This window comes from Colletotrichum spaethianum (genome assembly GCF_022836535.1).
Source record: "Colletotrichum spaethianum MAFF 239500 DNA, contig07, whole genome shotgun sequence".
Taxonomy (NCBI): domain Eukaryota; kingdom Fungi; phylum Ascomycota; class Sordariomycetes; order Glomerellales; family Glomerellaceae; genus Colletotrichum; species Colletotrichum spaethianum.
The window spans coordinates 529,351-799,133 of record NW_026054777.1 but is presented as its reverse complement, the minus strand read 5'-3'; the positions used below and the strand labels follow the sequence as shown (position 1 = coordinate 799,133).

The 269,783-nt window shown below is 54.0% G+C and overlaps 80 protein-coding genes and 2 non-coding genes across 82 annotated transcripts; 46 read left to right on the top strand and 36 right to left on the bottom strand.

Moving 5' to 3' along the window:
- Positions 1–5,610: 5,610 nt before the first annotated feature.
- On the bottom strand, positions 5,611–7,356 carry ColSpa_03645 (putative serine carboxypeptidase; the record flags this gene model as incomplete). The annotated part of the gene is made up of 3 exons (XM_049269857.1): positions 5,611–6,913; positions 6,962–7,124; positions 7,179–7,356. The coding sequence occupies 3 exons, from the start codon at positions 7,354–7,356 to the stop codon at positions 5,611–5,613; spliced, it is 1,644 nt and encodes a 547-aa protein (XP_049125814.1).
- Positions 7,357–10,963: 3,607 nt separating this feature from the next.
- ColSpa_03644 (uncharacterized protein) lies at positions 10,964–12,490 on the top strand (the record flags this gene model as incomplete). The annotated part of the gene is made up of 2 exons (XM_049269856.1): positions 10,964–11,777; positions 11,928–12,490. The coding sequence occupies 2 exons, from the start codon at positions 10,964–10,966 to the stop codon at positions 12,488–12,490; spliced, it is 1,377 nt and encodes a 458-aa protein (XP_049125813.1).
- A 770-nt stretch (positions 12,491–13,260) lies between these two features.
- Positions 13,261–15,265, top strand: ColSpa_03643 (uncharacterized protein; the record flags this gene model as incomplete). Its single annotated transcript, XM_049269855.1, has 4 exons — positions 13,261–13,322; positions 13,426–13,816; positions 13,887–14,330; positions 14,381–15,265. 4 exons carry the CDS (start codon positions 13,261–13,263, stop codon positions 15,263–15,265), a joined length of 1,782 nt encoding a protein of 593 aa, XP_049125812.1.
- A 4,253-nt stretch (positions 15,266–19,518) lies between these two features.
- ColSpa_03642 (uncharacterized protein) lies at positions 19,519–19,701 on the top strand (the record flags this gene model as incomplete). Its single annotated transcript, XM_049269854.1, has 1 exon — positions 19,519–19,701. The coding sequence occupies one exon, from the start codon at positions 19,519–19,521 to the stop codon at positions 19,699–19,701; it is 183 nt and encodes a 60-aa protein (XP_049125811.1).
- Positions 19,702–20,110: 409 nt separating this feature from the next.
- ColSpa_03641 (alpha-ketoglutarate-dependent sulfonate dioxygenase) lies at positions 20,111–21,447 on the top strand (the record flags this gene model as incomplete). The annotated part of the gene is made up of 5 exons (XM_049269853.1): positions 20,111–20,197; positions 20,259–20,597; positions 20,651–21,022; positions 21,080–21,181; positions 21,244–21,447. The coding sequence occupies 5 exons, from the start codon at positions 20,111–20,113 to the stop codon at positions 21,445–21,447; spliced, it is 1,104 nt and encodes a 367-aa protein (XP_049125810.1).
- A 3,148-nt stretch (positions 21,448–24,595) lies between these two features.
- On the top strand, positions 24,596–26,461 carry ColSpa_03640 (hexose transporter 2; the record flags this gene model as incomplete). Its single annotated transcript, XM_049269852.1, has 4 exons — positions 24,596–24,753; positions 24,808–25,594; positions 25,651–25,974; positions 26,030–26,461. The coding sequence occupies 4 exons, from the start codon at positions 24,596–24,598 to the stop codon at positions 26,459–26,461; spliced, it is 1,701 nt and encodes a 566-aa protein (XP_049125809.1).
- Positions 26,462–27,647: 1,186 nt separating this feature from the next.
- On the top strand, positions 27,648–28,310 carry ColSpa_03639 (uncharacterized protein; the record flags this gene model as incomplete). The annotated part of the gene is made up of 1 exon (XM_049269851.1): positions 27,648–28,310. The coding sequence occupies one exon, from the start codon at positions 27,648–27,650 to the stop codon at positions 28,308–28,310; it is 663 nt and encodes a 220-aa protein (XP_049125808.1).
- Positions 28,311–28,398: 88 nt separating this feature from the next.
- ColSpa_03638 (glycine-rich domain-containing protein 1) lies at positions 28,399–30,793 on the top strand (the record flags this gene model as incomplete). Its single annotated transcript, XM_049269850.1, has 6 exons — positions 28,399–28,754; positions 28,856–29,420; positions 29,503–29,830; positions 29,977–30,036; positions 30,153–30,610; positions 30,734–30,793. The coding sequence occupies 6 exons, from the start codon at positions 28,399–28,401 to the stop codon at positions 30,791–30,793; spliced, it is 1,827 nt and encodes a 608-aa protein (XP_049125807.1).
- Positions 30,794–32,173: 1,380 nt separating this feature from the next.
- On the top strand, positions 32,174–32,999 carry ColSpa_03637 (uncharacterized protein; the record flags this gene model as incomplete). The annotated part of the gene is made up of 3 exons (XM_049269849.1): positions 32,174–32,269; positions 32,348–32,638; positions 32,748–32,999. 3 exons carry the CDS (start codon positions 32,174–32,176, stop codon positions 32,997–32,999), a joined length of 639 nt encoding a protein of 212 aa, XP_049125806.1.
- A 2,264-nt stretch (positions 33,000–35,263) lies between these two features.
- ColSpa_03636 (putative extracellular serine carboxypeptidase) lies at positions 35,264–36,580 on the top strand (the record flags this gene model as incomplete). Its single annotated transcript, XM_049269848.1, has 2 exons — positions 35,264–35,351; positions 35,439–36,580. The coding sequence occupies 2 exons, from the start codon at positions 35,264–35,266 to the stop codon at positions 36,578–36,580; spliced, it is 1,230 nt and encodes a 409-aa protein (XP_049125805.1).
- A 1,128-nt stretch (positions 36,581–37,708) lies between these two features.
- Positions 37,709–42,619, bottom strand: ColSpa_03635 (PH and SEC7 domain-containing protein; the record flags this gene model as incomplete). Its single annotated transcript, XM_049269847.1, has 2 exons — positions 37,709–39,732; positions 39,787–42,619. 2 exons carry the CDS (start codon positions 42,617–42,619, stop codon positions 37,709–37,711), a joined length of 4,857 nt encoding a protein of 1,618 aa, XP_049125804.1.
- Positions 42,620–57,051: 14,432 nt separating this feature from the next.
- ColSpa_03634 (uncharacterized protein) lies at positions 57,052–57,794 on the bottom strand (the record flags this gene model as incomplete). Its single annotated transcript, XM_049269846.1, has 3 exons — positions 57,052–57,120; positions 57,186–57,252; positions 57,310–57,794. The coding sequence occupies 3 exons, from the start codon at positions 57,792–57,794 to the stop codon at positions 57,052–57,054; spliced, it is 621 nt and encodes a 206-aa protein (XP_049125803.1).
- Positions 57,795–62,316: 4,522 nt separating this feature from the next.
- On the bottom strand, positions 62,317–63,474 carry ColSpa_03633 (putative alpha/beta-glucosidase agdC; the record flags this gene model as incomplete). The annotated part of the gene is made up of 2 exons (XM_049269845.1): positions 62,317–63,089; positions 63,273–63,474. 2 exons carry the CDS (start codon positions 63,472–63,474, stop codon positions 62,317–62,319), a joined length of 975 nt encoding a protein of 324 aa, XP_049125802.1.
- A 2,511-nt stretch (positions 63,475–65,985) lies between these two features.
- Positions 65,986–68,709, top strand: ColSpa_03632 (aspartate--tRNA ligase, cytoplasmic; the record flags this gene model as incomplete). Its single annotated transcript, XM_049269844.1, has 2 exons — positions 65,986–66,975; positions 67,033–68,709. 2 exons carry the CDS (start codon positions 65,986–65,988, stop codon positions 68,707–68,709), a joined length of 2,667 nt encoding a protein of 888 aa, XP_049125801.1.
- Positions 68,710–69,765: 1,056 nt separating this feature from the next.
- On the bottom strand, positions 69,766–71,489 carry ColSpa_03631 (transcriptional regulator sdnM; the record flags this gene model as incomplete). The annotated part of the gene is made up of 2 exons (XM_049269843.1): positions 69,766–71,160; positions 71,250–71,489. 2 exons carry the CDS (start codon positions 71,487–71,489, stop codon positions 69,766–69,768), a joined length of 1,635 nt encoding a protein of 544 aa, XP_049125800.1.
- Positions 71,490–72,335: 846 nt separating this feature from the next.
- Positions 72,336–74,069, top strand: ColSpa_03630 (aldehyde dehydrogenase 5, mitochondrial; the record flags this gene model as incomplete). The annotated part of the gene is made up of 2 exons (XM_049269842.1): positions 72,336–72,397; positions 72,617–74,069. The coding sequence occupies 2 exons, from the start codon at positions 72,336–72,338 to the stop codon at positions 74,067–74,069; spliced, it is 1,515 nt and encodes a 504-aa protein (XP_049125799.1).
- A 358-nt stretch (positions 74,070–74,427) lies between these two features.
- ColSpa_tRNA_099 lies at positions 74,428–74,514 on the bottom strand. The gene is given in 2 exon segments: positions 74,428–74,462; positions 74,477–74,514. It is a non-coding gene; the product is annotated as a tRNA-Gln (tRNA).
- Positions 74,515–75,478: 964 nt separating this feature from the next.
- Positions 75,479–76,112, top strand: ColSpa_03629 (putative glucose transporter rco-3; the record flags this gene model as incomplete). Its single annotated transcript, XM_049269841.1, has 2 exons — positions 75,479–75,595; positions 75,681–76,112. The coding sequence occupies 2 exons, from the start codon at positions 75,479–75,481 to the stop codon at positions 76,110–76,112; spliced, it is 549 nt and encodes a 182-aa protein (XP_049125798.1).
- Positions 76,113–83,093: 6,981 nt separating this feature from the next.
- On the bottom strand, positions 83,094–83,696 carry ColSpa_03628 (putative ankyrin repeat protein PA3287; the record flags this gene model as incomplete). The annotated part of the gene is made up of 3 exons (XM_049269840.1): positions 83,094–83,228; positions 83,341–83,481; positions 83,538–83,696. The coding sequence occupies 3 exons, from the start codon at positions 83,694–83,696 to the stop codon at positions 83,094–83,096; spliced, it is 435 nt and encodes a 144-aa protein (XP_049125797.1).
- A 1,739-nt stretch (positions 83,697–85,435) lies between these two features.
- On the top strand, positions 85,436–86,059 carry ColSpa_03627 (Kelch-like protein terF; the record flags this gene model as incomplete). Its single annotated transcript, XM_049269839.1, has 1 exon — positions 85,436–86,059. One exon carries the CDS (start codon positions 85,436–85,438, stop codon positions 86,057–86,059), a length of 624 nt encoding a protein of 207 aa, XP_049125796.1.
- Positions 86,060–86,861: 802 nt separating this feature from the next.
- On the top strand, positions 86,862–87,917 carry ColSpa_03626 (putative uncharacterized oxidoreductase; the record flags this gene model as incomplete). Its single annotated transcript, XM_049269838.1, has 1 exon — positions 86,862–87,917. The coding sequence occupies one exon, from the start codon at positions 86,862–86,864 to the stop codon at positions 87,915–87,917; it is 1,056 nt and encodes a 351-aa protein (XP_049125795.1).
- Positions 87,918–88,570: 653 nt separating this feature from the next.
- ColSpa_03625 (putative transporter) lies at positions 88,571–89,993 on the bottom strand (the record flags this gene model as incomplete). Its single annotated transcript, XM_049269837.1, has 3 exons — positions 88,571–88,651; positions 88,707–89,717; positions 89,778–89,993. The coding sequence occupies 3 exons, from the start codon at positions 89,991–89,993 to the stop codon at positions 88,571–88,573; spliced, it is 1,308 nt and encodes a 435-aa protein (XP_049125794.1).
- Positions 89,994–90,786: 793 nt separating this feature from the next.
- On the top strand, positions 90,787–91,894 carry ColSpa_03624 (methylglutaconyl-CoA hydratase, mitochondrial; the record flags this gene model as incomplete). Its single annotated transcript, XM_049269836.1, has 2 exons — positions 90,787–91,217; positions 91,300–91,894. The coding sequence occupies 2 exons, from the start codon at positions 90,787–90,789 to the stop codon at positions 91,892–91,894; spliced, it is 1,026 nt and encodes a 341-aa protein (XP_049125793.1).
- A 563-nt stretch (positions 91,895–92,457) lies between these two features.
- Positions 92,458–92,775, bottom strand: ColSpa_03623 (uncharacterized protein; the record flags this gene model as incomplete). The annotated part of the gene is made up of 2 exons (XM_049269835.1): positions 92,458–92,688; positions 92,767–92,775. The coding sequence occupies 2 exons, from the start codon at positions 92,773–92,775 to the stop codon at positions 92,458–92,460; spliced, it is 240 nt and encodes a 79-aa protein (XP_049125792.1).
- Positions 92,776–94,054: 1,279 nt separating this feature from the next.
- On the top strand, positions 94,055–94,506 carry ColSpa_03622 (uncharacterized protein; the record flags this gene model as incomplete). Its single annotated transcript, XM_049269834.1, has 2 exons — positions 94,055–94,253; positions 94,319–94,506. The coding sequence occupies 2 exons, from the start codon at positions 94,055–94,057 to the stop codon at positions 94,504–94,506; spliced, it is 387 nt and encodes a 128-aa protein (XP_049125791.1).
- A 2,254-nt stretch (positions 94,507–96,760) lies between these two features.
- ColSpa_03621 (non-canonical non-ribosomal peptide synthetase FUB8) lies at positions 96,761–98,386 on the top strand (the record flags this gene model as incomplete). The annotated part of the gene is made up of 1 exon (XM_049269833.1): positions 96,761–98,386. One exon carries the CDS (start codon positions 96,761–96,763, stop codon positions 98,384–98,386), a length of 1,626 nt encoding a protein of 541 aa, XP_049125790.1.
- Positions 98,387–99,083: 697 nt separating this feature from the next.
- Positions 99,084–101,331, bottom strand: ColSpa_03620 (nucleoporin NUP37; the record flags this gene model as incomplete). Its single annotated transcript, XM_049269832.1, has 2 exons — positions 99,084–101,241; positions 101,276–101,331. 2 exons carry the CDS (start codon positions 101,329–101,331, stop codon positions 99,084–99,086), a joined length of 2,214 nt encoding a protein of 737 aa, XP_049125789.1.
- An 864-nt stretch (positions 101,332–102,195) lies between these two features.
- Positions 102,196–105,935, top strand: ColSpa_03619 (uncharacterized protein; the record flags this gene model as incomplete). Its single annotated transcript, XM_049269831.1, has 3 exons — positions 102,196–102,367; positions 102,518–104,919; positions 104,964–105,935. The coding sequence occupies 3 exons, from the start codon at positions 102,196–102,198 to the stop codon at positions 105,933–105,935; spliced, it is 3,546 nt and encodes a 1,181-aa protein (XP_049125788.1).
- A 692-nt stretch (positions 105,936–106,627) lies between these two features.
- Positions 106,628–107,507, top strand: ColSpa_03618 (vegetative incompatibility protein HET-E-1; the record flags this gene model as incomplete). The annotated part of the gene is made up of 2 exons (XM_049269830.1): positions 106,628–107,429; positions 107,488–107,507. The coding sequence occupies 2 exons, from the start codon at positions 106,628–106,630 to the stop codon at positions 107,505–107,507; spliced, it is 822 nt and encodes a 273-aa protein (XP_049125787.1).
- A 5,249-nt stretch (positions 107,508–112,756) lies between these two features.
- ColSpa_03617 (uncharacterized protein) lies at positions 112,757–113,116 on the bottom strand (the record flags this gene model as incomplete). Its single annotated transcript, XM_049269829.1, has 2 exons — positions 112,757–112,826; positions 112,992–113,116. The coding sequence occupies 2 exons, from the start codon at positions 113,114–113,116 to the stop codon at positions 112,757–112,759; spliced, it is 195 nt and encodes a 64-aa protein (XP_049125786.1).
- A 4,525-nt stretch (positions 113,117–117,641) lies between these two features.
- On the top strand, positions 117,642–118,611 carry ColSpa_03616 (cell wall integrity and stress response component 1; the record flags this gene model as incomplete). The annotated part of the gene is made up of 3 exons (XM_049269828.1): positions 117,642–117,990; positions 118,049–118,545; positions 118,597–118,611. The coding sequence occupies 3 exons, from the start codon at positions 117,642–117,644 to the stop codon at positions 118,609–118,611; spliced, it is 861 nt and encodes a 286-aa protein (XP_049125785.1).
- A 6,745-nt stretch (positions 118,612–125,356) lies between these two features.
- On the bottom strand, positions 125,357–125,752 carry ColSpa_03615 (uncharacterized protein; the record flags this gene model as incomplete). The annotated part of the gene is made up of 2 exons (XM_049269827.1): positions 125,357–125,586; positions 125,653–125,752. The coding sequence occupies 2 exons, from the start codon at positions 125,750–125,752 to the stop codon at positions 125,357–125,359; spliced, it is 330 nt and encodes a 109-aa protein (XP_049125784.1).
- A 2,390-nt stretch (positions 125,753–128,142) lies between these two features.
- On the bottom strand, positions 128,143–129,804 carry ColSpa_03614 (protein SPT10; the record flags this gene model as incomplete). Its single annotated transcript, XM_049269826.1, has 1 exon — positions 128,143–129,804. The coding sequence occupies one exon, from the start codon at positions 129,802–129,804 to the stop codon at positions 128,143–128,145; it is 1,662 nt and encodes a 553-aa protein (XP_049125783.1).
- Positions 129,805–132,065: 2,261 nt separating this feature from the next.
- ColSpa_03613 (37S ribosomal protein MRP4, mitochondrial) lies at positions 132,066–133,287 on the bottom strand (the record flags this gene model as incomplete). The annotated part of the gene is made up of 2 exons (XM_049269825.1): positions 132,066–132,345; positions 132,416–133,287. 2 exons carry the CDS (start codon positions 133,285–133,287, stop codon positions 132,066–132,068), a joined length of 1,152 nt encoding a protein of 383 aa, XP_049125782.1.
- An 8,163-nt stretch (positions 133,288–141,450) lies between these two features.
- On the top strand, positions 141,451–141,811 carry ColSpa_03612 (uncharacterized protein; the record flags this gene model as incomplete). Its single annotated transcript, XM_049269824.1, has 3 exons — positions 141,451–141,528; positions 141,559–141,649; positions 141,675–141,811. 3 exons carry the CDS (start codon positions 141,451–141,453, stop codon positions 141,809–141,811), a joined length of 306 nt encoding a protein of 101 aa, XP_049125781.1.
- A 737-nt stretch (positions 141,812–142,548) lies between these two features.
- ColSpa_03611 (metallothionein expression activator) lies at positions 142,549–145,023 on the top strand (the record flags this gene model as incomplete). The annotated part of the gene is made up of 3 exons (XM_049269823.1): positions 142,549–142,737; positions 142,777–143,296; positions 143,345–145,023. 3 exons carry the CDS (start codon positions 142,549–142,551, stop codon positions 145,021–145,023), a joined length of 2,388 nt encoding a protein of 795 aa, XP_049125780.1.
- A 2,028-nt stretch (positions 145,024–147,051) lies between these two features.
- On the bottom strand, positions 147,052–148,898 carry ColSpa_03610 (putative T-complex protein 1 subunit theta; the record flags this gene model as incomplete). Its single annotated transcript, XM_049269822.1, has 4 exons — positions 147,052–148,190; positions 148,239–148,560; positions 148,615–148,781; positions 148,853–148,898. 4 exons carry the CDS (start codon positions 148,896–148,898, stop codon positions 147,052–147,054), a joined length of 1,674 nt encoding a protein of 557 aa, XP_049125779.1.
- Positions 148,899–149,550: 652 nt separating this feature from the next.
- On the top strand, positions 149,551–150,937 carry ColSpa_03609 (heterokaryon incompatibility protein 6, OR allele; the record flags this gene model as incomplete). The annotated part of the gene is given in 2 exon segments (XM_049269821.1): positions 149,551–150,902; positions 150,919–150,937. The coding sequence occupies 2 exon segments, from the start codon at positions 149,551–149,553 to the stop codon at positions 150,935–150,937; spliced, it is 1,371 nt and encodes a 456-aa protein (XP_049125778.1).
- Positions 150,938–151,984: 1,047 nt separating this feature from the next.
- On the top strand, positions 151,985–152,376 carry ColSpa_03608 (uncharacterized protein; the record flags this gene model as incomplete). Its single annotated transcript, XM_049269820.1, is given in 2 exon segments — positions 151,985–152,106; positions 152,118–152,376. 2 exon segments carry the CDS (start codon positions 151,985–151,987, stop codon positions 152,374–152,376), a joined length of 381 nt encoding a protein of 126 aa, XP_049125777.1.
- A 765-nt stretch (positions 152,377–153,141) lies between these two features.
- ColSpa_03607 (uncharacterized protein) lies at positions 153,142–153,891 on the top strand (the record flags this gene model as incomplete). The annotated part of the gene is made up of 1 exon (XM_049269819.1): positions 153,142–153,891. The coding sequence occupies one exon, from the start codon at positions 153,142–153,144 to the stop codon at positions 153,889–153,891; it is 750 nt and encodes a 249-aa protein (XP_049125776.1).
- A 1,218-nt stretch (positions 153,892–155,109) lies between these two features.
- On the bottom strand, positions 155,110–156,857 carry ColSpa_03606 (25-hydroxycholesterol 7-alpha-hydroxylase; the record flags this gene model as incomplete). The annotated part of the gene is made up of 3 exons (XM_049269818.1): positions 155,110–156,013; positions 156,093–156,518; positions 156,610–156,857. The coding sequence occupies 3 exons, from the start codon at positions 156,855–156,857 to the stop codon at positions 155,110–155,112; spliced, it is 1,578 nt and encodes a 525-aa protein (XP_049125775.1).
- Positions 156,858–157,507: 650 nt separating this feature from the next.
- ColSpa_03605 (putative oxidoreductase) lies at positions 157,508–158,141 on the top strand (the record flags this gene model as incomplete). Its single annotated transcript, XM_049269817.1, has 2 exons — positions 157,508–157,951; positions 158,091–158,141. 2 exons carry the CDS (start codon positions 157,508–157,510, stop codon positions 158,139–158,141), a joined length of 495 nt encoding a protein of 164 aa, XP_049125774.1.
- Positions 158,142–160,816: 2,675 nt separating this feature from the next.
- ColSpa_03604 (uncharacterized protein) lies at positions 160,817–161,869 on the top strand (the record flags this gene model as incomplete). Its single annotated transcript, XM_049269816.1, has 1 exon — positions 160,817–161,869. One exon carries the CDS (start codon positions 160,817–160,819, stop codon positions 161,867–161,869), a length of 1,053 nt encoding a protein of 350 aa, XP_049125773.1.
- A 2,789-nt stretch (positions 161,870–164,658) lies between these two features.
- Positions 164,659–171,468, bottom strand: ColSpa_03603 (DNA polymerase epsilon catalytic subunit A; the record flags this gene model as incomplete). The annotated part of the gene is made up of 3 exons (XM_049269815.1): positions 164,659–170,616; positions 170,678–170,798; positions 170,855–171,468. The coding sequence occupies 3 exons, from the start codon at positions 171,466–171,468 to the stop codon at positions 164,659–164,661; spliced, it is 6,693 nt and encodes a 2,230-aa protein (XP_049125772.1).
- A 713-nt stretch (positions 171,469–172,181) lies between these two features.
- ColSpa_03602 (cytochrome c oxidase assembly protein COX20, mitochondrial) lies at positions 172,182–172,931 on the top strand (the record flags this gene model as incomplete). Its single annotated transcript, XM_049269814.1, has 2 exons — positions 172,182–172,569; positions 172,681–172,931. The coding sequence occupies 2 exons, from the start codon at positions 172,182–172,184 to the stop codon at positions 172,929–172,931; spliced, it is 639 nt and encodes a 212-aa protein (XP_049125771.1).
- Positions 172,932–173,393: 462 nt separating this feature from the next.
- ColSpa_03601 (uncharacterized protein) lies at positions 173,394–174,035 on the bottom strand (the record flags this gene model as incomplete). Its single annotated transcript, XM_049269813.1, has 1 exon — positions 173,394–174,035. The coding sequence occupies one exon, from the start codon at positions 174,033–174,035 to the stop codon at positions 173,394–173,396; it is 642 nt and encodes a 213-aa protein (XP_049125770.1).
- Positions 174,036–174,148: 113 nt separating this feature from the next.
- ColSpa_03600 (uncharacterized protein) lies at positions 174,149–174,361 on the bottom strand (the record flags this gene model as incomplete). Its single annotated transcript, XM_049269812.1, has 1 exon — positions 174,149–174,361. The coding sequence occupies one exon, from the start codon at positions 174,359–174,361 to the stop codon at positions 174,149–174,151; it is 213 nt and encodes a 70-aa protein (XP_049125769.1).
- Positions 174,362–175,166: 805 nt separating this feature from the next.
- ColSpa_03599 (bifunctional protein gal10) lies at positions 175,167–176,189 on the bottom strand (the record flags this gene model as incomplete). The annotated part of the gene is made up of 1 exon (XM_049269811.1): positions 175,167–176,189. The coding sequence occupies one exon, from the start codon at positions 176,187–176,189 to the stop codon at positions 175,167–175,169; it is 1,023 nt and encodes a 340-aa protein (XP_049125768.1).
- Positions 176,190–177,186: 997 nt separating this feature from the next.
- On the bottom strand, positions 177,187–178,460 carry ColSpa_03598 (uncharacterized protein; the record flags this gene model as incomplete). The annotated part of the gene is made up of 2 exons (XM_049269810.1): positions 177,187–178,197; positions 178,269–178,460. 2 exons carry the CDS (start codon positions 178,458–178,460, stop codon positions 177,187–177,189), a joined length of 1,203 nt encoding a protein of 400 aa, XP_049125767.1.
- Positions 178,461–181,548: 3,088 nt separating this feature from the next.
- ColSpa_03597 (alpha,alpha-trehalose-phosphate synthase [UDP-forming] 1) lies at positions 181,549–183,258 on the top strand (the record flags this gene model as incomplete). Its single annotated transcript, XM_049269809.1, has 4 exons — positions 181,549–181,852; positions 181,919–182,291; positions 182,346–182,547; positions 183,073–183,258. 4 exons carry the CDS (start codon positions 181,549–181,551, stop codon positions 183,256–183,258), a joined length of 1,065 nt encoding a protein of 354 aa, XP_049125766.1.
- A 948-nt stretch (positions 183,259–184,206) lies between these two features.
- Positions 184,207–186,884, bottom strand: ColSpa_03596 (vacuolar iron transporter cccA; the record flags this gene model as incomplete). The annotated part of the gene is made up of 2 exons (XM_049269808.1): positions 184,207–186,656; positions 186,866–186,884. The coding sequence occupies 2 exons, from the start codon at positions 186,882–186,884 to the stop codon at positions 184,207–184,209; spliced, it is 2,469 nt and encodes an 822-aa protein (XP_049125765.1).
- Positions 186,885–188,110: 1,226 nt separating this feature from the next.
- On the bottom strand, positions 188,111–189,934 carry ColSpa_03595 (farnesylcysteine lyase; the record flags this gene model as incomplete). The annotated part of the gene is made up of 4 exons (XM_049269807.1): positions 188,111–188,326; positions 188,401–189,135; positions 189,184–189,704; positions 189,814–189,934. 4 exons carry the CDS (start codon positions 189,932–189,934, stop codon positions 188,111–188,113), a joined length of 1,593 nt encoding a protein of 530 aa, XP_049125764.1.
- Positions 189,935–190,852: 918 nt separating this feature from the next.
- Positions 190,853–192,746, top strand: ColSpa_03594 (T-complex protein 11-like protein 1; the record flags this gene model as incomplete). Its single annotated transcript, XM_049269806.1, has 5 exons — positions 190,853–190,894; positions 190,949–191,047; positions 191,172–191,408; positions 191,461–192,460; positions 192,508–192,746. 5 exons carry the CDS (start codon positions 190,853–190,855, stop codon positions 192,744–192,746), a joined length of 1,617 nt encoding a protein of 538 aa, XP_049125763.1.
- Positions 192,747–193,065: 319 nt separating this feature from the next.
- ColSpa_03593 (putative 20S rRNA accumulation protein 4) lies at positions 193,066–194,397 on the top strand (the record flags this gene model as incomplete). The annotated part of the gene is made up of 3 exons (XM_049269805.1): positions 193,066–193,182; positions 193,271–193,695; positions 193,761–194,397. The coding sequence occupies 3 exons, from the start codon at positions 193,066–193,068 to the stop codon at positions 194,395–194,397; spliced, it is 1,179 nt and encodes a 392-aa protein (XP_049125762.1).
- Positions 194,398–194,676: 279 nt separating this feature from the next.
- On the bottom strand, positions 194,677–195,728 carry ColSpa_03592 (eukaryotic translation initiation factor 3 subunit K; the record flags this gene model as incomplete). Its single annotated transcript, XM_049269804.1, has 2 exons — positions 194,677–195,265; positions 195,562–195,728. 2 exons carry the CDS (start codon positions 195,726–195,728, stop codon positions 194,677–194,679), a joined length of 756 nt encoding a protein of 251 aa, XP_049125761.1.
- Positions 195,729–196,234: 506 nt separating this feature from the next.
- On the top strand, positions 196,235–198,908 carry ColSpa_03591 (DNA ligase 3; the record flags this gene model as incomplete). The annotated part of the gene is made up of 2 exons (XM_049269803.1): positions 196,235–197,260; positions 197,313–198,908. 2 exons carry the CDS (start codon positions 196,235–196,237, stop codon positions 198,906–198,908), a joined length of 2,622 nt encoding a protein of 873 aa, XP_049125760.1.
- Positions 198,909–199,772: 864 nt separating this feature from the next.
- On the top strand, positions 199,773–200,054 carry ColSpa_03590 (uncharacterized protein; the record flags this gene model as incomplete). The annotated part of the gene is made up of 1 exon (XM_049269802.1): positions 199,773–200,054. The coding sequence occupies one exon, from the start codon at positions 199,773–199,775 to the stop codon at positions 200,052–200,054; it is 282 nt and encodes a 93-aa protein (XP_049125759.1).
- A 1,820-nt stretch (positions 200,055–201,874) lies between these two features.
- On the top strand, positions 201,875–204,250 carry ColSpa_03589 (AP-1 complex subunit beta; the record flags this gene model as incomplete). Its single annotated transcript, XM_049269801.1, has 2 exons — positions 201,875–202,087; positions 202,595–204,250. The coding sequence occupies 2 exons, from the start codon at positions 201,875–201,877 to the stop codon at positions 204,248–204,250; spliced, it is 1,869 nt and encodes a 622-aa protein (XP_049125758.1).
- A 240-nt stretch (positions 204,251–204,490) lies between these two features.
- ColSpa_03588 (putative branched-chain-amino-acid aminotransferase) lies at positions 204,491–205,139 on the bottom strand (the record flags this gene model as incomplete). Its single annotated transcript, XM_049269800.1, has 2 exons — positions 204,491–204,825; positions 205,052–205,139. 2 exons carry the CDS (start codon positions 205,137–205,139, stop codon positions 204,491–204,493), a joined length of 423 nt encoding a protein of 140 aa, XP_049125757.1.
- A 670-nt stretch (positions 205,140–205,809) lies between these two features.
- Positions 205,810–205,897, bottom strand: ColSpa_tRNA_098. The gene is given in 2 exon segments: positions 205,810–205,844; positions 205,861–205,897. It is a non-coding gene; the product is annotated as a tRNA-Glu (tRNA).
- A 682-nt stretch (positions 205,898–206,579) lies between these two features.
- Positions 206,580–207,612, top strand: ColSpa_03587 (protein NIF3; the record flags this gene model as incomplete). Its single annotated transcript, XM_049269799.1, has 3 exons — positions 206,580–206,647; positions 206,707–206,882; positions 206,936–207,612. 3 exons carry the CDS (start codon positions 206,580–206,582, stop codon positions 207,610–207,612), a joined length of 921 nt encoding a protein of 306 aa, XP_049125756.1.
- A 442-nt stretch (positions 207,613–208,054) lies between these two features.
- On the bottom strand, positions 208,055–208,453 carry ColSpa_03586 (uncharacterized protein; the record flags this gene model as incomplete). The annotated part of the gene is made up of 1 exon (XM_049269798.1): positions 208,055–208,453. The coding sequence occupies one exon, from the start codon at positions 208,451–208,453 to the stop codon at positions 208,055–208,057; it is 399 nt and encodes a 132-aa protein (XP_049125755.1).
- Positions 208,454–208,480: 27 nt separating this feature from the next.
- Positions 208,481–209,041, bottom strand: ColSpa_03585 (vacuolar protein sorting-associated protein 52 B; the record flags this gene model as incomplete). Its single annotated transcript, XM_049269797.1, has 1 exon — positions 208,481–209,041. The coding sequence occupies one exon, from the start codon at positions 209,039–209,041 to the stop codon at positions 208,481–208,483; it is 561 nt and encodes a 186-aa protein (XP_049125754.1).
- A 421-nt stretch (positions 209,042–209,462) lies between these two features.
- Positions 209,463–210,215, top strand: ColSpa_03584 (reducing polyketide synthase DEP5; the record flags this gene model as incomplete). Its single annotated transcript, XM_049269796.1, has 1 exon — positions 209,463–210,215. One exon carries the CDS (start codon positions 209,463–209,465, stop codon positions 210,213–210,215), a length of 753 nt encoding a protein of 250 aa, XP_049125753.1.
- Positions 210,216–210,456: 241 nt separating this feature from the next.
- On the bottom strand, positions 210,457–214,757 carry ColSpa_03583 (superoxide dismutase [Cu-Zn]; the record flags this gene model as incomplete). The annotated part of the gene is made up of 2 exons (XM_049269795.1): positions 210,457–214,579; positions 214,639–214,757. The coding sequence occupies 2 exons, from the start codon at positions 214,755–214,757 to the stop codon at positions 210,457–210,459; spliced, it is 4,242 nt and encodes a 1,413-aa protein (XP_049125752.1).
- A 567-nt stretch (positions 214,758–215,324) lies between these two features.
- ColSpa_03582 (ankyrin-2) lies at positions 215,325–217,028 on the bottom strand (the record flags this gene model as incomplete). Its single annotated transcript, XM_049269794.1, has 1 exon — positions 215,325–217,028. The coding sequence occupies one exon, from the start codon at positions 217,026–217,028 to the stop codon at positions 215,325–215,327; it is 1,704 nt and encodes a 567-aa protein (XP_049125751.1).
- Positions 217,029–219,281: 2,253 nt separating this feature from the next.
- ColSpa_03581 (putative polyol transporter 6) lies at positions 219,282–221,542 on the top strand (the record flags this gene model as incomplete). The annotated part of the gene is made up of 4 exons (XM_049269793.1): positions 219,282–219,411; positions 219,525–219,806; positions 219,859–220,182; positions 220,233–221,542. The coding sequence occupies 4 exons, from the start codon at positions 219,282–219,284 to the stop codon at positions 221,540–221,542; spliced, it is 2,046 nt and encodes a 681-aa protein (XP_049125750.1).
- A 1,022-nt stretch (positions 221,543–222,564) lies between these two features.
- Positions 222,565–224,959, top strand: ColSpa_03580 (putative glycosyl hydrolase; the record flags this gene model as incomplete). The annotated part of the gene is made up of 3 exons (XM_049269792.1): positions 222,565–222,948; positions 223,005–224,255; positions 224,321–224,959. 3 exons carry the CDS (start codon positions 222,565–222,567, stop codon positions 224,957–224,959), a joined length of 2,274 nt encoding a protein of 757 aa, XP_049125749.1.
- Positions 224,960–225,187: 228 nt separating this feature from the next.
- ColSpa_03579 (uncharacterized protein) lies at positions 225,188–225,532 on the bottom strand (the record flags this gene model as incomplete). The annotated part of the gene is made up of 1 exon (XM_049269791.1): positions 225,188–225,532. One exon carries the CDS (start codon positions 225,530–225,532, stop codon positions 225,188–225,190), a length of 345 nt encoding a protein of 114 aa, XP_049125748.1.
- Positions 225,533–227,924: 2,392 nt separating this feature from the next.
- Positions 227,925–231,256, top strand: ColSpa_03578 (uncharacterized protein; the record flags this gene model as incomplete). The annotated part of the gene is made up of 2 exons (XM_049269790.1): positions 227,925–231,150; positions 231,186–231,256. 2 exons carry the CDS (start codon positions 227,925–227,927, stop codon positions 231,254–231,256), a joined length of 3,297 nt encoding a protein of 1,098 aa, XP_049125747.1.
- A 136-nt stretch (positions 231,257–231,392) lies between these two features.
- ColSpa_03577 (MAP kinase kinase kinase mkh1) lies at positions 231,393–233,365 on the top strand (the record flags this gene model as incomplete). The annotated part of the gene is made up of 2 exons (XM_049269789.1): positions 231,393–233,191; positions 233,242–233,365. 2 exons carry the CDS (start codon positions 231,393–231,395, stop codon positions 233,363–233,365), a joined length of 1,923 nt encoding a protein of 640 aa, XP_049125746.1.
- A 4,392-nt stretch (positions 233,366–237,757) lies between these two features.
- Positions 237,758–240,895, top strand: ColSpa_03576 (endoplasmic reticulum mannosyl-oligosaccharide 1,2-alpha-mannosidase; the record flags this gene model as incomplete). Its single annotated transcript, XM_049269788.1, has 3 exons — positions 237,758–239,485; positions 239,537–240,540; positions 240,601–240,895. 3 exons carry the CDS (start codon positions 237,758–237,760, stop codon positions 240,893–240,895), a joined length of 3,027 nt encoding a protein of 1,008 aa, XP_049125745.1.
- A 1,037-nt stretch (positions 240,896–241,932) lies between these two features.
- Positions 241,933–242,901, bottom strand: ColSpa_03575 (uncharacterized protein; the record flags this gene model as incomplete). The annotated part of the gene is made up of 4 exons (XM_049269787.1): positions 241,933–242,305; positions 242,361–242,673; positions 242,742–242,810; positions 242,874–242,901. The coding sequence occupies 4 exons, from the start codon at positions 242,899–242,901 to the stop codon at positions 241,933–241,935; spliced, it is 783 nt and encodes a 260-aa protein (XP_049125744.1).
- Positions 242,902–245,737: 2,836 nt separating this feature from the next.
- ColSpa_03574 (Ran GTPase-activating protein 1) lies at positions 245,738–248,211 on the top strand (the record flags this gene model as incomplete). Its single annotated transcript, XM_049269786.1, has 2 exons — positions 245,738–247,637; positions 247,691–248,211. The coding sequence occupies 2 exons, from the start codon at positions 245,738–245,740 to the stop codon at positions 248,209–248,211; spliced, it is 2,421 nt and encodes an 806-aa protein (XP_049125743.1).
- A 214-nt stretch (positions 248,212–248,425) lies between these two features.
- On the bottom strand, positions 248,426–249,558 carry ColSpa_03573 (mitochondrial glycine transporter YMC1; the record flags this gene model as incomplete). The annotated part of the gene is made up of 2 exons (XM_049269785.1): positions 248,426–249,240; positions 249,453–249,558. The coding sequence occupies 2 exons, from the start codon at positions 249,556–249,558 to the stop codon at positions 248,426–248,428; spliced, it is 921 nt and encodes a 306-aa protein (XP_049125742.1).
- A 1,283-nt stretch (positions 249,559–250,841) lies between these two features.
- On the top strand, positions 250,842–251,798 carry ColSpa_03572 (putative prephenate dehydrogenase [NADP(+)]; the record flags this gene model as incomplete). The annotated part of the gene is made up of 6 exons (XM_049269784.1): positions 250,842–250,876; positions 250,937–251,062; positions 251,181–251,292; positions 251,348–251,446; positions 251,506–251,631; positions 251,682–251,798. The coding sequence occupies 6 exons, from the start codon at positions 250,842–250,844 to the stop codon at positions 251,796–251,798; spliced, it is 615 nt and encodes a 204-aa protein (XP_049125741.1).
- Positions 251,799–252,855: 1,057 nt separating this feature from the next.
- ColSpa_03571 (SEC14 cytosolic factor) lies at positions 252,856–254,101 on the top strand (the record flags this gene model as incomplete). The annotated part of the gene is made up of 4 exons (XM_049269783.1): positions 252,856–253,032; positions 253,125–253,174; positions 253,236–253,359; positions 253,424–254,101. 4 exons carry the CDS (start codon positions 252,856–252,858, stop codon positions 254,099–254,101), a joined length of 1,029 nt encoding a protein of 342 aa, XP_049125740.1.
- A 448-nt stretch (positions 254,102–254,549) lies between these two features.
- On the bottom strand, positions 254,550–255,398 carry ColSpa_03570 (kinetochore protein mis14; the record flags this gene model as incomplete). The annotated part of the gene is made up of 2 exons (XM_049269782.1): positions 254,550–255,041; positions 255,225–255,398. 2 exons carry the CDS (start codon positions 255,396–255,398, stop codon positions 254,550–254,552), a joined length of 666 nt encoding a protein of 221 aa, XP_049125739.1.
- Positions 255,399–257,617: 2,219 nt separating this feature from the next.
- Positions 257,618–258,253, bottom strand: ColSpa_03569 (uncharacterized protein; the record flags this gene model as incomplete). Its single annotated transcript, XM_049269781.1, has 4 exons — positions 257,618–257,733; positions 257,791–257,833; positions 257,887–257,954; positions 258,067–258,253. 4 exons carry the CDS (start codon positions 258,251–258,253, stop codon positions 257,618–257,620), a joined length of 414 nt encoding a protein of 137 aa, XP_049125738.1.
- Positions 258,254–259,116: 863 nt separating this feature from the next.
- Positions 259,117–260,347, top strand: ColSpa_03568 (26S proteasome regulatory subunit 6B; the record flags this gene model as incomplete). Its single annotated transcript, XM_049269780.1, has 3 exons — positions 259,117–259,313; positions 259,370–259,468; positions 259,531–260,347. The coding sequence occupies 3 exons, from the start codon at positions 259,117–259,119 to the stop codon at positions 260,345–260,347; spliced, it is 1,113 nt and encodes a 370-aa protein (XP_049125737.1).
- Positions 260,348–260,932: 585 nt separating this feature from the next.
- ColSpa_03567 (uncharacterized protein) lies at positions 260,933–261,139 on the top strand (the record flags this gene model as incomplete). The annotated part of the gene is made up of 1 exon (XM_049269779.1): positions 260,933–261,139. One exon carries the CDS (start codon positions 260,933–260,935, stop codon positions 261,137–261,139), a length of 207 nt encoding a protein of 68 aa, XP_049125736.1.
- Positions 261,140–262,025: 886 nt separating this feature from the next.
- ColSpa_03566 (folliculin) lies at positions 262,026–263,446 on the bottom strand (the record flags this gene model as incomplete). The annotated part of the gene is made up of 2 exons (XM_049269778.1): positions 262,026–262,196; positions 262,241–263,446. The coding sequence occupies 2 exons, from the start codon at positions 263,444–263,446 to the stop codon at positions 262,026–262,028; spliced, it is 1,377 nt and encodes a 458-aa protein (XP_049125735.1).
- Positions 263,447–269,783: the final 6,337 nt, after the last annotated feature.

The window sequence follows — 269,783 nt, the reverse complement described above, 5'->3', positions numbered from 1 at the left end:
AAAGCATGATTTGACCTCCGTTACTAGTCACCGCCAAAAATGAGGTCATTCTGTGTGCTGGCGCCCTTGACAGTCCTCGACTCATGCTCCTTTCAGGCGTTGGTCCGCGATCGGATCTCGAAGCGCTGGGCATCAGCGTAGTCAAGGACCTTGATAGCGTGGGCAAGTCTTTCACCGACCATCCCATGATCGTGGCTTGTTTCCAGATGATGTCTTGGTTTACCGACCGAATGGGACTTATTGACCCGGCGAAATATCATGACGCCATCAAACAACTAACTGAGACGGGAAATGGCCCGCTTTCAAGTCATTTTTCCTCGGTTCCTCACGCTTTTCTCAAGAACGAGCGGGCCTACAGATCATCTGAATTTCAACAACTTTCCAAAGAAGTACAGCGTTTTCTGCTGAGACCTGGCGTGCCGAGTTTTGAGCTTGTTATAAGTGGACTCCGGTTGTCATTGCAAGTAAATAACACGCTCATGTGTGAGATTGGCAGATCGGGCCATTGACCCCTCCCAACCATGTCTTCGAGAATCCAGATGATGGCTTTTTCTCAGTCTTTGTAGCCAACATGAACTCTCTATCTAGAGGGCAGATCAAGTTGTCTTCATCAGATCCGCAGGATCCACCGCTCATCGATCCAAAGTATCTCAGTGATTCTTACGATATTGTGAACTTGCGGGAAGCTTTGCGAGAAGGTTTAAATCGTATGCAAACTCCCAGATGAAGAGCCACTTTGTCAAACCTATATTTGCGCCCAAATCCAACAGCGACGAAGATATCATTGTGAGTCAAACTTTTGCTCATTGTTCCATGTTGTGCGGGTACTAAAATGAGCTAGGAGTTCATCGAAGAGAATGTGGCGGGATTGTGGCACGCTTCTTGCAGTGTAAAGATGGGCAAAAGCGAAAGAGATGGGAGTTGCGTCAACAGCGACTTGAAAGTCCACGGAATTTTAAGGCCTATACTAATTTCAACCCGCAGATCCTCAGATTGTTGCTTATGTTATTGCTCAAATTACTGCGGAGAAGATTGGGAAGGAATATGAGCTTTGAAATGGAATAGAAATGAAAGACGCTAGGTGGCCGCCTTCTTCTTCATTCAAGTTATGTATCTGAAGCCTTTTCCCATGATCCTTACCCGATCATCATTCTCTGCTTCTTGTTCCTTCGCAATGAGTTTTTGATTCTCTCTTTCCAGCAGAAAATGCAAGATTGTGGATGCCCCAATTGCCATGACCGCCATACCGGCATTCACACTGAAAGCCAAGACGAATCTGGGAGCCGCGTTATTGGGATAGAAGTAAGAGCCGTAGATGCTAGACACTGTAGATACGGCATTATTGAAGGCCACTGCAGCAGCACGCTTGGCGCTTGGGCGGTAGACAGTGTTGGCCGTCCAAACCATTGACATGTTGAAGCCAGTGTAAATGCCGGGAAGCATAATCATGGCGCCCAAGTACCGCGGCCCCATGCTTGTTGAAGTACTGGAGATGATGAACCCAACAAGTGCGAAAGCAATTGGCCCGACGGTATGCCAGTACCTTTCGTTTGTGCGATCTGCATTCCATGATACCACTGCACATATGATGCATGCCAGTAGGTATGGAGGTGAAGTCAGCAGTAGTGTGGTGATACGGTCTTTTCCGAGACTCTCAACAATCGTGGGTAAAAAGCTGTTGATAGAGATAGAAGACCCTGCGCCGTAGACAACAAGGACAAGAACCCAGTTGATGGGGTCTGTCATGATCATCTTGAAGCTGTCAAAGAGAGGTTGTGATGACGAGCTCTTCCAGTCTTCCTCCCCGGCAGCGTCAACTTCCATGCGCCACATAGCCAGTTGTCGCTCTTGACTCGTGAGCCATTTAGTGTTGGCAGGGAAGTCAGGAAGGATAGCAAAAGCACCGATGGCAACCGCTACGGTGAGTAGACCCTCTATGATGAATATCCAACGCCAAGCACGAAAGCCCCGCGCACCGTCCAAGCCGTTGGTAATTCCGGCAGCAGCTAAACCTGAGAAAGCACCTGAGAGCATGGAGCCGCTGTAGAACAAGCCGGTACGGATACCGAGCTCCTTGCGAACATACCAGGAGCTGAGTGTGGCCACGCAACCTGTTTACCGCAGCGTTAGGAACTACGTCATTACAAACATGATTCTAATTGAAGTCTATCTTGACTTACCAGGGTAAAATGCCGCTTGGAAAAAACCAAGGAGAAAACGAGTCACTAAAAGACCGCCGAAGTTATGTATTGCGCCACTGCAAGCACATAGAGCACCCTAAACATATACACAACTATCAGAAAACAAATCCGGCATATTTATTATACATGGAGTTGGAAAGGAGCATCTGTAGGGGTGGAATAGAAATTTCATGCTACAGCTATGTCAAGTAATCATGAATGGTGCATTTCAATGAAAGCTTGGAATTTGAAAGCGAAACTATGCACTAACCCAGACACCCATGCACCCAGGTAGGTATATTGCAGGACGACCGTTCTTATTCAAAAGTATGTTTGACGGGACTTGCATGAGTATATATCCCACAAAGAGAATAGAGACACAGGTCTATCGTTGTTTTGTTAGTTACGCGAGTATGGAGTCAAACGATGCGCTCACCTGAAATTGGCTTCCTGTCAAACCTAGGTCGTTTTCCAAGCCACATAGTCTCGCTACGCCAATCGCGTTCCTATAAGTCTTAAAACCAATGAATTACACAGTGAAAGTAAGGGGTTAGCTCACCTGTTGAGATAATTCATAATGTACATCAATATCATTGTTGGCAACATTCTTATATCAACTTTTCTGATCAGGTTCTTTTCGAGAATTCTGAGTTCTTCCTCGGATAAATCTTTCAACAGCTGCGGAAGTTCATGAGAAGATGTAGTCGTTATCTTCCCCTCAGAACTCGACCTGATGTCTGTTGATGGAGTCATCGGCGTTGACACTTGCTTTTTTTTTGGGGGGGGGGGGGGGGGGGGGGGGGGGGGGGGGGGGGGGGGGGGGGGGGGGGGGGAGGGGGTGGATGTGGCTTGGTTGAACCCTTTTGGGTGCAGAAGGAAAAAATGTGTTCATAAACACCAAGTCGAGTATGTGAAATAGCGATGGATACGCTCTACAGTGCTGCCTCTAATTCTTATGTCGATATGATTTCGTATGGACATACAAGTTGTTAGATCCACGAGAAGGATACTACTTCAGCAACAAAGAGTTGAACTTGATGGTCCATTTATTGTTGGTTCTGAGATTGGAACACCACTATTATTAGTTGTTAACAAACAGAAGCGAAGTTTTGGGAATGAACGCTCACACACTGTAAAGTAGATGGCGTGGGGCAATAGTGTCGTTAGGTGTCAATAATGACCTGGAGCAAGTGGATCGAGCAGGCCATAAAGTATATGTACCGGGCTCGTCCACCCTTTTAAACATCTTCTTGTCCTTGTTATTGTTTAGTCGATGGAGTTGTTTGCTTTGTGCGAGCCAAGCATGTTCTGGGAACGCGGATATACCAGAAGCGGACTTTCACTCCGAAATCTATCAGATACAGGCACCGGGTCTTTTATCGAATCAAGTTGTAGCGCGCTTGGCATACATCGGCGACCAAGGATTTCCGTGCCGCTGCTGTCACTCGAGCTGCATGATTGGGATCGTAAACCAGCCCCATCCCACTAGACTGGTTCCTGGAGAAGCGCGGTTATCGTATTATTGAGTATGTTTGCCTGCTTACGGCCGCAAGAGGGGTAGAACTGACTTCTAAGCCGGTGGTGCTTGCGTTGTGGGCCGAGAGTGGCGTTTTGATTGGCCCTGTGAACGCCAGCTAGACATGCTGAGATGAGTCTGAGAATCATTTGCTAGAGAATTGCCTAAGAAACCAGAAATGTGATGGAGATATTGCGGACCTCTTGTCATCTATGACGTTCATCATTCATATCACAGTATTCAATGTTTTCGTAGGCGACTTCGGTATATCGGTTGCATATCGCCCCTTGGGAGGCAGCTATAGCAGCGTCACCATCTTAGATCGTTTCAATGCACCCTCCAAAGCCCCACCAGTTGGACATCTCACGAAGGTTATCCGCGCCGATTGTTCCAGTCCACTACGTGCAAAGCTGAGCTGGGGAATGATGCAAGGTGAAAGGGCCCGCCTCCATCTTCACAGGGATAACGATGTCTTGAGACCGGGTGGATCATGGTGGGTCAAGGTTTGATAAGGAGACCATTGAGGGAGTATCGGGAGCACATGTCCCTAAGCTATTCGAAATCAATGATCAGATAAACGAAATGGATGCTAATGTCTGAACAGGCCGCCTAATCGAACTCTGGCCGTTTTCACACAGTTCGTGGAAGATCTGCGGAGAATCCGTGGTGAATCCATAGACAGAGTCCATGTCGAGAATCAACACTTCTTTATATCGAAGAGCAAGGGACCAGAACTGAGGTTGCCGTCAACGCAGTCACAATCAACCCGGTTCAAGATGTTAGCATCGACCAACAAGTCATTCTCGTCACCGCAGGCAATGGCAACATCGACACAAGGCCCATTCCTCTTCTTGCTAAAGACTCTTCTAAGCCGAAGATCGTCATCCCTACATCTGACTCAGCCAAGCTCTTGAGCCGCGTACCTTCTGCCTCCGAGAAGCAAATCGTGCTGGAAGAAGGCAACATCCAGAACCCGAGATGATTTCAGTCAATCTTGTCGAAGCACTCAATTACCTCCGTCTTTCTTTGCTTGACGGGTTCGGATCAACTTTTCACAACCATGAACTGCTTCGACGCCTTGACAAAATCACCATCCGTCAAGCACTTGGTTTACCTATTATCATGTGGAAACCACTCGCCATCCTCCATCATTGACTCCGGAATGATGCAGGTTATGTGTGCCCCTCATGTTGCTGTCAAGTTCCTTCTTGAAGCAAAACTTTGGCATGGACTACCTAGTAACAGTCTTACCATTACGATCCTTGGACCATCTCCCTTCTTCGATAACGACGTTCAATCGAAGAATTCGCTAATTGATGAAGGGTTTTCCGCTAAACCGCTTGGTTTAAAAGGCGTGTCAAGGGTCGATCCATTCGACATCGCTCTTGGGGCGTACCACGCCCTCAAGGATCAAGGTCGCAAATACGGTGGTCAGAAATTCATCATCGGAAGCTTAAAAACCAACAACAATGCTTAGATTGCCGATATATTGTCGAAGGATCTCAAAAGAGACGTCAAAGTTGCCGGAAAGGACTTAGAGAGCTTTGAGACCCTTGAGACTCACACGAGCAATGCCATTGGACCCGCATGAGGCAGGGATATGCGGCTGATGTACGAGCTTTTCGAGACGGTCGGCTTTGGCAAGAGCGAAGATGAATACTAGCGCCAGGTTAAGCTAATGGATAAGGAATCTGAGGACTATGTTCGATTTGTCGAGGAAACAGCCAAGAGCTGGCTTGAAGCCTGATGTGCTCTCCACGGACAATTTGTATGCCACTCTCAATAATTGTAGCTAGACACAAAATCATACAAGGTTATGTTTGAAGGTAATCATTAATTACATGAATCTAATTACATCGGCTATGGCTTCTCAAATTTCAATGAGAAAATGCTGCTGCCGGCTGCGATAGAAGACTAATAATGTCTCCTGTAAATAGGGCTAGTACCAGTAAAGTTACCAGTCTGAGTCGTGAAGCTCTCAGTACTACTGAAGTCCTTCACCTTCCCAAGAAGAATCTCAAGCATACGGTATGCGACGCCTGGAGTGTAGCCGGGCAATTCATGGCCAGCGAGGCGAGCAGTATAGAACGTCAATCCACGGTCAGCAGTCCACGCACCCTGAACACCCGCGCCCGCAAGGGCGCCACCGTTGTACTCTGGGTGGTATGGCGCGTAAAGAGGCGTAGTTGGGTATTTTGACAGCCCTTGCGCGCCGTTCCAGGTCATGTTTTGAATAGCGAAGAGGGTGCCGTTGGTGCTGAGGAGCATGTCCAGATCACCGGAGCCAATGATGGTGTTGTTGGTGAACTCGATGACGCGCTGGAGAGCACCGCTGTTGGCAGGGCCAACGGACTGATCAGAAGCGTATCTACTGTTCGTGCCATTGCCGAATACGTTAACGTCGGTGCACTGCTGCCAGTTTGAGTTGAGAGGGGCGTGCAGCGCCTTCTTGACGTCGGTACGGTTAAAGTAGATGGAGGCACCTGGGGGAGAATAGTCGCCACTGTTTACTATGCCAAGCTGAGAGTACGGGTGCGGACAGGTCTCGGTGATGTGGTAGATGTTGAAGCAGGGGTTGACTTCGAGGATGGCTTCGTAGAAGGTGTCAAACATATCGCACGCGTAAGTGTCGGAGTTGTAGGGATCGGGCAGGACGGGGAAGGGTTCTTGTGGCGGCGGGAACTTGAAGTAGGTGTCGATGTAGGAGGAGTAGTTGCACGAGTCCTGACGATCGCGAACCTGATCAAGGAATGTCTGGTTCAGGTACAAGAGGTTCTGCCAGAACTCGACGTATGGCAGGATAACAACTTGCTGCTGGATGGTCTCGTCGCCAATGATGGGGTCATTGATGGAGATACCGGCCAGATTGAAGTAGTCGGTATCGTTGGCCGAGATAAACCCATCAGCAATGTATGGGACGTAGTATCCAGCATACGACTCTCCTGTGATATAGGTCTTCCAGTTCTTCGTTTGAAACGTGTCGACAAAGCTCTTGTAGAAACCGCGGAACTCGGCAGCAAGTTGGACTTCATCGGTAATATTAGGGATTCCTTGGGAATAGCCAACGCCAACCGGCTGCTCGACCCACAGCATGTTGGTCAGATTGGTCCATGAGTAGGGGTTCTGGACAGGCGCGAGCGTGCCAGCTTCCCAGGTGAAAGGTCCATTCTCAGTCAACAAACCGGAGAGCGAGGAGCAACCGGGACCGCCATTAAGCCTATATCAGGTTAGAGAAATAGTTCAGACATAGAGGTTGCTATCTTACCAAATGGTGATCTCGTCAGGTGTCTGTGTAGCCGTTGAAGGGAAGAACCAAAAGAAAAGCTTGCGGGTCTCGTCGGGGCTGTCAGAGATGGGAAGCAGTCCGGCATAAGATTCGCCAATATCGAACGGAACATCTGGAATGCCAGAACCATTGACAGCGAAAGCTTAAACAAGATCAGCGCACTGCTCTCCGAATTGAGTTTCCAAGCTTTACTAACCCTCGGTCTTGTCCGTCAGGAAACGAGACGCTCGCTTCTGGATCTCTGGGTGTGAGAACGGCTGGTTGGCTACGCGCCTCTCAATTACAGACCTGGGAAGCGTAGGCTTGGTTGGCTTTTTGAAAGCCAACGCAGAAGAAGCGCAAAGCAACCCACTGAGGAGGGTAAGGAGTCTCATGTTGGCGTGAACTGGAATGAAGCTGCATCCAGAATATCAGCGCTCTAGAGGGCGCTCCAGCAGCAGTATTTAAAGGTCTTCGTGTATGACACCATCACTCTACTCGGCCCATGGCGCCTTACCGCGAGAAGAAGGAGCAAGACTGTTGGTAGAGGCGAACAAAAGTCCCAGGATAGAACGGGTCACCTCGGGCATTATATCGCTGTGGGTCTAGGTTTATGCTAGTCATTCGCTCATGATTCGACAGACGGTATTCGGCACCTGTGGATGCCGGCTCGCGAGATTGCCCGCGTAACATTGCACCAACGGCATCCCATCCGATCGACGGTTGAATGGCGTCAGTATATGGAATTCCACTTAAGATCCAGTTTTCTCCTCACAAATGGAATTGCTTTTTGATTGGCCTGAAGTCAATGTTGATATCCTTGCAGCTACTCCGCACGGCTAACGTAGGTACTGACCCCTTCAGCAGTTGATGGGGGTAATGACAGCAGCTTTCAAAGAGCGCTGAGTTTCCGATTCAATCCAAATAACAAAACAGCAAACTTAGGAATCTCAACGTACTAAAATAGAGTTTTTATCTTCTTCGAATTTCCCAAAGAGCATTCAAGCATAGTTTGTGTTGAAAGAGAGCGCCTTAACCTTTGCTCATCTTTGGTTTGGTGGTATTCCCCCACCGGGTGTTCGGCATCAACTTCTGAAGTTTGTCAAAAGCTGCGTTGAATCAGTTAGGCACGAACTACCACCTTCCTTATAAGGTTAAATTCCTAAAACCGTCCCACGGATCGACAATGGGGCCGGCAGCCCCGCCGCACTGCTCGCTCATGATTCGGTAGCCGTGACCAGTGCAGGTAAACAAACCAGGATTCGGATAAATCAAGCTTCATGGCGGCACCACGATCGAAGCTTGTTGTGCCTGGTGATGCTTGGCGAGCCATACGGAGCACTGATGTGGTGGAGTGAGAAAGGGGAAGAGATCCGACCCCCAACATGACATGTGCGCAGGAGTAAAAGCTTGCCAGTTTAGAGGCTTTCTGGAAGCATGTTCAAAGCTGCAGGACGTTGCTCAATTCTCCAGGCCGTGTGGCCACCATGAGTGGTTTCCTCCAACAATTGACAGCTCCCAAGGTAGCAAACTGTTCAGCGCTTCATGGACAGAGTCGAAACTGGGCTCTTGGAGTGAGCGCGGCGTTGTAATTAACCCGGCTGACGCGACAGCCCCATTTTCGTACAAGACTGACCTCATCAGGGATCCAACTCACCGGTCTGACGTCATAACGACACAGGGAGTTATCACAATCGTAGATGCAACAATACGACTGCTGATTTGCTGCAGCGTTATCATTAGAGGAGCCGCAAACACTCCTGTGGGTTGTCCAGCGACCCCTCTGAGGCTGAACCAGTCTCCGATGAGCAGAGCGCCAACCACAGCCACACTGAACCATGTTCACTTGAGTTCTCGAGCTCTAACACTACCCTCGCAATCCGTTTGCGGAGCGATCCTGATGTGGAGCTGCTGTACAATCAAGCAGCATCAGAAACATCAAACATACACTACCCAATCCGTTCAGCCCACACCATCATTACCAGGCAGGTATATGTTAACAACCGCGCCAGCTCAGGTACAGCAAGCGGCGCTGCTGTCTTTGCCTTGTATTCGTGTTCCGACCCACATTGTCTCACTACTGCCCATGCCAAATACCAACCGCAAGTTTATCGTAATCAACCAAGCACTTGAATCCCCCAAGACGACAACTGAATTTTAAAGTTGTTCTGAAATTCAATCATCCATTTGCTGGCACCAATGTTCCAGAGGACCTTCTTGTTGCAGCAAAGAAAAACGATCATTGAGAGTGCCGAAACTCGAACTTTTACTCTGGTGGTCGTTTTCATCTAACCATGGCTTCATTTTGTAATACAGCTTCCTTCACACACTTCCATTGAACTCTTTCTATATCAAACCGTTGGCGGAAAGGATTGGTTAATTGATCCCAAGCGATTTGCTTCTTGGTATGTTTGCATGCCTCCATCATAGCTAGGTGAATTCCCAGTTACTCTATCTTGTTCAGCTGGAAACTCTTATGGCTTGAGGTCATGAGCTACCATTTGACTTTGAAATTCCGGAAAGCACGTTCCTAGTCGAGATAATTTGCTAGTCACTGCTGGTCGCATTGTTAGGCGGTTTTGGATGCCCTAAGCTGGTTCCGGAAGGCCTGACATGGACATCCACCGAGAGTTCTGGACTTTCATTTTTTCGTATGGTTTGCCAGTTTCTGCTATGTCGATCGCGCAGCCTAACATTACGCAATGCTATCGGACACTTTTGGTTGTGAAAACGTTGTTAGTTGCTTGTAAGGCTGACCTGCGAACCGTGGGAGATTTCGCAGAGTTGGGCCCTGCAGCGTGGTGGCAAAGGTTGTAGCAATGCTGAAGTCCCTCAGCTCGCGGTTGGAACGTGGGCACCCAACGCTGCCATCCTGGGCCATGTTCCCTAACCTGCAGTATAAAGTAGCCCCTCAGCGCTTCCCACAGGCACAACAACGGCCAGAAGGCAACCACTTTTCACACCCCTTTGGTAGTCTGTATTAAGATACGTGCTGTACCTGGTAAGACTGCAACAATTAGAGTAGTGTAACTGTCCGGCAGCAGGGTTTTCCCAAGTGTAATCGCAAGTGCGAAATCTGGCGATATTATCAATGAACGACGCTTCTTGCGTACATGATGCCTTTGTAAGAGTTGAAGTATGCGGTATATGATCCTTCCGCCAGCCGGAATGTGTCTTAGCCCTTTTGTCCTACCAAGCCTGAGATAGAGGCACTGGCTCTCGACCGAAAACTTTTCGGTTGCGGAGTGTCAGTTAATTGCTGTACGAAGTAGTCAATTAATGCGCCGAACGACTTCATCTGCACCCCAATTGAAACCTGGCTGCCGCGACTGGTGAGGCAGCCGGGTCCCCGGGGCTCGCGCCCGACCGGCCAGGGGCCAAGCTCTGCCCAGTAACAAAATGTAGAAAGTTGAAGCTTACGGGGAGCAGTGACGGTATCCTGCCAGCTGATCGACAGCGCCCGTGAACACATACTCAAACAGTAAACAAAGCAGAAATTTGGCGCAGGGAGCCCAAAATCCGTCTTGCCCAGCCATGGTCGGAACACCCCAAGAGTGATGGTCAACGCCTAATGGTCACAGATATGAAAGCCAAGCGGGTGGCTTGCACGGAAATGGCCATGAATTTGACGCCCGCCTAATGGGCGAATCACGTATCGCGACAAGCAATATAAACCCCTCCGCCTGCATGGGTATTGCATCTCATCCTGCTTGAAAAGTCACATGGCGAAGCTCTGGGCCAATTGAGGAATAGACTCTCAGGCCACAACGTTGGTTCAAAGGACAATCCAGTGAACGCCATGCAGGAGCTGAGTCTGCCTCATGAGGGGCTATGCCGTCTCAGTCGCTAAGGACTCACTCGAAGATTCCAGGTTATGACAGTGCAAGCCAAATACAAGATAGTCGACGGCCCAAGTGCTGGTCTTCCCTCGTCCAATCCGTAATAGCTGCATGAGATTGTTTCTCCTTTATAATATCAAGATACACCCTGTAAGCACCAGTCATGGCATCAGATACGCAGACCAGCATCTGCCTCGACGTAGCCGTCGATCACCGCATCAGGAGACTTTTCAAGCCTGTTCCTAAAAATGCGACCGAGCCGTCCACACATGTCTCCCGCATAGAGGAAGTAGGCCGGTCGTTGCAGCGACCTCGCGCCGAGATTCAAGTCACGGCACAATTGGCGGGCCCGCCTGTGAAGGGCGGTATTGCCATCATGTTACAGAAGCCCCGGAGTAACCACCCGTTCGGAAAGGGCCTCGATGCCGTCATCAATGACTGCGAGACTCTCCGCGCCCTCGACGACATATTCGCCGTGGTCTCCCGGGGGACCCTTGATTTTCGGAAGGACATCGCCGTTGTCGACCTGTTACCGTATGTTTCCGAAGACCACAATGATGTTGACGACGCTAGGCTGAAGGACGCTTTTCGTACGTCGGCCGCGACCATTTGTGACAAGGAGCCTAAGGTTCTTCTCTGCGCGGGCAAGATTATGATGCCTTTTGGGAGGGCGAAAGTCAAGGGCATTTCCTATACGTTCGAGAATATTGGGGTTGGGGAGAAGTTTGGACGCACTCGGAAATGGCCAGAAATAGCGAGGGTCCGGCATGAAGGAAATCGCGGGTTCATTGATCTTCTTAAGGTCAATGGCTTCCATCCGAGCTACGCGATGAACTATCACTCTCATGTTAGTCTTCTGAGGCAGCTCCTCATCCTGATTGGTGCTGAAGCTTGTGGCGCGTATCGGAAAGACTGGGAGGATAGGTTGTGGATGGACGAATTGAGGGAGCGTTGCCAGGCATATACCTCACGTACAGGTGAGACCATGTCCCTGCTGTTCTACGCTTTGCTTGCCGTGCACTTGACATGCTAACTTGGTTTCATAGCAACACGATCTACAAGGTCTCCCACACCAATGAGTCCGGGCCAAGGTGAAGCCAGGCGCAGCAACATAAGATATATACCAGAATACCAACAGCTCTATTCTGAAGCACTGATCGATATAAGAAATTGCGTCAGTCACCTCATCTCCACAAATCAGCGCTACGAAACTTTGCTCGACAGTGGTCTAAGCGAAAAGTGCAACAACGCCAGTCTTATTCTGCGCCAGATGCTCCGTCTCAAGGAAAGAGGCTGGCCAGAATCGGTCGCCTGGAAGAACGAAGCCGCCCTTAAAGAAGCAGCCCAAGACACCTACCGCTTTGCCATCGACACATACCGCTTGGTCAAGGCACCAACCAAATCTGCCAAGCCGCTCAGCGATCCGCCGCTGGCAAAAGCACTGCGGCAAAACCTCGACCATATTGTCGATTGTGTCACGGTTGTTCAGCCTCGTAAAGAGTGTGATCTCGACGTGGGCGGCGCGGCCACGGCTCTTCTTGAACTAGCAGTCGATATCGAGACACTGCTGCTGGATCTACTGGACCGGAGGGAGATCGCCCTATTGTCAGGATTATTGAGCAAAGTAAGCCTAGCGCCCGTAGCTTTAGATTCGGTAGCCCCGGTGGCTGTGGGCGCGTCGCGCGTCTAGGGGGCTAGTCTTGGGTCGTTGATTATGATTCTCGGTGAACCTACTTTGATGATGTTATATGGTTTTCGCGAGCTTTGTGGCCATGTTCTTTCCGAATCAAGTATCAGCAGGCTGCATCCTCTTTATAAAACTCATGAATCGCTATGTAGAGGAATATCACGACTAGCACTACAGGAAGGCTTAAAGATGGTCATGATGTAAATCGATCTCGAGTCCTGTATCAAAACTCGCTGGTTATGGGTCACTCGTGTCCCCCGCCGTACATCTAGAAAGCAACGATTCTGTTGTGGAAAGCAACATTCAGAACTTGTCGGTAGATATATGCAGGCCATTTTCTCTAATAATCAAACCATTCTCGACTCATACAGTTGACCCCTAAACTCACCGAGACCGATACCGAGAGCGAAGTAACACCACTTGTGGGGCCGCTAGGTGGTGAAGTCGGAACCTTAAACATTAAAGAAAACCAATGTCCTCCCGTCTCCCTTCGCAAAACGGCAATTCTTGATGGAGATGACTCGTTAGTGCGATTCTCCTACGGAGGCAAAGGACTTGAGAATGGTGCGGATCGTCGGGATAACTGGGTTGAGCTGGTTCCCGGATACGCCCCCTCCGGGAACTCCAGACCATGTTAACCACTCTTTGTTCCCCTCCCTTTCGCACTTGCTCTCCCACTTATCGAACCTCTTCCTCGGACTCGCAAGACAAACGTAGGTGACAACCAACCGTTCTCACTAGGCATCTACCGCCATCCATCATCGCCGCCAGCCATGGCAAAGCTCCCGAGCAGCCAGGTCCGCCGGGTCGATTCTGATAGTTCATCAGTCAGTTGGTGAGTTGTCTCTTTCGCTCTCATCTCTCCCATGACCATGATCAACCAAAACGCATCTCGATGCTCTGTCGCCTCATGCAGCTAAAACTCCGTCTCTTGACAGGGGTCTTGAATACCTCCAGGAAGAAAAGATCACGCCTCTAACCTGGATCGAGTCCCCCGTATCATCCGCCGACAAGGAAACGGGCGAAATCCGCCTGTTTGTGCGGCACAACGCAAACACCATCGAGCTTTTCTCCGACCTCTTCTTCGTCGCGAATCTCGAGACATTCACGCAGATGCACTCCATCACCAATCTAGGCAGTCTCGCGGCTTATCTCGGCTTCTTCAGCATCATCTGGTTCACCTGGTTCCAGATCACGTTGCACGATGTCCGCTTCTCTATCGACTCCGGGTACGAGCGCATGTGCAAGATTTTGCAATTCTTGATGTTTGTCGGGTTCGCGCTAGTAGGGTCTTCGTTTAGTCCCGGGACGAAGGAGCACAACAACGCGGTATGCTTTCCGTCACTGCTGGTGTCTTCACGGCGGAAGGCTCGGATTATGTTGAACTAACAGCCACCAGAACTTCCAACTGCTATGCAATATCCTGTTCGCAACCCGTCTGCTGCTCGTTGCGCAGTATTCCGTTGCCCTACACTTCGTGCGCAAGAAGACTAGAGCTTTGAACTGGCCCCTCTCCCTTACTATCGTCCTCTTCATCTTCTCCGGCGGGTCCTTCTACTCAATGACGCCGGCTTTCTCACCCGAGTCTGGCAATGGCTTGGGGATCTACTACGTCTGGTACATCATCCTAGTTATAGAGATTGCGATTACCCTGGGCATATCATCTGTGTGGAAGAACCTTAGCTTCAAGCACACGCACTTGACGGAGAGAATGGGCCTCTTCACCCTCGTAATCATTGGTGAGGGCGCTATCGGCGCAACCAAAACCATCGGCATCATCATGGGGAACACTGGGCTGCGACTAGACGCCTGTCTTGTTATTGGTTGCATCGTCTTCATCCTTGTACGTCTTGATGTCACCAAGACTTTTCTGTCTCTCTCTAACTTTGACAGATGTTCTGCTGGATGCTCTACTTCGACAACCCCCCGGAATGCAAGTTCGGCACAGTACGCCAGCAAATCTGGGCCGTCCTACACTTCCCCTTCCATCTCGGCATGATCGGCGTCGTCGAAGGATCCCAGCAAATCGCGCTGGCGTGGCAGGTTCTGAGCTACTTTGGCGACTTCTTCAGCGATGTACGCAAAGCCTGCGTCACCAATAACCAAGACGGCCAGGACCTGACCACCTCCATTGTCACCTCATTCAATGGCTTAACAATGCCCGACAGCGCTGAAACGCGCGCCATGGTTCCGCTTATTTACCAAGAGATCTACAAGGTCGGTAACATCACCGGCGTCTGCTCAGTAACAAACACAACAGGAGGCGATTCCCTGTTCCTGCCGGACGAGTTTCGTATCCTCACCAAGCGCGTCCTCGGCGTGCTTTTCGAATCGTACAACGGCGTCAGCTCGTCTGGAGGCGAAGACATCGGAGAGGTGGCACACCCTGCGTACTCGACTGTGTATATTTACTACTGGTCTTCCTTCCTCTTTGTTGTGGCTTTATTCGCTGTGTTCATCATCATTACCAGGCACAAGGACCGACCGCTCAACATATTCGATAAGGCGGCCATTACGACGCGAGGCCTAGCTGCCCTTCTGGCCGCCGGGCTGGCCGCTGGTGCAGCGTCGGAGAAGTTCATTTTCACGTACCTCAAGAGTAGCGCCACCTTGCCCACCGTCGCGTTGATATTCTTGGTTATTTTGGCCGTCGACCGGTACACGAAACATTTGAGCGCCAAGACATTGAGGCGGAACCTGACAGAGACTTCTGAGTTCTGGGAGAGGGGTTTGGCAGAAAGGGGCATATCAGAGCCGTCGTTGGTAGGTAAGGCTTAAATGCCCATCATTATACCCTAGTTACACTGTCTTTGTCTCTTGGCCACAAAGAAGCACATTGGTAAGCCACCATTACTATTCTTTCATGCTCATGGGTAGCATCACAATGTGAAGAGTAGAACTGGAAAGGGCGTTATACCTCCATATATGTTCTTCAGGCAGCAGCATTACACAGTATGACGGGAGATCGGGGTTACTTAGCAATCCGGACCCTGTCAGTAGACTACCCGGGCAGGCACCGGTCAATCTAATGAAGTCAGTGATAAGTATAAGATCAGAATCATGCTGCCTGATAAGAGTGGAACGCATGCGGCAGATGGACCGCTGCCATTCTCAGCCGTGCTAGCGCCTAAACCCGGACCCCGGCGCGGATATGGGGCATTTGTGCCGAGTACCGGACCTTGCGCGAGTTGAACTCTATGTATCGAGTTGTAAGCGTGCAAATTGAGTGATGCCTGGAATACTGGCAATACACAAACAATTGGGTGCCTGGAAATGCCACCTGCATCGTGCATTTGACGTTTCAGCATCTCATCGCATCAGGCTGTTGGTTGAAGGCACCTACAATCAACGCGGGTGTTGTGTGCCAGAATGTTGTTGGAACCATAAACCGCGCAACAGCTAGTCCTGAAACCAACACTACATCGGCGTCAACCATCCAACGGCCTTCTTATTTCGTTTGCTTCTTCCTCGATTACTGAACATTAGTTCGGATAACAGCTGCCTGGATTCCTCAACTGATAATATATGTAGGAGTCTGGCCTCAGTCTCTCCGGCTTCAACCAAGAGCTGATCAAACCAACTCATTTTCTCAAGATCTGTCTCCGAACCTTCGACGCCAATCTCCACAATGGCCGGCTCCTCAGCACAACCCCGCATTCCTCCCCAGAAGCCGCCTGTTTTCACAGCGACGCCAACCTCAATCATCGCCGATATCAATCGCCTCATCTCGGCATCCCGGGCCGCCCAGCAAGCCATTGCGGACTCCGTCCCCCTTCCACAGCAACTTACGACAACGTCCTCCTTGCGCTTTCGCACGCAGAAAATGCACTAGCCTTGGAATCTACCCTCCTCATCTTCTACAATGCCGTATCTCCATCCTCTGAAGTTCGTGCCGCCTCTGCCGAAGCCCGCAACATCCTCCGTGACTTCGAGCTCGAATGCTCGATGAATGAGGGCATGTTTCGTCTCGTCGATGCCGTTTATAACAACAGCGATGCCACCCAGGGATTGGATCCCGAGAAGAGGAACTTTTTGAATAAGAAACACAAAGAATTCGTCAAGAACGGCCTCCGTATCCCGGCTGGTTCCCAAAGGGACCGGTTCAGAGAAATCAAACGCAGGCTCGACAGCTTGACGTCAGAGTTTACCAAGAACTTGGTCGAGACCGATGCTTCCGTCTGGTTCACTTTGGACGAACTTGATGGATACTCACAAGACTCCCTCGCCCGTCTCGATAGAGGGGAGCCCGGTAGTGAAAATGAGGGCAAACTCCGTATCAAGATCCCGAGCCACCTCGCCTCCGTTCTTAGGGCTGTACGCAACCCCGAGACTCGGAAGAAAGTCCGTGTAGCCTTCGAAAACCGCTGTCCGGAGAATGTCGCCATCTTCCACGAAGTCATGGTCCTCCGCCACGAAGCCGCTCAACTCCTGGGCTACAACAATCACGCCTCCCTTAGCGTTGAGGATAAAATGGCCGAATCACCTCAGCGCGTCAATACTTTTCTTTCGTCTTTGAAATCGAAGTTGATTGAAGCCGGGAAGGCAGAGCGTGAGAGTCGCCTCGAAATCAAACGGCGCGACGTCGAAGCCCGGGGCGAGACTTTTGATGGGCAGTACTTCGTCTGGGACGTATTGTACTGCAATAAGCTCTACTTACAAGAGAAGTGGTCTGTTGATCACGAGAAGATTTCAGAGTATTTCCCTTTGCAGCCGACAGTCGAAGGAATGCTGCACATCTTTGCGCACCTCTTTGGTATGGTGTTTGACGAGGTGACGGGTGAAAAGAGAGACCAGCTGTCGTCTACGGGCAAAGGAAACGACGTGGTCTGGCACGAAGACGTTCAAGTCTTTTGCGCATGGGACGCCGAGAGCGAAGGCGGCGGGTTTCTGGGTTATCTCTATCTCGATCTTTACCAACGTCATGGGAAACATGGAAATCCCGCAAACTTTAGTCTAATCCCGGTAGGCCTTTGTCACTGACCTATAGAGGCATAACATATACTAACATCACACATAGGGCTTCACTAATTCAGATGGAACTCGCATCTGCCCCTCCACAGCCCTTATATGCAACCTGGACACTCCTGCGTCGCCCAATCATCCAACACTCCTACGCCACTCCGACGTGGTGTTGCTTTTCCACGAGCTGGGCCACGGTATACACGACCTCGTCTCCCGCACGCAGCTCGCGCGGTTCCACGGACCGATGGGTACCGTTGTTGACTTTGGCGAGGCGCCGAGCCAGATGCTGGAGAACTGGTGCTGGGCGCCGGAGCAATTGAGGGGCTTGAGCCGGCATTACTCGTACCTCTCGGAGGGATGCCTTCAAGACTGGCGGGAGCTGGAAGGGAATGGGGAAGCGCAGCAACCGCCGGAGAAGATCCCACAGGATGTGATTGAAGGTCTACTGAAAGCGAAGAATGCTGGAGAGGCATTGAGCTCGTTGCAGCAGCTCTTCATCGGCCTTTTCGATATGGCTGCCCATCAACCTTCCAGCCAGGACGCGGTCGAATCCTCAAACTTCACAAAGCTGTGGACCGAGCTTCGAAGGAACATCGTCCCAACTGACGACCCATCCGCGCTCGGTGAGGGTGATGAGTGGGGCACGGGTACACCAATGCCGGGTACCTGATGGACGAGTATGATGCCGGATTCTACGGCTACTTCTTGCAAGTTTTCCCTCTGCTCGGTCAAGATCCAGGGAGTGCGTGGCTAATCAACTACGGTGGCAGTTCCAAGGTTTACGCGCAGGACATCTTCAGCACGTTTTTCAAGGGAGATCCTATGAGTCAGGAGGCAGGCCGCAAGTATCGCTACGGCGTGCTTGAGAGAGGAGGCAGCCAGCCCGAAATGAAGACGGTTTCGGATTTTTTGGGGCGAGATGCTCTTATGGAACCGTTTTATGAGGGCTTGGGTTTGGCTGTTGATGCCTAGGTAACAGGTTGCGCATCTCGAGACAATACACTATCAGGTTTGCCGGAATATTGAGCTTGTAATATTCGTGTAAAAGTCATCGGTACTGGTGTGCAGAATGGTGCAGCATTGTACATCGTTGAGCGTTTGGCTGGGTTCAGATTGCGGTGGGGCTTGCCCAAATGGAGTGGTCACACAAAGAACGCCTTTGGGGGGTTTAAAATTGCAGTGTAATTACCCAAGCAACTCGAACCACACTCCCGTTTAACGGGAGCCTTTGGGGTGGGTTAAAACTACAGTGAAATCGAGTCCTACAAGTTTCTGACAACCAAAATCATCTCGAGTCCTGTCCATCTTCCCACAAACCAACGTGTCAAGGCGACAGCTATAGAATTCCCATCTGACTGATAAAAAAATGTCCCCATTGAATCACAGTCCAAATAAAGCCATCTGCCAGGTTGCTTTTTGAAGGATTACCATTAAACACAAGAATAGAGAGGTGTTGACTCGATGCACGAGCTTCTTTGAACTCAAGGGACCCGCGGACCAAACCAGCCCCGGCTCCCCAGAACAGGAAAATGTAGTCCACTTTGAGTTACATGCAGCGCCCCGGAACCAAGTCAAAATCAAGGGCTGCCATTCAGTTAATGCTGAGAAAAACCAGCCGCACGGGGTCTTCCAACCGCGTCGTAGCAGAAAAGAGCGTATCTTCCTAGTCGTGGGTGTCCAAGGCAGGCAGAAGACCGAACATGACCGAGCGGCGTAGCACCTGACCCAGTCACCCAGCATGCCAGCTTACGAACCATTGGTTTGTTGCGAAGGCCAACAAGGCCTTTGGGTGGGTTAAAAATGCAGTGCTTAAAAGCAGACGACATATGACGCGCTCGCATACCGTAGTAGGAGGTGGCTGCATGACACATGGCCGGTTATGCAGGAGCCTTTTCCGCGGGAACAGCTGGAAACCAGCAAGCGATACCCCTTCTCTTTACAACTGAGCTGTTCCATCAAACATCTCAATGTCATGCCCTTTGAGAAAACTGAAAGTTGGAGAATTATATGGGGTGTGGGATCCAACTCGCTTTCCCATTGGCCTCGCGCATAACGGGTTTCCGGAGCCGATGTGGGTCTCCACCGGCGCCAGAACCGCACCACGGAGCAAAGAAACCTGCCGAAACGGTCCCGCCTCGGCTGCCGTTGGTCAGCACCAGCCTGATGCCATTCCTGCCGAGATCACGAAACACCGCACCACGCAAGTCGGCGTCGACTACTCCCAGCGAGACGGCGTTGTCGCCCGTCTGTAGCCAATGTGCTCGTTCTGCTGCCCAGCTTCGACCCAAAAGCTTGTCTGCATCGGAGGTAATTGTCTCGATGCCGAAAGATTAGCATGTCGATCCTGATGATGCAACGCACGCCCTCCGGACGATGCGACCAGTGATGTTGACAATATATGCGAGCGAGGGCCTCTTATCCGTGACTTCCCCGCATGCAAGCGTCGATGGCGTGAACCGTGAGGTGGATGGCTCCAGTGCTCGCCATCTCCCGCCGATTGACGCGATGGCGATTCGCGTGTGTGCTTTCAGCATTCGCGAGGATATTAAAAACGTTCGTCATGAATTAAGGCTCCAGTCTCCGTGAGCGAGACTCGATCGAAACAGTCGGGAATATACACAAAGAAACATCATTAAGCAACGAGAGAAGAGAGCAGGCGCAATGTCTTCCACCACGACCACAGAGACCCAGGCTGAGGCGGCGTCCGTCAAGCTGACCTTGGCTTATGACGACAAAATCCATGACCAGGTACATTTTTTCAGCATCACTGAATGACCCGCGGACAAGCAAGATACTGAGACTCATACAGTACAAGTACTCACAGTACCTGCCCGTCTACGACGAAAAGACATCGTTCCCTCCGCTGCAGCCTTTCGAGTTCACGGATCGCGGGCTGGCGGCAAACAAGGAGAAACCCAACCTGCTCCCCAAGGACAACGCAGGAATCAAGGCAACAAAGCTGACGCCCGTCATCGGAACCGAGATCAGGGGCCTCCAGCTGTCGCAACTCGACGACAGACAAAAGGACGAGCTCGCGCTCCTCATTGCCGAGCGCGGCGTCGTCGTCTTCCGCAACCAGGACTTCAAGGACATCAGCATCGACAAGCAGAAGGACTTTGGGCGATACTTTGGTCCCCTTCACATCCATGTTCGTTCTCTCGGAATCTGCTGATGAAAGTATGACTGACGAGCCCGAAACAGCCCGTGGGTGCCCATGTCAAGGACCATCTGGAGTTCCACAATATCTATCTGGGCCCGGACAACGAGTACCGCAATCGAAACAAGAGCAACAAGCTCTCGACCATCGGGTACCATTCTGATGTCTCATACGAGCACCAGTCGCCTGGCGTCACGATCCTGACGTTGCTCTCGGTGCCCGAGACCGGCGGCGATACGGCGTGGGTTTCTCAGACGGCGGCGTATGCGCGACTCTCGCCGCCGATCCAGACGCTCCTTGAGGGGTTGAGAGCAGAGCACAGCGGATTTCCTCAGGCGGATAATGCGCGGCGAGACGGAAAATTTGTGAGGAGGGAGCCGGTCAAATCAGAGCATCCCATTGTTCGCATCCACCCAGTAGGTTATCTCAAAGACTGGTGCATTGTTTTGGCCTACTCACAGTCATGTCTCTAGGCGACCGGCCAGAAGGCATTGTTCGTCAACCCCGGCTTCACGAAGAGAATCATTGGACTTCGAGACGAGGAGTCGGATGCGTTGCTGAAGCTGCTCTTCAAGGTAAGCGGAAATCAATCAACAACTCCGCATCTTGCACGAATTGGCGCTAACGAGTATTACAGCACATCAACCACGGCCAAGACTTCCAGGTGCGCGTTAAGTGGGAAGAGGGAACTGTGGCGCTGTGGGACAACCGCGTAACGGCGCACACGGCAATCTCGGACTACAACGTCCACAACCCGCAGGAAGGACTGCGGCACGGGTTCCGGATCACAACGCTGGCGGATAAGCCGACGGGGGCGAACGGCCTGGAATCCACGTGGTGAGTCGCATAACAGCATCTAGACTGTTTGCACTCGGATCGCATACTTGTTGGGCTCGCAATGTGGATGAGTCTAAAGGTGCTTGTGGGCTGCGACAGAGACATTGGAATTTTCTCGCGGCTCTCCGGCAGAGCAGGGACTGCCATGGAAGCTTCGGAAGTGAAACGGGAAGAATGATTGATGCGGGCGGAAACACGGCGGGCCATACGCTCCCGCGCCATCTGGCCAGGAAGTCCCGGTATCAACCAGACACTGGGGGGGTCTCTGGATAAAAAAAGCCGACCCGTGCGTGGCTTCGTCTGGTATTATCTCGTGCATAGCAAATGGAGAAATGGGCCGTAAAGCCACCGAGAAAAGTGGGAAACCGTGATTATCAAGAAACGCATGTCCAGCTGTAACGTGGGATATGGATTACAATGGAGATGAACTGTTGGAGTGGGATGGCGAAGTTGGGGGCCCGGGCACGTGCCTGATCCCGACAGTCAGTCACAGTCAGTCACTCGGGGGGCAAGATGCTATCGCCGAATATGGGGAATCGCCCCTGATTATCGAGCATCGATTTCTCATCCAGGCCCGTCGTTAGTTTTCATAGTGATGGCGGTTGGGGGTTCTAGCCGCGGCGCGTGATGAGAGTGGAGAGTGGGCAGCACCATGCCAAACGTTGGATTGCCGATGTTCGTGTCCGGCCAACACGATGAATACGGTTCACGGCCACGGCGAGTGGAATTACTGATAGAATTGTGGAGACTCACTGGCCGAGGCCCGTTAGGCATTGCCGGACCCCAGGGGAGCCTCATGACCGCCCACGAGAATCTCGACCCGAAAAGGGGGAGAAACCCGGCGTGTCATGATGATGTGATTGGCAGCGACGGGAGGGTGGCGGAGGCCGAAACAGCGGAGGCGGCGAGACACCTCTGATTCGCATGTCGTTCCCCGGAGGAGACCCCGAGAGCCCCATCGACCAAAAGGAAAAAAACGGGCGCAGTGAGGAGGAATCTGGGTGCCCCGAGGGGAAGACGGCGAGAGTTTGTCGGGTGGATGCGCGGATTGCGTGGGCGCGTGGATGCCTTTTTGGCGCAGATACTGCAGAGTGCTTCGGACGGCGACCGACAGGCCGGTTAGACCTGTAGAAAGAAGCAAGCGAGTCTGGAGATTGGGGAAGGACACGCAGCAGAGAGTCCAGACAGACAGAAAAAGACTGGAGATTTCTGGAGAAATATCTGGGTCTTGACTGGAGACATTGGGGGGTGAGGAGGGAGAAGCGCCGAAGAGAGGCCATGGACGAAAAAAAGACGAAGAGTCGTGGAGCGTCACGATTGCTGCGCAGTCATGGTCGTACCGGTTGTTGGTGTTTTGACGACGTCATTTGGCCGAAAGCGGGTCTGCGATCGGAGACCGGAAGAGGATTTTGCAGGTGACTCCCTAGGAAAGAAAGCACCCAAGGAGGAAAGAGGCAAGGAGACGCCGAAACAGAGATGGCAGGTGGTTCAATCAAGATTTCCTCGACCCTGGTTTTGGAAAGAGCTTGTTGGCGGTTTCCCAAGACTCTGCCCAGTAGAGAGGTCAGCGGGTCTTGGACTCTTGGGCCTTAGCTTCTGTACTTGCGTACTTGGCGGGCAAAGGGGTTATTGGGGGGAGATAACCGGGAGGAATTCCACGATGGAAATGGCACCCAATGCAGCCAGGTGTCGGTCGCAGCAGCAGGATGGCGTCGATCAGCAAGCTGGGAATAACAGCCCTTGGCACCCAAGATCCGATCCACCTGGCCGGGAAGCCGCTTGGCAGTGATTGGCGATGCGCTACGGAAAGCCTTCGACAGGCCACTGATGGACAGGCTGCAGACGAGCCGCGGTAGGATTCCGTCGTGCGTGTTGTCGGCGGATGCAAGGAACCTGATAACCTGACGCATGTACCCTGCAGTACAATCATGGCTGTCGAGGTACATGCCGCCAGGTCGTGCTGGGGTATGTCACGATGGCTTCGATGGATTCCTTCTAGATCAAAGTTACAACACGAACAGTGTCGTGATTATGGTCAAGCGATGACTGGAGAAGAGTCCAGGCGCAGCCGATGATTCTGACATCTTTCTCTCCAGCTTTTCCTCTCCACAAACTCTCCTCTCTAGCCTGTGAACCCCGTGGGAGAGAGACGCTCCAGGCAAACTGGAACAACGGCTTCCACACCTTCGCTGGCCCGCACCGCACCCTGGACCCGGCCCATCCGTCACACCCTCAGCCCGTGGTCATGTGTATCTTCCCGCAGCACTGCCATACAAAAGATACTCGCCATGCAAGACGGGCATGCATCGAACCCGACAGCGGGTCCCCCTCGTCGCTCCCCTTGCCTTCCTCCAACTTCCGCGCTCTAGCAGTTTACATCATCTCACACCCTCCCGTTCTTGTTTCTACGAGATCCACCTCCATCAACCAACGTCATTCAGCCGCTCCCCGTCCTCATCCTGACAGAGCAGACTGGCAGACCGCCCACTGCTTCTAGGAACCATCGCTGGCCACACTGCCTACTATGGTATACCTGCCTACGTCCCCTCCCCTTCGTCATCCCCACTGTTCCCAGAATACCATGATTTCATTGTCCCCAGAGCCGCATTGGTAATCTGGCACGCCCCTCCACCCCCATGCCACGCCAGCCGTTAACCAATCTCCATGGTTCTTCTCCTCACAGGTTCACTCGAATTTTCACCATCTCCTGTCCCTGATACCAGAATGATGGGGAACGGACCGATTTCTCGACCTGGAGACCCCAGGCCCCGGACGGCAGCACCTCGGTGCCATCCACACTTGTCCAGCCCATGATCCGTCCCAAGTCATCGGACACTCAACCTCTGCCTCGTCTCTCCCCCATTGACACACAGCCCTCGGTCCTCTCCTTGACGTCACACCCCCTGGGCTACCGGGACGCCCTCCCACATGCTCTCTGGTCCCCCAGCAAACTGTCGTGTTTTACGGGACCACGTTGCTGGTGGTGCTCAGTGCCTGTGTCGTGTGTCGATTGACCGAAACATGCATATATACTGCCCGCCGTGCCCCTTCAAAGAACTTCTCATTATTGTCTCGGACGAACCATCATTGGCATCAATCATCGAGCCTCTTCCACCTCTCCTTTCCCCAATACAAGCAAATCGTCGCGCAACATGGGTTTCTCGACGATTGAGTTCGACAAGTACAATCCCGCCTCGGAAAAGGCAAGCGATGCCCGCCAGGACCTCGCCCATCTCGACTACTCCCCGTTGAAACGCATCACGGGGCGGTCATGGGCTATGGGCATCCTCATCTCCATGGGAGGCATGGTGTAAGTAGGCCCAACAATCAGAGATCATACAAACAGCCACTGACAATCTCTCAGCTTTGGATATGACACTGGCCAAGTCTCTGGCTTCCTTGAGATGCCCGACTTTCTCGAACGTTTCGGCGAGGCCGGTCCCGATGGCACCTTTCACTTCAGCAACGTCCGCTCCGGTTTGATTGTCGGTCTCCTCTCCATCGGTACTCTCATCGGCGCCCTGTGTGCCGCCCCCATCGCCGACCGCTTCGGACGCCGCTACTCCATCTCCTTCTGGTGTATCATCACTTCCATCGGCTTCGTCATCCAGATCGCCGCCGAGAGAGCGTGGGAGCAGGTTATGATAGGCCGCTTCGTTGCCGGCTTCGGAGTCGGCGCCCTCAGTCTCATCGTCCCCATGTTCCAGGCCGAGACGGCTCCGCCATGGATTCGTGGTGCTCTCGTGTGCGCATACCAGCTCTTCATTACCCTGGGTATCTTCCTCGCCGCCTGCTTCAACTACGGCACCGTCACACACCTCGAGCACAGCTCTGGGTCGTGGCGCATTGTCATTGGTCTTGGCTGGCTGTGGACCATCATCCTTGGCGTGGGCATTCTGGCCTTCCCGGAAACCCCTCGCTTCGACTACCGCATGGGAAACATTGAGCGGGCCAAGAGCACTCTCTGCCGCGTTTACGGTGCACCCGAGAACCACTACAGCATCCATGTCCAGCTCGAGGAGATTGAGAGCAAGCTCCGTGCCGAGTCCACGATCAAGGGCAATGCCGTCCAAGAGTTCACCGGCATGTTCAAGGCACCCCGCATGGCCTACCGCATTGCCCTGGGATGCTGTTTGCAGATGTTCCAGCAGGTATGGACTGAACCCAAGTGTCATTTCTAGCCCACAACACTAACAAACTTTGACAGCTTACTGGTGCAAACTACTTCTTCTACTACGGAACCACCATTTTCGCCTCCGTCAACATCAACTCCTTCATCACGCAAATCATCCTCAACGTCATCAACTTCGGCACCACCTTCCTCGGTCTCTACATCGTCGAGCACTTTGGACGTCGCAAGTCGCTCATCACGGGTGCCATCTGGATGTTCATGTGCTTCATGGTCTTCGCCTCTGTTGGTCACTTCAGTCTCGACCAGGAAAACCCCCAGAGCACGGTCGGCCCTGGCATTGTTCTCATTGTATTCGCTGCCCTGTTCATCTTGGGATTTGCGACCACTTGGGGTCCTATGGTAAGTTTTGACACTCATCCACAAAATGTAATACCAGACACTAACTCCCCCCTAGATCTGGACCATCCAAGCCGAGCTCTTCCCCTCCCGCTACCGCGCCAAGGCCATGGCTCTTTCAACGGCCAGCAACTGGATGTTCAACTTCTTCATTGGTTTCTTCTCACCCTTTATCACCGGGGCGATCGACTTCCGCTACGGCTACGTCTTTGCCGGCTGCAACTTGGTTGGCGCCGCGATCGTCTACTTCTTCGTCATTGAGGGTCAGGGTCGCACCCTCGAGGAGATTGACACCATGTATCTGGAGCGTGTTGCCGCCTGGAAGAGCACTCAATGGGTGCCGCCTTCCGCCGAGGAGATGCACCGTATCCGCAAGCAGGCAGGTACCGAATTGGATGCTATCGCAAACGAGAATGCCTCGCAGAGCGAGAAGAGCGAGGGCATGCAGTCCAAGGGCGTCAACGGTACCTCTCACCAAGAAAGAGTCTAATCGTGGAATCCCTTTCTCAATTTGTAGGCACAAATGGGGGGTCCCTGGGAGTGGTTTTTTTTACATAATGATTTGCATGGCATGGAGTTGAGGCACATTGAAGCGGACTAAATCAGCCGCATGATTTCTAGCGTTTATACCAATACCAATATAACCTTCTATATTTGTCAACAATTGACCAGACCGCATTGATCTTCCATTACAATATGCTGCCCAACATTTGGCAAGGCTACTCTACTCGTCCTTGGTAATCCGGCAACCTGTGCCGCGTCTACAGTTCAACGTGCTATGATGACGACAATGAGTTCAGCATACGTGTGCCTCGACAGCCAACCATCCCCATGCGCTATGGTAGCCGTCCACACCCCAGCACCGCTCCAGGAATCGATCGCGTCAGGACCCCTAATGGGCTGCAAAGACTTCGCCTCATCCCGCAGGCCAAAGCCCTCATTCGCTTGGCTCGCAAAGGATGCAGAGCTCCGCTCCCCATGCCACGGTGCTGAAGCATTCCCCGCGATTGCCATCTGCGGGGTCCGACGACGCCGTGCCATTGGGGGGTGGGCAATGTCACATCGCCCCCCTCCCCGTTGAGGTCTAGCCAAGCAGCTCTTATCATGGAGCGCGTCCCTCACCGAGTGGACTTTACATTTTGCCAGCTACAATCAGCAATCAGCAGAGACGGATACGGTTCAGACGACAGTCGTCGAAGAGCAGGTCTCGACCGTTCTCAAACCTCCCCGCTGATAGACTTGTCGCTGGCCCTTCGTCTCGAGCCCCCCCCCCCCCCCCCCCCCCCCCCCCCCCCCCCCCCGGGTACGTCTCGGCGCAAATCAGCAAGCGTCACAGCACCGCCATCACCACGGCTCATTCGCCGGGCGGACCACCCCCTCGGCGCCCGGGGCCGTTGTTCCGCGGCTGGGCGGGCGCTTACGGTCCAGCTTTCTCTCGACTTTATGCGCTGCCACATTTTCGGGGTGCTAAAGTGCCGGACATTGAGATTGATCACATCGTGGCGCAGTCTTGCGTGTCTCCTAGTGATCTGATAACGTGCTTTCTTTCTTAGATAGTATCGCAGGTCTCGAATCCGATCTGAGGGTGGCACGCATGCGACAACAAGGTCAACCCAACGTTTAGATTTTACATATAACTAGCCTCGAGACGAAAACAGGGTGAAGTCACAGCTGCCATGTGGAAATGGAAGAGCAAACCCCGAGAAGCCGGCGAGGACCCCGCCCCCGCGTCCGGATCCACGCCCGCGTCCGGCCCCGCAACCTTGTCAACCTCGGCCTTGGCCCCTCCACCGGCATATGGCGCTACCTCAAACGCTAGCCCTCCGGACCCCCAGGCTCTCTCGGCCGCCCTCGGCGCCCTGGACCTTGATCCCACCCCGCCCGGCACCGACCCCCGCGACGATCCAAACGAGGACACCTGCCTCGCCCACCTCTGCCTGCTGGCCGCCTTCAACCGCCTCAAGAACGAAACGGGCTACCGCGACGGGCTCTGGGATATCTGGGATAGGCGCGCCCAGGCATCCAATGCTTCACCGGCGGCCGGCGGCAGCAGCAGCAACGGCAAAGCCGCCGGCGCCGGCAGAGGAGACGCGAGCTTGAACACGGAGGTGCTGGTCAAGCTCCGCGAGAAGCGGTGGGCCGTGTACGTCGGCCGCGCGGCGGACCGCTACGCCGCGTGGTGGCGCAGCTTCGTGCCGGACATGCTGCTGGAGAGGGACATGGTCGAGCCGAGCGAGGAGCGGAGGGACCGGTACGAGGGGTTCCCGAGCGAGGAGCCCATGGCGTGGAACGCGGACATGCTTCCGCCGCTGGGTAGGACGCCCTTTGCTCATCGCTGACGGTTCTATGCTCGGGAGTGGCGCGGCTGAATATGAGGCAACTGGCTGACGTAGTGCCGCAGATGTGTTGCTGGTCTGGCACGCCCACATGCTCAACCCCAGGCTCTATCTCGAGGTATTTGAGACCCCTTTCATCCCTCTTGCAATCGGCATCGTGGCGGTAAGAGCACAACTGATTGCCAGCAAGGACTGTCTCCGCTACGGCCACGGCGCCTTCTGGGCGGCCGGCATGCCCTGGCCCGTGGTCAACAAGGCCATAACCGGCGCCGGCTTCGACTACGTCGTCTCGGACGCCTGCGTCGCGCAGTGGGAGGCCCGTACGAACCTCGCCTGGCGCAACGAGGACGATCCAGACACCAAGCAGATCCGGTGCCCCTCGTGCCCGACAATGGTGTCCGTCCCGTGGACGACGTGCGGCCAGCCGAGGGATTACAAGGGAACGAAGTAAGCACCTGCCATTCATTTGAATGTTGTTGTACCAGCCACACCCGACTGCCTCTTCGAGGTTGTTCGGTCAGAGAACAAAGTTCCTGACAGGAGAACAGACCCACCAGCATCGCAGGCGAGGGCTTCGCAGACGGCCACCTGAGCCAAACCTGCCCGTCCTGCTCCGTCACCATCACCCACGAGTCCGTCCGCGCCGCCAAGTTCCGCAACGACGTCCAGGCCGCCATCGCCTCGGGCCACGCCATGCCAGGCACGATCCTCGATCTGTACACCGGCCTGCCGAAGCGCCTCCAGTACGACTCGGACAACAGCAAGTCGGCGGGCTGTCCCGACCGGCTCTTCCCTGCACGCCTCGCGCGCCGCGGGCTGCTAGTTGAGGTCGTCAAGATGCTGCGGCCCGGCAGCAAGGTGGCGCCGGGCATGATGGCCATCCGGGACCACATGGAGGAGAAGTTCACGGGCAAGTTCGCCGACTCCAAAAACCTGAGGGAGGTGATGAACCGCCACAGCCACAAAAAAGTGATGGACTTTCGCTTGAGCTTGGATGGAAGGCGGCAGACGAGGAAGATGATGTCGCGCTATTGGGAGAACTCGTCGCCCTTTGCCATCGATCTCGTGGGGTGTGTCATGAGGCAGGGGACGTTCACCGAGAAGATGCGCAAGGTGAGAGGTTCTCGTTTCTTTACGTACCTACCTTTGGTACCGTGTGCTCCTCTCGGAGAGCCAGACTGACGGACCTCTCCAGCTCAACTGGCTGCACTTTCCGACGGCCCGTGATCTCATGACCGATCTGCTCAAGAAATACGCCCGCTTCGTCGAAATCGTCGCCATCGCGTCAACGACAAAGAGCAAGGTGGCCGTCCCGACCCTCGACGTCGACCTCGCGTGGCACACGCACCAGCTCTCCCCGCAGTCATACTTCGTCTTCACCCTCGCCAAAACGAGCGCCTTTGTCGACCACAACGACAAGGTTGACGAGGATAAGCTGAGCACGGCCTTTGAGTGGACGAGCAAGACATACCAGGAAAGGTTTGGCGAGATTTACGCCCAGTGCAAGTGCTGGTACTGCGAAAGTAAGTTCTTCCACCCACCCACAGCTATGCTAGCGGGCACTTGCAATCGAAACTGTCATGGTCTCGATATAAGTCGTCTTCGCGTGTCGGCGCATCCCGACCAAAACATCGTTACGATTTACTGACGGTGCATGCCTTATCTCTAGCTGTCAGGGTGATGGCGCTGCCTGCAACCAAGATGTTCAGCATTGGCAAGGAAGAGAAGCGTGAGCACCAACCCGCAACCTTGACACTCCTTCCCCCCTTTCCCGCATCCTACCTATGTACTTGGGTAACTTTGTTTTCCCATCACACCTACTTACCAAACCCTGCCTTGACGCAGTCCTTGAAGCATGGCATGCGACCGCTAAGGCTAACAATGTGCCCATGCCTCCCACGGTCGAGTCGGCGCATATTTCGTCGCACCCAGCGGTACACACCAATGAGACCACAGCCCATCGAGCGACCACCCGCCCACTACGACTCGAGTACCGCAACAGATTGGAGGAGACGCACTCCAAGGCGCGCAAGAGAGCGAGCACGAGGTTCAAGGTCGACTCTGGCAAGCGCATGGGCCCCCGGGGCGAAGACAGAACGCCTTTCTGGGGGAAAGATGTTGTGATAGACGGGCCTTGGGCCTCAGGCTTGGCCGCTGCGACGACGAGCGCCATGTATCCTGCGCCGCCGGGCTTCGTCAACATAGGGCCCGGCTCGGTAGGCAGCTGCGCAACGGGAACGTGTGGTGGAGCCACTGGATGCGGCTCCGAGCTGCTTGGCATGTGCTCAGCTGGCTGCGTTGGGGTGAGTTTGTCCTCGTTCGGACGAGTTTACCACGTTCTGCGGGATATATCCATCCCCCCGGTCTCCGTCTTATCGATGCCGAGGTTTTTCTTTACCCTCGGAGTTCAACTGACACGTCAGCAGAGCGGCTGGTTTGGCGGGAACGCCGGATGTACAGGAATGGGTACAACATCAGGCGTTTGAGCGTTCAGGTTCTGAAGACAAGGTCGATAAGCCGTGGCAGGGAGGGGGAAGCCCTCTGGCCCGGAGCTCTGCCACTCCATTGATATGCGCGTGTGTGAATTCGTAACTTGCAGCAGCTTAAGCTTAATCAGATGCAAGGTCCGATCGGAGGTCGGGATGTGGGCTTGCGTCTCTGTCATACTGGAGAGGTCCGCTTCGCGCGAGTAATGGGAGGGCCGACCTATGGGGACGGCTTCAACCCTTTCGAGATATGGCGGGAAGTATGTTTGATAGGTCGAGCAGCGGATGTGTACACCGCTTGTGGATGACGATCGCTATCAGCCCTCGCTTGGCCGTCGTAAAAGTAATCCAACCAGCTTTCGAGATGGCCTCCCCAGGTTTGCGTCTGGCCCAGTGGTGACACGGATCTACGCTTCCGCCCACCTGCCTCTCTTCGTCTGGCGTGAGACATTAGGTTTCGTTACTCGTGCTGCCAGCTGCTGCCCGAGTTGCTCATCTCTGGGCCCTGAGAGGTTGCTATCTTCGCCGTTGCGTACCACAGACTCACTCTTGACCACACATCGTCGGCAGCTGGCCCCCAAACAGGAAGGTTCGTGGAAGGCCCCGTGCGCAACTGTCGAAGGAGCCGGGACATGGAGGGGGGGTTGACGTGCAGCGGAGAAGGACAAGATTGACTGATGGCCTGAACTATGTCCCTCTTTCGCAGGTGATTGACAGGGACTGATAAGATAACGTGCCGGTGCCGGGAGATGTGAGTGGCTGGTCTTGGACTTGGCTTAAGGTTGGAAGCGCGGGAGAGGACGCCCACCGCCGTGCATCGGCACTGGGGATGGATGATGCTAGATTACCCCGCCAATAAGAGCAGAGATAAAGGCCATACACAGCTGTCAGCTCGCCGGCTGAACCCTGTGGTCCCCCTGCGAAGCCCTACAAGACGTCTGCTTTGAGTCGCACCGCAACCGGCTCAGTGTCCCTTTTGAGAGAAGCGCGCCGTTTCATCGACTCCAATGCCGCATCGTCGGCGGGTTCCTGGAGGGTCGGGCTGGAGATTAAGACAGCAGGTAGACGGATCGTGGGGTCGGGAAGGATGGTGACTGGCTCGACGGCAAAGCAGCCGACGTGATTGCGGAGTTTGAGGTCACTGAGCAGAAGGAAACTTGTGCTCGGGGACTATCGCGACCCGCCGATGGAGGAGACGTCAGGAAAACTGTTGAGGTAAACAGGAAGGAGAGAAACAAAACATATAAACCACGGCAGATCTCCCGCTCAGGGCTGTCCTACTTCATCGTCAGTGCCAAGCTACCCGTTCACTACACCTCTCAGCCTTCATCCTTGTTCTCGCTCGGTCGCTCCGGTCTTCAGTATTCGCCAATCGTCGCCATGAAGGTTACCGCCGCTCTTTTCATGCTCGCCGGCGCGGGCTTTGCCGCCCCCGTCCCGGAGCCGGTTGCCGAGCCGTTGCCCATGCCCACACCCGTATGTGCCGGCAGACCCCGTTGATTGCTGTGGCCAGCCCACAACAGACCCTGCAGACTGACTGACGTTCGTTTCTAGCCCGGCATCCCCACTGCCGCCACGGCCAAGACGCAGCTTGCTGCTCTGACCGTGCGTGCGTGGACCAACACGGACACGTACGACCGTGACCTGTTCCCCCACTGGTCGACAGTCTCCGGCGCCTGCAACACCCGTGAGACCGTGCTCCAGCGCGACGGCACCGGCGTCGTGGTCAACTCTGCCTGCGCTGCCACCAGCGGCACCTGGAAGAGCCCTTACGATGGTGCGAGCTGGACCGCGGCCAGCGACGTTGACATTGACCACATGGTGCCTCTGAAGAACGCTTGGATCGTAAGTCTCCCCCTTTGAGAGTCTGATCGATCGTCGTGCACACGGTTGGGATGGATCTGTGCGCTTCAATGCAATTGCAGAAGGGTGGCATGCTAACATGAGATGACAGTCCGGTGCCGCATCGTGGACTACGGCCAAGCGCGAGCAGTTCGCCAACGACCTCACGCGTCCCCAGCTGTGGGCAGTCACCGACGAGGTCAACCAGGCCAAGAGCGACAAGAGCCCCGACTCGTGGAAGCCTCCTCTGTCCAGCTTCTACTGCGTCTACGCGCGCAGCTGGGTGCAGGTCAAGAGCTACTGGGCCCTCAGTGTCACGTCGGCCGAGAAGACGGCCCTCACCTCCATGCTGAACACCTGCTAAGCAACGCGACTCTTTGCAACTTCGATACGAGCGGGCGATGGGAATTTTCGGGTGTGCCCTGGTGGTTTTGCGTGTCTGGTGATCATCAGCGAGTAAACCAATGGTTTGGGCCTTTTTTGTTCATACTCTTCCATTCACTTCTTGTTCCTAAGAGAACTAATTTGCCTGAGACCATCGGAGATGGATTACGGGAGCGCCGAGGACGCGCTGGTGGATGGTCGCGGGACGGGCTCGCTTGGCGCCGCTACGCGGCTTATGAGGGATCGATGCAAGGGCCGACGGGGGACAAGTCCATTGTTGCAAGTATGCGCTGTTGAGGCCGTGCAAAGGGAGACAGAGATGCAGACTAAGAGTTGCTAGTCGGTCTCAGTCACCACTAGAATGACCTCGAAAAGAAATACAAAAAAAAAAAAAAAAAAACCAAGAGCTAGAATGCTGCTCTGCTTCTTCTCGGACGTGATGACGACGCAGTCAAATGATGGTTCAAATCACTTTGCATCAGAAGCAAATGCACAGAACAATCTCGGCGCACAGCTTGACCGAACACGTCCTATTCGCACGACACGAGACCACCAACGGTCTTGGCATCTGGGCCAGCCCGATCGGTCTTATTCCCCTGAGCTTTAGGGCTGGGCAGCATGGCTTGTGCCGTAAAGATGGAGATCATCGTTGCCCGACGCATACCGCAGTATGTGTGTCTTGCAGTTGATAGTCTACGGAGGGAGGGAGCCATCAGCGCCGCTTGCGACAGCGGTTACCCAGTTGGAAATTGCGGCCGAGCATGCCGAGACTGCGCTGGTGGGGAGATGGCCTTGGTCATAACTTCTTCATGTTGTTTTAAGCGTGAGACATTGTTGGATGGGGACGAAATCCGACCGAGGGCTGGAAAGGAGGCAACGTTGGCGTCGTCGAATGCTGTTAATGGAATGGCGATGCGGTGCCAGCAACCCGTTAGCGGGTGGAACCCCTCAGGAGATGTCGTGGTGATGCATCAGTCGGGAATGCAGAGGCTGGGAGATGCTGTTGGGGTTGAGCTGAGTTGAGCTGACGTGCGCTGGGGACTGGAACTGGAACTGGAACTGGAACAACATGACGAAGATGGTGTAGAGACGGAAACGGCGCCAATCTGGACTCGGCTGGAACAGCAGCTGGCGGATGCAGAAGCGTCGGCGCAGCAAACGGGGTGCGGCCAGACAGAGCACTCGCAGCATAAGTAAGGTGTAGAAAGATACATACGGACAGAAGCGACGCAGAGTTGCGGTACGTACCGATTCAGGAAGTAAGGAAAGCGCGCCTGCAGCTGAGGTAATCTCCCGCTTGCAGCGGCCACAGCCAATCGTGCCTAACCAGCTGGCTGGATGCTGGGGAAGAGCAGGCGCAACACAGATGGGAGAATCCGGAGAGATGTACCTTTCCACGATGTTCGTGCGCGCAGTGTACCTTTTTTGGACCCTGCGTTAGCGTTGCCCCTTCCTTCCCACCTTTGCACCCCGCCTGCTCCTCCCTCTTACTTGCCCAGCCTTCGTCGAACTCCTGCCAATGAATGCAAGTTGCTCTTGGCAAGCACGGATCCGTTGGTAGACAAGAGCAACAGGCAGGCAGTGGGAAGGAGTACCTAAGACGAGACGAGACCACCCACCCGTGTCATCTTACGCTTACGGCCCCTAATGCAGCAGAAGAGAATAAGAAACATGGTGCACAGCCGTCTTTTGGAGTCTTGGACTTTTCTTGGAGGTTCCTTGGGGCGGATGAGATGAATTCAGCTACAATTACCGGCGCAACCGCCGCCCGACTGTCGCCAGACCCCGTTTGCCGCCTGCTTTCATCTATCTCGTGTCTTGCCCTCCCGTTTTCTGCGTCTTGTCACTGCCTTCGGTAGAGGGCATTGTTCACCCTCTTGGTGGTTGAGTCACCTTGTCCCAGAACTCTCCAGCCTCTCGTTTCTTGTTTCCGCAAGCCTAACCTTGGGTCCCCTTTCGCCTTCCTTAGTTGCTTCGCCCCCCGTGTTACGCTAGATCCCTTTCTCGTAACCTCTAGCCTTCCCAAACATCTATATTTGGCTCATCCTCCTCCTTGGGAAAGCCGTCTCTGGTCCTGCATCCCTTCACTGCGGCTCAACATCGATAACTTCTCTGGCTTCCGCTCTTTTCTTCCCTTTCTGTTCTTCAGCAAGCCAACACCACTCGTTCACCTTGATCTCACCAGACACACCCACCCACACATCTCCACCACCACCACCACCGTCATCGCCACCACCAGTCAAGATGATGAGATACGCTGCCCTGGCCCTGGCCACTGCCGGCCTGGCCTCTGCTCAAACCTTCTCGTCGTGTAATCCCGTCAAGGGCGATTGTGAGTGCCCTCACTCTGGCCCCTCCCACTTACACCGATCCGGGGGACCGCTGCCACCCTCAGTTCCACAACGCTAACATGTGCCAGCTTGCCCTGCGAACCCGGCTTTTGGCGGCGACGCCAGCTATGACTTCCGCAACTCCAAGAACATTGATGACCTTGAGTCATTCTTCATCGTTGATGGCGGCGTCAAGTACAACCCCAAGGTCATGTCCTTCTCAGCCGACACCGGCGCCCAGATGACCATCTTCGAGGAGAACAACGCGCCCACCCTCACCTCCAAGAACTACCTCTTCTTCGGCAAGGTCGAAGTCGAGCTCCAGGCTGCCCCCGGCCGCGGTATCGTTACCAGCATTGTCCTGCAGTCCGACGTTCTCGACGAGATCGACTGGGAGTTTGTCGGCGCCGACCAAACTCATGTCCAGACCAACTTCTATGCCCTCGGCATCAACGACTACACGCGTGCCCGCTACTACGAGGTCCCCTTCAACCCCATGACCTCCTTCCACACCTACACCATTGAGTGGACCAAGGAGTCCATTGTCTTCTCCATCGACGGCCAAGTCTACCGCACTGCCACCCCGGCCGAGGGCAACTACCCGCAGACGCCCATGCAGCTGAAGCTCGGCACTTGGGTTGGCGGAAAGGGTACCGCCCAGGGCACCATCGACTGGGCTGGTGGTCTTGCCGAGTGGGACAAGGCCCCCTTTGCCGGTTACTACCGCTCTCTCAAGGTCTGGGACTACGCCGGCGGCGACAAGGCCGGTGCCAAGCAGTATGAGTATTCCAAGGGCACGGACGGCAAGTGGCAGAGCATCCAGGTCATCGGTGCTGGTGAAAAGCCCAGCATTGGCGGCGTTGCCTCCAACAATGTTGGCAAGTACGGCAAGACCGACGACAATGGCAAGGCTGTTCAGTCCGACATCCCTGTGATCCCCAAGAACAGCACCGCCGTCCCGACTTTCACCACCAGCGCTCCTGTCCCGTCCGTCACCCTCGCTGTCAACACCACCATCACCCGTACTAACGGTACCTCATCGACTCTGACGAGACTGCCCCCCAGCTCCAGCTCGCCCACTGGATCTGCCAACGCTCAGACGACGCTTCCCACCGCCTCCAGTGGCCCTGCTGCTCCGTCTAACGTTCCCGCGTCTGGTGCTGCTCCGGCTCTGCAGAGCAGCCTCTTGGTCGGCGGTCTTGCGGTCGTCTTTGCTGCTATGCTGCTGTAATTGGGTCACTCGTCATGGTTGACCGGCGTTGCCTGTTTTTTTTCATCTGTGCATACGGTTTAGACGACAGGCTTGTGTGTTTGTATGTAGATATGTATAACGGACTAGAAAATGGCGCCCCGGCTGCGGATGCTGGGCGAATATTTGTAATGCAATACTAATAATACCACTTTTACCGCATGGTTACCTGCCATCTTCCTTGCCACTCGTGCTGCGATGTCTTGAGCAACCCTGCGGCGTCTTTGGACGTCGGACTGCTGCATGGCAAAGCATCGCACAACATAAGCCCTGCCGCGACGCCACGCATGCCGCCATACGGGCCCTTGTCGTGCAAAACCCTCGCTTCCTTAACCTCCCAAACACCCACCGAACTCTGCTCTTCTGTAGTGTCCAGCATCTTTGAAGGATTCCGGTTCCCCAGGCATGGGGGGGTTGATGCCGCCGGGGCTGGGATGCTCGGGTAGGGTATATCCTGCCCACGCCCGACCTGTATACCCCCCGTCAAAGGACGACGGCATGGCTTGGCAGCTTGGTCACCGCTTCCGCCCAGGCGGCGAGAGACGGGGAGAAACAGACAACGAAGGTCGGGAAGCGTCACTGAGCAATCATTCACCAGAGTTTCATACCATAGACGTTGGAGAACCGAGTTTATTTATCCCTCTTGTGTTGTTGTTTTCCGTGTTTCCTCCTTGTCGACGCATTACTAATTACACCTCGTTAACCCCACGATCCCCTCAACCGCACATGCCTTTCTTACTATCGACTATCGAAAAGGGTCAACCGTCGACAGCCCGCAGAACATAATCATCCAACGCATGCTATGCTTCCTCGACAAACACCGAGACATCAAAAAGCCCCCCCCCAAAAAAGCCGGTGATTCCCAAGTGCAAAGGGGAGTCAGAGGCAGGGCCAAATAAAAATGAAATAAAGGGGGGCGTTGTTGACCATAAGTCTGGGTATCAAACTGGGTTTGTACAAATAAAAAAAGTCAAGAAAAAGCATAGATGATGTACCAAGCCAACACCTCAAAGATGCCCACCCAAACTCAAACTCCCAGAGTCCAAAGTGGTCATGTCGTCGTCGTGGGCTCGGCTACGCACGCACGAACCACTCAATGGTGTTTCCTGATTAACAACTCCCTTCGTAGCGTTTCTGTAAGGCATTAGGCCCTGATCGTCGTGTCTCGTCCGACGTCAAACTCAATCTCCCCTCGTCCAGCTCTCCTCTGGCGGCTCGTCGGGCCAGGTCTCTCTCTGTGTAAATCTCGCTCTTGCGCGTCCCCGCCTGCTGCAAGCAATCGACGTAGGTTCTGAACTTGACAATCTCCCGCAGGAGGTAGGCGCTCTTGCGCTCCCAGTTTGCCATGGCGCGAATGGCGTTGTTGCCGCGGGGCGTAAAGGCGAGCAGCATCGGGCTGCGGAGCTGGTTGTGCACCTGCAGCTCGTCCTCGATACCCTTGACGTAGGCAAGGAGGCTTTCAAGCTGCTCCTCCTCGGGCAGGTTGCTGGGTCGCATGCTCTGCGCCGGAGGCGCCCACTCGGCAATGTGGATCCGGTCGCCGGGCAGCTTGTTGCCACGGCTGGCGGAACCGTAGGGCCCTCCGGAGCCCTGGTCGAGGGACCCGGAGCGGAAGCTCGATATACTCGGTCGGGGGTTGGCGGTGCCGCTTCCGGGCCGCGAATTAGACCGCTGGCGTCCATGCGTCGGGCCCGTGGTCTGTTCGTTGATGGCTGCGACAAGCGCGTTGTTGATGATGGCATCGCTCCAACCGTACTCGACGTTGCTGATACCGCCGACCAGCGGATGCGTACTCAGGCGGGCGCTCCAGTAGTTGGCTGTGGTGACAAACTCCTTGCTAATTTCCGGGGTTCCGACCTGGAACAGATGGACGGCACCCGTAGGCAAGCTCAGGGCCCAGACGTGGGGGCGGGCTCTCGAGTAGCCAGGCGGCGGCAGCGTGGACGCCAGGGTCTGCCGGAGACTGAAGGTGCCTAGGTTAGTAGCGTTTTCTTGCCAGTTGCCGCCTCCGACAATGGTTGGGCCCTTGGCCGCGTTGCGACCGCGGCTCTTGCGGCCCGCCGACTTGTTAGTGCCAAAGGAAAAGATACTCATTTGGCCTCTCTGGATGACGGCGAACACCTCGTTCCAGTGACGGTCCTTGGCCTTCTTCTCGATACCGTCGAGGTGGTGCTTGTGGATCACCATACCTTCCTTGACCCACGGGGGGCCAGCGAGCTCCAGCGATTCGTCTTCGAGTAGGTGGGCGGGCTTCATTTCGTCGCTCATGATGGATGGCTCCTTGCCGAAACTGGATTCATCATCACGGATGACGGCCTGGCTAAGGGCGTTGGCAAATCCGATGGACTGTTGATAGTCGCCTCCGCGGAATGACGAGCTGAGCGAATCCACAGACATCGATGTTTGCGTTCGGCCCAGCGAGAGCTTGCTCCAGGTTGCCGAGGATACGGTAGGGCTCCAAACTGAATTTCCGTCATCGAAGCTCGTTCGCGACGAAGAGAATCCCGGATTGCCCATACGAGGTCGTGACCTGCTCTTCGAATTCCATCTGGAAGAATTGGCACGGCCATTTTCAGCTATGCGCCCACGCATAGATGCCTGACTCTCAGACGGGGCCTTACTCAGAACGCTAGGCGTTCGCTTCAACATGCCGATGACGGACAAGCTGCTGTGCGGGTTCGGCGCAAGGTTCTTGGACGGATCGGCGCCGAACAGGGGCAATCGCTCGTCGCGGATCGAGGCGTAGATGTCCTTGAGGACGACTTCGACCTGGCTCTCCCAGGCTCGCATCGAACCGTCGAACGGCGTCTTCACCAGCGGTCCGCATTCGTCATGGCAGTGGTCTCCGGACCCGTCTCCCTCGTGTCTCGGTGGGGGTCGGAACGACAAGCGACGCGAAGTGAACCGCTCCTCGATCGATGGTCTGGAATCGTCGCCTCCGAGAGCGCTGTTGGACTTGCCTGGCAGGATAGTCGGCCGTTCAAACGCATCGGGAGCTGCCTCCGCCACCGCCTGAGTGATGGTAGTCATGGTGTTCTTGACGAACTGGCTCCGCGTCATCTTTTGCTCGATGTCAGCCAGGTGCAAATCAGTGTTGAGCAGCATAATCGAATAGCAGATTGTGTGAATGACGTCTGTGCCGCGTTAGCTTGGGGCCCGAATCACTCGGGGGGTTGTCAAAAACATACCGGATGCCTTGAACCCGTGGTTGGTGTTGCAGTCACACCAACGCTTGGAAAAGGCAACCAAAATGCGGTCAACCTGCTGCGTCTCCGCTCTGAAGACCAGGCGCTCGCAAATTAACCGAAGACTCTGCAGGATGCTCTTGTTGGTAAAGTCATAGAGATCCATGTATGCCTGCAGGGTTCTCTGCCGGATGGGCCCTTCCTCGCCCATCCACGAAGCAGCCTTCTCCTTCTGAATGAAGTCCTCGTTACCATCAAAGATCTTTTGGGCCTTTTGACGGTCATCCTCTGTCGGGTCTCCGACGACGAAATCGGGCTCATCCAGAGGCTTCGCGCCCAAGGACTCGAACGTGCCGAGGACCCTGGGGCTGCTGGTCTCTGAGGCTTCGACTCTGACGCTGGGGGTCCCGCTCATGGCAGACTTGTACTCAGTCGTGGTCGATCCCGATGCCCTGCTTGCAGACCTAGTACCCTCAATCGGCAGGATTAGTGCTGGCCGGTTGCCTTCGTCATCAGAGTCTGCTTGGCCGACGGCTAACCGGTCGTTCTTTCTGCCTCGTATGGTATCATCTTTTCTGTTTGAGGCACCCCTCCGTGGCGGGGACGGGTTTTTGGCCGCCCCGCGAGACCTGGAACTACTCTCCTTTGTCTTGTTGTCCCGCTTGGACTCGGTATCGGCTTCGTTATCGCTGCCATCGATGTCGAGGAAGGAGTTGTTCCTCTTCTCGACCCATACAGGGGGTTCCGGAGGTGGTCGAGTAGGCGTGTCGGTGCGACGTTCGGGTTCATGCTGCGAGTCATCGTCGCCACGAGACCCAGACCGAACCTCTCGTATACGTGCGTTGGGGCTCGGCTCGTAGTCGGGCGAGAATGAGCGCGGCTGCTCCTCGCGTGCGTCGTCGTGCGAAGCTTGGGCGGAATCGGTGGCCATTTCGGGGTTGACAGGTTGCACAGGGGCAGACTGAGGTGTCAAAGGTGTATTTGGCGTCACCGGGCTGCCTTTAAGGTATGGGTTCATGACCCTCCGAAGGCTACTGATTGGGCTGGGTTCGGGTTTCGCAGAAAGCTTATCCTTGGCGATGGACAACTGAATAGGAGGCACCAAGGGCGGCATTGGCGGCTCGAGGGCGGCGGCAGCTGGCACGGGGGGCACCTCGTCGGCGGACACAGACTTCTTCCTGCGACGGAAGAAGGAGCTCGGTTTCTTTTGCAGCACGTGATGATGGGAATGGGACGAAGACGTGTCCCTCGAAGGAGGGGTGGGACCGGAGGGCTTCATCTGGTTGCTACCGTGCATAGACTTGATGCCGGACCTCTGCTCGGCGGCTTCGACAGACATTGACGACGTGACGGCCGTGGAACTCTGCAAATCGGACGGGTTGCTCGAGGCATTGTTCCTAGACGAGCCAAAGACTCGCCTGAAAAACCCCGGTTTTTCTTTTGTTTGCGACGGTGCTTGTGTCGGAACCTGAGTTCCGTGCACGGCCTCTTTTGTCTTGCCGTAGCCCACGTGTGGCGCGGGTGCGGAATCAATCTCGAACGCGGGGACGGAAGACGGTGCCGGGGACGCGGTTGATGACGGTGCAGACGCTGGGACCGACATTGGCAGTGGCGGCATCTCGTCGCGAGGGTTGGTGGATTTGTTTTCTGACTTGCGGTGGTTTGTCGAGGTGCTTTTTGCGGAGCGGTTCGAGCGGTTGCGTTCGAGCACGATGGGCGGCGGTTCGGCTGGCTCCACAGCCAGAGATGCGGGTACGGCCATTGGCGACTGGGGAAGGTTCGTGGCCGGGGGCGTCATGGGCGGCATCGTGCGTCGGGGTCCGCCGGGCACGGTAGGCGTCGGCGCTGCGTCGTAGTCGTCGGCGAAGAAGTTATTGGAGAATTCGATATGCCACGGGGCACCTCCGGCTTGTTGTTGATGTTGCTGCTGTGGTTGCTGCTGTGGATGTTGTTGCGTGGCCTGGAGTGCGGGCGGGCGGTGGCCGTAATCGAAGCTCGACGACCTACCACCAAAGCCGGACGCCCACCTCGTACTACTAAGCACCTGGACGTATCCGGCGTCAATGCTATTGGAGCTACTGCTCTTTGTGCTCCCCTTGCCCCCTCGGGAGTGCATGTGGCGCGAAGGGCCAGACGTGCTCCGCAGCGGCTCGCGCATGCTGCTGATGCGATGCAGGCCGGGCTGGAAGTTGGAACTACTATTACTCCTCCGTCCTCGCGAAGATATCCTGCTCGCATCGTCGGCGTCGAAATCGGAGCTGTACGAGTACGAGTGCCCCCCGTTGGCACGGCCACCTCGCACTGACCTCGAGAAGCCGTCTCCGTCAGTATCGTACTGGTATTGCTGTGACGGCTCGTCAAGCATGTCCGGCGCCCCAGCCCCGAATGGACCGTAGACGGGGCCACCCATGGTGAACTGGTCGAGAGAAATGAGCATGTTCGCCATGAGGGAGTCGCGCGTAACGTTTCGTGGAGACAGAGACAGATCGTGGGAGTCGCGCAGACGAGAAAGGTCGGGGTTATCGTTCTCCTTGTTCGCGGACATGTCGAAGCTGTCGGGGGAGTCGGGAGTATCTAGGAAGGAGTCGTTGGCATGGCGGGAGAGGGCCGGGCCTTTCAATACCCGAGAATTGGACTTGCCCTTGGCGACAGACGATGAGGAAGAAGGCGGCGGCGGCGGTTTGGTTCTGTTGCTTGGAGGTGTCTGGGGGACGGCGGGAGCGGCAGCGGCAGCGGCAGCGGGTTCTCGTGAGGCGGCGGCGATGGCAGGGGGAGAAGTGTCGATGTTGAGGTCGGGACGGCGACGACTGGACCGTCTCGGCGTGTCGGCGTACATGATGAAGGAGGGGGGGGCGGGAGGGTATCGTGGGGGTCGGGAAGGGTTTTCAAGTCATTTCCGGATTGGAATTCAGCAAGCGTATAGGCCACAAGGTGCAGGCGCGTGTGCGAGCAACGTCGGCAGTAATGTCTCGCCAAAGTAAAGTGCCGCTTGAGTGATCCTACGCGCAGTAGGTTGCTAGTAGGGGTGGTTCCCCAAGATGGTCCAATGCAGTCCAGGGCAAGCAAGCAAGCAAGCAAGCAATCCAACACAACCGTATCGAGGCTAGCGATCCAATCCAAAAACGATGACGACGCCGCAGCTGAGTCTCCACGACTCAAAAGGAGCACCGGGGGAGGGAGTGAGCTGATGGACCTGGGGAGCGGTGCGTCGGTCGAGTGGCTACTATTCAGGCGTCGCAATGTCCACAAAGCCGGGTTAGAGGTTCGGGGTCGGCTGTGTCTCCCGCTAGAACGAGTCCCAAGGGAGTAATTTGTGGCCGAGATTGAAGACTTGGGTGAGTCTCCTTTGGGCTTCTTCGGGTGGGCGACGTTGCAGTGAACGCCAACGATGGGATTTTTCTTCTTCTTCTTCCTGCACGGGTTGCTTTTTTCTGCACTCGCCGTTTTCCCCCCTTTGGCATGGGCGGGTGGGCAGTCAAGGCCAAGAAGGTGCCACGATGGGCGGAAGGTTTATTATGTATTAGTGAGTGGGTAGGCGAATACTCAGATGGTGGGGGGTAATTGGTACAATGCTCCGAATGAGGCGATGGATGCTACCCTCAATCTTCCCCTGACCTAGGAACCTGCTAGGCTCGGCTGAGCTGCGGTGGGATTGGGCGTGGGAGTGTTGGTGGTGGTGGTGGTGATCGGCCGGCGGGCGAGGGTGTGGTTTTCTGGCGATGGGAAACGGGGCCTGCCTGGGTGTGTCAGCGGCGGCAGTGGTGGTGGTGGTGTTGTCGGTGGAGGACGCTCCAGGGTGGAAGAAGCAATAGTGTATTATTAGACCGGAGCGTAGTATTCGGTTGTGTAAGAGGGGATGGATGCGGTGGATGATGGATGATGCATGCGCACGCAGTCGTTCGTTCGGGAGCTGGCGCCGTGTGCCGGGGGCCGTTGGTTGCTGAAGCACGAGCAGTCAGAGAGGACGGATTGTCGATGCTGCTTTCATGGGCGAGCCGCGCAGCGCCTTGAAACACACGTGGAGAGAAGGGCACGAGGCAGAAGGGAAGGGAAAAGAAGCGGGATGGAAGAGTTAGAACTGGGGCCGGGGACGGTCGAGGTAAGGTACGGTCAAGGTCAAGGCACCTTGTGTGTTGTTCCCTAATGATGGGAGCGCCGGGGGGTCGGAAGCACGACGATGGGCAGGACCAGGGCCAGGGCCAGGAACAGGAACAGGAACAGGACCGAGATCAGGAACGGGACAGGGGGGAGTTCGGTGGATGGAGTGGCTGTCGAGATGGAGATGTGGGATTGCTATGACAATGGACGGCAGCTGCTAGTGTACCAGAGATCAGAGTCGGAGTGTACGAAATGCCGAATGTCTGCTTGGTCGTCGTTTACTGCGGCCGCCATGCGAGTTGAATGAGGTGGATGATGACAATGCCAGGCCGTCGTCTGTGTGTCTTCTGCACATGTCACTGCTGTCTGCAGCGAAGGGTGATAAGACGTAGCGTCTTGGACCGTGTCTGACCTGTCATGTCTGGCTGTCTCTATCAGGTAAGGTAGCCTGCAGGCCAGCAACGGTGCCGACTAGAGGCGACGGGATGGAACTCAATGTTGCTGCAGCACGTAAGACACGCAGAGGGCATTCCAGGCAGGGCAGGCAGGCAAGCAAGCAGACAGACAGACAGTCAGTCACAGAGGCAGATAGATACGCATTGCAGGTATTTGAATGGGCTCGCTTTCGATGCCCCCCTCATGATCTCATGCATTGCAGTGCCTGTCCCTGTCGTGTTCGGCCCCGAGAGAAGAGAAACACCAGACGAGACGATAATAACAACAATAACAACATGCAAGGGAAAATGGGCCACACAGGGAAGCACGGACAACAATATCAGCGGGAGGTACCTGTGTATACTACACTAGGTACGAGGTACGAGGCACGGAGGATAGATCCAGTCGCGGGCCTACCAGTTGATTCACTGACGTGGCGACGAGAGACCATAGACCAGAGACCTCCGAGGAATGGAAAGGTTGTCCTCCATCTCCATATCCGGCATCTGCTCCCCTCGCGGACCTACTCTGTATTTGTAGTCCACCATGTGCTACATACCTACCCACAGTGAGGTACCATACATGGCAGGTACCTGTACGATGTAGTCCCCTCTCGACGAGACCACTGTTCCTTCCTCCACTGCCCAAATTTCGACGTGCAACCTGCCTGCCTGGCCCCCGACTCGTCTGTCCTTGGCCCCTTCCCTCTCTCTCTCGCCCACTCTCCCGGGTGGCCGCGGTACGTACCCGTAACGGAGTCACCAGCCGGAGCTGGTGAACAGGGACAGACGACGGAGAGAACGAACGCATTGAAGCTTCTTCACTGGTTCCATGGACTTCAGAGGGTCCATCCGGTCCTACCTAGTCAGCAACGGCCCCCCTTCCCCCCCCCCCCCCCCCCCCCCCCCATAAGCTCCCTCGGGCCTCGAGACGTGTGGCCGCGACCCTGCAACCTTGTCATGTCTTGCTTCTTGCTTCTTGCCTGCTGCCTGTTGCATGTCGAATATCGAGGAAATTGCTGCAGTACGTACTTGAAATTAGGACACGCTGGAGCGGATGGAGCAGCTGGAGCCCCTAAGGCCCCTAGAGCACTTGGTTTAGAGTATGCGTACAGTACATACGTACCTACCATAGTACATAGTACTGCAAAGATAACCCCTTAGGGATGGTGCCAAGGACATGGAAAGGGTCCTCACTTGCCCAAAGAGAACACAGTGACCCACCACGTCTGCAGGGTTCCCCCCCTTTTCCTGCCAGCAGGCTTTTCCTTTCTATTCTGTTCTGTTTTCTTTTTTTTCGTACCTTATTTCATTTTGCGAGTCTACTGTACATTGTACCTTTCTTTTTCACGCTGCTTCTCGGCCAGAAGAATAACCGCTTTCTTCACTCCGCTTTCCACCATCACCGATCTGGTCCGTCCGCAACATGGCCAATCCACGGGCTGACCCACTGACAGACCGATATTGGACGGCCTAAGCCAATTGCTGCTGGCTACCATTGTGACATGCTGGCAATCTGACAACCTGTGGCACCCACTCGCTGAGCACCGGCCACGACAAAGAGCAAAGGGGGGGAAGGGGAGAGAGAGAGGCGGGTGGCCTCGCAAGACACGAGATATCAGATACGCCAGACGCCAGACAGACACCGGCGACGGTAGCCCTTTCCCGCCTTTGACTAGCGCCCCCTTTTTTTTTCCTTTTGTTGACAGGCCACACCCCTTGACGAGTGCTCACGCAAAGAATAGGGAAAAGGGGGACAAGAGGAGACAGGGCTGCAGGGGCAATGCAAGATGCAGCCATTTCACCAGGCACCGTGGTAAAGCTCTTGTCCCAAAGCAGAAGCAGGCTCCAACGCACCCCCAGAAGATTGGCCGGGTTTCCTTCGAGGTTGTCGAGGGTGTCACCGGCTGCGCAGGGGAACAGAGGGCGAAAGGGGACATGGTTGCGCCGCGATTAGTGTATGCTCGCTCGTCTCCGTCAATGTTTGTCTGTCATTAAAGACCATCAACCGCCTTTGGGCCGCTTAGTCGTCGTTGGTTGTTCCGTCCGCCAATCCGTCCTCTCCGGGGCTTGCCCCTTGGCGGTCCCACAAGTCCGACAACAATCCCAACCTCGAGCAACCAAGATGCCGTCACCATTTACTGGTTTCTAGAAGAATGGCACGAACGAAAGAGACAACTTCACCATCTGTCAGGCCATCTTACACGATGCAACGCCGGGCGGGCAATAGCTACCCTTACCTCACCTACGGAGGCGCAACACCCAGCACCACCAGCAAAGGTCGTCGATGGGCACGCACACTACGAATACACGACACCATGTACTTGTGCCATATGTACGACTGCCAGCGGCACGCCAATCCACCGAGTGCACCAATCGCGACACTATTCCGGTCATCTGTCCTACTCTCTTACACGAGACCTCGGCCACGACCTCCCTCCCAGTCAGCGGCCGGAAGGCATATCCCGTCCATTGTCCCGTCTTATCGCGCGCTTTTAATGTCGCGGACTCTTTGCTTCTCTCCCCGTCGATGCATGCTCCATGCACAGGGCTCCATGCTCGCACTTCTCGGCTTTCCTCTGAGCCTCCGGGACTCTGTGCGTCCTTCCTGTCATGACCCGTTCACGCGCGCTTTCTGGATGCGCCCACACTTGGAAGCGCCTGCATGCAGGCACCCATGGTTTCCCCTGAATTGATGCAGACACCAGCTTTTTAGCATCAAGAGGTCCGTGCCATTCGTAGGTGGATTACGCCACCTCTTCCTCGTCGCCCATTCGCCTACCTCGACACCCTCTCGCCGTCCCACGGGCGCTCGCCACTGGCACCAACCGACCTCCGCCCTCCGGCCTTTGTCCGCAGTCCAATGCCTGCAGAACCGTGCCGATGGCCAACCGCCGTCCTGCAAGCCTGGCGGAGGCAGTGTCACCCGGGGTATTACAGGACGACGGCATGGGGCCCCGTCTGTGTGTTGGGGCCCTGCGAGCGCTGCATTTTCACTGCTTACTGTCCGAGGACCTGGCGCCTGGCCATGACACGACGCCAATGACGGCCGGCACGCTTCGGTACCAAGCAGCCAAGGGAACAACGGCGCTCTGCGACCCCCTTCGAGGAATGATTTCCATGTCAGACGACGCATCCACCTTGAGAGAAGGGCAGACCGACTGACAACGGGGCTGCAGGCTCGCCCCCCAAACCAAGAGAGAGGGATAGAGAGATCAGGGCGAGTACCGGTAGAGCTCCATCTGCCGTCTTCCCCAGAAATAGGACCAGATAGCCATCCGCCCTGCCAACGTTCCTGGACCCCCAATTGCCGAACTCTTAACGAGCGGCGGTTGATTGTCCGTGGTCGGATTAGCGACACACTCTAGCGCTTTGAGAGCAGGACTGATCGTTGCTGACCTTCTTGACCAGGAACTCGAATGGCCTCTCATCACAAGCCCTACCAGTCGCCTTGTTCAACAGCCTGTGATGAGTCGTGAAACTTCACGCTACGGGCTACCCTGCAAAACACCATCCTCGTTAGAGTGCTGAGGCTTTGCGAAAACCTCTCGGCCTCGGGCGTTCCAGCTGGGACACCACTACATCCCCCCTCCCCAGCACGAGAGTCTTTCGGCCAGTCCCAGCGGCGTTCCAAATGCCCTGCCTGCAATTTGCTTGCGGGGTGTTGGACTGGACGTCTTCACCATCACTGACCAACAGTTCCCCGTTCCAGTCCAGGAAAGGCGGGCTCGGCCCCTATTCCCATCCTCTAACCAAGTCTGCCGTTGAGCGACTCAATCTCCAACGCCGGCGGCCCCTCATTCCATCTCATTTTTGCGCTAAACCGACAAAACCTAAAACACACCGACAGATCTTCCATGTCGTCAACCCTCCCGCCGTCGTTCCACCGAAAGTTCCTTGGTCTAACCCTTCCGCCTAGACGTCAACTCTTCAAGACAACGTGACAAAGCGTATCCCGGTGACACTCCACAGCTAGCATGACGAACAGTCCTGCGGATCCCTCATTCACCTCTGGCTCTTGGGCGCCGGCCCGGCAATGCGAGTTCGCGAAAGGCCCTCCGAAGCCCTATCTTGGCGTATCAACTTTTTGACTACAGCATCAAGTAATCTGGCTTTGCTCGTCGTCTCTGGCCAGCGCCGGCCGGTTTACTCGCTGTTTGTGCGTCGACCGCTACGCTTCGTCTGAGAATAACGAGCCCATGGTCTTCCGCGCCATGGGTTCGTACCAAGTAACGTCGTTTCGATCTCCCAATTTTGGCAATCCTTCGAGGGTGAACCGGGTCCGTCGATCAGCAGATCACCAGCCCCAGTAACCATCGCTTGAAGATGCCCATCTGCATCGTATGCGAAGCGAGCCGTCGCTTCTCCAAACTGTCTCGGCGACTCGCCTCCTCGTATCATCCCGAAACGACACTGCGCGCTGGTATCGCCGTCTAAGTATCTGATCTTCGCACGTCCAAGGGCCGTCAATGCAAGGACCATCCCGACCCCGGTTCCAAGCCCGACCACGAGACGGTTTCTATTCACCCGCTAGGTAGTTAATGCGCGAATGACTCTCTAGCCTGCATGTCAAACATTGCAATCATAGTGATTACCGACGGCCGGAATTCTAAAACTTTTATCCTGCATCCAATTTCCGCAGTTCCTGTGGGCGGTGAGGGTAGTCTCACTTCTTGCAGCGCCACCAAAGCCCGGTTGGCTTCTCCCAATGCCATGCAGCATCTCATTAAGGGTCTGCTTGCACTACCAACGCACAATGGATGCATCGAGAAAAAAAACTGCATCGTTGGCACTGCGGCCCTCTCGCCCGATTACGGCTCCCGGTGGTACCTTTCAGGTGGGCTTCCGCGTGGAGAGGTGTCACTGCATATGGATCCGACGGGTCCTTGCGTTGCACGTAAGCTGTTAAATTTGGCGAGGTATGAGCAAAACAATATCGCTCGACACGTTATGTCGAAGCTATTTCATCATTGATTTCAAACGTTCCCGTCATCCGCGGGAGAACGGCCGAGCTGTCCGCGGGAGGTGGCGCACACCGGTGATGTTTATCATGATGTATCGATGCTGCAAGATGTCCATGGCAAGGTTTAGTTATCGCAATGGCAGCCTCTTCAAGGTCTTCAATGGGACGGCATGTCTCCCCGTGGCGTCGGTTAGACGGCGCCATGTCTCTGGTAGGCATCTCGTGGGGCCGACCACGAGGGGCGGCGCCTCAGTCGTCAGTTGGGGCAAACAGTTCGCGCGCGTGCATGTGACGAAGAGTGCTGTGTCTGCTGGATGTAGACAACTAGGTACCGCGTGGCTGTCAGCCTACTCTCCGCTAACCGACTGCCTCGGGCCCTTGCAGAGGTTCTGAGAACATTTGAGCCTGCGCATCAAGTGTATCTTGCTCGTTGATATTGGGCCTTCCTGATTTCGCAGATGTGGTTTACTCAGCGATCAAGTATGGCTTGCTGTGGTGACTGAGGCGGACTCTTCTCGTCAGCGCCATGCGTTCTTTGTCCCAGTGACGTGCTCGTGCCTCAAATACCTTTTGAGGATCGGGACATTGCCATCGAGACAAACTGGCTCTTCCATGCAACTCCCGGTACAGGCCAAAGCCACGTCTTGTCTAATTATTTCTCCATGGGTGCCGAGATCATGAGCAACTCAAGGTGCCCCGAGTTACGTATCAAGCGATCTCAAAAGTTGAGCACTAGAACATGTTACCCGGTCAGAGCAGCTTGTGTCACTTTTGAAGCATGATGGCGCATTTGAGGTCCAAGTCCTCGTCCCGACTTGATCAGATTATATCTTGAGTTGTGGCCCAGATAGTCAAATATCGCGGCGAGGCTGAACATTCGGAGGAGCCAGCCACGGCTGGATCACCCCAACGCATATCCGTCTCGTTTGATTCTCACATCTGGATACTCGCTAACATGATGGCTTTAGTTGGGGCCGGTAGAAACCCTTCCAAGGTGAGTTACGTGCTGGTTGTCAAGACATCACGATCTTTCCATTTCGAGGCTTAGATGTCGGTGTTTAGTTACCATGGCCTGTGTAACCCTTCAAGGCTGACGATGGGACAGGATGAGAGAAAGACAATAGTGTCACAAGAAAAGCTCACTCTCGAATCCATTGCCTTGTGCCAGCCTTCGCAGCCTTCGAAAAGCTTAGATTGCCATGCGGTAGCATCTACCAGGATCTGTCTGCTAAAACTCCAGAGCACGTTCATGACTGAAAGGCGGCTTGCTATTGGAGCCACTTGGAAAATGCAAAATGTGACGAAACAAAACTGCAGGCTGCCAACCATACTACTCCGCAGCGGTCAACAGCCTGATGTGAGTCCCTTGGCTACGCATGGCATAAACACAACAACGAATGGTTGTCGACGCCAGATACCAGGCTGCGTGGGTGCGCGTAGACGATTTGACCAAGGTCAGGCCGGACGACCACGTCAGCGCCCCCAAATCATTGCATCTCCTCTCCTCCCTCGACGCGGTCTACTTCTCCGAGAACCTCGCCCGTAAGGATCGCGCGTACAGCATCAAGCCATGGCACGAACTCCGGCTCGGCTGTATTTCGCCTATGGCAGCAACCTCTGGCTTCAGCAGATGGCCAACAAATGCCCCAGCAGTCGCTACGTCGGACGAGCAGTCTTGCCCGATCACTTCTGGCATATCAACGAACGGGGGTTCGCCAACGTCGTCCCTCGTAGCGGCTTCAACGTTCACGGCCTGGTCTACCAAGTGAACGCCGAGGACGAGGCCCGACTGGACCGGTGCGAGGGCGCCCGCAGCGGCGTCTGTTCAAAGACGTACAAGACTGTTATTCTTCATCTGGCCTTCGCGGAGTTTCAAATACCCACCCGAAAGATGGCCGAAGGCGGCGTGGCCCGGTCTCACGGCGCAGCGGAACGGTGGCTCGGGCCGGGTGACCCTCGTGAGCACGAAGCATATCTCCAGGCCGACGTCTTGGTCTACCTCAGTGAAGCCTGTACTCGTTGGGGGGATCCGAATCCCGAATACATCAGTCGCATGAATCGTGGCATCAGAGATGCTGTCGCCCTGCGCGTGCCCGTTGACTTTTACGAGAACGCGGTGAGGCCTTCGATCCCGCCCTCCCGTATCCGCCACGGAACCTCTCGCTCGCCACGCCGCGACAGTGGCTTCTCTCGCTACCATGGGCGTCACTATAGGAGGCCCTGGAGCCCAGAAGTCTACAATCGTAGGACGTTCCGCAGAGACGCGTCGCCATATCGGGACTCGTGGCAGGCTAGAGCACGTTCCTACATGTCATCAAGTGAATTTCCGTACGGGGCATCAAGAAACCATTCACGTTGGTGATTAAATGGTATAACATGGGGTTGGCTGCGCTTGGACTACTATTGGAAGCGACTGCATGTGGCTCGGGGAGGACACATGCTTTAATCCAAGGTCTGTCGCAGCGCATTATTAAAGGTATCCCAAATCGTTTGAAGACCAGTCTTCAAAACATGGCCGAGTCGGAAGCAAGACGCGGCAACTTGTTGTTCGTATTGGTATTCAATGTCAAGGCCAGGGAAAATATACAATTTTAAGACTCTCTGCGCTGTGGTGGCATTAGCATCAAGCATCTCCGTGTATACATTTGATGGTTTTGCATAGATAAAAGGCTCCATCTGATCTCCATCCCGGCCTTAAAGGCCGTCTTTTCCTTAGGCTACCGAATGCTCAAACGCCTCAACTCGGCTAAGAGAACATTAGGCTGCTCGAATCTTGGCTCAAACGCGTCTTTCTCTATCCCTAATCCTCACTCTACATATACACAGTTTCCTTCTGGGGAGCGTGAGTGCGCGTTCTCGCCACTGCTATAGAGAAACCCTTGCGCTTCTTGGTCTATGCAGAGGATGCGCTAAAAAAACCTTATAAGCAAGCCCTGACTTGATCTGGCTGTCATCAATGATCAACTCAAGGCCTTGGTGCTCTGCTGTCGTGTGAGAACCACGCTACTTTCTTTTTAAGGACCCTTCTCCCAGTTCTCAGCCGCTGCCTACGCTATTCTACTAGACAAACCAGCCGCAAGGAATCGGGTATTTAGATCCATATAGGAACCCCTGAATCATAGGCGTCAGGTGCAGAGGGGAAAAGAGGACCGCATAAGTCGCAGGCGTTAACGTCACCCTCTACAAATTAGGAAACCTATCAATATCTAGAGCCCATTCAAAGCCAGCGTCTTCGGCGGCAGAAGCCGTCACATCTTCGTTCTGCATGGAAGCTTGGAAGCTCGTGGTAGTAGGCGTAAGCTCCGTCTAGGGGTAGCTGCGCGACAAACTGTTGCGCAGTTTCGGCGTGTTACGGCAGGTATTACATGTCTCTACCCCCAGCGATTCTACGAATCGGGCATCACCCTAGACGATCTCACGCATATCCTAACGGAACTTCTCATGGTCAGCAATTACCTAGAATACTTGAATGCTGCAGGGGTTGGCTGAGATGAAAACGCGTGTAACGCGGAGATGGGCGCTGACGACATTGGCAACTCGCGTGGAGACAAGATGTAGTTTCTTGATGTTTGAGATTGGCAGGTAAGAGGACATTGCACCAGACAGTTCCGTAGGAAACTTAGCAATAGATTTGACGATGGGCGTTAAGCTCACCGGGGTCCAATCTGGCGGAGAGGATGCCATGAGAGAGAGGCAGCAGTACGATGTAATTAAGAAGACAGAAACTGTTGATGTTGTTGGACTGAGCCGTAACTTCTCCTTCCATGTACCCCTGCTTGGTGTGGTAGTTGCTGTAACCATAGGGGCATCAACGGAAAAATACCTGCAGCCTTGCCCATGTTGACTTGAAGTGTGCGTGGAGAGCAAACAGATTAGACTTGAGCTTTATTACTACTCTATAAAGACTTGAAAATACCGCATGAGCTTAATTGAACTTGGTCTTGGGAATCATTCCTCTGCTGTTGCTTGAGAAAAAATGAGTTCCGAAGGTCTTTAGCTGAGTCCTCATCTCCGACCCCCTGAACACTAGTTGCTTCCTTCAACTCTGTCCAGATCAATTAATTGGAGTTTCATTCATTTTCCTACGATCCTCTAGACTTAGTGCTCAGTAATTCTTTTCGCAAACGTTTCAGAAATGGTGCTGCTTGACTACCGTTATTTCCAGCCTTTAGCACGCATTTCGGCTTCGTTCTCAAATAGGAAGAAAAATGACCATTTTGCTGCTATTGAAGAAAAGCGTCTACCTCAGGGAATTCATGGGGGTGTTGGATCGACAGCCGACAAAGTTCGCTGCACTATCAAAAAAAATTCGATATCACGAGGAGTTCGCCAGGCATCCCGAGGTGACCCGGCTCTGGTACCAGGGGAATGGCAGAAATCTCACTAGAAGGCGCAACGCCATACTGAAATGCTTTCTGAAAATACCAAACCGTATCGTATTTGCTATCCTGACCTCGCAACTGATAACGCCTCTCGCGAGCTTGCCAATCAGTATACCGATATGCACTACCACGTCGGGCGCACCTGTGCTGTCGCTAGCTACACTCAGTTGTACCATGAATTCAGCCTCCTAACAGACGTCTCCATCGCAGAAGAAACCAAAGGAAAAAAATTCCAGTGACATTTTCAAGTAAATCATGGGGCACAATGTCAAATATGCAGTGATGAACGATTACAAACGAACGGTACATCTCAAGAGCCTAATAGCCAGGGCATTCCTCAGCTACAACACATTCATGCGTTCGTCGCTCAAGTTTGACCAAACTATTGGAGACAATATGGCGGATGAGCACTTCGTTCACTACTTTGACATCTAAGAAGATGGGCATATTAACACTAAGCGGTCCTCAAAACTCGGCTTGAGCCAAATCAACAACAAGCTTGCTGGCCTACTTTATACGCCACTGCTAAGAAACCCACCTAGCATAAAAAAGGACATACTTATTCTGACTACCGCTTAGGATAGTAACATTGACCGGTATGCGCGACTACAACGTCCTAAGTATGCTTCAAGCGAAATATCTGCCGTCATACACAGCGCTCAACACCACACCGCTTTTGCAAGGTGGCTAGATAACTACGGAGAGGATCTATATAACAAAGATAAGATTAAGTTATTCAGACAAGGTCATCAATATTCGCTTGATGTTATCAAGTAACCTACCGCGTATCACCCCTAAGACCAACAACAAAATATTACCTAAGATACTCTAGTAGGGAAAACGGGTTGCGCGCGTGGGAGCGCAACTAACCAATCCACACTAACCTAACATACCAGCCTTCGCCAGCGCACGTGAAGCGCGCTGTCGAGGAGGCAGAGGGAGGCAGGCGGCTTGGCCAGTGCTACTCTTACGCACGCTCTCGGGTGTAAAAGAGGGACCTAGCAGTCGAGAATGGGATTCTCAGGTCTAATAATCTTTAAAAGAATAAAATAAAGTCACTCCATAAGGCAAAATAAGACAAAGCAGTATGTGTGGCAGCAACTCATATATTCGTGCTGTAAGTTTACGACGATGAGTGATGATTCTCCTGATGAGCTTGCCCTGCTGGGCAGCTCCTAAGCTATCTAAAATACAAAGGAAAAAGGAAAAAGAATAGCCCGATCCGTGATCTCCTGAGGCTGTTATTCTTTAGTCTATCTATCTGACCCATGTGCATATCACCCCATTCCAGTAGCCACAATAGCCACACAAAGATACTCTAAGGGAGCTAGCATAGCGACGCCCCATCCTAAAGCATCAGTGTGCAGTTAGGTGCATCGCCGCCAATTACTACACTCTTAATTGACAAACTGCAGGTCCAGCCGCCTCGTTCGCAATAGGAGACAGCATGTCAGAGCTCAAACCCATACTACAGAAACAGCACTGAGAAGTGCGCGGTAGCTGCTGGCATCCACATGGCAGCATAGCATGCAGTCGCTATAAACGGCGTACCTATGGATAGTGACTGGAATAAAGGCTTCCTCCGGGCGGGAGAAGGAGCCATCTGGGGATGTAGAGATGCCCGAGGGGCTTGATCACGACGCCGTGAGAAAACCCGACACCTTGTACGGTTTCCAGGAGGATTTTGGGGTCGATGGGTTATTCAACGAACACATGCAGCAGTAGATGGCGGTGTGAGCCACCTACCTGAGCGCCACAGACGAGATCAAGCCTCGCTGTGGCATACTGGCCGGAGGAACGGAAGCGCGAGAGTGAAGAGACCGGACTGAAGAAGCAAGAATGGAGTCGTGCTATGACCCGTTAAGACGTTTAGGTGGGAAGAAGTGGAATCAAGTCCAAGTGAAAATAACAGGGGCACCATGTTATCAGAGACATGGAAGATGTCCGAACCAGTACCGAGCTACTCGTACAAGCCCCCATGACCCCTTCCCCCCGCCCCCTTGTTTCAACTACTTCTTAACCAGGATTACTATTTGATCTGTGCACTAGCTGTTTCGTTAGCTCCTAACTGAGCCTTCAAACTTCCACTCCATAACGCCAAAACCAACTGCTGAAAATGTGTGTCTGCGTATAGTACGGTCGTCAACCTTTTCTGGTCAATCGAGATATTCCGTAAGGAGTTCACTTCAGTCGTCGTTTCAAGCTCCAAATTCTATAGCAATTCATTTGATTTTGTCTTTCGCAAGAAATACGTGCTAAATTGTGGGAGTGTGCTTCCATGGGGGGCAAGTTATGGTTTAGGCTGATTGGGCCGCGTGACACATCACTTGCCATCCTGAGGCTTGGAAACGGGATGCATGATCTGAGAGTAACGTGGACTTGAAAAGAAAATCTCTCAGATCTTCCAAGATCCTAAGAGATTGCTGAAGTCTGCAAACTGTCTGCGTAGGCCTGCATGAGGGTATTTTCGCAGATATGACAGATCATGAGGAAGAGGCTCCTGCTGACTTTCATTGTATTGAGGAGTACGCGTAGGGAGGTGGCCGGCCTAGGGACGGCCAATTCAGCGCCAGCTCAAGCTCCATATTGATTGACCCAACAACGATTGTAGCGAAACATGGGATTAGGTGCATGTGGTGTCATTTCATAAAATGACTCAAACTCCAAAGAGGATTGTGAGAATACATAGGTATTTCTTGGGAAATGAACCATATCCTCTGACAGTCAATTTTTGACCGAAACAAAGTCTTGTTTGGATCACACCTGTTTCTCTTAATTGCTCGGCATAGCTATATGCCGGTTCTATAGGCCAGTTTCTGGCTTTGCCCATTTTAAAAGTCTGTTATTACTGAATAGCCTGCTTGGCCAGTCATACTTGAAACTTTTTAGAGGAGAAGAATGAATCAAAGAAGATGATAGTCCTTGGAAGCCAATACTGTTGCTAATAATAGGATCGGGGTGAAGCTGACTCTGACTAGTTGGTGAGACTACTAGCCTATAGCTTTGAACTGAGACATCAAACAAGTACCCTCCACATTGAACTAATAGCCTAAATCAACGGCGAAGGGAAATAATGTAGGGACAGGGGGCCATAGGCAACAATATAAGTCGTGACTGTCACTGGGCGGGAGTATCACGATGCAGAGATTACGGTTCAAGACCCCAAACGAGCTGGCCCGGCTGGGGCTGAAGGGGAATGTTATCGACGGGTGGCACCTGAATCTGTGGCATATGCGATCCTAGACTCAGTCGTCTCTCAATAGGACAAGGTGTAACAGAGGCTAGATATTTCTCAAAAGTTTGATGTACAAAAAGACGAGACCCATTCAGGAAGAACGACGGCTCCATAGCGAATGAATTCTATAGCCCATCCTCACGAGGCGACCAATGTCTATTTGCAGGTAAGGTCACCGGTAGCCTTGTCGAAAGAGCAACGTTTGCCGTCGTAGGCGTAGTACAGCTATTGCCAAAACGTGTTAGTAGGCCAATGTCTTGTGATTCACCAGACTGGGATCTGCTACTTACGTTGATGGCACCACCATCGCCGTCAGTGTAAAAGGCGTTAGCTGCGGTCATGTACATGCAGTCGTAGCTGTATAGCATGTTAGTTTGTTTCCAGTAGCAGATGGATATAATTGAGGAAACTTACCTGACGTGCAAAACATTAGAGCGTAGAGTAACACTGGCCTTACCATCGATGCCCTTGGGGTCCTTAACGCGGTAACCCTGGTTGTAGCAGATGGCGGCGGGGAACTTCTTAGGGTCGGGGTTGGTCTTGTACATCTGGGTTGCGGTCTTCTGAGTGAAGGCCTCGCGGGCGGCGGTCCAATCGACGACCGCACGAAGGGTATCGGTGATCAGGTTGACAGCAACCTCGGTAGCGACACTCATGGCTCCGGCGCCAAGGCCACTCACGACAGCGGTGACGCCGGCCTGGCGTTCGGCGAGAGGGGCGGCCTCGTCGGAGCGGGCGACGACAACGTTGTCTACCTTTGCACCAGCGAAGGTGACGGTCTCGACATTGACAGGGTTGGCCTCACGGGCGGAGATGTTACCCTGTGCCACGACAGGAACGGCTGCGCCATTGACTGCGAGCGCAGAAGCGAGAGAGACAGAGATAGCGGAGAAACGCATTTTGAAGTTTGAGTTGAGAGTGATTGAATAAAAAGATAGTTGAGTGACTGACTTGAGTCTTGAGGATGATTGAGCGAAGGGCTAAGTAAGTTGATGAAGTATGAGAGTGTGTTGACTGGAATAAAAACGTGAATTAGACGGGGAATCGGCCGACTTATATCTAAATTCTAGGATTCCATAGATTGTCGTTTTTGCAAGTTGTGATCCGTTTCGAAGCCCACATCAAACCTACAGCATCTAGCAACAATGTCATCGTCGACTCCAAAGTTTATTCTTGGGTCTTGGCCACTTCACGAGAAACTTACCGGTGACGGATTGATTGCAAAAGCGGATCGCTCACAAGGTACGAGTATTGGCAAACCGTGCATCGTGAAGCTCTTCAACACCAAGCCTCTCGCAAGCCATGCTCATGTTGATGAGACGGTCAGCTGTGCTCGGAGCATTTGGTCTATTTTGGGGCTAGATTGAGCACGAGGAACTCATTGGGGCAACACATAGTCCACTACGATTCGCCAGACGTCTTTGCTGGAAACGGGTTTGTATTCCAGGGGCGGATCCAGCCGAGTGGCTCAACTTGTTTCAAGGGCTTTAGCATGAGAGATATCGTAGTTGCTTTGACCGAACCCTCAGCTCGGGCGCAGAGCCCGAATAGGGCTGACATTCTAGAACCTGAGGTTTGGGAACGGCTCTGATTGGCTTCACATAGGACCTGATGGCTGTACCCTGAGAGGCTGGGTCTTATGTCAAAGTTGAGGAGCTGCGTCCCCCATTGTTTACTTGACCGGCCGGGTCGGCAAGGACAGACCCTCGCGGTGTTCTCTATTTGCGAGACAAACAGGAGAAGCATCTGACTCGCGCACAACTCCCATGGCTATTTCTCTCCAATGAAAGACGATCATGAGCTTGTTCAGTGGGGCTATATAGTAGATGAACATATCATGAAAAGGAGGCTGAACCGAAGGGATCCATTATACGGAATTGGGTTCCGAGAGAAGAGTAAACATGGTTGACTGCGGGGCTCACATTCTTATCCAAATGTCTCACTTCCATCAACTTGTATGACTCGCTATTCTTATAGCAGACGCAGCGTTTTCTTAGTTATATTTACAAATCACACTCATTCTTAGTAAAGTATGTCAGTTTCGTACAAGAGAGCCGAAACTAGCTACCTAGGAGTCACTGCTGAGAAGCGTGCTTCCAGAACCATCTGTCGTCTGGTCCCTCCAAGGGGGTAGTAGCCGCGATAACGCTGCGCACTCCCGGCGTCGGAGGTCCGCCAGCTCTCAGAATCAATTTCCCCGGCGCGTCAGGAGCGTTTCCTCGGCCCCGTTGAGCCTAAATATACATATACCACCTTATTGGGTCGTACTGTGAGGAGGGGCAGAATTCAGGGAGCTTTTTATTTGACGCCTACTTGCTATATCGCCCATAGTGCGCGCGTCCTTGACTTTGCTCGCCACCCGTATCTGACGTGTGCAGCATGACCCAATGAAGGTATGAAATAGGAATTCCCGCAGTTTGACGTTTAAAGGAGCTCAAGGAACTCGTATATTTCGCTAGTATGGTATCCACAGCTCCCAGGAGCTGTGCTTGACAGTATGCACCCTAGATGCCGGTTGCTAGCCACCGTTTTTGCCCTATACGTCACATGATCAACAAGATGTATTATTACTGAGTAGTAGCAATGAGAACAAAATAGTAAGGTAGATCTGCTTAAACAATTAGCTTGGGCTCGCTTGGAGATCTTAACAAGGGACTGTGGGGGGTTTTACTCATTTTTCCACCCTGATGATACAGATGCTAAAACGTGATTTGATAGGCGGCTTGCTTGCCGTTCCCTGGTAAGTAGTGATGCTGCTGCTGCTACTATCTTTTCGGGCTGCTTTAGATCTTCTGAGACCACAAGAAACAGTGAGTGTTTGCAACAACAAATATCTGTAAGAAGCAAAGCCGGCTGCCACCAATCTTTCACGTGTTTGGACGCAAGAAGCAGGCTCTAAATGCCGCCTCCTTCCTGAACGCTTAGATGCCCTTTGTCAAAACCTCTCTATTGACGATGCGAGCCACTCTGTCCACCGGCCGCTTTGTATCCAAGTTCAACGCCGTATAGGCTGGCTATATGTTTTTTTTACCAAGCCATGTTTGAGTTCCTGATGACCGAAACCGTCCTGTCAGTTGTGATCATTATAATTCAATTGCAGCCCAGCGTCAGAAGTCATGGATCTGGTATTAGAGATAAGCATTTATAGCTAGTAGGTGGAACAGGAAAGCGTGTGAAATCTCGCATCGAATTCTGTGGTTTGATAGAGGCGGTGCGTTTGCATCTAGTATGTAGATCAGATCGATTATTGCAGATTGCGTGTCGCAGGCTCACACGGCCGGGCGGCTGCAACCCCGTCTTAACCAGATCTCAGATGAATTTGAGATGAAGATAGATGCCTGTAATTTGTCTATGAAGGAAATGAGGCCACAACCCAAGTGGTAAGGAGACCCTTCATAGCGTTTGTTCACAAAGAGGTTCGCCATATTGTGGCTGCTGGCCTCAGCCTCGTCATGCACCAGGGCACGTAATGGCCCTTCGGAGGCCTATTGCTATGGGCCACCGCCTTCTGCTACCCCTTTCTCAATTCAAGCACTTGGACACCTCGTTATGCTATGCTTGGCTGCGTGCTACGACTTGTCACAAATGGAAAGGCACGTAAGCCCTCATGGTTCTCTAGACGATGCGAAAGCCAGGATTGAAGCATCCAAGCAAAACTAGCCGCCTATTGTCCCAGCGTCTGAGCACTCCAGCTAAACCATCGATGCTCTCTTTACGAATAAGCCAACACCTCCAGCTCATGGACAGGCGAAAGCCTACCCTCTCTTCATTTCTGTATGGGCAAAAGCCCACCTTCTTTCATTTCTTGATGGGCGTAACCTCTATTTCTTGATGGGCGGGAACCTTGGGTTTCGGCCCTATAGCGTCGTTGGTGTCTCGGCATCTGGCCGCCTCGAGTATCTATACACCTTGCATTTGCGAGCCAGAGATATCAGGGAGCGGGTTCGACCCCCGCGCGATGCGAAGTCTCAAGGCCTAGTCAAGGACGACCCAGTCATTGTCTAGCAAAGAAATCGCTAAGGTGAGCTGAACATGCAGTGTAGTTGTATTGATAAATCTCTAGGTTTCTGAAAGTAGCAGCCCTCTTTAACGTTGGGCAGTCTGGCAATGCTGCACGAAGCTTCAGACGAAAGGAACTAAGCGTACTGTTACTTTGAAGTATCTGTTCCATGGCCATCTTGAGACAAAGAACGAAATCCGGAGAGCCAGACAATTGCTGACTGAAAGACAGAACAAATCCAAGGCGATAGGCAACTGGCCGGCATACCCCAACCAAACCGCTCCTCCAACATCCGGGATCACGTCCCACAAACACAACGCAGGATCACAAACCAAGAACCCCCCAAACCAAGCGTAGCATCTTCAACGTACCCTCGACACTCTCCTCAATAACGACACCGGCCAACGCGCACGCTCTGTGGCTCAAAGTCTTGGCTTCAAGGTCTCCATTCCCCAGCCGCAGCTCGTGTCAAACACCCTTCAAACCCCGTACAAGAATCCACAACCCCCCGCCGCACCAAGCCTCGAACACTCACACTTACACAGAAACAAAGCACGCCCTGAAGAATCACCTTGAAGGTCAACTTTGAACATTGCATTGCAGCGTCGTATGCGGGAGGAGATCACCTGCGGGAAGCCTGCCGCTAGGCAAACCCAAAAGGGGGGGACTTTGTGTCGGCCCTGGCTCGCTAGAGATAGAAATATATGGTACCCTCCAAGGTCTCGTGGCGGCGGTGGCTTTGAGGCTTTCTCACAAAGTCATGCGCTGTCACACCCCAGACAGCTCCCAACTTGGCCAAGACCTCACGCCAGTCAACCCGGCCTTTGACGAGTACATTCCATCTCGTGTTTGTGTTTGATGTCGAACGTCTCGTTATTGAGAACCTATCCGTAAAGTTTTCCCCGACCCCGCAATGTTGAATGGCAGTGTTCCAAAGTTTGGAACCCCAGCCATTCACGTGTCGGAAAACAAGAAACAAATTCAGTGGGACATCAAACATCGCCCCGCGGATACGTCAGTTCTCAGTGTGGGAAACGATGCGCGGATGAAATGTCCGCTGTCCACCTTGAAATGAGAATGTCTATTCCGCTGAAATAATATCAAGGCTCAAAGTATCTAACGTGGCGTCGACGAGCCGCATATCCGGCCGCAGAGTAGCCAAGGACAGCATCTAGCAAGTCTCCCCCAGTCATGTTCGAATGCGCTCAATGTGCAACCCGCAACGCAAATACAGTCCACAACTCCAGGGACCCTTCAATATGGGTCCTAAAGAAACCTTGTTGGTCTAGAACTCTGAACCAAAACGTCTTCCAGGCTGAGAGCGAGTTGCGCTGCTCCGCACTGGACGTGTCTGCTAAAAGGCTTGTGCCCGCCCCAAGTGTCAGACGACGGAACCTTGCGCGACGTTAAGCACACGGCGCTCATCCAAGCTTCGGGTCGGGGTTCTCCATCCATTCCTTGACGGCCGTGATGGCCTCGTTGTACTCGATCATGACTGACTCTTTTGGCGTGAACGGTGGAGGCTTATCCCAGGCATGCTTTTCGGCCTTGACAACACGTGTGCTGATCCTGCGGCCTCGGGATCTTGCCCTTTGGGCGAAGCTCTGGCCTTCCAATAGGAGCATGTCGTACTCGCACATGCACAGGTGGACGGGTGGCAGCCGATCTATCATCTCATCTGTCATGAGACCTGGCGAGAGACGGGGATCACCGCGTTCCGACCTTGGTCGGGGAGGGTATACATAGGATGCATCAAAAAGGTCGGTCATGCTTTTGGGCAAGGTCATGTCTGGCCTCCCACATGTCTGGCGCTTCTGCGGCCTTGTCATAGTCCAATCCAAGAGTGGATAGAAGAGGACAATGCCGGCTATGTCGGGGACTGGGAATTTAAACTTGTAACCCCACCTGTCAGGGTCCTGGAGAATATTCCAGCTGGCGAGGGCTAGCGTGCCTCCAGCCGAAAAGCCCGAGAGAAAGACTTTTTGGGTGTCAACGCGGAACTCTTCAGCACGAGCGACGATCTGCAGGATAGAGTCGGCAGAGTCCTCCACCGGTGTGGGGAAGGGGTAGCCGGGCGCCAGGCGGTAGTTGACGGAGAAGACAACGGCGTTGAGGGCGGTCGCTACGGCGCCAGCCCAGCGTGCATCGTCGGTGCCCTGTCCGAGGACGAAACCTCCGCCGTGAAAGTTGATGACTGCAGGGACCTTGCCCGTGGGTCTGTTGGCCGAAGTGGTGGGTGGAAGCCACACGTCAACCCTGATCTTCTCCTTGCCGCTCCATTCCGAGAGAGTCGAATCGAGCCAGATGACTCTATTCGCAGCGGGTGGGACGGGAGCGGAAAGGTTCTGCAGTCCGAAGGCAAAAGCGGCCCCCGAACGGAGGGCCACGGCGTTGGCGGTCAGGCGCCAGCGAGACACGCTCTCCAGTGGGTTGTCATATTCCTCGTCGGGAGTGCCGGTTATGCTGCCGGCTAGGCTACTGGCCTTGCTAGCGGCCTTGCTACCCTTCTTGCTGCTCTTGCTCGCCCTGGAAGCATTCGAGATGTTGGATACGGTGCGGGTGAGCTTCTGTTGCAGCATTGGGGATGCGGGATGCGGGATACGGAATGCACGGAGCGCGAACAGGAGGTCAGACCCAAGCTAGCGGAGTGGGTAAGGCTGGCAAAGAGCGGCGGACGATTGGACATCAGAGGGGCATATCTCAGTGCTCCAGGTCGAAAGCGGCGGTCAGACAGTGGTGCTGTGGTGTCTACCTGTATGGTATCTCGGGTATGCCGGAACAGCAGGCGATTGATAACAGGTCGGAAGGGACGGAATCAGAGATGGGAGGAGAAAATGGTGACAAATCAACAGAAGTGGGTGATGGAGGAGGAACCCGTGGGATACCGCATCGAGGTACTGAGGGAGGCAAAGTAGGTAAGGTATGATAGAGGTCGTCAGTCGACGGCGAGCTAAGGGCTCCGAGCGGCTGATGGAGGAGGGGACGGCGTCAGGTATCGTTGACGTCCAAGGTGGCCTTTTCCTTGGCAAGGTGTGCCTTGCCACGTTGTGCCCGTGCCACGCGGTGGTACAGTCTGTAGGGGAGGAGGAGATGTGGCGGATGGTGGCAGATGTGTGTGTGTGTGTGGCGGATGAAGATCGGAACCTGTGGCTCAGTCGAGGTTCGAGGTTACAGCGATGAGGTAGGCAAAATGTCAGTTTGACGGATGCTGAATGCAGATATTTCCGTACGCGTATCTGCGGGATCGAGAAGCCTGTCGACGTGAGAGACATGCGACGCAAAAGGGGCAGCGAACAACATCAGCCGAGGCCAAGGGGGATCCGTCCCAGCCGTTTACAAGCAACAAAACAGGGCAGGCGTGATAGGGCGGGGCAGGGGACACGAGACAAGATGTCACCATGTTACCACCAGACGATGCTCACTTAATGCGGGATGTAGGTGTGCAGGAGATGCCAGTTTCCAGTTGCCGCAAGGTGAGGTCAGGCCGGTGTCAAAGGTGAGAGAGAAATGGCAGCAAGGGGACCTGCGCATCCATCCATCCATCCATCCTAGGATCCTGGGGATGCCACGGTGGCTAGTGAGAGGTGGGATACCTAGGTAGGCGGCGGAACCTTGGGATCATCCCAGGTGCCGAGCGTTTGACGTCATTTTGCGCTGTTGCGCTTCGCAGGTGCGCAGGGCCGCCAGGCGGCCAGGGACCCGCGGGTGGGGTGGGGCCGCACCTTCCGGGATGTGATCGGAGCTAAGGTAGCATTGGCACCACCTCTTTTCTCTCGTGCAGCAGGAGCGCAGATGCCCGCGGTTTCCAGACGATGCCAGAATGCCACGCTTACACTACCACAGAATGGGTAGCCTCATCCAATGGGGCCCGTCTTTCCTTAAGCAGTTTTCCCTCCTTTCTCTATCCAAACAACCCAAAGATCCAACCCTTGCACACGGGAAGGAGTGGACCTGGCTCCATCCAGTCTTTTAGAGCGATTGCCGGAGCAAAGCGTCCATGAATGACCACCCTGTTTGGGTTTCAACCACTCACAACCTCGGATCCGACGTCCGTGACCCTTTGCTGGCCTCACCAGTCACCAACAGGCCAGGCCGGGCCAGGCAGGGGCATGTCTGTTGTGCCCCACAGCCAATGACGTCTCATTGACACCACACGGCCGAATTTCCTAGAGGAAACAGAGGAAACAGAGGAAACTTCGACGAGGATTGGAGCTCCAGGGAGAGAGGTGGGAGTGGGCAGGCAGAGGAAGAGGGACCACTCACCCACGGCCGGCCTCTGAGTCTAACGACCGCCCGCGTCTGCCCGAGCCCGATGCGGCGCGATGCGATCGATGCCCCTGCCTTGCGGCATGTGGTGTTTTCAGCAAACTTTTTTGTTTTTCGACTCGTGCTCTTTTTCGGGCCTCAAGGTGGAGGGGTGGTGGAAAGCATCCGGCAATCGGGGAGGTGAGATGAGGTAACTCGAGGTCATTGCAGTACTCCTGCTTCTTGGTACCGGGTACCTTGGCCTTCCTGGCGTTTCCTTGCTGTGTTCCAAGCTCCCGAGTTTCCAACCCGGCTGGCGGCCAGTCTGGAACCTCTGTCGCCCTGCCATCATGTCGTATAAGCGTCTTAGTCACTCCCAGCGTATTCCCAGCCGTCCCATCAACCAAGACTCCGTACCGCAGTCTCCCAAGGCTCGGCGTACCCATTGCCAAGTCACTGGTACACGACGCCCAAAGTCAAACATGCAAAGAAAGACCGACGTCGTCTTGCTCGAGCGGACCGCTGGATGTCGCACGCCGAGGGACGAGGGACCCCAGGGACCTGAAGGACCTGACGGAATCCGAACTTGTGTTCGTTATCAGTTTGGCTTTTTTTCATCCTCTCCCACCCCTCCTTCCGCCCTTCCGCTCCCACCGAGTCTCTTCTTTCTTATACCCTGAACCCGCATTGATCTACCCTGATTCCCCTCCTCGTCCCCTATGTAAACTTGTCTTGGCCGACTCAACCACTCTGCCACATCCAATTCATCTTCACACCTGCCAAGAGAACTAGTAACGCACAACCACAGCTTTACCCAACCCTCGCCAAGGGGAGGTAACGACACCATGACCCAACAGGAAGCTGTGACACGCTCTCCGAGCACGCTTTCGCGCCTCGCTCAGAAGTTTACTTTGCCGTTGAAGACATCAACCAGCCCGATCGCTCCCACGCACACTAAGACGACCGTCTACGAGAAGAAGTCTCCCACCTCGAGCTCCACCAGCCAGTCCAGCAAGTCCAGCACAGGACGTAGCCCAGCAAGAAGCGGCGAGCTCAAGCGCCAGGAACGCGGCGAGAAGCTGTTGCGCAAACAGGAAGAAGAGCGCCAGCTCGAGGAACGCCGCAGGCGAGAGTATGAGGAAGCCCGCCGCGCTGAGGACGAGGAGACGAGGGCACGATATGGAGAGGGCGACGAGAACGACTACCCTACCGAGTTGACGACTATTGGTGAGGCCGTCAAGTTGGACGTCGGTACAAAGATTACGTTCCGCGCGAGAATCCACACCCAGAGGAACATCTCGAAGCATCTCGACTTCATCCTCTTCCGTGACCAGACGGACACAATCCAGGGAGTTCTGGCGCATGCAACGCCCAACATGGTCAAATGGGTCCAGCGACTGCACCCAGAGTCCATTGTTCAGGTGTCTGGCACTCTGAAGAAACCCGTCGAGGAAGTCAAGTCGGCGCACTACCATGATGTCGAGGTGGACATTTACTCTATCCACCTCCTCAACCCCGCCAAAGCGCCGCCGTTCAGCAACTACCAACCCCCAGACAGCATGAACTTTAGGCTGAACAACCGTATACTCGACCTGAGACACCCCAGCAACCAAGCGCTTTTCCGCGTGCGTGCCATGATTACGCGCAAGTTCCGCGAGACCCTTGACAACAGCGGCTTCATCGAGATCCAAACCCCCAAGCTGCAGCCCGCCGCAACCGAGAGTGGCGCCGAAGTCTTCAAGCTCAACTACTTTGGAAGGCGGGCCTTTTTGGCACAGAGCCCTCAGCTGGCCAAGCAAATGGCCATTTCCGCCGACTTTGGCAAGGTGTATGAAGTAAGTCACGCAATGCGCGCACAGTCCGTGCAAGTCAACTGATGCTAACATGCTTAGATCGGTCCTGTGTTCCGCGCCGAAAACTCCAACACCCACCGTCACCTGACTGAGTACACTGGCCTCGACATCGAGATGAAGATTCAAAAGCACTACCACGAGCTTATTAAGGTTCTCGACCAGACTTTGAAGAACATTTTCACGGCTGTCCAGTCGATGCCCGAGCTCCAGATCATCCGCGAGCGCTTCCCGAGCGAGGATCTCGTATGGTTGGACGAGACTCCCATCATCCCATTCCCCGAGGGTCTGCAAATGCTGCGTAATGATGGTCGCGATGTTGCTGACGAAGACCTCTCGACACCTGACGAGATTCGTCTGGGCGAATTGGTCAAGGAGAAGTACGGCACAGACTACTACATCCTCGACAAGTTCCCTGCCAATGCTCGCCCGTTCTACACCCACAAGGCCGAAGACCCCTTCTGGACCAACTCGTTCGACATTTTTGTTCGCGGCCAAGAGATTTGCACCGGCGGCCAGCGCATCAACGACCCCACTGAGCTACGAAAGAACATGGCCGAAAAGGGCATCTCGGAGGAGGAGATGGCCGAATACCTCGAGGCCTTCGATCTCGGTGCTCCCCCGCACGGCGGTGCCGGCCTCGGGCTGGATCGCGTTGTCTTCCTCCTCCTCAACTTGGGAGATGTTCGATACGGCACCTTGTTCTACCGTGACCCGAAATCTCTACCCTCGCGGTCCTTTACCCTGCCGCACCCCGCTGCCGACACTACCAAGGCATGGGCCGGTAAGGAATTGCCACCACTGGAGGATCTCATTGCCAACTACGGCGACGCCACCAACACCTCATGGCTCGACGAGAGGTTTGAGATTTGGCGCCACAGTAGCGGTGCTGCAGTTGGGTACGTCAAGCAGGGCAAGTTCGCGATGATCACCGGAGACCCTCTCTGCGACCGGGGTCAATACGAAGAGGTTATCCCGGCGTTCGTTGAGTTTGTCACTAAGGAACTCAAATTGACACCCGTATGGATGCTGGTTTCCAACAAGGTGCAGGAGATTCTCGGACGCCGCATCGGCTGGCGGACCATGAGCTGTACCGTCGAGCAGCGGGCGGACGCGGACCAACACACCACACCCGACGGCCGTGCCGCTAGACGCGTCAAGAGGGAGGGCATCAAGATCCACGAACTCAAGCCTAACGAAGACTTCATCAAACGTGCCGAGCAGGCTATCGACGCATGGAAAGAGAAGCGCAAGGGCAAGAAGCAGGTCCACCTCACCGAAATCCGACCTTGGATCGACCAGGCTCATCGCCGCTACTTTGCTGCCGAGAAGGATGGCAAGGTTCTGTGCATGGTCGTCCTTGCACAGCTCGCGCCCAGACACGGCTGGCAAGTCAAGTGGGCGCTCGACTTCCCTGACGCACCAAACGGCACCATTGAGGTTCTCGTTGAGTATGCTTTGTCGTGCATATCGGGACCTGTGACTTTTGGAGCAGGCGTCAGCGAAAGGTTCGTGCCCGGCGAGCACCTCCACGGTGTCCGGGCCAAGTTCCTGAGCAAGACGTATTCCGGCATCGTCAAGAGCCTCGGACTCGGCAACAAGGCCGAATTCAGAGGCAAGTTTGGCGTCCTGGGCGAGCAGGTATACATTTGCTACCCGCGTCGCGGCGTCACGCTCTTTGATCTCAAGGAGATTGTCAAGTTCTTCATGGACGAGTAAAAAGCCAAAGGGGGTCATTAATGACTGAACGAAGAAGGAAAGAGAAAGCATAAAGTCCGGTTACGATACGGTGGCATGGTATTTGTTTGGCTACTCCCACATCTATAAGTCTAATTGGTGATACCTTGATGTTGTGTTTTTAGATTTTGATACCAGCGTTGATCGCACTCTGCATTTCTTATGTCATAGCAACATATTCATAGCAAATATCATAGCACGTCTCATAGTAGCACTGTCGGTCTGTTGTCCCTTGTCAAGCCACAGTGGTCTGAAGTGACTTGATCGAGCCGAGAAGCCGCTCCAGCCGATTATTGCCGTGCTGCCTCAACCAATTGGACACGTTCCGTGTCTTCATAGTCATGGTAAACCTTCATGGCATAGGTGATGCGATAACCCACACTCGAACGCATCTGGCTTGGAGGTAAAACGTATCAGACATACGAGAAGTCCACGGTTTGATGCGAAAATCAATGACAGACTCGCTGTGATGGTATTCAAGATGTTTCGTAGTGCGCTCGTGGCAGTGCAATCTGAGCATCGTACATCAACCTCCCCTCCCCTCCCCTCCCCTCCCCTCCCTCTCACGCCCCACCCCGCTCCTCATCGTCCATGTTCCAGAGCAAGCGACTTGCACGGATTACTAATTAACCCCAGACCAGTGAGCCACGAAATCGGGGTGGCTCTTGAAAGACAGTCCCAGAGGAGACGATCGCGCAGAATCGCCGAGCCCCCCAATCGCCAAGACAAATTTACAAAGGAAAAAAGAAAAGAAAAAACCGCACAAGAGACAAGCCAGGCACCACGAAGAAACTCCCAAGGGAATTCGTCAAAGACTCGGCTGGAACCCAACACAAGGACAAGGAATCCGGTAACCGTGACCGTGTTGCTAGCTAACTAAATGCCCGAAAACTCCCGTTTCCTCATCCTCCAGCCTGCCGGAACGCGCGCAGTGGGCCGATGACTGCCGACGCAATGTCGCTGTTGTGGACAGGCCGGGAAGGATGTGCGTCAACGACTTTGAGTAGCGATTGGCTTCCCCCGCGCGCCCCCTTTCTCTTAGTTGAGAGGTTGGGGGTTGAGCCGTCTGAGCTCGTCCATGGAGGAGATGGCGACCTCCTTCTCGAGCTTGTCCCAGCACTCGGGGTGGCCCAGCGCCGAGATCCAGTAGTTGCCGTTGAGGTCCTTGCCGAGGATGGTGAAGACGTTGCGGGAGAGGACGGTGCGCGTGCGGGCGAGGGAGTGGTGGTAGGCGATCTTGCCCGGGGGCGGGCGGTTGAGGACCTCGGCGATGGAAGCGTTGGGCTTCTTCTCCGGGTCGCCGCCGTTGCTGATGACGTCGCTGTTCGCTTGGATCTCGCCGTCAGCCATGACCGGTTCCGAGATGCGCGGGAGGACGGCCGGGGAGAAGTCGATGCACTCGAAGAACTTGCACCGGGCCCAGTTGGTGAAGATGATGAGCATGCTGTTGGTGTCGCCGTAGAGGGGCTGCGACTTGCAGCGGCCGCCGGAGCGCAGACGGCGCATGAAGGCCATGATCTGGGACGGCGTGGTCTGGGTCTGGATGTCGTAGCGGAAGCAGCGGGCGACGTATCCGAGGGGCGCTTTCAGGACCTCGGCGGAGCTGAGGAGGGTCCAGGTTCCGAGGGCAAAGTTTTGGACGTAGAGCTTTCCGGGGGCGAAGACGGTCTTTAGTCGGCCGGTGATGTCGACGGCGTTGAGGACGGTGACGGGACGGTTGGAGCCACGGGCGAGACAGACGAGACGGGTCCACCACGCGGTGAGCACGTCGCCCTCGCTGACGAAGGGCGCCTCCTCGGTGCCCAGCCCCTTCTCGTCCATGGCGTGCAGGTCGGCCATGGCGCGGGCGCGGAGGCTGGCGACGAAGTCGCCGGGAAGACAGAGGATCTTGGACTCGATTTCCGGACGACGCATAATGTCCCAGAGGAAGCGCAGACTAAACCTGAAGTGCCGGAAGCCCTTGAGCTGTCGCGGGTCGAGAAGGAACGGCTCTTTTTCAGGGTCCGTGTCGACGCCGACATCGTCGAGGATGTCCTTGCGGGCGCCGTGGATGGCCGGGACTTCGGCTTCGCGGCCGGCGAGCACCTGTGACCAGGCTTCAACGAGCGCCTGCATGCCGGCGGCGCCGAAGAGGACGTGGGAGAAGAGCAGACCGACAAGTGTCGCATCGTTGAAGGAGACGACGTGCAGGGAGATGCCGGGCTCGTCGGAGCAGAGAAGGTCCTCGAGGGTCCTGGGGGCATCCTGTCGTGCACCAAGGTGGTAAAAGTTGATGACACCGGGCTGGACGGACGGGGTGGAAGTGGTGGTTGGCAAGTGCTTGGCTATGTTGTGTTCCTTGATGCTGAAATCATGGACATCATGGGAGAAGCGGATGGCGGGGCGAGCCGAAGTAAACTGTTGCGGGACGTGAAGCTCAAGTTTGTTGTCATCCTGGGCGGTTGGTTTTTGTCAGCAAGATCGTCTCGCCAAGAGAAATCTGAGCCTGGGTGAGATGAAGCGGCGTTCAAGGGAACACTCACAGTTAACCGCATGCGTCCACCGAGCTTCCTCCAGTCGCCAATCTCCAAAAGTTTGGCGAGAGAAAGATGAAGTTTCTCCGCGTCGAGCACATCGTCGAAGCGAAGCGTCCAGTTCAGGAGCATCTCGCGGAAGGGCTTGGTATCATCGAAGAAGTGAACCGGGTAGACATCGTCCGTCGCCACCTTGGGCACCCGAATTTGCTTTGTCCTGACACCGATAAGAGAGCGTAGGTAGTCCATGATGGCAGTGGAAAGAAAGGGGTATTGGGTGTCGTTGCTGTTGGCTGCGAAGAGCTCTGACAAGACTTCCGGCCGCGAACCAAAACAAAGAACAGAAAGGGGAATCCAGTCCAGCCGTTTAACACGAATTTCAAATAGCGGGCGTCAGTCACAGGTCTATGATCAAAGTCGTCGGATGCCGGCTTATATGGCATAACGAACGACAAGACGTTCTGGCCGACTTTGGGCCCAAGTCCATGGCAGCCGTCCAAGCCTTCACTGCTTGCCGTGACGAGGTTTCCTGTAGGTTTGAGGCAGCGTCTGAGCTGCCCGTTGCTCTAGTGGTTCATTGCGTTGGCCTGCAGGACCGAGAAACATGCTTCGTCGAGCGAGTATGTGCGCTTTGTACAAAGCCGAGCGAGATCGTGCCCCCTTGAAGTATAAAACTTGCAGCCGTTCCACTCTCAAGGCTTAGCGGTAATGGGCTCCCCATCTGTTCTCAGCTTGGCGAAAGGACCAAAGCTGGCAGCGGATGGTGGTGTTAGCTGTGGACCTTAAACAGCCTCGCATTTTGACGTTGATCCCTGTCCGTGGTCTTTGTCGCGTGTTACGAGATGCGTTGACAAAGGTTAGCAACCCAGAATGGGCAAGTTGTTATCTCGGTGGAGGGAGCTTGGAGTGGGGAATAGCACGGAGCCGGCCGGAGGGCAATAGCCTATCGATGCATCCCGCATGGTTCCCCGCAGTGGTAATTAAGGTAGATAACCCAACCCCAAATAAAAGGTGCCACGCCGTTGGCATCTTTGAATTCTCACGAGGTGGCCCTCCACAGACGAAACTCTGAGTGACAGCCGCACAAGAGACAAGATGACAGCCCAGGCGTATAACCTTTGGGTCGGAGGCCAGGAGAAACCGGGCCATGCAGAAGTGTTCGTGACATCCTCTTGCTTCCCCTCACCTCGTCTTGCTCTGCCCCATACCCCGCAGCGAGGAGCTGCAGGCCGCTTCTTTGCGCTCGTGCTCATGCTCAATTCTCACACTGCATCAGGATCCCGGTTGAAGACCCCGCGACGGGTGAGATATTCGCCCAGTGAGTCTCATTCTCGTCCGCCATCCATTCTCATTGAGTGAAATCTAACTGCATGCAGCTGCCACGCAGCGTCCCCCGAAGACGTCGATGAGACCATCCGTCTTGCGCACGAGGTCTTCAAGACTGGGACGTGGTCCAAGTCGCCCCGTCATGTTCGCGCCGACGTCCTCGACAAGACGGCGGAACTCCTCACGGCGGAACTGCCTTCGCTGATTCCTCTAGAGGTGCGCCAGACCGGACGCGCGATACGGGAGATGCGCGCTCAGGTGCCCACACTGGTGAAATGGTTCAAATACTATGCCGCGCTGCTGCGCACCGAAGAACGTGCTGTGCTGCCGACCGTGGGCAAGCTGCACAACTGGATAGACCGTGTCCCACTGGGCGTTGTGGTGCAGATTACGCCTTTTAACCATCCCCTGCTCATCGCTGTCAAGAAGATAGCTCCTGCGCTTGCAGCGGGTAACAGCGTCGTGGTGAAACCTAGCGAGCTGACGCCCCTCACGACGTTGTTGCTGGGCAAGATCCTGAAGCAGGCGGGTGTACCCGACGGAGTGTTCAGCGTTCTCCCGGGCTACGGCGCGACAACGGGCAAATCGCTGGTCGAGCATGCGCTTGTCCGCAAGGTCGACGTTACGGGCGGGACAGTGGCGGGCAGGGCGATTGGGTCGATTGTCGGCGGCAACCTGGCGCGATACACGGCGGAGCTGGGAGGAAAGGCGCCGTTGATCGTGTTTGAGCAGGCCGACGTCGATGTTGCGGTCAATGGCATTGCTTTCGGGTCGTTCATCGCTAGCGGCCAAACATGCGTCGCCAGCACCAGGATCCTCGTCCAAGACAAGATCCTGCAGCCGGTGTTGGAGAAGCTCAGAGCCAAGGCCGAATCCATTGTTCGGCGGATGGGGTCTCCGAGTAACCAGGAATCCATGATGGGCCCGCTGATCTCGGCGAAGCAGTTACAGAACGTAGAGGCGCTTGTCAACGAGGCGCTTGCTGCTGGCGAGGGTGCAGCTTTCGCTGGCGGCCGTCGCATGTCTGGAACGAGCAGCATCGACGGGACAGACTTTGCCAAGGGCTACTTCTTCGAACCGACGGTGCTGGTGTCGGGTGCCGAGGGCGACATCCTCAAGACGCGCATCTGGCGCGAGGAGGCGTTTGGGCCGGTGATTGTGGTGGCGCCGTTCAAGACGGAGGCGGAGGCCATCGCACTCGCCAACGACAGTGAATTCGGATTGGGAGCGGGCATCTGGACTCGCGACGTGGCGCAGGCGTTTCGAGTGTCGGAACAGATTGACGCAGGCATCGTGTGGGTGAACACGCATCATCGAAACGACCCCAGCAGTCCGTGGGGTGGCGCAAAGAGCGCGAGCGGCGTTGGCAGCGAGAATGGCATCGATGCGTACCACGCCTACACAACGACAAAGAGCACTATCATCAGCTACGCGAGCTCCGAGGAAGCGTTGGCGGCGGATGATTGGTTTCGCGAAGGCGCTGGAGACGTGCGATATGGGTAGGCTTTCCGATAGATACGACCATCGGCAGATCGATCCAATGTTCATTGTTGGATGACGAGAGAGTGTGTGAAAAGGGTTGGGAGAATACGAGACGATGATGCTGTTCCTCTCATGTTCGGGGATGAGCTGCTTGTTTCAAAGAAAGGAACCTGTCAGTGCGCGATTCCATGTCATGTTTGGTGCCATGTATGTGAGTGAGCCAGACAGCCCGTCAATGAGGTGCGTCTCGAACTGCAGCTGCAAGCAGTTTTGTTGGAACGAGTCAACAAAACTTGGTTTTGACTCTGATGGGCAGGCCTGGGTGACGGATGATTGAGAGCAAAAAGGCGATGAAGCACTTCCCAAATACAAAAGAGAAAGGTCCATCCAGGATTCGAACCTGGGCCTACGGAAGAGACTGAGTATGATCAGAATCCGACGTCCTAACCAACTAGACTAATAGACCGACGCCTATTGGGTGCTGTGATGAGAGAGCTAGATGCGAGACTCATATTCATTGATCGCTTGACAGTTCGGCGCCGGCTGCTGACAGTTGTCCCCACGTAACAGTCGTTGAGTGGTTGTGCCGTTTCGCTGTCCGAATCCGTACCCTACGCATACAATGTCAAGTCTATGGATCGCCCCAGCAAAATCCGGAACTGCCGGGAAAACAGACTCTTTGAATAGCATTGCTCGAGTCGCTTGGGTTCGAGAAGGTTGAGTGATGCAAGGCTTTGATACTAGACTGGATGATTTTCATGCTGCTCTCAGTGTCACTTGTCCACGGCCAGAACGGGTGACACGAAAACGAAGGCATGAACTGATTGGACCACTGCCGGGTTATTCAACATGGGCAAGCTTTCTGAGCTTTTACAACGGTTTTCCATGTGTCGCTTCGTTTGTTTGTTTTCTCGTCGGAGTTTTCTCATTCTGGAATGTCTGATCCATCGTCCCGGCTATGATTGAACGAAAAGGGGACAAAAGAGGAACATGACACGAACGGTTCGACCCAAACGTCCCGCTGCTAGGTCCGCATGACATCATCCGAACGCCATCCAGCGACTGTACCGGCACACCATGGGAAAGTAAGAGTGCAACAAATGGGAAACTCTGAGAAGAAGAAGAGCACATCAGACATCAGACCGTTCGAAGACAAGAAACCTACCTTGACACTGTTCAATCTAACTCTGACGGGAACCGGTGGCCATTTGAACTTTCGTCTCTCCGTATCGATCGTCTTCCCGACTTACTCAATCGCGGACGCTTCGACAACGAGATCTGAACCCTTCCCACCCCGCGTGCTCTGATCTGCCTGAGACCCGAAGCAGGGAACGCCTCCGAGCTCTTCCAAAGCCAGCCTTATTTTCGAGCATCAACACTTTTGCTCAAAGCTTCTATCGCCGAGAGCATTGAATCAGCTCAACCCAAACATGTCGCGTCCGAAACAGCATATTGTCTTCCTGACGGGACCAACGGGGACGGGCAAGACTACGATAGCAAAGTACCTTACAGAATCACTTCACATGACCTTCATTGAAGGCGACGATGTCTGTGCCCCCTCTCCTGTCAACGCCAACCAAGAAACGCATCAACCGCGAGCGCATGGACACTAACGCTGACACCGCCGCTCAGTACCACCCCAAAGAAAACGTGGAAAAGATGCACAGAGGCGAAGCCCTCACCGACGACGACCGCTGGGGCTGGCTCGATAACCTCCGCGACGAGGCCCTCCGCGAGCTGGAGCGCGACGGCCTGCGGGGCGTAATCGTCACCTGCTCCGCGCTGAAGCGAGCCTACCGCGACGTCCTGCGTGGCGCCTCGCACCCGGAGAAGGACATCTTTGTCAACTTTGTAACCCTGCACGCCCCTGAGGAGGTGCTCTTCGAGCGCGTCAAAAACAGGCACGGCCACTTCGCAGGTTCGAACCTCGTGCACAGCCAGTTCCAGAGCCTGGACCCGCCGCATGAGGACGAGCCCGATGTTGTCGGAGTCGATGTGCAGCCGCCGGTCGAGGAGGTCAAGAGGGATGCGCTGAAGAAGCTAGAGGGATTGCTGAGTAGATGATTAGTCTGTGTGAGGGCTGGACGACCTCTGAGAGCCAAAGCAGCCAGCATTTGTTTGAAGTTAGAGTTAGGTAATGCAATGCTATGCAGCATAAGGATCAACAGAACCCCTTAGGCGTTGAAGCCGAGCACGCTGAAACCCCCCTGCTCACTGGCGGAATGGTAATAATGACCACAATCAGCTTTCAACTCTAAGTTTGGAATTCGAGGGTTTGAGTTGAGAGCTTCGACACCGGCTACTGGCTGTAGATTTTCCTGCGCGATGTCGATGTTCTTTCCTGTTTTATCGTGGATCAACCATCAATGCATAATGGCCATACATGCAATGACCTGATTAGTTGGCCCTCCTTTCCCACATGTTGCACCGATTGGATTCATGCTACACTGTGCACTCTCTAGGCGACATTGATTCTTAGCTATTGACGACAAACGCAGTGTTCACGAAGACGATGAAACGCGTTGTTAAAAGTAATTATTCGGAACTAGCTAAGCAATTACGATGATGTTAGGCACGCGTCTCATGAACTCAGCGTCGAGTACTGGCTTATTATCGTGGCTCGGCAGGATCGATGAAGGCTAGCCTGCTGCTGAAGGATTGTGCTGCTTGAATTTGAATTCTTTGGCAGTAACTGTCCATCCTCCATGTCTGCCAAGACTGCGACCATGAGATACACACGTGGACTTGGTAGTTTGCCAATCCTATCCTGGAGACTTAGCAATTGGCTACGATCCAAGATAAGCCAAAAGGTCCTGATGTGTCGAAAATCCTTACCATGGGAATTCTCTTGTCAATACATAGCAATACTCTGGTCTCAGTGTAAATCTGGTAAATCCAACGCATCGCTATAGCGGTACGCCCGCTCGTACGACTGACAGTCTGCTCCAGCCTCTATGAGAAATCTAGCTTGCTCGTCGTTGACCGGCACCTCTGAATTCCCATTCACCTGTTCGTGGTTACCAACCAGACCGTCTCCAGCTCCAGGTCGAACCTCATCCCACTCGAACGTAGGCGGTCCGGTGTTGTAATAAGTAACCAACTGCCCATTGACCCCTTGCACTACGTAGACTAGACGGCCATCGTTCCTTCTTCGGAACTCGCCTGGATATTCATGCCGCTGTCGAATTAACTCGCCGATGAGAGACGCAGCCCCTTCTTGTCTTCTGAAGTAATCGATGTCTTCTTCACGGCGGTCATCACTGCCGGTTTCTCGACAATCTGGCGCCTGGCCTTGTCTCCATGGAGTTGAAGGCGTTCCATAATGATCATCAACCTCGCGAATTAGTTCTCGAATAGGTCTCATTGGTGCTTCATCGTCCCAAGCGAGCAGGGCAGCTGGTTCGTCTCTTAGCCGGGGAACATGGATACCATCTTCTGAATTTGACAGTCGTGGTTCGGCAGCTGACAAAATACCCAAGATCGACAGTCGATGAGATTGCGATGACGCTGAATGACGATGTGTGCCGCCGTAATGCCCGTGGTTAGGACTCAGAGTTCTGCTCCTGTTGCACAAAGGTTCAGGGAAGGTTGCAGGTGGTTGGGAAAGCTGGCCCAACGCTGGGGTAGCGATCTCATTCTCGGGTAGGTAGCTCGCGGCTTCTCTGTCATCTTCGTCCATACTCAAAAGCGTTCAAACCAGTACTTATAGCTAAATATAGCTCTTGTTCGTTGTTGGGGGTGATCCAGTGAGTAGTCTAGGTGAATCTCGGGCGAGAGCAATTGCCAATGGCTCGGAGGTAAAGATTTACTGGATAGCTCCACTATGCACTGTTGTGGGATGATCAAGGTCAAAGATTTGACAGATTTTAATAGCCCACAGTTTATTAAAGAACATAAAGAGGGTATGTGAGAACCCCGGATCATCAATAAGAATGCCATGGGAACCACACATCTTGTTTGGTGGATAGTTTTCTACGGCCATGGGGTAAACTACAGGCTTCGGGAATTTTAAAGTCTATATATTTGTCACCTACTCTCGGAACAGCTTCGAAATCGCTTGGGACTTGTGCACTTCATTTAGTTCTCGATTCCTACGGTTGCGAATTGAGACTTGCGTAGGGATCCGCACTCATGGACCGTCTCATTGGACAAAGGTGCCGTATCGCATTCCATCGCTGAACATCATAGAACCCCAAGACCGGATATCCTCGCTCAAGGTAGCCAATTTATGTCGCATAAGGGACCCAGATGTCCTCGGTCACTCAGTACTACATAGGCTTTGGCAACAGTCAATGTCAAGTCCGGCTTTTATTTCATTTGCAACATCCTTATCAGTCAAACCGGTTTTCGTGTTACCATAAGACTGACACTATCGGATTTGAAAGCTTTGTAACCCTTCAGTCATGAAGCTCGCAAACACCATAGCACCAACCTTTGCTCTGGCAGCAACCGTCGTCGGCCTCCCAAAAGCCCCTGAAATCATACCTGACCCTCTGCAGCCACGTGAAATCAGGGCGCCAACTTGCCTACTCAAAGGCATATCGGAAGATGCACACCCTGAACTCTTCTTCGGTCTACAGTACGACATCACGGCAACGGTTCCGACAGACAAAATTACGGCAGTCTGCCGATCTTTCATGGAAAACTTGGAGTCGACACGTCACTGTGGCGGCCAGTTCATAGACGCAAAGAAGCCCATATGTAGAAACGACCAGAGAGGGCTCATCATCAAATTGTGGACCTACAAGCCATGCGGGCAGGACATGGTTCACCGTGCCTGGTTCCATGCGACCCAGAACAAATACGGGTCAATCCAGTGCGACACCATGGATGATATCTGGAATTAAATCGAGAAGCTTTCGTCAGTTGGCGTGAGAATAATCGCCATAGTTGATCAGTCGGCATCAGCATCTTTCGGAGGATGAGTTGCTGATGATTGCATTAAGCTATTAGAAAAGCTCCATACGTTCAGGCTTCTGTCAAATTTTGGATTTGGCCACCGCTGGCTTTTTGAAAAATAGAATACATACTTGTTGATTTAAATAGAAAAATTTGGATCTTGAAATTGTGACCAAGTGCTCCGCTTCTGTCGTGAAAATCTCAGTGGGGGAGTATTTTGAGTTCTTGTTCGATGTATCGCGCCAGTGATTCGACTACACATGCAGCAGTAGAATACATTTTTTCATGCCCAAATTGTTGGTCTCACATTTTATACATCTCTATTCAAAAGGGAAGAGAATTTCTCTTTTCCTATTCTATCTGATAAGGGTTGAGATGGTGAGGCATCTACTGCTATGTGGGTCCCCCTACCCGTCGAGGGAGACCACGAGCCAATTACTTGTATCATCGGGGTCCTCAATCGCACTTTATGGCCCCCCACTGGCTTTCTGTGGCTTCATAGTAGGCGGAGTGAATCATGGCCTTGTTGCAGACAGTACTGGTGGTGAAGTGCCAATGAAGGTAGCCTTGGTAGGTGCCTTCCTCGCATCCGTTGGGCTTGTAGACCATGCAGGCGGGGTGCCTTTTGAGATTGTCCCACAGGCCACCGCATACATCCCTAAGTTCATCTCCGACCACGTCTGATATAGAGACCTCGTAGAAGAAGGTTCCATCTTGTTCTCGGCGCACGCAGCGTGCAGCGGCAGAGATCGTGCCTGCGAAGCTGGAAAACACAACGATGGAAGCGGTGGCGATAGCTCAAGGCTTCATGATGCGCAGGAAATTTTTTGAGGTATTTGGTGGCCGATAGTTAAAAATGCAACTCTAGTACCAAGGAATGATGCGGTCCTCGTCAAAATAACGACATGCATTCGTCTCAGACTTAGTAGTCTGAGAAGATACTCACAACGAAGAAGAAACAATTCAGACTTTAAATGTTTCCCACCCCTCCCAAACCCAGATAATTTGATTGATGAACTAGGATGAATAGTCTAGGTGTGACGATGATTCCTTGTATAAGGCAATGCCAGTAAATGAAGCAGAAGGATATTTTTCTAGTACAAACCTCGTCACACCAACAAACCCCTGGCTGTATTCCCTGTCTACCAAATGATCAGAAATATTGGACGAGCAAACAAAGAGGCTGTGCGAATTGCTGGGCATCCAAAAGGTCACGGGTTGGGAACTGGTGAAGGTTTGGCCCAAGCCACTCGTCTGCATTGTCATATAACGATAACGTGGCTCTTCAATCTGCTGGTACTCATGCGGCCTTGGGCTACTATCACCAGACGTCTCTCCCTTTGTAAGTGTTTGATCTGTGGCCAAACAACAACCCTGGTAGTTACGGAGTCAACGCTACAAACACTCCCGGAAAACACGAACCCGAAAACATTCACTGCAATTTTCATTGATACGACTGGCGACATATCGCTTTTGTGTATCGTGCATGTTCACATCTAGGCAATGTGGTTTCGAGGCAGTGACAACAGCTTCAACTCTTCTCTAATAGCCATGGACTCCCATCACCGAGCATCCCAATTGACATACATAAAATGGTTCCAGATTAGCTCCAGAAGTCTATTCTTACAGGAAGACGTATCAGAGTAACTTGTAGAGCATTTTAGATTCAGGGCGTCTATGCCTGTGCTATGATCTTGTGAGCAATAAAGGAATCGCCAATTGTGGACTGTAATTGCAACAGCCCGTTTCTAGTAAAGGCCTCCGATCAAAAAATTGGAGAAGTCAAATAACTTCAACTTCACGGTGATTTTTAAGAAGCCACCTTGCTCTGAATCACCGGTTTCCTTCGCCTGGAAATAGGTAAAATCTCTGTGCCGTTGGAGTAGAACTTCATAGGTTCGACTGCGTCTCCGCTGGGCGGATGCGGAAAGGACCAGATTCTGCTACCGAGATCGCCAAGACCTCTGGGTAAACCTGGTTTGAGGTTCTGATGTAATAAAGTTGCTCTCGCAGGAAGTGCTGGGGATTTCGAATGCGCCTCAAGATATTCAGAGTCCCTGTCGCGGTGAACTGCATCGTTTCCACACCGAGATACGCCGCCGACCAGGATGGCAAAGAGGGGTAGCACATCCGCGGGCATCTGTACCGATATTACAATGGCTATCTTCGAAGACGCGGGAATATAATTGGTCTGAAAAACACTCTAGGCCTCTCAGCCATAAGCGACACGGATCGGTTGGCAGGGAATCTCAATGCGGAATGTGATACGCATCTGGGCCGCTGCACCAACGGTGGGTCATCACAGTTCGCTTGCTTCTGCGTCCGTCAAAAGGGGACATCCTCCCGTCGACCCATATCCATTGGTTAGTTATTCTCTGTGCTCTTCTAACAGTCTGATCTCCACGCCACACCTGTGCGTAAATCTTCAAAGACTTCATCATATTGGTGGGTCGACGAATCTGCTCCAAGCCAAATACTCCAGGATGGCCAACAATTGGGCGAATGCGGACCGTTTGTCAGAGCTCGTGTCTGAAGATGGATACGGTGTTTGTCTTTCCTTCCAACACTGCCTCGAGCTGGTGAAGCTGACGTACTGCATCTAGACTGATGATGTAAACTCGTTTGATGAGCAGATGTACGCGACTTGAAGCCATTGACTAGACCCTCGGCTCATAAGTCTGGTCATCGTACTCTAGATCGCTTTCGTCCAGCGTTGTCAAATACCCAGTGGAATATGGACGCCGATATCATGCTTTCCGATCAGGAGGTACGTCCTACGTCCTTTTAGGTGATACTAACGTTCTGAACCGTTAACCTAGTTTACGCATTTCCAAATGACGAGGTTGTTATTTTCGCAGTTCGAAGTCCCATATGCAAGCCTAACCTTTGCAGGCTGAACTGGATCGTAACGACATGGCCCACGCTCTTATGGTTAAGTCAATTGGCTACAAACTTTTTCTGGCACCACTAGTGAGAGAGCAAGTCCACAGGATTCTCGATATTGGGACAGGTACCGGAATTTGTAAGTAATTTCAGATTAAGATGTGTTAAATTTCTCGCATTCAATGAATATAAACATCATGAAAGATGACTCATCGTTTGCAGGGGTAGTTGAGATGGGAGATATCTTTCCAAACACTGAGGCATGTATTGTTTCCTGGAACTGACGCCCCTTGCTAGCTTTAACTGAGAACATGTTTACTGATCGGAATGTAGATCATCGGAATCGACTTGAGTGCTATTCAGCCACCCTGGTAAGTGCCTTCATGTCGATATGGCAAGTACACAAACGGCAATTGACACATTAGGGTGCCGCACAATGTCAAATTCGAGATTGATGATGTCGAAAGCCCATGGGTTGGAACCAGGACATATGACTACATATTTGTCCGCTATATGCTTGTCGCCATCCAAGATTGGCCGAAACTCGTTCAGAACATATATGAGTGAGTTTCTTCCAGTCGCGCACATTACGTCGACTTTCCTGACAGTCATGGTCCTAGCCACCTGAACCCCGGCGGCTGGGTTGAGTTTCAGGATATGGATGGTCTATACTACTCGGATGACGGAACTTATACCGAGTATCACATCGAACGCCAGTGGAACCTTCAATTCGTGCAGGCTTGCGAGACAATGGGGCGAACAGCCCGTCCTGGACCACAGCTCGAGGGTTGGGTAAGGGATGCTGGGTTCCAAAACATTGTGCACAAAAGATTCAAGGCGCCGATCGGTCCATGGCCCAAAGATGCTCATTTCAAAGATGTCGGAATGCACAACTTGGTACAACTTTTGCATGGTCTGGAAGGATTTTCTCTGAGGCTCTTCTGCGGGGTGCTCCGCCGAACAGAGGAAGAGGTTCTTTTCATGCTTGCAAACGTTCGCGAAGAACTAAAACGGGGAGCTTTCCATGCCATGTTTGATCAGTAAGTTGCCCAACTCTTCTCCAAGGTGCATTTGCTCAGTCATACCCGTACGCAGCCACGTCGTGTGTGGACAAAAGCTTCAGGATCAGCAGCAGCAGCAGCATTTTTCGTGGTAGATATTCTCATTTCGCCTTACATAGGGTTATCTAAGCGACTTCCTCATTAATAGCCCAATTGGGTTTGGTCCAGAGTCACATAATAATGCGAGAAAACGAAACTGTATTTACGCTGTGGCTTTACCCCGTCCAGAAGCAGACTCAAACTTTTTCTGCCATTTGTCTTCCTGCTTGAACATAACGACGCATTGTAGTGCACTCGGGTTACCGTAATCTGGATCTGCACCACCCTCAAGAAGAACCTAGTCCCGAAGAATTAGCTTTATGCAAAGTAATTGTCGTCTAGTTGTGGAAGAAGACAAGAAGATACTCGAGTTCCAACTTTCAGTCAAAAAGATCCAATAATGTTCTTACCTCGATGACGGCGTCTTCTTGCTTGAAGACCGCTCCAGCCAAAGGGCTCTGCCCTCTGTCGTTGAGCCGATTAGGATCGGCTGCATGCTGGATGAGCAGCTTCACCAACTCCGCATGCCCGTGATAAGCAGCCAACATAAGCTAAGAAGAAGAATTGTTAGTATACGTTTAAAGGGTCTGATGAGCAATTTTCTCACCAATGTGTCACCTTTCTCGTTGGTCATATTGGCGGGTAAACCAGCCGGCAGAGCTTGCTGAAACAAGGCAACATCGCCCTTCCGCGCACCATCGTACATGCGCCCAGCAAGAGCAATAGCTTCCGGGGGCAGTTCTTGGCTTCCTTGAGGCGGTTCCATATTGCTTGGTCTATGCAACGTCAGTCGACAGCTGATAATTACGGCACATTGAAGAACGCCTTGAAACCCCCAGTAACGTTCTATTTGATGCACGCTTCAGGACTGAAAGTCACCACACCTTCAAAGAATATAATACCCTGCGATTTTGATTGAGTTATGTAGTTCGCTACCGAAGGTCGAATTACTGATGGTTACTTGCGTGGTTACTAAGGCCTCCGAGTGTGTGAAGAAGCTGAGCTGCTAGCAGTAAGCCAGTTCTCGTAAGCAGTGGGGTAAACTCCGAATGCCGAATAGATGACGTGAACAAAAAAATGTCATTCTCCGGTGGACCCACGCTCCCGGCGGAGAATCGGCCATCAACTGGAGAACCGGGAGCCAATGACATCGAGCAGATTTGACATATCAAATCCAATTACCGATTTTACCAGATTTGTTCAAGTTGTTTGAGCAAGTTTGAATATACACTCATGTAGCTGTCTAGTGTTAAATGAAGTCATTGTGAGCAGGTCTAAACTGTTTCACGTTGTTCTTCACACCAAGCAAGTTTTAGCGTGGTGAGAACCAATCGTCAAAATACATGTAGGACGAATGATCAAACCCAATCCGAACCCATCGCTTGGCCCGCCTAAAATTCAAGACATTTTCGAACAACGTGGAGAAGGGAGAGTGGCTTTCGTAGTGCAGCCAGTGAAGAAGCGGGCGGGCTCCTAGGCACACATTACAAGAACGCGTGAGCTTACGCCAAGTCTCGGGGGCACTCAATATACCAACCAGTCGATCCGTGTACTGGGCACTTGGGTGACAAAAAGCTGCGCCGGGAATTGTTTGGTAAGGGATAGAATAGCGGCGCTATTTTTTGCCACTCGAGTGCTGGGCTATGTCAGCAGTTTCGCATCGGAATCCTGCGAAATCAATCATCAGTGATTGATAAATGGTTTTCTACTCGTAGGTGGATCTAGATACATGATTCTCCCATCTTGTTACTCTACGGTCTGATGAACATAGTCGGAGGTTTCTCTCGACAATGATCAAGTCTACTATGTACTAGGAGGATGCAATCCGCGTAAGCTATTGCTTTGCTTGGACACCGGCATGCCAAGAGGGAACAGCATGCTTAGCCACCACAATTGCGTATAAGGCACCAGAAAAAGCAAACACGAGACAGATCATCCAGCATCACAACTTGGCACCCAAGTTACGAACAGCAGCTTACAGAAGTCAAACGTCAAAAATGGCTCGTTCCAAGTGTGGATATATAAGTATGCTTGATTCAAAAGAAAGACAAGCATATTCGTTGCTACTAACTCTTCAATCAACACCCGAAAATGGTTCGCTTTTCGAGTCTGGGCACAGCCCTCATTGTTTTCTCAATACACGTCATTGCAAGTTCTGGAGGTAGTTGGGAGACCTTGGCTCCAATTTCCGTTGCCCCTCGTCAGGAACATGCTGCCGTGGCATTATCAGACACAAAACTTGCAATCCTTGGCGGCATAGTCCCGAACCTGGACGGACCGGGTTTTAACACAACCTCCCTGTTCCAGATTTACGACATCCCGTCAAACACTTGGTCATTGGCTGCAAACGCGCCGATTGAAGTCAACCACCCCAACGTCGCCGCTGCAAATGGCAAAGTCTATCTTCTAGGTGGACTTTCAGTTGCACCCGATGGTGCATGGAGAGCCTTTCCAGAGTCTTGGATGTATGATCCCACCACTGGCGTATGGAGAGCAATTGATCCTATGCCCCCGGGTGAAGAGAGAGGCAGCGCAACCGTGGGCGTATACGGCAAAAAGATTTACCTCGCAGGGGGCATGCGAACTTTGGAACCGATCGGAGAGGCAGGGGAGCAAGATACCGTTGATACCGTCACCGCTTTCGACACAGAGAGTCTATCCTGGTACACCTTGCCATCAACCGCGCAAAATCTTCCTGAAGGTAGAGATCATGCCGGAGGTTCTGTTGTCGGCAGCAAATTCTACGTCATTGGTGGCCGCGAAAGAGGCCAGCGCAATGTCAAGGACACAGTCTTCATGCTTGATCTGGATAACCTTGAAGGTGGCTGGACTACGAAGGACAGGAGAATGCCCACAGCCCGCGGCGGCGTTGTGACTGGCGCCGTCAACGGCAAGGTATACGTCTTTGGCGGCGAAGGAAATCCTGCTGCGGGAACGAATGGAATATTCAATGAGACTGAGGTTTTTGACGCAAAGACAGAGAGCTGGAAGCGGCTCGCACCGATGCCCCTTCCCCGACATGGGGGCTCAGCTGTCGCGATTGGCGGTGGAATTTATTTACCCGGGGGCGGATTGCGGGAAGGAGGAAGCCCTGATAGTACCTTGGACGCGTACCGGCCAAAGAAGTGATTTTATTCCCTTGACTGTCTTCTTCTATGGGTTTGTATGTAATGTACAGAACAACCAGCTACGCCTTGCGCAGAATCAGCACCTCTTGGCTTACATCAACGAGGTCAGATACAAACAAGACGTACGACGGAATTCCCAAAACTGAGTATGGCTGCGTTAAACATTGACCTGGTGTATCTTCACAATCTATCCCATGTAAAGGCGAGGATAGTGGCATGAGATGGTAGCAAGCCATTGAATTAATTATCTACCCTGCTAGGCCATGCACGTGATCATTCCGCGTCGAGGCTTCTATCAAATACACTCATGCGACACCTCTATTTCTTTCCGTTCACTGCGAGGTTGTATCCGTTTGCCCACAAGCCACAACGCCCGTTCGCATATTCGTCTCGCGACTTCGGCATCGCGCGCAGAGTCCTACGGCATTCGGGAATGCCTGCTTGTCAATGAACCACAGAGCATCTGTCGCACCAAAATCTGACAGATGAGCACGATGCTAGGGTTCCAGAGTGACTTGCGACACGTCCGTCTTTGTATGTCCGTGGAAAAGTGCATGACAAAGATACGAAACGGGGTTAAGGGTGGTGATAAGATAGTGGCGCCGTAGATAAATTTAAACGCCGAGCTAGAACATGGCATCAGTCAGCGTGGCTACTGCAGACAGCGCCCAATATATAGTCAAGCGGATAAGCCAGCGTGCTTCAATCGCCTCTACGAAAAGACCCCGAACGATCTGGTACAATTGAGCTCGAGAACCTGCTGCTACACCAAGTTCAACACACACTCGCCATCCGAAATCAAGATGTCGTCGACCAAGGGTCTCGCTCTTGTTACCGGCGCCAACGGCTTCATCGGAGCCCGAACTGTGGAGGCGTTCCTCCTAGGTGGCTATTCAGTGCGCGCCGCCGTCAGATCCCAAAATTCAGCAGCAGGCCTTCTTGATGCACTCCCGTCATATGCCTCGTCTGGCCAACTTTCCACAGCTACTGTCCCCGACATCACGGCGCCAGGCGCATTTGACAAAGCGGTCGAGGGCGTGACTACGATTGCTCACCTCGCAAGCCCGGTCGACTTCACCAACACGAATGCCGAACAAGTCATCGGCACTGCTCTGAAAGGAACCCTCGGCATTCTGGAATCGGCCATCGAACAGCCGGGCTTGAAGTCGTTCGTGTACATGTCATCCATCGTCGCAATCAGGGGCTCCAGCCCGCAGTATCAGGGCCGCGTTGTCACCGAGGCGGACTGGAACGACGAGGCTGAAGAGGTGCTCCAGAAGGCAGGAAAAGACGCGGCCGGTCACCAGATCTATGTCGCGAGCAAGGTCAAGGCCGAACGCGCCTTTTGGGAGTTTCGGGAGAAGAACAAGAGCCGCATCAACTTCAGCATGACGGCGATCAACCCGGTCTGGGTCGCGGGTCCGCCTTTGATCCTGCCCAAAGACCCCCAGAAGCTGAGCGATACTGCCATCGTTGCGTATCGTGTCATGAACGGCGATGAGTTGCCGCCGGTGGGACCGGGCAACGGGACGCACGTAGACGCTCGCGACGTCGGTCGGCTCGTTGTGTTTGCGGCCGATAGACCGGATGTTGCAGATGGGCAACGTTTCATCGCGGGTGGCAACGGGAACTTCGCCAACATCCAGGCATATTGTGATGTTCTGCGAAAGGCGTATCCTGGGAGGAGAGATGTCATCAGAGAGGGAGAGCCGGGTAAGGGATATCTGGAAGACTACAGCGAGCCTCCCGACGCGAGGCGAGTTGATGCAAGCAAAGCAGTAAAGGCGACGGGTCAGGGATGGATTCCGTTTGACAAGATGGTTTTGGATGCAGCAAAATCTTACGAAATGTACTTCTGAAGATGTTGTCTAGTCAAGAACCCAAATTAGAGCGAAGTTGACAGATATCCTTGTGAAATGATCATACAACTACCTGGCGAAAATCATGGACTGACTTTGCGGTCTTGAACCATCTATAATGAGCTTGTCGATCTTCAGGTTATTGACAATAATCTAGTTAGTCAGGGGCCAGAAGGCTGATGTGAATCGGTAATTTTGCATTGCAAGCAATCATAGAGGGTGCGAAGGGGATAAACAGGTGGTTATAGATGGAAGAGCAGCGTAATGAGGAAAGGAAGCACACCAACTTGCCTTGGCCTGAAGCTCTCTTCCAACAGCCTCATTGCAGCCCGACGGATCTAGCGCTACAAGAAACTGTACACCTAGAGCGAGCTCATCCTTAAGCTTGAGAACTTATGGTTGTTGGTTTTGGGTAGGTTCACCCTGTATTAATTGCTCTGATACTTGCAACACTTTTGTGGTATCTATCAACAGAACCAAACAACAACAGTAGAGTATCCTGAAGATAAGTTGAACTGAAACAGGGTATCGTATATTGGTCTCGAAGACGGAAGGTTGTCTCGAGGATGATGTATGCTGCTCTATATATCCAACCTCTGGTTGCCTTCTTTGTCGGTCAAAGCACATGCAAGGTAAACGCTTCGTGAGAACTCCTATTTTCCGGCTACAGCCTCGCTTGCCTTCAAGGCACCGACAACAGCAAAACAAATTAGGGGCGAGATTATGTACGACATCTACGGCATGGTCAGTAGGAAATTCTTGTCTCACAGAGTGCAAGCCAGCACTCACGGTCAAGAACTTGGCAATCAACATCTTCTCAGACTCTTCAGAGCCCTCACAGTCGGCCAGCGCAGACAGCTTCATAGCCGGGGGTCCGGTAGGCATCAGCATCAGACAAAACCACAATAGCGCGTCCTTGGTCACCAAGTTCGTCCGGCTGGCCAAGGCGTAGATGATTCCAATCGAAATGATCGGCCAGAGGATGAATCTGACAAAGGCGACTACCAGAAACGGCACCGGCGGAACTCTGCTCTCCTTCGAGTCGTTTCCATTCTTGTATTGAAGAATCGCCTTGGAGAGTTTAACACCGACGACAATGACTTGCAACACAGCGAACAGTTCGCCGACGTTCTTGATGGCGGAGGTGAGCCATGCGTTGAGGTAGCCACCTTCCTCAGGTTCGTTGAAGAACAGGCGATGAAGCGCGGGGACGAGACCCACGAGAGCTCCAATAAGAGCTCCAATTACAGGAGCGTTGACAAAACTGTAGCAAAAGTCGAGGATCGAGCGGGTGGTGGGTGAGAGAGAAGACCAATACTTGCTGCCCTTTCCATAGGCAAAGTATCCGGCGCGGGTACCTTTGGCCGCAGCCGGCTTTGGGAGAAGCGACGTTTGCTCGTTCCTTTCGACGGCTTCCTGTTCTTGTGACTCGAGGTCATCCTCAACGTCGGTTTGGCTGTTCTCACCGTCGCCCTTTGATTTGTCAGGGGCTTCCTCCTCTTGGCCGTTGAGAAGTCTTGGCCCCAGAGCAAATGTCAAGGAGTTGCCAATCATGGCATTGACGAGAAAGTAGCTCTTGGCCTTGCTGACAACACCTGAGCTGTCGTCGATGGAGCTGAGAATTCCCGTGGCATCCAGAGACTGAACGAGCAAGAGAGGTAGACTAGTTGTGTTGTTGAAGGCGATGGCGGGGATGACCCAGTCCGGCATGCCGAACACCTTGGTAAGAACGAAGCCGATGCCAATGGAGACGGTCGTGTAGAATATGGCCCAGATGACGATGGGCACGTACCGCATTCCCTGGTATATGGGTCAGACAAGTCGGGTGTAAGTGCCGAAGTGGGCCGGCCATGAACTCACAGTCTCGAGGTCAAGTTGAGAGCCAACGTTTGTGATCAGGAGTGCAGGAAGAGCCATTCGCACGCAAAAGGTCGAAATCTTTTTGCTGCTGGCATCGTCAAGAAGCCCAAATTGGGCGGCAATGACTCCGGCTGATATGGTCAACAGGACGGACAAGGAAGCCTGGAAGGCCCCCAGGAAGGGGACGAGAATGCTCTCTTCTGTGCTGTCTGACATGATGAATGAGTCGGTAGGCAAACGGATGAAGGCCGTGAAAAAAAAGACGGGGGAGCAGCAGAACGGCGCTATTTAAAGGGAATTTGACGGGACACGCGACTCCTCGCAGCTAGAGGTGCGTTTGCGCAGGGACGGGGAGCTTGGCGTCTGCGCTTGGCACCAGGAACGTGGACGTCACTATGCACGGGCCACAGGCGCCCCCTTGATGGCGTTTCCCAGGATAAATGATTCGTCTTGGCTGTTTTCGGGGCGAGGCGATGATGGGTGTTTCTTTTTTGAGAATTCGTCGAGAGGGTGTTTCTCCAAGTGAATATTGCACCTGCCAAGCATCGACGATGGTCGTTTTTGGGGGCGAGGCAGGTGTGTGTGTGATCCAAGCTTCTTGCCGGCTTCGGTGACCTTGGCCAGGAAGCTCCTTTCACCGAGAGCTGTACCTGGCCGGGCTGTGACAGTTGGTTAGGAGCTGACATCCATCCGTCCACGGCAACTGGCGTCAACAAGTGACACCTGCGGGGGAGCTTTAGATAGCATGAGGTACGTAGGTAGGTAGGTAGGCAGCCCCCCACAAATAGCCGAGCAAAACCGAAATGCCATGAACGTCATCGCCTTTTCACCAATGGAGCTTTTGCTCCCTCCAATCCACGTCCTCGGTCCAATTCTCGCGCTTTGCCGAAACACAACGATCGGAATCTGCAGCTAGCTTCCCACATTCCGTCTGAAACCAGTTCTTGATCTCCAATTGTCCTACAGCCTCGACTTCCCATTGTTCTTAATCCAAACCTCAACCGACATAATGCTTCCTCGTCTCGCCCCCCTCCGCGTCGCAATCCGCATCCCGCGCACCATCGTCGCATCGTCGAGGTCGGCGGCGGCGGCCTTCTACTCGACGTCGACGGCGTCGGACTCCAACCAGCCGCTGATAACCGTTACCCAGCTGCCCGCGCCCGGGTCTGGCCACATTCGTATCCTCGAGCTCAACCGTCCAAAGGCCCGCAATGCCCTCTCCAAAGCCCTGCTCTCGCAGCTGCGCGCCGAGGTCGACGCCATCCACGCCCAGTACGACCCGGAGACCGGCGCCGAGGTGCCCCAGAAACAAATCTTTGGCGGTGCCGCCGGCAAGGACGTCAAGGGCCCGACCCGCGCCTTGATCCTTGCAAGCGCTGTCGAGACGAGCTTTTGCGCCGGCGCCGACTTGAAGGAGAGGCGAGGCTTCACGCAGGAGGAGTATGTGCTACCTACCTCCCTCAGTTGGGGCCAATTGGCCTCTGAAGACCGACTTTCACCTGCTAACACGCATCTCTCACAGGACCGACGAGTTCCTCCACAACCTGCGTTCCACCTTCACCTCCCTCCAGAACCTCCCCATCCCGACAATCTCCGCCATCTCCTCCATTGCTCTCGGCGGCGGCCTTGAGCTCGCCCTCTCCACACACTTCCGCGTGCTCTCCTCCAATGCCCAGATCGGTCTCCCCGAGACGCGCCTTGGCATCATCCCCGGCGCCGGTGGCACCCACCGTCTGCCCGCCCTCATTGGCCTTTCCCGCGCCCGCGACCTGATCCTCACTGGCCGTCGCGTCTCGGCTCCGGAAGCCTACTTCCTCGGCATCGCAGACCGCCTGGTCGACATCACACACGAGGAGGCCGAGAAGGCCGGCGAGGGCGACAAGGACAAGGGCGTGCTGCTCGCGGCGCGCAAGGCGGCGCTGAGCGAGAGTGTGCGCCTCGCGGGCGAGATCTGCGAGGGCGGCCCGATTGCCATCCGCGCCGCGCTGCAGGCTGTCGCGTGGGCGAGGGAGGAGGTCGAGAACAAGATGTACGAGCGGGTCGTTGCGACCGAGGACCGCAACGAGGCGCTCAAGGCGTTCCAGGAGAAGAGGAAGCCTGTCTTCAAGGGTCAGTAAGCGACTTATGACTGCGATTCTATCGAGACGCATGACAAAACGACTGTATTGGATACCACATCGTTTATGTTGGGTAAGAAAGGTACGATGGCGGCATTTTGCCGCAGAGAACCGCCGTGAGAGGACCGGCACATGTGTTTGAATAGTAGTGAGAAAGGGGGTGAGGTTCAATTCTACGGATATTGTGCAAGGTGCTTAAACACCAAAAACGGTGGCTATAACGGATCAGCTTGATATTGCGATGCTGCCTTTCGGACACACATTTGTTGAAACCCATCGCCTGGGTCTCTTCCATGCTCCGCGCCGGGTGGGATTGGCATGCCCGGACGGAAGGCTTATAGAGTTTGAATAACGAGAGACCTACGTCTGTAAACCTTGACTGGAACGACTGGGGCATTCCAACTTCACATGGGATCCATGGGCAACATTGATGGCGGATCCAGAACGGCGGCTTATTCAATCATGTCCCATCGATTCGTTACACTTTAATCGTGTCCTACGACGCAACTCTTAGAGGGTAACCGGGCAGCCAGTACAACGGACCCATCATCACCCCAGATACACTATTTGTTCTTGTTCAGCATATCCCCGACCTTCTCCGTCACTTTCCTGCCGGTCTCCTGCACGTCTCCGCTGCCGCCGTCGGAGGTCCCGAGTATCGGCTGCGTGGCCTTGTTCTCTGCCGACGAGGTCCCCTCGCTTCCGTGCTCGATCTTGCTCTCGTTGAAGGCGTTGACCTTATTGACCAGGTCCTTGTCGTTGGCGGAGCCGAAGGAGCCGTATGCGCCGTGTTGCTGCATGAGTTTGGTGTCAGCCTATGAATCCAAAACCATGCACCTTGGAGAAGGGAAGGGGGGGGGGGCAGCACTCACGTTCTCCATGGACGACTTGTGTTACTGGATTGGGGAACGTTTGAGACTCAAATTGTATATTTAGAAAACTTGGATTTTTAAGAGTCACGCTGCTAGTGCGAAAGTTTGTATTGAATACAGGATGAGATGTTGGTTTGGATGGGGAAACTAATAGCCGTTACCTATCTCAACGGGTTCGAGGGGTATTTAACGATCATGATCATGATGACGGCGTTTTCTCTCACATGCCGTGCCTCCTTCGTGTCCTTGGTTGGCAGGATCGCAGGGGCTTCATTGGCTCAGAGCAAGCAAGGGAGCTCAAGGGATGCGGGTCGCATGCAAGTCCGAGACAGACAGATCAGTCCCGAAAGGCGTCCGGCTCCGTACCCAGGTCCGAGTCGGGGTGGGGCTGGGCGGCCGACGGGTGACGGAGATCACTCGGCGGGTGTTCCGAGCAACCAGGAAGCGATCGAGATCAGGGGAGTTTAGAATCTAGGAAATTCCCGCCTCAGGAAATCCACCAATGGACTCGGTATGCTAGAGACCAGGCCCGATCTGAGCTCGCTCAACCTTGGTAGTAAGCCAGCCTTTCAGCCCCTTCTTTCTTCGTTACTAGAAAGCCCAGACCCCTCGAGTACCGAGGTAATGCAAATAGCCCAAAGCAATCGCCCAAGCCTTGGTGCGTGGATTGGTGTGATGTGCTGTCAAAGTAGCCATAACGTCATCCCCCTGAGAAACCGAACCGCAGGAATCAGAGCAGTGGCTCAAAGATACATCGAATGTACAACAATGCGGCTGCATTGGGCGTCGCCTCGATCGATGATGTAGGTGTGATACAATGTCTCGATGGTTGTCCCGGGACGTCATTTAGTGGAGTTTTGGCATGTGTGGTCTGCAGTCAGTGCCCTTGGGTGCAGTTCCAGACGGTGCTAGGGCGAGCTATGCCCCGCGAAATCAGGGTGCGCAGCAGCTGCCCGTGCCCATCTTTGCCTCACCTCCCTTGGGGGGAGCGCCACGATGACATCACCCCAAGCTCATATGCAGCTCCAGCTGAGCTACCTCACTTCACCGCGCGCAAGAGCTTTGACGAGGGGCAGCTGCATTCATTCCAACCGTTCTCGTTCCTCATATTTGAGCTGTCTGCACCTCAAATTCTCCCTTCTTCCTACCCTCTCATCACACAGAAAACAAAACAAACAAAAACTAAGCAAACGAATCAGACGCTTTCAACTGCGATCCAATCCAAGCAACCCTTACAAGAACAACTTCAACCCAATACACAAAACCACCTATATACCCATCACTCACAATGTCGTTCCTCATCGAGACCACCGGCCGTCGTCTGGCTACTCTCCCCCGCGTCGTCCCTAGAACTTTTGCCGCCGCACCTAGGTCCTTCACCACCACCGTTCCCGCTCAGAAGTCCGCCACCGAGACCGTCAAGGATGGCCTGAAGACTGTCGACCGCAAGGTCAGCGACAAGCTCGTCGACGGCATTGATGTCGGAGGTAAGCAGCATCGGCCCTCATCCCGCTAGCACCATCATGGGCCGCGGTTCACTAACACATCCCAGCCAACGTCGCCGAGAAGGTCAAGCAGGCCGTCCCCAACACCCAGGGCGAGGCCAAGGGCAAGGCCAACGAGCTCAAGGGCGAGGCCGCCGGCAAGGCAAACGAGCTGTCCGGCAAGGCCAAGGGCAAGGCGAGCGAGCTCGCCGGCAAGGCCCAGGGCACCGCCGAGCAGGTCAAGAAGAGCATGTAAAGCCGCTCTCCACGAAAGACTGGAAGATGAAGAATTGTACGACGAATAATTCATGACTGGACATCACGATGTCCCACTGTACACTACCATTACTACTACCTCATAGCATGGAAAGGGGTTCTCGGGTCTACAAATGGGGCGTTTTAGCAAGCTCAATCAAAACTGGGATTGATGATGATACTCTACCCGTCCGTTCATTTTTGTATCGTGACAGTGTTGAACAATTGCGCCGGTGTTCTGTGCTCGATGTGAGATGGAGTGCGAATCACATGGAAAGAGTCGAATAGAACGCAATGGTGATGTGAACATAATGAGGCCCTCGGTCTCTCCTGACCTTCTTTATTCGAGTCACATAGATGCGTTCCTTCCATGACAATGGTTTCTCTTCGCAGAAGCGCTGTTTTACACGGTATTTTTCATCATGCATGATCGTGGTTGATTGCATGGGTGAGAATATTACATGATGATCGATGGTGTTATGTAAACATTATTTAGTTCATGGGTCAGGGGTCGAAAGTCATGACAGAAGGGTGCACTTGAGCATCGTTCATCTTTTCACATCTACCCATACCGTCCGCTGTAACTAGAGTAAATACCTTCCTGTATATAGTGCTGTGTAAGCCATTGAACTTTATTGCAAATGCTGCTTGTGGAATCTCTCCGATTGAGATATGTATCTAGTTATCTAGAATAGTCAAACTCAGTAAGACTATTCAAGACGCCAATCTCGGTAGCTCGTCTTCTGTTGTTGTCTACTGTCAATTTAATTGCTATGATTTCTTAGCTTGTGAAAGCTCTTGCACGTCTGCACGAACAGTGTATCCTAAGTAGAAGCAAATAAGTTGATTAATCTATGTCATAAAGGCGATAGTCATGCACGTGTGGCTCTTAGTTGTCTAGAGCAACTGATGATGTCCTGCTAGTATGCTTATCAATACAGTATACCACAAGTCTCTCAACGTATGTGTTATTTTTGCAGTTCTGGTGTTCGAAACAACCCGTACTTTGCCATCCTCAACGAACAATGATTAGCACCGAGTTGAACAGCCTGGCTCTTGTGGATAAACCACCTTCCTTGCAGTAGAACATAGACCAAATCAAAGTCACCGAGATTCCAGTTGCTTTGAGGGCCGATCGTCTTCCTGAGGACACTGTAAAAACAGTTTGATACTGAGAAACTTTGACCAGCTCATTGTTTAGAAGTCCGTCCCCGCAAGAGAACACGAAACATCTCCTTATAAAGATCATAGTGCTGGTCTGACGCAGGGTCTAGGGTATGAACTTGCAACGTTGAAAGATCTTTGGCCGCGATCTCGAAAGGCAGAATCCATTGACTGGCATCATAACGACGTGCTCAGGGTTTATGCATAAGCTATACGGCTCTTATGTAGGGTATGTATCTAGTATCGCGATACCCCTCGCCTTCGTCGCCAGCCTTGCCAACACGACTACCGTATAGATCACTCATTCGCGTCTTTGCATCCATCACTCGATAATCGTGTGGAGATGAGTTGTAAACATTGGAGCAGTGCAGGGGGCCACTTCTTCAGTAACTCGAAATTTCCGAGGCAGTGGGAAGTCGAATTACCGAATGCTGATTACCGAATGCTGCTCTGGCCTGGCTGACGATATTGCGCTCATGGATTTTATATTGTACTGTATCTATACAGCAGCAACAGGGCCACCATACCAACGCATTGCGATTCTAGACTTCTGCCCCGCGATACATGGAAGATCTGCTACCGAATCCCGCTACCTACCGGGATTTGTTCCTCTTCTTAACCAAACTCAGTCCTATTCCCGGCGACTCATCCCGCTCAACCCGGGACAGGCATGGGGCACCCAACAGCCTCGCAAAAGTCCGCTTCGTACAAGTGTCTTATCGTTGGTTGGTGAGCGTCGCGTGTAACAGATATCACGGAATGTGCAAAAGATCTGCACTTACCCTGCTAGTTGATCACCTGGATTCTGTGATGTGGACCTCGGTTGCTGGGACACTAAGGAGGGCCCCGGTTTAGGCGCCAGCTTCGCGGGGCCTCGTTGCAAAGAGGGCGTTGAATTGAGCTGACGTGAGATGTATCATCCTTCAGAACGGGACAGGTGTTATCGTAACATGTTTCAAACTGTACAAACGAGTCCTTGGGTACCGTCCTCCTCAATATCTTCCTCTGAAGCGTTTCATAGAGAACCCCTTTCTACCAACACCACCTTGTTTATCAAGGACACCTTCACTTTGCTCAACAAGGCAGGGAAGATGGATCAACGTCTCATCACACACGTCCTAGACGATGCTAAGGCGCAAGAGCCTGATCGCGTCTGGGCTTCGTACGCCATCAGCAAGGACATTGCCAAAGATGGATTTCGAGACATCACCATCGCTCAGCTCGCAAAAGCGGTTGACCGCCTGGCATGGCACATTGACTCCGCCATCGGCAAGAGCACCATTTTCGAGACGATTGTCTACTTTGGCCTCCCTGACGTTAGGTACGCGATGATTCTCATGGCAGTTGCAAAGACGGGCCACAAGGTTCTCAACTGCTCGCACTTCAACAGCCTGGTCTTCAACCTGAGTCTCTGTGAGAAGATGGACTGCAGTACGCTTCTCCACACCGAGGGGGTCGATGCCATGATCGACCCTCTGTTGCAGGCAAGGCCCATGAGGGAGGTCTTGCTGCCGACTCTGGACAGTCTTTTCGACGATAACGCCGAACCTCCACAGCCGTACCCTTACAACAGGTCCTTTGCGGAAGGAATCGATGACCCAATCTCTGTGGGCCACACTTCTGGAACCACAGGTCTCCCGAAGCCCGTTGTGTGGACGCAGAGGTCGTTCGCCGTCATCAGCGTCTGGAAATCCATCCCCGATCTCGACGGCAGGCCATCCGTCGAAAAACTCTTTCGTGAATCTCATCGGTGCTACCAGACCATGCCAATCTATCACCCATTTGGCTTATTGTGCTCCATTGTCGAGCCGCTCCATCGCGGCAAGATCCTCGTGATGGGCCCCAACTCACTAGGGCCCATAATGCCGCCCACGCTCGAACAGATGTTCGAGCACGCCGACTTTGACAGCTTGGCTGGCGTCCCAATCTACCTGGAGATGATCGCAAAGTCCCCCAAAATGCTGGCAGCCGTCGGAGAAAAGCTCAAGTTCATATACTTCGCCGGCGGCGCCCTCAGCCCGTCCACCGGAAATGCATTATCTGCGCAAGTCAGGCTCCACAGCCTGTACGGGACGACGGAGGCTGGTTCCGCGTTTGGTCACGTTTCAGACCGCGAAGACTGGGAGTGGCTGTGTCTCAATGAAGAAGAGAGCGGGCTTAGATGGGAGCCGTACATGGTTCAGGAGGGCGACGACGTCTTTGAACTGTCGTTCGTCAGGACTCCCAAGTCGGAGACCTTCCAGCACGTGTTTTGGCACACCGACTGCGGCGACGCGTTCCAGACCAACGACCTCTTCATCAAACACCCAACCAAAAAGCATCACTGGAGGTTCTACTCGCGCAAAGACGACATGGTCGTTACCAAGTTTGGATGGAACGTCAACCCCGTAATCGTGGAGAGAACGATTGCGCAGCATCCGGCCGTCAAGCACGTTGTGGTCGGGGGCACGGGTAGACGGAACATCTGTGCCGTCGTTGATCTTGTCGACCGCGACGCCGCTCCGACTGATGAGGTACTTCAGAATATCTGGCCCTTGGTAGAAAAGTCCAACGCCATCATGGATAAGACCGGTCAGCTGGCAAAGGACAGGATGCTATTTAGTAACAAGGACAAGCCATTTCCCCTTGCTGGCAAAGGCAACGTCCAGAGGGTGGCCGTTCTCAAGCTGTACGAGAAGGAGATCGAAGACATGTATGTGCGTGTGGGAGATGACTAAGGTTTGAGAAACTTGACGAATCAAACAACCGTCCATGTCCGTAGGCGGGTGTTCATCAAATAATACATGGATAGACAATCACATCACTGCTCGCAAAGTCACACATAATTGATACGATGTACCGACGGAACCACCTCCCAGCCTTGACATCCCCCACCCCCTCCCATCTTCCTCCAGCGGCCATAGGCGACCAGAGTCAAGGATTCGGGGCAAATGACAGGATGACAAGAGTAGGCCGGGAGAGCAAATGGTCAATTCGCGTATGCCGAACCACCCATATGCCCCCACCCGTAAAAAGTCCCTGTCCTAAAGTAGGAACCGTCGGCTATGCCCTCGTCATGGAGTTGATCCCCCGACAACACTTCATCTTGCGATCTTGTGCCTTGTGGTGAGAAAAGTCCCAGAGGACCAGGGCTGTTTGATGTACCGCTCGTAATACAGAGCTGGATCAAGGATGAATCTCTCCTTGCGCTCCACCTGGACGTGCGGATTGCCTTGGCCTCGAGAGGCTAAGCAAATGATAGATATGTGTGTTCGAAATAGGAAAAAGGAGACCACGGGAAAAGAGGCATATGACGACATGGTTTACTTCGGCGCGTACCATGAGGAACGCAAAAAGTTTGGGTCGATTTTGCCGGGACGGCCCATGGGTATCGTACATTTTGGTCTCATCTAGGTCAAGTCTCGTCAGCAAACATTAGTGGAACGACCGGTCTTGGTCCTCCTCAAAGAAGACTTTCTTCCGTCCACTACCCCGGTCGTCTTCCATATCCTCCAAAGCCCTGTCAATCTCAAGGATATCCAGCATCTCCACCTCGACATCACGAGTTGTGACATCATCCTGCAAGTCTGCTGCTGCACTGAGCGTGTCGGCGAACCCAAAACCTGACTTGGGCCGTCCAATGGGAAGTGTGAAGTCGTGCGTGGGATCCTCAGCATCGAAGCTATCACGACCACTTGATTTTGCACGCAAGCTTCTCGTTTTGTTGACGCTGAGATTGAATGAGACATTTCGGGGTTGATCAGGTCGAGGGTGGACGATGATAGCGCTGGGCGGTTCTGCCTTGCCCTTATCGCCGAACAAGCGTCGTCGTGTCGAAACAACAGATCCGATCTTGGTGCCAGGCGTGTCCTCGGACTCATGAACGATCACCAAGCGGCTCTCTCCCATGATAAGCACCTCAATCTGCAGGCCTCCGTCGTTCTCCTTCAGCTTCGCAAAGTTGACCGCAGCGCCAACACCACAGCAACGCTCTCCGAGAAGACCTGTGGAAAGATCGTGCAGGCGGATCATTCTGGTCGGGGTAGTGCCGCTGAAGAGATTCACGCCACCACCCGAGCCGCGGCGCAGTTGAGCGTCCCAAAACCGAGACACTGCTGGAATGACGGAGACATTATCCAATCCGCCAATCCAAAGCACAACACTCTCGTCAGCAGAGCCAGACCCACTGCCGGGCAAGGGCGTCACTGTGATCCCGCCCCTGACCGACACGAGCCGTTCCAGGGAGCCAGCTGCGCTCAACGATGCCGCAGCATCACGACGGCTATGCGGCGTCAAGGGAACAAACTCGCCATTGCCGTTTGACCTCGGTACGCCAGCTGTTGTGCGCAACGGGCCTGTGCCTTCGACATGACCACTGGCACTAAAGGTCGTGAGCGCCGCACCCTTAATGCCCGAACTATTCTTCCCCAGGATTGAGGCGCCGAGAGGGCTGGCACCGTCCACATCCCAAATACCCCAGGTGCCATCTGCAAGCAAGGCAAGCACGGCTCTACCATGCGCAATCCAGGCCGCATCGAGAATCGGCTTCCGCGTCGAAGTAGGGCGAGTAAACGGCTGGAACATGGAGAGCAGCCACGATCCCTGGCTGGGGAACGGCCCGATGGCCTGGTCGTCGGGAGGCAACGAGGGCAGTGCGTAGTCGTAGATGCGTACAGCGTGCGGTGAGGCTACCGTGAGGAGCTGAGTAAGATGTGTCGGGTTGAAAGAAATGCTGGACAAGGGGCTGGGCAAGTACTCGGACTGGAAGGGGTTGATTCGGCCACTGGCCTCGCCTGGCTGAACATCCAGAGGGACATCCCAAAGACGAAGTGTTCCTGATGCCTCGCGAGTATGTGCGGCCACAACAAGGCGAGGTTTCTGTGTGCTCAAAGCACCGGTTTGTTCCCGTATCCGGTCGGAGCTGGTTGATGTCTTGGGTTTGATTAATGACATGGCAACACCTTCGCTGTGCTTGTATTGGCCGCCAAGGAGAACAACACGCTCCCCCCACTGGCCAGAACCGGCCTTGCCGGCCAGCAAATTCGACCTCAATTCAGGGCGGGCCTTGCTTTCTGGGCTCGGAGGCGTCAATGGGAGCGTCACGACGTATACCTCGTTGGTGGCGCAGGCCACCGTGAAGACGATTTTCTCCTTGAGGACATCGGCTCCTCCCCACGCAGCATCTTCGGCGGGGCAAGGGGTCATGGGCAGCACGGCCAGGTGAAGAACCGTAGTGCCGAGAGAAAGATCAAGGGTCTGGATGATTTCAGGGTATGGGCCATCCTCCTCGGAATCCTCGAACTCGGGTTTATCCGTAAATGGCGCCGAAGCCTTGCCTGCCTTGGCTGGTGGTTCGTCATCATCGGAGTCAATGATCATGACGGAATCGTCAGACGCGCCGTTTTGTTTCTCGTTCGCTGGTGTTGAAAGCTTCTTATTTGTCCGCTTGAAGCGCCTTCCGCCTCTCCAGACTATCGTCACACCATTGTCGTGAGCGTACAGGAGGATCGTAGCTCCCTGGGGAGACTGAACGGGGTACGTCTTGACATCGTGGATCCACCTCGAGAGGTTGTAGCTAGTCCATGTAAGCGAACTGCATCTAGCTTGAAATTGCTACCAATTCATACGTGTATTGTGTGTTTTGCGACGTGCGCCGGACTCGTGGGATAGGCTGAGAAGCCATGGCTGCACTTGTGATGTTGTTTCTCGCTGGACGCTTTCACTCCGGCTGAGTTGGTTTAGTCGGCGTGGGATGAAAAGCGCGTCCGCTAGTGACACAAAAAACCCGTTTCCGAGAGCCGCTGTTCTGCCCTATAGGTCACTTGAATGGGGTTTGCACTTGGCGTGGGCGAAAGAAGTGCGCAAGTCGTCAATTGCTCCGTAAGGTGATGAAGCTGTCAAACAAAAACGCGATGGCGTCGCGAAAAGCATCGAAAAGCTGTGGCTGAGCTCTCCACAAAACGATTCTGCCGTTGTGGCTGGGCAAGGCGGTCAACGGAGCTGCCAGCAACTGATTCTGTGAAAGAGATCAAGGAGCTTGGGTCACCGGGTACCACCTGCGACCAACTGGCTACCTAATCAACGACCTCTGGGAAAGAAGTTCCCAATGACGAGAGGAAGCTATATGCATCACCCGTAACTTCCTTCCATAAGACAGACAAGACACGGAAGGGAGGTCAGGTTAAATTTGTTTCATACTTGGCATTCTCCTGTACTCTGTTCCATAACTCTTCAGGCATCCTTTCCATCACTTGTCTGTTCTTGGCTCATCAATTGATTTGACTGAGATCTGCCAAATCATTTGGGCTGACACTGGCCCCCCACTTCTCGTCCGTTCGGGCTCGATTCGCTTCGTGAGACGCAGGTCATCGCACATCCGACTGTATTGTCCTTCGGTCTTTTACATCATCGTAAGTGTCCCTGGGCACATTGCGTCTTGTCTTCATTACCATATTTACGCACGGCTAGTGTCTTGTCTGTATCCACGAGTCTCAATCTCATTCTCAACCTGGTCTGCTAGGTCCTCCCGGACGCGTCCGTCGGCAGAATGTTCACTCCTACCGTCGCCAACTCTATCTCCTACTTCTATGCAGTGGGAAACACTCCTGCCATCAACTTGGCCAAAAACTTGCCTCACGGTCTTGATGCTAGTATTTTGCTTCTCGGCTGTGGTGATGTGAGGAACATCCTTCACACCACGTATAATGAGGACGGGCTACGTAAGTCATGAGCTGTCTCCCCTACGCTTGCACACTAACACACCAAAAGCCACTCGTAAGCTAGACATCACCATCAACGACCTCGACGAGGCTATTTTGGGTATGGTCGCTGTCCTCGCTTCACAATCGACCTTTACTGATCCACTGAAGCGCGAAATATCTTCTTGTTCTCCCTCCTCCTGGACAACAGTGCCTCCGGCAACACACCCTGGAACCTGTACTACAACCTCCACCTCGAGGAAGCAGACTTGAGCGTCCTAGCGTCCCAGGTTAAGAAGCTCATCTCCGCATCAGAGTCACTGAAGTCATGGAAAGCAAGCTCTTACGGCAAGGTCCTGCCGTTCTGCGACCAGGCAACCCTGGATGATGTTCGCGCAATATGGGTCACCTACGACGCTGCCGCCAAATCCGATGATGCGTCCGCGGACTCGGCCGCTTTGGTATCCAATTTGAAGCACTCACTGGAGATGAAGAAGATTGCTTTTGGCGACGGCGTTGCCTTCACAGGTCTGCGATCAGCCGCCCCTGTTGCGTTGCCATTTTCGGACGAAGTCGTCGAAGCATCGCAGGAGTTCTGGAAATCTGCCGTCGCAGGACCCAGCGGCGTCGCCAGCTATCCGAACCCCCTGTTTTATTCCTCCTTGTCGAAGCATCGTCTCTTGCACTACGCGACTGATCCTATCCTGGGCTTCCATCTCGCCGCTGCATTCATCCCCTTAACAGAGAAGTCTCCTCTCAAGCCTGACCAGAAGGACGAGAAGTTTAAGGCATTCTCCGCCGCGAAGACTCAGTTCCGAGAGTGGGCCACTACTTGCGGGACAATACTTCGGGCAAAGAGGATCGTGATTCGTTCTGTTGCCAGCGAAGCCCTGGCCCTGTGCCATACCCTCCAACACTGTGCTGTGACCAAGGAGACATCGGCCGGATGGTACCGTCGGCAATTTGATGCCCGGGTCCTTGCTCTTGATCCCGATGCTTACGGATCAAAGTCGACAGCCCCGGTGGCCTTCGATACCATTGACACTTCCAACCTCGCAGACCACTTCGGTACTCTAAACATTCTCGTATCGACACTGCCTTTGCTCACTGCGCAACCGTGGTCAGCTCTGTTTACCGAGACCCTCCTCAAGACCCAAGATACTACCAAAGAAGCATTCGACAAGCTCCTCTACGGTCACAGTCATACAATCTCACTACTCCTGGGGGCGAGTCCTGTGGAATACTGGACTAACGCCACTTCTGTATCGAGCGTCGACGAGATTCTGATCGGCTTGACTACCAAGAAGATCCAGTCAAGCAAGGATACCCCGTCTCAAGTGCACAACCGTATCACATGGAAGCAGAGCAAACACTTCTCTGGAGCGACCTCGGGGAGTCCTCTCAAGATCGAACCTGAAGCCCTGGCGAACATCTTCTTCAGCCTGTACCTTGAGATGTTCGCTCATGAGAACCCTATGAAGTTGTTGTCCATTTCTAAAGCCTCCGTCACCCAGTTGATTCGAAACATGGCCTATTCTCACTTCCATCGCGGCACGCTCGTCTCTATTCTGCGATATCTCAAGCTCAGATTGGCCGTCAACGACTTCGACTTCGCCTGCAGGCTGTTGATTGAGAAGATTTGCGCGGAAAGAAGTCTCATGTTCACGGGCAACCTCAGGCAGGATTTGTCCCTGCAAATGCATATCCAAGATGTCTTTTCGGAACCCTGGCTTCGCCAAGAAATCAAGCCCAACCGCAAGCTCGGTGGTTTCGACTCGTGGGAGCACGTCCCAGAAGTTGTGGCTGTTAGTCTTGTGGTGCCGAGGGAGAGGTTCGCTCAGGTTTTTGCAGGGTCGGATCAGGCGAAGATAAGCTCTCCGACCATTAGAGGATCCTTGGTCTCTGGCGAGAATGCGGATCACAAGTGGCATAATTTCTATGACGAGGTTCAACTCGTTTTTGGTAACATCGCCTCCCATGGTAAGAGAGAGAGCAATGATTTCTCCGTCACCGTCGAAGCGGATCCTGCAGGTTGGCTTGGAAACTCTCCACTCATCGCGTCCTTTTACGTCCCTGCTGCCGCGCTCCAGGTGGAACGCAAGACAGCCTATGTTCGCTTGGAGGTCCTCAGTTCCGCTCAAAGCATTGCCGTTTTCAGCAAGGTTCTGGGTGATGAGCTGCAAATCTTCCAAACGAAGCTGGGCGATGAGGATAATGTATTCATCACCAGGTACATGCCCGGACAAACCAGGTATCCCGCTGCTTCAGGTGCGGCGGCTGCTGTCGCCGAGTCTACTGTCGAGGCCAACAGCGAAACTGTGTCTCTCTTCACCGCCGACGCGTCCAAGAATCAGAACATAGTTGAGACTATCACGGGCCATCTTGATTTCTTCTCGGAAAGGGGCAAAAAACTGCTCGCCGACAAGGTCCCAGTCGTCATTGAGCAAGCCTCGCCCTTCACCGTCAACATTGTGTTTGGCGACAACGAGCACATCTATCCTCTTACATTCCCAGTTCCAGTTGACGCCAAAAAAGCCAAAACCCGCATCGCTCGCAAATCAGCCTACTTTGAGGTCATTGCCCCCTTCGCTCTACCCCGACCGAACCAGAGAGCAAGACAGCCCTCGACGATTTCGTCTACCCAACTTACCTCGCTCGAAGCTTGTCCAGTACCCCGGCAGACCTCAATACCCCACACTTTAACCTCGATCGTCTCCCCATTATCGACCTCACAAGTAAAGAAGACAACCGCTGGATCACGACACTCCTCTCCTTTGAATTCTCTCTCCGAGAAAGGGCGCTGCGCGAGGAGGTCAACGCAGGTAGACAAGAACTTTCACCCTCGCCCCGTCTCAACTTCAAGGAGTCTATCTTCACCATGACGATGCTTTCCTCGGGCCAACAAGGCGGCCAGACCGGTCTATTCTGCCTGAACCACCCCGATCGTGGCGGCGTCCACATGCTGATATTCATCTCCGCCATCAGGCTTGATGCCGCTGCAGCTTCCATCGTCCTTGACGCCGCGGTCCTGCCTTTGACAATTCCACTCATCAAGAAGTGCGAGCCGTTCTTGTTGCTTCTCAGGACGCTGGAGATGTGCTCCATTACAATCAATGACGACGAGTTGGTCTTCTGGAAAAAGACTCTCCCTGCCCTCGCAGAGCGCAGCCGGACATGGAACCACAAGTCGTCCTGCGAGTACCGTAAGACCGGCTCCGTCCCCCTATCTCTGGAGCCCAACGAGCCAGTCCTCTGTTCATGTGGCAACGGCCATTTTCCGGACAACTTCATCGGTCTCCCGGAGTGGGAAACGGCCGCCAAGTACGCCACCCGCGTCGCCATCAGTCCGACTTTTGCCGTACCACTCGTCGAGGACATTGTCGATACGAATCTATACAAGGAAGTTGGCACCGGCGCCCCCTCGCAGCAGGAGAGATGCACGAACTGCGGCAAGACGGGTACGGATGGCGTTGGGCTGAAGAAGTGCATGCGCTGCCTGAAAGTGAAGTACTGCAGCGCTGAGTGCCAGAAGAAGGACTGGCGCAAGCACCGCGGGGAATGCGAGGAGAGTGAAGAGTACCACAAGTAAGCTCAGCCTCGGTTCGGGCATAAATGCAAAACTCCATCGCCGTTTGTGCCTTTTCCTTCTGTTCTCACCCCTAATGAGTTGATCCATGCTACTGAGTCATATGCCATGCTCTACTCCGCCGCACTTGCGTGATGTAATACACCATCTGGTTTTCCAGACCGAGAATGCCCCGTTGCGCGATGCATTGTAGGCAGCATGTGCAGGAAGGCTTACCTCCAAATCGCCCCTCCAGCTTGTGCCCACTGATGGAATCCGAGCTGCGTACACCACCCACTGCGTAGATGTGCATTTTATCAGCGAAACTGGACAAGGCGGGACGGTATGACAGGTAGATTTCGCGTGATTCGGGTGGCCTGCAAAGAGAAGGACTGACGACAGTGTGTGTCGGCTGGCTCATTCTGCCCCTCTGACTTACCTCACTTCACGTCAACCAATCAATGACGGGGCAAGGATCTCATCAATGGTTCGCGCGCACGCCGCAGTCCACACTAAACCGTGAGATGCGTGGCTTGAAATCCCAGCACAGCCAGCACGAGGCAACCACCCGGCAGCGCATGATAACGGTCGAAGTGACGCTAATAAGTACCATGCTTCGCTCTTCATCTCAGCGGTTGCTCCCCGCGTCGTAGAGCACCACCAAGCTTGCAAGCGAAGATCGTTGACTACGCACTCGCCTCTGGTAACGAAATAATATGTGGCTGATCAACACCAGAACCTTGACTTTGGAGGAGATCCACAATCCTTCCGCCGTCAAGTACGCCATTCTCTCACATACCTGGGAGCAAGAAGAGGTCTCCTTCCAGGACATGGCCTATCTTCCAAAAGCCAAGGGAAAGATGGGCTTTGCCAAGATCGCCAACGCCTGCAAGATGGCCCTTGAGGAGGAGGGCCTTGAATACGCCTGGGTCGACACCTGCTGCATCGACAAAACCAGCAGCGCAGAACTCAGCGAGGCCATCAATTCCATGTACGAGTGGTACAAGCAAGCCGACATCTGTTTCGTCTTTCTATCAGACCTTTCTCCTCATACAAAACCGCAGCAGTCGGCCACATGGCACTTTCGCAAGGCGCTTGAGGATGCCGCTGTTCTGAGGTCCTGCAAGTGGTTCAGCCGCGGCTGGACCCTGCAGGAGCTTATTGCACCAACATATGTCAAATTCTACGACTCCAGCTGGCAGTACCGTTTCACCAAAGACGGCGAGGCATCAACTTTGTCTACCATTACCAGGATCGACTACGATGTCTTGACGTTCAAAAGGGAACTTGCTTCTGTTCCTGTTGCGGTCAAGATGTCCTGGGCATCTCGTCGCGAGACGACGCGAATCGAAGACCGTGCCTATTCTTTGCTTGGGCTGTTCGACATCAACATGCCAATGCTCTACGGAGAAGGGCAGAAGGCTTTCCAGCGACTTCAGGAAGAGATCGTCAAGGAGACGGACGACCTGTCTCTGTTTGCATGGTTGGCGGCGAGCGGCAGGAAACAGCTTTACCGGGGTGCGTTCGCCGTGTCTCCATCAGATTTCGCGCACTGCGCAAACTTAAAGCCCAAAAGCAAAATGGACATCGACTTGACGCCATTCTCCATCACGAACAGAGGCATCAGTATTCAGGTTACCGTCTTTGTGAGCATATCCGAGGCCGAATTTTACATAGACCTTGGGTGTCGGACAGATGGCATTTGCTGGAGTTGCGGAACCGAGCACATTATATGCATTGGCTTGCAACATACAGCCAATGGCTGGGTGCGCAAGTCACCTACGAAGTGCTGGTTGATTGGTCAACCGTCGAGTTACGCACGGCGACTAGAGATTTGTATTCGAAAGCAGGTTAGTTGGGAACGAAGCAGAGACATCAGCAAGTTCCCTATACATTCATTTCAAGTACGCTTCGACTTGGTGGCCGATGATACACCATTCATGGTATCACCCCAACATTATTGGAACCCGATCAGTCGCTCTTTCGCCGGCGAGGCTCTCCAAGAAGATTTCGTGGCAACGTTCGTTTTCCCGGTCACTCAGCCAGCAAATCATCGTCTTACACTCTGGCTCATGAAATACCTGAACGGTAGAGAGGTTGTGGTTCTCGGCATGCTACCGCACCCAGACTGGGAGATACTCGAGGGCCATGTTCCGGGAGATGAAGATTATTTCCACAGGCGTGAAGATATACTTGAAAGGTACAGACATGGGGCATTCGAGGCGGGGGCAGGTGCCGATTCTCAATGGCGAGTCCGGGTCATGAATAGGTTCGGGAATCAGGAGGTAATATATCAAGCAAGTACGGGACCAAATATGTTGGTCACGATCAGACGGGTTCATTGACGGCGGCAATGGTCTGTTTGGGTTGTGTTGGATATGCTGTCCAGTCGACATGCTTCACACTCATTCGCGAGATTGAATCTCCGAGCCCGGCATTGTAATGGAGCAAAGCGGAAGTGATCGAGGTTAAGCATGTTAATATCACCAACAAGAAAGAGATATCAAGATGAAACCAAAATAAAAAAAGACAAAGACAAAAGCCATGGTAAATCTCAGTTACTCACTAAAAGTACATCAGTTTGAGCCAAGGACACAAAAACAAAGACTTCAAAACTTCATTTAGGAAGACGGCAAAACCTTGGGCTGTTCTTATCGTCCAAGCTACGGATCGGCTTAGTTCTCGGCAATAATGGCAGGCAAATCGTCTGGTACAGAATAAAGAAGCTCTAGCACCCAGCTTGTCTTGCGTTTTCCAGCGAGTCTCTAGTTGGGGATTTCGTGGGTGGCGTAGGAGTTGCTGGTCACTTGCCCGTAACGTGGAGTTCCAACTGCGGCTGAAAATATAAAAGTTGAAGGCATTCTGACCGAATGAAAGCCCCACGTATGGTCAACATCTAAGGCTGCTGAAGGTCTACGAGCTTGTACTTCAAGTGCTAATCACCATAGTGAAAGTGGTGTCCCTCTACCACAAGCTGGCCACCTGAGCTTTATAGGAACGATCAATGCTTCGTATATTTATTGTCGCAAGCCAAGTCAGCAATCAATCGGTGCCAGATTAGTTTACCAAAAACTTCAATTGTCTACTGCTTGGATCTGTATTGTGTGGTTGCATTTTCTTATTCATCTGGAGTTTCTTCATATTGAAGGGTTGCTGTATTCCTTTTCCTCGATTTCCCATTCCCAACTCTCGCAAAAACACAAAGTAGAGATAACCGAGCAATCGATTCTAAGCAGACTACGATTCAAGAAGAGCCATCAAACGCAAACGCAACAGGGCAGAAACAGTCGGTTGCTGGTACTATTGCTAAATGTTGTAGCAATATCTCGTTACAGAATTTATGCAAATTAGTTCACCGTTCCAAACCTTTTCACGCAGCGAGTATGTCATGTCACCAAGGGCTTCGGTTATAATTTCTTAGACGGAATTTTGATTGCATTCCGTACACCTCACATCCCACAAACTAAAACCCGTGCACTTCGTTTGATAATATATATGCTATGTGTCTTTTGAGTCGGTTGTGCTCAAGAACTGTACCTCACGAGCATCGAACACCAATCGCCCAGACCAGGACTATAACCATATCAGGACGTGATTTGCTCATCAACCCGGGAACTTCTGAATCAAGGATGGCCCATCATTGTAACAAAGCTTAACTGCCTTGTCCCCCAGACCAACGAGGCATCTCGAACGCAAAAAGCTCGCTAGGCATTCCCGGGTTGGTCACGATTTAGGCACGCGTGATAATCGTCGATCGATCGTGACCGAGTACCGCCCGACATTTTCTTCTTTGTTCTCATTCCAGAAAAAAATCCCTCAAGCGCGTCCTAGCCTAGCTGAACAACCGATCCCGATAACCAACACCCGATTTCTGTCTCTCCGGACAGCCGTCACGTCAAGCCGCAAGCGGCATCTTCCATGTGCTTCGAACGGCCAGCACCCACATCCAACCGGGCCGTTGGGGAATAAGGCTCAGCCAAGAGGGCAAACTAAAAAAAAAATAGTCATTAAACATCTAGTGCCGTCTGGCAAACCCTCGCAGCTGAAAACCCGCACCAATGGCGCTTGGCGCACACCGGGTCTAACGGAACTTCTGGGCACTATCTCCCACCCCGGCTCAGGCACCTCAGGAGGGGGCCCGGCTGTCCCAGGAACGCGCGGCCACGGACCCTCCACTGCCCTCATTCGGGAGTCGAGATCCCCTTGTGGCCGCTTTCAGAAATACCAAGCACCACATACGGGGTTGCAATTACATTTCACGAGGGCGGGGTGTTCAGGGAGATGTCCAAGTCCAGCGCAAGATTTGTGATGGTGATCCGATGCTGCATATGAACAACTGTGGCACAAAGCCCTTACACATGGCACATTTGGACAGCCGGAGCGTCAGGCGGCCATACCTTGCATGTGGCGAAGAAGGAAGATTAGAGATGATCAGGAGCATTCGAGGCCCCCAAGTGGATGACGCAAAAGGCATGCGTGCCTGAGATGTTGGTGGGAGAGACGGTCTAGACTCTTTCGGCCTTTGGGGGGAGCGGCGTTGAGCCGCCTGCGAGCAGGAAACGCGTCCCCCGATTCATTGTGGGGGATGTAAACAGCCGGTCTGGTGGGTTCGCCCTGCATCTGACTGACGCAGAATAATGTTGTCCGGGCCGGTGGAGTGATCCGAGAGGGGATCATACGCAGAAACAAATGCACATTGGATGACTTCTGTAACGGCCGGAAGGAGACCATTGAGGAAACCAAATGCAGGTGTTCGTCAAGACTTCTCCTCAGCTGGCATTGTTAACGAGAGTTGCGCCGCGCAGTTCGGCACATGCAAAGGGGTGGCTGCCAACGACGCATCTAGAACAGCAGCCCTCTCTCCACAGCCCAGTAGCGAGATGCCTGATCCTGCGGCCCTTTCCTCGGGACAGCAGTCCTTGTGCACGCCAGGCACAGGCGGGCCCTTCCGGCTCGTGGACTTTGCTGCGGCCTGCAGGGGGGAAGCCGTGGGGGCTTGGTCCAGCTTGGTCTGTCAGGGACCTGTTCCTGAACGTCCCCATGTGGTTCAATGTCGTTGAACCGTCGTCCAAGGTCTCAGGGCTGTGGCATTGGATCTTAATCTGTCGCGCTGTCTTCTTCGGTCTGTTGATGGGATTTGGGCACAATCAAACGTCAGCATGGAGAATTCGGCAGCGAAGCCTACCGGTTGTGTCCAAAGCCGGCTTCCGTTTCCCAGCATTTTTCAAGTCCGGCGTGCTTCATCTCTCTATTTTTGTCCAGCAAGCGTCATGAATCTTGTTGGTGTAGCTTCTGCCCGTGATATTGAGGAATTCACCAAGTCAAGAGAGAGGGCCATGTCTTGCATGTCCAGGCCCGTCGTGTGGTGGCGCACATTCCTGGAAGGCGTGTGTGGTTCGAGACGCTTCCCACAACCAGTGTTTACGCTAGAACATGTAAACAGACTGGCAGCCTTGCGTAATCAAACCTCTGAGACTGGTCTCAAGTTTGTTGACGGCATTGCCTCGAAGCGAAAGTGATGTCTGAGAGAGATGGAGTTCAGTCGCCCCTTCATGTTCACAGTGCCGTCAGGAGCATGTGCTGATGTAAGACTGTTGGAAGCAGATGGATGGGTAATCTCGTGCCGCCATTTTCGGGACGGCGGGCTCGGGCCTTGAGCGAGGATGGGCTAATCACAGTTAGGGCGAGGGAACCGGCGGGATCTGCAGGCAGGGCCAGTAGAGATGAGGAGATGCCCGTTTTCATTTCGACGGAGGGAAAGCTATGTCGAAACTATCAAAGCCAGCAATGTCGCGGAGAGCTTGAACGTGGCGGCCTCGGTCTCGTCGAGTAGGCGACATTAACAAAAAAACCAAAATAAAAGGTGCAAAAAACGGGTCGCCGGCCCCTGACCATCTCGGCGGCTCCCAAGAACCGCGGTCGGGGCTCCATTCGACGCTCACCCGAAGGATGAGAGCGGCTTGACATGTCCCCCAAAACGAAACCAGCCGAGTTTATGGCGGTTTGAACTACCAGAAGATGGGACGACTGGTGCCAGCAGGATTGACCGATGAGGCCTTGCCTGGTGAGTCTTGGGCCAATATGTGTGTTGGAGACCTCTGGGCAGCTGGGCAGCTGAAAGGGAAAGTTGGCGTCTGCGTCTACAGACCATGACTCGGCCTTCTCCAGAGCATCCACATATGAGATGACATAAAACTGTGGGCTTGTGCTGCCCGATTAGGGGGATTGACCCTGCAGCGACGCGTCTTGGAAGATGGGGTTGAATTCTTGAAATAAACACAACAGGTGCAGAAGGGGTGAGAGTCCCGCATGGAGTCGCAGTCAAGAATGGAGTCCTCGGGCGGCGGTGTTTGCTTCCTTGCTCGGAGACCGCAAGCAAGGAGTAACCGGGAGCCGGGAACCGACTCGAGATAGGAAGCTTGGGGAGCCGATCAACGGAGTTTTCAGAGTATTTCGGGGCTCTAGTCGCGTCGAGGTCGGACTCTATTCGCCAAGAAGAGTTTTATGCCGGCAGCGCACATAATCAATGATTTGTTCGTATTAATCAACGCTGATGGGACTCGTTGGAACGTTGAAAAGCTTCTTCTTCACGGCAATTCCGGATGCCGGAGGCATCGTTTCTAGGGGGAGGATGCCACTTGGTAATGGATGCGAGAGTCCGTCGTGCCGGAATCCTGTAGAGAATTGCTTTTTCAGACCCTAGAGGTTTGAGATGGAGGAGATTGGTGATGGTGAAGATTGTAGAGAACAGACGCAGAGCGACTTCACAGCCAGGGAGGACGTTGCTTCTTCAAGGGCCTCCGACCTTGCGAAGGAAGCGTATTAGCTGCAAAGTGCCCCCCGAATCAACTCACGGCAGCTAGCCAGACGCCCGAGCCGCGACTGGCCATGCCGTGTTCCCAGCCCCTGTCGGCGCTGTGGCAGATGCTCTCTGTTGACACATACTCCGAGGATTGCGCTTTCACGGCCCCTTTACCTGAAAAGAGGTGAGGCAAGCTGAGCTTACAGATAGATGCTGTTAGTGGCAGACTCTGCCACGATTAGTCGCAACCGAGCGCGACCCCGATGCAATGAACGGACCGATCGACGTTCTCGAAGAATGCAGCTTCCTTGATCTCACGCTTCAACATGGCAATGTTGATCAATTCGACATCGGAAACCCAACATGCTCTTCCATCAAGACTGCAGACGGCTGGGCAAGGCATGCTGGTGGCTTTGGAAAAACATCCAACATCATCTCCCGGGTCCTCGCTAACCTCTCGGCACCTGTCTTGGCTCCAATAGCGTCCGCTGGATGGAAATAGAACCAGCGTAACCGTCCTCGGGCACACCATGCCACGCAGCATTCGGACTCTGGGGCCACGGAGAGAAAATCATCGTCGGCATCAGACACTTCACCTGCAGGATGCCGGCGGCCAACAACAACATGACGCAGGCTTTCTTAATTGATTGTTGAGGCAGTGCTGAGGAGCAATATCGACTCCGAGCGGGAAAAGCAACGCAGCCCGGGGCCATCCCAAGCAAGACATGCATCGGATGCCCAGGTTTTGGGGCCGACTAAGGACAAGCTTCTCAGCTAAGCGTCTCTTGTGCAAAAACCCCACCCCCTCTCTTCCGCTGACTGGGATATGCGCGTTCGATCATCAAAATCCAGTCAGTTGGCAACAAGCATCTCCGTAAGCACCCAAACTATCCTAAGACGCGCGCAGATGAGGCCACTGAGGAGAGCAGAACAGCCACTACAGTCACTCGCTGCTGATGCCCCTTTGCCCTGTGAACCAGCCACCTTGGAAGACCTTGGAAGACTTGGTGTCCACGGAAGGAATGATTTGACTTTTGGACGGCTTCTCGGGAAGCCAAACACGTTTTTCTTGTGTGACGAATGATGAGTCCTTATTTCCTACTTCGTCTGATATATTGGTTTTTAGATTCCGCTATCGTCTCGTTGGTAGGTTTGGGTGTTCTTCTGCTTTTGATCATTCCCTCTCGTACGGTAACGAGGAAAGGCGACGGAGCCTGAGGGAACATGGAGAGACAGACACCATACACAACCATGCTCATGGGATCAGTTAGGCGGGAACCAAGACCAGGAGCCCATCTCTAATACAGCACTCTATCCAATGCAAAGCCCCCAGCATTGTCGAGTGTGCAGTACTCTCTAGGTATAGCGGGCACACGCACACAGACAGACAACCTTGACAACCCAGAAGACGGACTGGCACGCTGCAAGCCTCGCTGCAAGCCGTGCCCAAGCCTCTTGGCCCGGCCGCCCGTCCTCGTATCCTGCCCACATGCTGCACTCTCGGGGGACGACGACGTTAGTGGGGGGGGGGGGGGTAGGAGTGCCGTTATCCTGACCAATTTCGCCTCTTTGCTGCTCTGCCGTGCCGCGTGCACACAGCACCACATGCGGCGCAACACACAAGAGGACAATGGTGACTCTGACGGCGGGTGTCCCACGGGGTCATGGCACAGGGAGCCAATATGACTGCTCACTCAGTCGAGCATTACCAGAGAACCAGCCAGACTGCACACTTACTTGCCCAGGGAACGGCGTCCGGCTCTGCGTAGGAACCCACACGCAAACAGGCAATCTGCCTTACCTGTCGTGGCACTCCGTTGCGGGGATCTATTCCCAGTGGTCCCGTCTCCAAGCGCTGGTGTCGGGCCAAAAAGCAGGTGGTGACGGCACTCCCAGACGGTGCTGCCGGAGTGTGAGAAAAGGCGACGGTCCTCGACTCGAGTCGACTCGACCCTCGACCGTCTGCCACCGTTGGCGTCTTCGTTTCAAGTTTCAATCTGCGACTTTGGGCAGCCCCCTTGGCGCTGGAGGGGTTTCGTTTTCACAAGTCGTCGTTTGGGGCGACGGGCCTGAAGACTTGCTGCCCATCGAGGATGATCAGGATTAGAGCAGCAGGAGTAGCATCATCAAGCAGTAAACCAGCCACAAACCCCCTTTGCCCTGCCCGCTTTGAACCGTTAATCGAGGGTTGTCGAACATCCGTCATCGCACACTGTCGACCGCCACTGCATGGGATGTGCTGCAGACTGCTGCACCGTGGAGATCCAAGCATAAAAAGTCCGTCCAAAGAGTCAGACGGGAAGGCGTCGAGAACAGGCCGTTCGCTCCCCGTCCTGTCCTGCACGTTCAGCCGGCCCATCAGTTGCGACACAAACGAGACGAAGAAAAGAAACGCTACCAGAAAGGGGGAAATGGCACGGCCGAGAGGAGGTTCGTCCTGTCAGGGAACCGTGGCACCAGCGGCAAAGGTGCAACGGACGCCGGTGCGCAGGGCGTGCCGTCGCACAACTGGCGGGTACCTGGTTTTCTGTGCGTGTGTGTAACCTGTGTAATCCGGACGTATCCCAGCTTCATCCAAATGCATTTCTGGTGTGGCCCTGGGATGCGTGCCATATGCATGCCCAGGCGCGTGACACCTTGACACTCAGCGTCAAACACACGGTCCTGGGTTCCCAGCGAACGACGGGCGACGACGGGGGGGAAATAATAGGAGACGTCACAGGAGGGAAAGGCGTTGTCGTTCATCGATGGAAGTTGCCGCCCGCTGGGCCAGGTCGCGTGGCAGATAGATGCCCGCAAGGAGCAGCGAATCTCTCCTCGGACACTCAGCACTCAGGACCCCAATGTGAAAACGGTACGGGTCGCCGCCGTTGACCGTTGCTGGAACGAACGATTCGACGGTTAGCAGCGGCCGATCGGATGTCCGCCTCCAACCAAGATGGCTCTCTCCCCTTCCCTTGAGAAGATCATTTCACAAGCCGGTGTGCTCAGTGTCTGGCTGGGCAGCGTCTCCTCTTTCACAAGTCGAGACGCCCGTTCAAGTCACAACTTTTGGGGTGGCATCAGCGATGATGTAGCGGGTGTGTCAAGTTATTCACCGCCTCCCCCTTTTTTCTTCTGTGCACAACTTCACATTTATGAAGGCCCGCGCGGAATTTCGCAGGCGGCATCATACGCCAGCAAGTTTGGCGGTGGTGTGTTGCATTGGTGAAGGATTTAATTGGAAAGTGGATCCGATCACTCCCCGGGCTTGCGATAGCGTGTACCGGAGACGATCTCTCGTGTTATGGATTACGCGAGGCTTCCCGCCACCATCACTAACAGCCACCACGGCTCTCAGACCGTACATGGTACCGCCGCCGCCCGATGTAGCCTACGATCTGCATAGTCAACTGCGCCCCTGACGGTAAATTCTGGTTCCTGGATTCTTAACCAGGAAGACCCCAAACATGGGCCCCTGTCGCACCACCTGCACAGATATCCAATCGACGCCGATGTTGGACACCAGAACGAGGCTCGCCGTCCAATCGAATCCAATCAGACGGAGTCCTCGCCAGGCGCGGCACGCTGCCATTGGCCAGTGGCCGTGTCAAGTTGTCGCTCACTTTGCCCAAAGTCGCCTGAAGCAGTGGGCAGTGGACTCCCTCTCTCTCCTTCGCGCAAGTCTCTATTTCTCACGCAAGCCTTTCTTGCTCGTTTTCCCCTTCTTCGTCCCAGTCTGTTCCCGGGCTTCTCTGCTCCTCGTCTGAAGGCCTTCGGTGGCGCCAGGGAGTCCCCTTGGCTGATACCGGTGCTTGCTGCACCAAAGTGCGCTCCCCAGGGCTTCTCCCAGCACCAGCCTGTCTACTTCTGCCTCCTCGCAGAAGCTGAGTGGTGGACGACACGGACCTTTTCTCGAGTTGAGTAACTGAAAGGCTGCCCTCGTGAACTGGAGAGTTGTGCACATACACACACTCACACCAGATGGCAGGGCGGGAAGTCTTTGCCTCGATGACTTAGCCTAGCCTCATCTAGCTTGCCCTAATTATCCGTCCATTCGCGCTTCGTATCGACTGGTCATGCCCAGCCAAGTAACGTTTTGAGTGCACAAGACAGAGTGAAGGGGGGGGAGACAGACTCAGTCCCGACCGAGAGAGTGAGTGAGTGAGTGAGAGAGGGAAAGAAAAAAAAAAGGGGTGTGCGTTTTCTTGGCCTACACCCTCCCGAGACCCCCGGGATGCCGCAAAGTGGACTCCTAATTTCGCTTTTCCTCCTCATCTCAACCCACTCCGTGCTCGTTTCCCTCTTTTCAACAAAACAAGCCATTCCCTCCAATTCCACCCGCTGTCACTCGTTCATTTCCTCCCCTCCCCCCAAGTCTCTCCCTCTTCCATCGCCTTGTTACTCATCTTCAATCTCGCCAAGGTCTCCTCCTTTCGCCTTGTTCATTCGCCCTCTCCTTCAATGTCATTTACTCGGTGATATCCTCTTTTTTTCTTTTCCTTTCCAGCAAAAGAGAGGAATTTCGAAGGGAAAAAAGCAGAAGAGGCTTCGTCCAAGCCCAACACTTGAGAGAAAAACCAAGAGGCCGTTTGTGCCCATACATTCATTAGGATTCGCCTTGTTTCCCGCACGACTCGACAACTGTCCGACACGCTCGCTCATCAACATCATCACCCAACCGCCGATCGACCGAGTCATCATTCGATCGAGCGACAACTATTAATCGAACGAATTGGATTTTGAGGACGCTGTTTGGACTTCGAAAGCTTGGGAATTCTGGCGACCGACTGAATCGCACGACTTTGCATCGAGCCCCTTCTGATCCGTCGGAACTCGGAACTTCACGACGTGTCACAATCGGTTACTAACTAGCATCGATTCGAGACCGTCTTCCTCTCGACTTTTTATTCACGCACTCTTTATACCCCTCAACGCCATATTCCAAAATGAAGAACTCGGTAGCTGCCCTGGCCTTGGTGGCCTTCGGCTTCGCCTCTGCGCAAACTTCTACCAGCACCGCTCTGGGAGTCCAGGAGCCAAGTACGGCGCCGGCACCAAGCGCCCTCACCGCGCACGGCTGCTACAACCAAAATGCCACGACATGGGAGAAGTACATCCCCTCACAGGGCATCAGCAGTGGATCTTGCAACGACGAATGCAAGACCGTCCAGAAGAAGAACGTCATGGCCCTGAACGGCGAGGATTGTTACTGCGGTGACTCTTACCCGCCAGCAAGCGCCGTCGTCGACGACGCCAAGTGCAACTTCCCCTGCCCGTATTACCCCCAGGAAGCCTGTATGTTGTCCCTAGACTCGGATCTGCCGATTTGAACGAGTACTGACCCAGATTATAGGCGGTGGTGTCGAAGGAGGAATGTACTTCTCTGTGTTCAACACAGGTCTTAAGCTTGTTGTGCCAGACGACAAGGTTGCCACCACTACCACATCAGCTGCCAGCAAAGCCACAACGACATCGAGCGGCGGTGTCGTCGAAACCATCATCGAGACCCCAGTGCAATCATCAGCTCCCACAGAGACCGGGGACTCCAAGAAGAGTGGTGGTGGTGGCACCAACACGGCTGGCATCGCCGCCGGCGTTGTTGTTGGTGTCGTGGTCATTGCCGCCATTGTTGGTGGTGCCTTTTTCTTCGTCCGCCGGAGACGTAACGCCGAGATCGAGGAGGAGCACCGTCGCAACGCCGCCGTGAACGCCTTCATTGGCGGCTCCAAGCCCCCAAGCAGCAGCGGCATGTCCATGAGCGACTCTCGCATGGATCCCACCCTGGCGCACCGACGCATGAGCGACGGCAGCATTGCTGACAACCAAGATTACTCAAGGAAGATTCTCCGAGTAAGTTGAGATGAAGAGTGATGGCATAACCCGAGGCTAATTCGTCCCAAGGTTACCAACGCATGAGCACTGCACTCTCACGTCATGACGACGAACGACTTGGCCTCTGGCCACTAAATCACTTTTTAAACATTCTGGCATTGATGGCGTTTAGGGTGTTTAATCTCCCGACGCTGGCTCACTCGGGAGCGCCTTCCGAAAGCGACCAGTGTCGTCGGATTTCATATGTATTATGGTGTAGGGAACATATCTCGGAATTACGATATGGGTTTGCGTTGGATTCATCTCTTTGTCTATGGGACCTAAAATCCGCCGTCGGCCACGAAATCCCCTATGCCGTCCACTCCTTTTGCGCTACATTTTAGAACAACTTTTGGATATCAATGGGGGGGACCCGTCTCGAGACGGGAAACCTCCCCTCTACCCCCCCAATCGCATCGCCAGCCACATACCACATCACAACACATCTACAAGCACAAAACATCCCGGCCCGCCAACTACCCCCGCTGGGTATCTTCGCTTCTACGCTTCCCTCTCACCGGGGGGGGTTTGGCCGGCCGAGATCTTTTGTTCATCACAAAAACGGCGGCGATTAGGAATAACCCTTTTTTTTTTATAACGACATTTGATGGAAAGAGTTGCGACGGAGTATGGTGGTTACACGCCCTCCCCCATCTTGTGTGTATAGTACATGGCCCCTCATATTATGTGGCACGCGGGGCCTCCCCGGGGGATTCTACAAATGGGCACTGATTCGAAATATTACTCTTGGATATCACAACCTCGCCCTCGGGGAGCCCGTGACGCCCGCGCGAGGGCAACACCTTATTATGCGAGTGTTGGGGCCGGGTGTGGCGCGTTTCAACACCGGTTTAAGGGAGTTGAAACGCTGGAGGCCGCGGTGTTGGATTTTTCTGATAGCGTGTTCGATGTACTTCAAGGAAATCGGCGTAGTAATCGAGCATTCAATGACCTCATAATCTCACTGTTCACGCACCGCATTGACTAGACTCGTGGTGATTTGACAGACGGCCGTGAACATGCAGTAGACACTCCGACAGCCGTGATTAGTGTCGTCCCCCGAGCGCCGCCTCCGAGTCCCCGAGCCACCTAGTCTTCTGCACAGCCAACATCCTGCTTCTCCGGGGAAGCGTGAAGTTCGGGGACAGCCAACGGCGCAGCGTGTCAGGTTGTGTGTGAGGTCACCTGACGTGACACGGCGGGCTGAGCCTTTTTTTCCCTCTCTGTTTCTCTGGGGCAGCTCTCATCCTTACGTATCCGTCCATGATTGGTAGGCCAACCCCCAGCCTCCTAGGTAACCTTAGCAAAAGAAGCCCCGAAGTAACCTTGGTAAACAAGGAAATCTGCCTTGCTGGTGGGTTTCTTTTTTGCCTCCCGGTTCCCCCCTCCTATCTCTCCTCGCAAAAGGCCTCCCAGCACGTGGAGTTCGGGGAGGGTTCGAGATAGAGAAGGGGATTGGCCGGTCGGCCCTCTGGGCTTTCGGCGGCTTTCGCGAGTCCAAGTGGTTTTTAGTGTGGGTGCGCTGGGGAACGTAAATTGGGGAACAGGCGTGTCGTGTTTAGGCCCCTGACGATCATTCCTTTCGGGATTTTCCTCGTTACCTACTGCTTCTCTCGTGCGTGTCTGTTTTTTTTTGCGTGCGAGACGCGGTCGACTGACCAACCAGCCAACCCGACTAGATAGCCAAACCCGCTAGGCCAAACTAGCAAACGACTACCAGTAGCATCGCTCAGAGCAGACGCCCATCCTCGGCGCGATGAGGGGTTCTTGGCTTGGGGTGGCGTCTTTGAGCATATTGCAATCAAGCGATTGGGTTTCTTTCAAAAAGGAGCCTCCGGGTCAGCGAGCGGTGTGTCGGAGACGAGGGAAACACAATTCGAAAGAAGGTTGGAAGCTGTGGAGGGAGGGATGGACCCTGATGACCCCCGCCCATGCTTACCTTGGTCTGACGCCATTTCGTGCCCAAGCCCAGCCTTCGTTGGGCAATGGGATGGCGAAGGCTCGATGGCAGTCTGGCAGGTGGTCGGCAAATGATTCATGGCGTCGAATGAAATCCCATCTGAGCCCTACGCACCGCACTTCTATTCTTCTTCTGAGGCGTGTGTGGATTCAACTGCAACCTTGGGCTGGCCTCGGGAGTTACGGTAGCAGGTGGCTCTGGGCATGACAGCAGGGCTGCGGCCGGTGGAGTCGAGGTGTGGGAAATGTGTCGGTACTTCATGTCATTTTTTCTGGGCCTTGGTTTCTTGTCCGCTCTCGAGAGAATGACATAATACTCTCACTGCAAACTCCGGTACCGGGTTGGCCGTAAAAGTCGCGGACGCTGTTCCAAGTGCTGGGCTTCAAACCGATGATTTTTGGACCCTTGCTTGAGAGGACGACTTGGGGTCTCGAGGGTGCAGTGAAACCCATCTTCATACCGCTAGTCTCTAGAGGCCAGCATGCGGTCGCGGATACGATGCCATCGCGGGCAATAGTTTAATAAAGTGGAATGTCAAGAGAAGATCCGAGTCTGCGCACTAGCGTCCGAACCACTTGAAGAACAAGGCTTTATTTACTGTTTATCTTTCAGAGTGTAAATTTTTTTTTCAAAGACTGAAAAGCATTGTGCGTCCTGTATCCAACGCGGCACAGCTATAGACCAACATGTGTTCCAGTCCCCAAGTCCTCCTTGAGTCGCAGCTTGCAACTACATGTAAGTTCTGGCTCTATTGTCGCTCTCGATCAATAAGCTTGTTTCTATCGGAGCCTCCAAGTTGTCAAGTGCTTATTACCAAGGTCTTAACGACGTCTGCCGAAGTTGTGAAGCCTCTAAAGACTCGGGCTTTGGGCCAGCTGTAGTCCTATGCCTAATCAACGAAGCGACATTGATCAACTGCATCTGGGCCTACTCTATACGGTTAACTACACAGAAAGCTTCCTACTTTTTTTATGATAATACAAAAAGCGAGGAACAAACATGTTATGTTGGCTCCGAATCGTTTTAGCATGTTATGCCACTGAAGCTCGAGAAATCTTTACATTAATTAGTTAGGCCACACCGCTTCCCAAAGTAGGGGCAGGCCACCGCTCAGTTCGCAAGTTATGGCCATCTCAATCAACCAAATGAACGCTGTCTAATTCCAGGCTGAACGTCTTCTACTGCTTTCTTTTTCCCAAGATATTTGACCTGATGGCAGGAAAAAGTGCATCTGCATCTAAGGCTCGCACTCCTACCAAATTTGCCTGGCTGTGGTGTCGACCGAGCTTTTGCTTTTGCAATTGAAGTCTTGCTTCTTTAATTTACATTATTCTCAGAAGGCTTGAAATAGTGGACACAAATCAGAACCCAATTGGTGAACTGGGGTTATCAACGAGTGATTGGATTGCATCTCGCTTGTCGCAGCTGTCAAACTTGTTTCTTAGGTCCTTTGAGCCTTGCCTCCTTCTCCGCCTTCCACAAGGCATCAGACGCATAGAATTCGGCGTCTTCAGATACATCGTCGTGTCGGTGTGATGGCTGCATAATCTCTGGCCGGGAGTTGTCAGACGATTGTTTCTCTATCTCTGAAAGAACGTCCGATGCGTAAAAGATGTCCCCAGGGACATTGAGTTCTTCTACAGGTGGGAGTTTGCCTTGGCTGTCTGTTTGTCCCGGCTGCTGTTTGGTGAGGCGGTGACTCGGCTCACTCGGATGCAGATCATGCTGTGCCGTGTTCCAGCGTTAGCTCGTCTCTTACTGAGCTCTCGTCGACCAGTTGGTTCACAATCTGGGAGTTTAGAGGTCTTACGAACATTTGGGTGAATCCCTGAGTTTCTGAAGAACGAGAGAGCTAGAACGCAGACGATAACAAGAATCAAGAGCGTGCATCCGCCTGATCGTCGGGCCTTGGGTAGATTTGGATATTGGGTTCGATTCTGAAGGAGGGCGTTTTTTTCCATCGCAAATGGCATTTTCCAGATCCCAATATGAGTATGTATTTCAGGTTATCTTTTCGTTTGGCTGACGAACAGTGGTAAACTTGGGCTGAGCTGCTGTCGATGGGTCGCAATCGTTGTTGGGTTATTATCGTCAACAGTATGTGGGTGAAATATAAGTGAAGAAGGCGGTTAAGCCATACGCAGAAAAGGCTGAGCGGGTCATGCCGAGTTGTGCAAGCGCCGAAAGGAGCGCTCAGGATCAATATGGTCAGTTATCTTTTCGCTTGCCTGGTTGTTGTCACCCTGAGGTGGTGTGCATACCCTGGCAAGACCTAGCCTGAAAAGCTTCGTTTAAGCGCCAATGTCGACTCTCATAGGTTGCTCTACAACCTGGAACCAACATGACCATTTAGCATCCTTATCATAGGTCGGATGGCCCTAGTACTTGCATCACTATGTCGGGCCCTTGCCTAAACGAAGGCTCTTTCCGTACTGCAAGTGGGATCATTTCCCTTTCTAGACACCATCGTGGATCCAACAATCAACTGAACCTGGTTATGAATCAAAGCTGAAGCGCCCAACTGCTGTGCCGTAATGGCGTGTGCCTGCCGCCGACAGATGGCGTAGCATTGCAGAACGCCGCGTCTCTTTTCTTGCTGCTTCGCCTTCTTCTGGACTCCAAGACTTCCTTTCCAGCTTCTTGTTCGATTCTTCAGCCATAATCCTTGGTGCGTGATGGCAGCGTCTCCTACTGTAATAACGGCCAACGGCCGCCCGACAGTCTATTCTCCACTACCGACACCATGGCCGCAGAGTCGATCCTGCGCTTCACAAACATATCGTCAGTTGGATGCAGGCACCATACTAGCTTGGGATCCTTATTATGGAATGAACATCGACGACAGTGCGGCGGCGTGCTTCCCACCACAGGTTACGTCGTGGTGGTTCCAGACAGAGGACCAGACGACGAGCGTTGCGTTGGGCCCAACGTTTGCGTGCCCCGAATTGTACACGGCTGCGCAGACGCTACTCGAGGCCGGCGGCGTACAGCACGTGTATTGCTGCCCTTCGTATGTCGCCATCGTTCAATCCACTGTTCTTTCGATCTTGTTGCTAACGCGTTAGGGTAGAGAGTACACGTTCCATGTCGCACAGCCAACCAAGCCAGTATTCCCCTCTCAGTGTCTATCTACGGCAACAGCGGGCCAGACACTGTCCTACGAATCGTTGACAGTTTTGAGTGACACCTTGACGCACAAACCTGCTTCGACCGTGGTGTCATCAGAGAACGTGACTCTCTGGGCCGTTCCCGTCAATGGATTTAACTTTCCTGCGAGCTCGACCAGTGTCAGCAGCCCCGGCATTACCATCCCCCCAGCCACACAAACTGTTACGCAACCGGCCTCAACGAATACTGAAGTGGCCAGAGAGGCTGATAATGAGTCCTCCGGTACGCCTCTCGGGTTGACGGTGGGCGTGTCTGTTGGTGTTGTGCTAGGTGTTTTGGTATTGTGCGGCGGAGTGTTCCTCATGTGGAAGCGAAAGAGGAAAGCAAAGAAATCTGGCTCAGGAGAGCTAGAGGCAGCCTCTGTCCAGTACTGCCAGCCAGAATCATTCGAAGGTCGGAAATTCGAATTGCCAGGGCAGTCTGTTGAAGGACGAAAATACGAGTTATACGGCGATAACATCCACACACGACCAACAGTATACGAACTTCCAGGCAGTCGAGAAAATGGTTAATATCTTTTCTCGGGTGATCAGAGACGAAAAGAAGAGCCTTTAGCGGCCAGAGGACCACCACAGACTAGACACGGTAACTTATGTGAGCATGAGATGTATGTAGAGAAGCAAGCGAATGATATCCCCCAGTCTATGCACATGAATGATACTGTTATACAGAAGCGTAGCTACATCTGGCCAATTATATTTCGTTGAATGCTGCCGTAAATGATGCCCATTGTGATTTAGTTTGAGTTGCAGATGTTCAACATCCAATGATGGATAGTTGCAGCTTTCCAAGAGCTGGGTACTACGGAAGTAGTACGGGCAAGCATTCCAACGACGACATGGTAATTAAGCGGGCTATTTAATGGTACGCCAGCTAGAAATCAATTCCTTTCTTGCCCCTCTTGGTAGATTTTTGGTGGAGCGGCTTGGATCTCCAGTTCAATCATAAACCCAATTTATATCTATATTGAATGATGGTTGAAGAATACCGACAAATCCATAAGTATTTTTCCATCATCACATACTTTATTGAAGCATTAAAAATGGTGAGAGTTACGTAGAGAGCCTTTCACGCGGTACCAGATGCGCAGTTTTCAGTCAACATATTTCCTTCATAAGTTTGGGTTAGACAAATAACATTCCAATATATCATTCGCGTTAAACAAGCTACCCGGTATGACATCAGCTTCACACTGTCTTGGCGGACTCGCTGGGCAATGGCAAAGGTTGTGTAAGATGTACAGCACACTCTTCAATTGTGAGCGCCCCCGAAAACACCAGACTGTGCGTGGCCTGCATTACATACCACAGCAAACAACTCCATTGTATGCATGGCAATAGATCTTTGGGAGCCATGTTCTTTACTAACGCGATATTCTTTCATCTCGTATGCCACTCTTCTTTCCTTAACCTCTTTCTTTGCCTGACATCAAGCAAACGTAACGATATGCACAAAAATATCGAGATACTGGGTACGTCTGCAAAGTCAGGTACGCCCGCAAAGTCAAAACTTGCATTCTACATGCTAACGAAAGCGAAATCAAGTCTAAATTTTCCGAGTAACCCAGTTACTGCGAATAAGTTTTAGAGTCGTAATCAATGCCAACAATCAAGGTCGCTGTCTCCCCCAATCCTATAGCCTACACCATTCCCATCGACATTTTCATCCCCAAAGTGGTTCGTCGCGGGCCATCCCAGGCATGGCTCGAGGCATGGCCTGGGCCTGCGGCGCGGGGGGGACGTCGGACCTCTCAACTACCTCTCTTTTCGGGACGACGACCTTGGGACTCTCTTCAGGCTCGCAGATGTTGGTGTTGGGTTGGGGCTTATTCTTGCAGATGAGGCCACCGCAGCATGGCTTTGTGGTATCAGCGATACTGGTGAAGCAGAGTCCTGCAAGTTGACATCGTCAGCAAAATTCAATGATTGGAGCTGATACATATTCTGGACACTACTAACCTCCGCTGGCGATGCACTGCCTCTTCACCAGACCGGCATCGACACTAATGGCAGACACAGCGCTGATGATGGTAACAAGGGCGGTCAGTGTGAACTTCATTGTGAAGATAATGTGCGTTAGTATATATGTATGTATATACAATCAGTGAGTGTGCGTATGCGCCGCGGTGTGTTGCGTCTGTAGAATCTGGAATGAATGTGTTGGTGAAGAGAGGCAGTTTGTGATTGTTGAATGATGATGGTCTTGGTCCGAGGGTGTTCGGGATTCTGTTATATAGAGGTTGCTTTGATTTCCAATGACTCGGAATTTTATCCAGAGAAGCAATACTGGTCACAAATTAGTTATCAAGGCTGAGGCATGCCCCACTACATCAAATTACGATTACACCCAATCCATTCCGATCATCCGGTACCCCGGGCAGCGCTTTTGGGATGCTTCATCAGATGAGGAGCCAAAACGTATGCGTAAACCAGTTTGAGCTCGTTGTATCAAGTTGCAACAGAATGTCTGCAGGGTCACGCCCGCCTCATGCGGGCCCGAAGTTCGTCGCAACTGTCCGTCCCGTCTCAATGAGGTCTATAGACTTTGGGGTAAATAGCCACCCAAACACGTTGGTTCTTCAGATGGTTGGCGGAATTAGAGTCTATGTTAGGCGATGAGGATTCTAAACTGGAGGCTGCAAGGAGACAGATGTGGTTTCAGAGATGGGCCTGCTTGTCAGAAGCCATCCAATCGGGCTAAGGACGAGATAGAAAGCCGTTATATTTATCCATATTAAGCTGGGCGTCGTCTGGGATAAAGTTGAGACGAAATCCAGGCCACCGGAACGGCCGGACGGATTGGGAGTGCGACAGCCGAAGCTGACAAGGCTGTCGGTTCTGAAGTATTGATGGGATAATGCTCGTCAAGCCACCGGAAACTCCACGTGCAAAACCAATCAGAAGACAGTCTTACCAGAATTGCTGATAGACATATTTACAGGGGCATCCAGCCGTTCCAAGCATTTAGAGTTTTTCTCGCTGTAACGAAACCCATTCAGTGACATGGCTTGGCTTGCCTGGCTTCCTGTGACATAATGCCATATATCAGACGAATCTCTCACTAGTAACACCGGCCACGATTCGTGATATTTCCTAGAATTGCTGTGCGCTTGACTCAAAATACCATGAAAACACCAATAATAACCTATGGTTCTTGGATACTCAACCGAAGTTTCCCTTTCTACTTACTATGTTCACCTACGACTGTGCCCCTTCCGTGCGTCCATGACGGGTGCTTGCGTGGAATCCGTCTGAAGATCACCTCCATATGTTACCTCTATAAATACTCAAAGGCAAGGAAGACTGGTTAACTATCAAGATCGAATAGACAAGGCGCAACATCAATGGATCACTACTTAGAATAGAACACCAATCCTTTAGACAGAGATAACAGTCCGAAATCGCTCAGTGGGTAGTTTGAACTCGGTAGTTGTCCAAAAGGGGGAAAAAAAGGTTTAGAGAAAGTGTGCGCACCCCCCCTGGCTGGCCGCCGAGACTTCGAAGAAGATGAACGAAAGTGCGTCACCATAGCCACTAGCGTTCCAACAGAACCGGCTCCAGGTTTTGAACAAGGCCTACTTTCTTCGCCGGAAAGTACAGCACCAGAGCATTACCGTGAGGTTATGCTGGGTTGTACACCAGTTTGAGTGTGCTACAGACAACGATGGTTGTGAGACTTGTTTTGTGTCGCAAGACCGGTGGGTTGCATATCACCAAAGGACTGCTAGGTTCAGGAAGTTGAATTTGAAACCAAGCTTCTACACTACGGGGTTCTGTCAAGATAAAGTCTCAATTGTGGGAAATGTCGAAGCTGAGAGGGGCAGCTCTAAGAACCGATGAACTGGATCAGTGAATTACTACATCGGCCTTAGGTGGGTCAGAGCGTGGCTATTCGTCCCGTCGGAAAGACTTCCCTTAAAGGGAAAACCACTTGTAAGCAGCAAAACCTTATAAATCCCACCGGCCTGTCACGCTTGACAGCCGTGACAACCTGTGACAAGCTGATGCCGTAGGAAAAATAAACCCCTGTTAGACCATTCTTCATGTCCATAGAATCTCTCGACTAACATGCTCCTCAAGAAGAGATATCTTTGGCTTTGCAACCAATCTCAGCCCAACCAGAATAATTAAGTTGGTACAACATCAAATCAGGTAAAAATGGAAAGAGATCACCAATTCTTTCTGTGCTTGATCAAGCAATAAGACTTGCAGATTACAGCTGGTTAGGGCACCCAAGGAGGGATTGCTGGCAAGCGATGCTAAGCACACCAACGAGCGCAACGGTTGGAATGATGTTTGATATAATTTCTACAGGTAGTTATGCATTGTTTATAACGCTGATATGCCCCCTTCTTTCGTGTAGAGAAGTCTGGTAATTGCAAATGGCAGAAACACCGCCGCCCCAAACTAGCCCAAAACGCCAAACAGCACACGTACAGACTCTCCCTCTCACCCGTTGATGAACCCTATAGAGTACACGTCCTTATCCCTCCCTTCCTTCCCCTCCATCGGTTCATCTGCATCCTCTTCTTCCTTGTCTTGCTCGATCAACATGTCCAAGTCCCGATCCACGGCCGCCGCCTCCTCTGCCGTCTCTTCTGCCTCTGTTGCGTTGAGCAGCGCCTGGAAGTCCGTATGGTGTGGATGGTAGTGGTTGTACGGATCATCGTGGGACGTCGGCGGCGGGCCGATGATTTGTGGGTCAATAGGCTGGAAAGATTCATCTTGTAACATGGGATTGTGGTGCGGATGTCGAGGCAGAGGGGAAGCAGAGGGATCTCGGAGGGTGTGTGACGGCGGTATTGATGCGACTTCAGCGTATGGTGATGATCGTGGCGGGGACAGAGGAGGCAGGTGGTGATGCTGCAGGGCGAGGACGCGGTTTGCGGTGTTGACGTCTGCGGCAGAGGGGGGCGGCGTTGATGTAGAAGTATTCGTAAATGACGGATTCGAAAGTGAAGTATTTGAGATAGAAGTAGAAGTAGAAGTGTTGGCCGGGGAAGAGGCGACGGCAGCAGCCGCAGCCGCCACTGCAGCCGCCCTCCCCCTTGCACCCCCGTTGCCTCCGGGGGCAGGCATCTTGCCGAGCTCCTTGCATTCGGCGCAGTTCCTGATGACATCGCTCACCGTCTCCTTGATACGACTCCAATGGTACTTTTCAGCAATGGTGGCCGTCGTCTTGTTGATGCCACCGTGTTGGGCGACGTGGACCTCGCGGGCTATCTCGTACTGGCGGCGCGGGTCAGGTACGACCTCCTTGTCCTTGAGCATCAGGCGGTCGCCGTCAAGCAGCTTATAGTGGGTGGCGGCGCTCCGGAGCCTGCTTTTCTCGGCGCGGTCAGCCCCGGCGGGATACTTGCCGTATTTGAGGTAGAACTTGATCTTGTCGAAACGCTCTTCACTCACGAGTTCCTCCGATTCGCCGGGTATGAGGTCGCGGCCGTAAATGATGGCGTCAATGAGCTGGCCCGGGTGCGACTTTAGGTTGCCGCAGCCCTTGACGCGGCCGATACGCTTGAAGCCCAGTGCGTCCCAAATCTTGCACGAAGCAACGTTGGTCTCGTAGACGAGATTGAAAACGGAGTAAGTGTAGCCTAGCTTGGGTGCCCAGTCGATGTAGCATTCACCCATCAGACGGCCCACACCACGGTTACGCGAGGCGTCGGTGACGAGGAAGCCCGCGTTGCACACATGGCTGCTGCGGCCGGGGTAGTTGGGCTTGATGTAGAAGCTGCCCAGGCACTCTCGAGACCAGTCCATGTCGTCGGCGAGATCGGTGCGCTCGATGTTGCCGAGCAGCATGATGGCGCCGAAGTTCTGGAACCAGTAGGCGCCAAACTTGTCGGCCGGCATGGGATCCATCATCGGGTACGTATCGCCGCCCTCGATTTCCTTGTTGAGTTGGTCGCTGAGGTAGCGCACGAGGGATTGAGGCACCTCATGTTGCGATGCAAATGGGATAATGGTTGCGATTGTCTGACGATCCCGGAGTGTCACTTGACGCGGGACGATGTCAACCGGCAGCTCAGGCTTGTTCGGGTCCGGAAACGGCGGCGCCCCGGAGACACGGTAAATAGTGGGGCTCGCCGGGTCATCCAGCATGGCCGGCATCTTGCGCTGATTCGACGGAGGATCGGCACCGCAGGGGCCTCCTCAAGTGTAAGCGCCGGGCGAGATGAAGAGGGGTAGCTGCTGCCGTCTGCGCCGAGTTTGGCTCTACCAACTTGGTGTCCGATTAAGAGTTAGTCAACATTTCACATGGTATAGCAAAAACAGAGCAGCAGTCGGCGGGGAGCGCATAAGATTCGCGCGCGCGCACAGTCCCCTTCCGTCTCCGACCTCTTCTTGGTATCTGATATTTTGGGGACGGAGAAGGGGAGTATGCAGGTCTTGATTTGTAAGGAAAGGCTGCAAGTAAGCCTACCGAGTCTGGTCTGACGGTCAAGGTCACCCCCCAACTGGCTAAAGAGAGAGACAACTCTCCGTCGGCCAAAATGCCGAAATGGGTGTCAAACTGCAAATGAAAGCGCCTGGTGGTGGCTTGCGCTGCACTTGGTTATGATCGGAACTGGCACCGCCCTCCGTTTAGCTTTGCGATGACACCACTACACCATGCACGAATGCCTGACCTTGGCGGGGTGTGGGAAAACGGAAGGGAGCTGCTGGTGCTATGCTGTTGCGTGTGCCGTGCTGAAATGTTCGTTGGTGATGGTTTCTAGACATCAGGGAGGGGAAATGCGCAGGTGCGAAGTTTTCAACATGGGCTGGTGGGGGTGGTGTGGTTTAGTTAAGCGTGCTGAGCCACCTTAGCGGCCCACGTGGGCGCTGGCAAGCCTCGTTGTGGCTCGTGAGGGCATGGAAAGTCAGCTCAGACGACAACCTTGCCTGCCTTCCACCAGTACCATTCTTGCTTCTCAAGATAATTCTAAGGAAGAATTTCTGAAACGACACGGCATCCGTCCATTTAAGGGCTTAGTTCCGAAATAGTTGTTCTGTGGGCTTCCGACGGCTGGAGGATCGCCGCTTCTGGGAACCTTCAGGCGTGTGGGTCATGAGCCGTGAGAGCATAAGTAACATCAACCAGAAGCTTCTCGACCAACTAGCATCCTCCCCATTCCCTCCCCGCATCTTTTCTTCCAACATCTGACAGATCAACGCCAAATTATACTGCTATCGCTATCTCCGCAATGGAAGGCCGCCCAAAAGACGTGCATACAAAGCACCTTACAGAGACTGACCGTATACGCATCCGTACCCTATACTTTGATGCGTTCATGCCCCAAAAGGCCATTGCAAAGAAAACCGGCTATACCATTAACCAAGTACGCTACGCAATCCGAGCTGACTCGACTGCTGTCAAGCCACGCCCTGGGCGTCCACGAAGACTGAGCAAGGACGAAGAAAAGCACACATACAAGTAAGTTACTTCTTCTTACCAAGGCCGCCTGTTCTTCCTCTCACTATGTCGAATCTTACCGAGTGCCAATGGGGCTCACTGAAGAAAGTTCTGTAAGTGACTCGAGTACTATATGCTACGGTTACTTTTGTTTACTGTACTTCGACAGCAGCAAAGATGTCTGAACTCGACTGGTGTTACTCCACACTGCTTGTTGGAACACTCGCCCATTGGCACTCGATGAGATATTTCTCAATGTGGAGTACAGAGCCTCACTATGTCTATGAATATATATATACATATATGTATGTACAAGAAACGGCTGACATTTGTTGTAGAGTACCTCGCTCAGATGTAAACGATCCGAGCAAGATAACCTACACATGAGTGACAGCAAGACACCACTATAAGCAGTAGCATATTTAACGCGCCGCAGTGAAGAGCTAGAGCGAAAGTGTACTCCGTAAACGAGGCTGCATATTCTGATGTTTCTTTTTTACCAGTACAGAAGGCCTAGGGATATGTAAGGACTGTGTCTTTATTCCCATATCATCCGTCTTGAGTCTGAAACTACCCCAAGGGCAAAGTCCCTCCCATTTGTCATTGTCGAGACGACACCGATGCTGCTATATATCTCTCGGACGCCCGAGCCCGATGTTGCTCGATAGCTCTAGTACGTTGAGCCCTCTGCTCGATCCCAGGACATACGCAACCAAGGGCCATCATGACACAAGAGCTCCCCTGATGTAGTGACAAAACACCCGCAGACAGCAAGGTGCCGATTCTATAAATACTGGTACATGTTCATACAACGGTGTATCTAGTACAAAGAGGGTTGCCTCTCGTCACGTCTCCCAATTTTTCTTTTTTTCCAGATATTCCTTTTCCCGGAGACGAAGACGATGCCTTCCCCTCCATCCAATCCCCCCAGACCACGCACATATCGTCCGCCACGCCAGCCTTCCCCCTTCTACCCTTAGTCGACCTCGCCGTCAACAGCCTTGGTCCGCTCCACCTGCAGCATCTCCAACAGCTGCTGCTCGCCGCTGCCGCCGTTTTCCGCCTCGCCTGCGTTGTCGCGCTCCCACCGCTTGATCTCCTGCTCGTACCGCTTGATCTCGTTCTTCATGTACCGCCCCGTCTCGGCGGGCGTCTGCCACGCGACCACGCCGTTCTCCGCGTCCGCGAGGCGCCGCTTCTGGCCCTGCTCGCCCGCGCGTCCGAGGACGCCTCCGATGACGGCAACGGATCGGTAGCTGTTGGGGTACATTCAGTCAGCCATTGCGTCCTACGACAAGTATCAAATCAGGGGATATCAAGACGTACCTGTCGTCGTTGGCCGGGATGGTGTACGTCACCCAGTCCGGGTTCGCGTCCGTGTCAATGATGCCAATCGTCGGCACGTTGGTCAGGCCGCACTCGTACAGCATGGTGTAGTTCTCGCGCGGGTTCAGGCACACCACCAGGTCCGGCACCAGCGGCCGGCCCGTCCTCTCGAGCCTCTCGAACCCGTCCAGCGTCGCGTCCTTCTCGTCGACGACCTTGACCTCCTTGCCGGGGTTGATCATGTCGCGGTTCGTAATGTTGCCCGGCGTCCACTTGGTGAAGAGGTGGCACCCGCCCGCCAGCTTGGCCGCCTTGGTGACGATCTCCATCTGCCCCTTGCGCGTGCCGACGAACAGGATCAGGCCGCCGCGGTACGCAACCTCCTCGACGACCCGCGCGGCGCGGCGCAGGTGCGCGGCCGTCGTCTCGAGGGAAATGATGTGGATGCCCTGCCTGACGCCGTAAATGTACCGCGCGTTCGCCGGGTTCCACAGGGACGTGTGGTGGCCCATGTGCGTCTGCGAGGCCATCAGGAGCTCGAGCGTAATGTCCTTGGGCGCGGGCGGGTCGTTGATGAGCGCCGAGGGCACGTAGGGGCGCTCGACGACGGAGCCAATGTGCGCCGTCGCCTTCTGCACGCGGCGGAACCCGTCGTACGCCTTGCGGACGGCCTTGCCCTCCTGGATCTGGCGTTGCCGCACCTCACGCGGGTCCTCGGGGATCTGGCTGAGGGCTGCGGCCTCGTTGAAGCTCTCGAGCTGTTCGGGGGTCACGCCGACGAGGGAGGAGGTGGTGATGGCGCGGTGGCATGATCGGACGGCGGCCGGCGCCGCGAGGGCTCTGCGGCCTGCACGGGGGAGGGCGGTCAGCATGGTGTCAATTGATCGAGGACCATGAAGAAACATACCATGCCGGCTGACTATACTTCTGACAATCATTTCTTGTCGGCTGCGGGCGTGATGCGGGTGCGTGGTTGCGCGCTGCAGGTCGTCGGGAACAATTTTTGGAGCTTTCGGGGGAGCTGGACGGAATTCTCCGCCACGCCCCCTGCTCCAGCGATTAGGTAAGCTAGTATTTGACAGCATCACTTACAATGAATGCAATGGACGAGAGACAATTCTGCGTGCATGCATGGGATTTCATAAATTTAGAAAATTACGCCTTCATTTTGGTCGCTGAACTCTTGAAGAAATTGAGAAACGTCTTGCAAAACGACGATTTGCGGTGGATTAATTAACGTCGGGGTACTCAGTCTAGTAAAGACAACAATACTCGATACATATCTACAATGCTTTGCCAAGGACTCTCGTAAAGTCGTAATTGAGATCCTCCCCTTCCAGTGTCCCTCGGTCTCTACAGATGCCTTACCTACTGGTCATGCGCGAGATGGTAAAGACACCGACAATAACAACCGCTAACGTCACAATGGCACCGGGAAGCAACAGCTCGTTGGGGACGCCGGCGATAACCTGGTCCGGCTCGGGTGCGTGCTTCGCGCGGCGCGACCGACGGACGTGGGACACGTCGTCGTCCTCATCCTCCGCCTCGTCATCCTCGTCGTCGTAGGCTCGTCTCCGGCGCAGGTCGGGGGTGGCAGAAATAGGGGGAGTGGGAAGGGCGACCGGCTCAATGGTCGGGGGAGCAGCCGAGACGGGGGGCTTCTCGGGGTCGTGAACGAAGAGGTCGACCTTTTCTCTGTGGCCTTGGCGGGCAAGCAGGATGGACTCGAGGAGATCGTTGTCCGTCGTGATCGAGACGGAGTCGCCCTCGTCGTCAAGGTAGCTGAGCGCGAAACCACCCGAGATCTTTCCTTCCTCGACCGTGGGAGCGCCACCGATAGCATCCACCTCGCTCCCGAGCTTGGCAAGCACGTTGGTGACCATGGCGGCGATGCCTTGGGAGGCGATAACCTGCAAACGGTGCACACGTCCGGACGGGGCCTTGAACTTGAAGGGGAACGGCAGCTCGGCGGGGGACTGTTGGACCGGGCTGTGGCCGGTGACGGCTGAACGCGGGGGCGACTCGAGGCCGACGTGGGAGGCAGAGTCGCCGGGGGCAACGCTGTCGCCGATGCGCTCGCGGGTGAGGTCGGGGGACATGATGCGAGAGCCGAGATTTGTGTGATGGGTGTGGCTGCCCTCGCCAGACATCATCGATTCCGTGCCGTCATCCAGGGAGAGCCAGAACTTGTTCCACGCGGGGCCTTCGCTGTCGCCGGTGGACATGGTGTTGATCTGCTCGAGGGTGGCGTAGGTAAGCTTGAGGACGTCGACCATGCCGACGATCTCGCCGCCATCGTTCATGACGGGGAGGTTGAGGTAGTGGCCGTCTGTGGCGGGGTTAGCTGGTGTTTCTCCGTGCTCGTCTCGAGCAACACTTACCGTGCATCTTGCGCAGGGCAGCCTGGATGCTCATGTCCATGGGAGCAAAGTCGGGGTGAGGCGTCATGACGCGGACAACGCTGCAGGTGGCGGGGTCCAGACCAGGGGCAATGACACGCAGGACGACGTCCTTGCTGGTAAAGATACCAGTGATGGCACCCTGGTCCTGCACCAGGACGGCGGTCGTACGGTTCTCCTTCATCATCTGCGCGGCCTCCTTGACCGAGGTCCTCACGCTAACCGTCGTCGGGGGCGTCCGTCGAGGACGGACTCCAAAGTCGGGCCCGACATCTTGGAGCGCAGAGCCTCGACGTACTGGATGATCTGCTGGGGCTGGCTCGTGCCGAGCTCGGACTGGACACCCTCGAGGGCGTCGTAGAGGCGTCTCGAGGACGAGTAGGCGCGTTCCAGCTTCTCCATGGCGTCGTAGAAGCACTTTGTGATGTCGAGAATACCCGAAATGTCCTGGTTCTCGTCCATAACGGGCAAGTGACGGAAACCCTTGCGGACCATGAGATCGAGGGCGTCGGTGGCGCTCGTGTCGGTGCGCGCGCAGAGGGGGTTCTTGGTCATGATCTCGGCGATGGTGATGTGGCTCGGCTTTTGACCGGCTCCGACGACGCGGAAGGCCAGATCCTTGGCGGTGAAGATACCGGCGATGCGGTCGTCGTCGTCGGTGACGAGGACGCAGTCCTCGCGCTTCGCGGCCATGAGCTGGGCGGCCTCGGCGACGGTGGTGCCGGGCTTGATCTGCAGGGCCTGGCTCGGCTTCAGGGCGAGGACGGTGCCCGGAGGGGCCTTGCGCGAGTGACGGGCTCGGCTCGTGAGGTGCTTCTTCTTGGAGAGATCGCTCTCCATCTTCTTGCGGATCGCCTTGACGTAGTAGTCAGTATCCATCGTGTCGAGCAGTCTGGCTCTTTCGAGCTCGCCGTAGGTGAGTCTGCCCATTGGGTGGAGGAAGATCGGGTGGGTTCTGGGAGTCGACGGGAGAGGCGATTGTCACGATGCAGACTCGACGGCAGCAAAGATGGGCAGACAGTGTTTCCGAATCCCAAGAAGTCGGGACGGAGGGAGCAAGAGGCAATCATCGTGGGGTCAATAGCAGAAAAAGGGATCATACCTCATCTCTCTTGGTCTGCTTCTGACGGCTGGCGCTGACTCCCGATCCACCAACTTCGCTCTGAGTAGCCTGGGTCTCTAGAACTGGGCGAGGAATGCCGGAGGAGGGGCCAGGGCAGCAGAGCCTGTGACCGAGGGGCTCTGAGTGAAGGGGATGCCTCCACGGGCCTGGCCGCGATTGGGCGTGCCTCTAAGGGTGTTGCCTGACATTGCATGAACTTGCCAGATTGCGATATGAGAGGTGTTGATGCGAGGATGCTATTTTTTTGCCCTCTGGTTGGGGGAGAGTGGGTGCCGAGGGCGACGCGTGCGAGAGTCGGAGAATCGGAGTCGGGGGTGTCAATAAAGGTAAATTGTCGCTGGCTGCTCCAAGTTTTGCAGGGCGATGGGGGAGAGGGAGGGAGAGAGAGATGTAGGTTTGGAAGAGTAACAAAGAAGGTGCAACAAAGAATCGGACGGGAGACAAAAAGGTGTATCCAATGTTATCTGCAGTCTGCTATCGTATCTTCCGAAAAAGCTGCACCGCAAGAAAGCCGTTGCAGAAAAAGCTGGAATGCTTGCCTCGGGTGCTGAGGCCAAGATAATATTAACTGACGGACAGGAGATGGTCGAGGAAAAGCCTCTGGGTCGGGGCCGGGTCAGTTATTTCCAGGTCCAAGGCCAGCCCAGTCCAGTCCGGTCCAGCAGCTGGTACGGTCCCCGGTCTGTCTGCTGTCTGCTGTCCGCGGTCATGGGGGCCGAGATTAGGGGGGGTGGATTATGTTTCTTAGTGCTGCACGCTGCACATTGTACGCTGCACCCGCTGGATGCACTGCACAAGGCCACCAGTCAGTCCAGTGAGTGAGTGCAATTGTCACTACTGAAGCATAGACATGCCCAGTGGACAGCTGGAACAAGACCAAAGAGAAAGAAAAAAAAGATACCCCGGTTGTCAAGGTGACAGGGGATTGCGATGCACGGGCCACTATCGGCACCTGCAGACTGCAGTTGCGTTTATTTTCATCCACACTCCAATTCACCGACCGTCCATCTACCAATAGTTCTTCGTGTCTGGCTGGAAGCCTCCACTCTGTCGCTCCCTGAAGCTCCCGAGGCCGTGTGATCTGTAACCCGAGACTTCGTCCGCCTTTTTTCCATCCTCGGTGTGACTTCATTTCTATACCTGTATGTGCTACAGAGTGGTTGGGCTGTCAATGCCAAAGATGAGAGACTCGCTCGATTCCACAGTCACTGCACCCGTCCTTCATCTGGTCTCGGCTCTGGCAGAAAAACTCAATTGCCACAAAAACTCGAAACAAACAAACAAAAGTCCAGGCAAGATCCTCTATGTGTGTACCTACCTACACGCGTGGGAGAAAAGACCCTTGCATGAACCCAACCCGGCGGCGGTGAATAACAGCCTCGAATAAGACAGCTGAACCCTGTCGAGTCAAGATGCATGTCGTCCGATGTCGAGAGCCACTGTTTCCTCCCAACTCTCTCTTTCTCTCTCTCTCTCTCTCTCTCTCTCTCTCGCCAGCGTCGTCTCCCACAGAACTGCTTTCCGCCAGTTGTCGCCGCCGGATTACATACTCGCACCAGACCACATCGTCGTCGACTGATTCTTGCACCACCGCCTCTCGTTTGTTTCTCCGGGTCGGCCCCAGCCAACGTCGCTTCCCCAAAATCGTACATAAAATTGCAAAACATCCTATGCATCCTATGCCTGGGCCCTTACATAGTACTCCCACCACCAATTCCGACCCGAAAGGGCGGGTCTGGTCGTCCCCTTTTTTTTAGCCTCACCTGAGAAGCCAATATCGCCTGACTCTTTTTTTCTAATTGACCTGCCTGGCAGATCACACCGTGCGTGAAAATTTGCTTCGAGATCCAACTCGCGTCCCGAGGCATCGCGTCCCAAAGTATCACGTCTCAAAGTATCGCGTCCCAGGGTATCGCGTCCCATCTCGTGTACCCGTCTCTTCGTCGCTACGTACCCGCGCTCTGCAGCCCAAGACGCCGGCTTTCGCGAACCCGGACTTCCCGTGGTTGCTGATCCGGCCCGAAATCCCATCGGGTCCGAGATGCTGCTATCGGGATCCGCCACTCCATTTCCGCATTCTTTGGGACAATTTAATAACATGTCTGCGGATACGTGCAACAGACGCCGCTACTCTTGTTTGTACGACGTTGAAGCTTTGATTTCTTTTTACTTAATATTTGATCCCTCAACCATCTGCTGTCACTATTCTATGATCATCGAACCCGTGCTGCAGATCGGCACTTCTTCTCGTTATAATCAAACCTTGATATCATGTCATTTCCAGCTAAACATTTTCTAGTCGCTATCCTTCCCAACGTGAACTGCCTCCTTGGAGACGGCACATGGGCGCAGTTCTGATTATCAAATGTAACGATGATCCTTGGCTGCCCCAACCCATTAGGTGCTAGAACTTGTGCCCCGTCACCACGTGCACTAGCTGGAAATCCATCAGCATCTCCTTCGATTCCTTCAATCCCACGATGCCGATGACTAAACCTCCATTAGACGATATGTACTTCCCTCCCTGCATAGGGTCTTGTGGGCTTGTGAGATCGCCAACATCTCTGCTTCACGGTGCAATTCTCCCTCACAAGCTCGACGTGTTCCATAAATCGGGCTATAAAGTTGACGCGGCAGGCGGGTTAATGTGCGAGGATGGCGCTATGATGGTGCATTCCATGGTCTTCTTGCACAGGAAGGATTGGAGAGAACGCAAAGGGGAAAGCATCAGCTTACATGGCGCGACAGCAGCGACAAACATGGTATCCCTCCTGTCTCTGGAGGTCCCTGAAGCAAGCACATCATGACATGCACCTGCAGCTGCGCCCAACACTTCACAGCCAGAAGCCACATCGTTGCTGTCGTTGCCCTCACATAGAAATCTCTTGGTGTTTTCTTCATCCCGGGATATCCAAATCCCGCTCCTACAGACGGGCAGGTCTTTCACCCTCCCTCAAGTACTAGGCAAAACTCTCGCTGCCCCGCCGAACTTGCGTCAACGATGCCCTTCCTAAATAATGCGAGGATGCGTAAGCTCGGCCTCCCGAACATCTGTGAGGAGGAACAAGTGAAGGCTCGGGATCGTTGTGTCGGGAGAGGTGGAATAGGGCCTAGGAAGAGGCCTAGCGAATGATGTCTTGAGGAGAACGGGCTGGTCTCGCAGAGGCCTGGGTCCAGAGTATTTCCCTAGGAATGAGCGTGTAAAGAGGCGGGAAGTTGCGACTGCTTGGTGTTGCAACAAATATCCATCCTGGTCCATGAGTCGCAATACATGACGTACCCGAAGAATCAACATGGACAAGAAATCATGATACCCGTCACGCCTCGGCCACGGTGTTCGTGGTCGGCTCTCATTTTACATATACAAGGATCCAAGAAAAGATGGGATCTTTTAATAGTGAACGGGCCAAACATGCAGCTGCACGTCCAGATCTCGTTTCCTCGTCGCACTGCAGATCTTCACTCGCACTCCCCTCGGCGCTAATGCCGAGAGGTGATAGCAAGCGAGGCCTAACCAAGAGGGCCTCGACCTGCATGATCGCCGGGACCTCCCGCAGCGCGCCCAAAGCGGTGAGTTGAGCTCTGATTAGTCTTGATTGTGGGCTTGTCGGCCGAGCCGTCAGATTCCAAGTCGCCTTTCGGAACGAAAACCTAACAAATAATGATAATAGACATACCATGATGCTCGTCCAGGTCTCGTGTCATCCAACGACCTTCATCGCTCCATCTCTGGAAGCTCCTCGTTTAAGAACAGTCGACCCGTCCATCCAAGCTTCCACATTGAGTATCATGTTTGTCGATTATTCTCCTCGAAGTCCGGTACTCGACACGTCACCGCACAGCTTCAGGCTTACTGCATCACACTCGATACTTGTCGAAGCGGTCTTGCCGTATGGTCAGCTAGCGCTGCCAATGTCCGAGATGCTGGATCTGGACCTAGCTCTGCCTTGCAGACTTGGCGTCCCTGCGATTGCAAAGTTCTTTAAGCGCCTTTCGTGAAAACCGCTCCCTTGGGAAAAAATCGGACGACGCATTCACGGTCAGATCGTATCCCGGTTCATGGTCAAGGCCTTCAGTCTTTGGCACGTATCGCCCACGGACGCCGCCTAATCCTCTGGTGTATAAGAAATAAGATATTTGATCGTAGAGATCGGCCAAACTCTTGCGCAGGTTAAGATGCTGGCTGACAGATCCTCCATAGCTAATACGTCGTCCGAGGTAGACTTTTCTTGTAAGGAGTGCAGGGCAGCTGCCTCCAAGACGTTGGATGTTCGCCTCTTGACGATCTCATCAATCATGCTGGTACGACCTTTTACTCTTGCTGCCGGTCAACGCTGATACCTGAGAGGATCTGACTCTCTGGTTGGGCAGCGAAGGAGGAAGTGAGATGTTCAGTGGCTCGTATATAAGGTGGGAGGGGAAGCCAATTGAACCGTGCTTACGATCTTTCTAGCTTGGAAGACAAGTGGCACTGGAATCTAGAAGCCGGCCTTAGACAGCACGGCTTGGGGTGTGCAGTCTCGGAAAGGTACCAAGGCAGGTTGTGTGTACAGACAAGACGTTGTCGCAGTATTGGCGAAGTCCATCTCTGGCCAGGTGGACGAAGATTTGGCAATGAACGAGATTGGAGTGTAAAAGGAAAATAGCGAAAGTGTAAACGACCGAACGAACGACTAAAGGAGATGATGATTGTCGTGTAGTCTCTTCCTTTGGAACCATTTTTGTCTTACATAAAGATACCTAGTATTGGGCGTTGGGAGGCGGGCGAGGGCGGGTGAAACATTGACTTGACCGTGTGGCTGTACCAATGCACGCCGGCAAGCTGTGGTGCGCCGTCGGTACCGTGTGGTTGGCGGCGATGGTGAGGTGAGACGGCGCCAGCAGACGACGGTGTGCGTTGAAGGGAGGGAGATGGGCAGCACCGCTGGTCGTCCTCCACAAGTCCGGTTGCCAGGGTTGTGCGATCGGTGATCGAATCGAACTGGTGTATGGATGGCACTGCGGGACGTGTTGGATGGGACCGACCGGGAGCACGTCCTTGATTCGGGTCTTGACTGCGGAGACGGGATTTATTTTTCTGATCCCTGAGGTGGGCGAGTGGATGTTTTTGTTTCTGTGCCCACTTTGCCCAGGTCAGATAGCGACAACAACGACGACGACACGACGACATTGTTGCGGTGTAAGCGCATTCGAGACTGCCGGTATTGGGTATCGAGGGCCGACGTGGACGAATGCCACACCAAACTCTGACCACGGAGACCGGGTCCGTTAATGGATGCATCGACTGACTGTTCGTCCGGCATCCGAGCACCCCCAGCAGACGAAAAGGGAAAATCGAGTTTTCGGCAGCAGCAACAAGAAGGTCGAAGTCACAGAAACCTGGCCCATGATGCGACCACGCCAGGAACGGCAGGGAGCAGGGCCAGCGGTCCTTGTCCTAAGACGACATGTTTTAAAGTGTGGTGATGATGAGGTGGAGGGCCAGGGAGGAGAGCCAGGCGTAGGAACCCACAATGACGGGATCTATCCTGGGCGTATCTCAGACTGTGAGGAGGAGGAGGAGGAGTCGGCGGCTTATACGATGTACCATAGTACGCACTTTACATGGTAGAGGTTTGCAGAGCAGAGCAGAGCAGAAGCGAAGAGTGAGACAAGGCAAGGCGTGGGAGGACAAGAGATGTGGAGTGGGAGAGGTACCCACCCACCTGCAGGGTACGTACCTCCCTCTTTAGCGTAGCGCCGTCGTTGGCTGTTGCGCTGCCCGCTGCGGCCGCGAACAAGCTGGAGCTGCAGCTGCAGCTACAGGCGCAAAGTGCAGGCGCGAAGGCCGTTGCTGTGGTGACCATGTCAACAAAGCCCATGACGCCTTGGTAACCAGCGCCAGCCCATCGCATCGTCTGGAGTGAGATGGTTTCCTCAGTTACAGCACTTGGAACTCCCCCTCCACCTTTTTCAGCCCAGGCTTCACCTCCCCTCCCCTTGCGTCGTCGCTTGGTCTGTGTCTGTTTGACTACCGTCGTCGTCCTCCTCTCCCTCGTCCTACTACTACTACCTACCCACCCCGTTCGTCTCCAGAGTGGAATCTTGAATTTCCTCCCCTCCCCTCCCGTCAAATCCACTACTGCAGGAAGACAACCTCTACCAGTCCATCGCGACTACACCACACTCACCTACATCTCCTCCTCCGTCTACCACGAACCACCACAACCTCCACTGCTGCTCAAGAAGATCTAAAAGAACTTCTTGCATACCTGACAAACGTTGCCCGTTGCCATTGACAAATTTACCTTTGCCTAGGTAGAGAGCACGCTCTCGAAGCTCTCCTAACTTTCTCACCTCGCCTGAACAGGCGTACAGACCAGATATCATCTGTTTAACCCGCGAAGTCGACCTCGACTGAGCACAACTCCCCCTTCCCCCCTTAGCCCGGCAGCTCTGCTTGCACTGCGTGAGGTGAGTCGCCGCCGCCTACTACTTGCCATCCCATGCGACGCGCTCCGTCGCAATGCCCGGCTCCAGTGCTAACTTACACGACGCAGTTTCGGACCCATAGGTTCCCTTGACAATAACCGACCGACGACAATTCCTTCCGGACTCGACCTTGCGACACAATGCTGTCCAATAACCCCCCAACCAACCAACTTCATGCCCGTCACAGAGCGCACCGACGCCAGAATTCGACACCGACGGCATTCGAAGCAGTGAAGATCCAGCCCTTGCCCCAAAATGTCCAGCGTCAACGAGCTCTCGGCCACCGCCGAGGCCTCAGCCTGGACACAAGACGGCAGGACTTTGCTACGGTAAGTATGACTACTAACACAGGACTAGCACAACCGCAGCATGTACTGCGAGAAGCGCAGCAGCAACGCATCCAAGCACGCCCGGGCCCCCGCCAGCAAGCACACCTTCGACAACACTCACAACAACAGATTCACCAACAGCAGCAAATGTTCATGGCCGCCGGCGACCATGAAAACTACCTCATGTCCCCCCATGGGACGCCCCACGCCCAGCGCTTCGACTCCTCGTGCTTTGATTCGTCCCCCATACAGTACAACCAGTATGGCAACCAGATGAACGGCATGATGGCCAAGAACCAGCACGCCTACGCCGGCAACATGGCCGGTAACAAGGACTTTGAACTCTTTGCGTCTGACAGCGCCCTCTCGACCCCTTCGTTCATGAACTTTGGCGACGCTCCCGGAACCCCACAGGGCTGGATCTCTGAGGGCGAAACCTCTAGCACGAGGCGCTCCTCGAGGAGGATCAGCAACGGCATCATGGACAGAGTCAGCAAGTTCGAGACGATGGGCATGGAGATGCAAAGACCAACCACGCCACCTCATCAGGATGCAACAAGTATGTCGACCCGAAATCCACCACTTTTCAGTCACTTACACGAACCAGACTACTTCCCCCCTACCCCCATGGAGACCCCCCACGACAGGGCTGTCAAGCACGAGCCCATGTCTGCGAGGCCGACTCGGTTCGCTGAGGGTTATGATGAGTCGATGGAGGAGACGCTGAAGCCCGTGAGGCGGACGAACCAGCGCGCCCAGAACATCTTTGAGGAGTTGCGGAGACAGTCCGAGGAGAACGTCATGCCCGGATCTCAGCAGCCTTCCCAGATGGCCGACGGTCTCTACGACCACGTGGTGCCCACGCCGGATTTTATGAACATGAACAACTTCAACAACGAGTTCATGAAGATCCAGGGTGGCTACGACGGCCTCTCGGACGATGTGCAGGTCCACTCCGACATGTCCCAGCAATCGACTCCCCATACGCCTCTCATGAACTATCACAGCGCATTCGACAACAGGCCCGATCTCCACCACCCCAATATGACCGTCGGCTCTGTCTCTCCTAGCAGATCCTTCGACGACAGATCTTTCGATGAATCCCGCCGCTCTTCGCCCCATCGTCGCACCGAGTCTCTTGCCAGCATTGCCAGCGCCGCCAGCATCGCGAGCATCAACATTGAAGAGACCAAGACTGAGACCGGTGTCACGCTCGATGAGATTGCCATGTACATTACAGGACCCGACCCCAACGACGGCAAGTGGACTTGCGTATACGAGGACTGCGGCAAGAAGTTTGGCCGCAAGGAGAACATCAAGTCCCACGTCCAGACGCACCTCAACGACCGACAGTACCAGTGCCCTACTTGCAAGAAGTGCTTCGTTCGCCAGCACGATCTGAAGCGCCACGCCAAGATTCACACCGGCATCAAGCCCTACCCTTGCGAATGCGGTAACAGCTTTGCCCGCCATGACGCCCTTACCCGTCATCGCCAGCGCGGCATGTGCATTGGAGCCTTTGATGGCATCGTCAAGAAGGTTGTCAAGCGCGGTCGCCCCCGCAAGCACCGTCCCGAGATGGACGAGCGCGTCAACAAGTCGACTCGCACCAGGACCAAGAACAAGTCTACCACTTCCACTTCGTCGCAATCCGGCTACTCGGACAGCTCCGCGGCCAACTCGCCCGAGAACGACTTCAACATGATGTCGGACGACCAATTCGAAATGGGCGGCATCAGCATCGAGCGACGAGGAATTGACATGCCCCTTCAAATTACTACGGTCTCATCCGCACCCATGCCTTCGTCGCCTCCCCGTATTCACAGGGAATTGCGCGAATTGCATGTGGAACCATCACCGGCCGCGAGCCACAATTCCGGATACGTGTCGCCCGAGGCCCTCATGGAGGCACCCATCTCGTTGCCCCAGCAACCCGAATCGCCAGCCAAGAGCGAGTACAACACCCCGCCGGAACTTTCCCAGTCATCGTCCCCGCCGCCCAATCAGTTCTTCGATGCCGAGCCCAACAACTCTGGCTTCAGCGACGACTCGCTGCTCGCTGGAATGAGAGGCAATGCTGGCCCCGTTGGCAACACGAGCATCTCGAGCCTGGGCCTGGGCGATGCCGATGACGAACTCCTCATGAAGGCCTTCACGACCGAGGAGGGAATGGTTCAGTTCGACCGCGACCCAAGCATGCTCATGATGAGCAAGTTTGACGAGGAATTTGACGACGCAGTCAACATGTTCACCAACAACGACGACGTCTTCTTTGGTAGCTCATAGCAGGACAGGGTGTTTTCCTTTGGCGTAATGGTTCCGTTCGGATAGGTATTGGACGATGTCACGACTTCTTCATTTCGGCAACGTGTACCTTATGACGCTTTACGCTTGGGTTTGATCTTGGTCGTTTCTCAGTACCGCCACGGACCATGTAATGACGACGATATTTCGCGACGCTCTCGCTCGCCGGGCGGATGTACAACTACAAGGGGAATTAAAACGTTTCGGTTTACGGTTATTTCGGTATGGGTTTTCGGTTTTTGGCGATCAGCGGCGGTTTGGAACTCGGCAATGGGTCAGGAATGAGCCCGATTTTGGCGCAAGGCAACCGAGTATGCCTCTGCCACGCACGGTTGGGTTCTGGGTCACGCGATAGAAAGATACGATGAATTGAATTTGGGATGGACTTTAACTTGCCTGACAGATTATGCCTATCACTGTGAATCTCGATTTGTGTGACTACTACCTTCGACATATGTGACTTCTTCCCCATGACTTTCCTATCACATTCCTGAGCCAAACAGGATCGTCATGCGACCACCCTGCGTGTGACCTGGAGGATCCACCCAGAGGAACGCAAAACATCTTCAGCAAAAGTGGCGAGGCAGAAGAACCGGAGCAAGCCTGGCCCCGTGATTAAACGTCTCGTTGGGGGCCCCCATTCCAGCCGTGGCCCCTCGCAACGGCGGGTGAGGATGTGATTCTGGGGAACGCAGGACGGACCTCTTGTTGGTGTGATTGGCGCTGTCGACGGGGGATGAGACACACGGTAGGGCAGGCCGTATATTTGTAATGTACAAGGCGGAACTGAGTAAACAGGCTGAAAAGAGACGGATCGATGAAGGGAGAGAGAGAAACCAGAACCGAACAGGTTCAAAGAAACAGCGATCGGCGTTCACGATAAGAAAGGGCCCTTCGTAGTCTACCCTACACTATCCCGTTCTCCGCCCCTTCGTCTACAAGTTTCCTAGGTAACAACCCCGTCTCCTTCCTTTTCACGTAGGACCGTTTCTCAAAAGGGCAGAAAACAGCCGTGGGCCGCAAGCTGGTTTTTCGGAGCCGGGGCGCCACCGGCAACAAGCGGGATCCAAGGCGGGGCCGGCGGCGGCGCCGGGGCTCCAGCAAACCCAAGCGCTATTACAGAGGACCGGTTCAAAAGTTCTGGCCAGGGTGAAGTACAGAATCACCTCGCCAACACTATCAGTACCTAGGGTACACGATATTCGGATTAATTCTCTGTGATACTTTCGATCCAGCGGCTACATGGCCCTGAAAAAGAAATGAATAGGGACTTATCCTTGTCCCCTCTGATAAGACTTCGCACTGGCTTGTATAGTAGTAATTCCGGGTCCACAACTACTTGGGAGCCTGGCCAAAACTTTTGAACCGGTCCTCTGTACTTCTCGGGTGGCTCTATGAGGCAACTTTGAAGGCCAAACGAAGAACGCCATCTATATCAGAACATGTGACGCGTCGGAACCATTCAGCGTATGCTTGTTCCTGACATTCACAAGGCCATTTGTTTGTGCTGCTGGCAGGGGCTAGGGGCGACATGGCAACCTGGTCTGGACATGTTGGATGCATGGACAAAGCAGGCGATTGAAGCGATTCTGTCCAGCCTACCCTCTTCTGTGTCCCCCGACGACGATGTGCGTTTGTTGCGTCCGTCTCCCGTCTTTATAGCCTACGCTGGGGTAGGCCGGCGCTGCTGATTGGAGGACGGGAAGGCATGCACATATGTAAAATAAAGTGTCTGCATTGCATTTTCAATGCCCCCCAATGCGGGGTCCTCAATGGAAGAATTCAGTTCTGTACGTTGTGACTCTCTTTGCAACCCACTACAAACGTTTGACAATCAGACGAGGTGTATGCGAGAATAAACATTTCGTGACAAGCGACAAATGACCCAGTCTATTCGGACTTCTGAAAGCCAAAGCCCCTGGGGGCCAGTTCTAGGTATCATACAGACGCCATTCGTCGATTCCTTTTTTGATTCCTTTTTCCATTCATTTCCCGGTCATGACCACCTCCTTACCGACGAGGCATACCCCGTCCTCTGCCTCTCAGCGCGCGCTGAGCGGCGCCGGGGGGTAGCTGCTGACCGGGGGCCTGGGGCTGCTGGCTCTCCTCATTGCGGATCGTCTCGTCGACACCGAGGATGAGGCAGCTGGCCTCGGTCGCGGCCTGGATGGCGTTGATCTTGACCAGCGCCGGCTCCCAGACGAAGCGCTCCATCATGTCGGCGACGCCCTCGTTGGTGAAGTCGACACCGGCCCAGGTGCTGCCCTTGCGGTGCTCCACGCGCAGCTTGTTGAGGATGTCGGTCGCGTCGAAGCCGGCGTTGTCGCAGAGCTGGCGGGGGATGATCTCGAGAGCCTTGGCGAAGCTCTTGATGATGGCTTGTTGCTTGTGGGGGATGTTCTTGTCGGCGAACTGGTGGAGGTAAGCGGAGATCTCCATCTCGACGGCACCACCGCCACCGACGATAGTGTGGTTCTTGATGGCACGCTTGACGATCATGATCGCGTCGTGCAGCGAGCGCTCGACCTCAGCAATGAACTGCTCGGCACCACCGCGCAGGACAAGTGTGCAGGTCTTGGCCTCGGGGCAGCCCTCAAAGAAGTTGAAGCGCTCGCCACCGATCTGGCGCTCGTCGAAGCTGCCGCAGGTACCCAGGTGTTCCGCCAGGATATCTGAGCATGTTGACTGGACAGTCGCGCCGGTGGCCTGAACCACGCGCTCCATGTCCTCGGACGCAACGCGACCAGCGCAGAAGATGTCGCGGTCCGCAAAGTACTGGGTGGCCAAGTCACCAATGGGCAGCTTGCTGAGCACCACCTTGGCGCCGGTGTTGTGGATTGCCTCCAACTTCTTGTAGATAATCTGCCATTCCGCATCGACAACGGCCTGGTAGTCCGACACCTGCTCGACGCGGACCTCGGCGTTGTCCTTCTCGGCCTTGAGCTCCAACTCGACGTTCAAGCAGACAATCTTGGGCTTCTCAAAAGACTTGGGTTGTTGCTCGAATCCGGCGTAGGAGAAAGTCTTCTTGAATGCGACACCGTTGACAAATAGTGACTCAGTGAGGGAACCGCCGGGGATCTTCTTGACGCCAATCAACTTCTCGTTCAGGTCGTCCTGGTCAAGGGACAGGACGGCGTCCACGACCACTACGCATGGTTAACAACGTCCAACAAGGAAAGTGCATATCCACGTACTCTTTGTGAAGAACTCGGTGTTGCGCTTGATCAGCTTGCTCGTCATGGCTGTGCCGGCGAGCTTGCCGAGGGTCTCTCTTCTGTTGCTCTCGTTGGTGTCGATAGCAATCTCCTTGATCTTGTTAACGGCCATCATCGAAGCTCTCCGCAGGCCCTTGATGATGACCTGAGAGCTGACGCCCTGCTCCACATGCTCCTTGATCTCCTTCAGCATCTCTCCGGCCAAAACAACGACGGACGTTGTTCCGTCGCCGACCTCGGCGTCTTGTGATCTCGCGATATCGACGAGGATTCGGGCTGCGGGGTGAACGATGTCGAGGAGCTAGAACCGCATCAGTGTATCGCCCTCCAAAGCTTCCTGTATGGGGCTTCGAACCTTCATAACCGTGGCACCGTCGTTAGTGATGGTTTGTCTGCCGTTGGCATCGACCATCAAGAGGTCACCGCCATAGGGACCAAGAGTAGACTTGATCGTGGCCTGGACGGCCAAGCATGCGTTGATGTTGGAGATGATCTGACCCTTGCCCTGAGAGGTATCGGTTCCTACGCAAGAGGCAATCGTCAGTCATGGTTTCTAGGTCGACAAGGGGAGAGAGGGCGGTGGGGTAACGGACCTTCTTTCAGGACAATAATGGTCGGGGTCTGGCCTCCGAACGACATTTTGAATGTTGGTGCTTAGACAACGATTACAGCAGTGAGGGGTTCGCTCGGCGTATTGTTCGGGGTTCGTATGTCGTCGCGGGGGGGAGGCTGTACTTGTGCTGTTCGTGGCCCAAGAAGCTTCTGGAGCTCCAAAAAATTATTGCAGCCTTTCGTGATGTTCCCCAAGCACGGACCACTCTGTTATTGCCTTACCTGAGGTGGCTTATGTAATTGAGGAGGGGTACTCTCCAACCCCTGTCAGGTCCCCGCCTAAAGCCCGACACAAATTCAACACCAACACCTATGGTTGCGGCGTCATTTCACCGCCTCTAAATGGATATGAGGTAATGCAGAACGGCCACGGCACTACTACGAAATTCCTGTGGAAGAGGAAACGCGCGTTTTTGAGCGAGGTCAAGGGTCTCCCCAACTTCTGCTAATCAATTTCGAGGATGACTTGCTTAATTCCACTTGTGGCATCTCGTGATCATGCTTTCGGCCTGCCAATCAGCGACGCTCGGGGCTGCAGGCTGACATGATGTTTTCTCGAACATCTGCCTATTGTCCATACATCATCCTCTTTAGCTCTGCCGCTTTCACACAGGTGGATTAGGACTGGCTGGCAATGCTTCAATTTCCATCAAACTCTCGTACCCTAATTTGACAGATGATGTCTACTTTTCACTACGCCGAGGAACTCAAAGACATGGAGATTCGTCTCCTTCGACTTCACCCTGGCGAGTGGGTGGGAGACCTAGAGGCAACGCTGTACGTGGCTGACCGATCTCGGCAATATACTGCCCTATCCTATGCCTGGGGCAGCACCAAGACTTCAAATCAGATCATCGTCAACGGCAAGATTCACAACATCACTTTCAATCTCGACAGAGCCTTGCGCGCGATACGTCGGCGGACAGAACCCATCGTTCTCTGGGTGGATTCGATCTGCATCAATCAGTATGCTGCTGTTGAAAAGAGCCATCAGGTTGGGTTGATGCACGATATTTTCGGCTGGGCTACAGAGGTGGTCGCCTACCTTGGCGACGGATTGGATCGCAGCCGGAAGGACTATCCACATCGGTTTGAAAAGCTTGGTCAACATCCCCCGGTTCATTTTGCCGGATCCCGCAGAGACGAATCTGTAGCCTATCAGTACCTCGCTGATCTTTGGAAGAAGTCTCCTGGATCAATATCCGAGAATGACGAGATCGTTTCTCTCTTCAGCTTCTTCATAGCGTTTAGCTTTGAAAGCATGAACGATAGCTTGGTTGACGAGCATTTCGCTTCGCTAACGACGGACAATTCGACCAAGGACCAGAGAACTCAGCTGATGGCCGAGAGGATTCGACTCTTCGCTATCAGTGATTGGTGGAACCGCATGTGGATTGTACAGGAAGCATGCGTCGCCAAGAACCTTACTATTGCGTACGGACGTGTCACAATGCCATTCACGTTCATTGTCGATGCAACTGAGAACTTTTTGCAGTTATCTTCGTTACGATCTAAGGAGTTAAACCAAGTCATGGCCTACCTAGCAGAAAAAGTATACGCCATCGACACAATGCGTTTCCGCGGAACCTTCGGGGACATGGCACATCTCACGACAACAAGCCCACTACTGTGGTTACTGAGAAGATTCCACACCAGAAAATCGTCTGAGCCTCGAGACAAAGTCTTTGCTCTTCTTCGACTTGCACAAGACTTGAAGAAAGAGCGAGTTTTCCAAAACAGCGACGTTCACATCAAGGCCGACTACGATATCCATATCAGCGATCTATTCAGTTCAGTAGCGTATGAGATTATCTTACAAACCGGTCTCATTTGGATGACGACGTTCGACTTGCTTGCGAAATCTCGTACGGACATTCCTTCATGGGTTCCTGACTGGTCTTCCGAGAATATAGCGCCAGGTTTTGATCAACGTCGCTTCCGTCTTCAGGGAGAAATCCCACTGCACTTTAACGCCAGCCGTGCCATGTTCAAACAACGCCCCGTTGATCTACCCACGTGCAATGGTGCAACGTTAGTTCCCCGACAGCATATCGAGCGTCTGGTAGCCATGGACGATGATTCAACTTGGGGGGCTGTTCATCTACTCCCAACAATTTATAGGTATACAAAACACCCCTACGCTTCTGAAGACCAGCAACGTCAGGCATTGGTCTTGAACAGCGTGCATTGTGGCTTCGCCGAGACAGTCAGTGAAGTTATCATGAGCGACCTTTCGAATATTAGCTCAGCCATTGCTCAAATTCGACCAAGCGATGGCATGAACAAAGTTTGGCGAATATATAAGGAATCGTTTCTTAATATTGTCGCGACCTGTCTTTGCTATTCTTTGCGAGTCTCTAGTGAAAGCGGGGGTAGTCTGCATTCACTTGAACCGGAACAGCGACAGCGAGTCATACTTTGGGTCAGGCAGAGGTATGAAAGTTGCTCCTTTACTACACTGAACAAAGACGTCTGATGGCAGCCCCAGAACTCACTACCCGGATGCCTCGACACAGATTGCGACTTTCGAGGATACCCCCGCCTGGATCAGCGAATATCGCTCTCAGCTGGATGATAAAGACACAATTCCAAATGACGAATTAGACACGCTTCCAAATGACCTCAATCTACAGAAGCCACTTGAAGCAGAGGAAATTCAGTGGATCGAAGATACTGTTCAAACTATGGCGGCAGGATGCCGTTTGTTTATGACAGGAGGTGGTCAAATCGGTGTAGGGCCGGAAAACATGCGAATAGGAGACGAAGTTTGCATCCTCGAAGGAGGTCTCATGCCATACATTCTCCGGGGGCATACCGAGAGGATAAACATTCTTCCTCAAAAAAGCGGAAGAATCGAACATTTGCACGGCATAAGAAGAATGACGATGGTAGGGAGCTGTTTTGTTGAGGGCATAATGCATTGGGGACGTGGAGCAGGTGAGACCGAAGACGACCCACGTGACATTGAACACTTGGAATCAAAGTTGAGGAGGAGATTATACTATGACAAGATATTCGATGAGGGCATTGCGATTCTGTAGCGCATAAAACGCTCTACCAGAACAAACTATATATACAAAAAACAAAACAAGAAGCACAATAGATACTTTGCGATGCCTACTCATTATTTGTCTAGGTTAACAGATTACAACTTCTTTCAGGCCGCGGACTGCTCACTCCAGAAGGAGAAGAGCATAAGTAGCTCCGCAAACGACCTAATCAAGCCTTCAAATAGGTTAATCTTAGGGCATGGTTCCCTTCTTTGTGGAATATTGCCATCGATGCTCTCAACACCATCCCTAAGTACACTGACGTCGATGGCCTTACTGCTCTGGACGACACCCAACAAGCTGACTTCGCTGGTGTCACATCCGTTCAGTTAATACCAATAGCTGTGGCCAGCATCGACATGATCGGTCACTTTGGATACAATGCAGAGTTTAACACCATCAACACAATGGCGTCAAACAAGCTCGGTTCTGCTGCTCGACACGCCAAGCACTAAAAGAAGAGGTTCGTCGCGCATTCATCCATATGTTCAAGATAACGCGCCATGGTTAAGTGGTTCTTGAATTGGCATCCATAATTGGACCGCCAATCGCCTTGAAAACACCTCTTCGTGCGATTAGGACCATCAAGCTGTTGCCAATAAACCCGACTGAAGGCTCAGACGAAGTCACGGAGATTGGTGGTAACTTTGCCTTTGACACTTTTGGAGATTCTAGAGGGCTGGAAGTTGCATGTTAGAAAGATCACCGGGTGGTAGCTGTTCAGTATGCGCAGTAGGCTGTATTAAGGGGTAGCTTGTACATGTAGAGGACAAGGACGAAGGATATGGGGTTCGGGGTAGTTACCCTGGAGGGTATAGCCGCAGACGCCGATGCCGACCGAATAATTGTCCGTTGCCCCGCTACCTACGCAAGGATCTAAATACACTATTTGCAGGCTTTCAACCCACTGAAACCAAGTTTTGCTGATCTTAAGAAGGCTGTGGCTGTGCGCATGCGTTGAGATGCAGAAAAATAGACTCAGAAGGGTGTTCGAGTTCATCCCATTTCAGCGAAAGCTTGACTTTATTATAGCATGATTGTAGAGCTTGTTCTTGTCAAGGGGGTAGAATAGCGTTGGTGCTCTGGGAATGGAGTTCGACCTTGACGAGGTTTGGTCTGCTCGAGCTCTGGGAGAGCTGTGAAATAGCGGGGAAAGTTGGCTGCTGTGGCTGCTGTGACTTTCAATCAAAACAGACCACACGCACACGCAACCTTCAAAAATGGACACAACCGGCCTGTCTGTCGCCAGCACCATGGCCGGAACCTCGGCAATCTCGAATGAGACATTATTAAGACCATCACCGGCCAGCAGGCGACTTTTGTGGACGCTTAACGGCCCTCTCGAGAGCGCAATTCAGGTCGCGCCTGACCAGTATTACAAGCCGGGCGACGTCATGGAACCCTACTTTCGCCTTAGCGAAGTCAATATCGCGCCGAGCTGGCACCCCGTGTCGCGAGAGTCTCTCATGGTACCCCAGGTTCCAGCCGTCACCGTGAGGATTGAATGCCTTGACGACTGGGAACAGCTTTGGGTGGAGCTTAACCGCTACTGTCTCGACACAAAGAACGACCCCCAGCGGCCGCGGGCTAAAGACGTCCAGCTCGAGGTGACCAAAACGGCTGGGAGCGAGTTTCTTACGATCCACGAGTACGTCTCTGCCGTGCACCCGTGGCTCATGGGCATGCGTGAGAGGCTCCTGTACGCCCTGGGCAAGACCGATGGCAAGGGGGTGCCGTGGTCACCCAAGACGAAGCTGGCCGTTATGCATTTCGGCCATGGGCCGTTGTTTATTGATACTGAGGACAGGTGGGCTTACAGACGCAGGGAGCCTAACCTTGAGCCAAGGCGTCAGAAGACTATGGCTGAGAGTATGGAGGCCTCGCGGAAGGTAGCGGAGAGGATGCTGGCGAGATCTGTGGCACGCGTGCGCGAGTTAGAAAGGCTCCGCCAAGAGAACAACAACAATTAAAATAAGCTAATCTATCTTCTGTAAGTATTAGTACTGCTTCCCCCCCCCCAATAGTGATTAGGACCCTTGAAGCTAATACTACCCTATCAGACAAGCACATTTTCCTGCTTATCTACTGCGACTGCTCTCTCTCCCTGTACGACTGTACCATCATAAGCACAGAGGTTGAGGCTCTTATGGCCCAGGCTGAGCTACTTCACCCGCTATGGTTTACCTCCAAAGAGGTAATCAATTGGGAAGAGACATGGACGGTAACATACGTCCACTTAACTCATTCTACAGGTTTGCCGTTCCGTAGTATGCCCGTCCCTTTCAAGAGATAGGCGGACGAGGTTCTCAAGGGCACCTTCAAGACACCATCGAGGTCTGGGACCAGAGAGTCCCGAAATACTCACCAGCCTGAACAACTTACTCACGCTTCGAAGGCAGGGAAGTACGAAGAGGCAGAGCAGATGCATCGGCAGCCAAATCTTACTGATGCTCTTGTAAAATGCCCATGTCCCACAGGCTAATGATGGACCTTGGCTGAGAGTGGTCTGGAATGCACAAGGACGCCCATCATATGCAATTCAATGCACGTACTGTAAGCAAGTGTCATAAATCGAGACTGCACTTCCGCCAATTGTAGATGTTTGCTCTCTGGCAATAAATCCTCTTTCCCATGCAATACCTTCTTAGTTGAAATTTTAAGGACTCTAAATACTCCTCGATAGGGTTGAAGTCATGTTAGTATAGTGAGAGGAATTACAGTATAACCCCCTATAAGCGACAATTCTAGCTCTGTCACCTTGCTTTCCTGCCTTACCCTGTGTGAGCCACTTTCACCCTTGCTTACCCTCAACTTCACCCTTAAAGCAGCGTGTCTGGGTGAGCCTCTAGTGAGCTTTGAGTGTAGATTCCATGTAATCTAAGGCCAATGGCCCTTTGGGGACGTGGAGCAGGAGAGACAGAAAACGACCCACAAGCCATCAAGCATTTGTATTCAAAGTTGAGGAGAATGCTGTACTATGACAAGATATCCGATGAGAGCATTTCCATTCTTTAGGGCGTGAAGAGCTTTACCCCAATGAACTGTACCCGAATGGAACAAAATAAGCGGAGTGCATACACTTTGCGATGCCTATTGTACATCATCATGATTGACAGATTATAGTCCTCTCGTATGCTCATTCTGCCTGGAGAAAACCTCCACTTATCCCTGTTAACATCTCAATCTCCTCATTTATATCTCCACTCAACGCCTTCCCATCCCACTCTCCTCTTCAAAGTTGCTCTGCTAGACTTGTTTCCATAGATAGGGGAACGTAGACCAGAAGTTGAAAACAACATAGCATGATCTGGGACCTCAACTCCTTCAAGCTCAAAACCCACTGCCAAAACAGCCAAGCAGCCCAAGAGCTCAGCAAACGCAAAATTTCGACCAGGGCAAAGATGCTTGCCGCCGCCAAAAGGCACAAATGACTCCTTGGAGCCCTTGTTAATCTCGGGGGTCCTCTTCAGCCATCTTCCGGGGTTGAAGTGCTCGCTGTCCTCGCCCCAGATCGGCTTCTTGTGCATCACGGACGCACTCCATTGAACCTCGACGCCCTCCTTTAGAAGGTACTCGCGTCCGGTCTCATGGTCGGTGATGGTTGTATCCTTGCTTGTGACGGTTCGGCTTCCGGTGACGGTGTTCTCCATACGAAGAGTCTCGCGGTAACATGCCACGAGGTAATGGCACGACTTTCCGAGCTCGGAAACATCGACAGTGGCGACGCGCTTGTCACCCTCCTGGGTGATGGAGATGACGTTACCGTTCTCGAGCTCCTGGCGGACGTGGAACAGGTACTTTGGCTCAGCGAAGACATTAACAATGAGCCAGAACATCGACGGTGCCGTGTTGACAGTTGATGATGCCGGGAGGGAATCCATAGCACCGAGCATGATATCAGAGAGGCCGAATGAGCGCCAAAACTCTGCCCGGCCCTTTATAACGGCGGAGACAGTTTCGCCCTGATCAAGTTTGCGCATGTAGTAGCCGACCAGACCTGTGACTATCTTCTTTCTGGCTTCCAGCGCCTTGCCAGCAATGAACTTTGAGATCCAACCGTACTGAAGCTTTCCAAGACCTGATTCATATGTCCTACGGTAGACTGGTTAGCAAAGGAAAATCGGAAGATGAATAGTAAGCTGTCAGTAAGCGGTAAAACTAACAAACGTACCAGATGGCTTCAACTAACTCCGGATTGTTGAAAGGGCTATGCTCGCCATACAAAGCTCGAGTAGTGGCTTGTCCGATGAGATCGCGGGCCCAGTGGTGAACGTCGTCGATCTGCAGGGGGTTCTCAGGCTTGACCTCATTGAAGCGACTGCCGATGTACTTCAACGCATTCAAATTTAGACTTAGCAAGTTGTCTCCGGACAGGGCTGAGACGGTGACGCGAGAAATCTCCTCAACAGCATTTTCCTTCACAAGCCTTTTAACGATGACGGGGTCCACGCCCATGATACGGCCGATCTCTTCGATACGAGCGCCAAACTCCAGTGTTTTGTTGCGCATCGCACTCTGCACAAGATTTGCACTGTTGATGACATACATCTTCTTGTTAAGGACGGGAATGGTGCAGACAGGCAACTTGCTTTGTTTGCTGCGAGATGGGTGAGGGAGTCAGCACTTCATTCTTCCTCCTCCACGCTTGAGGTTTCGTCTAAACAACGATCTTTAATGGAGATACTTACGCAAGCTTCTCGTAAACGCCTGGGTACGATGTATTTACAGAGATCCAGTGACCAACAACGGGGAGGATTCCTTTGACAACAGGGGGCTCGCGAGGATCCACGGGCGCAGCAATGAGCTTGTCAATGACGAGCAAGATTGCGGCAAATATGGCTAGCGCAGTTGCTAGCAGCTTGACTGAAGAGCCGGAACTGAAGCGTTCAAGCAGGGTTGCTGCTGCAGCAGCTGCGGCACTCGATGAATCCGCCATAGTTTTAGTACAATGGGAGGGGTGTTTGGCGAGAGACTTGGATCTGAAAGAATGCAAATGAGGGGGGATGGTTGATGCGCTGAACCGTAGGAGAAAATAAGGCGAGAGCCGGTCTTCTGGTTTTATATGAGTCGCTTCAACCTATCTCGGACTGTATGAAATGCCGCCTTGTCAAAGATGAGGTGATAGGCCATCAGCTGCTCCGTTCAGATGGCTGAACCTTCTTTTGTATTCATGTGCACTGCCATGCTTCCTACGGCCTGGGCCTTGACGCATCGAAAATTGTATTTTATGTGATTCTATTGGTCTGAACATGGTATCTCATACTCTCCGCGCATGGCAGGTATCTTACATCCTTAGCTGCTTAAATTCTACGGGCTGTTTCTTTTCGCCAAGATTGAGGGAGACGGGGATTGTAACTTCGCGAATGAAACCCCGGTCTCGGTTTCGGTCCCGCATTACAGGGGGTTCTTCCCGATCCCGAGGCAGAATCAGGATGGTAGGCAGCTTTACGATATAAAATAATAAGGTATAAGAAAGAGATATATAACGAACGGGACTCTATGAATTCAGACAGGCCTCATACGAACGATCGCTATCAAACATCCAATTGAACCTAACCTCTATTTACCCCACAAAGTTCGAAGAAAATGGCGAGTGTAACTGGACTGCGCGTTATTGTGGCTGGTGCGGCCACGGGTGTCGGAGCCGGCACGGCCAAACTCCTCGCCGCCCGCGGAGCTAAAGTCGTCGTGGCCGACATCAATATCACCGCTGCGAAAGAAGTTGGTGAAGAGATCACCAAGTCTGGGGGCAGCGCTATTGTCATTGAGTTCGATCTCTCAGACGAGGACTCTATCAAGGCTCTGGTCGAGAGAGGCACCGAGTGGCTCGGCGGGCTTGACAGCTTGCTAAATATTGGTGCCGACCTCAGCCCTCAGAACTTGGGAAACGACACATCTGTTTTGGATATGGACACCAAGGTCTGGCAACGAACGTTCCTAGTCAATACTACTGGCTATGCTTTGACAACAAAATACTCTCTACCACATCTCAAAAAGGCAGGGGGTGGCACGATCATTAATATATCCAGTGTAAGTCTTTGGCATTACCCTTTCTGTTCCCAGGCAGTGGGTACCTTGTCAGTCATCGTGACTGTGTATATAGTGGGGCCAGACACTTGCCATGTACTGATCCTATCACAGATGGGTGGTCACTTTATGGGAACTCCAGAGCCAATACGAGTGGCATATGCAGCTTCGAAAGCAGCTGTGCATGCCTTGACACGCCACACGGCTGCGACGTACGGTTCCGACAATGTTCGGTGCAACACGGTTGCTCTCGGCCCTATCTTGACTGCCGCTTTGGAGAGAGGCATAGCGGCAAGTCCAGCGATGCAAGAGGGTCTGAAGAGAGTTCCTCTTCGGAGGCTTGGGAAGCTTGAGGAGGTTGGTGCACTTTTAGCATTCATGATTTCATCTGATGCAGCATACATTACGGGTGATATTTGGTCAATCAATGGAGGGACGCATGTAATGACCTATCAGAGCTGAAGAATATTCAAAATGTCCACTTGAAATGTAGGCAGGCGAGTCTCCCAGAACTGTGTTATGTGTCATTTGGGTATATCTTCGAGTAGCAATGGGTATATACTGGAACGGGGCAGGGTTTCCTGCTCCCATTGATGTGGTCTTTGCGTTTAGTTTCTTTGATTTCTTAGCTAAGCATGGTCTGATCAGGGGTATAGAAACCTCGAAGACACAGAAGGACTCAGGTCAGACATGCTCAATCAACGGACACTCATCAGACTTTTCTACGCTCAAGGGAGCATCCTTTCTGTCTTTCGTGATGACCAACACCCTGATCACCTCGACACAAGAACTATGGGAGTCTCTACTTTATCTATCGCGTTCCAGCCAAGCCTGATCAGGGCACATTTGAACTGATCAGAACTGCAGATTCGCGGCTGGCTAAAGGCATCTTGCGTGGCTATAAGGGGAGGTTGTGGTTGTCCACTGCACCGCACCGCTCTCTATAGACCTGATCACCTTGCACTCATCTAATACGCTTGACGAATACCATGTAGTAGTATCCATGCCCCTATTGACGCGAATTACCTTGACCCATCCCAACAGGCACTCTTCAGTCGCCACATATGGCTATAGTAGCACATCTAGCTTGATGGAGTTGGCAGATCATGAGGCCTTACAAAGTAACTTGTGTAGGCATGCCCAACCAAATACACCCCACATGAGCTGCGCTCAATTCTTATATTCTGTAATTTATTTAAGGAAGCGAAAACTCTACATGTTCTCTTCTGTTACCTTTCCGCAATTATTAACCTACAAAGCAGTAATCGAATGAAAATTTTGACTCAAGATAACTTCCAACAATTAAAGCTTGCATTTCGCCTTGATAAGGCTTGGCACGAGAAGTCGTAGACAATGGCTCTTCCTCGTCACTCCCCAACACAAAAGAGGAATCGAGATGCTGCGAAAACAATATTCGAGAATGTTGGAATAACAGCACCAGCTGGTTGTACGACACGCACGACTCAGGGACACACATCATGGCAGAGGGCACAGACTGGATATTCGGCTCTCGGTTATCCAGTGAGGGGATCAAAAGTATATTCATGCCGAACTGACTCAGGGACGTACGAGATCATATATCTCGTGTACGAAAGCCAAGTCTTGTAGTTAGGAAGATAATCACAGAAAATACATCTTTGGTTCACCCTAACTTTAACCCGAGTACGATCGTACAAACGGGTTCTCTCAGGAAGAGAGAATCCATTCAACAGAGAACAAAGATATTGACTTGAACTTTCGGTATACATACGGCCAGACACCGCTTTCGTGGGCCGCTGGGAAGGGATATCTTTATGCTCTTTAAGAGCCGGACAAAGCTTCTTATGTGTCTTTCCCGTTATCTCGACCTCACATGTAATGGATTAAATCAGACTGCTCTGCTTGATCAGTTTTCAAATTATTTCATAATTTTTAGTGTATTCGAGTGGGGAGACTGTTATTCGACTAGGCCTGCTGACATAGTTGTTACAACGGGCTGTTAGGGACTTGTCTCTAAACTCGGTGTCCAGCTTCAGCGTCTAACACCTCCCAGTCCCGGCCAGTTTCACTAGGCCCAAAATCCACGGCTGTCTTATTCATTTACAATTAAAATTAGCGTATGACTTGTTACGAAGGTCTCAAGGTTTCCGTGCACCTTAGTAGCATAATGCGGAAGGCGAGCTGTAAATCAAATAGCCATGATTAGTCCTGCCTAAATGGTTGGTGGTCTTGGTTAGAAAATTTTGGTAGAGAACGGTGAGTAGCTGTTTCTTGTCTAAGGATTTATGTGATGAATTCACTTTTGAGTTTAGAATAACGCGGGAGATGTCTGAGGGGTAATTTCCATCATACCGATGGTATCTTCGACTGTGTGGCTTAGAGAGGGAAAGATGTAGATTGCAAAGGCATCAGCTGCCAAGACATACGCGAGTTTCTTCGGTCCAAACAGCGATATGTCCATCGCCATTGACTCGAGGTCTAGCCTACACTAATATAGGTTGTATCCTTAAGCGTCGTAACGCAATAGACGTGACGTTTGTGCCAAGACAGCGCTCACGCGCCAATTTCCACATAAAGTTGACGCTAATGCAACTGGATGACATTAACAAGGTACCTTCATCAAGTCCTAGGCGATCAGCACTCAGATATAGGTACAAGTACACTTTCCAAGACTATTCTCATGCAACTTGATGACAGTGGGCCATCGTACGCAACGTCCTGCTCGATATTTGCTTTCCAGGACCAAGACGTCAGTATTGCTAGATCTGTCGTTCATCTCATCAACTATAAGACGAACAGTATGCCATCCAAAATGACGAATATGTTTCCGTAGACTAACCTACAATTTCACCTCTTTTTACAAACAAATACCCACTCAACAGCAGCAACATGACGATGCGCGTAGGAAGTGGCATCACCGCAGTCGGCCTGATGGCAGTCGTCCACACAATGTCGACTGCGGCACAAAACCTGTCCTACGGAGCAGACAACTTCTACCGTAGCAATGTCGTCACAATTCAGCCCATCACTTTCCAGACTCAGTATAATACGACCGTCGCTGGCAGCCTATTCACCCACAACAACCTCGACATCACTGTCAATACCTCTGCTATTGTTGTCGGCCACCCCATGGGCGCGGTCAAGGAGCAAAGCGCGAATCTCTATGCCACAAAGCTAGCAGAACAGGGCTTCGTCACCATGTCTCTAGACCTCCCTCACTGGGGCGGCAGCGAGGGTACGCCATGCAATGCCGTGTCAGCAGAGCTTTACGCCGACGCCTTCAGTGCTGCGGTCGACTATCTCATCACCCAGGACTTCGTCGACCATGACCGCATTGGCGCCCTCGGCATCTGTGGCAGCGGCTCGTTCGTCATCAGCGCCGCCAAGATCGACCCGCGCATCAAAGCTATTGCGACTTCGAGCATGTACGACATGGGCTCCGTTTCTCGCAATGGGTTGCAAAAGTCCGTGTCTCTTGGGCAGCGCAAGGAGATCATCGCCGGGGCGGTACAACAACGCTCGATCGAGGTGAATGGCGGTGAGGTGGAATACACCGGTGGCACGCCGCAAGAAATCACAGAAGAGTCAACTGCTGTCGACCGCGAGTTTTTCGACTTCTACCGTACTCCGCGTGGTGAGTTTACACCTGAGGGCTCGTCACCGAACCTCACGACGCACCCGACGCTGTCAAGCAACACCAAATTCATGAACTTTTACCCGTTTAACGATATCGAGACGATTTCGCCACGGCCTTTACTGTTCGTCTCGGGAGACCAGGCACACTCGCGTGAGTTCAGCGAGGACGCTTACGCTCGTGCGGCTGAGCCGAAGGAGCTGGTCTGGGTTGCGGGCGCCGGTCATGTCGACCTCTACGACCGGGTGGAACTCATCCCGTTCGGAAAGTTCACACAGTTCTTCCAAAAGAGCCTCGTTGGAAACTGAGAGCTCATTCAAAGAGACATTTATATCCTCGCGAGTAATACTGAACTGGTCATTGGTCCCATGTGACTTGGAGCGCTAGACATCAGTTTCCCCAGGTCCATGTTTTCACGCTTCAATCTCAGTCTCTCCTCTTGTAAATAGTCTCTTGCTATCTGAAACCACAATTCTGTCATTAGGCCATTCCGATGGAATTCCTTTGCTGATACCTTTAAAAACACTATGAATCGAAAATTTCCATCATTTCTAATTACTGAGTGTCTTGTGTGAGTTGGTATATCTTCCACATACATTTTGCCACTGTATTCTGCGGGACAGGTCTTAGCTTGTAATTCTTTGAGGGATCAAAGCCGAATTTACATTGAGGTGCTACCATATTTAGTCATGCTCTAAGTCAAACTCAAGATCCTGCCTGTTGTTTACGAGTAAGTCGGTTTGTGCCGGAGTACTAGTCCGGCTAGGGAGCACTATCGAAAGCTCGGTGCCAAATATTTTCTTCCCCTTATTTTTCTATCTCTGCTGAAGGAATTGAATATCCGATGATTAACACATCCTAGACGCATACAATGCTTGAAAGGACCTGGAGGCATAGTGTCATGATACAGAATGAATAACTGGACGTACAGGGTCGAAAGGCCTTACGGGGCAGCTCATTGTGTGAAAGCGTCAAGCTCATTGTTGTTGTTGTTTGGGAACTACAATTACCATAACGAGCTTCGCTAACTCGAGCCTAATTTCTCATAACTTAATATCTCGCAGGTTTTACTGGAGGAAGTCAAGTGTAGAGGTAGCGAACCGTCTGCTATGCATTTTGATTCGAAAGCTCTTTCTATCTCTATTTTGGTTGCCGGGTACTTGATTTAAAGGATCCCCACATCAAATTTGAATTCAGTGTAAACAAGCCTGAATATATAATCCTCTAGTAGCGGGCCGTTATGGAGCTGTGGAGGCGTTTAGCCCCCTTGGCTTATCTGGGCTAGTCTACCTCCAAAGTCTCAGGGTCAAAGGGAGACATTCAGCTCGACCAGGTTTACAAGACTGAAATGCCGGAAACTCATTTAATCAAAACTGTGAAAGAAATAGACGAAACTCCATAATACCCCGCAATAGGAACAGACACTGCAGCAACAAGAGACAGATGTCTCGAAACCCCAACGACTTTCTGACTCATATTGACGTGGGCTCATCAGTCGGCAACTTGACATCCCCGTATATTTTTCAAAGCAAATTCAACAAAGAGACCGGTGCTGAGCGTCGTCCCGTCAGCCTCATTGCTTCTTCCTGTTCTTCCTCAGCAAATGAACAAATCATCCCATGAAGGCCCCATGAATGACCATAAGGACGAAAACAAAGAACATCTTGGTGAATGAGGAAGATCCGGAAGCTTGTGAGATCGTCTTTAACGATACTTGAACAGGCGAGTGGGACGGCGCTGTCAGACTCGTTTGCCAAGGGCCCGTTGAAGAGGTGTTAGTATGGGCTGCGGCAAGAGTTTCAGTCTCAAAATAGTTGTTCTGTCCATTTCCGGTAGATGGGTCGCTTGGAGAAACTGAGTTGATGTTGGTTGGCGCTGGAGATGATTGCGTTCGACTCTCCACATCTGAAGTCCTGCTTGATATTTCTGCCAATCTCGTTGACATCTCATCCTGGTCCTTGAGACTGGGTGAACATGAGCTATGGGTGCAGGCAGTTGGGTGAGGCGATTGAAGTATAGTAGGGTTCGGAGACGAAAGCAGACCACTCTCTTCCGGCTGGATGCCCTTGATTGTTGCAATAGTTGGGGAATTGATAGAGCTGGTGCTGAAGATCGCATGAGTGGCAATAAACGTTCCCTTACACAACGCAGTTTCAGTGGACCAAGGCGTAAGGCTACGGCCCGTTTCGGGTATCCCACCAGGCAACAGCTGCTGAGTTTGAGGAGAGTTGGTAGATATGGCCGTATGGGGAGCTCCAGAGCAAGGATACCCTTAAATACCACCGATATTGGAAGTGTATGTTGGGTACAGCACTGTGACTGTGGTTGGGGTCATTGAGTTCATGATAACGCCACAGCCACTGTCTCTGAGACTGGGGTAAGGAACTGCAAGGGCAAGCCCAAGAATCAAGGGTAGAAGTTGCGGGTGCATTATCAGGTACGGAGAATGAATGAGAAGCAGTAGCCTTAGGCGTGGATGGAAGAATATGCATATAATGTTGGAGGGTAGAATGGAAGACGATGCTTACTTCAAAGGACTTTCAGCGGCGGTCTTATATAGATACGTCTTCGTGGCCTTTGGTGTCATGATTCTTATTCCAAGAGTTTCTAAGGCAACAGTTACAACCTGTCTCTATCCACCAGTATAGGATTACAGACATGAGAGGCCATGGCTGACGACATCTCGTAATCTCTCTTACACTTAGATTCCATTCCCATTGCAAACAAACAGACGGACTGGGAAAGGTCAACCTTTGCGAAACTTGTAAATGCCAATAGTTCTGATTTACGACAGCTGATAACGATGTGAGGGCCTCGGCTCAATGGGACTTGCAAAGAATTAATACCGGTGTTCTGTTGGCAACTGGTGCTTAGGGACGCCAGGCGGCTAGGGAGAAGCACAAACGCAGGGCGGGACAGGACAGCCTCTTCGCACGAAGTAAAAGGGGGAACGATATACGTTGAGCGATATATTAGCTGTTGTATTCAGAGGTCTCGTTCATGCACCCGTATTCATCTAACATCAGAAGCAGACCCTCCTCCCCAAACTCCAATGATATCATGTCATCCTTCATGCGCCGCGCCATGCTTTCGTCCCTCAAAGCCCCTTTCTCAACCCCTCTGTAACCTCCAATAACATCTTCAACCCATAAAACTTGGCCACATTCCAAAACACACCCAGCCGCCTCACAATGTCCGCCCTCCGCACGCTCTCCACCCACTCGCCACTACACGTGCAGTGCTCCATGAACTCGTTCATCCGCAGCGCGCCGCACTTTCCGCACTTGAGATCCTGCGTCGTCCACTCTACCACAAACGCCTCAACCCTGGCCAGCAGCATCTCCTCAATGGCATTGCGGTCGTACTCGGCCTCACAAAACGTACACCGCCACGGCCTCGTCTCCGGCCCTAGACGCTTCCCGTCCGGCCCCATCTCCGGTAACAGATCCTCGTCGCGGCAGAAGTCAAGATCCCGCGCCATCGTGCAGCTGTCGCAGCTGAGTTGGATGACCTTCAGACTCTCGCTCGGGTTCTGGAACGCGCCCTCCTTGCTGAACTCGCGGACGTCGAACATGGCGAGCAGCTCCTTGCGCAGCAGGCGCGCCTCGAGCGTGATGTTCTTGTCGAGCGAGAGAACCTGCATCAGCGCCTTGACGAGCTCGAGCACCGCATTGCGTGACGAGAGGTGCGTGAGATGCGATCCGGGCAGGTGCGGGAAAGAGTAATCTTCCGCCAGCTCGGGATGGAGGAGCTCGCGCTTCTGCAGGTTGATGTGGTTGGCAATATCCTTCTTAAGGGGCTTCTCAAAGACCTTGCCGAGGATGATCTGGCCCTCGGCGCCTTCGGCAAGGGACTTTTGTGGCAGTTGCGTGAGACGCGGCGTCGAAGAAAAGTCCCCGTGCTGAGGCCGCTTGAGGTTGTGCATGAGCTGGATGAACTCAATGACCCAGTCTTGGAACGTGGGCTGCAGGCGGATAGGGAGAAAAGTGGCCATCTGCCAATGCATGATGGTGTCGAGAGTCTGTTGCTCCGCTTCCACGACCTCCTGGCAGGCCTTGCCGCCATAGTTGAACTCGTCATACCATACCAGATAGTCCCAGTACTCCTTGATCTCGAGGTCAATGAAGTGGAACAGAGGCTTGCTCTTGATCGACTTGATGATATACTGACTGTAGGCATAGGCGGTGCCCACCTCGGCCTTGGTAGTCTGCAAAAGAAGGCGGTTGGAGTTGGCAAAGATAACCTGCGAACCAACCCGGCGGAAGTCGGCCATGAGCTGCTGGAAGGCTTTGCGAGACATCATCTGCACATAGTAGTGCAGAGCGCGGTCGTACAGGAAGGAGTCGGGATTCTCGACCCAACGGACGAGATGCTGGACCATGACGTCCGCCATTGCGCTGCCCTTGCATGCCTCTTGCCACCAACTCTTAACCATCTCCCGCAGCACCAGGACACCGGCATTAGCGAAGGTACCCTCTGACGAGATAACATCGTCGCCTGCTGCGTTTCCATCCCCGGCGGGGTTGAACGAGATAGAATCCGAACCCTCCAGTTCGTTGATCAAAGACGAAGTGAGAATTGTGTTGATGGCCAGGTTCCTGACTTCCAAGTCGATACAGACCGAAGAGAACGTGCCAGGGTTATTGATCGCGGGCATCTGGACAGTTTCTAGTGGCCCGGTAATGTCATCTTTCTCGTGTCCAGCGTGGTCAGGCCTAGGGCTTGCAGACCACCAAAGCACGACATTGTTGTTCTGCAGTCGCCTGGCATACGCGATGTCGATGAGGAAGCGCGGGTCCTCTCGCTCAAGGTTGCAGAGGGGAACCTCGCCGTACCGCGCGAGGGTAGTCAGATGCATGATCCAAGAGCCAAGCCCAAGGTAGTGTCCGACAAGTCGCCTGGCCACGACTGCTTGCCAGCCGAGCGGCGGGAGAGAGCTATCGGCGGGGTCGTACTTGAGTGGCAGCACGGGGAACTCGCCGAGGATGGGGACGTCATTGACGAGCATGTTGCGCTGGGACGACTGGATGACCATCATCAGTGGCCGCAGCTCGTCCTTCCTCATCTTCTTGACAACGTCGCTGAGCTCCAAGTGCGCCTTTCGCCGAGTCGTGACTTGCGTGATCTTGAAGTTGAGCTTCTCCTGATAAGTAAAGGAGTCTTGCCAGTTGGTGCCTGCTGCCTCTTCTCCTCGTCGGGCGAGCAGCTCGGTGTAGATTCGTGAGATGTTGGGGAGGTCCTGTCCGGAGTCTCTGCCCTTCTGCAGAATGATGACATGGGCCTCATCCTTCAGTGTTGAGAATACTCCGAAAATCTGCTTGTCGCCTGCAGTGACGTGAGAAATATAGATATACGCTAGGGGCGAGGTATCGAGGTAGGTTCTAGGCTTCAAGGGACGCTTGAGACCAAGCAAGTCGAACCCTTGCTCCAGACCCTTACCAAGCACCGCGTGCTGCTGTTCGTCGATAGTGCACAAATTACCCAACTGAAGCACAGCACGGATGTTCAGGGGTAGGTGCTTCTCGTACACGCCCTCGACACTTGGGTGGTTGAATAACAGCGAGAACTTGTCGGCCTCGGAAAAGTAGATATCCTCGGGGACAGTCAGCTTGAAGAGGTGAACAGAAGAATGCCCGTTAGGCAGCGTGTGGTTGACCTGCTCAACCTCACACCCCGGGATGTCAACATCCGGCATCTCTCCGCTCCTCAGGTTCAAAAACACCTGTCGGGGTACCTTGATCTTGAGCGAGTGGATCTTCGCATCGATGAGGACATGCGCGTTCACAATGCCGGGCGTTTCCGTTGGCTTGAGGTGCAACAGCTGCCACGTATTCATGAAGGTCAAGTGAGCCTGCTTCATGAACGTGTTCTGAATGTTATTCTGATTGTTGCCTCGTCGGTCTCCGAAAAGTTGTCGTCGGCGGATGCGTGCCTGCTTCTGGATCTTCCACTTCTGCTTTTGATATTGCAGGAAACCGACGTAGTCATCTGAAGGCGAGGGCATTTCCTTGGGCAGGGCAGCGAATGGATCCGCATTCTCGGCAGGCTCGGGCGACTTTCGCTTCTGGGAAGTGAGAGCAGCGGGCTGGGACGAAGCCACCATAGAAGTCACCTGCTTCGGCTTGAGGAGTTGGCTGCCAAAGTCCTCCATGTCAGCCGCAGACCGACCGTTCAGGTTAGTGATGTCTTCCAGGGGCCCTTTGGTAAACAGATCCGTCAGCTTCTTCTGCTTCATCTTGTCGTCCTTGATGTTGATCCTGCGCTGGAGCCAGTCGGGGTGGGCGACACGAGGCACAGGGTTCCTGACTTTCTGGAGCGCAGCAGGAATGGTGATGAGCTTCTGGATGACGGATCCCAGACGCTCGAGGTAGTAGTCCCAGTCTAAGAGAGCTCTGGGATCGGTATCGGCAGGCTCCTCTTTCAGCCACTTCTTCAGGTAGAAGCGCTTTGTCGTCTCCTCGGCGGAGAAGATGGCGACAGGCACGGCTCTCTCAGTGACAGGCGCGTTCTTCGGCCTTGCGCAGATAATAAACTTGCAGTTGAGACCCTTGTCCTTCACCATCTGCTCACCCAAGAAATCCGCCAGACGCTTGGCCGTGGTGATGGACGTCGACTTTTGCGAACCGTATTCCTCGAGGGTCTTGGACATGCTTCTGTTCTCGGAAATAAGCTCCATGAGCTCCTCATCTGCCAGTGTTGAACCCTTGCTATGCAAGACGTCCAACCACTGGTTAGCGACCTTGGCAACAGCGGCATAGCACTCCGCCAGGGTATCTCCCTCGAGAAAGAACTTGAAGATTTGCTGTTGGAAGATCTTGATGAGCTTCAACTCTCCTCGGCGCTTCACCTCGAAACCCTTCAACTCGGCCAGACTGCCGTCGTCGTTGAAGACGGCGTAACGCTTCTTCAAGTTCTTGTCCTCCTCTTTGGACGTAGGCAGGACCATGGCTTTGTAGGGGCCGTCGACTTCGAAGAAGATGGAGTTGTCGCTGTGGGTCTCGTATTTGAGTGTCTTCTGGTCCACAAGTGTTTGGTACTGGTGGTTCGTGAACTTGGCGTGGACGAGATGGTTCAACATGGTACAAGGGTACGAGATGGTAACCTTCTTGCCATTCTTTGTCTTGAAGGCAAAGTTTTCTGGGAAAGTGGCTGGAAGCATGCACCAGATACCGTCGGTATCCAGTTCCAGGGGGCGGCCAAGGCGCTCAACGAGCGATCTGGCCAGCTGGATAATCGTTGCTCCCGTCAGGCAGGTCACGCCGGCCATTTCCATGGAGTACCATCGTGATCCCTTTCTCATGACATAACCGTAGAACGAGTTCAGAATGACCTTGTGGGCAAGCTGCAACGAGTCGAACAGAATAATCATCTTCTTCGCCGCGTCGACTTCCGAAGACGTCGCGCCGGACTGCTTGAGAGACTCCGTCTTACCCTTCCAAACCTTGGCTTTGCCCTTGTAATCGTATCGACGATCACGGAAGTCTCGGACGGTGTTGATGTAGAATGGGTTCTCGCGCTGGCAGATAATGGCCTCCTTAACGGTCGTTGTCGAGTCGTGGATCTTGTGGTAGACCTTTTGCGAGAAGGTCTGCAACCGCTTCCTCAGCAGGGCCGTTTGCTCGTCCGGAGACAGATCCTGGAACGTTCGTTGTGGCGAGTTTGGCCACTTGCCCGGGAACTTTTCGTTCTCGAGGGCGTTCCTGATCATGTTGTACTCGTCGCGCTTCGCCGGCAGGTACTCTCCTCTCCACGCCCAGGGCATTCGTCTGTCGCACGTCTTTCCGGGACGGTTGAAGTCGCAGGCTGCACAGTCCGACTCCTGAATCATTGAGTCGGGTTGCAGTCGGTTCGTTGTCATAATGTTGGGATACATGGAAGCGACGTCGAGATGGTAAATCAGGGGCCGCTCGCTACGGTTTGGCGTTTCTTTAAGAGAGCGTAACTGTGAAGCAATCTGATCCCTGATTTCGTCGTAGTTCTCAATGTCGTCCATCGACTTCTTTTCTTCTACTGTGATACTGAACTTGAGCGCAGCGTCGAGGTCCTTCAACAGCTCGTCCACTGCACCCGGATCAACTGCGAAATTGACGGGAATATCGGCACGGAAAACGCCTGCTTCGATACTCTCGACGTGACCACCAACGTACGTTTCCGAGTCGAGCAAGTGGCCTTCGTAGAATGCTTCCCTGGGCGAGACGTGCTTGTTGGGTAGCACGATCTCCTGCTGGTAAGCCTGGACCATCAACAACATCTCGCAAAGAGTACCGGTACCCTTTCGTAACGTGTCGTCGCCGCCCAGAGGCAGAATCGTGCAGAGAGAGAAGATGAACGGGTGGACGTATTTCATGTACAGGTAGTACGTCGCCACGGCATCGGAAACTGAGTACTCGGCCAGAGTCTGAGGGCGTTCGGCGGCATAGGGCGTCATCAGTTCAGGGTCGAGCTCGTCGGGGTCGTATCCGAGCTTGGCCACGGTGACGGCCTTCAAACCACGAGATCCCTGAGGCAGGTACGAGTCACGGTTCACCCAGTGGAAGCAGTCCATATGCACGCTGTAGTTGCACTTGTACTGGTCCTCGCTGTCCTTCTTCCAGCCGATCTCCTGGTACATGTCGATGCCGTTGACGCTAGCGCGGGCTTCAACAAAGGGCCAATCGAAAAAGTCACCGTTGTACGTCGCGATGACCGTCGGTCTCGCCTCCTTGATGTGCAGGAAGAACCTCTCGAGGACAGCCTTCTCGTCCGGCTCGTTGAAAATCATAAAAGGACCGGGGTATTCGGGCTTGGGGGTGTAGTCGAAGTCGGAGATATCTTCCGAGACGATCTCCCTGTTCGTGATGAGGAAACCTTGCCCATCAATCATGTACGAAATCATCATGACCTGGTCGATGGCGGCGTCGGGAAACTTCAGGGGCAGTTTTGTCGTCTCGATATCGTAGGCCATGACTACGGGGTCCGCCATGGCCAACCGTTCCTCGTTGATTGTGATTTTGGTGACGCCGTGCTTGACGTCGACGAAGTACCATTTTCCCACCCGGATGTCTGCATTGGTTAGCTACGCTCTACCCATACTGCTTTCACGGATCAAACGTACCCATATCTATCATTACTCTTACATGGTACGGTACGTCGTACTCTCTAATATCGACAATGAAGTCGCTGGCGTCGGCAAAAGAAGCATTGGCTCGTCTATCGTCATCTCGTGAGTCGTCAAAAAGGTCAAAGTCGCCGTTTGTCCTGGAACTTGTCAGCTATGCTCCTCCCCAACCACACCACCAGACCGCAAGACTCACGTATGAACCTCGGCGTATGCGTCCAATGCATCCACGTTCTTCCTGTTCTTGGCCGCAATGGGCATTATGTCTTTCCTCGCCGCCATCAAGTCGTTGACGTTGGCAAACCGCAGCTCGAGGAACGTCCGGCGGTAGCCCATCAAGTGATTCGGCATCTTCAGGTCCTCCTTCTCAACCCTCTTGATCGTCTTGACGACGCCGCCACCGGGCACGCGCTTGAGCCACTCTTCGACCTCGCTCTCGCGGCCCTTCTTGACGGCGATGAGGAAGTAGGGGTCGTACTCGACCGTGGCCTTAAAGTGCGACCCGTCGTCTTCGATAAAGTAGCAGTCGAGCGCCGCTCGGCCGCCCGGTATCCGGTCGTCCTCCACCGACGTCGGCTGCACGTTGACGAGCCACCCCTCCTTGCGCTTGCCACCTTCGTAGCGCGCGAAGCCCATGTTCTCGTCAATGGCGTGCGCCAGCCGCGTGCGCTCCCACTTCTCGTCAGCCGAGGTCGCTTCGGTGCGGCTCGAGGCGGCAAAGGTCCTTGTCGTGCGGCCAGGGCCATGGTAGGCCTGCTTCCCGCCGCGGCGGTAGCCCTTTTGCGGGCGCCGCAAGCTTGTGTTGGGCATCGCTATGTGTGAGCGTTATGTGGTGGTTCGTGATGTGTCAGGCGGGTAGAGTCGAGTCGTTCGTGGGCGAGGCAGATCCCCGTCGAGGGACTCTGGCAGAAAGGAGACACTCGAGGAATCCGAGTAGTCTAGAGAGTCATAAGACGAAGAAGTGCTGAACAAACGCCTGGGTTCGCAACAGGGTGAGGTTCGAAGTCGGCTTTGGTGGGTATCAAGGAATTCTGTGAGGAAAAGAGAAGATCTGCACAAACAGAAGACACAGAAGGCAGAACGGCGGGTATTGACCACACCAGGAAGTGGACGAGTGGGAGAGTGGGATTTGGTCACTTTGTGTAAAGAAAGCAATGAGTTGCTCCGGGGTCTCAATCCAATCTTTACACTAGAATCGCGGGTCTAGCAACGGGCGGGCCAGCCCAGGGCAAATGCAAGCAAAATCGACGCGTCCCCGGCGCGACTTTACGCGCCATTGCACGCTTCTGCAGTAGGGGAGGACCCACATCAATTAACGAACATCCCTCACGCAGGGCACCCGTGTAAATGCACGCACGGACCATGCGCCCGGCCCAGCAACGGGGAATTCGGTGGACGTCATCTCAGGCCACGGGCAGATTTTGAGGGAAGCTTCCCGATGGTTGAGGTGTGAGTTGAAGCCGACATAAATCGCGAGCAACTCTTACCTGATGCGCCCAATCGTCGCGCACACATAGCACACAATGGCGCAGGATCCAACAGACAACGCTGCGGCGGCAGCGCCCAAGAAGGAGGGACAGAAACTGTACCTCTGGTCCCGGTCCAGCCAGGGACATGTCGGAGAGGGCGCCCCGGGCTCGGAGTCGACGACTGCCGCAACAGCAGCAGCCGGAGCAACGCCGACAACACCGGATCAGCAACAGAAGAAGCTCGACCCGACCGAGTTTCAGAACAACTTCCCGCCGCAGGAAGGCAACGCCCAGCAGGGGTATCCGTCCATCGGCGAAGCCGTCAAGTCCATCAAGTCGGACGACTTCCTCACCGTCACAAAGACGCCGTGCGCGCGCGATGGCTTCCTCACTGGTATCGCCAGCGGTGCGGGCGTCGGAGGTCTGAGATATGTCATGAGAGGTGAGTTACCATATTATTGCCTTTTATAACTGTCTCATGAACAAACCCCTTTTCCACTCAAATGAGCCTCTCCAGCATCAAGACAAACATCTTACTCACACCCGTCTCTAGGTTCGCCCATTAAGGCGGCAAACTGGGCTGTAGGCAGTTTCCTTGTGGGATGCATCGGACAGTATGAGTACTGCCAGTACCTGCGGCGGCAGGAGCGCATCAAGATGAAGAGGACAGTCGAGGTCTACCAGGAGACCATGGCGGAAAAGAGGCGCCGGGAGCTGGAGCAGCTCAAGCAGCAGCACGAGCTGAAGCAGCAGGCCGAGGAGGCGGCCAAGGCGAGCCGGAAGGCTTGGTACAAGTTCTGGTAAACACACCGCTGCCTGTAAGAAATATTGGTCGGGAGGCTGAGGATCTTTGTATCCTTGTGTATGAATATTCTTTCCCATTTCACATAAGCATCAGCGGCGTTGGACACGGTGTGTATAGTGAGGGAAACCTGTATCATCTTCATCCATTCCAGTATGGGGTATAAAAGAAAGACTATTTTGAATCATCGCGTCGCCCTCTGTCTCCCATGCCGATTCGTTCCCGTCGTGACATGCTGCGTGAACAAGAAAATTGAAAAAAGGGCATATTTGCCTTCACCCAAATGACAGTCGCATCCAGAAGAGCTCAATGGCAAAGATAGATGCAGTCTCGTGTTCGATGAACGCTCATGCCCAAACGCCAGTCAACGCCTTCCGTGACCGTACTCCGGCCAACCCATACATAAAAAGGGATAGCGAGTGTGCCATATCCCAATTGCAAAAGCGTGCTAATAACCGCTGCCCTTATACATGCGTCACAACCCGATTGGGCTCCGCTTCCGTAAAGCGGACCTTGCGCACGCCGCCGCCGCTGCCAGATGACTTGGAGTCCAGCTTGGAGCCCAGATCGGCGCCGCTGCCCCGTCTACGCTGACTGCGCCGGGCCCTAGCCTCGCTCTCCTCCCGCTTCTTGTACTCGGCCAGCTGCAGGCGGCGCTTCTGTGTCCGCGCGTAGGCCATGGCGGCCGTCGGCATGAAGCCGACTCCGTTGATACCCGTGCCGTCGTCTTCATCATCCTCCGGGTCGTAAATCGTTATCTCCTCCTCTTTCCATGTTAGCGCGGCCCGAACTGGGTCCACGATCTTCATCTCCTGATCATCGCCTTGCGTCTCGGCGACCTTGCCCTTGCGGCCCTTCAGTAGTGGCGGGGTGCCGGCGCGTCTTCGTTCCTTAGACTTGGAATCTTGCAACCGGTCGATCGAGGGGTGTGGGCGTTGCAGGTTGGTAGCGGCGGCAGTCATTGCAACGGGCAGCAGAATCTCTTGGGTGGTTCCGTCAGGGTCTACGGTGACCGACTTGGATTTCGCGACTGGCACAGGGTCGCTCTTGACCTCGGGATCGGGAATGACGACTGGTTCTGCCGAGTCTGCTTCGGCATCCTTCATCTCCAACTCTGGGACCTTGACTCTCTTTCGGCTTGCAAAAGGGTCGTCGTTGTATCCGTCTTGGCGGGCTTCCCCCGTCGGGTCGTATGGCCCATCTCGCGTCTGTTGCTGAGCTACCCCGCCCCACTACCATCACCACCATTCAGCGCCAAACCACGGAACTTGTGGACGACCTTGCTGTGGGGACTCCCGCTTCCGTCCTCCTCGCTTGTGGCATTGGAGAGCTGGAAGGAGAAATTCGAGGTCGTATATATCGGGGACAAAGAGAACTGCTCATCTCGCTTGCGCTTCGGCGTCGTCGATGGGGTTGGGAAGGGTTCGGTCATGATTGTGTCGGATGCCGCCGTTGGCGGTAATGGGGTTTGGTTCTATGCGGCGGCTGACTCGGTTGGATTTTGGTGAGATTGGTTCGACGATACAAGGCGGCGACTGTTCGAGTTGATATTTGAGTAAGGGTTCAAATGCAGTGAATATGTGGAGTTGGCGAAAGAGGCGGTAGGTATTTTCGAGAGGTGGCAGAGTGGTTTGTTTGGTCAAGTGATTGAATAGTCGTGGTCGTGGGCAAGTCCGGCAGTTACACTTCGGGCGGCCCTTCCTTAGGTTCCTCGAGGACGGCACGGTAGAGTACAAACTTGGAAAGCCCCAGACAGACGTCCCTGCGCCTGCCGAGACCGTTGCGCTGGTGCGATAGGTAAGCCAAAAACCAGAACGCTAAGACAAAAGCTAGAGCCCCTTGGTGAACTGCCCAGCCGTGGAGCTCGTCTTCGTCTCATCTTTTCCACTCACAGCTACAGATATGTCACCGGCTCAGTCAAATCGGCTTGTTTCCCCAGCACACGGACACCCAGGACAGAAATGGATCACGCAAATGTATACCCAACGCCAACTGAGAGAAAGTGAGGGGGTCCAGAAGTTCGGAAGGGAGCGAATCCTTTGCACAGCGATTACATCGTGAAACCTAATCGGGGTCGCACAGAGTCAATGAAGCTTGCTCGTCACAGGGAGATGCTACAGGTTTCTTGGGCTTGAGAAAGATCGGTCAATACCATAAGAATACATCCAAGTTTATCATTGTTACTATTATTTTCATGAAATCATCTCACACTAGCACCTTCAACCCTGACTAACCACCTACTCGCTCCACGCCTTGTACACGATACGCGTACCATATGTCTCCCCCTTCTTCAACAGCATCTGGTCCTTCCACTCGGGGACGTTGATCGCGTTCACCCATCGGCTCGGCTCAACGCAGAACCCGCTCCTCTTGCCCCGCGCCGGCGCGGCCTCAACAGCCGGCACGTTAATGCCCTCGCCCGTGTAGAACTGGAACGCCGGCTCCGTGCTGAGCACCTCGAGGTTGACACCGTTCTTGGGATGCCTCGCGTGCACGTGAAGCTTCAGCGCCTCGCCGCGCGTGTCGATGGGCACCGATCCGGGCTTCTCGGTGACAACGAAGCAGTCGTCCACCGCGGGGCCATCGACACCCAGCTCGAACGGCTTGCCGCCCTCGATGCCGGGGAACGGCGCGGGTCCGCCCGTGGGAATACCGTTCTCGCGGGGGAGATACGCGTTGGTCGCCAGTGTCGCGACGGTGCCGGCAAAGGTCTCGTCGCCAGTGAGGTTGAAGTAGGAGTGGTTCGTCATGTTGATGGCCGTCTCGTCGGCGCCGTCGATAAGCTGCGCCTCGTACTCCATGCCCAGAACGGAGACCTCCTTGCCGTCGATCTTTTGCGTGCCGGCTGTGTAGGTGACCTTGGCCTTGACGGTGCCAGGGAAGCCCTCGTCGCCGTCAGGGCTGGTAAGCGAGAACTCGACGCTCTCGCCGCCCTCGAGGCCCTCGACGCCGGGAATCTCGCGCACGCCCACGGGCTTGGGGCCATCCCAGACGAGGGAGCTCCAGGGCTTGAGGCCGCCGTGGAGGTTGTTAGCGCCGTCATTGGCGGCGAGCTTGTACGTCTTTCCGCCATTGAGCGATTTGAGCTGGGCCGACTCGAGGCGGTTCGCGACGCGGCCGACGGTGACGCCAAAGTAGGGCGAGTTGTACTTTTCGTAGAGCTCCTGGGTCGGGAAGCCCTGGACGATATTGACCCCCTTGACCTTGAAGGACTGGAGGATAGCGCCCAGAGGCAAGAACTCAAAGGGAGCGTCGGCCATTGTGAGGAGGATGCGCGATGTCTTTTTGTTGGCGATGTTGCTCTTTACAAGGGTGATTCCAGGACTTTGAATTACAAGATACGAAGTTCCAGACGAAAGACTACGACGATGATGTGGGATTGAAATCACGCAACTCTCTAAGAGGGAATCCTGTCCCTTTATGGCTCCCCTATGGCGCGCAACCAGTTTCCCGTCACTGGATGATATGGCGAAAATGTGCAATTCAGGCTATTATTGCTTGTATTTGCGCTTGTTGGCATGCAGTGGGGGGTTGAACGAGGATGGAGGGGAAAACACCACTGAAAGAAATGACGGCGTCTGCGGGGACTGCTCGCCCACGGCGGGGTAAATTGGAGACACAGAACAGACATGGGGAGCTCGGCTCGGGTTGCCCAGGAGTCCACGCTTCCCCCTCTTTGGCCGCTGCTTCTTCACACGACGACACCACACAGGAGATCCCCTAGCCCCGGTTCCGAGCGGACATACTGTCATTTGACTGGTGCGTTTAAACACGAGCAGCTTTGCATCGCGTCTCTTTTGGAGAAGCACAGGTCCGACTTCCGGGGGGGTGACGGATGGACACTCGTCCACTTGAGAGGCCCGCTTGAAGGTGGGAGTACGGAACTAAAAACGGGATCACTCTGCTGTTGCAGATGGATGAATTAGTGTTTAACATGTTGCGTATCGGCGGAAAACCCACTGCAATCCGATACTAGTGCAATTGTTTTTTTTTTGCCAGCCATTGGCAACCCCCTGGCCCAGTCGCCTCGGCCGACATTCCGCGATGGGACCTGAAAGACACATTACGCGCCACGGTATATAATACAACCTGCAACAAGTGCAATCAGCCAAACGATGCGCCGCGAATAACTGCAAATCCCTCCAATAGTCGTAACATCAATCTGACTCCTCGTCGTCGTCTCCGAGGAACGCCAGGTCTGCTCGTGCCTTGCCCCGCGCGCGTGATGGGATGTGTGACTCCTGTTCCTCGTCATCATCATCGTCGTTTTTTTTTGTCATTCTCATCTTCGGAAAGGTCGTCCTTCACGGCCTTTGTCGGTGCTGGTTGTCCGCGCGCCTTGCTCCTTGATGATCGGCCTCCCGCGCCCCAGTTCGCATTCATCTCTTGAACTGCCTCCAGGTCCGCTTCGAGCTCTCTGCGCTCCTTGATTTCTTTGGCTTTGGCCTCTGAGAAGCGGCCGTCCATGCCGATGTCCCTGAGCATGTCTCTAAGGTGCTTGATCTTGGCCTTCGTGTTGTCTCCGTATTGCTTCAATTCGAAACCCCAGATCTTGCGTATGCCACACTTAACCAGCTGAGACTGTAGCTTCTTGACTTCGGCATCGTCAGGGTTCTCCGGGGCCGTAGACGCCTTCTTCTGCTTGGGCGCCTTGCTACCAGCCCCGGCTTCCTTCTTCTTGCGCTTCGGTTTGGGTGGCTCATCGATCACGTCGGACAGCTCGCTGCTTGTGTCGTCGACAACAGTTTGTTCCTCATTCTTCGTTACAATGGTGGCGTCGGGCTGTTTTTCGGCTAGCTCGTCTACCTTCGTCTCGACAGAAACTTTGATCTCCTCCTCAGGCGCCTTGGACTTCTCATCTTTTGAAGTCTGCTTTTCACTCTCGACCTTCTCCTCGTCGCTGTCTGGCGGCGAGCTCAGATCATCCGAGCCACTGTCTTCGACCTTGCTCGCGCGTCCGTTGCGAGCCTTGGACGATTTTGGCTTCGCGGGGCTCTGCTCGGGCTCGGAATCGGAGTCAACCACGGGAGTGTCCTGCTTCTTCTTCCGTGGCGCTGCCTTCTTCTTTGGTTTGGCCTTGGGCTTGGGCTTCTCGTTCTCCGTGTCGCTGTTCTCGAGATTTTCTTTAGCGGCAGATGCACGCTTTCGACGCTTCGCGGGTGGTGATATATCGGTTGACTGGCGTTTTCCGGTCTTCTTTGGCTTCATTACCTCTTTATCTTTCACAGGCTCAGGTTCGGGATCGGCATTGCCCTCCATAAGAGCGGTCTGCGTCAACATCAGTTAGGCGGGGTCTCAAGGCAACGGAGCGCGCATAGCAAGAATGAATGGGCACTCACGGCAAGCTCCTTGACCAGCTTCTTGCTCTTGTCCTTCCACTTTCCCGACGAGAAGAATCCATCTTCAAGTTCAAGAGTTGATTCGACGCGTTTCCGGATGAAGTTGACGGTGAGGTTGTCTATATCCGTTTTGAAGACATCACGAACCGTGTCCAGAAGCGCCGCCTCGAGTTCCTTGTCGGATGGGGCCATGCTTTCACAGAATGACAGGGATGGAGTGCTGTCGGTTGTGGATTATGTATCGATTGCGATTCTAGCATATGAGGGTCTCGAAGTTGATAGGGCCTGAGATCGACAGGGAATTGCAAGAGCTCGAGAGCTCTGTCGCGGTTGCGGACGCGTCGAGGGACAATGTTTGAGCGCAAGCGACAAAGCCGACGCGGACAGCGCACAAGCGCAACCGGGGGAAGCTGCGACTGGCTTGTCCGGAGTGGGGCAGCAGTCACTGGACGCCCACGTCGGACCTGGTCCGAGCGTATGCCATGAACCGCGCCGGGGGAAGACCGGTGAATGTCGAATGCCCCACGGGATGATTACAACCGCCGTTTGTTCCGATCGAGAACGTCAGTCGCCTAATGCCTCTCGTGGAAATATAGTACGCCCAAGATGTCTTGAGGTTGTTTCTGGAGTCCGGCAGTGAGCGAGCAGACCACATAGGCCCTCTAGACCTACAGCCATTGAGTGATATTCTCGGCGGTGCATGAGTAGCCGAGCAGACGGTTTAAGACTGATCGATGCCGTATCCATCATGAGGCGGTGAAAGTAATGAATTTGCGCTGTCACCAAGACCAAGGAATGGAGGAGAGCTATTTGCACTCTGCGCATCGCGCCGTTAACATGGATGCATTCTCCACAGTGCCGCTTGGTTGGAATCGGGAATATCTTGATGAATCGAAACTCAATATCATCTCAGGGCCGCTCCAATTCGGGCCGGGAGCTGAGCCGTCGCACCTTGTGAAGCATCAAGGACGTTTTGGTCCGGGGAGGTATGGAGCCGCCGATGTCAGTCTGCGGTAGCCAAACGGGGACCTTGTCTAGACTTGTGGGTTGGATGATTGGGCTGGAGCGTTCTTTGAAATTTTGATGAATCCCATTGGTCGTCGCAACGGTTAAAGGCCGTTGAGACGTCGCGCAGCCGGGGCTGGAGCTCCTTTTCGAGTGGCCTGGCGGAAAAGGAGCTTCCTGGCTAACAGTTTTCCTTGAAAGCGGTTTTGAGGTGAAGAATGACGGCACGGTTGCGTCGCTCGACGGAGCACTACCTATTCACCTGTTGAACATGCGACCCCATTTTGATTTATTGATCCACAGGGACGGACATGTGGGAAAGTCTCTACACTAGTGTGAATCCATGCAAGGCACTCACCTCTTTCCAGAGAGAAGAGGAAAGGCTCTGAAGGGGAAGCATGCGTATCTGCTCTGTATCTGCAAAAGCGACTCGTTTCTCGGAGGGCTCTCCGAAGCCACTGTGGCGTTTCGCACGCCGCCTTTCAGACAGAGTGAGAGATATTCAGTGCTACTTAGCCACCCATTATAGGGATGGAGGGGCCTTCTGCAGATGGGTGCGCCATCATCCTTGCATCGGCTGGTGGAGCGTCGAGCCGGTCTGAGCTGTCGCCGCCCGCTGGACGCTTGGATGCTTGGGTGGGTGAATGGAAGGAAAAATTCAAGAGACATCGTGAACATTCTCTCCTCTACAGTACTACGTATTGCCGATGGAGTGCCCACTCCTCGGCGCCGGTTTCCCCACTCTCTGGCGGGTGGCATCGAGGGCCCCTCAGGTACTGGTACCTGACATGTGTTCGTCCATTTGTGCGCCGTATCTTGCATACATGATGCTGTACCCAGTGTATTGCAAAGGACTGAGGGACATTCGGCTCAACGGGCCTGCCAAAAAAAATATCGCTCACCTAAAGCTTCGGTCAGGCCGTCTAGCTCTCCGGCAGGGTCCTCGGCAACGCGAGTAGATGTAGACCAAAGAGAAAAGGGCTGCAGAGACGCGCAGACCGGAGGGGTACGGAAGCAGTGGATGACAGCTAAAAATGGCAAGGAGGAAAAAGTACAAGAGGAAAAAAAAAAGTGCCAGGGTCGGTCGGGATTTTCTCGCAATGACAGACATTGCATGGATCTGGGCTAGAATTACGTAGATGGCACCGCAGCAACACCCGCCCGAGCAGCGCCCAAGTCTGCTCTGCAGAAGTCGTTCCCCTGTGTAAGGCGTCCATTCCTACCTAGCAACCACGGCTTCGCCTATTCATTCATTTCCTAGCCTTTCTGCCCATTTCAACAGAAGCTAGAATACAGAGTACACCGGTTATATGTAGGTACTCTACTTCTGTCGCCTTACCGAAACGGGACTCATCTCAAGTACCTCTACCTCTGGGGAACCCAAGCTTCAGCGTTGCATCCATGTGGTCGGGCTGTCTTGTCCGTCTGTCTGTTCTGTTTGTCAGTCACCTTACTGCTGTGCGATTGCTGCCGGTCTGCATTGGATCACGTCCAATTGCTCTGAGCCGGATTAGCATCTTCCTGCGTCCTCAACACCCTCTTCGTCGTGCGCCTGTCTCCTCTGCGTTCCCACCCCGGCCCATGAAGAAGCACCACGCCTCTCTGTGTCAACAAACCAAACAACCAACCACCGACTAGCCGACGTCTTCCGTTTCTTTCCATCCTGCTGCGTTCACTGTGCCTTCCATCATCTCCCCCTTGTTCTCTTCCATCCGACCAAATTAAGAGTCTGCGCTGCATTGCACTGTTTGCTATCTCGTCTCAAACCCCCTCTACGTATTCTGTGCCCTCCGGCTTGGTTCTCTAAATACTTGGTATTGCCTCCCGCCACCCGTTTGCGCCCATCCAACCTTACCTTTCTTACACCTTCGTCCACGGAAGACAACTCACTCCCTATTCCTCTTGAACGACGTTCAGGCAGCCCAGGAGTATTTGGACGACGAAGCTTGGCTCACCAGTTCGCCCCCTTCGTGTCTTCCTCTGCAACAAGAGCTAGCCGCAACCTACCCCTGCACACCTATTGCGTCGCCGTTACCTCAGCTTCAGGTACTTACTTGATCTTCCACTTCCTTACATTTACCCCTCCATTCCCCCGCAAGCAAGCTCATCCCAGCCCAACTCAGCTAACACAGCACCCTCCCGCCACAGTACCACTAAGCTTAGTTGCTGTGCTCCCCATTTCCCACTCTTCGAGCGAACCCCTCCACGAAAGGTTTCGCTCCTCTTCCACTGAACACCTCCTTCAGCACCATACCGCCCGCGCAAATCGCCCAAGATGCCTGCGCTCGTCGACGAAGAGACCGCGCCCGGGCGCCTCCTGCTGCTCTCCAACAGACTGCCCATCACCATCAAGCGTTCCGAAGATGGTAGCTACTCATTCTCCATGTCCTCTGGCGGTCTCGTCACCGGCCTCAGTGGTCTGTCAAAAACCACCAGCTTCCAATGGTACGGCTGGCCTGGTCTCGAGGTCCCGGAGAACGAGATTGCCGGCATGAAGCAGCGTCTCAAGGAGGAGTATGACGCTCACCCCGTCTTCATTGACGACGAGCTTGCCGACAAGCACTACAATGGCTTCTCTAGTACGGAGCATCATCCCTTGGTCCTCGGGTCTTTTTCCGGTCTCGCTAACAAATGATTCTTGCCAGACTCTATCCTCTGGCCACTCTTCCACTATCACCCCGGTGAAATCACGTTCGACGAGAGCGCGTGGGCCGCCTATCGTGAAGTCAATCGCCTGTTTGCAAAGGCTGTTGTTCAGGACGTCCAAGATGGCGACTTGATCTGGGTTCACGACTACCACCTGATGCTGCTGCCCGAGATGCTGCGCGAGGAAATCGGCGACACCAAGAAGAATGTCAAGATTGGCTTCTTCTTGCACACTCCTTTCCCCTCTTCCGAAATCTACCGTATCTTGCCCGTTCGCGAGGCCCTCCTCACTGGCGTTCTCGACTGTGATCTCATCGGCTTCCATACCTACGACTATGCTCGCCACTTCCTGAGCAGTTGCTCTCGCATCCTGTAAGGTCAATCCGAGATCTGCTACCTCTTGGTCCCCTGCTAACTTGTCCCAAGTGGAACGCCCACAACCCCCAACGGAGTCGATTACAACGGCAAGTTCGTTACCGTCGGCGCATTTCCTATCGGTATCGACCCCGAGAAGTTTGTCGAAGGTCTCAAGAAGCCCAAGGTGCAAGAGCGAATCGAAGCTCTAAGCCGCAAGTTCAACGGAGTCAAGCTCATTGTCGGTGTCGATCGTCTCGACTACATCAAGGGTGTCCCGCAGAAACTCCATGCTTTGGAGGTTTTCCTGACAGAGCACCCCGAGTGGATCGGTAAGATTGTCTTGGTCCAAGTTGCCGTGCCTTCACGGCAGGACGTCGAGGAGTACCAGAACCTGCGCGCCGTCGTCAACGAGCTTGTCGGCCGCATCAACGGCAAGTTCGGCACCATCGAGTTCATGCCCATTCACTTCCTGCACCAGAGTGTGTCGTTCGACGAGCTCACGGCTCTGTACGCCGTTTCCGACGTCTGCCTTGTGTCTTCCACCCGCGACGGTATGAACCTGGTCTCGTACGAGTACATCGCGACCCAGCGCGAGCGCCACGGTGTCATGATTCTGTCAGAGTTTACCGGTGCCGCTCAGTCCCTCAACGGCTCTCTCATCGTCAACCCCTGGAACACGGAGGAGCTGGCAAACGCCATCCACGACGCCGTCACCATGTCCCCGGAGCAGCGCGAGACCAACTACAAGAAGCTCGAGCGCTACGTCTTCAAGTACACATCCTCGTGGTGGGGCCAGTCCTTCGTCGCGGAGATGACCCGCCTCTCCCAGGAGACGATGCAGTCCAAGACGCTGAGAAACATCAGCGGGAACGTGGTTGGCCAGGTCAGCAAGGCGCTGCAAGGTGCAATTGAAGGTGCTTCGAACCTGTCGGGCAGCAAGGACGGCGCAGAGGAGACGAAGCAGGATAAGCAAGAAGCGTAACGGCCCACTGTACATCCGACTTGCATACCACCTTTCTTTGTCTTTACTTTCCTTGCAGAAGCCGTCGTCTTGGACGGCCATTGTGATGAAGGCACGATTGAAAGAAAAGAAAAGAACAACATACCTACCTCGCTACGACTCTTACCCTGCAAGCAAACCACCCGGTTTGCGGCATGGGGAAAGCAAATACAGCGGGGCGAAATCATAATCATTCAAGTACAAGGCATCAGGCCGGGGGCGGAGTTCCACGGGATATTTTGCGTTGTTGTTTTTCTTTTACCAGAGGGAAGAAGAGGTTACGGGACGGTTCACACACGAGGGGAATCGTGTCGTACATGACGGCCATCCATGTATTTCGGGTTCGCGTTTGGGTTCAGCATTAGACTATCTACCTATTTGACAAAAACGTGCGATCCAACACATGACGGTTTGGAAATTGACGGGGCATAATTCCTTGAGAAGAGCAGAGTATGCCGGTCTATCTGCGTCGAGTCACAAGCCATCATCAGAATCACAAAATGAATATGTCAAAACGCAAGTACGCAGAGCAATCTCACAAAATCAAGCGCATGGCAATCAAGGACTTTGTACTCGAACCGAAAAAAGAGCTGGCTGTGGGTGGCCCATACTGAAAACTACCAAACCAAACCGCCCGCGTCCTATGTCTTGGCAGAAGACATCTCGAGATATCTAGGAAAGAGGTTTGTCTCTCGTCTCGAAGAAAATACCAGAGAACCTGAGGCCGAAGCGAAAGCGAGAGCCTTCGGTGGAAAAGCAAGAAGAAATGGTAACGTGCTGTGCTGTAATCCCATCCCGTCCATCCCCTTCTGTTCTCCCCCGCCATTGCGCAGCGTAAATCGCAACCTGGAGTACGCCCTCGTTGAAACACGTTCCTACATCAAACCATGAGGTATGACAAGACAAAGAAAAGTTCCCGTAGAGACCGTCTCAGTAAGGGGACGCCACAATGTCCTCCTTGCCGAGCTTGTAACGACCGCTCTTAGGCGTGCCGATGCGTCCAGAGTCCCTGCGACCCATGCTAAGCTGCGCAAAGTTACCAGCAATGCTCTCGCGAGTGGGACGCTTGAGTCCCTGCTTGCCGACCATGTTGACCTCGTTGGGCAGGGCAACGATGACGTTCTTGTCCGTTCCGAACTTGAAGTCGTCGGCCTTGACCTCCTCGGCGTAGCGCTTGATGCGGTAGGCAGCCTTGGCGCCGCGAAGGACCTTCTTCAAGCTCCACTCAACAATGTACGGACCGGTGGCAGTGATGATGCTCGTCTCCTCTGTACCCTCGCCAGTGTTGAAGCGCGCCGGCGTGAAGGACACGGGCTTGCCGGTCTCGTGGGCGAATTGAGCGACGTGCTCGGGTGTGAGGGCCAGACGGCGTGGCTGAGGCTTGTCGGTTGCTGCAAAAGACTTCTCGAAGCCGAGCTTGCCTTCGTTCTTGCCAGACTTCTGCATCGCGTCGATGAGCAGGATGTACGTCCGGCAGGTGGCGAGCACCCAGCGACCGTCAGCAGAGACATCGAGGCCAAGAATCGCCTCACCCAGAGCGGGAATGTGGGTCTTGGCGTTGATACCCAGACGATCGAACAGACGGACGTCACCCTTGTTGGAAGCAACAGCGATATAACCCTTCTCGGTGGTGGCAACGGCCGAGAATTCGTTCTTCGAGACGTACTGCTTCAGCTGCGAGTCGACAAGCTTGTTGCCGGACAGACGGGGATCGATACGGTAGAGAGCATTCTTCGAGATACCGAGGAAAGTAGGCTCATGCGTCATCTGGGCGAACTTGTTCTCCGGTGCAAAGTTGAGGACGGGGATGTCCTCGTGAACGTTCCACTCGTCGACAACTTTACCGTATTCAAGATCCATGCGGTAAAGCTTGTTGGGATCCTGCTCGTTCTGCAGGATCATGTTACGATCCTCATTGTGAAGCATGACCTTCTTCGGGCTGAACAGTGTGCCCTTGGGAGTCTCGACCTTGGAAATGTTGGTGGAGAACTCAAGATTGTTGTTTGCTGTGTGCTTGAAAACACCAATCTTGGATCCGCGCACGACAAAAGAGCGGTCATGTTTGTAGCCAACAGCAAGTTGGGAGTTGACGTTGCCGTCCTCGTCTCTGGTCTCAACGTCATCCTCCTCCTCGTCGCTGTCGTAGTGCTCGCTGCGCTGTGCATCGTCCTCGGCGTCTTCGTAGTCCTCTTCTTCCTCTTCCTCTTCTTGTTCCTCCGGGGTATCTTCCATAGTTAAATCGTTGAAGGCGTCCGTGACGTATTCCTGCTCTCTCTCCTTGATCTTCTCCCACTTGGTCTCATTCAGCTGCTCCCAAAGCGCGCGGAGTAAAGCGTCCTGGAAACGCTCCAGCGTCGGTTGGTCCTTGAATCGCAGCAACCAAGAGTATGCCGAACCATCAGGAGAGAACTGGTTGAAAATGAAGGACAGGAACTCGAAGTTGAAGACAGGGTTGATATCGGCGACGATGGGAATTCCAAGCCATGCACGATCCTCGGTTTCGATCTGCAGCCAGTATTCCCACTTGCCAACCTCTGTGACGGTGGCAGTGACAGAGCCGTCCTGCTGGACAAAAGAACCCGACGGGAAATCGAAGAAGTGCAGCTCAGCACTCTCAGCAGCGTACGTGCTGAGAGCTGCAGGGGCCTCGGCGGCCTTAGGCGGGCCAGTCGCTCTTGTCTTTTCGGGCGTGACGGGCATCTTTCCAGGTGTCTTGACAGGAGTCTGGACAAGGGACTGTTCTTCCTTTTTGGTAGGTGTACCGACCGGGCTTTGCGGCACGAAAAGGCCGTCAGCTGCCTCTATCGACCGTACAAGAGTCGGGCTATGAATCGGACTCGCGGGGGGTATAGGGTGCTCGTCCTGGAACTCGAACTGCTTGAGGTCGAAGTCGGAGGCGGTGGTGTGCGGCTTGCGGTACTTGCGTTCGTACTGGCACTCTTTTGCGATGCGCTCGAATTGCGCAACTTGGCCGGAAGACACGACGTTGTCGCAAACAAACTCGTAGACGTCACCGGTGTCACCACTCAGATCCCTCCAGGCGAGAACCTTCTCAGAGCCTTCTCTAATCTCGATGCGAAAGTGGAGAGCCTCGTCGAGTAGGAAGGTCTTCTCGTCTCTCTCAGCGACGGCAAGCGCGTCGATCTCGGCGTCCTCTCCTTCTTCCTCGGCCAAAAGCTCAGCCTCGCCTTCCTCGTAAACTCTCTGTACCACGAGTTGGTACTGGAAATCCTGTGCGGTTCGTCGGATTCGGGCGGCGGCGTCTTTAAAGATTAGTTCGGAGTAGCCCTTGGGCGAGAGTGGGCGGACGAGGTAGAGCTGTCCCTGGGGGAGTTCGATGAGGGATTCTTGATTGCTAGATCCAAAGATGAGTTTGCCAACTGCGAGAGAAAACAAATGAGTCAGTATGAATGTGTGTGGTAGGGGTGATGCGAAAAGTCGATAAAGTCGGAAATCGTCAATTCTTGGTTGCGAAGTGGCGATGACGAAGGAGGCCCGACCAACGGCTCACACGCGCCTCGCTGTCGATCGCACGACAAAGCAAAGAGCAGAAGTCATTAGTGACAGAAAACAGGCGGGGTAAACTTACCGTTTCTGAGGACAAACATTTTGAAGTTGGGGCTTGTTTTGGAAGCAAGTTGTTCGTGGGCAGAGAACCGTTGCGGTTGTTGGAGAATCTCTGCAAAGGTGTCTCGTCCGCTGGGGTGAGATGAAGGACAAAGAGACGGAGAGTCCCAGACCTTGGCCACGAAACAAAAGTGTGATCAGGCACTACGGAAGAAAATGCGTCATAAGAAGCAAGGTAGCTTTTGGGTTGGATGGTTCAGATGATGGAGGGGTGAAATGGTCTGTGGCTGTGCACGTCCCTTTTCCCTCCCTTTTTCTTTGCCACGGCAACACAAGGTGCCCCTCCGGTGTTACGCCACAGGGCCGGGGGTATCACATGGGGCTCCCAGCAGCGGCTGGTCTAGGCCCGGGACCCTTCTTGCCTCCGGCCCCCATGCACTACCTTGGGGAACAGCTTCAGATAACAAGAGGCCTCAACAACCGGACTAATGTTTGTGGCAGGATGAGACTCGCCATGTGGTCAATACATCTTGAGAAATTCCACTTTGTAGATACCAGAAAACTTGCCTTTCCCAACTTGTTATACCCTTCTTTTTTTTAACCAACTAGAAAAGTTGGCAGCTAGTGTTAGCATGAAACCGAAAGATCATGGGCTTGGGATAAACCTGGGATAGGACTTCACGGTGTAGACATTCATTCTGATAATATCGTTTGTTTCAAGAGTCTAGAATGAATCCTGAAGTACCAGTGCGCACAGAATTATCATATAGCGATGCTCTTCACATCTTTCTTAGAAGTAAAGTGCGCAGCAAATGAGAGCTAAACGGCCTTGGGTCCTATTCTTTATTTGTCTCGCCCATCCTCTTTTGAGAGACAGGAGAGGACGAGGTCGAAAGTGTGAGAGTGACGAAGGTAAGCAACGGTAGTCGCCTCAAATGTCCAATTACACGAGCTGTGTTGATACAAACCTAGGAAAAATTCCAAGAAGTGAACAGCTGGATATTTTGCTGCCTTTCGAGTATAGTGCCTTACTTGAGTATCTGATCGCGGGATGAGGAAACGAAAAGCCAAAGCTAGAGACCTGGCCATGCAATAGCGCGTACCCACACTTACAGTTAAAGGCATGTTTGATCGCAGCAAACTACCCAGCTCGCATAAGATGCAAGCATAGGCCATTTAAAACACAGATATCAACCAGTCGGGGTAAAATACATTGATAGAACGAATATAAGAGCCTAATGCTATCCCACTTGCAATAACAAACCAATTACAACTCATCGGCAACCGGCGCCTCCCTCTCAGCTTGGCCAACAACTTCCTGTGCGTTGTCTGACTCAACCTTCTCTAGCTTCTCCTCGAGGTCTGAGAAGTCATCGGCAATCAACCTGGCGATATTCATTCCCATCAACGAGCTGGTCTCCATGCAGGAGATGAAGCTTTCGATACCAGACAGATAATAGAGGCCGTCTCTCAGAATAGGATCCTGGAAGGTCACGCGTGGGTACTCAATGGGGTAAGAATTGAAAACATGGGGTGATACCAAGAAATGGGATCGACCGTGCGCGTGCTTCCCTCCTCAGTCTTCTGTACCGAGACGATGGACTCTGGCACCTCCACGCCAAGTAACTTTGACAAGAACTCTGCGGTGACCTTTTCGGGTGAGAAGATCTTGTAGAGGAACTCATCCTTCAGAGTGTTCGGGTTCGTGACAGTTCTCAAGGTGCTAACGGAGTAGAAGCCCGCTTTCCCAGCGCCTTCGGATCCGGGCTTCGGGTCGTCACTGGGGTTCAGCGTTGTCAGAACCGAATCCGGGGCCTTGGAACCAGCTTCCAGACCGAAGTACTCTGGGCTGAGACGAAAGGGAGAAGCAAACAGAGTGACATGAAGCTTGTTGTATGGGATCTCATCAATCTTTTTCTGGAACAGGTTTTCCGAGACGCTGATGTCGCCATATTGCCAAGGAGTAGCAATGACAACATTGTCGAAGGCGATCGGGTATTGGTCTGCCTCGGCATCGGCTTCAGAGTGAGCACCCTTGGTGGAGAGCAGGTACTTAGAGCTGGAAGGGCCAGGCTTCAGCGCAATGGAGGTCACTGATGTGTTCCGTTGTACAGTGGCATTGCTTCTGTGGAGCATAGTCGCAAAGATCTGCCAGTTTCCACCGATAACCTGCCTAGCACCCTCGGGCGCGAGGGAAACCATGGTCTCAAGACCGTGGATGTGCTTCAGGTTTGACGCATAGTTGACGCGGGTTGCTGCCTGGATGATATCATGGGCAAAAAGCTCGCTAATCTGCTAGATGTTAGCCGTTGATTAGTGTAAGTCGTGTATTCCACGTACATCGTTGTTGGCAAGAAATTGTTCTCCCGTAACCGAGGTTGCCTTCAAGAGGTCCAGCTCAAAGACCCTCTGGGTAAGAGATCGGAAAGGAAAGTGAGGCTTCTCGTAGAGCTGCAGAAAGGTCGCGACCGTCGACTGGACGAGCTTCTGCGCTTTGTAAGGGGCTGTGCCATACTTCCAGAAGAGCTTGGCCAGATTCCACCACTGCCAGGAGTTGTCGTCCTGGGTGAAAACAAAGTTCTCTCCATCCCAGATGCCCAGGAAACCATCGCTGCCGGATTCGGGTTCTTTAAGTGGCAGTCCAAAGTTGACGCTGGCATTATATAGGATGTGATTGGCTTCTATGAAGATGGAGGCGCCCAGCTCAACAGGCTCGAGCGGGTTGTTGTAAGCGTCTATGGTCAAGGTGCGGCCACCGATACGGTCGGTCCTCTCAAACACGGTGATGTTCACGGGAAACCCCTCTGCCTCGGCAAACTTTTGAAGGTAGTATGCTGTGGACGAGCCACCGGCGCCAGCCCCTGGATACCATATTAGTATTCAGTGTCGTGGTGCCAACCACATACAGAGTCGACATGATGCGAAGCATTCGTGGCCCATCAGAGATGAGCTTATGTGCTGTTTACATACCAATGATGGCGACTTGCTTGACGTTGCTCTCGGTGGCGACCTGCTCAAGCTCGGTCGCAGGAGCCGCAGAGTGTGTTAAGCTGAGCGCAGAAAGCACAGCTGAGAGCTTGGACCCCCACATCACGTCACGTAGGTAGGCTGATCGTGTTGGATCGATGTGTTAGAGGAGTAAAGTAGTCAAGGCAATCGTTGGGACAAAGGAGTGAGGAGAAAATATGCTGGATGGAAGGCACTTGAGACACGCTTGGAAGATGAAAAGGACGAAATGAGAGCATGAAATGGATTCGTAATTCAGATGTCTAGGGAAGTACCCAAATGAATTAAACTCGGAGTGAGTAAACAAACCGCCGCTTTATTCGTGTTCCGATGTCACCAGGGGTAGGTGGTTCACACAGCCAACTCCCTTGCAAAGATCAGGTAGGGGAGTGCAACACAATCCATGGCAAAGGCAAATGTAATTATTAGTCCCGGAGCTTTGAAAGCCTTGAGTGGGTTCCTGATCAACTAAATCCTTTAGACAGCCGAGTATAAGCAAATGACAAGTGGCTGGTTCAAGGAAGCTACCTCGTCTACCTTCGTCGACAGCTCTCACTCAGCACAGCTAGAGGTAAAGCAGCGGTTCAGTCTCCAGGTAGAGGTTTCACTGTGGTGGTCCATTAGGGGACCCCGACTCCCCAGGTCCCTGGGACCCGCTCTTAGCATGCAGTCGCCACTAGCCGCTAATGACGCACGGATCGTAGCCGCTGACATACGCAGCCCCTTTATAAGTTATGAACGCTTTAAATGCTCCTATGCATTTAACAAGTAGTTTCTTGAACCGAGCATTAGCATCGAAACGCCAGGCACCTGGCGAGCCAGCACCTTCCACCAGTGCCTGACCGCCTGCCACCTCAAGGCAGAAAAAAAGTCACCACCACAGTCCCGCATCTGAAGCTCCCCGGGCCAGGTCAACCTCGAGAACACTCCACGTCTGGTCGCTAATCCAATAACCTTACCGACCGATACCCCCTCACAAACCTCTCGACGACCTTTAGCCAACATGTCCGCGGCGCAACTGCTCAACCCCAAGGCCGAATCGAGGGTGCGCACCCCCTTTTCCAGGCGACATTGTTTGTAATACTAACAACCCCAATAGCGGCGGGGTGAAGCCCTGAAGGTCAACATCAGTGCTGGTGAAGGTCTCCAGGATGTCCTCAAGTCCAACCTCGGCCCTCTGGGCACCATCAAGATGTATGTGAGAATTCGTACCGTATCTACCGGACTATTTACTAACGATGCTAGGCTTGTTGACGGCTCCGGTCAAGTGCGCTACACTGCCCATCTTCCCCTGGATACTTGCTAATGCGCGCCGACCTCAGATCAAGCTGACGAAAGACGGAAACGTTCTCCTGCGCGAGATGCAAATACAAAACCCTACCGCCGTCATGATTGCCAGGGCCGCGACTGCACAAGATGATATCTGCGGAGATGGCACGACATCGGCTGTTCTGTTGATCGGAGAGCTCCTCAAGCAGGCAGACCGATACATCTCAGAAGGCCTGCACCCTAGAATCATCACGGATGGTTTCGAGATTGCCAAGAACGAGGCGCTGAAGGTGCGCGTTGTGCGAGCTAACAGATGCGGGAAATGTCGCTGACAGATGATAGTTCCTCGACGACTTCAAGCTTGCCAAGGAGGTCGACCGCGAGCTGCTTCTTTCCGTCGCCCGCACGTCGCTGTCCACAAAGCTCAACTCCAGCCTTGCTAGCAAGCTCACCCCCGATATCGTCGATGCCGTGCTTGCGATCTACCAGGCCCCGGCCAAGCCCGACTTGCACATGGTTGAGATCATGAAGATGCAGCACCGCACCGCCTCCGACACCCAGCTCATTAAGGGTCTTGCCCTCGACCACGGTGCCCGCCACCCCGATATGCCCAAGCGTGTTGAGAATGCCTACATTTTGACGATGAACGTGAGTTTGGAGTACGAGAAGTCCGAGATCAACTCTGGCTTCTTCTACTCCAGCGCGGAGCAGAGGGACAAGTTGGTGGAGAGCGAGCGCAGATTTGTCGACGCTAAGCTGAAGAAGATCGTTGAGCTCAAGAAGGAGGTCTGCGGAAACGACCCTAGCAAGAACTTCGTCATCGTCAACCAGAAGGGTATCGACCCTCTGTCTCTCGACGTCCTGGCAAAGAACGGCATTCTCGCTCTGCGTCGTGCCAAGAGAAGAAACATGGAGAGACTGCAGCTCATCTGCGGTGGTACTGCACAGAACAGCGTCGACGACCTGTCGCCTGATGTCCTGGGATGGGCGGGCTTGGTCTACGAGCAGACTCTGGGCGAAGAGAAGTACACTTTTATCGAAGAGGTCAAGGACCCCAAGTCCGTCACACTTTTGATCAAGGGTCCCAACGCACACACCATCACTCAGGTCACCGATGCCGTTCGCGACGGTCTGCGCAGTGTCTACAACATGATCGTCGATGGAAGCGTCGTTCCCGGTGCTGGCGCCTTCCAGGTCGCATGTGCGGCGCACCTCAAGAGCGATGCCTTCGCCAAGACGGTGAAGGGCAAGGCCAAGTGGGGTGTCGAGGCCTTTGCCGACGCTCTCTTGATCATCCCGAAGACCCTGGCTGCCAACGCTGGTCTTGACATCCAGGATGCTCGTAAGTACATCATGTCTGACACGAAAATAACGGCTAACATTTTACAGTGGCTGCTTTGCAAGATGAGCACGCGGATGGCAACGTTGTTGGCCTGGACCTGGCGACTGGTGAGCCGATGGACCCCGAGCTCGAGGGTATCTTCGACTCCTTCAGAGTACTCAGAAACTGCATCGCCTCCAGCTCGAGCATTGCATCCAACCTGCTCCTCTGCGACGAGCTTCTGAAGGCGAGACAGATGGGCAGAGCAGGAGGCCCAGGCCCCGGTATGGATGGTCCCGAGGAGTAATGCGTTTGATAGGTTCCCATGTAAAAAGGTATTGGCACGGTAGACAAAAGGCGTTGCTCTTAGACCTGTCAAACTGAGCAATGGAATGATATCCAATCATGAAGATTATTTGGCGTGCATCTCGAAAGTATTGTGAGACCAAGTGGTCAATAGTTGAGACACAGGGTTGGTGGTTACCCCTCGCCTTAAGAAGAGCGACCGAGCAGCGATAAGATAAGCCCCGCATCGAAATATTTTGAACAGGCCAAAAAATCTTGACCCCACGTACCCAGCCCAACCAAAGCAGTCGCAAAGCAAAGCACGCCAAACTCGCAGAACCATGGCAGACTACGACAGTGATTCCTCCGAGCAGGAGTTTACCGAGACCAATGTATTACTCGGTTATGCCACCAAAGATGCCGACGAGGACACCATCAGCCGTCTCGGTGGTCAACCAGTAAGTATTTCGCTGCAGGCTTTCCACCCCACCAAACGGCAATCGGTAGACATGCGCAGTGACGGACTGACACGCCGCCTACCTACAGGAATGGCTGAACCCCGAACAACCCGCCTCAGCCGCCCTCGCGCGCTGCAAAGTGTGTAACGACATCATGGTCCAGCTCTTGCAGCTCAACGGCGAGCTCCCCGAAAAGTTCCCCGGCCACGAGCGCCGCCTCTACGTCTTCGCATGCCGCAGGCCGACATGCCGGCGCAAGCAGGGCAGCATCCGCGCCATGAGAGGTGTCAGAGTATCCAAGGACGCACCTGCAGCTGGAGCGAAGAAGGCCGAGACGAAGCCGCCGAAGAAAATGGTTGAGGAGGATCCCAAGAAGAATGACGGTCCCGGCCTCGGCAGCGCGCTGTTCGGCGGCGGTGGCGGCGGAGCAGGCGCCGCAAACCCATTCGCTAGCAACGCGAATCCCTTTAGCACGGGGGCTTCGTCGAGCAGCCCCTTTAGCACGGCTGCCCCGTCGTCGAACCCTTTCTCGAAGCCCGCCGCCGAACCTAAGCAGCCCGAGCCAAAGGAGGCCGAAGACCCGGCAGCATCCCTCCCCAAGACCTTTGCCGAGACCCTCAATCTCAACAATCCGCAGACTCCCTCCGGCCCGCCCCTCCGCCGGAGCCCTGGCCCGCGGCCGACGCCCTGCCAAAGTCCTACCCGCTCTCGTACCTCGCGGACGCCGAGTTCGAGACGCTGGACCCGGAACCCATGCCGGTGCCGCAGAACGCGCGGATGGAGGTCGACAATGAGGGCGGTGCTGGTGCCGCAGGTGGCGATACCAAGGACATCTTCGAGTCGTCCATGGACGCCGTGTTCCAGAAGTTCGCGGACCGCATGGCGCAGAACCCGGAGCAGGCCATCCGCTACGAGTTCGCCGGCGCGCCGCTGTTGTACTCCAAGGCCGACGCCGTCGGCAAGGCGCTCGGTGGCGGCGGAAAGATGCCAAGGTGCGGCAACTGCGGCGCCGGAAGGGTTTTTGAGGTGCAGATGACGCCGCACGCCATTACGGAGCTCGAGGCTGAAGAACTCTCGCTCGAGGGCATGGATTGGGGCACAATCATTGTGGGGGTCTGCGAGGCGGACTGCCAGCCGAGAGGGGTCGAGGCTGGTGAGGCGGGGTATCTTGAGGAATGGTGTGGTGTTCAATGGGAGGAGCTCGCGAAGCGATGAGCGTTGTGTTTTACAGCAAAAGGCGCGGAAAAGCAAGCAAAAAGTCTTAGACCTGGTTAGAACAAATGGAACTGCATGAAGGATTCATACGACATCTCAAATTTTGTGGCATGTCTCATATTCAGGGATATACTCTATGGTTCCCCAATTCCAAAGTCACAGTGAACGCCGGTAATTTTGCCGCCATGCTCTCTTCCAGCCCTAACTCCATTTACGGAGCTATTAGCAGCCAAGGGGGAATATCTCGCCCTTGCTTCCCCTTTCCTGTTTCTCTTCCTCTCACCCGAAAACCCAGCAGCAGCAGCTTATAATGTACTGGTCTGTTTCTTCTCCTTTACACAGTCTCCTCCATGATCTCCGGATAACCCTCGAGAACATGTCGACGTTGACGTCCTCCCTGATCTCCGACTTCTTGGCCTCGTTCTCGGTGTTCTTGGGAACGGTGACAACGCCGTTGTCGCCGACGGTCCAGCCGGCGACCTCAGTGACGAACTTGGCAGCGGCGTCGGAGTCGAGGCCGAGCCACGACTCGAGCTGGGACAGGCTGACCTCGCGGAAGGCCTGGGCGACGAGGTTGGCGATGTTGGTGCGGATGAGGTCCTCGAAGCCAGAGATATCGGCGATGAGGTCGGCGCAGAGATCGTCGCCGTCAATGGTGTTCCAGAAGCGAGCGTACTCGGAGCCCTCGAGCTGGGTGTTAAGGGTGCGCAGCTTGGTAACGGCCTCGGCAAGCTCGCCCTGGGCAATGGTGGAAGGGTTGATGAGGTGCAGGGCGAGGCTGAACTGCGGCGAGGGGAACTGGGTCATGGCCTTGACGAGGATGTTGGTAACGACCTCATCCTTCATGCGGTCGGGGTTGAGCTGGTACCTGGGGGAAGAGGAGCGCGAAGGCGCAACGAGTCAGCAATGCAGTTCCATGACGATCGAGTGCTGGTTTGATGGTCGAAACATGTGTTCCGGTTTCGTTCAGGCAACACCATAAGCTGACTTCAGTTGCGACCGAGAGGTTCATGACGGAACAGCCAGTGCATGTCAGGTAATAGGAAACGTTTACATGATCATCATATAACCGGCTCAGGACCACAAGGAGAGGCGCCAGGCCAACTGGCAGCGTTGATAATAGACGCGCAGTAGCAGGGTGTATCGGGAAGGAGGGAGACTCACAGCTTCAGGAGTGTCCGGTTCGCATTGCAGTCGCAGTACTTCTGCTCGCACTGCTCCTGCAGGTAGGCCTCGAGGTTGACAACGGCCTCGGGGTTGTAGCGCTCCAGGCCATTGATGATATTGACAATGTAGTCGGGCCGCTCGGGCGGATCTTCGCCGTTCAACATGGTTGCTGGTTTTGTCGGCGTGGGGGGTGTGTGAGAGGAGTGGTGGTTTTCGAGGTTCGGCGGGTTAGGAGAGGTATCGTGGAGGGGGGGAGGACGTGGAAGAAATCGGTGCCGCTGGTGGGGCTTGGGCCGCCCTGGCGAAAGATTTCCAAAAGTTCGAAGTGCGATGTTGTGTGGAAGTCGCTTGGGTCGTCGAATGAGGTTTAGCGTCGGCAAAGGATAAAGGTTTGGCCGACTGGGACCCTGTCTGACTAAACCGTTGCCAGGACAGGAAGATGCACGGGCCTTTAAGTTTGCATGGTGGAAGCAGCGTCATTGACTAAGACGCCTGGCAGGGGTGAGCTATCGCATGGAACAGTGAATGAAGCTACTAGCTGTGAACAACATGAAGTGATGCTGCCGCTATACCGCGTCGATTTTTAAGAGCCTCGCCAAAGTCACTCGTTTGCACTCATCTCGGCATGTCGTATTTCTGAAGTCGATTTTCTTCTGATTTTGCCTTCGTCATGCCAAGCCCAAGTAAAAAGAGGAAACTCAACGACCAATCCTCGTCCGGAGTACCGTCACGGGGACTGGAATATTTCTTCTCGAAGCAGAAGCAGAATGGCACATCGACAGCTAAGGCCACTCCGGAGTTGACTCCAGAGGTTGTATCAAACGGGTCGGGGCTGGGAGATCAGCAACCAGAGTTGACAGATGAGGAACTTGCACGGAAGCTGCAAGCGGAATGGGACGCCGAGGTACAAAACGAAAGGGCAGACTCAACGCCATGCCCAGAGCCCGCAAAGGAGCCAAGTCCGCAGTCTCAATCAGGCACGACAGTACAGTCAAGCGAAGGAAAGCCCGACGTTGGGATCTCATCGACAACTGTCGTGTTCCCGGAGGCGCCGAAGAAGAACACCTTGTCACTGTCTTCCGTGGCCAACGCTGAAGATGCCATTTCAACGACAATTCCTCTGGATCAAAGCCCGCTGACTTTTGATCCGTCAGAATTCGTTCCTCAGCTCAAGGCTCACTGGGCTGCGGAGGGTGGTCATGCATCCTACGCCTTTTTGACCCGATGCTTCATCCTGGTGAATGCGACGCAAAGCCGCATCAAAATCGTGGATACGCTGGTCAATTGTATCAGGGTTTTGATCGAAGCCGATCCCGAAAGCTTGCTGCCAGCTGTATGGCTTGCGACCAATGCCATCTCGCCCCCTTACATCTCCTTGGAGCTTGGCTTGGGAGGTTCGGCAATCTCTAAGGCGCTCAAGCAAGTATGTGGACTGGACAGTCGAGCTTTGAAGACAATTTACGACAAGTATGGCGATGCGGGCGACGTTGCCTTTGAAGCGAAGAAGAAACAAAGTTTTACTTTGCGAAAGCCGAAGCCTCTTACGATCAAGGCTGTCTATCAATCGCTAGTTAAAATCGCCAACAGCCAAGGTCAAGGAAGTGGGGAGGCCAAGCAGAGGATCGTTGATCGACTTCTACAGGATGCCCGGGGTGGCGAAGAGAGCAGGTACATTGTACGGACGCTGTGCCAGCATGTAAGCCTTGCAGTACTTCTCCTATTCCGGTTTTTTGCTGATACGACAACAGCTACGTATTGGCGCTGTCAAAACCACTATGCTGATCGCTCTCTCTCGGGCCTTTCTACTCTCGAGACCCCCAGGGGCCGAGTTTCCTTTACGGTCAACGAAGGATCTCCAGAGGTTGAAAAAGGAAGAACTTGCTGAAGTATGGAGCAGGCCGGAAGAAATCGTCAAAGCCTGCTTCGCGCGACGTCCCAACTACAACGACCTCGTGCCAGTCTTGTTGGAAATCGGCGTTTGCGATGAGCTGCTACTTCGTTGCGGCTTAACTCTCCACATCCCTTTACGGCCCATGTTGGGTAGCATTACAAGGGATCTCTCGGAGATGCTTACCAAACTTCAAGGCAGGGACTTTGCCTGCGAGTTCAAGTATGACGGCCAACGTGCCCAAATTCATTGCGACGAGAAGGGCAAGGTTACAATCTTTTCACGCCACCTGGAACTCATGACTGATAAGTATCCTGATCTTGTTGCTTTGATGCCTAAGATCCGGGGTGAAGGCGTAGACAGTTTTATTATGGAAGGCGAGGTCGTCGCGGTGGACAGTGAGACGGGAGAGCTCAAGAACTTCCAAACCCTGAGCAACCGTGCGCGGAAAGATGTTGCTATCGGAAGCGTACAAGTCAATGTGTGCATGTTCGCCTTCGACCTCATGTTTCTCAATGGCCAGCCTCTATTGGATCGGCCATTCCGAGAACGAAGGGAGCTTCTGCGGTCCATGTTCATTGAGGTTCCTCACCAGTTTACTTGGGTAAAGACCCTTGATGCAACATCACAAGACTCTGATGCCGTCCTGGAGTTCTTCAAGGCGGCGATCGACATCAAGTGCGAGGGCATCATGGTCAAGATCTTGGACAACCTTACCGATGTCCCATATCAAGGCGACGATTCTGGAGAGATCGACGGAGAGGTCGTTGAAGAACCCCGCACACCTTCGAAATCGAAATCAAGGGCCAAGAATGGCAAAGATGAAGATGGTGGTCCGAAGAAGAAGGGACGGCGAAAACCACTTTTAGCCACATACGAACCTGATAAACGTTTAGATTCGTGGTTAAAGGTCAAGAAGGATTATAACGCGAGCTTCGATACCCTGGACATGATCCCTGTTGCCGCATGGCACGGACAGGGACGGAAGTCTAAGTGGTGGTCGCCTATCCTCATGGCCGTCCGCAACGAACACACCGGCTCCCTCGAGGTTGTGTGCAAATGCATGTCCGGGTTCACGGATGCGTTCTACAAAGCGAACAGGGAGTTCTACGAAGATGGCGAGTTGAGCGGCGGTGAAAGGAAGAACACGCGCACCCAAAAGCCGGCGTTCGTTGAGTACTGGGGGCCGGAGCCTGACGTGTGGTTCGAGCCGCAGGAAGTGTGGGAGATGGCGTTTGCGGATATTACTTTGAGCCCAACATACACTGCTGCGATCGGCTTGGTCAGCGAGGATCGCGGGCTGAGTCTGCGGTTCCCGCGGTTTCTGAAGAAGAGGGAGGATAAGAGCATGGATGAAGCAAGCACAAATGAGTTTCTCGCTGGGTTGTGGAGGAAGCAGGAGGCGAAAGCGCCAACCAAGGATAGGCAAGGTGAAGATGACGACCTTGAGGAATGATACTCAGCCAACCGGATACGAGAACTCTTGCAGGGGGTTTGACGATGGTCATTGAAGCCCAAAATACCAATCTGTTTATTAGATGAGCAGAGACGTCCCAATGGATAGATTCTCGGAGCCGACGTCCATTCCTGGTGATGTTCGGATAAAGTCAGGTGCCTTGGTTCGTCGGCGCGTCATTCGTTCGACCTCTCGGAATACCAGTGAGCCAACGATCTGAGATTTGGTAGATGACTTTAAGGTGCTGTCGCGACTACACTAATGAACAGGCGAGATCGTGACGAGGATACATATCGGTAATTTCCCAAAGCATCGGTTTTGGATAATGCTCACTGAGTTGCATTCACACATTTGCCCAGTGTGATCCACGAGTAGCCCGCCGTGTTTCTCTAGTTTTATCCGGCAGAATCTGAAAGTAGAATGTCGGGTCGTGAGAATTGAATCCAACCCAAGGCATACCATTGCGTCCCACTACTCATTGTCCGAACAATGATCTTCCCGTTCTCGTATAGCGCGGCACTCTAAAACCGCTGGATGAAGACAGCGTTTCGAACAGGCTTCAGCAACACGGCTGAGGGAAAAGGCGGTATGTGTCATTGACAAACACCGAGATAGTATGAATGTAGCGCTGGTCAACACGTCAATTCAATAGGGGACTTGGGGATCCATCAGCTTGAAGCACTTCCATCCAAACACTAGTTGTTGAGTGCTATGATAAATTATACTTCCTTTTATGGCATGTAGTTCGCTTAACGAACGCTGGCAGGAGTCTTTCAAGGTAACTGAGAGCTGGTTTTTGGACAAGGCGTTTCGGATGCAATGGGCGCTGGTGTAAGATGCCTAGTTCGAGCTAGAGACGTCATTATGGTTCCAGCCGGCGTTGGAAATGCGTCCGTTTCTGAGGCCGACGGAGTAGCTGGGTCGCCCGATGGTGAGGCAGAGTATCGATATTTCGGCGTCTACTCGGAGGGATCACCAGGATACAAGCATGAAACGGGTGAAAAGGCTCTGGCGGAGAAGAGCTGGTTTGCTGAGGAGGTGGCTGCCGTGCCTATTCCGCCTCACGACCCTGTCTACGGTTTTGGAGGGCCTTTGGTCCGGATATGGACAGTTTCAACGGGGTCATCTGTGAGCAGCAGGGCATAAACCATAACGTCTGAGTTCAATTGTAGTCCGTGTTCCCGTTGTGGTCCCTTCCGTCTTGATTGAGCATTAGGTGCTGTGCACTTGATAGAGCCAAGAGATCAAGGTCGTCGTGAAAGGTGCTCATAGAACATGTCACAATTTGATGTTCACTCCAAGAAAATAATAGACGCCAAACAAGACAGGGAGTAACCGTATGGGTATATTAAGGGACCATTTATATAACTAGTTGTGACATTACGTATGTGGATGGTACAACCGATTGTATTGAGTCGCTCCGCTAACCTTTTGCATAGAACGCATGCTCGCTTTCGCATTTGTGACTTGCGAAGATCATCTTGCCAAAGGCTATGTTATTGAAGTCTATAGTTCGGGTGGTATCAGGCAGTCGAGTCGTTGCTTATCGTTTCAATGTTCCTCCATTCCTTTTCTTGAGTGATTGGGGCACCTCCTTCGGTATGAAGTGGTAATTCGATAATAATCAAAGAATCGGACAGCCACTTGAGTCCAAAGCTCAGTCGTTTCCGGCGCTGCATGAGCACTTGATTATATCCCTCCCCAGGCCCCGAGAGTGACGCTGCCCTAGGCCCATGTACACACCTCGATCTCGAATGAACCTGCCCCGTGATTGGGTGATTACAGGAAGCAGCATTCTGACAAGCGCCCTCAGTGACTCATGTGTCGCAGAAGGCAACAGAGCATATTTGGGGCATTACCTCCCCAAATAGCAGGTATCAACTGCTACTCGGCTGAGCTTTTTTCTCAGCTGTCCTTTCCTGTTGATAGATCTGCGATTAAGCAACCAGCGCCAAATCACTCTGAACCGGATTTCTTGTGATATGGCAGTGGTGAGCTCCTGCTTCGCGCTGGTTTCGTTGGCGCCAGTTTGCGTTGGTTAAGCTTGCTTCAAGTCCAAGCTTCGTCATTTAGTAGCGTTCATCCTTTGAGCTATTAAGCTGAAGACCGCCACAGAACTCATAAATAGCACTGCGTTATAGAACTGTAGGCCAACTTAGTCGGATTCATCAGATCGTTTCAAGGGGCTACTCACTGCCTTCCTAGACACTTCTCTCTCTTCATCATCCGTTCTTGCCTCGATGAACAGACGACGCAAGTTTGGTAGTGTGGCCTTGAGAGGGGTTATTTGGTAAGGTACGTTTTCATCAAGTTTCCACGGTGAGACCTTACCATGCTGATCCTGGTTGTTTACCTGCTTGAGAGTGAATGTGAAGCTGGATTCCTCAAGGAACGAAGGGACGGTGTAGGAATATCCAGCGCTATTGAGTTTCCAAACGCAGGTTTCGACTCTGTCGATATATGGAATGTGAAGACTGATTGTGGCAGTTGGAAGAAGCGTTGATGCGCTGAGCAATGCTGACGGGAGCTTGGTAGGTGGTAGGTACCGTTGTAACTCTGGACCTGGAAGGTCCCGATATGTCAGAGTACTCGTTACATGCATAGTATCAAGGGCGGGGCTGTCAGGGGTGAGGCCCATTTACTTAGCGAATGGAGTGCCTCAGCGCGCAGCACTGCCAGGCTGGCCAGGCTGGGATTAAGGTTAGGGGTGCATTCCACTGACAGGTACTTCTTCGACCACCTCATCCTCTTGGCGAATACTGACGAGGTGCATCTGCTGCATCCCCGAATCCCGACGACGCACAAGAGCAAGCAGACTGCTGCTGGTACCACGAATACTTGGATGAGCTTGTCCAGGTCCTGATTGGACTGGCTGTCTCCCTCATCCCGCCGGGTCGCTTCTCTCCGTCATTAACCTACACTGTGAACAGTCTAGAGACTCTCTACCAGCAATAACACTAAACATCATGGCGGTCAACCGGATTCGTGGCGCATTTGCTGTGCCTAGGAAGGGAGAGACTTTCGAGCTGCGGGCAGGACTTGTTTCTCAGTATGCGTACGAGCGCAAGGAGTCGATCCAGAAGACGATCATGGCGATGACGTTGGGCAAGGACGTGTCGGCCTTGTTCCCTGACGTTCTCAAAAACATCGCGACAGCCGACTTGGACCAGAAGAAGCTGGTTTATCTATACCTGATGTGAGCTTGCACTCCAAACTGATTTCAGGTCACCAAAACGGCTTGTCAAAGCAGTCGCTGATGGCAACCTAGGAACTACGCGAAGTCGCATCCAGACCTCTGCATTCTAGCCGTCAACACTTTCGTCCAAGATTCCGAAGACCCGAACCCCCTCATCCGTGCGCTAGCGATCCGAACGATGGGCTGCATTAGAGTCGACAAGATGGTGGATTACATGGAAGAACCGCTGCGCAAGACACTACGAGACGAATCACCATATGTCCGCAAGACGGCCGCCATCTGTGTCGCCAAGCTTTTCGATCTCAACCCTACGATGTGTATAGAGAACGGCTTTCTGGAATCGCTACAGGAGCTGATCGGTGATCCGAACCCCATGGTGGTCGCCAACTCGGTCCAGGCGCTGTCAGAGATCGCCGAAACCGCACCAGAGACAAGAGCGCTCGTGGTGACCCCGGCGACGCTGAAGAAGCTGTTAATGGCCCTGAACGAGTGCACGGAGTGGGGTCGCGTTACTATCCTGACCACACTGGCCGACTACCCGGCAGCGGACGCTAAGGAGGCCGAACATATCTGTGAGAGAGTTGCGCCGCAGTTCCAGCATGTCAACCCCAGTGTGGTTCTAGCAGCTGTCAAGGTTGTCTTCATCCATATGAAGGCTGTCAGCCCGGAGTTGGTACGATCTTACCTCAAGAAGATGGCACCGCCCCTTGTGACTCTGGTGGCTTCTGCCCCTGAGGTTCAATACGTTGCTCTCCGCAACATCGACCTTCTACTCCAGGCGAAGCCCGATATCCTCAGCAAGGAGCTACGTGTATTCTTCTGCAAATACAACGATCCTCCCTACGTTAAGCTCCAGAAGCTCGAGATCATGGTACGGATAGCCAACGAGAAGAACTTCGATCAGCTTCTTGCGGAACTGAAGGAATACGCTCTTGAAGTCGACATGGATTTCGTCAAGCGCGCAGTCAAGGCCATTGGCCAAGTTGCGATCAAGCTTGAAAGCGCTAGCCAGAAGTGCGTCAATGCGCTGCTGGATTTGATTGCTACCAAGGTCAATTACGTTGTCCAGGAGGTGGTTGTGGTGATTAAAGATATCCTTCGAAAGTACCCCGGTTACGAAGGTGTTATCCCGACGCTTTGCAAGTATATCGATGAGCTGGACGAGCCGACCGCCAGGGGATCACTGATCTGGATTGTGGGAGAGTACGCCGAGAAGATCAACAACGCAGACGACATTCTGGCTAGTTTCGTGGAGGGTTTCATGGAAGAGTTTACACAGGTTTGTCAAACTTCCCCTCAGGCTCCAGACCTGGCTAACATGAAGCAGACGCAACTTCAGATTCTTACTGCAGTTGTCAAGCTCTTCCTCAAGAAGCCTGGCAACACCCAGAGCTTGGTTCAGAAAGTCCTCCAACAGGCCACAACAGATAACGATAACCCTGATATCAGGGACAGAGCCTACGTCTACTGGCGTCTTTTGTCAGGCGACTTGGATGTCGCCAAGAGCATTGTTCTCTCGCAAAAGCCTGCCATTACTACAACCATGACCAGCCTCCCACCAGCTCTCCTCGAGCAACTCCTTGGAGAGCTTTCCACTCTCGCCTCGGTGTACCACAAGCCACCAGAATCCTTTGTTGGCAAGGGCCGCTATGGGGCAGACGAGATCCAGCGTGCGGCCATCCGCGAGCAACGGCAAGAAGCGGCCGAAAACCCTATTGCAGCGTCAGTGGCGGCCGCGGCCAACGGCACCACCGCGTCTCAAAACAACATCGAAAACCTGCTTGACATCGACTTCGATGGCGCCGCTCCTGCGTCAGCCGAGCAGCAGAGCAATGTTAACACTCCAGACAGAGTGTCTAGTCCCTCGGGAGGTGCCACTTCGAGTGCCATGGCCGATATGATGGGTCTTTTTGACGCCCCTCCGCCGCAGCAACAGCAGCAGGCGATGGCCAACCCAATGAGCCCTGGCGCAGGCGGCAGTGGCATGGATGACATGATGAATGGCTTCTCTGGGCTTGATTTTGGAAACACCGGATCGGGCCAGCCCCTGCCGGCCGCCATGCAACTACATCCGACTCCACCGACACAACAGCCTAGCGAAGGAAACGGGAAGAAGACGAACGAGGACTTGCTGGGACTCTTCTAGATCTGTGACTAATGGGCGCTGGGTCATTGGGGGTCCAGGCATGCTGTTAGGAGTAGGTTGATATATGACAAGAACGAAGCCACGAAAAGCCTGCTTCAGTTTTTCTATTTTCCGCGAAGCCAAATGTATATACTCGAAAACGGGGTGTCTAGTCCAAACACCTATCGCGCCGTACCCCAAGATGCCTCATATCCTTGATTCGATTCGTATCCAGTGTATTGCCTCGTGCCACCTGCCCAATTACAGTTGTCGAGGCACGGGTGCCGTTCGTTTTTTTCCAGTGCAATTAAGGTTTGGAGACCTCACTTTGTGTTTCTTGTTCAGTTTCCATCTACTGAGCAACGCCCTCGACTCTTCCCCCAACGGTCCCGTCCATCGGGGGCCCTCGCTGGCCCCGCCGGCGGCGGCCCTATCGCGCTCCCACTCGGCGGGAGTCTGGCACTTTGCGCTCCAGGCGTGAATCTGCGCAATCTCGTCCTTGAGGGCGGCGTTGACGAGGCGGTGGCGCTTAAGGGAGGTTTGCTTCTCGAAGACGGGGGAGACAATCGTGGAGGTGAAGGCTTGACCGCAGCCGCCTGGAAGAATGGCAAAGACGTCAGTTTCTAAAACATATATGTAGTTTTCCCAAGACGTGCATACGGTGGAAAGGAGTCGCCGTGTATGCACTGCCCGATTGTGATGCGGTACGCTGGCTGGATCGTTTGTATTTCTAATATGGCGGGGCATGACGTGGGGTTACAATGCTTTGGAGGGGAGGGAAGGGGAGGGGACTGCGCAAAAGAGCGAGAGCGGGATGCATACCGGACATGTCTGTGATCTCGACGTGGATCGCCTGCAGGCGCTCGGTAAGGACTGCCCTCAGAGAGGCTTCCGTTATTTGGTTTGCCATCATGTGTGAGGCTGTGGTTCTGGGCGTTGTTTGGGCTTGGCGGGTGTTGTCTGCGACGGTCGGGTGCCGGAGGAGATGTCGAAAATCGGAGGTGCTTGGGTTCTGTAGTGGTGGTGGGCTGTACGGTGATTAGATTGATTAGATGGTGGGGTTCCTGTGCAGTGATTGCCGGAGTGGTTCCGTCATTGGGTTCCGTTCAGTGCTTGGCTTCGTTGTTGGATTGGCTATCTGCAACCAAGACAACAGAGATCCCTACAGTGATTATACACTTGGCAATGAAGACCTTTTAGAGGCTTCTCAAAGTGAGAGCTCTCTCGACGTTCGACTTTGCGAAATCGAGGGAGCAACTACACAAAACAGGTTGCAGTCAGTCTTTTTGCCGGGCTCTACCTCGACGAACTTGCCTGCGACGAATGCAGCAAAGAATTCCACAATGATGGCAGGTTGCCTGGGGATATATATGCCCAAACTCGGAAGTAGGGAATGGTTCAACCAGATGTATAGATCCAATACGCTTTGATGCCAACCGGCAAATTACGAGATGCCTCCAGACATTATGAGTTAAACAAGAGAAGAAAAAACAGATCGCTGACGAAGAAACTCAACGCGCCAGAACATAAAGGATCGGCAGTAAATAGATTAAGAAGTTATTCATTCAAAAAGCAAAATGTTCCGAAACCGAGAATCGAACTCGGGGCTATGCCTAACCTCTCATTGGAGATGAGAGGGCATCATGTTGGCCACTACACCATATCGGATTGTATATCTCAAATGCAAAATTTTGTATCTATATACCAAGACTCCACTCCATCATTCTGCTTTTACCCTCAACCTATCCTCGGTTGATGTCATGTTTGTTTTAGCCTACTTTCAAATAGATGATTGGTCTCTCATCAAGGATTAGACAAGTCCAAGACTTTGACAGCACGTTATGCCAAACAAGGAGGCGGAGAAACCAAACCAATTAAGAGAGAATGAATCAAGACATGCCTTGGAAGTGGGTTATGTGTCATTGCGGGGCTTATGTCATACGACCAAGCCCAGCGAGACGCAGCTCTGGGGAGGGGGAAATCTCAATATGCACTTATTAGATATTTCAAGCAACGTTGAGCTGACTTTCTACACCTTACCGCAAACGACCAAGCTTTCAATCATCAAACCCGAATCTTTCGAGTCGAATTGAAGTCAATTGGAAAGAGTGTGTCTCGAGGATTCTGTTCATGAGATTCATGAGGCGTAATGCTCACTGGCTTTAGCACCTCTGTCCATTCCATGAGTACCAAGCTCGCAAGGGCATCAGCGCATATAAGTCGACGAGCTTGCGGAGCTGCACTCACACCTCGACCCCAGCCGATTTACCACCCAACAAGACAATCAACCCTTAGAGCTAATTCCACGACGGCTTCGCACCTTGACCGACCTCGGCTTACAACTCTGACAATGGCTGCCAGCAACAAGTACTCCTCCCCCAGCTTCACCGCGCTGGTGGTGGATGCCATGCGCAAGCAGTAAGCCTTATAACCTCACCCCGTCTCATGAACAAACCCGTACTGACCGCCTCACCCAGCTACCCCGAAGAGCTTGCTGACAGAAGATGGGACAACGTGGGCCTTCTTCTGGACAACATCGAAGTCCCGGAGACCCGGAAGCCCAAGAACCCAGTCGTGCTTCTCACCAACGACCTCACCTACGCCGTCGCCGAGGAGGCCATACAGAAGAACGCCAGCGTCATTGTGAGCTACCGTGAGTCCCGAATCATCTCAGACCCCACCACCCCTATTGAACACACTCTCCAGACCCTTTCATCTTCTCCGGCCTGAAGTCCATCACAACAAAGGACCCGCAACAAGCAACCCTGCTCCTTCTCGCCGCCAACGGCATCGCAGTCTACTGCCCCCACACCGCCATCGACGCCGCCCCCAACGGCCTGAACACCTGGCTCGGTGACATTGTCTCCGGCGGCCCCGCTTCCTCATCCTCCACGGCCGCCCCCTCTACCCGCACCGTCATCAACCCGCTCTCCGGTCCGGCTCCCGCGGGCTTCGAGGGCTCGGGCTACGGCCTCCTCTGCACCTTCCACCAGCCCGAATCCCTGGCCGAAATCATCCGCCGTGTCGCCTCGCGCGTCGGCATGCGCCGCGTCATGGTCGCCTCTCCGGACCCGGGCCGCCTCTCGACGGCACGCGTCGACGCCGTGGCCGTTTGCGCGGGCAGTGGGTGGGACGTCGTCAAGAGCGCTGCGGCTGACGTGGTCGTGACGGGCGAGATGACCCACCACAACGCCCTCAAGGCCGTGCAGGAAGGCAAGACGGTTATCACGGTGTTCCACAGCAATTCGGAGAGGGGTTACCTGACAGAGGTGATGAAGCCGCTGTTAGAGAGCGAGCTGAAGGGCAAGGAGGCCGGTGTTCAGGTCCTCGTCAGTGAGGCCGACCGGGATCCGTTCAACATCGTGGACATCTCCGAGTTGTAAGTTTGTTGGCTTGCATACTGACCATGAGATGCCTCTATAAAAATATATAAAAAAAAGAGGAGAGAAAATGGCTTACATGCGGCCAAAGACACGCCCGGGCCAGCCACCTCTAAACGAATTAAAGAAAAAACCTTGAATCGATCGGTCGAATGACCATTCTCTGGTCCTTCAGCGTACTCTTCGAAGTCAGGGACACAACGCAGGCTTGGCTGGACCTCCTGCATGGTTTGCAAGCCGTGCTCGCTCGTGAGCCTCGTGATACTGATTCAAAGTGACCGGTGAAATTGCCACTGTCGTATTCTATATTGGATTGGATTTTCTAATCTTTAGTTCCGGTTCGATAGGAATGTTACTTGTTTGGATCCGTCAATGGTCAGACCCCCAACGCCAGAAACTCCCTCGCTATGCCTCAATCCCTATATCAAAATCATCAAACAAGTCCTTATGAGCTGACACTATCCTTGGATGTCCGTACGCTGCTTTCCCCTGTGCCCGCTCGGAGCGCCGCATCCCCCTCCTCGAGACACTCCACCACGTCTTTCCCGCCGACCCCCTTCTCCTTCCAAACCTCCAGCAGCCGCCGCGGCATCTCCCACTCCCTCTTCGCCTCCTCCGCCTTCCCCTCCCTCACCAGCGCTCTCAGCTTTTCCGGCGTGCCCAGTACCTCCTTGGCGAGCTGCCTCGTCCTCCGTCGCCTCGCGGCCGCCACCTGATCCTCCCGCTCCTTGGACTCGGGGGCCGCGACGGTCTTGCGCAGAGAATCACGGATCGAGCTCGCCTGGGCGTAGATGCCCGCGATCGCCGGGTCAAGCGTCGAGGCCATCGGGTTTAGGGGGTCCATGTTGGCACGCATCTTTCGGCCCCAGTCTTAGCAACCCGCCTTGTTCAGTAAAATTCGTGTGAAATAAATGCTCACCTTGCGAATTGTCTCCGTCGCCGAGATAAGCTTCGAGTAGTTGTCGTACACCAATGCCTTCTTCTCCGCGTCCAGCGCTCGAATCTCCCCCAGCACTCGCGTGTACACCCGCAGCAAATCGTCGAGCGTGTTCTCCGCCAGCGCTTTCCGCACGTACGCATCGGCGTCGAAGGATGGGCTGTCCAGCTCGCTAGGCGGGACCTCTGAGTATTCTGCGATGCCGCTGCGGTCGGGTGACTCCTCAGTCACCTCGAGCGAAGGCGCACCACCGGCGGCCCTTTTGAGGTTGTAGTATTCGCGGAGGGCGGCCCGATTCGCGCGCTTCGAGGGTCCTGCGGCTGGCGGTCCTCCGGTGCCATTTCCAAATGTCGCGGCTGAACCTGGGTTCGGTGAGCTATTGAGGGAGCGCGGGACATCGAGGGAGGGTCTGGTCGAGGACGTCGGGGTATGCGGTTGTGCCGAAACGCGGCGGGTGAGGGTGGGCGCTTCGCGGGGGGAAGCGATCGTAGACATTTTGGCGTGTGGGAATGCCCCTATCTTTTAGAGTTCAATCCCTTGTTTATCGAATTCGGTATGCCCCAGAGCCAATTGAGGGCTGCGTCAAAGCGAGTCGAATGGATTCTGAAAGCTCGTGATAGTGACAGATCGAAGGAAACGAGGCTGGCGTCGATGGAAGACGGGGATGCAGGCGATAGGCTAAGAAAAGCTCCTGTGGGGGCATCCCCTGAACTCCAGCTGCACAGCAAGGCTGCGCTAAGTGACACATGCTAATTTTGGAGATCTACAGTGGGGTCGATGCTCCCAAGATTCCAAGAATTTGGGGTAGGTTTAGGTACCCCACTGAAGCTATTCCCACCTTCAACCCATCTCGCACTTTTCCCACTCACAAACCACCACTTTTACAATGTTGATGACTCCCTAGAGTCCTCGCATGATGGATTTCACAGGCCAAATCCGCTCCGCTCTACAATCTCAATCCTTCCCGACACCCTCCGTCCCCTGGACAACGACCCTGACCTCACGCGTCCCTACCCCTCCCCTTCCTTCTCTCATTGCGACCGCGAAAGCGCGACTCCTCGCCTCGGATCTTACGACGGCGGGTCTTCTCGAACCCTCCTCCACCTCTGCGCTCCCCCAGATCAACCCCGGGACGCCCGAGGCGGTCTTGCAACAAGACGTCCCGTGCCAGGTCCTCGACGTCGAGAACCTGAGCCTGTCGCGCTGGGAGCAGGTCGAGGAGCTCGAGGCCGTGGCAAGGGGTGAGCAGACGACGGGCAGGAGGGTTGTGAGGCTAGCTGCAGCCGAGGATCCTGAGTATGATAATCTCGACGCGGGCTCTGGGGCCAGTGCTGCTGGTGGCGGGGTAAGAGCTACGCAACAAGTACAACAGCAGCAGCAGCAGCAGCGACGAAACGCGACGCATAGGCTCGTGTTGCAAGATTTCAAAGGGCAGAAGGTGTATGCGATGGAGCTCCGACGCATCGAAAGGATCGGCATTGGGAGCACCAATATTGGTGAGAAGGTCATGCTCAAAAAGGGTACCGTCATCGCGAGGGGCACGGTGCTGCTTGAGCCGGATAAGTGCGTGTTGCTTGGCGGGAAGGTTGACGCGTGGCAGAGAGCCTGGGCTGAGGGGAGAATGGCGAGGTTGAAGGAGGCTGTGGAAGGTGAAAGAGAACAAGCCTGAAAAGAGAGGCAAACAGCATAGCATCACTCGGAGTTTGGCATTGATACCCTTAGTCTGTTGACGATGAAGTAGTATGAGCTTTTTCTTTTGGCCTTTGTCTAGGATTTATGTCTTGTGAACAACTACAAGTAGCTCTCCTGATGAGAGATCAAAGCTTTCCTCGTCTGGTATCGCTCTGAGATGCGTTTACAGGTGTCTATACACTTGGCGCAGATCCAGAAACCCCAATGGCCGCCGGGGTTTAGTTGCCATAAACAGCCTCCCGCAGCGAGTTCCATCCATCAGTCTTCCAGGGCGATAAGAAGATGGCCGTCTGGGCATCCGCAGCGACTCCCGTACCCGCATATGCCTTGGCCAGGTCCTCTGCCTCAAGCGCTCCTCTAGGCGGCGCTCCCTTCTTCGCCACCGTCAACGCCATCTCAGCAGCATGCTGCTCTCCGCCAAACTCCGCCAGGTTCGACCAGCCGTGAGGCAAGTGAGGGCACAGCATGATGTCTGTCTGAATCTGGGTCATGACATCCTCATCCGTGCTCGTCTCCCCGAGCTGGGCGATGGCCCCCAGCACCTCTCCGATGTGAGACTGTTCAATATCCCCAGCCTTGTGGCTGGTCCGGAGGCCTTGAAGCTCGGCCACAACCGCCTCGACAGACTCTTCGTCGTTGTCGAGGACGGCGATGACTCCAAGCAGAAGAACGGACTGGACGTGATCGGGCTGCTTCTCAATCACTTCAAAGAGAGCTCCACGAGCCTTCTCACGAGACTCATCTGCGCCCGTCGCCCACAGAACCTGTGCAAGGAGGCAGACAGCGTCGGGGTTGTTGTCGGATTCCTCGAGTGCCGACTCGAAGCAAAGAAGCGCCTCGTTGACATCTTCACTGTAGTATTGCGCCAATCCGACCGTCAAATGGGCGGAAAGACGCGCCTTCTTGCGTTGTTCCTTGGTCAGTTCGTTGTCGGACTCGTCGTTGCTCAGCTGAATTGCCATCTCGCCGCACTCGATGGCCTGCTCGTAAGCACCGGAAGCCAGGTAGGACCTTGCCAGGTCAGTCTTGGCCAGCGCAAACTGGGCCAGTGCCTGCGGCGATTCCGTTACTTCATATTCGGCTTCCAATATGCGGCAGATTTTCTCCAGAATTTGGACCGCCTTGGCGGTATCTTGCGTTCGCTCGAGGAACTGGGTCGCAAGATGTCCGTATGCCAAGTCTTGGGGCTTCAAGTTGTTGAGCTGGCCAAGAGCGAAGATCGGCTGGATAAGAGACGCAATGTTGATGGATGTAGTCGTCAGGATATGGTCAAATACAGCCACCGAATACTGGCGTCTGGTGAGGACAGATGAAGCCTCGGCGATCTCCATGGCATGGGTGAACAAGCCCCTTGCTTCCTTTGTCTTCCCGTAGAGGAGAGCCACGAAGCCTTGGCCAAGCCAGGCATGTGCATAGTCGGGATCCGTAGACTGCGCCCGGTTGAAGGCCTCGTTGGCGAGTTGCATGTCATTCTGCAGAAGAGCCAAGGTTCCGAGGTTGGTCCAGGCTGCTGGGCTTCTTTCGTTCAAGTGTAGGCTTCGAACGAATGAGTGCTGCGACACGGCGGGACTGACCTCGCTCGTCACAACACCCAAAGAGTTCCAGAAGTCAGAGTTTCCAGCTTCAAGCTCGATGGCTCTCTTGAAACACTTCATGGCAGTTTTCAAGTACACGCTCGACTTCTTCCTGATGCTCGAAGGTAAGCAAATGTGGGCTCGGTGCTCAGCCCAGCCCAAGTTGTAGTAGGCAACTGCCTGGGCATGAAGGTCGTTTGCCGAGACATGGATAGCGCGCTTGTGGCAGAGGATTGTTGCATGGATACATCTTGTCAAGTCAACACCAAGCCTCTCATCTTCGGAGAATAGTCCCTTTGCAGCAATGACCCCAGTGCCGACGTTGTCGACATCAGCAAAGAGGGTGTATGCCTCCTTGTCGCCACCATCGATGAGAGTCATGATCAACTCTGCCGGGAAATCAACCGCCCGGTTCTGAACGGCGGAGAAAACGGAGCAAGCGTCGGCGAGAGACTTCCAGAAGTTGAAGGTTTCGATGACAGTGGCGGCTGCCTTTGAGGCAAAGTCGATGGTGTCAATGGCGAGGTGCACTGCCTTACCAAAAAGGCCCTTTTCGACACAATCCAGTGCATTGTCGACCATGGTTTGCATTAAAGCAATAGCAACTCCATCCTCGTTGGGACGACCATCAATAACATCCTGGTAGAGGGCGATGGCTTCATCGAATTCAGCCAGTTCACGCTTAACATTAGCAAGCATGTACTTGGTGAACCATGTGTCGCCAAGCGTCTCGGCAGGTATGGTCTCCTCAAGTTTTTGTGCGTTGAGAATGGCTTTGGTGGCTGCAATGAATCGGCCTGAGGAATAATAGCTCTCACCCAAGCCAACCCAGGAGTGGTAATCCTCTGGGTGAATCCTCAAAGCTGACTGGAAAGAGACAATGGACTTGTGGAAATCCTGCTTGTTCAATTCCGCAACACCAAGCGCAGCAAAAGGCCAGCTGATGCCCTTTCTCTTTGAGCCCGGAGGCGGCCTGACCTTGCCCGAGTCAACCACACGTTGGGCCACGAGCTCGACTCGATCCCAGTCGCCTTCATCCGCAAATGATTGCGCAAGACGCTTGGCGGCTTCAACCTCGGAGGATGAAAGCTCGACAGCCTTCTGAAAGCAGCGCCGGGCTCTCTTCTTATCTTTGGCGTAGTCAGCGTAGTAGACACCGAGGCTGGTGTAGGCTGGCGCGAAGTTGAGGTTGTTTTTCAGCGCGTCCAAGAAGTACATGTAAGCACCCGTACGGCTCTTGCGGGCTGCCTTTGATGTGTCGAGGCTCCAGACGCAGGATCCCAACCGGTACTGTGTTTGCGCGAGGAGCTCCTTGGCAGGCGGCGACACCTTCTCAATAAGAGGCAGACAGTCTTCCAACTGCGTCTTGGCCGTCTCGTAATCCCCCTTCAGAGCTTGGACCCATGCAGCTTCAGTCTTAACCCGCAGGTTGAAGGGGTCTCTCTTCAAGGCACGCTCGAAGAAATCGATAGCGTCGTCATAATCCTCTTCCTCTTCATAAATAAGACCAACGCCAATCAGTGCTGCAGTTGATGACGGGTCGTGACTGAGGACTCCCTCGAACAGGGTTTTCGCCTCTGCGTGGTGTCGAGGAGACTGGTAGAAGACCAGAGCCGTGGCCAGGTACAAGGAGTAAGCGTCGTGGGTGTTCTGGAAGGTCATTCCAGTCTTTATCCTTTCCGTCTTGAGATGCTCCATCGACTTGCGCATCAACTCCACGGTGATCTCATATTCCTCCAGATGCTGGTAGTACTCTCCCATCAAGCGGTGAGCGAAGAGCGAGTTGGACGTAGTGATACCCTCTGTCATCATCAGGATTCTATCCTGTTCCGTCAGCGGCACCATGGAAACACCACCACCCTCGTCATCCTCACTCTCGTCTTCAGTTTCTTCCGCTTCCAGGGCCGCTGGTGTCGGCTTGGGGAAAGGCGAGATGCTGCTCGTCAAGAAGCCGGTGATGACTTTGTAGAGGTCGGTCTCAGGGAAGAACGTGCAGTAGTCTCTCAACATGTTGACGTCCCATTCCTTAATTTCCTTTGCATCCTTCCAGTCAATGGCAATTTCCCAGGCTAGTCTGAACGGGTGCTTGATGATGACCATGTCGAGGGCCAATTTCAAAACAGCTTGGAGAGCCGCACCCTTCTCTGGACCGGTGGGTGATACCAGAAGACGATCGTAGCAATATTGAAGGAGCTTCTCTTCATACTTTCGCCGAAGTTCGTCATCGTTCGTCCAGTTGATCAGCTGCTGGTAAACGAACTCGAGCTTGCTCTGGCCCATGACTTCGCGCTTGACCTCAAGTGTAACATCGTTCAAGCGCGCGCCGATTCTCGTCCGGCGCTCGCCGATGAGGGTGTTGATACGCTTCTTCTCGTCGGCTTCAATGATCTGTGCCATCGTTTCGTAAGTCTTGGCTGGGTGCGGAACCCGGCCCTCCAGGGCAGGATAGATGGGGCTCCCCGGAAGGATGACGCTAAGAGCTTCGACATACTGCGAGGTATCCCCTTGAGATCTCGCGAAGTCGATAAACTTATCAATAACATCCTGGCACTTGTACATGTCGTCGGCATCGCGGTAGATCTCGGCCAAGCTGATGGCAGCTTGCTGATATGCGCTCAGGCGTTTGCGGTCCTGCTTCTCGTAGAGCTTTATGAGGCCTTGCCATGCCTGGCTATCGTTCGGCCGCAGCGATGAAGCCGACTTGTAAGCTTTCTCGGAGTCATCGACGCGGTTCTTCTTGTCAAGCGCAAAGGCTAGGAAGATTGTTCTGTGAGATGTGTCAGCAGCCTCGTCTGGAGGACAAAGAGAAAAATGGTGTTTTCATACGCCTGGTAGTTCTTTGGCTCTTTCTCGAGGAACTCAGTTGCCTTCTGAATGGCATCGTCCCATTTCTGTTGCTTCACAGAGTCACCAATAGCCTTGAGGGCAGCCTTGGCACCTGACATTTTGTCGAGTGACTAGGATCGTGAATCATGAAAGTGAGGTCTTCTTCGAATGGTGGGGCATCACCGTTGTATGGAAGGGTAAAGAATGTCCGCTGAAGTGGGAAGGAAACAAAAATCTTAACGAAGACAAGCGTTGTAATGAGTTGCCCACAATAGAATTCAGGTGTTTGATGTTGGAGTTGGGCGATGTGAGATTTTGGTCGGCTCCTTTGCTGTGTGGTAGCCTTATGTCTGGGAGGTGAGAATGAGCTCAATGAGGCGTGAGCTGTCTGTGGTGAGCGCTACAGAGGGCAGTGCCCCACCAGAACCTCCCTTGTTACATCATGCCCCGCTTCGAGCATTGCAGCTAACCCAGCATCGCGATAAGATAAGGAGGGTTCAGCTCAGTAAGGTACCTGCTCCACCCATCACGTCCGGAAGAACTACTTGCCCTTCGACATTGCTCAACTTCACCGGACATGAATTCGTGTTCGTCTTTTGTTTAGAATTTAGAACATTGCAAAAGCTAACTATTGCTATCAAGGGTATCCAAAAGCAGACATTACCGCGAACTGCTACCTTACTCGCTTACTCCCTCTCTGGAACTGACTCGACTCCTGAATGGGTCGACTCGGACTTGCTCCAAAATCTTATGAGATTATTCCTCCGGCTAGATGCATGCTGAATTTGATCACTCGAGTTCGAGGACCTGGTAAGTATTGTCGTCGAAGAAGATGCATCACTGGACTTCCGAGATGGTGTCGACCCATGCTCTTGGAGGAGCCGCTTGATCTCCGACCCAGCCAACCCCGAGTTGTTAGCTGCTTGGAAAGCATTTCTACCATTGGCATCAGTGAGGCGGGGGTCGGCTCCATGTGATAACAAGTCTTTAATCATTCCGATCTTGCGCGCGCTTCTTGTTGCTACCACTTGGATCGCGGCAATCAATGGAGTACACACGTTGGTGCTACTCAAATTGGGAGACAATGCTGGGCCTCTCCTTGTCTGATGGCAAATGTTGGGATCGGCTCCTTGGTCTAGGAGGAACCGAACCATCTTCTCGTTTCCCATCTCGCAAGCCATGAACAGCGCTGTTTTGCCCGAGTTGTCGATGATGTCCAACAGAATAGGGGTATCTTCGAGCAGGAGCTTGGCCACATTAACACCACCGGACTTGCTTTGACATCGGTGGAGTGGACTAAGCCCTGCACTATCACGAACATCGGCACGGGCATGCTTTCGTAAGAGCAAACCAACACTATCACGATTCTTGGTTGATGCCGCAAGTAGCAATGGTGTCGGGACACCGAGATCGCCGCCAGTCTCAAGGCTGGCAACATGCCCCACCATCTGCCTTAGGACCTCGACATTCTCATCCTGGATCGCTTTGTGGAGTGGCGATGTCCGCGTCATAAAGTCGCAAGTATCGAATCGAAACCCGCTTGGCGTGTCGATGTCGAAGCCGTTCTCTCGGCACCAAGCAAAGGCTTGAGATAGCTCACCCATAGACGATAGTCTTCTGGGGCCCCGCGTTGAATCCGAGTCTGGTGGTGATGCTGGTCGACTAGTCATGGGCATGATTACAGTGTTGACCCAAACTTCGACCCCACGTGCTTCATCAAAAGCTCCGTCAAGTTGTAGGGCTTTGATGTAAAAGTCGGCCGTTTCTTGTACCAAGTGGACTGGCATAGGTTCCTGGGTTTTTCGCCCTTCAAGAGCTCGACTGAGAAATGTCTTGGCCTGCTTCAGGTTTCCAAGCTTGATGTAGAGGCATCCAAGGTCGTGATACAAGCGGCTACGGCGCTCAACATCTCTGAACTCCTCGGGTTGTTTGACTTCTTCTTCTAAGAGCTTTTGTAGTATGATTTTCGCTTCAACAGTTTCCTCGTCTGTCTCGCTTCTCAAAAGAATACCAGCAAGTCTCTCTTTCATAGCAGCTTGCTCTGCGAAACTAAATCCGAGGTTGTAGCCAGGTTGGCTCAGCTGTTCTCGGATTTCAATCCCTCGCTTCTGGTAAAGTGACGCTCGAAGGAAGATGCCGCAGTTCACCAGGCGCTCGACTATTTCCTGATTTGCTTCGTACTGGTGGTTCAAGATGTCTTTGCTTGGTCCATCTGGATGATCGGGTTCGGGGTCCCAGTCATCCGAGTTAATGTTGTCAGGTGGCACCTGTTGCGTTCCAAGGTCATAGTTGAGAGATAGCTTGGAGAAAGAAGAGCCGAATGAGAGAAACGATTTGCTTTGGTCTGCATCTTGCAGGGTGACCGCAGCGGCGACTTCGTCGGCCGACATTCGCCATGCCTGAATCTCCTTCGTCACCGACACAGAATCATCAACTCTGGTTTCGGTATCGTCGTCCCACTCAGTTGACGAAAGTCTCTGACTTGTGCTAGCTCGCGGTATAAGATTTGCAGACCGAATAGCGTCGGTGAGCTTCCTGATTTCAATGTGCACCTGATCCTGTGACTTTTGTTGGGTCCATAACGAGCCCCTGGCCAATGTCAGTATTTGAACCATCCAAAGGATTGCACGTAAAGCACGACTCACAGTGACAGAGTTATTAGACTGAGTTGAAGAACTTGAGTGTAAGATGTTATATGGGAAACGGAATCCCGAATTACGTTCGACTTTAAGGTCATAGCAAAGCTTGCCCGAGCTTTGTCAATCGGTCCCGGATTCTTCGCCAGCTCAGGCAAACCTGCGTATAACCTGTCAAGCGAGCCTCTGCATGATTGGAGAATCCGATAAATGTCTTGATGATGCTCCCTTTCAAAGGAAAGTTGATGCGGGTGCTGATGTAGGATGCGAGCCACATTACGCAAAGCAGCGTGTAGGTTGCTAATTGTTTCGAGAAAGTCGGAAATACTCGAATGAACGACTCTGCTCTCTTGTACGAACTTTCCGGTGCCTTCAATGATCTTGCCAGCTATACCGACCATCTGAAGTGTAAACGCGGCGATCGAGAGAGGGTCCATCTTGTCGGCCGTAGCAGCGTTTCCTATTCAAGGTCCAGTTTCTGGTTGTTCAGTCGCCTGACCCACAGCCTTGTCCGTTGATCTCGTGGTAATCGAATGGGCACATATTCTGGGTGCGATGGATAGACTCGCCGTGTGAAGGAACACTTACACCTGAGGGACACTTCAACAGTGGCCAACAACAGCGACCCAAGACCTTTATCCCAGGTCCTCCCCTCCTTAACCAGTGATGAGGTAAACCTCCTGCAAACCCCGCGATCGACAGATAGTAACCAATGTCAATCTCGCGCGCCGAGACACAGGTTTCTGCCTTGAATTCTTGGGGGGAGGGGGGCATGGCCACATAGCTGGACTATCATTCCGGGCACGAGAAATGCAGCTAATGCGGCATGTGTGACCATGTCCCTCAGCTGGCGTTGTGCTGCGGTTCCTCGAGTACAAATAGGCCTGTTGATATGTGGGTGGCTTTTCACGATGAAGCACCGGGCGCGACCCAATATTCAAGCTTGTTTCTGCCACAATTACCAGCCGAGCTGATCCACTGCTCCCCGCGGGGTATTTCGTTCGTCTGGGGTTAGCATGGGGGTGTTCGTAGTAGGCTTGACCCAATTACCAAGGGCGAATTTGGTTTTGAGCTGCAGTCGTGTGGCGCAGCTAGAAACCAGCAAATCAACCACCGTAGTACGAACTGTCTGTTACCTCTACGACAACTCCCTGGTTGAGATCTGCAAGTTGGCAATCCTAGAAAACCGCAAACGCTCTCGGTGAAGGCAGTCATTGGCTTCTGCAAAGCCACACCGTAAGTGCTGCCTGAAATAGTGCAGCTCCTTTTTCTTTTCTTTCACACCGGGCTTTCACACCGGGACTGGGATCATGAGGAAATGAAGCTTGAGGAGGTTGACGTTTGTGCCCGAGACGAGGCTGTCATCTGGCACTTCTTCCTCGACTTGAGTAGTTTTATTCACCGATCTTTATTTTGGGAAAGCCATGCCAGATGGCTTGACGGCCCAAGGCTTTCAGCTCATCAAGAGCAGCGCCACTGGGGCATGATTGAGAGGCAAGGACACGAAACCCATTTTCGCCTGCCTCAAAGTACGAAAGGGAGGTCCAAGGACCAGCTCCGCCACCCCAGCCCTATGTGAGGATACCCAGGAGCCCACCCCAATCCCAATGGGGAATATACGAGTCACCCTGTAACGTACCGTCGATCAGTCACCGAAAGGATTCAGATGACGGTCTTGTGCATTGCTGCCACCCGATTGTGCACCGTCAGCTGAGAGAAGCGTGGGCAGCAAGCAAGACCCGCTCTCGCAAGATGCGGGACGGAATACTCGATCCTACTGGATCCAAGAGTCTCAGCTCCAGACCGATGGTTCGTGCCGTCTCGCACTTATTGTCAAATGGCGCGCCTTAAATGGATGAACCACCCGGCAAACGTTGAACTAATCCCCGGGATGGGCCTGGCTTGCAACCGATCCCAGCCTTACGTTGACGCTTTCCATGGCACTTTGATATTGAGCTGTGCTCATCAATATTTACTCCCTCCCGGCTCATCCATTTCAACTCCTACATGTATCAAATGGACACTTTTGGGAAGGTTGAGTCGAATTCTGGCCATGAGCACTCGGGTCATGAGCGACTGGCCAAACAAGCCCGCCGTCGACAGATAAATGACCGAGCAGTAATTGAGAATCCTCTTGGTACGTCTACACGGCTCACATCTGCAATCCAAACAGAAATGCTTTGATAGTTCTTGGGGTTTAGTTGGTTTTTTTTTGTTTGGTTTTTTTTTCTTGCTAATTACAAGCTCTAGCTGATTACACGGATGAGCAGTTGGAAGCAGACGTCACGTCGTTCGCCAAGGCAAGTCTGAACGTCGACACGGCAGCTCTTCTCCGAGCCGCACGCGTGGCCAAGGATATTAGGTTATACGATGAAGTTGCCAGAAACTCCAGTGAGAGTGCCGGCAGAGAGCTTCCAGTCCAACTGACGAACGAGGAGAAACGTGCACTTGTACGAGAACGTGATGTTCCATTCAGTGAAAAGGGGATGTGGACCATCATCATCACAGTATCCCTTGCGGCGTTTCTGCAAGGTACCCGCATCCTCTTGTCTGTCTTGACGACCAAGCGCTAACCAAGCATCAGGTCACGTCCAAGCCTCCTTCAATGGTTCGTCGTTATACGACACCGAATTTGGTCTCGACACTACCGCCGAGAAGCAAAGCGCTACCGCAACTGGAAGCCACGCTGAGCTAGGAGCCGATGACTGGAAGCTCGGGGCCGCGAACGCATCACCATTCATATTCGCCGCGGTGCTGGGCTGTCCCCTAGCACTTCCCGTGAACCACTACTTGGGTCGCAAAGGAGGCATGGTGGTTGCGGCTTTCTTGATTCTCGTGAGCTCCCTTGCCTCGGCTTTTGCCACGAATTGGCAACAACTGTTTGGCATCCGTCTGATAAACGGAGTTGGTAGGCGCGGTGCCAATTCCCTTAGAAGAAACAGACTGACGAAGGCACAGGGATGGGTCTCAAGGCCGTCAGCACTCCTATTCTCGCCAGTGAGACTGCAGTCGGTTTCTGGCGTGGTACATCCATCCTCGCGTGGCAACTGTGGGTGGCTGCAGGAATGATGATTGGCTTCGCTTTCAACCTGATCTTCGATACGACGCCGGACTCAAACAAGAGGCTGACCTTTCAGTTGATGGTGGCAGCCCCCATGGTACCTGCGCTGGCGCTGCTAGTGTTCGTCATCTGGTTTTGCGATGAGAGCCCGCGATATTTGATGCGCGTATCAAGCCCAAGTCACGACCCACAACGGGCGTACCAGATCCTGAAGAAGCTAAGGAACACCGAGCTGCAAGCACTACGAGACATTTACCTGGTCCATAAATCCCTTGAGCAGGAGGAGCTACTTAGCGGCGATGCGAACTCACAGCCGGCACAAGGCTTCATCTCGACCGTCGCAGGATTCCTCCGTCAATGGAGGGATTTGTTCTCCAAGAGACGGCTTCGAAACGCCCTGATCAGCAGCTCGACGGTGGCCCTCGCGCAGCAGCTCTGCGGCATCAACGTTCTGGCGTTTTACTCAGGCACGCTCTTCAACCGGGCCGGCGTGGAGAAGCGGACCTCGATGGTTTTCAGCCTGGGATATGGCGCGGTCAACTTTGTCTTCGGCCTCCCCGCCATCAGGACTATCGACACGTTAGGCCGGCGCAAGTGGCTCATGCTGACGCTGCCGGTGATGGCGCTCTTCATGCTCCTTGCAGGCGTGTCGTTCAACATCTCCGACTATCATGCCCGGGTCGCGGTCGTGACTCTGTTCATCTTGTTGTTCGCGGCGGCGTACTCGCCTGGTCTGGGCCCGATCCCGTTCACCTACGCGTCGGAATGCTTCCCGTTGTCACACCGCGAGGCCGGCGCGGCGGTCGCCATCGCGGTCAACCTGGGCTTCGCGGGGTTACTTTCCGTCTTCTTCCCGCGGATCAACTCGGGCCTGGGAGACGGCGGGGCTTTGTACCTGTTCGCGGGGCTCAACATCCTCGCGTTGGTGTTGGCGTTTCTATTGCTGGAGGAGACGAAAAGGCGGAGCCTCGAAGATCTTGATCTGGTATTTGCAGTGCCGAAGCGCGCCTTTATTCGGCATCAGGTGTTTCAGTATCTACCGTGGTTCTTCAAGCGGTATTTCCTGGGAAGGAGGATGGAAAAGCCGAGTTTGTATCTCGACTTGATCTGGGGACCTGGAGGCGATGAAAGGGCCCGTGTGGGAGATGCGGAAGCGGTAGGACGGAGGGATAGCTCAGAGTCGGACCGAGATAGCACACATGCATAGCGTGATGTAACTTGCAGCAGCATGTTGCTGCTTAAATCCGGGGTTGAGGATTGTATTTGTCTTTAGTCGATCCTATGGTATGAGATCGGGTCATGTTCAGACTAAGGAGAAACTGCCGAACCAAGCATTCCATTCTCAAAGCTTCAGTGGCGCAGTGTATCATCACCAACGTACTACCCAACCGGTCCATGCAAGTGTCACGGTGCTAATGTTCCATCATCACGGAGCCATTGGCCGGTCTGGCCCACCCAACCCGTCGCATCCCCGGATATTTGGCGGCGTCGACCCGGAGTTCAAGCGAGAGCCGAAGCCACGGGGCCCCGCCCAGCCCGGTTAGGTCACCCGCGGACTGCAATGATTGGTTCGCTATCAAGCACGAAAACGAGCGGAGGGTGGCATGTGTAGTCACGCAGACCCGTTCAAGCCCATTGTCCATCTACAGAGTACGTCCACGTTCGCCAGCCATGACGAACCATGCATGGCGTTCAGATGAATGGCGGCGCGGTGGCCATCTAGGTGGTAGGAGATGCTACTAGATCTTGTACGAATCGTAGGACTGTAGGTATATGAATTTAGGCGTGTTTTTCTTCTTTCCCCTTCTTTCCTTCTTTTCTTCGGTTTGATCTATCTCGTTGTTCCCACCAGCCCTCCAACTGGCCGAGCCGACATTTAGCATTTGCACTCACCAAAAGGCCCCCGTTGAATTAGCGCTTGGCGGTCGCTAAAGTGCTGCACTGGCGTGATAAGGTACCACTACCAGCCCACTGTTTCCCACTGTCATTGCGCATCCAACTTATCAGGCCCCTCCCCCTTCAGGACGTCATCGAACCCGTCCCAGTTTCAATCCCGGACCTTTGGCAGCCCGTCCGCCGCGGCCGCTCCGTCGTCGTCTCCTTGTGCGTCTCCTATCTCGAAGTTGGAACAACCTCCCCCCTCTCTACTCACGCTCCCGAACACCGTCATCTGTCTTGGCAGTGGGAGAAACGAAAGACTGAAGAAGCCAGAATCAAAACTGCTCCGCCATGTCTTCGTTACGATTGACCATCGAGGACGGCCAGTTCCGCGACGGCTACGGCAGGCAAGTTGTGCTTCGAGGCCTCAACGTCGCCGCCGACGCCAAGCTCCCCAGCGAACCCGACCAGCCTTCCCACATTGGCGACGACTTCTTCGATGGCGACAATGTCAAGTTCCACAACCGCCCGTTTCCCAAGGAGGAGGCTCACGTTCACTTCTCGAGGATAAAGCGTTACGGCTACAACACCATCCGCTATGTCTTTACGTGGGAGGCTATCGAGGCCGCGGGCCCAGGGCGCTACGACGAGGAATGGATCCAGCACACGATTGAGATTCTGAGGATAGCCAAGGACTACGGTTTCTACATCTTTATGGACCCCCATCAGGACGTGGTACGTCTCGCCGTTCACGTACATCTCGCGCATTTCGCATCCTAACAGTATTGAAGTGGTCTAGGTTCTGCGGCGGCTCTGGCGCGCCCATGTGGACGATCTACGCTTGCGGTCTCAACCCCCAGAGTTTCTCTGCGACTGAGGCGGCCATTGTGCATAACACGTATCCGAAACCCGAGGAGTTCCCCAAGATGATCTGGTCGACCAACTACTTCCGCCTTGCAGCGGCTACCATCTTCACAATGTACTTTGCCGGTAGGGACTTTGCGCCCAAGTGTATCATCAACGGCATCAACATCCAAGATTTCCTACAGGGTCACTTCGTGGCGGCGTGCGCCCATCTAGCAAAGCGCATACACGAGGCCGGCGACCTCGAGAATGAGGTTGTCATTGGCTGGGAGAGCATGAACGAGCCGGGCTGCGGGTTGGTTGGATACCAGGACATCAGTGTCATCCCGAAGGCGCAAAACCTGAAGAAAGGCTCATGTCCCACCATCTGGCAGACTCTCTTGACTGGGTCTGGTCGTGCGTGCGAGGTGGACACGTGGGATATGGGCGGTATGGGCCCGTACAAGGTCGGCCGCTCACTGGTGGATCCTCATGGCGAGATGGCTTGGCTGCCCGCCGACTACGACGACTCGAGATACGGCTGGAAGCGTGACGAGGGATGGAAGCTCGGAGAGTGTATCTGGGCCCAGCACGGCATTTGGGACCCCAAGACCGATACGCTGGTCAAGAAGGACTACTTCTCTAAGAACCCCCACACGGGAAAGACGATTGACCACCCAGAGTTTACTAATACTTATTTCATGCACTCATACCGTCTCTACAGAGACGCTATCCGCCCGATCCACAAGAACTGCATCATGCTGATGCAGTACCCAACACTGGAGCTGCCGCCTCAGATTAAGGGCACTGAGGATGATGACCCACTGATGGCGTTCTCACCTCATTGGTACGACGGCATCACGTTGATGACAAAGCGCTGGAATAGGGTGTGGAACGTGGATGTTGTCGGCGTGCTGCGTGGACGATACTGGCACGAGGCTCTGTCGGTCAAGGTCGGCGAGACGGCCATCCGCAATTGCTTCAAAGACCAGTTGGCGTCATTGAGGCAAGAAGGTCTGGATCGCATGGGAAACCATCCCTGCGTAATGACGGAGTTTGGTATCCCATATGACATGGGTGAGAAGAAGGCGTATAAGACGGGCGATTACGCGGATCAGTCAGCAGCCCTGGACGCCAACTACTATGGGGTTGAAGGTTCGGGTATGGAGGGCCATTGCCTCTGGGTTTACGTTGCAAAGGTACGCGAGTCGTCTAATGTTTGCAAGCAAACGCTTACTGACGTCTTTGCTAGAACACACACCAGTACGGTGATCTTTGGAACGGCGAGGATCTGTCAGTCTTCTCACTGGACGACAAGACGTTACCCATGTCACCCCTCCCCCGCAGCCCATCACCCAACCAGTCTTCGGACCTGAAGCGCAACTCCATGAGCAGAGACGTTCCCGACGAATCAACCGTCACGCCGGAAAACCTCCAGAACACCATCACAAACCCGTCGATAACGTCGGCACCGTCCAAAGACCCGGAGCTGACCAACGCCCCCGGCCTCCGCGCTGCCGAGGCCTTCGTCCGGCCGTCTCCGTGGGTTGTGGCGGGCGACGTATTGCAGTACGGCTTCGATCTGCGCAGCTGCACTTTCACGCTCAAGCTCAAGGCTTCGGCGCCTCCCTCGGAAGCGGCGCCGACCGTGGTGTTCCTGCCCGAGTTCCATTACCCGCAGGACAACTGCACGGTCGAGGTGAGCTCCGGCAAGTGGGCCATCAGCATGGACGACGAGGAGGGCCCACTGGTGCAGAAGCTCAAGTGGTGGCACGCCGACGGAGTCCAGACGCTCAAGGTTATGGGGTTGGCGAGGCAGCATAATATCGTTGAGGGGTCCGAGGAGGATATGGGGTACTTGGAGCAGTGCCAGAAGAACTACGCCAACTGCAGCGTCATGTGAGCTTGTCTTCCTTCATGCCCGAGGGCCACAGTCTGTCTAGAAAGCGTTTAGGGGCGCGTAGCCCACGATGTTATGGATGAGAGGTGGGGACGGTTTTTTGGCAAGCATGGTATTCGCCTTATATAGTAGGCTTTTGGCACTCTTTTGTTTGTTTCTTCCAGATTTACTGTCCCCCCCGTCGGGCACCACCGGAAGGTTCTGTCGGGTTTAATAAACAAAAAGCATATATTACGTCGCAACCAGACGACTCATCCCACCCTGCATGCGCTGCGCGACGTTGGTTTGAACGGTGAAAGAGATACTTTGGCAGCGCATAGTGCAGGCACCCACGGCGTTTTCTTCATCTGATGTGTTCCCACTGGCCTGGGGTTGCATGCAGGCTTGCCCCTTGAGCTTGTATCCTATAGCAACGAGGTACTTTGGGAGGTATTGATAGGCATTTAGGGTTTTTCTGTCGGCGCCGCACCGGGACGTCTCACGCGTGACGTGCACTCTTGGCGCGGCATTGGGGGCGGTGGGCGGTTCATGCAGGTTGGGAAGTTCGTTGCCGAAGGAAGGCCTTGCCGAGTACATAGTAGGTATCGATGGACCCCGGGGGATAGAGGTGGGGTTCGGCCGGGCTGTCGGAGTCTGGCTCAGTTGGGTTACGTGTCGCGTCTCTACGTCCTAAGTAGACGTCGGCATGTTGGTCGCGATCAAGAATGAGTGAATCGGGGTGAGCGACGAAGGGGAGTGAAGGATTGCCGGAAGAAACGCTGCCTACATCTTTACGTCGGAGAGAGATGTATGCCCTTCCGTCGGGTCACAATGGCGATTTGGTCTTCACCTCAGAGAGGATTTCAAGCTGGAGAGAACGTGTCTTTGAACTACGAGATGCGAGATGCAAGATGGCCGTCCGTTTGATGCCCAGCTATGTGGGCTGTCTCGTTTCAGCAGTGGGTGAATGACGTCGATCACGCCGTCCCTCTCCCACGGAATTTACGGGTCGCATAGGAGCTATATTGATCGTTTGATATAGACTGTTGAACATGGAATAGCAGGTTTCCAACTGGTTCGTCGAGACACGATATCCGACGTCGAAAGAGTGGAATCGTTTATTTCACAAGGAATAGCAGTTGGGCCCGAGATCAACTAACCACCGTCCCCCCCACCCCGGCCGAGGGCCCGACGACTTCGGACGCTAGGCCGGTAGCGGCAAGAGAGAGATCAAGCTGGCGTTTGCGGATTCTGGCAAATGAGGGGCCCTGGGATGGGGGCGGCTGCTTGCAGTTTTGCAGGATGGGATCCCCCGTCCGTGGACCGCCGTGGTGTGTGGGAGGTGGTGTGAGCTGCATTTAAGGTGAAGAGGCATCAGGCAGGCTACTGGATGCGAACCCCAACGAACCCGACGTATGGGAAATACTGTCTCAACCGGAACTGGTTTTCTCGTCGACCATACTTTTGGCTTGAGCCGCACGATATCGAGGCCTGGTTTGTAGTTGAGATTGAGTGATGCGACTCAGAGTCGCGAGAGGAGATACTTCACTCTGGCAGAAACCCAGCGAGTCGATCTTGCAAGCCAGGAGGCGTATCACTGCCTCAACCCGGGGCACAGATGAGGATTTCCGGCAATGTGTTCGTTTGCTGGGAGTAGCGGAAGAAAATTTTGAAAATTGCAAACAGTCTCATCTCGCGAAAACCCATTTCGAACCATTTCAAAAGTGTCGGTATCCGTTCTTTGCGACTTGTATTAAATGAGTTGCTCGTGTAAGAGCGGCAAGGAGCGGCCGATGTGGGTACGCGCCTGTCGGACCCCAGTAAGGCCCAAATGAACGATCGGAGGCCCTGTGTTGGGTCGGACAGCGGCCGGTGATTCTGGGGCTGGGCCCGTCTCTTGCGGGTGTGTGTCTTGGGCGTTTCGGTGCGGGCGATGGCATGAGACCGGAGTCGTGAATTTGGAGATTTGTGAGGGGGCTCGGGAGCGAGTGCCTGCTATTGGTTTTTTTCTTCTTTTTTCCCCCCTGCCTAGAAAAAGCTCGGGAATTACTGCAGACACAACTGAAAGATCAAAGACACTGATGCTGAGCTGGGTGAGCTGAAGGAGTGGTACAGAAGCAAGTACGTTCAGGGAAGGAATTGAAGGGCACAGGGCGGTTGGTTCATGGCCAATGGTCCAACGTTTCGTTTCCGTCTGGTTGCACTGCGCTTCGTCCAGCTGGACGGGCGTGTGTACTCGGTAGAACAACAAACATTCGGGGCAGCCAAGTCAGCCCAAGACAGCAAGCAGCGCAGCACGCGAGACATCTCATCTCGTCCCATCCTATGTTCCGCATCGCCATCAATTGTCCAAATCTTATCCAGGCCGTCCGCCCGTCACCGAAGGGTCGACGACTTCCATCATCAATACCACCAACTCTTTATCCAGTACGATTGCACCAGAGACACACCCAACCAAGATTCCATTCCTCTGCCCCCCCCTCCTCATCACATTGTCTTCATTGGTTCGGAGATCTGCACGGCACATCCGCCCCGCCAGACCTGCGTGGGATAACGCACGTCGCACGCCACGCCAGAGCCGAAGCCAACGCCAGTCCCGCCAGTCTCGTCTGCGCCAGCCTCCTGCAAAGTCCAAAGGGATCAATAGCAGGTCCTTCTAAGCGCGCTACTACTGTCCGCCGCTGCGTCCCTCTCATTCTCTCTAAAGTCTTCAGTTGGCGGTGGTAGTCTCGGTCTCCTTCTTTCCACATTCCACACCTTCAGCCTGACGGATCCTGTCGACGATCAGGATTGCGCAGACAAGACAGGAAAAAGCAGTCTTAGACAGTACCTACCTTTTCTCCTCGAGTTGACGGCGAACAACGATCCAGTTTCCGGCATACCGTTTTACACTACGCACCGCATCCACGACATGACCACGGTCTAAAGGCCCACACCACCCCTGCCATGTGCCGCGTACCCATACTATCCCAACCATACCTGGCATACCATGAGTAGCAGCTCGCGCCAGCGCTCTGCGACCCGATCTGATACCCACGACCGAAATTCGAGCCCATTCCCATCCATACCACGATCCAGAGACGAGATTCACAACATCGACGGCCTCGTCTTCAACGTCAACGACTTGCCGAGCCACAACTCGACCAAGACCTCGACGACGTCGACGACGACGACGACAACGGCCAGACCCGTGCCTCCAACTGTAAACAGCACCTCTGCCGTATCGCCGTACCCTCGACCGAGAAACTCGTCCAACTTTCTCTCTGCCGGCGGTCTTCGCCCGAGAGCCTCGACTGCGAGCTCTGTGCCGACCACTCCTCTCCTCGGGCACGAACCCGTGAGGCCAGCTACCAGAGCTGGCCCGCCTCCTCCACCGCCGCCAATGTATCAAAACACCCAACGACATGCCTCGTCGGCAGACCCCTCGAGGCCATTCCAGGTCCCTCCGCCGCCGCCCCCCATGTCGCCGCCCGTTCAGGGTCAGATGAACAACATGATGTCTATACCCCCTCCGCCCCCGAGGTTCCCTTCTGCTCCCGGTGCGACGGGCGGGAGCGGCATGATGCTTCCCCCGCCTCCAGGGCCGCCGCCCGGAAGTGCAATGGCCGGCCAGGCGCCGTGGCACGGTGCCTTTGGACGCATGTACGATGGCCGTGGCGGCTTCAACGTGCCCCCTCCCCCGCCGGGCCAACACCAGGCCTACAACCCCAAGCTGCATGCACAAGTTGCGCCGGGCACCACACTGTCGATACCGCCACCGCCTCCACCGAGCGATCATGGGCAGATGTCTGCAACGTACATACCACAAGGCGACACGTACGGCGAAGGAGTAGGGATACCGGGCCTGGGCGGTTTCGACGATTCGGGCACATTTTCGGCAACGTCCCAGGGCTCGTGGCCGACGAACAGCCAGGCCAGCGGTGACACGATGATGACTACACCGCAAGACGACATCTCTGGGAGGGATAGACTTTATGCCCAGGCTATGCACAGCCGCGGATTGTCGACCACATCGACTGCGACGATCGCTTCCAGTATCCATCCGGACCTGGCGGCGCAATGGCCATTAGAGAAGGTGTTGCTGTGGCTCGCCTCGAATCAGTTCTCCAAGGACTGGCAGGAAACGTTCAAGGGACTCAACCTGCATGGCGCGCACTTCCTGGAGCTTGGCAGTGCACATGGCGGCCGAGGAAACTTTGGTATGATGCACCAGCAGGTGTACCCCAGGCTGGCCGTCGAATGCACAAACAGCGGGACGGGATGGGATCAGCCGCGGGAGCGGGAGGAAGGCAAGAGAATGCGACGTCTCATAAGAAGTATCGTGACCGGCCGGCCGGCCGACCCGTCGAAAGTATCTTCGCATGGACGGAAAGAGTCGGTCAACCACGGCAATAACTTGCCTAGCGCTGGGTCGGACATGGCAGAATCCCCCAACGTGAGTATGATAACCCGTGTGGGTGAACATGCGAAGGCTGATGGACGGCAGACGCCGATCAAGGCGCCGGGGCCTGGATTCGGCGGGCGGCGATTCTCGCAAACCAGGTCCACGACCATGCCCTCTTTGAACAACACCATGAGCTCCGATTCTAACCACAGAAACATGTTGAAGCAACTCGATGTAGACGGCACCCGTCGACACAGCCCGAATGCCAGCGAGTCTGGCGAGGGCACGTTTCGTCCGCCGCCGCTGCGAACCGACAGCCCCAACGGCAGTCCAAACCCTCAGAGCGCAACCCTGTTTCCTTCCTCCGCCGGCCAAATGTCGGCCTCCCCGCACTCGACCAAGTTCGGGCACAGGTCGAGGAACAGTACAGATTCCGTGTCGTCGAGTGCGGCCATCTACGGGTCAGGTGTGCCGCCTGAGGCTAGTCAGATGCTACGCAGCGGCATGAACATTGCAGACATCATCCAAGCGACCCGCAGCAATGGCGATTCCCGTCGGCTCGGTCAGGACGGTGGCCGTCCTTCGCCGCAGGAGTCGAATGGAGACCGCTCCGCTGGCACTGAGCCTCCTTCCTCCGCCAAGGACTCCAAGAGCTTTCTCAGCTTTTTGTCGAGAAAGAAGAAGCAGAAGGAAGATGGATTCCCCAGCCCTGACGATATGGAGTCGCCGACCTCTCCAGCACTCAATTTCAAGGCTCATTCGTTCGGCTCCCGCTTTGGAAACAACAGCGAGACATCTCTGGATATTCGGCCTGGCTCCAGCTTTGACGTATACGAGAAGGATGCAGCCAAGTCGAGGCGTCCCGGGCCGATCAGAGTCTTCGTGTTGGCCACCATGGACGGATACAACTATCGCATGTGCGACATCACCGAAGCCGAGTCCGCGGCGGACCTTCGCCAGATTATTTGCAGCAACCTGGGTTTGACGGACGCCGCAAGTTCTCAGATTTACCTCACTGAGCTCGGCAAGTCCAACCATGACAATCCCCTCGACGACCAGAAACTACTCAACAACCGCAAACACAGGGCGGATGCTACAGGGTCCCTCAAGTTCTTCGTTCGTCCTGCTGGCGCTGTGCCTCAGGGCCCTGCCAATCCCAACAACGTACAATCGCATACATCCCTTGACGAGGAAGCGTACAATCGTCTGAACGGTGTGTCACGGACGAGGTCTAGTTCATCTCCACCGACGTCGAGACAGAACACCTTGACTGGGGAAAGAATAGATGACAAGATGCTTGCACAAGAAGCAAGCGAGTACCGTGCTGAGATGGAGCGTAAGCAGCGCGAGTACCTGGAGAAGAGACGGCGAGCGGCTGGCTCAGGCAACACGCCGGATAGCGCAACTACATCGTACGGCATCCATGGAAGGACCGTCGACTTTGATCAGCCACGCCAGTCGCCGTATGAAGACAAGAAGCCAGACGTGCTGTTCCCCGTGCGGAAGCCCCCTGCGCCACCGAGCGACCCATCGGCGACGCTGCTCAAAGCCAACTCCCTGAGCAGGAAGTCGGGCCACTCAATGCGGTCATCAGATGGGCTGTCTGCGCCTCGAAGGCCCTCTACCCTATTTGAGGACATGAAGCTCCCCGGACAGAACAACGGAGACAGGAAGAAGAAGACATCGAGCCAGCCCGTCGCCGGTATTGGCGCAGCACTCGTCGGGATGGGCAGAGGCCTCGGAGCGGTTGGCGTCACGGCCAACCGTAGGTCCAAGTCGCCCAACCAAGAATTCTCGCAACCAGTCCTGGGTAGCGAGCAGTCAGACAGAGGTAAGGGAGCTATTTCATCAGTCGACTTTGTCAAGTCTTTACCGGGGAGGGACAGTCCCCAGTCGGCGTTGTCTGGCTCACCCGGCACTCTCACCTGGAGCCGTAGGAACACGCCCTTTGTCGTGCCGGACTATTCCCCTGAGGGAACTCCGATACCGAGAAGGCAATCTAATAAAGGAATGGCAGCTAAAACAAACCCAGCAGTACAAAGAGCGCCCTCACGAGAGATAAGCCCCAGCACCATGAGCCCACCACAATTTCCCCCGAGTGCACCGCCTCCGCCCCATCGGCGTAAGTCACATGGGCCTGATTTTGACTTTCTGGAGTCGGACGTCAACTTTGAGAGGCCTGCCCCTCAGCAGGATGACGATTCGGGAGACGACTCGGATGATGGCTTGTTTGCCATCCCTATATCGGCTCGCAAGCCCACCAAAATTACTCGCATCTTCGACGGCGACGATTCGCCTGATGAGTCGAACGACAAGCGGCCTAACCTGACAGTGAACACATCTAGATCCAAAAAGCAGCTTTCGGTATCTTTTAATTCTCCCAAGTCGTTGGGCAGTGTCAATGCCAACGGGACACCCGAAGGCGAGGAGGATGTGATGAGTGCCAGAAGCGGCAGGAGCTCGCGAAGAACCCCGAACACCCCTGGCTCCGAGAGCTGGGAATCGGAGGATAGCAAGCTAAGCCGAAGAAAGTCGTTTGTCGAGAAGGATGTATGGGCCAACCGTCCGACCACCGATGCCCTTATCAACAACCTTGATGATTTCTTCCCGAACTTGGATCTTGACCAGCCGGTGCTGGAAGAGGGCGAGGCGGAAGCCAACCCCCCGTCGCCCATCGCCGAAGGGGAGGAGAAGGAAGCGCCCGCACGCCCCCCGCCGCCTGCTCAGCCAGCGCCAAGCCTCCGCAATGCTATCACTGGGAACCGGTCGTTCTACAACGACAACGATACGCTGGGTTCGGATGAGTCTACTCTTAAAGCACTTGAGCGTCCTGCTTCGGTCGCGTCGGTTGCGCAAAGGAGCGTTCGACGCTCAGGCGGTCTCGGCCGTATGAAGTCCATCCGTGAGGTTGCCCGCGGCGCCCACGAGGCCAACAAGCGGTTTACCACGACAACGCAACCCGGTCAGGCTACTCAGAACACAACGGCACTCATGAGGAGGAAGAGCACAAAGATGTTTAATGCCAATATTGTACAAATCCGTCCGGACCAGCGCGGCAGCATGGTAATGCCTCAGATCCCCCAAGACACCATTCCCAAGCGCCAGACAACCTTCCGATGGTTCAAGGGTCAGCTCATCGGCAAGGGAACCTACGGCCGCGTCTACCTCGGTATGAATGCCACGACCGGAGAGTTTTTGGCCGTCAAGGAGGTCGAAGTCAACCCGAAGGCCGCGCAGGGAGACAAGGCCAAGATGCGCGAACTGGTAGCGGCCCTCGACCAGGAGATCGAGACGATGCAGCATCTCGACCATGTCAATATTGTGCAGTACCTCGGATGTGAGCGCAAGGAAACATCCATCAGTATCTTCCTCGAGTACATTTCTGGTGGCAGTATCGGATCTTGCCTGCGGAAGCACGGCAAATTCGAGGAGTCGGTCGTGTCATCACTCACGCGACAAATGCTGTCCGGTCTGGCGTATCTCCACAGAGAAGGCATCTTGCATCGTGACTTGAAGGCCGACAACATCTTGTTGGATCTCGACGGCACTTGCAAGATTTCGGATTTTGGTATCTCGAAGAAGACGGACAACATCTACGGCAACGACAAGTCAAACTCGATGCAGGGTTCCGTCTTCTGGATGGCGCCCGAGGTTATCCGCTCTGAGGGTAAGGGCTACAGTGCCAAGGTCGACATCTGGAGTTTGGGATGCGTTGTGCTGGAGATGTTCGCTGGCCGGCGACCCTGGTCGAAGGAGGAAGCTGTGGGCGCTATATACAAGATCGCCAACGGCGAGACGCCGCCTATTCCTGACGAGGTTCGGGAAACCATTAGTCCATTGGCCATTGCCTTTATGCTGGACTGTTTCACTGTGTAAGTTTGGTGTCGGTTGATTGCAAGATACACGGCTAACCTTTTGATAGGAACCCGCTCGAGCGGCCTACGGCAGACGTGCTGCTATCGCAGCATCCCTTCTGCGAGCTAGATCCCAACTACAACTTCTTTGATACTGAGCTGTACTCCAAGATTCGCGGTAAAGACGTTTAAGGAGCGACGAAAAGGTGCAGGAGGGAGAGAAATCGGATGGTGACTCAAAAGGGGAAGACGGGAAAATCCCTGAGCGGATGTTTGCTGCCAGCGCTCTGCTTTTTTTGTGGAGGAATGGAATCGTAATCTCGTAAACCCAACCATTTGGGGACGCTCGTTGGAGGTTTGCAGCGATGGCGTAAGGAAGGCAACGCATTGGGGTATTCAACGGTTTCGCGGAACGAGTTCATTCTTTGGGTTCCCTTATATAAAGATTATTGGATATTGAGACGAAGCGGCCGGCCTACCTTGCCTAGGGCTCGGGGTGGTTGAGCTTTATTCTGGTGCGATATATATCTCTGGGGTGAATCATCGTATTGCATTGGAGACGAAAAGGCTCGGTCCCGACGTAACATTGCCATGTCTTGATACCGTGACGTTCGACTTTGGCCTCGACCGATGATCATACACTTGCTTCATGCAAGGGGTTTGAAGCGAGGCCTTTTGATAATTTGTTGATGCAGTTTGTGACTTTTGGTGCCCTCTCCTAGGCTCAACGCTTTTGGGCCAATTCCCGCCGACGGTGGAAGGGGAAGCACACGAGGTTCAAGCTTCCTTGGGCTAGCGCACCGTTGCGTGTCTCCCTCTGCTCAGCATTCGAATTGGTCCAGGGTGTGACGGAAGACGGGGCGACGTCATCAGTCTTGGGAGCTGTGGAAGCTGGAAGGATCACTACCAGAGGAAATGAAGAATGATACCTTGGCCACAAACGTAGAGCCTTCTGGAGGCTTTGATGATGCGTTATCGGATCGACAGCTGTAAAAACTCTCATGTCATGGAGCGGCTACGTCGAGTCGTCAACATCGCCATCTCTTTACTTCTCCCAAAGGTTCTCGCTCTTACTAAGCATATAGTTATATATAGGCCCACTGCCAGTGTTTTGCGTTCTTCTCTGAGCACCATCTGTGGAAGCCACTTCGTAAGAGACAGAACGAGGTCTGGGTCCCATGATCCTATACCAAGGGAAGGCGGCAGACAAGCAAATTTCTTGCTCTACCCCCTCGTGTGCCTTATTGCTTTGCACATGGCCCGCCCCTCACAATTGCATTGTTTGTCGTCCCACGCGTGGTTGTTCGTCGGCGAGTGCGTACGCACCGACAGCCGACGAGGAACGATATGTCTAGCCTCTGGAGTAGCAAGCTGCGGACTAGAATTTGGAATGATATCTGGTTCCTTGGCTCCTCTCACCACCGACTGACGACGTGGCTGCGGGTGTAAGAAAGTGTTAGCGCCGAGAGGGTAGGTCGCGTGGAAGCGCTCTCGAGTCGCCGGGCAAGACAATAGCACCCCATTGTCAAGACTACTATTCTCGTCGCCGAGATCAATTCATCCTTTAGTGCACTGGCTTCACGTTACCCATCGAGAGGTTCTCAGGCCGAGGAGTCGAGGTCCAAGAACAACCCAAGAACCCAAGAAGCGGCCAATATCGATGTTGCGGAGAAGCGACGTTGCAGTGGCTCAATAGTACCGGACAGTGACAGTACTACACCATCACCTTCCCGAATTGATCGACCTGCACTACACAAACCCGCATCGTGGGATTTCTCCGGCCGTTCCTTTTTGGCACGTCACATGGGAGTCGCGTGCATGCCGTCAGATGCGGCGCGGAGCGGCAATTGCCAGACTCAAACCAGGGCCCCATATACCCGAATGGGGAAACGGCCAGAGCCCGGGAGGCCGATGCTAGACGTGCATCGCGAAAGTGCAGCTGTGCAGGGCTTCTCCCAACTTTACTCTTCGCCTCCCGTCCTGTTGAACGCCTCAACGGGACACGGAATCTTGCTTTTCAACCCATCAGGCTCGGGAAGCGATCTGATGGTGACAAGGTGGACCCTTGTTCCGGCGCGGGAGAGTTGCCCCCCCTCCTCCCCCATCAGCCTGAAGCGACCCTTATGCATCTTTTCTTGTTTCTTTTCGCCATGCCATTCTAACAATTTGCCTTTCTTCTTATCTCTGCTCTGATGCAAGATGGAGCTCTGCCGAAGTCATACAGAAGCTCTAGTGTTTCGGCTTTAAAGGATGGCGTTTCTGATCAGCGGACCCAAGTGGGTTCCCGCGTCTCTGAATTCGGTGGAATGTCATCTTGCAGCCCATGGGTATTTGTGTGGACGGCGGGCGGCATGAGCTCACCACTGTTGGAGAGAGAGAGCAAACAGAGTTAGGTTTCTTGTCGAGGAAGAGGCTTGATTGTGTGGTTTTCGCCGGGGACTTTGGGGACTTTGAGGACTTGGTCCATGGTCCGCCCTGGGAACATGAGACCTTCTGTCTCAATGTTTTTGCTGTCAAGGGACGTCACAGGACCTCGTTTTGGGGAGGGGGCCACGAGAGGTCGCAGGCAAAAGGGAGCTGGGAGGCACCAGTGCCAGAGTAGGTAGCGAGTGCAGCTCGCTCGCTGTTGGGATAGGCGGACGCAGCTCGAGTTCAGCGGAACTAAGGTAGACAATTGTGCCAAGCCAGTAGTCCGGTTAAACAGCCGGAGGGCATCCGTCTTGGCTGAAGTCCCGGGTGACTGAACCTTTTTTTTTTTTGGAGCTGAGGCGAGGTTTGGGGGGGAAGCACTTGGGCTCTAGCCCGGCACTTTCGCGACGGCGATCGAGTTGGCACTGTTGATGCCACCTTGCGACCAGAAAGAGAACTTCGGCCTCCGGGCGAAAGATCGAGGTCAAGACGAGAGAGTGACAACCTTTTTTGGCTAAAAACGACGGACGGGCAGGCGAAATAGCCTGGGGGCAGCACCACCACCATCAGATGCGAGGGAGTCCACCATTCCCCTGGCCCTGGGAGAGAATAAGAGAATAAGGCCCATTTGGATCCATCCGTTCGGCCCCGCCGTTAGGGTACACCATACACCGTTCCCCCCCCCAACCCTTGGATTTAGTTCATCGCCTACCTTACCTTGGGTAGGTTCATTGGCACATTGCCTTTGCCCATCACTTAGGGGTGCGACCCGCCTCGGGAGGCTGTTTGCGCTGAGAGTTTTTCCTTCATCTTAGGCGAGTCGGGCGGCGTGGTGGTGGTGTCTGGGGTACAAAGGAACGTGGGGAGTCGGTGCGTTTTCTAGTCTCCAGTTGGCGCCGCATTACAGACCGAGCTAAAACCTGAGAGACACATGGACAGGCGAGTTGAGATGAAGCCTCATGTCATTGAGCTCTTGCTACACAAGGACGATGTTACAGAGTCGGGGGCGAGTCGAGTTCACGCCCGTGTTTGATTTGATGGAGCGGCGATGTTCAGACATGGGCAATCTCGAAATCCGCAGCGACGGGACCGGGCCATGCCCATCGTCAAGGACTCAGGAGAAACCGGGTCCGATACGGGTGCCGCACCTAACAGGGTCCTAGTCGTTAGTAAAGTGCTCCAGTTGGACCCGGAAAAGACTGAAAAGCGTGTTGAACCCCTGACCAGCCATTTCAATCCGACACGGGGAAAGCTCAGATCTCGCGTCTTGGCGCGCACGAGTTCCTAGGTAGTGTACACCGTATCTATCGTAGGTACCGGTCCGTCCTGGACAGTAGAGTGTAGAGTCTGCTCCTGGCTCCTGCTTGCGCCCGCCGTCTGTCTGGCTGTCTCTCTGTCTGCCTGTTGGCTGCTGTCCTTTTCGAGACTTGTCCTCGTTATCCAGGTGGCGGGTGGCATACCCAGACTCCTCCCTACCTTACCTTACGTACCTTATTTTGGCAATGTAGACTAAGTGGAGGCAGGGTAGAGCATGCGACCTCGACAATCCCAACCTTTCGAGTCCTTCCTTGTGTTCACTGTTGTCCTTTACCTGCTGTATGTACATCGTACCACAGACAGCGGTGCTCTTCCTCTCTGCCCACCTTACCTAAGGATCCGACGAGGCGCTTCCCTTCCCCCCTCCCTCCCTCCCTCCCTCCCAAAAAGTTCAGCTCGCGTACTTAGAAGGCTTGGGTTTTTATCTTGGCCAAGCTCCGTGCCCTCCTACACGCCAATCTCTACATGCCACCTACCTGACCTGGCCTTGCCTTTACCTCCAACTTCCTTGCCTTCTCACTCGTCCACCCAATTATCTCACTCTCTACGTACCTTTGCCATTTCTTATTCTGCCATCTTACCTGCCTCCCTTCTTTGGCCGACTTCCCTCCCATTCTTCCATTCCTTGCCCCCCGTGCTGCTCTGGCTTTTCCTTTCCCAACCACGACGACGACAGCCACTTTGCAATCCGAGAGATGACATCGTATTAGCCTGCCATCATCCTTGCTGCTCTTTTACTCGGCCGGACCCCGCGGTCCCAAGATCCCGACGGTCTAGCGCTACCTGCAGTGTAGCACGCGACATCGCCAACATCCTCGAACCGCACTTGGAAAGACACGCTCCGACAAGTCCGCAACCATGATGCCCCGCCGGAAGAGCCGTTATGTGCTCCTCGTCGCCCTTGTCATAGTCTTCATGCTGTACCAGGTCTTCAAGAATCCCGAACGGGATGCGACAGGCTATACCAGCAATCTCAAGCCCAGCGAACTCGAGAAGGGCCAGAATGCCCACAAGCCGCCCGCAAAGCCGCCCACGGCGAACGATCCGGCTTCGAACAAGCATCTGAACAACAACCCGCCTCCCGATCACGAGCACCCGCACGACCAGGAGGAGGACGAACCTGAACAGAACCCGCAGAAGCAGACGGCTAGGCCGACGGTCAAGATCCCCCAGCTCAAGTCCGAAAAGGCGAAGCCCGCCGCGCCCACCGAGACCCTATCCGGTCCCACGCTGTCCATCCATGCGCCCAACGAGGCTGTCAAGGTCACGAAGAAGCCAGAGGTTACCGAAGCGCCGACAAAGTCCCTCGACGAGGATATCCACGCCAAGAACCCTCCCGGCCGGCCCGAACTTGACCTTTTGGAAAACCAGTCGACATCGACCTCGCAGATTCATTGGCACAAGGTCTCCGAGCATTTCCCGGTTCCCACGGACGAGATCATTCCTCTCCCAACCGGCAAGCCCAAGGACATTCCCAAAATACAATACACGTTCAAGCCTGAGACGGAGTCGGCCAAGGAGAAGCGCGAAAAACGACTGGCGCTGGTCAAGGCCGAGATGGAACGCTCCTGGGCGGGATACCGCAAGTTCGCCTGGATGCATGACGAGCTCTCGCCCGCCAGTGGCCGCTTCCGTGATCCTTTCTGCGGCTGGGCCGCCACGCTGGTCGACGGCCTCGACACGCTTTGGATTATGGGCATGAAGGACGACTTCGATGCGGCCGCCAAGGCCGTCAAGGACATTGACTTTACCTTTAGCCCGACACGCCGCGATATCCCTGTATTCGAAACCATCATCAGGTACCTGGGTGGTCTGCTTGCTGCTTACGACGTGAGTGGCGGCAAGAAGGGTGGTTATGAAATGCTGCTGGACAAGGCTCTCGAGCTCGCCGAGATCTTGATGGGCGTTTTCGATACGCCCAACCGCATGCCCATCCTGTATTACAACTGGCAGCCCCAGTACGCGTCTCAACCACACCGTGCTACCACTGTCGGCGTGGCTGAGCTGGGTTCAATGTCCATGGAGTTCACCCGCCTCGCACAGTTGACCGGCGAGGATAAGTACTACGACGCCATCGCGCGCATCACCGATGCCTTTGAGGACCTTCAGAACCGCGGCACCACCATCGATGGCATTTTCCCCGAGCAGCTTGATGCCTCCGGTTGCAACAGGACGGCCGAGGCGATCGTATATCAAGAGGAACAAGCTGCGGCCGCGAGCGCTAGCGCTGCCGCTGCCCGTCTCAGCGAACCCAAGGGACACGAGCCAGTGGCTGCGGAGGCGAAGCGGGCTGAAGCTGACGCATCCCTTGCTCTGGAGACCTCTTTGGCAAAGGGGAATGGCAGCGAGCCGGAGGGGGTCAACCTGCTCGCGAGACGGGCTGTCGGGGTTGACCAAGCTGGTGAAACTGTGGTGGAAAATGAGCAGGCCATCTACCCCGGCAATAGCGGCCGTAGACCGTCTCCCACAACGCCGGATAAATCCTCGTGGGAATGCATCAAGCAGGGTCTGGCTCCTGGTGGCTGGGGCTACCAGCAGTACAGCATGGGTGGAAGCCAAGATTCCACCTACGAGTACTTCCCAAAGGTAAGGCTTGTTCTGGCATGTGCAAACAGGACACGTACTAACTCGTCGTAGGAATATCTGGTGCTTGGTGGTCTTGAACCCAAGTACAAGACGATGCACATCAAGACAGTCGAGGCTGTCAAGAAATGGCTTCTCTACAGACCCATGGTGCCCAAGGAAAGAGACATTCTTTTCTCGGCCAAGGTCTCAACCTCTGGTGACCCTGAGAACGACCTACGAACTGAGTACGAAGTGACGCATCTCACCTGCTTCATTGGTGGCATGTTTGGCCTTGGAGGCAAGATCTTTGACAGACCCGAGGATGTTGAGATCGCCAAGAAACTCACCGATGGCTGTGTCTGGGCCTACGAATCGATGCCTTCTGGTATTATGCCCGAAGGCGCCTCTGTTGTGCCATGCGCTTCTCTGCAGAGCTGCCCCTGGAACGAGACTCTCTGGTGGGAGCACCTTGACCCGTCCGCTGATTGGCGTGAGTCACAGGTCAAGGACTGGGAGGAGAGACAGCGTAAGAAGAAGGAGCAGCAGCAGGATGAGCTCCGCAAGCAGTCTGTCGAGAGAGGCAAGACCGATCACACCGGTAGCAACCCCGCTGAGAAGTCCATCAAGGACGAGCCTGCGCCGGAGAAGAAGGACCCATTTGCCGACATTCACGTCCCCAAGGACGAGCCAAAGAACCTGGGATCGGCCAAGAAGACTGAGTACCCCGCTCCTGAGCCTGGCCTCAACAAGTCCCCCTCGAACGTCGATGAGCACTTGCTGAAGAAGCGGGATCCTGCCCCGCCTACATCCCAGGATCCTCGCCAGGGATCTGCCGAGGAGGCCGCCAGCAACTCCCTGAAAGACAAGCTTGACTTGAACAGCGCCGGCAACACGGGCAGCGTCCCCAACGATGCGCCGGTCAGCGGTGGTATCGTAGGCAAGATCAGGCTGGAGGAAGCGGAAGAGGTGCCCGACCCAAAGCCGCAATCGCACGAGGAGTTTATCAAGGAGAAGCTGGAGCTTGAGAAGATTCCGCCTGGCTTCGTCAACATCAACGCCAGGCGCTACATCCTTCGGTAAGTCACACTCCGCGTATGGGAATGTTTCTCTGTCTTCTGAAACTAACATCTCACCAGGCCCGAGGCCATCGAGTCTGTGTGGTACATGTACCGCATCACGGGCGACCCTGAATGGCAGGAGAAGGGCTGGAGGATGTGGGAGGCCATCATCAAGGCGACGCGGACCGAGTACGGCAACAGCGCCATCGACGACGTATTGTCCGAGGAGCCGAAACCCGTGGACGAGATGGAGAGCTTCTGGGTCGCTGAGACGCTAAAGTACTTTTATCTCTTGTTTTCAACGCCCGACGTCGTCAGTCTTGACGACTGGGTGCTCAACACCGAGGCGCATCCGTTCAAGCGCCCCGTCTAGACCTTGTCAGATTTCCCCAGATGAGAAAAGGCATGAATAGAGGCTCCCTACGAGCATGTGTGTCTAGCAGAGAAAGGGGGCACAGAGCATTAGAGCTTGGCATGAGATATCACGGGGTGGGGGCTATCATGGCGTTGCGGCGTGTTTTTTGTTGGTTTCTTGTTCTTTTAAAGTCGACTTTTGTCTTGTTGAGCAATTCTTCGTTGTATAAATTGAAGAAAACCGGGGCTATCTTGAAGATGGTCTGAAAAACAGAGGTCATGACAATCAGCAACGAACTGACTATATTCCCATGTGTTTTGTCCTGATCCTGTCTTTCCAAGTGATGAAGCTATACAAGTTGACGACCAACACGCATGCATTCCTCGTTACCCCTCTGCACTCCATGTACGCATTCACCAACATGGCGATTCAAGTGTGAATCAAGGGGCCCCGTTTTGGTTCGTCATGTTCAATTTCATTTCCTTCACTCATCTAATCTTGTCCTTCGTCCTGCTTCGGAGACTCTTTCCGTCGTCATGGTGGATTTCATGACATACTCCTACACATTTCCCATTTCCATATTCCTGTGCGTCCAAGTCGTTCCCCATTCATCTGCTCGCCGGCCCCTGTTCGGCACGGTCCCATCCACAGTATTTTCTTTTTTGCTTTGGAAGAAACGAGGGCATACTGCTGCTCGTCAATGGGTCGTCCGCGCTCTCGCTTATCGCTAAGAGCAAACAACATTAAAATGGCGGAGGGTGGGTGCGACTTCAATGTGTTCCTCCCACCCCTTGCCGGCCCAAAATGAAATGCCAAATATAAAGAAGCAAAAGCAAAACACAAACGCAATATACAACGCCAAATTCCCTGATGCTGATGGTCTTTTGTGCTGGACGATGAATGTGCTGATGGGGAGAGGGTCTGAAATGTGCCCTTCTCGAAAAATCCCTCCATGTACAAGGTTCCATTCTCTCTTGCGCGGGCTTCGGGCCCATCTTCTACACGTGTCGTCGTCGAAATCTACCGTCTCCAACTCGGGTGATGCGCGCCTCGGCTTAGTCGACCATTTGGCTCAGAACACGGATACTCAGGATCATGACCAAAAGACCGATGGTAACAATGATGAGCAGGGTAAAGCTGAACCAACCGAGGACCATGGCGGAAGTACCGACACCAGAGCGTACAGCACCGTTCCCGAAATCTTGAGCGATGATGGACGCAGCAACTGAGGCGGTGTGCTGCCATAGCACAGACACGAGAACAAAGATGGAGGCGATGAAGATGATGGCCAGCGAGATCTGGGAAACGGGTCGCGATGGAAACGGCTTGACTTCGCGGTCAGAGCCCTCGGAGTCCTCCTCCTCGTGCCATCCGGGGAAGGTAGCGAGCAAGAGGAAGCAGACGAAGGCAAAGATGATGGCAATGATGCTGGCAAGAGGGTCAGTACGCTGTTTCTGTACGGGGATCGAGCGACCGAGCTTACATGAGGTAGGGGAACACGATCATGTCCTTGAACTGAGCAGCAAGCCAGATCAGGTTGAGGGGATCCTGGTCGACAGAAACTTCGTTGGCAAGAGCGGTGGCGTTGTTGCTGCAAAGCCAGCTGCCACCGTCGGGGCTGATACAGATTCCGAAGTAACCAACCCGGCAGGCGAGACGGGCGTCGCCGGCGATGTTCTCGATGGCCGTGTGGACATTGTAGTCAACTTGCGCTGTTGAGGGGACTGCTGTGTAACTGTCGTAGTACAGAGACAGGAGGAAGATATCGGGCATCAAAGGTGACGATGACGAGCAACCTGCCAATAGTAGTGCTGCGGACGATGTTAGTAAACGAGTCGCGTCGCATGGTTCCAAAGAAACTTACATAGAAGGATGATGGCGATTGCTATCAAGATCATCAAGACATGGTGGTATCCCAGGAACGGTACGAATCCTGACAAGACGCCATGTTAGTCCGATTTGCTTCTTCGCGCGAGTAGATGTCGGAGCAACTTACGATACCAGCCTACTTGGAATTTCGCCATGTTGACTGTGTGATCTTACTCGTCCACTCCTCTAGAGGGATCGGGCTCGTATTTGCTTGACCCACGCCGCCCTCCGTTGTAGCGGAGCGACGGAGGGGTTCTGGTCCTGGCACTCTCAGCGCCGGCACGCAGCGTGTCTTTCCTTATGGTCGGTGGAGAAGATGGACGGGCGAGGAATGCGAAGCTCGTGGGAGTAAACGGGTTTGTCGCCCCAAATGGAGAGGAATGTAGCGGTAAGGTTTGCTGGGTTCGCTCTAGAAACGAGGGCTGGAGAGAACACCGCGAGGAATGCGGGACGGTGTTGGAACTGCGGGTAGAGAGAAGACTTGACGATTGTTGTCAGACACGAAAACAAACTTCCACTTTTGATGCTGTCGTCGGGGATGAAGGACGGGAGAGATGACAAGTATGTGTGTGTATGAGTGTGAAGTGTTGAAGTGAATGAATGTGTGTGCGGGTTGGGTCTTCAAGGTTGGGAGGGAGTGGTTTGATGCAGTGTGGAATATTGGGATGGCTGGGAGGGAGAGAAGAACAGCAGACAGGGTGAGGGTGGACTTAGTTTTGTCTGTCTCTGGCAACAGATGTTCCAGAGTGGAAAGCGGGATGCCCACAGGTTCGGAGCAGACAGGGAGGTTTGTACGTCTGCAGAACGGATCGAATATTCGGATGGCTGGGTGAAGAGCTCGATGGATGAGTCTGGAGAAGAGGGACAGAACCTAGGGAAAAAGAGTTGAGGATGATGTGCAATTGGTCCTGCCATCCACTTTTCGCCAGAGACTGTGCGGCGTTCGCGCACCAAACGAGGTGAAAGTGCTATAGTGGAAGGGGTGTTACGTAGCTACGCCAACCTCCTCTATTTACTCGTGGCGCTGCCGTCGTTGTCAGGGCGATTTGCAGCGTCGCAGCGGTTCCTGGGCGAGCAGGGCGGTAGAGTGGGGTCAAGGGTGGTACGTACCGCATGCTCACCCTGGCTGACTGTCCGGGGGATGCCCTTTCTGTGGCTTCTGCGCTTCCCTAGTGGGAAGGCGGTTCCCACCAGCGCGGGCGGGAAACAGGCCTGAGAGGTCGAAAAAAGCCCGGTGGCTGGGTGACGTCTTTTCAGGGGTCCCCCGTCCCGTGTCCCCCGTCAAATCTAAGGCCGCATCTTAGCGCAACCTCTACTCGCCTAGCTTCTCTTTAGGTCTTCATTCTTGTCAGCTCTGCGCGACTCTTGTTGTATGCGAATCCGTTGGTGTTTCCTCTCTGCGCGCCGCCGCAAAGAGCTCTGCGGTCGCAATCCGAAAGTGGGCTGTCCAAACGCTCGCACTTGTCTTGCGCATCTTGCAGCCTTCCCTGTTTGTACATGGCTTTGCTTCAGGCTGCCGTCTAGCTAACCCAATCCAAACCGCACGCGACTCGACTCGGGAACATATTTCGGGCGTTCCTGCATTTGAGACGAGACCCGGAGCCGGGGTCCGGTACATTGGCCTGGTTCCTTGTTTTCACCCATTCGCTTGTATCGAGTCTTGGTGATGCGTTGTAACGGCGTCGTACGGATTCTGGCCCTTCGCCCCCCTGTTGGCATGGCGACAGCATTGAAGGCGCCAGAATCCTTGAAGGGCTGGATGGCAGCCAAGATATATTTTCGCCTCCTTGGCGGAAACAAACACTCGGCATCCTGCCACAAATACGGTCAGTCAGTCACCTTGTCGCACACGACAGCTGAAGCTATTCGCAATTCAGTCCCGTGCCGAGCGGATACGTCTACTGCAGGAACCCCAGACGGCTCCGTGATTCCCATCGAGACCCATCGGGTTCTCATCTCCACCATGCAAAGTCCTATCTCCATCAGCTCTGCGGAGGAAAGGCGTTCCAACACACCGCTCTGTTTGTCTACATGGCGGTCAGCCAGCTCAAAGGTTCAAGTAGTCGGCGCGCTGCACTACAAATATCCGGACACCTGTCACTGCTGCCGAACGTCAGTTCTTCTTCCCTGGCTGTTGGGTCCGCATAGACGACAGACGCTGCTTCCCGAAGGACGCTAGCGCTGCCTGCCTGTGAAGTGCGAGCTGCCGGACCTCTGCAGATCTCGGGAACCAGTGTGATGGCTTCGCCCGGCAACTATCTAACAACACACTGCCATCTGTAGTAAATTTACGCTATGGTGCTGAACGCTGTCATCATCGACATCCGTTCGCGATGGAACACGATTTGCTGCAAGCCAGTGACGCAATTGGTCTATGACTCTGTCGTTGCTTGTTATGGCAGTGCCTATACACGGGCATAACACTAGACAGTTGTCTTTCTCGAACAGACCCAACAGCCTCTCAACTAATGCCATGATGACTTACCAATGAGCCGAGGGTCTTGTAGAGATTCTGGTGACGGAGTCACGGCGCGCCACACGGGTCTCTAAGGCTGTCTTTTCTCTTCAAGATCAGAGGTGTTGAAGTTCAGTGTTGTGTGGCTGGGAAAGAGGTCAGTGCACCCTAGTGAGGCTGAGCCTACTGTCCGCCTTCAACAATCTTTGTTAGAGCCAGATCAGCCGTCACAACGTACCTTGGAAGCTGCTGATCAGCTCAGAGGATGCCTTCTTTCTCCTTTGCGTAAGAAGAACTCCCCCTGAATTGCTCAATTCCTGATACATTTATGGTTGGTTGTTGAGAAATGGCCTCGGGTTAATGGGAGGCTGGATAAGTAAATAATAGTCTCACTTAAGTGCATACCGACCAAGCTTGGTAATTGCATGCACCCCGCCGTTGATTGTGCTGAGCTCCACGTCATTGTTCAGACCACACATCGCGAACACTCGATAGTCGATGCGCCTACCCAGTTGCAGTCACAAGGACCTACCACGATGGCCACAATTCCCGACAGTCGCGCTCAGACCGGCGCCCTAGATATTCGTGTCGAAGACTTCCTCGACGACAAGCTTCAGTCTACGACCGATCTCGAAAGCCTCGACTCACTGATCGCGAACGTTGAGGTTCAGCGCAGCCAGCTCCAGACCCAGCTCGACAATGCCATAAAACAGCTCGACGAAGCGCGTCGCACGGCCGGTGACCGCCAGTCCTCGCTTGCTCAACGCATTCAAGACTTCCAGGAGCTCCAACACAGCATCGACATTCGTGTCAAGATTGCAGCGGCGTCCGACGCCCCGAACCAGGCCATCGCGAGACTGCAACAGCCTATGAAGAAGCTGCAAACAATCGAACTTGCCCAGAAATACCTTAGCTTGTTGCAAGATGTCGACAAACTGCGGACCGAAGCTCGATCGCATCTCCCCGAGAGCCCCAAGGCGGCCTTGGAGCCGTACTCAAAACTCAAGCAACTTTCAAGACGCCTGGAGGAGCTTTCAGGCCCGGCCGACGACGCTGCGGTCCATCTCGTTAACCACGTGCGAAGCGTCGCCGATGCGTTGTGGGAGGAGATGAAGAAGACAATGTCGAGCGAGCTGGAGGCTGTCCTCAGTAAGAGGTCGTGGCCCATGGTCGAGCCAACTTCTGAGATGGACGAGGAGTGGCTTGCTTGCTTCGAGAAGCTGCTTGACCTCCAGATTCCAGAGGTCGTCTTGAGCAAGTCCACCGTCAGCCTACTGCCTTTCGACGTCATGTCAAAGATTTTCGTCTCCGAGTTCCGCTTCCACTTCCTTAGCGACAAGCCTACGAGCAAGCCCGATGCTGTTGGATCACACTGCTTTCCCTGGTTTTTGGCGACTATCGAGAAGTGGGAAGACTTCTACAGGGACAACCTGGGTTTCATCCTAGCTGCTAAATTCCGTGACACGTCTGCAGCGAACAGTCTGGTCTACGTCGACCCAGTGTGCGCATTCATTACCAGCATGCTGCCCGTTATGAGGGAGAAGATCCAGGGCGTAGTGGCCGATACGGCGAAGAACCCTGCATTTCTGAGCAGCTTCATGGGACAGCTGATGACGTTTGATGAGGCTATCCGGTCCAAGTTCAACTACGATGGTGGCAACGCAGATCAAGGCTGGCCCGGCCTTGCTACAGAAATTCTCGAGGACTGGTTTGAACCTTGGTTCCAGGCCGAAAAGGAGTTTGCGCTGGAGCGTTTCCGAGCCATCATGGCTACGCCAGATGCGAGAAACATCGACTATGACTATGCTGCTACGGGCAAGACTAAGCCGACTTTCGGGGCTGTACGGGTCACCGATCTTCTGAAGTCGATCACGACCCAATATGAGAGAGTTCGCACCTTCAAGCACAAGATTCGATTCTTGATCGGCATCCAGCTCGACATTCTGGACGAGTTCCACGATCGTCTCCGTGGCTCTCTGGAGGCTTACCAAGCGCTTACATCTACAGTTGGCAGGACACTCCACGGCGTCACCAAAGAACAGCTTGCTGCTCTCGAAGGCACCGGCAGTCTTGAGTCGCTGTGCAAGGTGTATGGCAGTGCAGACTACGTCGTCAACACGCTCAAGGACTGGGGTAACGAGGAGTTCTTTGTGACGTTATGGGATCAGCTGCAAGGTCGCGCAACCAAGGAGGGCGAGACTTCGAGGATGTCGGGTGAAATGAGTTACGAGGAGGTTAAGGACCGCACTTCTGCAGCTGTGGGCTCGGAAGGCGACGAAGGAATTCTATTTGATGAGACGATTGCCGCGTACAGCCTTAGACGCAAGACGGCCCAGGAATTCCTGGTAAATGCCCTTGCTGATTCTCACTACAAGGCCTTCCGGGCATACTCGACAAGAACGCAATGGACAACTATCAGCGACAGCGGTTCAGAAGGTAAGTTTCTTGGTATACAAGTCAAGTTATGTTCATCTCTAACCATTATACAGTCGACCCATCACAACTAGCTGTCACGCCCGAGCTGGACGAGCCTCTAAGAGTGAGTCCTGTCAAAGCCCCTGTTGGAGAAGCCGTCCCTAACCCGTATCAGATCCTCAAGCGCAACTTCGACTTTCTGCTCAAGGCTATTGGCACTGCAGCGTTCCGGCGCACGTGGCGCTCGGCTCTCGACAAGCTCCAAGACCTGCTCTGGAGCGAGGTTCTAATGAGACAGAGCTTCACCGCATTTGGTGCAGCGCAGTTCACGCGCGACCTCAACGCCATCTTCTCCCTGGTCGAGAGGTACATCCCGAACGGTATAGGGTCGCTGGGTAGCCTGGTTGACGCCTTGAAACTGCTCAATCTCCCCGCTGAACCCCAAGAGGGTACGCTGTCGCTTAAGGATGCCACGGACCGGGTGTTCACGGACAACACCGAGGCCAAGAAGCTTCTGGAGGAGCTGGATATCGACACGCTCACTCCGGCAAACGCGAGACATATCTTACAGCGCAGGGTCGAGAACAAAGAATAGACGGTCTGCTTCTGTGCTTAGGTCTACGCCGACATAACGATGCCTAGGATATGTATGCACAAACGCCGTAGTATCGAAATAGAAAACGATAGACTCTAGAAAAGTTGCCCCTGGACCTTCTATTTTGCCAAGCCCTGTGTTTGCACCTCCTAGTAAATGGCTCGAGACAAATTCCCCTTAACATAGCACCCCACGACAAATAAATGACAATAGCTTAGCTGAGGGCCCGCATGGTCAGCTCGACTGTCGCAAACGTGCCGGCGCTAACAGGCATAGCTCTCAGCAGCGTCGGCACGATGCCCTTCCAGAACCCGCGCAGCCCCTCGCCGCGGTACGTCTGCGCGAAGCAGTCGCGCATCGTCTTGTACCGCTGCTCCTTGCCGAACCCGTCCGTCTGCATCTTGCTCTTGATGACGTCAAAGGGATAACTGCTGAGCCACAGCGCCTCGCCGGCCAAGCCGCCGTAGAAGGCGATCTTGTAGCTGGGGATGTCCTTGCGGTCGATCTTGTTGCGCGCCGCGTCGGCATTCATCATCCACTCGAAGGCCAGGAACCAAACGCCGTATGCCTGGGCCTCACGCAGGATCGTCACGGCCTCACCGCGGTAGAGACCGTTTAGCACGCCCCCGTGGGCCGAGAGCTTGCGGACGCAATCGAGGGGTCCCGAGTACAGCCGCGCGGCGCCGTGGGGCTGGGTCTGCAGGCGGATACGGACGTGCTCGATGGGGCCCGAAATGACCGAGTTGGCGACACCGGCGAAGGCGCCCGCGGCGTAGTACTGGCCGTAGCTGAGGGTCGGGCTGGCGCCGAGGGAGGAGGCGGCGTTGCGGGCCTCGAAGTAGCGGCGGGCCTGGTGGAAGGCGCCGAACTGGATGGAGACGCAGGCGCCGATACCGAGGAGGGGCGTGAGCGTGCCCTTGTAGAACGCGAGCGCGCCCTCGTTCTTGTAGATTTGGGTGGCAGCGGTCAGTGCTGTTGTGGGTGTTGTTGAGGTCTGGAGGCGGACTTTGACGATATCGAAGGGTTGGCCTGGGGGGACATTAGTTCTCTCGTTTTAAACGTATGCGCTGTATGCTGCATATGCTTTCACATCAAGGAAAAGCGGAATTGAGTGAGATTGTGGTGATGGTAGTGAGTCGCTCATGAGACTCGGGTGTCATTCCGAAGTCGGCTCAAGGGCTCGAAGCTCACGTCGCCGACTCTCCCTCGCAGCATCTCTCGTGGGCAAACAGGAAACCTACCGAGCAAGACCTGAGCAACACCGCCTGCAGCGCCAGACACGAGGTCCTTGACTGTCTGCAGCGCGCCGCCGGCTGCGATTTCGGGATCAACCACGGCGTCCGCCATTGTTGTGTCTTTCGGTTTGCTTGCCGAGCTCTTGAACACTACCCCGCCACCGATGATCGAGGTGCCCTCAATAGTTCTCTGGGAAAAGGGTCGCCTATACTGTTAATCCCACCTAGCTCAAGACGCAGATGAAATTGAGATAGAGAACAAGAGAGCGCAAGGGATCAATTGGTCGCGGGGAGTTTGTCGGTGACGGAAGGTTTTTGGAAGGAGACTGGTCACTTAACCGGCTTAAACTCAATGGGATTTATTTATCGGCTCCCCAGATAAGGTAGCTTAGCTGGGTTGTGGAGACGTGGACATGCAGGGTGCTCATGGCGTGCTGCCGCTTGGCCGTTGGGGGCGACGGTGTGTTCTTACCTTGATGAGTAAGCTGATTGGGCTGTCTCGATGAACTGTCGGGGAAGTATTGGTTTCATCTTTTACTGTGCGTGATTACACACAAAGCATCTGCTAGACTGACGAAGTTCTCTCGCTCGAAGGGTCCTCTTCATTGCTGTTAAGTTTGTCCTCCATCCGTCAATTATTGGCTGTTCACAGTTTAGAGGCAAGGACTGGAAAACCTCTTCAGGTGTCCTGGCCTCATCGAGCCTGGACCCTACCCAACGAAGAGCTTCTTCGGGTCGGAGGCTAGCCTGATAGGTTCAGTTCGGATCTTTTCCCCTTCAAATGCATTAACTTGAGGGCTCCCGGGTCATAGTCAACCCAGTGAGTAACTAGCTTCAGTTGGCAGTGCCGTCAGACCAGATCTTTGGAAGAATAGCCCGACGTCGCAAAGCCAGGTGGCATTAGGAGTGAATTCTCTTTTTTGGCAAGCCACTAGGAGAGCCCGTGTTTTAGCAGTATCACAGCTATTAGTTGTCCACCCTCAGACTGGAGTACCTAAGTGAGAACATGAGGAGACGGATCTAGCCGCAATGCTAGACAATCACGGAATGCTTAAAAAAACCCAAAAATCTAATCAATGCTTTGTACAACTCACAAGCTTTGAAAACGTGGGCGAAGCCATCAAGCTTCGTCTCATAACCGATTGGAATCTTAACTTGAGTTGCGGAAGAATGTCATCGAAACCAATAAAGAGTGAAAGGTGCTCGCTCCAGCGTCAATGTTGGGGACCTACCTACCCCACCAAGCGTATACCCCTCACCTCGGTGAACAGGCCACCGTAGGATCGGCTCGGTAGCGGACCGTCACTGCAGCTCCCCTCCACACCGTTACGAAAAATCGCGAGTTCCTGCCAACAACAGATGGTGCGCTAAAGCCAACATCTGCTAACTTCCACAATGTCTGCAGAGGGCAAAAAGCTGGATACGGCTGGGTAAGTTTCTTCCTACTCATGGCCGCTGCAACCACGCTGACAGTTTTCACCACACCGCAGCAAAGATGCCACGCCCAGCAACCCTCGAGGTATCCCCAAGGCGCCGTTTGTCGACAAGGTCGAGGACTACGTCACCACCCGCGAGGATGTCGAACCGACGATGCGCAACTTCCAGGAGATGATTTCGTGAGTCGCGCGCACGCGCTGGGCCCGCCGGGCATGCACCCAAAGCTCTGACGACGAGCAAGACGATGGCGTGCATGGCGACCTATGGGGACTGTTGGTAACACGTCGATGTGCGCAGGAAATACCAGTTCATGGAGCTGAACCTTCAGAAGAGGATGGCCGGACTGAAGGACAAGATCCCCGATATCCAGAAGACCCTCGACTCCGTGCGGTTCCTGAAGCTCAGACAGGTGGGAGTCACACATTGATATGCCAGCTTGAGAGTAGAGCTGACATGACACTCAGGGTGATGATGAACCAATTGAGACGACCTTCGAGCTCAACGACACGCTATACTCCAAGGCAAAGATCCCTCCCACCGAGGAGGTCTACATCTGGCTAGGCGTATGTTTCCCGCGTCGTGACTGAACAGACGTGAGGAACTGGAGCTGATCAGATGACAGGCCAACGTGATGCTGTCGTACCCCATCGACGAAGCCGAGACGCTTCTCGAGTCCAAGCTGTCGACGGCGAAGACGAGCTTATCAAACTGCGAGGAGGACCTGGACTTCCTGAGAGAGCAGATTACGGTGCGTTTGACGTCTGATATAGCTGTCCCCAGCATGCTAATTCAAAATAGACCATGGAGGTTGCCATTGCGAGGGTGTACAACTGGGAGGTTGTCCAGAAGCGCAAAGACAAGGAAGAAGGAAAGGACATCAAGAAGGAAGGGGATGAAAGCAAGGCGAACGGCTGATGCAATACTCGATACCAAACAAAACAACCTGATGGTTCTCGCACTTTTACAACAGCGCCTCACTGCTATGCAAAACCCCCTGAGCTGTGCCTGTCCATGATTGCGTTGGCACTCAGCCCGACCTCAGGGAGTAAAGGCCCTGCAGGCTTACGAATCTCAGCAAGGGGCGCGAAGATGACCTAATTTCGGGTTCGGGCCTGAAGTCTCGGAGCCCTCTGGGTGACAGTACAACTATCACAATAATGAAAGCATCGTTATCGTGTGTGCAATACCACAGACTTAATGCACACAGCGTATTTGGCCGCGTGAAGTATGGCACGTCATGCACACCCAACAGAGAACGTGTTGGTACCTAGGATCATCCGAAGTCCAGCCCAGTCCAGGCTCAGCCAAGATGCTTCGGGCCATAGACGCTGACCACCTAGATGTGATGCCACTCTCACAGCCACTGCCACCGCACAAAGTGACCGAACCATGACAATTCAAGCCACATCTCGAGCCGATCTGAAGCGTCGAAGGGCTGCCAGTATGTGGTGGGCCACGATGCACCAATCTTCAGCGTCTCTGGGTGCTCGTGGGTGGGTTCTGAGGCATTACGTAAGGCCACTATACAAAGACATACGTAGTCCCGGATCTTAGATGCGGGTGCATAAGTGCGGTGTAGACGGTCGGCGAACAGCCAATTTGAGGGGCAGCCAGGGGGGCAACAGCAGTGTGCGGGACCGGTCAACCGTCGCTATGACGAACTCTGGCATTCAGCCAGCAACTTCACTTTAATTCGACCTCCCAAGCATCCGCTGCTTTCCCGCTAGAGATCTTCCTTCCCTTTTTTCCCCACAACCCAGCTTCTTCCTCCTTGAACACACCTACGATCCTGGCTTCGAATCTCTCCAGGAGCAACAACTGATCCCGTGCCTTGTTTCCATTGCGAATCCCATTTATTCTTCCACCCCGCCTTTTTGCGTTCTTGCAAAAATCCCTCTCAATCCCTTTCCTTCTCACCTACACACCGACCCTTCTTCACACGTAACCCGAAGACCCTTAAACGAGCCCCACCATGTCCCAGCAAGAACTCGACCCGAAGTACGACCAGTACGATTTCCCGACCGTCGCCGCGACGGCCGCGAGTGGTCACCCTGGCCACCTCACGCCTGAGCAGAAGGCCCAGGTCGCCCAGCTGCGCCTGATGCTCGAGACTGATGGCTACACCAAGCGTCTCGACACCCTGACTCTGGTAGGCTTCCTCTTACCAAGCTAGACCACAAGATAGGAGGCGGCTTGCGTGGCCATTAGTCCCTGTCCAGACTGCTAAGACTACCGTTATAGCTGCGTTTCCTCCGCGCCCGCAAGTTCGATGTCAACCTGGCCAAGCAGATGTGAGCAAAGCTTTGTTCCCAATGATAAACGATGCACCGGCAACTGACCGAATACTCTTAGGTTCGTCGACTTCGAGGACTGGCGGAAAAAGACCAAGCTTGACGAGACCATCCCCACCTGGGAGTACCCCGAGAAGGAAGAGCTTTTCAAGTTCTACCCCCAGTACTACCACAAGAACGACAAGGTATGAAGGCTCTGGAATTGGTGAAATGGTCGTCTCTTTTCGTAAGCTGATGCATAACCCACAGGATGGCCGTCCCGTCTACATCGAGCAGCTTGGCGGCATCGACCTGAACGCCATGTACAAGATCACCACCGCCGAGCGCATGCTGACCAACCTGGCCGTCGAGTACGAGAAGTGCGCCGACCCTCGCTTCCCCGCCTGCTCCCGCAAGTACAACCACCTCGTCGAGACCTGCTGCACCATCATGGACCTCAAGGGCGTCACCATCACGCGCGTGCCCCAGGTCTACAGTTACGTCAAGCAGGCCTCCGTCATCTCCCAGAACTACTACCCGGAGCGCCTCGGCAAGCTCTACATGATCAACGCCCCCTGGGGCTTCTCCACTGTCTGGAGTGTCGTCAAGGGCTGGCTCGACCCCGTCACCGTTTCGAAGATTAACATCCTCGGCTCGGGCTACCAGAAGGAGCTTCTTAACCAGATCCCCGCCGAGAACCTGCCCAAGGCCCTGGGTGGCAAGTGCGAGTGCGCAGGCGGCTGCCACATGAGCGATGCCGGCCCGTGGCACGAGAAGGAGTGGACCAAGGAGCCCTGGTGGGCGAAGCCCGAGGCCAAGGCCCCTGCTGGCGAAGTCATCGAGAACAAGGGCGGCGAGACCGTCACTGCCCCCGCTGACGGTGCCGCTCCCGCCCCCGCCGCCGCTGCTGATGCTACTGCGGACGCCAAGGCCCCCGCTGCGGCATAAGCGCTTTCTTCAGAAAGCTTGCGGGCATCGATCCGGGGAGATGATTGTTATTTGAGTTGCGCTGCTGGTTGAGCAGCTAGAGAGAAGGCGTTGACAGATTTGTTGTTGCATCCGGTTGAGCAGAAACAGGCGTGAAGACGGGGATGGTTAAAAACAAGAGCTTTATGTAGAATCGCTCATACATGTGTTGGTTTTGGCAGATTTGCTACTTCTCGTTATACATACTTTCGTTTGAACTGCTGGATCATTCTTAATAGAATAGTTCTGCGTTGACTGCTTGATGGCTTATGTCGCGAGTGTGATGCTGACTGCATGATTCGCCTCAACCTGGTTTTCAAATCAATGATGTTGTCAAGCCCGACAAGACCTTAATGACTCCCAATTAGTGGTATAGAGCCCCCTAACGCCGAAACACCCAAACATTCATAGCCGGTCCGTCCGAAATCCCTTACGATCGTTCCGTCACGGTATACTCTCCCGCGACCCTCGCCCTCTCCATCTTGGCGACCGTAGCGGGCATCTCCTTCTTCAGCCTCCCCAGTGCCCCAACTGCGCCCCCAAAGGCCTCCTTGACCTCGTCCCTCCTCTCCATCTCCTCGAGCGGGAGAACCTCGGCCTCGATCTCCCTCGCTTCGTCCTCTTTTGCCTTCTTGGCGGCATCGAGCGCGGCCTCATCCGCCGCGGCGGCGGTCTTGAAGTCGTGCGTCGCTGCGGCGGCGACGGCGCCGGGGACAGACTTTTTCAGGGCGGCGATCTCGTTGAGGAGGTCCTCCTCCTCGCGGGCGAGGTCTTCGACGCGCTGACGGAGGCGGGCGTCCCAGGGCTCGTAGGCCTCTTCGGGCTCGTCGGAGGGGTTGGTTGAGAGGAAGGTGGCAGGGTCGGCGTCGAGGCCGTTTATGGAAAGGTTCGGGCCGGCATAGGTGAAGGTTTTGTTGATGTACTGTTTGGGGAATTCACTGTTAGCGATCCCATGTTTTTTTTGACCATGACATTTGAGTATACTCGGCCCGTAGGTCATTTGGTTATGGGTTCTTCAGGATGCAAAAGGTAACTCGGTGCCATGTAACCCTGAAAACCATTTCCAAACAGAACCACACAGACATAAACAAAAGGGCCTTCGTACCTCGTTCACGAGACGCTCAATAGGCGTCCGCAATTCATCCTCCTGCGCATTACTCCCCTCAATATGCGGGAACGCCTTGTCGAGCTGGTCCTGCGCGGCGCGTCGGACGTTGTTGAGGAGGAACGCGAGGTCCTCGTGGGACTGCAGCTCGATTTTCCTGTGCGCAGACTCCATCGTATGTCGAAGGGCTAGGCCAGAGAAAGTGAGGAAAACAGGCAACGCGTACCCCCTCGACAAGGAATGAGGCTGAAAATGTTGTCGGTTGTCTGGCGTTCGTCTCGATGCGCCGGGAGTTGGGATTGGGCGCGCTGTTTACGTCGGACGACGGCCCGGGAGAACCATGAGAGTGTCGGCGCGCGTCAAGCCCCGTCGTCCGACGTGCCCACCTTTCCGGCGGCCCCTCACCCGCGCTGTTCTTATCGGCGAATTGTTATCTTATCGCTATCAGCATGTGATCCCTCTCTGCTTCGCCAATGCAATGTCAATCCCCCGGAAACTGCCGAGATCGGACATTGCGCCAAACACACCTACCACGGCGCCAGACCGGGGTGTGGAACACGGGGCAGAAGACGGACTCAGAGTTCAAGGACTTTTTGTAAAAATTGACTTTTTGCTTTGCAGGAATCGTCACCAGATACGAAGACAGGGAGCTCGTCATTCCCAAAACTCTCTTTTGTTTGTTTGCGACCGACCCGTTGGACCTCCAAAGCGAGAGAAGGGGGCAAGAAGGATGAACAGCGAGAAGGTACTTCATGCGGTCAAGCGACATGGTTTCCCGCGGGTCCACGGTCCAGTGAAGGGGATCGACGGTGCTTCCTGCGCCGTCAATCAACGAGAGACATGGAACAATGACGCTGTTGGAAAATAGCAACACATAATACTGCATTCCACTTGGTGACGACAATGTCGACGAGAGAGACAGGCTACCCTTTCCTACACCCCTACGTCAGCCGGACAGGGCGAATTACTTGGCTGCTCCCTTGCAGACATACAGAGAGGCTCTGAGTACCTAGCTCACCGGCCGGACCGGAATAGCCAACAGGAATGACCTGTCACTCAACTTGCCATCCGGCGACGTCCCTCATCCAAGTCTTCTCAAGGATCATGCCTTTCGGCGCTATGACTGCGAAACTGGGACGGACCTGCATGGGGGGACCGCAAAGTCGCAAGAGTGTCGAATCAAACACTGTGAATCCGGCGCGGGACACTGCTATGCGGGGCGCGGTTACGAAGGGGTCCACGCTGCTTGGCGGCACCTTTTTGGGGGGGAACAGCACGGGGAAGGCCAGGCCAGGCCAGGCCAGGCCAAAAAGCGGAGCACCTTTCGGGGGGGAATGGTAGCGTTCGGGTGTGCGGTAGAGTACACCGTACAGTAGTGCCGGTCGGTCTGAGCTGGAAACTGGACCCTCCCATTTCTCTCACCTCTGCGGTTCGACGCCATCTGGGGCGGAATGGCGTTCAAACAGGCCACCGGACGACAGTGCGCTGTGCCGGGGCTACTCAGGTGAGAGGTTTCGAGTCAGACATCGAAGGGGCCGTTTCACCAGAATTTGAGATCAACAAGACGCCGTCTACGATTATTCACCAGATCTTCATTTTGAGTTATATGCCTTGTGGAGAATACCTGCTTGTTGGTGACTTGGAATCGCACAGGTGGTTGGTTGGCGTCCAACGTGGTAGGGGTTGAGGGGTCGGTCCAATTGCACCGACGCAACCCGTGACCCTGATGTTGTGTAGCGGCCGACTTGTGCAACCTTGGCTGTCCGAACTCTCGTATAATAATGGGAGTCAGGAACATGCTTGATAGGCCGATAGTCACAGGAATCGCCAGTGGGGCCACTGGTGACGGAAAACATACTTTGAATAGTGTCTTGTGACTCTATTGGACTATGGAAAAGGTACAAAGGCAACGTCAGGGGAAACCGCAGTAAAGACGGCATAGTACACGATCGAGGGTGAGAAGAGGGTATGTGCTGGTAATACCGAGGAACGCCCCAATCCAAAATAACGACAACAAACAGATAAGAAATAGGCTCAATGAATCCCCGTCTCGCCCGAAAGAAGTCCCAACTCCCCCGATGATCCCCAAGCCCAGGTACTAATAAGAGGTCCTCGTCCCAATAAAAGAGGAAAATGCTGGATGTACTGTGCTTCCACTCAGTGTGTACTCATGCCCGTACGTTCCCGGTTCGGGCATGGCCTCATCCGCCGTCGTAGTTCGTAAAGCAGTCTGGTGAGAAAGGTTGAAGAAGAAATGGATAAGGGGCTACAGGTCGTATCCGGACGCCGTGGTATGGAAATGGAAGGGGTGTCTCGTGAGAATCATCGGTCTAAAGCACGCAGAACGTTGATATTCGTGTGTAGCGTCATGGTCGCCGGCGCGGGGGGGACCGTCATTGGGGGAACATGTTGTTGATCTCCTCATCACTAAGTACGATCTCGTGTACGGGCTCCCGTCGGTTCTCGAGGGGGACGTAGTCGCAGTCTACGTAGGACGGCAGGAAGATCTCTGTGATGATCAGTGAGCTTAAGGTGGGATAGAGGTTGGTTTGGAGTCGGAACATACCTGGGTTCCACGCAAAGCCTTGGCTCGAGGAGAGGTAGGTGATCTGGTAGCTCATGTCAGCCAGTATCCCTTATTAAGGGCTGTAAGTGGTCTTACCAGGCGCGGAGTGCCGTTTGGCTCGCCGATGTTGATAACGGTGCTCTCCTGCTTCGACAAGGCGGAGCCTGCGCAAAACGTCAGTAAGTCACCAGAAGCAGCCAGCAACGACTCCAAGACGCCCGGGCTAGGCTAGGCTGTGAGGGCTGGGATTTGTAACTACAAGGCAGAGGGACATACTGAGGAGGCTGGGACGGCGTGCGTGGACCATCTTCTGCTTCTGAGCGGACGACGGGGAAGAAGTTCGAGGGGAGCTGGAGTACGTCGAAGAAGAAGAGCTGGTCGCACCGCGGACCTGGGCGGACTGGTGGTGGTGGTATGTGTTGGCCGACGACGGCGTCATCGGGATGGCAATAGACGACGACATGATGGTTGGGGTATTAGAGGGGAAATGGAGGACTCCGAGGTGAGACAATAAACTCCAGGAATGATTGAAAGCAGTCGGAACGGTTGAAGTGAGGACGGGAAGAGACGCACACCGGGCGACTTGTCGGGTGGAGGGACCAGTGGTGTGTGTCGTCAGAGCGAAGGAGAAGTTGAAGGAGTCAAAGTTGGGATTAAAGGTACGAGACCGAAGAGAAGAGAGGTGTGCCTGTGACTGATACTGTACAGTGCTAGGTTGCTTGCTGGGACGAGGCCTAACGAGGCATCCGGTGAATCACCGCCCACATCATCCCATGGGGGTTGATAAGAGATAGGTGCCGACGCCGCTGCCCGTGCTAAGGTCCGGCAGTGACGCTCACCGACCGCTCTAACAGTGGATTGCGGGAGAGACCCTCACATCATCATGGCAGGGATCCTAACTTAGGCCGTCTCCACAATGCATATGGGGGGAAGGCGCCCCCAAGCTGGCCAATCGGAGGGCTTCGCTGCCTACGTGTTGGGTAACGTGCCGCAGGCATTCCGCCCTGCTCCAGGTCACCTGCTCAGCCAATCAATTAGCCGGAAAGAGCCAGTGAGGTCTGCCTTTTGGAAGCTCCTCTCACGTGACACTTGAGCTTCGACGGATTTCCTGACTAAGCCGGGCTGAGACGCTGCATGCGTATCCATTGACGCCTACAGCAAGCTAGAGCAAGCAAGCACCACCACCGAGCTTGAAAACAACAACTTCGCCATCTTCAACGACAACGTCCATCTCCCCGCGACCCTAAGCTTGCTTGATCGCTGAGTTATCCCGAGAATCCGAAACCTCATCCCGACGACTTCACTTCCCTCCGAATTTCCGACACAATGGGTGACGTTCTGGTGGAAAACCCGGCCAACCACACCGTTCCTCACAAGAAGACGGCGCCGTCAACAATCCCTAGTATCGAGAACTTCGAGGGTATCTCGACAGAAGGAGGCGATGACTATGCCACATTGAAGAAGCTGCAAAGACAACTTGAGTATATTCAGTTGCAGGAGGAGTACATCAAGGATGAGCAGAGGTGGGACTCACTCAGAATCGCCGCACGTCATTTGGTTTGCTGACCCAACGTCACAGGAGTCTCAAGCGCGAACTTGTTCGGGCTCAGGAGGAGATCAAGCGGATTCAGAGTGTTCCACTGGTGATCGGGCAGTTTATGGAGGCCATTGACCAGAAGTACGTAGACCCCGCATACAGCTCCCAACCTCACTCGAGCTACCATAGCTAACCTGTCGCAGCACCGGAATCGTGCAGTCTTCCACCGGCTCCAACTATGTCGTCCGCATCCTTTCCACTCTCGACCGCGAGAAGCTCAAGCCTTCGTCTTCTGTCGCCCTCCACCGCCACTCGAACGCCCTTGTCGATATCCTCCCGCCCGAAGCGGACTCTTCCATTGCCATGCTTGGTGCCGATGAGAAGCCCGATGTAACGTATGCCGATGTTGGTGGTCTGGACATGCAGAAGCAGGAGATTCGTGAGGCTGTTGAGCTCCCTTTGACGCACTTCGACCTCTACAAGCAGATCGGTATCGACCCGCCTCGCGGTGTGTTGCTCTATGGACCTCCCGGAACGGGAAAGACTATGTTGGTCAAGGCTGTGGCGAACTCTACAACGGCAAACTTCATTCGTGTGGTCGGATCCGAGTTCGTGCAGAAGTACCTCGGTGAGGGTCCCCGTATGGTCCGCGACGTCTTCCGCATGGCCCGCGAGAACGCCCCCGCCATCATCTTCATCGATGAGATCGACGCTATTGCGACAAAGCGTTTTGACGCCCAGACTGGTGCCGACCGTGAAGTCCAGCGTATCCTGCTGGAACTCCTCAACCAGATGGACGGCTTCGATCAGACCGCCAACGTCAAAGTCATCATGGCCACCAACCGAGCCGATACCCTCGACCCCGCCCTTCTCCGTCCCGGTCGTCTGGACCGAAAGATCGAGTTCCCTAGCTTGAGAGACAGACGCGAGCGCCGCCTCATCTTCTCAACCATCGCCAGCAAGATGAGTCTTGCTCCCGAGGTCGACTTGGACTCACTGATTGTCCGCAACGACCCCTGAGCGGTGCCGTCATCGCCGCCATCATGCAGGAGGCCGGTCTCCGCGCAGTGCGGAAGAACCGTTACAACATTATCCAGAGCGACCTGGAGGATGCCTACTCAAGCCAAGTGAAGGGCACGAGCGACGAGAACAAGTTTGACTTTTACAAATAAGCGGCGGGCGCCGACAAGATGGAGGCGGAGGACGCGCGTGGAGGCGAGGAGGCGTGTCGTGGGAGGAATTAAACACTGCACGCTGCAAGGCTGGCGATGTAATAGCACGACGGGACACGGCTAAGGAAGGGATAGACTTTTCAGGGCTTCAGGGAGCGAAGCTCGGCGTCGCGTTGTACAATACACTTGATAAAGGAATCCGCGCCGCCGTCTGCATAATTGTTCGCTGATCTGGTACTTGCCACACTTGCTGCTGATGCGATGACTTCCCTGTTGAGAAAAGGCCGAAGCACGGACGGGATTGTACAATCCCAGAGAAAGGGACACAGTGCCGGGATGCGTGCATGAGCAACCCACGGGTGATTCGTCGGGTGCTCCTGATCCATGACACCCTGCCGGAGCTTGCAACCTCTCCTGCCCGGCGACCACCGCCATGGTCCGGCCGCCGGACAATCTCGGAACATGCCGAGACGGCGCAGGAGGAGAGGACAAGGTCTCTCGGGTCCCGGAGCTCGGATTCTCCCGACGGCTCGAGTTTTCTCTCGAGCGTCAAGGTAGCGTCCCGGGCGGCCGGATCCCCATCACATATCACATTCCCGACCTTCTGGTCATGGTCCGGAGTAACCCGTATCGTAGATGAGATGCAAGTTGCGAATCACAGCTCGGCCGCGACAAAAACTTGGACTTCATGCGAGGTGCAGGTTCCGTGGTTTGGTCTCGGTTACCTCATCTGGGATACACGTCACGTAGACCGACACGGACACATGGACACCAGCTTGACTTGTTGGAAGAATTCTATTTCTGCTAGACCCGTTTTGCCCTTTTTTTTTCCCGAATCCGGATTCCTATTTCTAAATAGTGTTTTCCCTTCCGTCCTTTGTATGTACCTTTTTCCCTTTTCCTATTTTCCGTGCCATCGGCCTGGAAGCCTTTCTGTATAGATAATAAAACGTCTGCAAGGAAAAGAACAGGAGAGCAAGGAAGGAACATAAAGGAGGAGAGCATGAATCGTGAAGCCGTGACAAAAACCATCAAGCCGCCCATTCAACAACCAAGAAAACAAAAAAAAAAAAACACGATCAGGTCCGTGGCAAAGCCAGTCTGCTCACTCGTGAAACGCTCAAAAGGGCTCGATAAAAACCGGGGGAAAAAAAGACTCCAGATGCTGCCGTCGCTGATGCAGAAAGTCATGGTGCAACATGAGATGCCATCCATCTCAACAGGGGGTATATCCGTCTTTCCCTTCACAACCTCTCCTTCTCCTATTCCTAATTGCCGTTCCAAGCAGCGAGCAAAGGTAACTATCCATTATCATTGCCATTATTGCTTGTTGTTTTGAGGTCCTCGTACTGCTCACGCAGAATGCAAAGCGTATACGGGCTGGACCTGCAAGAGTATGCATGCATGCATGCATGTGAATGTCGTACGCTGATATATCCGCTCACGGAAAAGCCTTTCCAGCTCACGGCTACGGGCACACGATGTGACAGCATGTCGCAAACGTATATGTACAGCCACCCGAGTGATCAGGAGCTTAGCACAACACCGAGTTCAAGCATGAGCTTGACAAACTTGGTGTGTAGCTCGATAAAGAAATCGGGCATACCGACGAGCTCAGCAAGGCCACGAGCCTTGAGCGAGACACCGCCGGGACCGCCACCCATTCGTCTCGAGAACCCGCCCCTCCGGTGAGGAAACTGCTGCCGCCACGGTCAGGTCCCTCTCTATCTGGCCTGCTCACCGTAGGGTAAGAGCTGTGGTGTTGCGGGCCTCCCACAGGGCTAGCCTCGGCCGCTTTCTCTGCCTCGGCTTCTGCCAGTTGTTGGATCCACGAAGCAAGATCGCGGAAGGCGGCAGCCATGAACCCAAACGTTTTCATGGCGAGCCGCTCCTTGTGTGTGCTTAGTGCAAGGAAGGCATATACCCGCTTGTGCCCTCGGGCGTGCATATCTGGGATGCGAAAGATGTAAGCTGTCGTGTACCCATTGACTGGGTCTCCGAAGAAAATAGGGCCACCAGAGGCTGCAGCTCCAGCGCTATGCGTCGTGACAAAGGCAGGCATATTGCTGGACTGTGGCGAGGCGCTGGGTGTGGGATTTGCGGGCGCGCGAGGGAGAGTCTCCAGCGAGAGGGTACGCAGGCACGAAGATCGCACGATGGAGAAGGAAGTCGGGATGAGCGGCTCGTGAGTCGAGGTATAATCAAGGTAATGGGTATGGCTCGCATGTCTCCCGGAGGACGTGCTGGACCGTGTCGTGGAGGAGCCTGTTGCTCTTCGATGTATTCGTTCTGGCTGGCTTTCTCCGTCGGTATCGCTGGCAGACGAGGCTGGTGGCGATGCCTGCCCGTATACTCTCGCGTAGGGTGCGCGGGTGCGCAAGGTAGGGCCACGCTCGGCTTTCATATCGGTCTTGTCCTTGCCGCCCTGTCGCTGCGGTAGTGTCAACGCGCAATTCTCGCAAGGGCCGGCACGCTTCGTAACGTATTCGTCGTAGGTTCGCCGGAAACTCGAGTCGCGTCGTGGCTGTGGTTGCTGCTCCGATATGCGGCGAGGGCTTTCGGGTGGGGTCTCAATGGCAGAAGGTGACAACGGGGAAGCTGGGGAGTTGGTGGCGGATGCACGAAGCATGGCGGCGCGTTGAACTTGGGCTTCATTCTCGGAGGCGGGCAGCGACGAGCTGCGATGGGCGTTGAGGTGCATTTGGCGCAGCGCATCGGACATGGCCACTGTCTGGTTCAGAGATCCAGCGGTCGTTGGGGCGCTGGTCCGGGGTCGGAGCTGGTCCTGATCGGCATAGCCGGTAGCGCCATCGTCGAAGCATGTGGTGCATGGGACGGGTAGGCCCTCGGTGACCATAAGCGGGGTCGGGCCGTGTTGGTCACAGTAGTGAGCGAGGCATAGCTGGAGGCCGGTCATTAGCGACTGATAATTTGGTGGTTGAGGCATTGTTGCAGTGTGTCCGCTTGGAGTGGCGAGGGTATCCTCAAACGACGGGACGCGCATCGTGAGGAAAAGAGCGACCTTGGACGGTGGGACGGGAAAGGTAGCTCCAGCAACAAAGGTCTCGCGCAGCAAGGGAGAGCAAACAGGTTTCTCAAAGAAAAAGTCCAGCCATGACGATATTTGGGGAGTATAGCTGGTGGGGGGTCGTGGTGCAGCTTATAGTCAAGGTAAATGGGGGAGGGAGTATAGAAGGGCACGATGATGGACAGGAGGATACGAGTCGTGACATGCGCCCGTGGGTAGAGTTGTGTATGTGTGTGAGGCAGGGTATTTGTGAGCAAGCATGGAAGAGGCCATGGCGGCGCAGTCTCCCTCTCTTATGGGAAGTTTGAAGGGGGTCTGGGTGATGGTAGTGAATGAGCTTGCGCGTAGGAATGGGGGAGGACAAGAGATGGAAGGGGGCTAATTAGGAGACGCAATATTGCGGTATTCGAACATGGGAGAAGATTGGGATGAGAAGTTGGGCAAGGTGAGGCCGGTTGCAACAGGCAGGGCCCCGGTCATGGGGGATGCTTTCCTGATTGCCGGTGTCTCGTGTCTGGCTCGTCTGAGTGTCTGGAGGGACGGGGAAGACGGAGAGGATGTGCACTGATATGCGGGAGGCGGTGAGGCGGTGAACGAGCGGCTCTCACCAATTACATGACGGCGGGCAGGCAGGTTTGACGGCCGTGGACAGCAATAGACTGCAATCGAGATTGGCTGCTGGTCCGGGGAAACTTGACTTTGGGGGAAAGGATGAGGTAGCACTGCCGGGCAAGAGAAGGGATAGGTAGAAAGATTAGAGAAAAGCAAACTCACTATTGATGTCATGACGTATCCCCTTCTCCCCAGGCCGTATCCGGGTCTTGTTTGTTTTCACCAATGAAGAGATGGGCGCAATCAAGTAGAGGCCTGAAAGGGGGGGAAGAGAAAAGAAAGACTCGGCCGCGAGGTAATCAACAAGGGTTTCCGAGTAGTGATACGCTTTGTTTCGGGTGGCAACCATTGGCCGCGCGGGACGACGGGAAAAGCAGTCGATTTGCGAGAGAAATTAGAAGCCCGGAAGAAGGCGCGTGCGAGTGAGGGAGAGATAGAGAGAGAAGAAAAAAGAAGGAAAAAAGGAGATTAAAGTGTTGTTTTGGGAAACGAGGTGTATGGATGTGATGGTAATAATAGTTGTGTGCGTGAGAGAGTGTGTGTGTGAGTGGGAGGAGAGGAGAGCCAAGTAAAAGAGTGACGAGCGTATGTGTGTGTGTGTGTGTGTGAGTGAGAGAGCGAGAGCAAAGTGGGCGTGTGTGAATAAGTGGGTGGGTGGTGCGGATGCAGCAACAACGATCTAATGCAAGTGCGACTGCGATGGGTGGTGGACGGGGGGAAATGAACGAGAGAGTGTGTCGACGACGAGGACGAAGACGAACTACAACCCACAAGTTGCCAAACGAGGAGGAAAAAGTGACTTAATGGCAGGCCAGAGAGATGCCAGACAGAGAAGTTCCTGCCGCGAACGCTAAGAAGAAAGCAGTCTCGGGCTAAGCAGCAACGATGGGCGGGGATCCCGGAAAGTGCAGGCTTGCGTCGTATGAGAAGCGTGGAAAGTCCCGGCCGGATGCGATACAGGGCGATTCGATGCTGGTGCTGATGGACTCTGGGCCGGCTTTGGGATGGGGTGGCCTGTCTGGTTGGCTGTCGATGATGTTGGCCAACTGCATATGGTAAGTAGCAACGATGGCACCAACGGCCGGACTGACGGGAGCTGATGAACGACACACGAACGACTGCTAGCACGGCGCAGATTCTACCGACAGTGGCACCCTCCAAGGTCGATGGTGGCAAGAGACGACGGACACAGAGAAAAAGAAAGAAAAAAAAAACGAAAGCACGGGACGACTAGTAAAGTTCCTGTTTACTGTGGGATGGCGGGTCGCTGGACACTGACACGGGCACTAGTAATGTGTCGATGCTGAGTGGTTGATGACAACGATGAAAAGAGAGAGGAAATCAAATTCAATCTAAAGTAGGAAAAAGGGAGCCTCATGGGTCCCACGACGACGGCAAGGTCGGTCCATTGACCGTTACGAACACTCGGTGGGGAAATGCCCCAGCTAGCAAAGACAAGACTCGAGGGTTATGTCGTCGTCGCGGCGCACATGATACTGAGGGTAGCCTAAACACCTCTAACACGATGTTGTGGTTTGATCAGTGGTGTCTGCCAGTACGGCTGCCTACCTCTCGTACCAAATGTAATGCTTTTGGAACTGGGTAGCTGGCCTTGGGTCTGCCGACAGCTCGGGACGGGCTGGCACTTGGGGGGTTTAGAAACTCGGGCACAACTACGATTGGGCACTAGCGATCGACTAGGGTAGGGGAATGGGACTTGAAGAAATGGCCATGGGAAAAGCCAACAAACGACTGGTTGAGAAGCAGACGAGGGGACGCGGGCCCGGGAGACGACGACGTGGGACGACCTGGACATGATGGGGGCCGGGCTGTTGACTCGCTCTAGAACTCGGAGGATCCACCAAGGCGAAAAGGCCCACGTCCCATTGTCGTCGTCGTCGTGGTCGTCGTCGGACCTGTCTCGTCGTCGCGTGCCGGTGGGGGCGGCTGAAGCCTTGTTGTGAGGAGAGGGGCCGGGATGTTTGGATGGAGACCATTGAATTCTTTGTAGGTAAAGAGTTGCTCTGTAGCGGTGCGCTAGTATCGAAAAGAGGTTCGGGGCGGAGGAGGGGTCGCAGAGACGAGAGGCGGCCGGAGATGCGAGTGGTTGATTCGTATAGGACATGGTTTGACGGTACGTTAATTGCTGCAGAAGCTAATGTAGATTCGCCGTTCTGGTGCGACTGTCCCGCACATGGCCAATGTCTTTTTTTGTGAATCACTAGAAACGCTTGAGGCATTATCCGGCAGCGGACTGGAGCACAGGACAGGGCCAAGTGTCCCAAGCCGTGCATTGGTGAATTCTAAGGCAGTTCGAGACAGATTACCCTCCCTGGTGATCACCAGAAAATATCTCCGTACGGAGTATTTTACGGACACCAAGGCAATCGTGAAGTCAGCAACGTCGGAGTAGACCAGGCCCCCGTACCTCTCTCCCATACCGTTGTGGTTGGTGGTTCTCCGCCGGTTACGCTGTCAGGGATTATCAGTAGTTATCAGGGATTTGGCTTCTTGACGTTCCAATTTCTCCCGGGCCCAAGGACCTCGGCCTGGTTCAGCTTGCTTCTTTGAAGGTCTGTTGCCCGAACCGACGCTGCCTCCTTGGAGGGTAGGGGGCCAAAACCCGACGCAACCGCACGCAACTGAATGGACTAGCGGCTGCCCCCTGACAGACAGACATCCAGACGCACGCAGCCCCCCTGTCTGTGGATACCCTGTGTAGTACGGTTGATGCGCAAGCAAAGACGCAGTTGGACCGCCGGTGCCAGGCTTATGCTAGGATGTGACGAGGAGCGTCCACATCTTCCAGAAGCATTCCGGCGGGTGGGCCTTGGAGACCAAGACCAGGAACGGGTGCACGGCCATCTGTGAGGTGCAGGACGGTGGCACGGCCAGGGCAGCAGGGCGGTTGTCTGGCATCGGCCCCGACTTGCCCCATTGAAAAGTTGGATTGCTCGCAGAGTCGTCTCGATGCAAGGTGAAAGCCAAGTACACTTTGCGCAGTGGATGGCAGAAGAGATACCCGGTGGTGACCTTGATGAAAACAAAAGGCTTGGCAAAACGTGAGCGGCATGCGAGGTGTTAATTGAGTCAGATTACCGTTACCGTAACTGCGGTCATCGGCCGAGCAGGCAAAGAAGAAAGCAAGGGTAAAAAATGAAATAAAACTGAGGGGGGTTCGTTGGCAGTTCCGTGTTTCGGCTCTTGGGGGGGGTTTTTTTTTTTTGTCAACTTCAGCGTTTCTCTCATGCCATCACCTATCGCTGATTCCAGGCCAGGATGACAAGTAGCGACCGAGGCAGGCGCTGGCGCTGGCAGTGACAGTCTTGAGACCCGGGTCTAGGCTTTAATTGACCCATATGTACGAACCAGTAAGACGAGAAGTCGAGATATGGAGAAGAAGAAGTGGAAGAGAGGGCGGTCAGTGAGAAGGGGAGAAACGGAGCGTCTCCCGGGCAAGCGTTAGCGTCGCTCTCGTGATGCGAGTCTCATCTCAAAATCGTAGGTTGTTGTCATTGCTCCTTCCCTCTCGAGTGTTGAGTTCGTGCACCAGCCTGGGGTTTGGCTTTGCACGAGTGAGAGTTGGGAAGGAGGGGATGAAGCGATGCGGGGCTCTCCGTGTTCCTTCCTCCACCATGCCCCCGTCATGTCTTTCCCTGCATCGCACTTGTCGTTTTGTCGGTCACACACCCAAGAGGCCTTATTGTGTCTTGTTGCTTGATGTTTCCCAAATTGCCAACCAAAGATAAAATCCCCAGCCCTGCGTTCGACGGAGGAAGGGACCCTGGTGTTCACGCCATGCCACATCATTGGTGACCGTCACCGAATCGCTTCGCTTCCGTTCCCTTCCGTCGGCGCAAAGTGCAAGAGCGGTACAAGAGCGGTGCAAGGGCGAAGCAGTGTACTGTACCTGTAAGTAACCTTAGCAAACGGCTCGCGTGAGTGCAGGGTCCCAGGCGTCCGACCATCGCAACATGACCTACCTACTAGCTGTGAGGTGTGGTGCGTTTCGGCAACCTCTTCTATCTGTCACATCGGGTTGGGCTTGCTGGGTCGACGTCGAATTCCTACCGGTAATTACCTACCGTGCTGTGCATGCCCAAAGCAAAACTTTACTGCTGCCAAGTCACGTCACTTGGTAGCCTCCGTTTCCTACCTTAACCGCTAGCCCGGCAGCCAGCCTAGCCCTTCCGAGTTCCCCCCAGCGTGCCTTAGCTCACTACCCGTCAGCTGTCACTGCCCCTTCTTAAGTTGCTACCTATGTACGGTAGGCTGGCCGGCCTACGTTCCTTCTCCCATCGTCATCCTGTACACTAGAAATCACGACAGGGTATGTTATGGACCTCACCTGTTTACCTAACCGCACCGGGCAAGGCTCAACGCCCAGCACCTCGTCTTTTCTCCTTGCTCACAACGCAACTTTCGGAAACAATACCGGCGGCACTATATACTAGCGCCGTCTTCCTTGACTCGTTCGGCCGCAAAAGGACATGAGATGTTACGTATCAAAACACCAGACGAAAGACTGACGAGGGCACCAGCGGTCCCCTCCAAAGCATGCAACGGGGGCTATGCCTCCTGCAAACTCAATCCAGCCGTCTCGACCCTTCTTGTCGTCAACTACTCTCAGATCCTTCTTCCTCGTGTTACCCCAGTTTCAACCACCCCGAACCCCAACTTGCCAACAGCCGCCACGACGGCGGGCATGTGATGGATACCTAGCTTGACCGATGGCCCGGCACCAGCTTGACCGGCTGTCTCTGCTCCCAACTGGGCCAAGGCCGGGCCCAAACTTGACCTACCCATGGAAACCAAGGAAACTTCGTCACGTCGCTTTCGCCTCGAGAGAGGCACGACGTGTCAGCACCACAGTCCCCATCACTCCTTGCACTGCTACGGCGGTGTAGGCTTGACCTGCAACATCGGCGCCGCCTTCGTCGACAGTTTGTGCAAGATGCAACCAACGACGGCGATGACTCCGAGATCGCTTCGGCCCGAGTTGCCCTGGTCTACCAGACATTGTTGCATTCGCCTCGTCTTCTCGACAAGCCTTCGCAACACTCTGAGCATCCGCCCTCAGCACCACTCTGCACTACTCCTCCTCCAACCCCCTTCTCTGTCATCACTTGCTGTCAGGGGGTCCAATACAACAAAGTGCGAAAACTTTCCAGAGCCTCAGATCCATCCGAGAGGTCCTAGAGATCATCCGCGCGTCACAAAGCGACGCCCAGACCCTACCTGCACATGCCTTGCCCAACTTTTGTTTCTCTGAGATTGCCTTTCCCCGGATCCCCTGGGCCTTGTTGCCGGACAAGTCACAACCGTCCTCCTTATCTCGTCTTTATGCTTTCGGTCGTCCGCAAATCAAATCATTGGATACATGTCAGCAATTGCATCGACTCGACCTCGTTGTCTTCCTGAACTCACGCTGCCTCATTTCCCCGTCTCACCGCTAGACTCAACTGCGACTCAACACCCCCTTCCCAAGACACCTCTAGGCACTTATCGACAAGTCTCAACCTACACAGCAGACCGTGGTCTCTGCCCTAACAGCCCATTACCCCTGTCGCATGGAGCCTCGTCCTCCTCTTGGCCCAATACAGCCTCGCTTCTGATCTCAACTGCCGCCGGTTGGGCCACATCA